This window comes from Scyliorhinus canicula, chromosome 3, assembly GCF_902713615.1.
Source record: "Scyliorhinus canicula chromosome 3, sScyCan1.1, whole genome shotgun sequence".
NCBI lineage: Eukaryota > Metazoa > Chordata > Chondrichthyes > Carcharhiniformes > Scyliorhinidae > Scyliorhinus > Scyliorhinus canicula.
In genome coordinates this window covers 58,023,242-58,311,599 of record NC_052148.1, presented here as the reverse complement: position 1 = coordinate 58,311,599, position 288,358 = coordinate 58,023,242, and the positions used below count along the sequence as shown (strand labels likewise).

Below are 288,358 nucleotides of genomic sequence, written 5' to 3'. Positions count from 1 at the left end.
GGGACCAGTGTTCATAGGGAGGTCACAAGGACTTTAAACTAGGAGGGAAGGGAAGAGTAAAACTACCGGAAGTAAAATGGTTCATGGGAAGCAAAGCAGCAGGTTAGCATGTGGGGAGGTGGGTTCAACTACATGGAAAATAATGAAAAAGAAAGAGGGAAGAAGAACTCAGGTGTTGTTATTAATGAAGATGTTAAGATTCAAAAGAAGGTATTAAAACTAGCATAAAGGCACTTAACCTGAATTCTCGTAGCTTTTGAAGCAACATAAACGAGTTGACGGCACAAATCATCACAAATGAGTATGATTTAGTGGCCATAACAGACATGGTTGCAGGTTGGCCACGACTGTGAGTTAAATATCCAGGGGTATATTCAGAAGGACAGGCAGGAAGGTAACACTGATAGGCAGCACTGATATTTGAAGGTGAAATCAGGAAGGTAATGAGAAAAAGGTTGAATCCATTTGGGTGGAAATTAGAAAAAGTAAGGAGAACAGGCGCCGGAATGTGGTGACTAGGGGCTTTTCACAGTAACTTCATTTGAAGCCTACTCGTGACAATAAGCGATTTTCATTTTTTCATTTCATTGTCTATAGGCCACCAAATAATAATATCACGGCGGGACAGGCAATAAAAAGAAATAACTGGTGCATGTAAAAATAGTACTGCAATTATCATTGGGGATTTTAATTTACATTTCGATTGGTCAAACCAGATTGATCAGGGCAGCCTTGAGAAGGAGTTCATAGAATTTATCCTCGATAATTTTCTCGAACAGTATGTAATGGAACCTACGAGGGAGCAAGCCTTCCTGGATCAGGTCCTGTGTAATGAGACAGGATTGATTAATGGTCTCATAGTTAATTTACTAAAATTCGCTGGAATCCGGGGCGGTTCCGTTAGATTGGAAAACAGCAAATGTGACGCCATTGTTTTTGAAAGGTAGTAGACAAAAGATGGGTAACTATAGGCTGGTTAGCTTAAATCCTGTAATGCGGAAAATGCTTGAATCTATTGTTAAGGAAGAAATAGCGAGATATCTGGATAGAAATTGTCCCATTGGGCAGACGCAGCATGAGGTCATGAAAGGCAGGTCATGGTTGACTAATTTAGTGGAATTCTCTGAGGACATTACGAGCGCGATGGACAACTGGGATCCGATGGATGTGGTGTATCTGGATTTCCAGAAGGCATTCGACAAGGTGCTGCACAAAAGGCTACTCCATAAGATAAAGGTGCATGGCGTTACGGGTAATGTATTAGCATGGATAGAGGATGGTGAACTGACAGAAAACCAAGAGTGGGATCAATGGGTGTTTTACTGGTTGGCGATCAGTGGTTAGTGGTGTGCCTCAGGGATCAGTGTTGGGATCACAATTGTTCATAATTTACATCGATGATCTGTAGTTGGGGACCAAGTGTAATGTGTCAAAGTTTGCAAATGACACAAAGATGAGTTGTAGAGCCAAATGTGCAGATGACACTGAAAGTCTGCACAGGGATATAGATAGTTTAAGTGAGTGGGCAAGAGTGTGGCAGATGGAGTTCAATGTTGCTAACTGTGAGGTCATTCATTTTGGTAGGAATAGCAACAAAATGGAGTATTATTTAAATGGGGAAAAAAATGCAACAAGCTGGTTTGCATGTGCAGCAAGGAATTAAGAAGGCAAAATTGAATTTTGTCCTTCATTGCTTGAGAGATGGAGTTTAAAAGCAGGAGGTTATGTTGCAGCTGTATAGAGTGCTGGTGAGGCCACACCTGGAGTACTGTGTACAGTTTTGGTTTCCTTACTTGAGAAAGGATGTACTGGCACTGGAGGAGGTGCAGAGGAGATTTATTTGGTTGATTCCAGAGTCGAGAGGAGTTTTCTAGCTCAGCTCCAATATTCTGGTATATTTGGACCTTGATCCCCTTCCACGGCAGTTTAGGATGGCACCCAGATGGCACTGCCAGACTGGAAAAGCCAGGGTGCCTGGGTGGCATCAGGGGTGCTGGTGTACCAGCCTGCCCAGAGATCGGCCACCCTGTTTGTGGAGACCAGTACTAACCAGCACTTGTTCAGTGTCGCCGAGGGACGGGGGGGGGGGGGGGGGGGGGGGGGGGGGGGGGGGGGACGGGGGGGGGGGAAGGGTTAGATCCTCCCACCTTGGGTAACTCCGGCAAGTGCATATCAAAGTGCTGCTTACTGCTCACTGATTTTTGGTCATGAGGTGAGAATATCACTTAAGTTACTCAATGAGAAGTCGGGGAGTCAGCGTTCAGAGACTATGGGTGGGATTGACCGCAATCGGCGAATTGGCCCAACGCCGGCACCAAGAATGGCGTGAACCACCCCGGTGTCGGGCCAACCGGAAGTTGCGGAATTCTCCGCACTTCCGGTGGCAAGGCTGGCGCCGGAGGGATTGGCGCCGCGCCAACTGCCGCTGAAGGGACTGCGCGAGTTAGCGAATGCGCAGAACCGCTGGCATGGTTTAGCGCATGCGCAGACCGGCTGGTATATTCTGCTGCATGCGTAGGGGGGTGTCTTCTCCACGCTGGCCATGGCGGAGCCGTACAGGACCGGTGCGGAAGGAAGGAGTGTCCCTTCTTTCCAGGCCCGCGCGCAGATTGGTGGACCCCGATTGCGGGCCAGGCCACCGTGGGGGCCCCCCACCCAGGGCTGGATCCCCCCGGGCCCCCCCCCCTCCCCCGAGGACTGCACCAGCCGGCCTACCAGCCGTGTGGGACCATGTCCATTGGGGCCTGTAGAATTGCCGGGGTGGCCGCTGCCAACGGCCCCCGACTGGCGTGGCGTGATCCCTGACCCGGCCGAAATCCGGCACCGGAGAATATGGCAGCCAGTGTCAGAGCGGCAGGGCAGGATTAGCGCCGTCCCCCAGGGATTCCCTGACCCGGCGGGGGGTGTTGGAGAATCCCACCTTTTGTTGTTGGACTAAAGAGAAAATGCTGGAAAATCTCAGCATGTCTGGCAGCATCTGTAGGGAGAGAAAAGAGCTCACGTTTTGAGTCCAATAACTTTGTCAAAGCTGACAAAGAGCTGACAATTCCTTTCTCTCCCTACAGATGCTGCCAGACCTGCTAAGAATTTGCTGCATTTTCTCTTTTGCTTCAGATTCTAGCATCTGCAGTAATTTGCTTTTATGCTATTGGGCTATGTGTCAGGGAGAGACTAACCAGGGCTGGTGAGCTGGCTGGGAACCATTTAAAATTGTGACTTCTGGTGGTGGCCATGAGGTGAATGGTCGCATATAAGATGGCCCCTGGTGAGGATTTGGTTTTTGCCCCTTTTTGCCCGTTTAATGCATCCTGTTCAAGAAGCAAAGTGGTGCAGTTTGAGAGTTTTTGTTTATCCTCTGGCATGTGCGAGTTGTTGCACTCAGGGCAGCTCCTGTTTGAAGTCACAGAAAGTAACTCTTTTTACCCGATATTGGATGTAACTTCAACAGAAAGTGACATGTCTGCTGCTTACTAAACCTGGCAGAAGAAGGTGAAGGACCTGGCCAAGGAGTTGGAAGAAATCTGTCACGCAGCAGCCAGTGAAAGGATGGCTGAGAAGGAAGGGCTAGTGCAAGTAGCAAAGCCCCAGATGGAAGAATTGTGCCAGCAGAGGAAGGAGATGCAGGAGGACCAATCAAAGACCATCGAAGGGGCTGTGGCACTCCTGAAGGGATTGATGGAGAGGACGAAGAAATACTTGGAGGCGCAGGGATCATAGATCCGAGAGATTGAGAGGGTAATCTCTGAGCACAGCAATAGAATGGTGGCACAGTAAGCGGAGGTGGGGCTCTTACGAGACTTTTGCAAGACATTGAGAGCGAAGGTGGAGAAGCAGGAAAACAGGTCGAGAAGGCAGAATCTGCGCATTGTGGGCCTGCCTGAAGGAGTGGAAGGTGCTCGTGCCACAAGGTACATTTCAAGGGTGCTGCTGATGAAGTGGGTGCTGGCCAAGCCCCCTGAGGCAGGCAGAGTGCACAGGTCTCTGAGGCAGGGGCCAAGAGCAGGGGAGCCTCAGCGGGCGGTGATCGTGGGACTCCACAAGTTCATGAAGAAAGAGAAGATTCCACAGTGGGCCAAGGAGAAGCGGAACTGTGAATGTGAAGGCAGCAAGGTACAAATATACCAAGACATTGGAGCTGAACTGGCAAAATGGTGTGCGGGGTTCAACAGGGCCAAGGCGGTGTTATATCGATGGCAGATCAGGTTTGGGGTGCTGCACCCGGCAAAACTATGGGTGTCTAATGAAGGCTGGGAATACTATTTTGAGACAGAAATGGTCAATTACTTTATGAATGAGCACAAAAATGGGGGAAGAACTGAACAATTTTGAGAGACGGAGGTGCTGGCACTTTGGAGCAATGGAGAATACAGGTAGAAAGGGGTTGGAGGTAGGGGGAGGTTTCTTTTTCTCCGGTGTGGAGGATTTGTCTTTTTTCTGTTGATCGACAAAGGGGTAGCAGGGGTGAAAAATTTGTAAGGGGACAGCAGTTCCTCCTCCTGCTGCCTGTGGCAGTTTTTCTTCTTGTTTGTCTTTCAGGGAGGTAACCTGTGGTTCTAAATGAGTCTTTCTTTGGGTGGAAGAGGGGGAGGTCCATGAGGAGCCATCTTCGCAGAACAGAGAGGCGAGAGTGGGCGGGAGGTCGGTATGAGGAGCCTTTGGGCAGGAGTTGCCATTCTACAGGTAATGTTGGTGAACGGAATTGAGGTGGGGAAGAAGGCCTAGAGGGGTGACCATAGGGTGTGGGGGAGGAGGGGGTCTTTACGCACCTCAGGAGTTTAAAGATGGGGGTGATCTTTCTGCAGGAGACGCACCTCGGTGAAGGACCAGGTTAGGCGAAGGAAGGGGTGGGCTGGTCAGGTTTTCCACTCGTGGTTTGATTCAAAGTTGCGGGGTTGGCCATTTTGATGAGCAAGAAAACGGGGTTTGTGAGGGCGAAGGAAGTGTGGGACCCTGGTGGGAGATATGTGATGGTGAGCAGGGTATTGGAGGGGACACCAATGGTACTAGGGAATGTGTATGCTCTGAATTGGGACGATGTAGGTTTTATGAGGGGATTGCTAGCAGTGATCCTGGACTTGGCCACGCACCAGTTGATTATGGGAGGAGATTTCAATTGTGTCTGTTTTGTTCTGTGTTCTTGTCTTGCAATGAATCTACAGAACTGCTGGTGACTTAGCCAGAACGATGATTTATTAATATACATATGGTAAGGTAATGATCAGAATCTTATACAGACCCAGGTTATTACAGAATTACATTAGACTCTCCTTGAACTACCCTTATCTGCGATCGCCCTTGTGTAGGTCTTACAACCTTCCACTGGTAGACAGATGTCACCTGGCTGATGTCTGTCGCCACCTACTTAGGCTCCCCGGACCTGGATTACCTGGCTGTGAAGTGCCGCCTGTACTACCTTCCACATGAGTTCACTTCAGCCACTTCACAGCGGTCTACATCCCACCCGTACCAGCCTCCCCGAATAGGCACCGGAATGTGGCGACTAGGGGCTTTTCACAGTAACTTAATTGAAGCCTACTCGTGACAATAAGCGATTTTCATTTCATTTCATTTTTTCAAGTGAAGAAGGCGCCTGGATGAATTGTACATACCTATAAATAACAATGAAACAGAACACCCAGAGGCCGTGATCATATCCAGGGACTCAACCAGGCCAATCTCAGGAGTGTACTGCCAAAATTCCACCAACATATCTCCTGTACCATCAGGGGTGCCAACATTCTCGACCACTACTACACAAAATTAAAGGGTGCCTACCGATCCATCCCCCAACCGCGTTTCGAAAAATCGGACCATAAGACGGTGCTCTTTCTCCCGGCACACATGCAGAAACTTATCCGGTTAAGAAAGTCATGCAGTGCTGGTCTGAGGCATCAGAAGAGCTCCACGGTGACTGCTTGGAGTCAGTGGACTGGTCCATACTCAAGAACTCAGCGACCAACCTAAACGAGTATACCACCACCATCACAGACTTCATCTGTTAGTGTGTAGAAGACTGCATGCCAAAGAAGATAATACATACGTTCCTCAAATGTAAAGCATGGTTTAATCGGGAGATTCACTCCCTACTGAAGGCCAGGTCTGAGGCGTACAAGACAGGCAATCCTGACCTATACAAGAAATCCAGGTACGGCCTCTGCAAAGTCATCAGGGATGCCAAAGACAATACCAGACGAAGCTAGACTCACAGTCTAACGTCACAGACTCTCCTCAGTGTTGCCAGGATTAACCCAACATAACAGGCTAAAAGGAAAGCAGAGTAGAACCTCCGGCAGCAATGCACCGCTCCCCGATGAACTCAATGCATTCAAAGCCAGGTTCGAGCAGGAAACCATCAAACCATTGAAGGGTCCGGATGGGATCCCTGGTCGTGCACTCAGATCCTGTGTGGACCAACTATTCGCTAACATCTTCATTCTGTCCCTACTCCTAGTTTGGTAATGTAACACATCAACTCCATGCTCCCAGGATGCCTTGATCCACTGCAATTTGCATACTGCCCACAACTGGTCCACAGCAGACTCCATTTTCCTGGCCCTACACTCATCTCTGGAGCATCTCAACAACAGGACTCCTCCATCAGACTCCTATTTATTGACTACAGCTCCACCTTCAACACCATAATCCCAGCCAAGATCATATCAAAGCTCCAAAACCTAGGACTTGGCTCCTCACTCTGCAACTGGATCCTCGACTTTCTGACCCATAGACCACAATCAGAAAGGGTAAAAAACAATGCCTCCTCCACGATAGTCCTCAATACTGGGGCCCTGCAAGGCTGCATACTTAGCCCCCTACTATACTCCCTGTACACACACGACTGCATGGCAACATTTGGCTCCAACTCCATCTACAAGCTTGCTGATGACATGACCATAGTGGGTTGGATCTCGAACAACGATGAGCCAGAGTGGAGGAGGGAGATAGAGAACCTAGTGGCTTCAATCTCTCCCTCAATGTCAGCAAAACTAAAGAGCTTATCATTGACTTCAAGAAGCATAGTACTGTACACACTCCTGTATGATGCTGAGGTGGAGATGGTGCACAGCTTCAAATTCCTAGGTGTGCACATCACCAACAATCTGTCCTGGTCCACCCACGTCGATGCTACAACCAAGAAAGCACAATAGCGCCTGTACATTCTCACGTACTGAGAAAATTTGGCACATCCACATTGACTCTTTCCAACTTTTACATATGGACTATAGAAAGCATCCTATCTGGCTGCATCACAACGTGGTATGGCAACTACCCGGCCCAAGACCATAAGAAACTACAGAGAGCCATGAACACAGCCCAGTCCATCACGCAAACCCACCTCCCATCCATTGACTCTGTCTTGGGAAAGCAGGCGGTATAATCAAAGACCCCCTCCCACCCGGGTTATTCGCTCTTCCAACTTCTTCCATCAGATAGAAGATACAAAAGTCTGAGAACGTACACTAACAGATTCAAAAACAGCTTCTTCCCTGCTGTTACCAGACTCCTGAATGATCCTCTTATGGGCTGATCTGATCTCTTCACACATCTTCTTTACTGAGCAGTACTGCACTTTGTATGCTTCAGCTGATCCCTGTATCTATGTATTTACATTGTGTATTTATGTATGCCTTATGGTTTTTTTCATGCCTGGAATGATCTGTCTGGACTGTATGCAGAACAATACTTTTCACTGTATCTTGGCACACATGCCAATAATATAAATACAATACAATGCAAGGAGACATTGGGCGGAATTCTCCGACCCCCCGGGGGGTCTGAGAATCGCTCGGGGCTGGCGTCAATCCTGCCCCCACCGTGGCCCGAATTCTCCGCCACCCGGTATTCGGATGGGGCGGGAATCGCGTTGCGCCGGTCGGCGGGCCCCCCGCGGCGATTCTCCGGCCCGCGATGGGCCGAAGTTCCGCCGCTGACAGGCCGTTCCCGCCGGCGTGAATCAAAGCACGTCTGGTGCCGGCAGGATTGGCGGCGCGGGCGGGTGCCGGGGTCCTGGGGGGGGCGCGGGGCGATCTGGCCCACCGATTGGCGCCACAGTGGCCTGGCCCACGATCAGGGCCCACCGATTGGTGGGCGGGCCTGCGCCGTGGGGGCACTCTTTTTCTTCCGCCCCGCCATGGCCTTCACCATGGCGGGGGTGGAAGAGAACCCCCTCCACTGCGCATGTGCCGGTATGACGTCAGCAGCCGCTGACGCACCGGCGCTGCGCGGACTTCCGCCGGCCGGTGAAGGCCTTTCGGCCCCATTTGGCAGGGCGCCAGAGGCCATTTGTGCCGCCCGGCGGAGTGGGAACCACTCCGGCGTGGGCCTAGCCCCTAAAGGTGCAGAGAATTCCGCACCTTTGGGGAGGCCCAACACTAGAGTGGTTCATGTCACTCTGTCCCGCCGGGACCCCCCGCCCCGCCGGGTAGAGGAGAATCCCGGGGGGAAGATGTGATTAATGTAGGAATTTCAGATATATTGTAATTATAAGTATTTGGGGAAGTAAGGGTTAAAATCCTGGGTTAATGTGTGTTTGACTGCTGAAGTCAGGTTTTAAAATAATCTTGGTTTGAAAGACAACAAAGCTTTTAGGTGCCAGAAATGCAATTAACCGTTGTAAAAAAACGTGGGCTCATGAAATTCTGTTTTGATGAAGGGGATTCCCTCGGGAGTTACTTAGTTTTCAGCTTTGTGAGATGATGTCATTGCAGGCTGGAGCTGGGGCATCAGGCATATTGAAAAAGCTGAGCTGAATGAAGCTGTGTCCAGAAATGAAGGAGTTCAGCTCTCACTGTAGGTTAGTTCTAAAAAGAGATTATCAGTATTTAAAGTAGTGCAGACTTGTTTGAGGACAAGGGGGAGCTGAAACAAGCCAGTTGAAACTTCTTTTGAAGACATCCAGCCAGAATATGTGACATGAGTCAGATCTTTTCTGTAAAACAGTGTCAAGAGATCTCTAACTCAAAGAATAACTTTGTAAAGCAAGTATTCCTCTGTGCCATTGGTATTTAAGGTGGATTGAGAGCTGAGATGGGTTTTTTCGTGTTGTTTAAGTGGGAATAAAGGTGGCAAGGGTACTGTGTTGGGTAGTATTGCTAAGGGCTAATTGTGTTATTTTTGGGTGTGATGTTAGCGATTTTAATGTGTATCAGTACGAAAGTTTTGTTTTAATATATCATATTAATGTCAAAAATGAGCCCCCATGAGATTCTCACCAATACTGGCTGTGTCGCCATTTAATTCACCAGACTCACGCCTCAGCATCTCGCCACTAACAAGGGAGAGCTGTTTTTAAGCGCGTCCTCAGCACTCACTCCCAATCAACACACAAGCACGGTAGTGCAGACCTGCTCCTCGCTTTGGGGATGCTGACCTAAACAGGTTTCACGATGCTGTGGATGAGAGGCGGGGTATCCTGTTTTCCTGAGTGGGTTGGAGGGCCAGCAGCAGGGTCACCAGTACCAGCTGGGAGGCAGTGGCAGCAGCTATCAGTATGGGCAACATGACCAGGAGCGCCAGCATCCAAGGCCTTCAAGGTACGCAGCGGCCCCCTGCACCTGGGATATCACCTCCCGCCTGCATTGACGTTGCAGTCTGCGGTGTATGGCTGCCTAAGTTGCCATCAGTACCGCAAAGACAGCCTCTGCGGGACAGACTGTGAGGAAGAGATTATCAGTATTCTGTCTGTAAGGAATTGGAGAAGGAGGGGAACCGATAATCAGTTAAGGCTTCCATCCAGACCCTCAAATCCCCCTAGCCTCCCCAACCCTTACGGCTCCCGCATTCTCTCAGAGTACCATTCAGTGAGCCAGCTGTGCTGGCTAACCTTGCTCTGCATACTCACCCCTGACCACAACAGGAGACCCCAGACCCCTGCCTGGAACATTAGGGAGACCATACCCAGGTGCCCTCCCTGTTCCACACATTCACCCTTTAGTCATGACGACATCCCCAATGCTGAAGCCAAGCTCTTGAGTGTTTGATTGTTGGCTGCTGCCTCTATGGTGCTGACAGTTCTCGAGGTCAGGCAAACTGTTCAGGCTTCAAAGTTTGATTGAAATGTGATGCAATGATCATCATCTGAGACATGGCATGTGTACCTACGAGAATCCACTTGAGAATATTTTGTTTATTAAACGGTCAACAGTAACACATATTCCACATATCACATACTCGCTGTTAAACAACAAGAAAACGTGATTCTTCCATATTGGTACCAATACTTTGTTATATCCGCTCATTTTCACACAAAACAAGCACAAGAGGAGGGATTCTCCCTTTCTGAGGCTAAGTGTTGACGCCGACGCAGGATTCATGGACATTCACGACAGATAAACCGGTGCCGAACTTGGATCGATTCTGCGACTGTGGAGGGGTTAGCACTGGCACCATGTGGAACATAATAAATTCCAGTGAAAAACGGTGTGGGATTCGCCGTATCCGTGATTAACACTTGGGAAGATGACAACCTGTGGCCACATATACGCATTACAATCCCCAGACACACTCATCCAGCCAACAAAGTGGCACTGGCTGTGCTGGAGCCTGCCCATACGGCCGGGGCCAGAGGGCACCCAGGGGGGGCAGTATACGCAGCTACATGGCAGCCTTGCCAGCTGCGGCAAAGGTGTTCTGTGCCTGTCCACCCCGACCCCACAACACACATCCTGCCACCCCCAGCTACTCCCCAGGCCCTGGCAGACGCCCCTCGGCCAGTGACAAAACTGTCAGCAAATTATGGTGATGTTGGACACTTTCCATACCCCTTTCTCTCCCTCAGTAATCACAAGGCTGGTTTCACAATTTTTAAAAACACAAGTGGACCACGCCATCGGGAACTTGGCCCATAGGAGGCGGAGAATTGCGGAGGCCCTGGAGAATACCGTGTCGGGCCCACTAATGATATGCAAACTAATGTACGTAAATTCCAGAATGCATTGACGCCGATGTTGAGGTGGCGCCGAATTGTGTCAAATCATGCCTGCCATTCTCCGTCCAGGAGTCACAGCTGTGCCGGCTCTCCCACACGGCCAAATCTCACCAGAACCAAATCCACTGGAGTCCATAGTGCAGTTGAACATCCTTGATTTCCAGCGTTTTTAACCCGCAGTGACGTGCTGTTACACGCAGTACTCATCACACCACAACAAAAGCATCAGCAATCTGTGAAGGCATTTTATCAACGGCATCATCAGGTGGCCCATTTGGATTAATGTCGTGCACCAGGTCCCGCAGCGCCTTCTTGCTTCAAACCAGATTACCTTCTGGACTCGAAATGTCCCTCTGAGCCCGGTGTTCCAGGACGCAGGTATCTTAGAAAGAATTGTCCTTTTTTCTGGCTACAGAAAAGGAAGGAAAGAGCAACAATAGCCTCCAGGCATCTGCAGCCACCAGCAGGAGCAAACAGCAAACACAACCTGCAGCTGTGAAGCTCACATATCTAACAATGTCAATTCCTTATTAGCAATAGCCTTCAGCTATGAAACTTGAGGCTGCTCACAGTCAAAGGGAGTTAAAGTAACCTTTAGCACATAACCAAGAACAGGGCTCTGTCCCGTAAGTTTTTGGTAAGACAGACAGGCTGCAGCTGTAGTTGCCCCTGTTATGAGTCTCCACAATATTTAAAGATTGCTTGCACGCACACAGTCAGTCACTCACACCCATGCACACACATAGAGACACTCACGCACACACACACATGCACACAGTCACTCTCTCATACATACACGCACATGGTCACTCACACACAAACATGCACACAGACACTTGCGCAGTCACTCACTCACACCCACACAGACAGTCACTCTCACTCACACACATGCACAATGGTCCTGCCATTGCTCAGCTTCCTGAGCTCCAGCTCCGGCATTGCTCATTTCCTCACGCTCCACCACATTGCTCGGCTCCTTGGACTCCCGTTCCACTAGCCTTCATCACACTGTTTGCTGCTCTGCCAATCAGATACAGTTTCTCTCCCTCATTTGTTGCTGATAAGCTCCTTAGCCAGCCTGTGATTGGACAATCCGCTCCAAGTGGAATCTTGCATTCAAACTCAACTGGTTCACAGGACTTTCAAAAGTGCCTGTAAGTTGTGTAGAGGGCCTTCACAGGCCACATCCAGCTCCTGAGCCGTACCTTGGACAAGCCTACGCTAATATATTTATGTATTTTTGAAGTCCTCGATGATTCACTTCACAGTTAAGCATGCTCCCTATTAATGTTTGTCTGCTACCGTATCCTAATTCCAAGTTAGTCATATGTGTGTAAGGATATCTAAAGCAGAAACACCCTAATATCATCATTAAAAGCACGTACTGTTTATATTCCTCTGTTCTGAAAGATATTCAGTAACTACAACTCAGTTTCTGTCCTTTAATCAACTTCCTGCTATGATGTGACACTCCATTTAATGCCATGTACCTCAATGTTGTCAACAAGTCCCCTATGTGGCACCTTATGAAATGCTTTTTGAAAATCAATATACGCAACATGTTAATGTGTTGTGGTTTCCGGACCACTTACCCACCATTGATGTCAGGTTGACTGATCTATTGTTACTTAATTGATCCCACAGCTTTAACCTAGTCAATGCATTCCATTACTGCCCAAAGGAATTTGTAGAACGCAGTTATATTTTGTTGGCGGACCTAGATCTTTGTCCCAGAACAACTTGGGACTGGTAAGGGACCAACTCCAATTTACGCCAGCGGGACCTGCAGAGAACGGGCGGGACTTCTGCCCATCGTGGGTCAGAGAATCACCGGAGGAGGTCCCGCCGACCGGTGAGGCGCGATTCCCGCCCCCGCCAAATCTCCGGCACAGAGAATTCGGCAGCCAGCGGGGGCGGGATTCATGCCACCCCCGGCAATTCTCCGACCCGGGGTGGGGGGGGGGGGTCAGAGAATCCCGCCCGTGGTGTTTCACGATGGAAAAATCAGCGTGGACGCCACTTCGATTTTGCTATCGGTGAAAGGCTAGAACCAGCGCCGCATGAAATATCCACAGAATGCGTGGAAAATGGGTGGAGGACCATAGGGTCCGTGCTGGACATGCTGCAGCCACGTGTATGCCTACACCCACCACACAATGCACCAATCGCACCGGAAAATATGGCGCCAGCTGAGCTGGACCGCGCACCCACCGACACCGACCCCACAAGCCACCTCCTGGCCACTCCCTGAGCCCTGGCAGAAGCCCCTCAGCCAGCAGCAGAGATCTCGGCCGGGTGCTGGAAACTGTCCGCATGCCCTCTCCCTCTCCACAGCCACCACGCCAGGCTCATGACTGCGAGACCACACGTGGCCATTGGGAACTCGGCCCATTGGAGGTGGAGCATCGTGGATGGGCTCGCTAATGACATTCCAACAGGGTAGCAATTGCGTGCAGTGCACGTCCCGATGACGCCGATTTGGAGGGGGTGGAGCATCGCGCCCCCGAGTCAAGCCACCACCTGCTGCGATTTAGGCGTCAGGAGCCATTCTTCGCCCGATCGCTGTTACCGATTTTGCTGTTGGGCGACGGAGAATCCCGCCCAAGGCCTTGTGGCGCAGTGGGTAGCATTCCTGCCTTTGAGCCAAAAACTCTGGGTTCAAGTCCCACCCCAGGATTTGATGGCCAAGGAAGGTGCATTCAAAATGTGGTCAAAATGGGGTGAGTGTCAAGCTGAATGGGTATGAATGTGCTGTCAGCAGAAAGTCAGAAGTGAGACTTTTGCAGAAACTGAGGAGCACCAGAGCTTGCCTCACAGCCAGAGGTACTGTACAGTACAATGGGACACGGCAGCATAATGGTTAGCACTGTTGCTTCATGGTGCCAGGGTCCTAGATTCGATTCCCGGCTTGGGTCACTGTCTGTGTGGAGTCTGTACCTTCTCCCCATGTCTGCGTGGGTTTACTCCGTGCGCTCCAGTTTTCTCCCACACGTCCCGGAAGACGTGCTTGTTAGGTAATTTGGACATTCAGAATTCTCCCTCCGAGTACACGAACAGGCGCTGGAATATGGCAACGAGAGACTTTTCACAGTAACTTCATTGCAGTGTTAATTTAAGTCTACTTGTGACAATAAAGATAATATTTTTTTTTAATGATCATCACTCTCCTGCCTGGGGTGATGGTAGTTTGCTGTAAACAATGGTCTGTTTGAGTTTGCACAGTTGTGAGAACGACCTCATAAGAATGGGATATGGCACTCGACCCATCGATCGACAGTTCCAACGCACCACAGCAAAAAACCGCACTGACCTACTCAGAAGTCAAACACAGGACATAACTGACAGAGTACCCTTCATCGTCCAGTACTTCCCCAGAACGGAGAAACGATGACATCTTCTTCACAGCCTTCAAAACGTCATTGATGAAGATGAACATCTTGCCAAGGTCATCCCCACACCCCCACTACTTGCCTTCAAACAACCGTGCAACCTCAAACAAACCATTGTTTGCAGCAAACTACCAAGCCTTCAGGAGAACAGCGACCAGGACACCACACACTCCTGCTATGGCAATCTCTGCAAGATGTGCCAGATCATTGACATGGGTACCACCATTACACGTGAGAACACCGCCCACCAGGTACGCGGTACATACTCGTGTGACTTGGCCAACATTATCTATCTCATATGCTGCAGGAAAAGATGTCCCGAGGCGTGGTACATTGCCATGACCATACAGATGCTGCAACTACAGATGAACAGATAGCGTGCAACAATCGCCAGGCAGAAATGTTCCCTTCCAGCCAGGGAACACTTCAGCAGTCAAGGGGATTCGGGTAAGCGTTCTCCAAGGTGGCCTTCAGGATGCACGCCAACACAGAATCGCCGAGCAGAAACTGCTAGCCAAGTTCTGCACACATGAGTACAGCCTCAACTGCGACCTTGGATTCATGTCCCATTACCTTTAACTACATTCAATCCCTCCACCATCTGGCCTGGGCTTGCGAAATCCACATTGTGTACCTTGTGAACATTATGTTCCTTGTATTGCCTGATTATGTATTTTCTTTTCTTTTATTTTATTTTCATGTACTTAATGATCTGTTTGAGCTGCTCGCAGAAAAATACTTTTCACTGTACCTCAGTACACGTGACAACAAACAAATCCAATCCTACCAACTGGCCTGGCTTGAGACAATTCACACCTCTTCAACCTGTGATTATCCCTCTCTCCAGTCACGTCCAGTCGCGTAAAGACTTAATTACCTGCAAAGCTTATCATTCAAAAGTATGCATCATTGACTTTGTCTATATATGTGGTTATGGAACCCACCTCTACACTCACCTGATGAAGGAGCTGCATTCCGAAAGCTAGTGATTCGAAACAAACCTATGCCTACCCCAGGCCAACGCTGGCATCTCCACGTCATTCTACATAATGTCACATTCTGCTTCTGTTATTAGCCCTAGAATTTTCATGTACATGATTTCTTTTTAACTCTCATTCAAGCTTCATTGCTCATCTCAGGAACTCCAGTTTGAATCTCATGTATCACCTGCTTGAACTTCTCCCATTGTTAGTTCACTGCCCTTCTTGGTCAGTTATCTAGGTTATTTGACTTATTCTGCTGAAACTCTCATTCTTCAGTCAAGCACTTTTATTTGTGATCACTCTGTCTCACTTTCAAATTTTAATAAATTGAACTTAATTATGCTGTGGTCCAACTGCTAATGACCTCTCTCCTCTTTGTGTATGTTATGAATTACGCTTGTTAAATTGTTTTTTTAAAAAACATTTTTATTCAACGTTTTCAATTTTACACACAACAGAAACAACAACAGGTATTAACACACTCCCTCTGAACACTCCCCCCCCCCCCCCCCCCCCCCCCCCACTCCTGGAAGGCCAAGTAAAGAATTCTAATGTTACTACAGGCAACAGACATGTAGCAATTTGACCATCAGCGGCACGGTAGCACAGTGGTTAGTACTGTCGCTTCACAGCTCTAGGGTCCTAGGTTTCATTCCTGGCTTGGATCACTGTCTGTGCAGAGTCTGCACATTCTCCCCTTGTATGCGTGGGTTTCCTCTGGGTGCTCCGCCTTCCTCCCACATTCCAAAGATGTGCAGATTAGGTGGATTGACCATGCTAAAATTGCCCTTAGTGTTCACAAAAGTTAGGTGGGGGTACTGGGTTACGGGGATAGGGCGGAGTTATGACCTTAAGTAGAGTGCTCTTTCCAAGGGCTGGTGCAGGACCGATTGGCCAAATGCCCTCCTTCTGCACTGTAAATTCTGTTATTCTATGATTCAATTTGAAGTGCTGCCGAAATTATCTCCGTATCTTCATTATGGAAGCCACCATCGGATTAGAACTCTCTTTGTTCTCACTGGAACGACAGAGGTTGAGGGGCAACCTGATAGAGGTCCACAAAATTATGAGGGGCATAGACAGAGTGGATAGTCAGAGGCTTTTCCCCAGGGTAGAGGGGTCAATTGAAAATGAAATGAAAAATGAAAATCACTTATTGTCACGAGTAGGCTTCAATGAAGTTACTGTGAAAAGCCCATAGTCGCCACATTCCGGGGCCTGTCCGGGGAGGCTGGTACGGGAATCGAACCATGCTGCTGGCCTGCTTGGTCTGCTTTAAAAGCCAGCGATTTAGCCCAGTGAGCTAAACCAGCCCCTTTTACACCTTCAATTTACGCTGACCGCACTGCACGTATGCAAATCTCCCCGGAACAGCCAATCAGAAGCTCTGCTCTGCTGCACTCTGCTGAATTACTAGGGGGCATAGGTTTAAGGTGCGAGGGGCAAGGTTTAGAGGAGATGTATGAGGCAAGTTTTATTTACACAGAGTGTAGTGGGTGCCTGGAACTCGCTGCCGGATGAGGTGGTGGAAGCAGGTACGATAGTGACATTTAAGGGGCATCTTGACAGATACATGAATAGGATGGGAATAGAGGGATACGGACCCAGGAAGTGTAAAAGATTTTAGTTTAGACGGGCATCATGGTCAGAACGGGCTTGGAGGGCCGAAGGGCCTGTTCCTGTGCTGTACTTTTCTTTATTCTTTGTTCTTTGTTCTATTCCCTGAATACCTCCCCAGGTAATTGGAGGTAATTACCCTGTTGCAGGTATTTACCCCCTGACTCACTACATGAGCTTGACTCCATCTGCATCCATAAAGCCTCTGGATCACCTCACCAACGCAGCACCTTCTTAGCGTCCGCCGCCCGATAATAATATAATGACCTTTATTAGTGTCACAAGTAGGCTTACATTAACACTGCAATGAAGTCACTGTGAAAAGTCCCTAGTCCCCACATTCTGGCGCCTGTTCAGGGACTCAGGGAGAATTCAGAATGTCCAATTCATCTAACAAGCTCGTCTTTCGGGACTTGTGGGAGGAAACCGGAGCACCCGGAGGAAACCCATGCAGACATCGGGAGAACGTACAGACTCCGCACACCCAAGCTGGGAATCAAAAGCTGTGAAGCAACAGCGCTAACGACTGCCGCCCATAGTACATATGGAGAAACACGATTTGATACAGAAAACCCAGCAGGACATACATGTTCACCAACTGAACTCTGCCGGCCAAGGACAGAGGGAAGCTGGCCCACCTCTATATGTCCACTTTAACCCTACTCATCAGGCTTCTGAAGCCAGGCCTAATCCCGGGCCACTGCACCCCTAAGTATATGAAATGGGAACCCGTAAGACGTATCGGCAACAGCCCCAAATTCACCCTTCCTGGACAACCAGGAAGCACTTATTTTCTCTCAATTCAATTCATACCCTGAAAAATCTGCAAATCACTTCAGTAGGGCCATGATATCATCCATTGTGGGGATCGGATCCATTACATATAAAAGAAGATCATCAATGTAGAAAGGACACCCTGTGTTCAACACCCCACCCCTTTGTATCCTTCACCACCTATCCAAAACCCTCAGGGCAATGGTTAATGGCTCAATTGCCAACGCAAATAAGAGGCTGGTCAGAGGGCACCCAGTCCCATTTCCCTATACAATCAAAAATGTTCCAAGTTCCCATTGTTTATAAGGACACTAGCCATAGGTGCCTTATATAATTACCAAACCCACAGCACCAACTTAGGCCTTATCCCAAATTGTGAACAAATACCCCCATTCTACCATATTAAAGACCTTTGCAGCATTAAATGCCACAATGACCTCCTGCTACCTTCCTTCCGTCGGGAACAATATCACATTCAACAATCATGCCACGTTGGATGACAAGCACCTACCCTCCATACCGGGTGGGCATAATCACCATGCGCAAGCTAGCCTCCACCGTGCCTGCAAACCGCCTTTCAATCCTCACTGTGGATCCTGACGATAAGTGGTGTGCTGTCGTCATGGTTAACCAATCTCGCATCCAATTTAAATTGGACACTGGCACGTCTGCAAACTTCATATCACAGTCGGACCTCGACAGCATCCGAGACCAACCGAGCATTCTTCCACCAGCCTGCCAGCTCCTTGACTACAATGGCAATGCCATAGCTGACAGTGGATCGTGTCAGCTAGGTGTATCTCACAAGGCAATCAAAGTGATGTTACGATTCGAGATCGTCCGGCCTGACAAGGCATCCCTGCTCGGTACTCGCGCATGCAAACTCCTAAATCTGGTCCAGCGTATCCATACCATGTCCTCGACACCGGCGACTGCCTCGCCGAATGTAAATCTCCAGGCTGAGATAGACGACATTCCCACGCAATACCACAACGTGTTTGATGGAATGGTCATGCTCCCATATCGTTACAAGATATTGCTCAAACCGAATGCCATCCCAGTCATCCATGCACCGCGCCGGGTGCCGGTCCCTCTCAAGGATCAGCAGCTACGAGAGCTCCAAGACCAGGGTATCATCTCAAAGGTCACCTGACCAACAGACGGTGTCAGCTCCATGGTCTGCGTCAAGAAGCCCTCTGGTGAACTCTGCATTTGCATTGATCCCAAAGACCTGAATCGCAACATCATGCGCGAGCACTACCCGATCCCAAAGCGTGAAGAGTTAACCTGTGAGATGGCTCATGCCAAATTCTTTACCAAGCTGGACACCTCCCGTGGGTTCTGGCAGATACAGCTGGACGAGTCCAGCCGGAAGCTGTGCACGTTTAACACTCTGTTCGGCAGGTATTGCTACAACCGCATGCCTTTTGGTATCATATCAGCTTCTGAAGTATTTCATCGCATAATGGAGCAAATGATGGAGGGCATCGAGGGGATGCGAGTCTATGTGGACGACGTGATCATCTGGTCTACAATGGCCGAGGATCACATTGCTCGCCTCAACCAAGTTTTCCAGAGGATACATGAAAACGGCCTCCAGCTCAACAGGGCCAAATACTCATTTGGTAGGTCCGCTGTCAAGTTTCTGGGTGACCACATTTCACAGCAGGGTGTGCAACCTGACGCTGACAAGGTGCTGGCAATCAATGCCATGAAGACCCCAGAGGACAAAAAGGCGGCCCTCTGTTTCCTCGGGATGGTGAATTTTCTCGGGAAATTCATTCCCAACATGGCATCCCACACCACAGCCTGTCCGGCATCTCGTAAAAAAGTCGACAGTGTTCCAGTGGCTTCCCGCACATCAAGCAGAGTGGCTTGAGCTGAAGGCGAAGCTCACCACAGCCCCAGTACTGGCGTTCTTTGACCCAACCAAGGACACCAAGATATCCACAGACGCAAGCCAGGATGGCATTGGGGCGGTGCTCCTCCAGTGAGACGACTCCTCGTCCTGGGCTCCAGTGGCATACGCCTCCAGGGCCATGACTCCGACCGAACAACGGTATGCCCAGATCGAAAAGGAGTGCTTGGGTCTCCTGACAGGAATAATCAAGTTTCATGACTACGTATACGGACTGCCAAAGTTCACGGTGGAAACAGACCACAGGCCTTTAGTCCACATAATCCAAAAGGATTTAAATGACATGACACCTCGGCTACAGCAAATTCTTCTTTGTCTCCGGCGATATGACTTCGAAGTCGTCTACACACCGGGTAAGGAGCTGATCGTCGCGGATGCCTTATCCCGATCCGTCACCACACCGTGTGAACAGGGCGACTTCATTAGCCACGTTGAAGCACAGGCAGCTGTGTGCCAGCAACCTCCCAGCCACTGATGAACGAGTTATACAAATACATGAAGAAACTGCCAAAGTTCCCCATGCACCTCGCCCATGGCTGGCAAAAGGGGCAGTGCCCCCAGTTCTTTAACGTTAAGGGCGAGCTGACAGTTGTTGAGGGGATCCTTCTTAACTAGATAGAATCGCCATTCCCTAAAGCATGCAAAACATGGTGCTCAGACAGATCCATGAGGGTCACCTGGGGGTCGAGAAATGTCGATGCAGAGCTCGACAGGCAGTTTACTGGCCTGGCATCAGCCAGGACATTGCCAACAAAGTCCTGAACTTCACAACATGCCAGAAGTTTCAACCAGCTCAACCCAAGGAAACGCTGCAACAGCACGAGATCGTGACCTCTCCGTGATCCAAGGTGGGGATTGTTGCTCGTTTTACTGGAGTGTGATTAACACGCCTCCGTTTAAAGGCCGTGTGCTTAACACTACTATGGCTCTGTATATGTAATTATGCTCGGAGTCGCCAGGTGCCGTATTGAGACACCGTCACAAGTATATCAAGGTCAGGTTCAAAGTAATAAATCCGTACACCGATTAGTAAGTCCAAACGATTGGTGTTTATTATAACAAATATAATAAATACACATGCATACGCTAAAGTGACTAACTTACTTCTAATACTAAACAACTAAATACTTATCTACACAGGAACAGGCAAGGTCAGGGAACAAGGCCTTCGTCCCGTTCTTGGTCTGCAACTTTCTGATTCGTAAAGTTGTCAAGATCTAGCAAGGTCTGGATCACGTAGCGATCATTGTTTTGGCACTTACAATTCGATGGCTGAGGCTCAACGGCCGGTGATGAAACTGGAGTCAGGATGCGATGTAACAGGTCTAGGCCGGAGCAAAACAGCAGTCCTGGGCCGGAGCAAGCAGACCGAACCATGTGCGGGACCTACTCTTATAGGTCCTAGAAGTCCGTGCCCTTTGGGGCGGTTCTTTCACCTGCCAGGTATCGATTGGGTCTCTCCCAATCGATATCTTCCAAATCCCCCAATCTGAGGGCCGTTCCTCGATGGGTGGGGCGGTCCCTACGGCTCTTTGTGTTGGTTGCTTTGGCGCCATTCTGTCTGGGCGTCTACGGAAAAGTATCCATCGATACTTAAATGTTTCTATTGTGCGGGGTCTGGATCTGGATCACCTCATTACTATGCAGATCTGTTTCCCATTTGCACCTTTGGCTGAAACTCTGCACCTGGCCAGAAACTGGTTTCTGTACGTGCAGAATGCAAAACAGTCTTCTGCAAGCTGCTTGTCCTCACTAAGACTGTATTTTCCTGCAGCCTTAGCAGTTCTCCATTTTGTAGCCCAGTGTCCATCTTAGATGGCTACAGGATAGACCTCTTTCATGCCAATGGGTGTGATTACGTGCTCCTGGTCAACTACTTCTCCAGCTACCCGGAAGTGGTGAAACTGTCGGACCTCACGTCCAAGTCCGTCATCAAAGCCTGCAAAGAGACGTTTGACAGGCATGGGATACCACTCACGGTAATGAGTGACAACGGTCCATGTTTCTACAGCCAAGAGTGGTCTGACTTTGCACGATCCTACCACTTTAGTCACATCACATCCAGTCCCCATCACCCGCAATCAAACGGGAAGGCTGAAAAAGGGGTCCATATTGTCAAGTGGTTGCTGTGCAAGGCTGCAGACTCAGCCTCGGATTTCAACTTGGTGCCATTGGCATACAGGGCAACCCCTGTCGACTGGATTGTCTCTGGCACAGTTGCTCATGAACCACAACCTGAGGACGACTGTTCCAGCCATCCATGTTCCAGACCTTGACCATCTCACAGTGCTGTAGAAGGTGCAGCGATCTAGGGACCAGCAAAAGATCACGTATGATGCTCATGCCACGGATCTGCCTGCGCTGGCTCCAGACGATGTTATTCACGTTCAGCTGCCTGAGGGAGGTTGATCAGCCCCAGCTGTTGTCGTCAGACAGGCTGCTCCCAGGCCTTTCATTGTCCAAATGGCTGATGGCTCCTTTTAACGGTGCAACAGGAGGGCGGGGCGTAAAGTTCCCTGCCCATCACCCGAACGCACTTCTCAGCATGTCATCATGCCTCCTCCAGACGTCTTGCATCACGAGGCCACCGATCGGGCAGCGATCCACCTGTCCACAAGGCTACCGGGATGATAGCCATCCCGCCTGTCCAGGTGCCAGTGTTCCCCCCTCCACCTCTGTGGCGGTCGTCAAGAATTTGTCGCCCACCACTGAATCTATAGACTTAAATCTTGTAAATTTTGTTCAGTTTGCTTTGTATCTGCACGATAGACACCTTTGCATGTACATATGTTCATTCATTCCCCACTTGTACATAGTTAGTTATGCATGCATATACAGCCACGTTCCAAAATTTATTTTAAAAGTGGGAGATGTCATAATATCCACTCATGTATATCATGAGATGCAGACAGGCAGTGATTGACACACAGGATAACCAATGAACACACACGACACAGAACAACCAATCACCAGACAGGACACTACAACTTTCAAGCCCACAGGGCATTAAGGCTCTCCCTCTCTCACAGGACACGGCTAGGGAGATAGTCGCAGTGCATAGGCCAATGAACATCATCACCATGTGATAGAGAGCTAGTCTGGTCAAGCCAGTAGGAGGCTATCAGTTCGGTTAAAGAATGTCAACCCACAGCAGATTATGTACAGCAATCAACAGGTTCAACAAAACAGTGTTGGACCATCTCCTGTGTCGGAAGCCTGTATCTCGTTTTACTGCATCCAGTTGCAGTCGATGTTAGACCAACACAGATAACACATCAACCCCCTCCCCATCAAATCAGCCATTTCCACTGTGAGGGTTTACCTCCTCCATCCACCATACTCTTGAAACCAAAACCCACCCAAGATGGCAATCTGCCCCACCCCACAAATGGGCCAACTTCCTACCCCTGGTCACCATCATCACTCTGTCTGCCCCATCCCAGAAATTCCCCAGCTACTCCTCCTGAACTGCTACCTCTCTCCTTCACCCACCTCCCCCACCCTTCACACCTTCGCATCTCAATGGTACCTCCCTCCTGCATTTACAGCTCCTCGCTCCCGATCACTAACCAATCTCACTCAGCCCCCCATCAGACCCCACCATACGCAAGTAAACCATCCAAGAAAAAGGGAAAGAACCCCCCAAACCTGCAACAATTTCAATTATCACCAATTCGATACAAATAAAAGTAAAGAGAGAGGACGAGGGAATAAGGGAAACAAAAATCTAAGTACATACAGTTACTACTTCAACATTCCATGCAGACCTGCCCCCACCACCAACCAAGTTCCATGTAAGCTCTTTTAGCCCAGCCCAAGTCCTTCAGCCTTGATAAATGCCTCCATTTCCTCCGTCTTCTCGAAAAAATGATTGTTAGCTTTGTGCGTAACCCTCCTCCTCACCGGGTACATCACGCTAAATCGAACACCACTCTTGTAGAGAGCCGACATTGCCCTGTGAAATGCCGCCAACCTTCTTCCCAAATCTGTTGCAATGTCTTGATAGATGCAGATACTGCTGCCTTCCCACTGCACCTCGCGATTCTCCTTCGCCCAACTTAGGACCCGCTTCTTCGACCAATAGCTGTGAAAACACACTATCATCTCACGCAGTGGCTAATTCCCCCGACTTCATCCGAAGCAACCGGTGGGTCCGATCAAGTTCAATGGGGGTACCCTAATCCTCCTCTCCCAACAACTTCCTCAATGTTGCTCAAAGAATTCAGTCGGCCTCAACCCCAGGCAGTCCCATGATCCTCAGATTCTGTCGGCTCAACCCATATATCCAGATCATCGATCTTTGCTCTCAGGCCCTTGTTTCACTCCTCTACCATCCGCAGCTCAGAATCTAATGAGGCCAACTGATCGCTGTGCGGAGACAGTGCATCCTCCATCCCCTTCAACACCTCGCCATGCTGCAGCACTGTCTCCGACATCTTTTCCACCGCCTTCTTTATCGTGCCAGGGACTCATCCACTGACTTCCTGAGAGTCTCCATCATTTCCCTCCCATCCCTCTGGAAATGTTTGCCAAACTGTTTGTCAAATTCGACAGCCATTACCTCCGCCAGCTGGTCTACCGTGATAGGTGTGGCTCCACCTGATAAACTTGCCTCCGCCATCTTAGACCCCCTCGTCTCTGCACGTGGCTCAGCTCCTCCGACGGACTACTGCTTTCACCATTCCTAACTATATTCTTTCTTGCGCTTTTAGATATCTTTATACCAAAGACTCTCAAATGGGACATGTGATCACCAATTACCCCCAGAAACCAGGTAAAGAGAACCAAAAACAATGACTCTGGTGGGAGCTACCTTGTAGACCTCCTGCTATCTGTCACCACTGGGAGTTACTTGTTAAATTGTTAACCTTCAGACTTCACCAGGTCAATTCCCTTGATGATACATGGTGTTCAAAGTAAAACGGAAAACTTGTTAAAACAGATTTTAAAAAGTCAAAAATTGAGTCATGGCTATTTTTACTTGTGTTCTGTCAATTCACGTAACATTTCCTTTCAGTTTTGAAAGTAGTTCAGAATAAATGCTTAAAACATAATTATTACTGAAAACAAATATTTAAACAGATTGCTGCTCAAAACTGATAGCTGCTCTCAAGGCTTTGAGGTTGTTTAGCTTAACTGTGGACCCTGGAGATAGTGTTTTCTGATTTTAAGGATAATTGATTCATGTCAGTTATGATTTACATATTATAATACCAGAAGTGATCCAAATAGCACGGACTAAAAAAAAACAGTAAATTGGTAATGGTTAAACCATGTGCAATGCGGAGTGTTAGTCAAGGAGTCTTAACAGCCAGGATATTAAAACCCATATAATTACAAATCTCATAAGTCTCCAATTGAGTTTGCTATTTATCTAAACATTCAGTACTGTAAAGATTCATGCCATTACTTCAGCAGGACACTTATTCTATCTCCTTTGTGTCTTCATTTCAGAAATGATTGCAGGTTAACATAAAATACATTTTTAAATTCCAACATGTACATTTGAATTCCAATATTTTAATTAGCAACAGAGTGAATATAGATCTGGAATGTCGCCTTAATCATTTACAGTCCCCTTCATCTGAACAATCTCAAATGATTTCAACATTTATACTTCCATGGTCCCACCAGTAGTTTGTTCCACGCTTGTGTGATGAACTTCCTCAAATCATTCCTTCACTTTACTTTTAAATTAATTTGCGTGATGTGGGCGTCTCTGGTTAGGCCAGCATTTATTGCCCATCCCTAGTTGCCCTTCCGAAGATGGTGGTGAGCTGCCTTTTTTAAACCACTGCAGTCCCTGAGGAGTAGGCACACCCACAGTGCTATTACGAAGGGAATTCAGGATTTTGACCCAGTGACAGTGAAGGAACGGTGATATCTTTCCAAGTCAGGGTGGTGAGTGACTTGGAGGGGAACCTCCAGGTGGTGGTGTTCCCAGGTATCTGTTGCTCTTGTCCTTCTGGATGGTGGTGGTCGTGGGTTTGGAAGGTTTTGCCTCAAGAACCTTCGTGAGTTATTGCAGTGCATCTTGTAGTTGGCACACAAAGCTGTTCCGTTCATCGGTGGTGGAGGGTTTAAATGTTTGTGGAAGGGCTAGCAATCAGGCGGGCCGTTTTGTCCTGGATAGTGTTGAGCTTTTTGAGTGTTGTTGGAGCTGCGCTTAGCCAGACAAGTGGAGAGTATTCCATCGCACTCCTGACATGTGCCTTGAAGGTGGTGGACAGATTTTTTGGAAGTAAGGAGGAGAGGCATTTGACTTGCGCTGGTAGCCACAGTATTTATATAGCTAGTTCAAGTAGTTTCTGGACAATGGTATGTTGACTGTGGGGAATTCAGCAATGGTGATGCCATTGAATATCAAGGGGCGATGGTTAGATCCTCTCTTGTAAGAGGTGGTCATTATCTGGCACTTGTGTGGCGTGAATGTAACTTGCCACTTGTCAGCCCAAGCCTGGATAATGTCCAGGTCTTGCTGCATTTGGACATGAACTGCTTCAGTTTCTTTAACCTTATATCAAGTTTTAGCCTGGAATTAGCGTTCTGATTTACCTCAACAATTCTCTCTTCAATTGTATACACCTCTATCATGTCCTTCTTCAGTTACCACTTTTTAGGGCATAAAAGCTCAAAGGCAACATTTCCTTCCTGCAGATCTCCATATTCTTCCCCCCACAAACCAATTGCGAGTCCTGAGCAGACTACAGGATCAGGTTTAACTCCCTGGCTAGGCCATATAGTTTACATGGGTGGGCAAATGGGACTGGATTTGCAGGCCTCTCTGACAGACAAGGTCACCAATGTCAAGAACTCATAGTTAAAAGGTCTCATGTGCTTGGAATCAATCAGTATGGTGCAAAAGGGCCAAGACGCACTAAAACTTGTCTTTGTATCATTCCCTAAGATACCTGTAATCCTTTGGTCCACGGGGAACCAGAAGCAGATTCTTTTACCAAAGGTTTCCCAGACAACCCTCCGCTGGAGGTGTCAAATATAGGTAAATGAAGCTTCTGCCTCATTATAATATCACCACTGAGCCTGTGCCTACTGCCATGATAAAGATGCCCACCCCATGTGCAGCAGGTGTCCAGGTTTAGGTGTCGCATGCCTGTGCCCGGGGTTATGTAGATTCCATTTTTTTTTAAAATAATTTTTATTGAGAAATTTTTGATTTTATACAACAATAACGCACCTTAGTAAAATACCGAAAATAACAATAATATTAACAATCATATACATTCGCCCCATCCCCACGAACAACCCAGCATTTTAACAACAACGCAAATTAACACACTATAAAGTTACAGAAGAAACACTACAATAATGCACCCCCCCCCCCCTCCCCCCCGGGTTGCTGCTGCTATTGACCCAGTTACCTATCTCTGAGCCAGGAAGTCCAGAAAAGGCTGCCATCGTTTATAGAACCCTTGTATTGATCCTCTCAGGGCAAATTTGACCTTTTCCAATTTTATAAATCCCGCCATGTCACTGATCCAGGTCTCCACGCTTGGAGGCCTTGCATCCTTCCATTGTAACAGAATCCTTCGACGGGCTACTAGGGACGCAAAGGCCAGCACACCGGCCTCTTTCGCCTCCTGCACTCCCGGCTCCACCCCAACCCCAAAAATCGCGAGTCCCCACCCTGGTTTGACCCTGGATCCAACCACCCTCGACACCGTCCCCGCCACCCCCTTCCAGAATTCTTCCAGTGCTGGGCATGCCCAGAACATATGGGCGTGGTTCGCAGGACTCCCCGAACATCTGGTGCACCTGTCCTCACCCCCAAAGAACCTACTCATCCTAGTCCCGGACATGTGGGCCCGGTGCAGCACCTTAAATTGGATGAGACTAAGCCTTGCACATGAGGAGGAAGAGTTGACTCTCTCCAAGGCATCCGCCCAAGTCCCGTCCTCTATCTGCTCCCCGAGTTCCTCCTCCCATTTAGCCTTCAGCTCCTCCACTGACGACTCCTCCACCTCCTGCATTACCTTATAGATGTCAGACACCTTCCTCTCTCCTACCCACACCCCCGAAAGCACTCTGTCCATCGTCCCCTGCGAGGGCAGCAAAGGGAATCCCTCTACCTGTCGCCTAGCAAACGCCTTTACCTGCAGGTATCTGAACATGTTCCCCTGGGGAAGGCCAAATTTATCTTCCAGTTCCCCCAGGCCCGCAAACCTCCCGCCAATAAACAGGTCCCTCAGTTTGCTGATGCCCGCCCTTTGCCATCCCCTGAATCCCCCATCCGTGTTCCCCGGGATGAACCGATGGTTGCCACCCAGTGGAGCCTCCATCGAGCCCCCTGTTTCCCCCCGATGCCGTCTCCACTGTCCCCAGATTCTTAGGGTCGCCGCCACCACCGGGCTCGTGGTAACCCTCTTGGGGGAGAGCGGCAACGGTGCCGTTACCATGGCACCCAGGCTCATACCTCTACATGACGCCATCTCCATTCTTTTCCACGCCGCCCCTCCCCCCTCCATTACCCATTTACGCACCATTGACACATTGGCTGCCCAATAGTACCCCAGAAGGTTGGGCAGCGCCAACCCGCCTCTATCCCTTCCTCGCTCCAGGAACACCCTCCTCACTCTCGGAGTCCCATGTGCCCACACAAAGCTCAGAATACTGCCGGTCACTCTCCTAAAGAAGGCCCTGGGGATAAATATGGGCAGGCACTGAAAAAGGAACAAGAACCTCGGAAGCACTGTCATTTTGATGGACTGCACCCTCCCCGCCAACGACAATGGCAGCATGTCCCACCTCCTGAACTCCTCCTCCATCTGATCTACCAGTCTGGTAAAGTTATGCTTGTGGAGAGTCCCCCAGTCCCTGGCCACTTGCACCCCCAGGTACCTAAAGCTCTCCCCTGCCCACCTAAGCGGGAGCCTACCAATTCCTTCCTCCTGGTCTCCAGGGTGCACCACAAACACCTCGCTCTTGCCTAAGTTTAATTTATAACCTGGGAAGGTCCCAAACTCGGCTAGCAACTCCATCACTCCCGGCATCCCTCCCACCGGGTCCGCCACATACAGTAACAGGTCGTCGGCATACAACGACACCCTATGTTCCTCTCCACCTCGCACCAAGCCTCTCCACCTCTCTGAATCTCTCAATGCCATCGCCAGCGGCTCGATTGCCAGTGCAAACAACAAGGGGGACAAGGGGCAACCCTGCCTGGTCCCTCGGTAAAGCCGGAAGTACTCCGACCTCCTCCTATTCGTGGCCACGCACGCCATCGGGGCCTCATATAGCAGCCTTACCCATCTAATGAACCCTTCACCAAATCCAAACCTCCCCAACACCTCCCATAGGTACCCCCACTCCACTCTATCGAAGGCCTTCTCCGCATCCAGCGCCACCACTATCTCTGCCTCCCCCTCAATCGCCGGCATCATAATGACATTCAGCAATCTCCGCACATTCGTGTTCAGCTGCCTTCCCTTCACAAAACCTGTCTGGTCCTCATGCACAACCCCAGGCACACAGTCCTCTATCCTGGTGGCCAGGATTTTTGCCAGCACCTTAGCATCCACGTTGAGGAGAGATATGGGCCTGTATGAACCACACTGCTGGGGGTCCTTGTCCTTCTTTAAAATTAACGAGATCAGCGCCCGTGACATCATCGGGGGCAAAGTCCCCCCTTCCCACGCTTCGTTGAGTGTCCGCACCAGCAAGGGGCCCACTAGGTCCACGAACTTTTTATAAAATTCCACCGGGAACCCAAACGGCTCCGGTGCCTTCCCTGACTGCATCTGCCCGATCCCCTTAACTAGCTCCGCCAGCTCAATCGGCGCACCCAGCCCCTCCACCTTCTCCTCCTGCACCTTCGGGAAAGAAAGCCTGTCAAGGAACCTCTCCATTCCCCTCCTCTCTCCCGTTGGCTCCGACCGGTACAGTTCCCCGTAAAAGTCCTTGAAGACCTCATTCACCTCTACCCCCTTCCGCACCACATTCCCACTCTTGTCTCTCACTCCAGCAATCTCCTTAGCCGCATCCCGCTTACGCAGCTGATGAGCCAGCATCCTACTCGCCTTTTCACCATGTTCGTACACTGCCCCTTGTGCCTTCCTCCACTGTGCTTCAGCCTTTCTAGTGGTCAGCAAATCAAATTTAGCCTGCAGGTTGCGCCTCTCCCCCAACAGTCCCTCCTCTGGTGCCTCTGCATACCTCCAGCATCTTTCCCACCAGTCTATCCCTCTCACTCCTCTCCCTGTGTGCCCGGATGGATATCAGCTCCCCACGAATTACTGCCTTCATGGCTTCCCAGACCATCCTCACCTGAACCTCCCCCGTATCATTCACCTCAAAGTACCCCTCAATACTTGCCCGGACCCTCCTACACACCTCCTCCTCCGCCAACAACCCCACATCCAACCGCCACAACGGACGTTGGTCTCGCACCTCCCCCATCTCCAACTCTATCCAATGCGGAGCGTGGTCGGAGATTGCGATGGCCGAATACTCGGCCTCCTCCACTCTCGGAATCAGTCCCCTACTCACCAAGAAGAAATCTATCCGAGAGTAGACCCTATGTACGTGGGAGAAGAAAGAGTACTCGCGTGCCCTCGGCCTTACAAACCTCCATGGATCCACCCCACCCATCTGATCCATAAACCCTTTCAGTACCTTGGCCGCCGCCGGCCTCCTACCCGTCCTAGAGCTGGACCGATCCAGTGAAGGATCCAACACTGTATTAAAGTCCCCCCTTATGATCAGACCTCCCGCCTCCAGATCCGGGATCCGTCCCAACATACGCCTCATAAAGCCCGCATCGTCCCAATTTGGGGCATACACACTAGCCAGTACCACCTTCTCTCCTTGTAGCCGTAGATTCCATATTTTAATTGCTTTGCAACAAAAAAAAACGTTCTCCAGTTCTTCCTTTTAATTCATTTTGTGAGTATCTTAAATTTGAGCTCTCTTGACAATCAACTCCCTTGACAATCAACAGAACAGTCTGTCGCTACATACCAGATCATGACCTTTTGTAACCTTTAAATGCTATTTGCACTTCAATTCCTATTTAAGAGTGTATTATGCATTCAGATGGTGCATATAAATGATGGTTCCTTAACCTAGTCATATCTTGAAGGAAAATTTAAGCTGTTTCATGTTTAACAGTCGCAATAAACAATTACAGTGTTTAATTTCTATCTACTTGACATTGCACTGTAAAAGCCATGCTTTTGGTTAGGGATTGTAACTTCACTTTATTCATGCAAGTTGAAGATACTGGCTTGTAATCAGGCTGTGTGTCACATTTTGGGATTTTTAACTTAAGGTTTGAAAAAGAGTTATCTTTAAATATTGGGCAGTCGTTTTCACTACTGTCATAGACGGGAATCGTGACGAGTGGGGGTACAAAATTTGGAGTGATGGCAGTGGGAACTTAGTTTGCAATTTTGTTCTACTGACGTAGGTGGTGGGTTAAAGAACCAGAATCATAGAATTTACAGTGCAGAAGGAGGCCATTCGGCCTATTGAGTCTGCACCGGCCCTTGGAAAGAGCACCCTACTTAAGTCCACGCCTCCACCCTATCCCTGTAACCCAGTAATTGCACCTAACCTTTTGGTCACTAAGGGGCAATTTAGCATGGTCAATCCACCTAACCTGCACATCTTTGGACTGTTGGAGGAAACCGGAGCACCCGGAGGAAACCCACACAGACATGGGCGAAAGTGCAAACTTCACACAGTCATCTGAGGCTGGAATTGTACCCGGGACCCTGGAGCTGTGAAACACCAGTGCTAACCACTGTGCTACCGTGTTGCCGTAAACGGCAGCTTGACTTTCTTGCTGATCTAGATCAGGAACCAGATTTGCATCTTTTGAATACTCATTGAAAGGCCAACTCAACAGAATTACATTCCCCCTGCAGTGGATGATTAGAACAGTGAGACAAAGGCAGGACCAGTAGTGGAGGGGGTTGAAACATGGGAGGGGAGAGAGAAGACAGAGATACCCAAGGCAGGATTGTGTGAGGAGTGTTGTGGAACACAGAGGGGAAGAGGAAGAAGTCCAAGGCATGACTTTGGGTGGTAGTTGCTGAAGCACAGGAGGGAAGGGTGAAGGCAGATGCAAGACTAGTGTTTGATCAATGAACTCGTGAAAGACTGCCCTGGAGAAAAGTTATATATCTGACAAGGAAGGGTGCAATAATGTCTTATGGCTGAGGCTATGCTGTTGCGAACATACTGAGACTTTCCTGGGTCTGAGGCCAAGCTGTCAAGGGCATATTGAAGAGGTCAAGGTGCCTTATCCCCTACTTATACAGAGACTGCTGCTATGCTCACATGGTTAGAGCATGGTGTGCAGATCTGAGCTCAAATACTGCAGAAACTGCTGGAGCTTTGTCTCTGAGGTGTATGCCATCCTTCTCATGGAGACTTTGATGTGTTCAGGCATCGGTGTCACAACGGACTCCTCCATTCTTCATTCCAGCCTGGTGTCGTCCTCTGACAACCCTGCCTGTTGCTCCCTGCCTGCCTCTGCTTCTTCAACATTTCACTCAGGGCCTATTGCTGAGTCTCATCTTTGTATTCGGATTCAGCCGGGGCCTGGTCTCCAGGAGGCCTGTCAGTGTCAGTGACCTCAGCTATTACTGCCAGATTTGGTCTGTGCGATGATCATCCGTTTATGAATCAAAACTTACTTGAGAACTAGGACCCATCAAGGTGCGTGTATCTGCAATGGAGGGAGCAGGTAAATGCAGTGATGGGCATTCATCAGATGTTTCCTCTGCCTCCTCAGCGGGGACTAAGATGCTTGTTCAAACTCTTTTGTGCGATTTCTTGCTGGTGTGCCGATTAGAGAGAATAGATCATTAGTGATTGACTAGGCAGGGAGCTGCACTACAGGTCACACATAGTCATTGTCTGCATGTTGTCCGCATATACTGTATGGAGTCTCACAGGCTTGTTGGAGGAGGTCTATCTCACCTTCGAAACAGGAACTATCTCTATCATCGCCAGCCAGCTCTGCCGCCTGCGCTTCATGGGACAAGAGTGCCCTCAGCTCCAGGCCTTGGCTCTCTCCTGCCGATTATGGGCAATCTCGTCCTGCATAAAGAGAAATGGACTGACTGAGCACAACAGATGAAAGAGCATTTCAGAAGCATGCATGTTGGTGGTGTGTGCTGAGTCCTTAATGGATTAAGGCACCATTTGTACAGGATCTAACATAGGTTGGTGATGTTTAAGTAGCTGACAGAAATTCAGTACTGATGTCCCATCTGCTGGTCTTGTGTGACATCCCTGTGATCTTTAGCCCTTAGATTGTCTGATGCTCTTAAAGAGAGTTTGGAGTGAGTAGAAGGTTAACTTACGCTTACAGAGTGGAGTAAACCATTCATTCGCTTGCTACAGTTCAGGGTGGCCATGGGTGCTGACTTCTCCAGCGACCTCCTCCCAGGCCAGCGTGGTCAAGTGGGTGGACATCCTGCTCCCACTTGTTGGAAAGTGGGCCTCCTCCTTTCCTGAATAGACTGGATGAGAATCTTTAGGGAGGCCTTACTGAACTGTGAAGCAGATAGTTTGGAACATCTGGTTGGCATGCTCATTTTTATTTTTTTTATTCTTATGTGGGATGTAGGCATCACTGGCAAGGCCAGCATTTTCTGTACTACCCTTGAACTGAGTGGCTTGTCACACTATTCCAGAGGGCAGTTAAGAGTCAACTGCTGGTTTGGAGTCATATATATCCAGACTGGGTAAGGACAGCAGATTTCCTTCCCTAACGGGCATTGGTGAACCAGATGGGGTTTTACTGCAATGGTTTTGTAGTCACCATCAGACTAACTTTTTAATTCCAGATTATTTATTGAATTTACATTTCACCAGTCGCCATGGTGGGATTTGAACTCTTTTTTCCCAGGACATCAGTCTGGATTACTAGTCCAGTGACATTACCACTCCATCATTGTCCCCGTTCTATCTTGAACATTAGGCATGGGACTTGGTTAGTAGACAGACTGTAGACAAACTCTGGTATCTGCCTAACACTTGTTTCTTAGTACAGTACTGCTAGAGTAGGCACGTTACCCCCAGACATGATTCCAACCTCTTTCTCTCTCTGCCTCTGGATCAAATCTAACACATGAATGACTGAAGTGTAGCACAGGGGTTAGCATTGTTGCTTCACAGCGCCGGTCCCAGGTTTGATTTCCGCCTTGGGTCATTGCCTGTGCTGAGTCTGCACATTCTCCCTATGTGGGTTTCATTGGGGTGCTCCTGTGTTCTCCCACAAGTCCCAAAAGACGTGCTTGTTAGGTGAATTGGACATTCTGAATTCTCCCTCAGTGTACCCGAACAGGCGCCGGAGTGTGGCGACTAGGGGATTTTCACAGTAACTTAATTGCAATGTTAATGTAAGCCTACTTCTGACAATAATAGAGATTATAATAGTACATCATCATCCATGCCATACACAGGGCTGGTTTAGCACAGTGGGCTAAACAGCTGGCTTGTAATGAAGAACAAGACCAGCAGCGCGGGTTCAATTCCTGTACCGGCCTCCCAGAACAGGTGCTGGAATGTGGCGACTAGGGGCTTTTCACAGTAACTTCATTGAAGCCTACTTGTGACAATAAGCGATTATTATTATTACTACATGAGCATATCCCGTCTAAGAATCCTTTATACTACAGACAAGTTAAGGGTCGGGCACGTATGTGGCAGGCAGGCCACACAGTTCAGTTTAGATGCCCCACCTGCCAGTGGAGTGTAAAATCCAGCCCAAAGGGTAGATAAAATGCTAATAAGATCGGCATTGAAGTTGTTTCATCAAGTACAGGAAAAAAAATCAGCTATTAGCTGGCTTGATGCAGCAATCAATAAAACTTTTAAGATTCTATGAATTCACATCCACTGTGCTGATCGCAGGCATTCAGTTGGTGGTGCCTGGTAGGAACTTCCTTCTCTGAACACAGGACAATTAACAAAATGACAGTAACATGCATGGTTAGTCAGACTTCAATACCGAAAACTGCAAGGGCAAGCATTTACCAGGCACAGAAAAAGAACACAGAAGAGGAATTAGAAGCTATTTTGATTCAACTATACGGAGAAACCCAGCATTTCTCTTCATTTATGTTATTATGCAGAGACAAATTGTTCCGATTGTCACTTACTTTGCACATTCACTTTGAATAAAATAATGTAGATTAACCATTTGCATCTAGTCTTTTCAATTCTTTTCTCAGTTTGTCTTCGAAAAGATTGGAGACCTACACATGGGATTATGCATAAGATAAAATCTCCAATTCAGATCACCAAGATGTACCGTTGTTACAGTAAAATAAAAGTAAAATACGGCAGATGTTGGAAATCTGAACTAAACACAGAAAGTGCTGGAAATACTCAGCAGGTCTGGCAACATTGACTTCAGGAAGCAAAGTACTGTACACACCCTGTCAGTATCAACGGAGCCACGGTGGAGATGATTAGCAGTTTCAAATTCTTCGGGGTACACATCTCCAAAAATCTGTCCTGGTCCACCCATATCGACGCTATCACCAAGAAAGCACAGCAGCGCCTACACTTCCTCAGGAAACTAAGGAAATTTGGCGTGTCCACATAAACTCTTCCCAACTGTTACAGATGCACCATAGAAAGCATCCTATCTGGCTGAATCACAGCCTGGTATGGCAACTGCTCGGCCCAGAACCACAAGAAACTTCAGAGAGTCGTGAACACAGCCCAGTCCATCACACGAACCTGCCTCCCATCCATTGACTTCATCTACACCTCCCACTGCCTGGGGAAAGCGGGCAGCATAATCAAAGACCCCCTCCACCCGGCTTACCAGACTCCCCGCTGTTACCAGACTCCTAAACGACCCTCTTATGGACTGATCTCATTAACACAACACCCCTGTATGCTTCATCCGATGCAGGTGCTTATGTAGTTACATTGTATACCTTGTGTTGCCCTATTATGTATTTTCTTTTATTTCCTTTTCTTTTCATGTACTTAATGATCTGTTGAGTTCCTCGCAGAAAAATACTTTTCACTGTACCTCGGTACACGTGACAATAAACAAATCCAATCCAACAAATCCAAACCCATCCATCCATCCACATCTGTGAAGCGAGAACCAGAATTCAAGGAAAGAATTTTCCAATATTCTTTCAAAATGTCAGTTGCAGCAAGAGAATCCTTCCAGCACCATCGATGGGAAATGTCGTATATTCAACCTCTTGAACAATTTTTTATTCACATGAGATTCATGCGCCTGTGGCGGCCTGCCTCTGATTCGCTCACCCCGCCTAAAATTAATGATTGCAAAGAGTTGGCCTCACCATTTAAACACCTCCCCAGCACTTGTTCCAAGTCTAATTGGGGGTGATGGTTACCAAGATGACCGCAACACACTGCACCGAGGGAGCCCTCAGTAAGCTTCTGGATGAGGTCCAGGAGAGATGGGAGGCTCTCTACCCTCGATCGGGCAAAATCACCAACCCTCACAGCAAAATCACCAACCCTGCCTGGGAGGCCGTGGCCTTGTTTGTAAGCGGCAGCTCACTCCATAACAGGATGAAGCTGCAGTGTCATAAGAAGGTGAATTATGCTCTTTGTGCAGCCAGGATAAGTCAACCCTCTCTCATGTCCTGCAGCATCTCCTAACACACTCCTCGCACCTCCACAGAGGCTTTGCGGACCCCGAACACTTGTCATGCCGACCTCCCCCCACCCCCCCCCCACCCTTAACCCCAGTACCTCCTCTGCGCCTCACATCCTCACTGCCACCTAGTCCCCACTCTTGCTACATGACCATTTGACCTGGCACGACTCCCACCTACACTCTCCCATCTATCTGATTGCAAGACAACCTCAAGCACAACAGGCATCAGACAACACAGCCAGCCAGAGTGATGTCGGAGCTCAAGACCCTAACCCCATTCAAGGAACGATCCCTTGAGCTTACCGTCAAGGAGCAAGGCGTGGGGGTGACACGCGAGAACCCTAACACGTCCAGCCATGGCGCAAGCCTCATGCAAGCGACCTTTCTCTTATCAATGTTCCCCTGTCCTACATTAATGCCATCGCCCTTCTATGGCAGATTAATTGTTGGTCATTGCTAGGAAAAGTGGTGGCGTAGTGGCATTTCCACTGGACTAGGAATATAGAGACCTTAGGGTAATGCTCTGGGCACCTGGGTTCAAATTGTCAGACGGTGGAATTTGAATCCAATAAAAAATAATCCTGAATGGGGTGACTGACGAGAGCTGCTACACTCCCACCATGCAATAGGGGTGCCAGGCACTTTCTGTCATGGAGAGGTCAGTGTAAGGCTTGGAATATCATGCTTGGGGGGCTCAGCTTCAAAAGTGTTAACAATTGGGCACCAATCAGTGGCATACTCAAGCATTGCAGGACTGATTAAATTAAATTAGCACAATTAACTCATCAAGGGTCCAGGAGCGGATTAGGCAACTGGCAAGAGTTGCTTCATGTTGCAGACATCTTGATTCTTAGGAGGCACCCTCATTCTGATAGCTCTCATGAGCTGGGGATTAAACAATCCTCTCACCTTGAACAGCCTGCCACCCTCACTTTATTCCCTGAATGCCTGGCCTACTCCCTTCCAGACAGTTCATGCCCTGAGGATGCCATTTACAGCCTGAGAATGGGGTTCATTTGGACTGAACTCATCCTCCCCAGCATGAGGGTCTTCTGCCTTCATGGAGCTGCTCAACATCCATTGTCAGAGACCCCACTGTGCCTATGCAGCATGGCATTTCGTGAGACCCCACCCAGGGACCTCACAGTCACCCCCTATACTGGCCCTGTGACTTCACCATCTCCACCCACCTCCAGCTGCCACTCGAGAAGTGCAATCCTTCAAAAGAGAAATGGCCACAAACCCAGCAAAGTACACCTGAGAAGCACAACCATGCATGCCAGCCACCTTGAGCCTTGGAGGACCACAGTAATTGAGGGCCTGTGAGCAACGCCCCCCCCCCCCCCCCCCCCCAGGAAATGCTGAGACAAACTCCCCGTTACACCAGCGTGGAATGAATATTCAGTGGAAGGGGGAGTTCCGGTGGGAGGGCTCGTTAGCAACATGCTAATATATTTAAATGAGGTTCCGGACCTTCCGGGATGGAAACCCCATTATGTCACTGGCGAGGGGCGCGGAAACATGATCATAATTTCGTCAGTCAGAATAGCATTTCCCGATTCTCCCCAGCTATTCACAAGATGCATTAATAATTAGGATGAGGGAACCAAATGTAATATTTTCAAGTTTGCTGTTGACACAAAACTTGTTGGGAATGTGAGTGGTGTGGAGGATGTTTAGAGGCTTTAAGGTGTTTTGGACAAGTTGACTGAGTGGGAAAATGCATGGCAGATGCTGTATAATGTGGATAAATGTAAAGTTATCTAGTTTGGACAAGGGAAAGTATTATTTAAATCATGATAGATTGGGAAATGTTGACATACAAAGGGACCTTGTACATCAGCCACTGAAAACGTACATGTAGGTACAACAAGCAGTTAGGAAGTCAAATGGCTTACAAAGAACATAGAACATACAGTGCAGAAGGAGGCCATTCAGCCCATCGAGTCTGCACCGACCCACTCAAGCCCTCACTTCCATCCTATCCCTGTAACCCAATAACTCCTCCTAACCTTTTTGGACACTAAGGGCAATTTATCATGGCCAATCCACCTAACCTGCACGTCTTTGGACTATGGGAGGAAACCGCAGCACCCGGAGGAAACCCAGACACGGGGAGAACGTGCAGACTTCGCGCAGGCAGTGTCACAGCGGGGAATCGAACCTGGGACCCTGGCACTGTGAAGCCACTTGTCCTACCGTGCTGCCCTTCATTGTATGCTGACCTTCATTGTAAGAGGACTTCAATACAGGAGCTAGGATGTCTTGCTGTGACTAGTGGTGTTCACAGGAATCAATGCTGGGACCTTTGTTGTTCGTGGTATACGTAAATGATTTGGAGGAAAACGTAATGGTCTGATTAGTAAGTTGCAGACGACACAAAAGGTTGGTGGACTTGCGGACAGTGAAGAGGATTGTCAGAGGATACAGAAGGATATAGGTCAGTTGGAGACTTGGGCGGAGAAATGCAGATGGAGTTTAATCCGGACAAAGTTTCAATGCCATGAAGTGCAGAGAGGCAGTCCTTTCACCCAGCCTGCTTCCTCACCCGGCATCCCCTACACTTGTTCCGGGGTCATCCGGCCTGACTCCCAGGGAAACCGGCAACCCCGGAAAGCAAATTTGACCTTCCTCGGCCACTTTCTCTTGGATTAGTTAGGCAGCCGGGAATTGTCCTCAAAGTTACTGCAGGAATCTCACCGTTTTTTCAGACACTTCATAAGACATTCACCAAGAATGAAAGATTCCACCCAATGGCACTGTTTCAAAGAGTTTGCATGACTACAGGGACCTGAGAGTTCATGTGCTTGAATCTTTGAAGGTGGCAGAACATGTTGGGAGACATATTGTTATCAAAGCAAATGGGATCCTCGGCTTCATAAATAGATGCACTGATAAGAAAAACAGGGAATTAGTGCTGAACCATTTGAAGATCTGGATAGGTCACAACTAAAGTATTACAGCTATTTCTAGTAATTTCTGGAAGGATTTGAGCATTCTTGAGAGGGTGCAGATGAACATTAATCAGAACAGTTGCAAGAATGAGGGTTTTTAGTTACAATGTTAGGTTGGAGAAGATGGAATTGTTCTTCTTGGGACATAGGAGGTTGAGCGGACATGTAATAGATGCAGACAAGATTTAGATAAGCTGTCCCCATTTCCCCATGTTAAAAGTACGACGGAACATAAATCTTAGGTTTTGGCAAGCGGATATGAGGAAGAACATTTTTTTTTACATAGCAAGTGGTAATGAGGTGGAACTACTGCCTACAAGGCTGTTAGAAGTAGAGATATTCAACGGTTTCAGAAGGAAATTGGGTGGGCACTTGAGAGAAATAAACTTGCAGAGCTACGGGGAGAGAGCAAAGGAATAGGATGAACTGGAATTCTCTAGAGTTTCAGCATGGACATAATGGGCTTATTCTGTGCTTTTCGATTATAACTCACTGTCCTTCCAACAGTCTTATGGTTACCCTCACAGATAGTTAGCATATTATACATATTGAAGAACATTGGTTTCAGCAACTCCTTGTTCACTACCTCATCTGGGTTCTTATTATTCCACAAACCATTTGTCATAGCAACACCAATCAGATCCCCCATTGCTCTACAAGGTGCGGCCAAGGTCAGGGGCAAGCTGGACAGATACCGCTCTCGTTCCTCTATATCAGGGTCTCAAACTCACACTCCAGCTCAGGGAAGTATTAGAACAGAATGCATAAATCATTGAAAGTGGCAGGGCAGGTTGGAAAAAGGATTAAAAAGGCATCTAGGATTCTGGGCATAATAAATTGAGTGAAGAAAATAATAATAATAATCGCTTATTGTCACAAGTAGGCTTCAATTAAGTTACTGTGAAAAGCCCCTAGTCACCACATTCCGGCGCCTGTTCAGGGAGGACAGTACGGGAATTCAACCCGCACTGCTGGCGATGTTCTGCATTACAAGCCAGCTATTTAGCCCACTGTGCTAAACAAGGAAATTACGTGAACGTTTATGAAACATTGGTTCAGCGTCCATTCTGGGTACCCCACTTTAGGAAGGATGCAAAGACCTCATAGAGGGTGCAGAAAAGAATCATGAGAATGGTTCCACAGACGATGGCTTATGGATAAGTTGGAGAAGTTGGGTTCTCCTCAGAGAAGGTTGAAAAGAGGTTAAAAGAGAGAAACGCTCAAACCTATGAGGGGTCTAGACAGAGTAGAGATTGACAAATCATAGAAGCTACAGTGCAGAAAATGGCTATTCGGCTGATCGCATCTGCACAGGCTCTTGTAAAGAGCACTCTCCTAAGCCCACACCTCCATCCTATCCCCGTAACCCGACCTAACCATTTTGGACAGTAAGGACAATTTATCATGACCAATCCACATAACCTGCACATCTTTAGACTGTGGGAGGAAACCGGAGCACCCGGAGGAAACCCAAGCAGACACGGGGAGAATGTGCAGACTCTGCACAGACAGTGACCTAAGCTGGGAATCGAACCTGGGACCCTCAAGCTGTGAAGCAACAATGCTAAACACTGTGCTACCGCGCCGCCCATAACTTCCTATCATTGGAAGGGTTGAAAGCGAGAGGACACTGATTTGGAGTGATTGCAGAAGAAGCAATGGCGCCACAAAAAAAGCATTTCTATACACCAAGTAGTTATGATCCAAAATACACTGTCAGAAAGTGGGGTGGAGGCTTTCAATGGAAAATTGGATAAGCAACTAATGGGAACAAAATTGCCGGGCTTTAGAGAAAGGCTGGGGAAGTAGCACTCACAAAATAGCTCTTGCAGAGGGCTGGCACACACTCAATAGGCTAAATGCCCTCCTGTATTATAACCATTCGATGATTCCATCTTTAGATTATTGCTGAACAAATGAGACATGTCAAAGCTTCTTGTCCTCTACTGACAATGTTACTTTGCAAGAACACCGATATAAGGCCGAACAATTTTTTTACGGATAGGAAAGTGTTGATTGGTTGACAAGTAGTAAAGTTGTCATTGTCCCAGAGGACCATAGGCTGCTTTCTCCTTTGAAGGGGAGAGCTGACTGGTGATTTAACCTGAGGATCACCACACCTCAGGCGAGGTGCAAAGTTGAGACGGTAGAGTCTTCATGAATAACCTCAGCCGGGGCGGAAACTGAACCCAAGCTGTTGGCGTCGCTCCACATCACAAACCAGCGGTGGGATTCTCCGGTCTCCGATGGCACAATCGCGTTCAGTGATCGGCCGGAGAATCATCGTTGGCGCCGAAATCAGGGGCAGTGCCGCATTCGCAATGCTTCGCCCCCTCCAAAACAAGCCATATGGACTGCCTCAGGGCCTTAGCTGAGGCCCTCCCCCCGATGCTCCGCCCCCGACAGGCCGAGTTCCCGAAGGCGTGCGTCTCTCATGCTATTTTTTGTCGGGAACTCGGCATGGCGGTTGCGGACTGAGCCACAGTTGGGGGAGAGCCGATCCGCGGGCGGGGGGGCTTTGGCAGGAGCCGGGGGCACTGGTGGGGATTGGTCCAGGGGTGGTGAGCCTGGCCAAAGGGGAGCACTATTTGGCAGGTCGTGTCCGCGTGCGGCCAGCGCCATGTTGTCCGGTGTTTCAGGCCGCCGTGCGCATGAGTGGCTACCGACCCGGCAATTCTCCGGCCCGTATCTGCAGCTAGAGCTGGGTGCTCTACGCTGCGTGCCTGCTAGACCCCACCAGACGGGGTATCGGTGGCTGTTTTACGCCGTTTGTTCAGTCATAAAAGGCCACTGTTCCCATGTCAGCACTTAGTCTCAGAATCGGAGAGTCCACCCCAGATGTCCAGCCAACTGAGCTGAACCAGCCCGGAATTTGATTGGAACAGGCAATATTATGGAGAATGCAGCAGGTGACTGACAGTTAACTACCACTCATGTTGCTGCTACATAATAGCAGCATGAAACAGCTAGCTTCACCTGTTGCTCAAATCTTTGAGGTACCTTGCCCTATTTCATCATCAAGCTTGCATGGTGAGCTATGTGGATGATACCCATGTTATCTTTAACTCCGCAGCTGCATATAATAATTTCCTTATGTATAGTAATGGGTTGCAACTTGCACTAAAATTCAAATCATCGCCCTTTCCTTGATGCACTAGTTGAGAAATCTGCAGGGGGTTCTCCACTATGTCTAGCACATGCCTTCCTCCACTGGTCAATGTACACATTGTGATTCTTACAATTCCGCACGTTATTAGATTGGCCTTATCAGTAACTTTATGAATAAGGCCCAAGCCATATACTCGCTATGCAAGCTTGATGATGAAATAGGGCGGATCAAAGGATAACGACTGCCCTGATCAGGTCATTTCACACTGTCTGTTAAGCAAACTCATGAATGGGCCGAAGGCTGTCACTTGTGACCCAGCAGCAGGTGAAACTCGCTGAAGCAACACAAGCAGTATTCACCAACAGGCTGCTGCCGTGAAGCCACAAAGACATCCTGCCTATCATACAAATAAGTACTGTGGGGCGCGATTTACCGGAATCGCATCCCTGCCGGAATCAGGATGAGGCACAGCCGGTAGATTCGGGAGAGTCCTCCCTTGTGATTCCCGAAGGCCGTTAAGACTCGCAAGATCTAACCAGATCTCATGAGAGGTCGCGATCTGGATCCCGTCCACAATGGGTCGACTCGGTCTCGCACAGTTAAGTGAGTTTAAGAACCCATTTAGCTCTGTTGATGATGGATCGAACGGCCACGCAGCATCTATCGATCTTGCCAGAGACCACAGCCGAGTACCAATTAATACTGGTCCCCACAAACAGGGATCAAGCGTACCAGAACTTTGGGGGGGGGGGTCCTCCCAGACGATTGGAAGCCCCCCCGGTGGGTGGCCTCTAGCCAGGCTGACACCCTGGCATTTCTGATGCCACTCAAGAACTTTCTCACCACCTGAGTTCCAGACTGGTACTGCCAAGCTGGCAGGGGCACTACCAGGGTGCCAAGCTAGTCATGCCTACATGCCAAGCTGGCATTTTCCCATGCCAGGGATGCCCTGCTGATATGTGGGGGGGTGGCTCGTGGACCTACGCAACACGTGAATTGGGGGCGTCCGGGGATCACGTTGGGGGAGTTGAGAAGTTGGGGCGCCAGATCTTTTCCGCTCTTCGGAGCTCCTCAGTGCAAGATATGCAGCTAAGTGCGGACTTGGCTTGGCGTTCGCCACCAGGGTCCGAAAAAAGATTGCCATTCGATTGCATCATAGAACCCCTACAGTGCAGAAGCGGACCATTCATCCCATCGGGTCTGCACTGACCCTTGGAAAGAGCACCCTACCTAGATCTAATCCCCCGCTCTATCCCGTAACCCAGTAACTCCACCTAACTTTTGGCCACTAAGGGTCAATTTAGCATGGCCAATCCACCTAAATTGCACATCTTTGGACTGCAAGCTCCAGGAATGACCGGATTCCCGCCAGAAAAGAATGGACTCTTTGTTAAATCGCACTTGTGGTATTTGTATTTCAGTGCCAGTGTGATGCTAGGAATGTAGACTATATATCCCAAAGACTAAGGCAAGGTACAAACTGTGCCCACCCAATCCATGCTTGCAAAACTCAAAACACAGGGGGATTCTCCATTTCACCAGCAGTGCATCCCCACCCGCGGGTTTCCTGGTAGCGTGGGATGACCACAAAAGGAAATCCCATTGTCCAGCGGCAGGAATGGAGAATCCCGCTGCCGGTGCCACTGGGGAACACGTGACTGAGGAGGCGGAGAATTGACCCCACAGTCTCCAACGTTCGATGTGATTCCGCAATTGGAAAACATTTGCTAAATAACTCTGTGTGTTAAGAATTATGCTGACAACCAATTTAAGATTGTCACTTGGCTGCGTATTTGCATGCATTGGAAGCTACATATATTAATCCACAGGGCCGAGGGGCAGCACAGTGGTGCAGTGGTAAGCACTGGTTAGCGCTGAGGACCCAGGTTCGAATCCCGGCCCTGGGTCACTGTGTGGAGTTTGCACATTCTCCCCGTGTCTGCGTGGGCTACACCCCCACAACCCAAAGATGTGCTGGTTAGGTGGATTGGCCCCGCTAAATTCCCCCTTAATTGGAAAAAATAGAATTGGGTACTCTAAATTTATAAAATACACCAGGGTCCTATTCTTTGCACACAGAAAGATCATGTACACACTGTGCCTGTTTCAGCTGAACCAAATAATCATAGCCATTCGCTGACTCTTTCCACAGGACAATGCCAAGTCCAATCAGGGTCAAACTGCCTGGTTTAAATTTCTCTGCATTTAACTGTCAGTCATCTGGTGTATTCTCCATGACAACACCTCTACCTATCAGAGTCTCTTGCCAACCAATCAGCACTTTATTCTCATACATTATAAATTGTTGTTTCTCCTGATATCGGTATTCTTGCCCGGTGTTCTGATGAGCACAAGACGAAAAGCTTTGACAAAATGTCTATTTCAGCAATACTCAAATTCTCTATTACCAAATTACTATTTTTCTATCAACCTTTTACTTTGATGTAAGTTTTTTTCTGAGTAATAACAATCAAAAACTTTGGACAAAAATTTTAAACACTTTTTGCCTCAAGCTTACACAACCCTACAGGCAGAGAAAGCAAAAAGCACCCCTTTCCGCCTCTGCACCTCATTCCCATTCTTACATTGTCTATGTTGCACTCCATTCATGACCTATGTGCGTCAACAGGTACAGTTTACTTGTAGTTTTTTTTTAATAAATGGACTCAGTATTTCTACAAGGGTTATCATAATGCCAACTTTCTATGTGCATCTCACTGGCATTCCCATTACTTCCACTGGCTGCATTATGTCGAACTGGTGTCACTACCGCAGTTATGAAATAAACAAGAGTGAGCAAAAATTTGCTCCTGTTATTAAAATGAAGCCTAGGATCCCTCACAAGCCGCTGTGCTCTAAAACCTCAGAAATTTAAAGTTAAACAAAAATTCAAGTCAAAAAATATCGCCACTGCAAGAGAACAAAAACCTTTTCCACACATCAGCTCTTTAAATACTTTAAACATTTATTAAATGTTTAAACTTCGATGAGATTACAGCTGACAAATTTTACTATCAACGACAGCAGCAAGACACGCCCTGGGAACGTAACAAGACAATGGCTACATTTTTTTCATGCCATTAAAGTCTACACCAAAAAAAACATGTTAAAAAAGTACAAAATTTTTACTGGACTAAACACACAAGATATAAAAGCCTCAAAAAAATGATAATGAGAAGCCTAGACTTGCATGAGGAGCAATTTCCAACTGTAAAACAGAAAAGCGTTTTTTCCTGTATCATTTCTGCTCATTGCAGCCTTGTTGAAAATGTAGCTTATATTACCTGCTGATGAAATGCAGAACCTGTCTGGAGTTGTACTCCTCCGAGTACTCAGCAATATTGCTAATATAACTGATGCCATGGTATTGTTTTAACTGTTATCACTCCAGCCTGCTTCATCCTTCTCCCAACATTAGATATCAACATTTAATGAAAATAGCCTCCTCTCTTGAGTCCCACTCAGCCGCGGTATTTAAAAACACAGCAATTTGCTGAATTCTTGCTTAAATAAGGACATTCAGGTACAATTGAAAGGCCCATCACCTAATTAGGGCATTGGTTAATTAAAATAAAATTCACATCAGTTGCAAAGGAGAGCTCTCTGATACTGTGTGAAGACCAGGGCAGTCATCTATTAACTAAAGGTGCAAAGGATCTAGCAGAACAATCAAAAGGGTATGGACACAAACCAGTAACACAAAGGCTGTACTGGGTATGATAGGTAGAATAATGTGTTCTGTATATAACCAACTCCTTGGTACACTGCTACTTTTATTTATTTTTAAAAAAACACTGGAAAAACACTCCAGACGTGGGCACCTTAGCTTACTTAAAGTAAAACATTTTGAATTCTAAAATTGATAACAAACAAAACACAAAATATAACATTCACCTTTTGCGCATCAAATCCCCCCCCCCCCCCCCCCCCCCCCTTTGATAGAACTCAATCTTATCATCACTGGATTTTATTTTCCAATTAAAGGTTTTTGTAAGACCGGCTACAATTCCATTCTGATTTCAATGAAAGTTACACGACAGAGCCACCGGCCGGTGTGTACAGAATAACCAAATGACAAGCTGGAAGCTACAGTTTATAAAAAAGACTTAACAAAATTCAAGTGATACTCGGACGTTGAGCAACAGTCAGCTTCAAGGTGTACAAATAATGAAACGGGCCTCATCATTGCTTTCCTGACAAAACTGCCCTGAAAACCTTGGTGTGCTAATTCTGTTGATCAGTGGAGCTTGTACTTCGCACCAGATGAGAAACCTCCAAATCTTCACTTTAAAAGATTGAATTTTTAAAAATAAATTTAGAGTACCCAATTATTTTTTTCCAATTAAGGGGCAATTTATCGTGGTCAATCCAGCTAACCTGCACATCTTTGGGTTGTGGGGGCGAAACTCATGCAAACACGGGGAGAATGTGCAAACTCCACACGGACAGTAGGCAAACTCATGGCTGGGATTTTGCCCCCCCCCCCCCCCCCCCGCAGCAGAGGCTCACCATTGGCCAGTGGCGGGATCGGCCATTTCCGCCAGAATCAATGGCCATTTGCATTGCTCAGCGGCTGGGAAACCCGCCGGCCACCAGAAAACCTGCCGCGTGAAGGGGAAGAGTGGTGGCAATCCAATCCCGTGTGTTTCTGGATGTTTCAATCTGTTACGTCAGTCTCCGTAATTGCTTTACCACCTAAATATCTGGGGGGCGTTGAAACTTGAGCAATGACATTGCTTTAGAAAGAGACACTTTTCCATCCAGTTCAGCACCAAATACTCCTAAATTACAAATGAATGAGTTAGATGCAGAGTTGAGGCTTCCTCTATTTTCTATAACTGCGTTCTTTGAAAAGCATCTCCAAATACATCAATGTGCTCTTTCCATTTCCAACTACATGGCACTAATTACCAATCTCAGTCATCTGATTGAAATTGACAATTTAATACCAATTAGTGCCGCAGAAGAGACCACGAGGAACTGCACGCTGATTGTGTTAATCTTATTACACCCAGGACATTTTACAGGTAACAAAGAAAACAGGCAATCCATCAGTTCAGGCTACACTTGAACCCAGCTGCACCAGAAGCAAAAAGGCATGTTGCAAACCCATTGCACCCCAACCTTTTCAGTGCCTTATCAAAGCTGGGAGAAAAACAGCATTTGTGTCAGGCATGATGCTCGTCAGTGCATCGTCTTCCACTTCTATACATTAAAGAGTACTTTATAAGGTAAGGTAGTAATATGGCAACACCCTTTACAGTGTAAATATATTTTGGTTCTTTTGCAGATAGCCATGCTGTACCATGGAATCGTTGCACAGTGTGTTTCTTAGACTTTTCCAACAGAGGGGCAGCACGGTGGCACAGTGGTTAGCACTGCTGCCTCAAGGCGCTGAGGATCCGGGTTCGATCCCATTCCCGGGTCACTGTCTGTGTGGAGCTTGCACCCGTGACTGTGTGGGTCCCACCCCCGCAACCCAAAAAGATGTGCAGGGCAGGTTGATTGGCCACGCTAAATTACCCTTTAATTGTAAACAAAAAAGAATTGGGTATGCTAAATTTATAAAAATGTTTTAAAATGTTTACAACAGGTTGAAGAAAACCTGTTTTCAGGACATAGGGTAGCGCCACATTAGCATTTCATCAAACTGGAAAAGACTCACTTAGGAGTGGGAAGAGTTGTATCAACAACCACAATTGGCACCCTGTAGAAATTAGATACAGGAAACAATTGACTGCAGCAAAGCAAGCATGTCAGACTTGGTAGAAATTTAGTCAAATCAAAAGAGAGATTGTTCAAAGTTTTGTCTATGATTAAACTGCACAACAGAAAGATAAATCAATCCATTAAACATGGTAAAATGACAAGCTTGCAATCAATTCATTTCCTGTTAACTGTGGAACTTCAATTGAACCGCTAGCAATCGCGCTCAGGGCAGCAAAAAATTGGAGGGGGATCCGAAGGGGAGGTAGAGAGCACAGAGTCTCACTCTATGCGGATGATCTGCTCCTCTATATCTCGGACCCACAAAGCAGCATGGACGGAATCATCGCGCTCCTGAAAGAGTTTGGAGCCTTCTCGGGCTACAAACTCAACATGAGCAAAAGTGAGATCTTCCCAGTACACCCGCAAGGGGGGGGGGGGGGGGGGGGGGGGGGCAGCACTAAAGGGGCTGCCGTTCAATCAAGCCCGACATAAATTCCGCTACTTGGGGATCCAAATAGCCCATGACTGGAAAGGGATCCACAAATGGAACCTCACCAGCCTGACGGAGGAAGTTAAAAAGAACCTGCAAAGATGGAACACACTCCCGCTCTCCCTCGCGGGGAGAGTTCAGACGATCAAAATGAACGTACTGCCCAGGTTCCTCTTCCTGTTTAGATCCATTCCGATCTACATCCCCAAGGCCTTTTTCAAAGCGCTGGACAAACTCATCATGGCGTTCGTATGGGGGGGTAAAAATGCTAGGATCCCAAAGAAGGTCTTACAAAAAACAAAAACCAGGGGAGGGCTAGCCCTCCCGAATCTACAATTCTACCACTGGGCAGCAACAGCCGAGCGAGTAAGGGGATGGATCCAGGAGCCAGAGGCTGAGTGGGTGCGTGCGGAGGAGGCCTCCTGCATGGGAACCTCCCTCCGGGCCCTCGCCACGGCAGCACTCCCATCCCCACCCAAAAAACACTCCAGCAGCCCAGTGGTGACAGCCACCCTCCAATCCTGGAACCAACTGCGGCAGCAACTTGGCCTGACCAAAATGTCGAACAGGGCTCCCATCTGCAACAACCATAGGTTCACACCAGCACTGACTGACGCCACCTTCAAAAGGTGGAGGCAGGACGGGGGGACACTGACAGTCAGGGACCTATACACGGACGACAGGATCGCAACACTGGACGAACTGACAGAGAAATTTCAGCTAGCTGGGGGGAATGAGCTACGGTACCTGCAGCTCAAAAACTTCCTACGAAAGGAGACAAGGACGTACCCACAACCGCCACGATAGACACTACTGGAAGACCTACTGGACGCAAGTATCCTAGAGAAAGGGAACTGTAGTGACATGTATGACCGACTGGTAGATAGGGACGACACCGTACTGGACGCAACAAGAAGGAAATGGGAGGACGACCTGGGGATGGAGATAGGGTGGGAACTCTGGAGCGAAGCACTGCATAGGGTCAACTCCACCTCCACGTGCGCAAGGCTCAGCCTGAGGCAACTAAAAGTGGTACATAGAGCCCACTTAACAAGAACCCGTATGAGTAGGTTCTTCCCGGAGGTGGAAGACAGATGTGAACGGTGCCAAAGAGGCCCGGCCAACCACGCCCACATGTTCTGGTCTTGCCCCAGACTCGTGGAGTACTGGACAGCCTTCTTCGAGGTTATGTCCAAAGTGGTGGGAGTGAGGGTGGAGCCATGCCCGATAGTGGCGGTCTTCGGGGTTTCAGAACAGCCAGATCTATTCCTGGGGAGGAGGGCGGACGCCCTTGCCTTTGCCTCCCTGATCGCCCGCCGTAGAATCCTGTTTGGCTGGCGGTCAGCAGCACCGCCCAGAGCTGCGGACTGGCTGTCCGACCTCTCGGAATCTCTCCAAATGGAGAAAATCAAATTTGCCATCCGAGGGTCGGACGACGGCTTCCACAGAACGTGGGAGCCATTCATGCAACTGTTCCGGGACCTATTTGTGGCCAATGTACAAGAGGAAGAATAGTCGGGGGAAGGTAGCGGGAGGGGGGGGGGGGCTACAGGTTCGGTACGGGGGTTCAATGGCTAGCTAAGGCCCAAAACCAAACTAAATAAACATGTTGAGGGGGGGGGGGGGGGGGGGGGGGGGGGGCGGGCGCAGTTACTACTACGAAGATGCTTACCTGTAAATATGTATGTTAATTTTTGCGTGTTTGTTTGTTTTTTTTGTTCTTTTTCTCTCCTAACAATTTGTAATTTGTTCAATATAAAATATGAAAACTGAATAAAAACATTTATAAAAAAAAAAAAACTGTGGAACTTGATTCTTAGAGTAGAAATTTTCTAAACAAAATAACGGCCAAATATTAAGATTTACTCTACGGTGGAGAGAAGCTATTGGGAACATTTCCACCATTTGTGAAAACTCGGTCTTGCAAGATTCAAGTGTACTCTGAAAAGCATCAGTCCTAACTGCAGTATTACCGGTCAACCCATTTCCTCTCTGTTTTTCTCAGCCTTTGGTAACGTAATTTTTAGAATCTTGCATTATTGCTCAACAACACTGGCTATTTAAACAAATACACTTTGCTGTATTTCTGAACTTTCGCCACTGGGTGCCACCATAATACTGGAAGAGCCCCCAGAGGAAGCATGTAGTTCCTACAACAGCCGAAAATCAAAGAGCCCCCCCAAGATCATTTTTCATATCTGTGGGACACTTGAGTGCATCACATGGAGACTTGCATAGCACATATAAGATATTTAATTAGCATTCCCATTAATGTCTATCTCAAGCTAGTGGACTGGCTGGATGGATGGTCTGCAATGTTGTTTTAGAGTCTGCCCCATGCCTAAACGAACAAACAGATCCTGAGTACTTTGGTTTAGTGAGAATTGTTCTGACAATGAGTCAGTAAATTTACGAGTAACCATTTTAAAATCTCCAGCTGCCCATGGATTATTGTTTGGGCACACTCGCCTAGTGCAATGCCCCCATTATATCTGATTTCCAAGATGTAATTTTCTTCTGGTTGGTGACTGAGCTGAACGCAGTTCGTATGAGACTAGTTCAGTCTATGGCGCCTGTGCATACCAGTCATTGACTTGGTACGGTGCCAGAAGGAAACACTGAAGGGCACTCGGGATGAGTACATGGCACGCCATAACATTCAAGGCTATGGGCCAAATGCTGGCAAGTGGGATTAGGTGGGCAGGTCGTGGCCTTTCATGCATCATGAGTCAGTGCAGACTCGATGGGCTGAAGGGCCTCTTCTGCACTGTAGTATTCTGTGATTCTGTGAAAACAAGCAGAATGCGGACCAATTATCAGGAAGCATAATGGTACTCTGCAAAATCTGTATGGCTGTAGTTCAATTCCTATAACTTTTAAAAACCAAAATCTGAAATGGCAACCAGTTTCTGTTCATCAATCCAGTTTACAGTTATCCTATTTCTGCATCAGAAAAAAAAGTCACCTCTCAGACACCTACTCATTTGCACACACGCAAATATGCACATGAGCACACACACACACACATGCAAATACTCTCACACGCATGCTAACACGCAAGCTAATTTCCCTCAGAAGATCTTCATTGTTAACTGCAAGGAAACCAACACTGTCAACCTCCTAAAAATAAATATTAAGTTGCCCACAAACATTCATGGTTTTCAGACTTGAACACAAATAAACACATATCTTCTGGGGAGTGTGGGGTGTGGGTGTGGGGGTTGGGGCTATTTTCCTGAAACCTTTTTCTCCTTCAATGCACAACATATTTGAACAACTAATCAAGTTACCAAAGTACAATGATGATGCAATATACATCCCTGTTTAATTTGGTCCATCTGAAGCGAACTCCTACTTCAAAAAAGACGGTGTTCAGATAAAGCAGCTTAAGGTGAGTAAACGACATTTTAAAAAATCTGGTTAATTGAAATTCAATTCCCCTGTTTTTCTATAAATAAACTCAAAGAATACCATTCTCAATGCTGAAGATCAATTCACTACAAGGTGACCAAAGGTGAGCAAGGTTTGTGATGACAAGAGAACTCTGTTATGCAGCATTAAAAAACAAAGTAAATATGTATTTCAACTGTACAAAAAAAAGTATGCTTCTTCAAAGTGTTGAGTTTTTCTTTTAATTAGAAGTGATGCTGGCCATGACAACAGCTCCAGTCTGTACAGGTAAGGTGTTTGAGAGGTTAACATGACGTTCCAGTAAAAGGGGAGAGTTTGTCCCAACCAAAGTGGTCCCTTCTGCCTGAAGTCGTTTGTACTATTTGTTAACCGAATGTCCTTTTTAGAGAGTTATTCCTCATTTCTCTGATGCGCACAACCGCTTGGATTTTATGAAGGCCATGCCATGTGTCCGCATGTGTGTGTTCAAGGCAGCCTCACTTTCAAATGTTTTGGAGCAAACTTTGCACTTTTTGTCTGTTAGCATCATTTCAGCCTGATTGTCCTCCAGGCTCATTTTGCTGTCTGTTGGGTTCTCCTCCCTGGCCCCGTTTTGTCTGGCAACCTGCTGGGCATTTTTCATCTTGTGGACAATGAACAAATGTCTGGTGAGAGACTGAAGAGAGGTATAACAGAGGCCACACTCCCTGCACTGGAAGGTTGAGCCATCAGTCTTGTGCTGGGGTAGGTGCTCTTGGAACTGAGTTACATTCTCTGTGGTGTAGCCGCACACGGCACACTTGTTGAGTTTGATCACATTGATTTTCAGCTTCTTCAAAGGCTGCGTAATGGCTCCTCTTGGAGGAGGGCGAAACTCCAGCACTGCATCCTCCAACTTCCTTTTCGGTGGCAATGGCATCTGCAGGAAACAACAAAGCTTCAGGTAAAATGGGTCCCGGCAATCATTCCAGGAGGCATTACATTTCTCACCACTTAAGAAACTGAATCTCCTCAGAACCCACAAAGGGTTTTAAATTGCACTTTTTGTCTTACACATTCGTGATTGGTATAATACAAAATCAAACCAAAATTTGGCAATGATAATAAGAACATACCTCAAGTACCTGAAATGCCAAATAGTGATAAACACACTATTTCATAGTGGTTCATAAACACGGACTGAACCCAATCTTGAGAACACTCTGTGCTCTCACTCACAATTAGTGAACCGAGAATATTTGCACCGGTGTAGACTCTGGTGCATCTTTCTTTCTCCCCACAGTTTTCTATTAAAAGGGGTAGGTAAATTTGTACTCAAATACTGGAAAATTGAACATTTGTTTAGTTCATTCACCAACTATTCTTTGGTCAATTAATTGCAAGACATGCTAATCTACATTCCTTTCTTTGGTGACAATACCTCTCTAAGTGCAGCTCAGGGGGATTTCTACTAAAGAGCTGCTGCAGGTTTCAGCACCTGTGGAAGCAGAGCAGAGATTATCTCATGGGACAGAAGGGTAAACAACTTGTGCCTAAAGGTTCTTAATTAATCACAGACTGGGCGGCACGGTGGCACAGTGATTAGCATTGCTGCCTGCGGCGCTGAGGACCCGGGTTCAAATCCCGGCCCTGGGTCACTGTCTGTAAGGAGTTTGCACATTCTCCCCGTGTCTGCGTGGGTTTCACCCCCACAACCCAAAGATGTGCAGGTTAGGTGGATTGGCCATGTTAAATTGCCCCTTAATTGGAAAAAATGAATTGGATATTCTAAATTAAAAAAAAATTAATCACAGACTAAATATGCAAAATCAATCACACTGTAATCAAATTCTATTCTTGGGGAGGGGGAGTGAAGTGCAAACTTTTGCCCTTCGCCAAGACACTACTGCAAGGATGGGAAACATCCATTCTCATTCCCAATAGAAAGTCCCAGAACTGTCAGGATTGGTGGCAGCCAAAATGATGGCAGTTTCATGGCCCTTTAATACTGCAATGAAACCAGAAAATGGTTTGATCTGTCGCAGAATGAGGTCCGCTCTACTTTAGTTGCCTTCACATTTTTTCTACATGTTGGAAAAGCAAGTGTTGTAATACTCTTAAATTGTCCCGTAAACATGGGCTCATTCTTGTGCACCCATGTCCTAATGTCTGAAATATAGGGCCAGAATTTTACCAATCAGGGTGGCACGATGGCACAGTGGTTAGCACTGCTGCCACACAGTGCCAGGGGCCTGGGTCCAATTCCGGCCTTGGCTGACTGTGTGGAGTTTGCATTTTCGCTTGGGGACTTTGTTCTCTTTTGGAGAATCAAGAAGGGAAGTAGGATAAACCCGGTAATTATACGCCAGTGAGTCTAACATCAGTGTTAGGTAAATTATATGAAAAAGTTCTAAGGGACAGAATTAATCTCCACTTGGAAAAGCAAGGATTAAAGGGGCTGGTTTAGCACAGTGGGCTAAACAGCTGACTTATAAAGCAGAACGAGGTCAACAGCGCGGGTTCAATTCCCGTACCAGCCTCCCCGAACAGGCACCGGAATGTGGTGACTAGGGGCTTTTCACAGTAACTTCATTTGATGCCTACTTATGACAATCAGCGATTTTCATTTCATTCCAATCAAGCATGGCTTTTTCAGGGGGAGATCATGTCTAAAACATTTGATTACATTTTTGAGGATGAGGGCAGTATATGTAGTCTACATGGACATCAGTAAGGCTTTTGACAAGGTCCTGCATGGGAGACTGAACAAATAGGTGAGAGACCAAAGGATCCAGGGCAATTTGGCAAATTGGATCCAAAATTGGCTTCGTGGAAGGAGGCGGAGGATTATGGTCGAAGATTGTTTTACTGACTGGAACCCTGTATCCAGTGTTGTACCGCAGGGATCAGAGCTGGTTCCTTGCTTTTTGTAGTGTACATTAATGATCTAGATGTGCAAGTAGGAGGAATGATCAGTAAGTTTGCAGATGACATGTAAATTTGTGGTGTGGTAAGTAGCAAGGAGGAAAGCCTTCAGATTAAAGGACGACATAGACGGCTGGTCAGATGAGCAGAACAGTGGCACATGGAATTTAACCTTGAAAGGTGTGAGGTGATGCATTTTGGGGAACTAACAATGTGCAAGGGGAAACATAATGAATGGTAGGACGCTAGGAAGTACATTGGATCACAGGGACCTTGGGGTGTATGCCCATAGATCCCTGAAGGCAGCAGGACAGGAAGATAAGGTGGTTAAGAAGGCCAATGAGATACTTGCCTTTATTAGCTGATGCAATGGATATAACAGCAAGGAAATTATGATGGAGCTGTATAAAACACTCCTTAGGCCACAGCTAACGTACTGTGTACAGTTCTGGTCACCACACTACAGGAAGGAATTGATTACACTAGAGAGGGCGCAGAGTAGATTCATCAGGATGTTGCCTGGGCGGGAACGTTTCAGCTATGAAGAGGTTGGTTAGGCTGGGGTTGTTTTCCTTGGAGCTGATCAGGTTGAGGGGGCATCTGATTGAGGTGTATAAAATTATGATGGACATAAGATGTCAGATAGGAAGGAACATTTACCCTTGGTAGAGGGGTCAATAACCAGGGGGTAGAGATTTAGAGGGGATTTGAGGAAAAGCTTTTTCATCCAGATGGTGATGGGACACCACCTGAAAGGGTGGTAGAGGCAGGAACCCTCTCAACATTTAAGAAGCATTTAGATGAATATACCAGGCTACTGACCAAGTGTTGGAAAAAGGGATTAGAATGGATAGGTGCTTAATGGAGGCACAGACACAATGGGCTGAAGGGCCTCTTTTCATTCTGTAAGATTCTGTGAGTCTATGACCCTGTTATCAAGTGGATCAATGCAAAAACATACAAACAATCAATGACTTTGTGGGGTTCCATCAGCAACTCAGATTATTTTGGAAACCATTAAAAAACCTATTGTTAATAATCAATACTATTTATTATTGTCACAAGTAGGCTTACATTAACACTGCAATGAAGTCAGTGTGAAAATCTCCTAGTCGCCACATTCCGGCGCCTGTTCGGATACACTGAAGGAGAATTCAGAACATCCAATTCACCAAACAGCACGTCTTTCGGGACTTGTGGGAGGAAACCTTAGCACCCGGAGGAAACCCATGCAGACACGGGGAGAACGTGCAGACTCCGCACAGACAGTGACCCAAGCTGGGAATCAAACCCAGGACCTGACACTGTGAGGCAACAGTGCTAACCACTGTGCTTCCGCTCTGCCGTTTCTAGCCCAAAATGTATCTTAACCTCAACATCAAGCAGCTGCATCAGTATAATTCAATTTTTCACTTCAATTATCCTTATGCTGTTCAGCTCGAGGCCTCATTACAGCCTTGGTTCAAATACGGTCACAAGGCCTGAGCACCAGTGGTAACAGTGACTGCCTTCAACAATAATGATGCAGCACCAAGGAGCCCCAGTAAAGTTGAAGTCAATGTCAATCGGGAGGGGAGTGGGAAAGGCTCTCCACTGACTGGAGTCATATCTGGCACAAAGGAAGATGATTGTGGTTACCAGATGCCAATCGTTCAGCCTCAGGGCAGAGCTGCAGAAGTTTCTCAGGGCAACATCCAGGTCTAACTCTCTTGACCTGCTTGAACAATGACCGTCCTTCGATCGAACTCCCATCATTTCCAAATACTATGGCAAGTCGCACACCATGCCACTCTTTAATCAGGCTATATCTAAATCCTGGAAATTCCTACCTTCACCACAAATACTGCAGCAACTCAGGAAGCATTCCATGGCCAGCTTCTCAAATGAAAACAGGACAAGACAATAATTGCCAGCCTTGCCAGTAACATCTTTATCCCAAAACTGAACTTAGGAACATCAAGTCAAGACTGCAAGAGATATCTTGCGCTGAATGATTTGGATACTTGAATTGGATTCGGACTATGGCTTGAATTCCTTCCATCCAAGACCAGAATGGAGGGCAGCACAGTGGTGGAGTGGTTAGCCTGTGCCTCACGTCGCTGAGGTCCCAGGTTCAGTCCTGGCTCTGGGTCACTGCCCGTGTGGAATTTGCACATTCTCCCTGTGTTTGCGTGGGTTTTGCCCCACAAACCAAAAAAGATGTGCAGGGTAGGTGGAGAGGCCCTAAATTCCCCCTTAATTGGAAAAAAATGAATTGGGCACTCTAAATTTAAAAAGAAACAAGACCAGAATAGATCTCAATGAGAACTAACTTTCAGCCTGTCATGCTGGGAACAGATTAGAACCTTACACTATTTATCCTCTATCTTAACATATTCACACTGGTGGGATAAGCAGTGATACCATCACTGCAGATTTACGGAGGAATAATCTCCAGTTCGTTTCTGGAAAATTCTACGTGCATTGCCTAGTAAATCAATTTAATTACTGAAAATCTCAACTGCCTTGCTGCATCGCAGAATCAAGGTTCAGGATATTCGCTGCTAACAGCCCTAAATGGAATTAGGCAGGATAGTCAGGAAGGAGAAGGAACCAACTTTGAGGAAAAGGTAATCAACATGAAACGTTAACTCTGTTTCTCTCTCCGCTGAAGCAGCCTGAAGAGTATTTCCAGCATTTTCCCCATTTCATTTCAGATTTCCAGCATCCACAGTATTTAGTTTCAGCTGCAGGATTCGGAATGACAGACCAGAAGCAGGAGCGAAATTGGCTCCGAAGATTGAAGCCTATGTTTTCAAACTTTCCACCTGAAAATTATGGAACTTCCAATAGGGAGTCAATAACGGGATTCTGACCAGAGGATCAATATTTGAACAGAATCTTAAAATGTCAGGGTTTAATGGTTTTGCGGATACAATTATAGGGAGAACATATATTGGAGCCCTCAGCCCTCAAAATGAGCATGAGCAGAAAATGGGACCCGGTACATAATTACTCACCTTGTTCTCTTCTTTCTTTGGGGATTCTTCTACGGTTGTCGTCTCCGTCATTTGTGCCACATCAGGATTTTTAATGCCATGCATGAGTCGAATGTGTTTCTCTAGCATAAACCGTTTGGTGAATGTACGTTTAGAATCTGGACAGTTCCTGGAAATAAATGGACATGGACACATTAGCAAGATGTATAGTGCACCGAATCAAACAATCTTTGCTGTACCACTGGCATGTTCAGTTTCTATACAGATAACTGAACAAATTGTCCTCATTATCCGTTAGAGACTTAATGTAGTGATTCTAGCTTGATCTTTTGGCCTTAACAAGCAGTTCTGATCACTTGATCATAACAATAATGCAGCTTTGAGTGGGACAGACAGTAATCATGGACGCTTGAATTGCCTCCTTTGGATGATATCACAAAATATTTCAGATTATGAAAAGATCTGACCAAATTTATAAAAGGCAAACTGTTCACTATGGCGAAGAATTCAAATAACAGGGACACAAGTTAAAAGTTGAGAAGTTAGGAGCATGGACACTTTTTCACCTAAAAGATAACAAAAGTGTGGAATAGATTATAAAACAGGTTAGATAAACAGTTCAATGTATTCTTGGAGGGGAAAGGAATCGATGGATATTTGAAAGATGAGCTTGAGATCACTTATAAAAATACATGAAACCTACCATCCACTTCCAGTTTTATCCCTTGACCTTTGCTATCTCATATGGTCTTGCCACCTGTAGGTTCACATCGTTTAATCTCTTTCCCCACTGACATTTCCCTGCCGCTCAACATCTCCCCACCTCGCCCAACCCCTGACACAACCACCCCCCCACTACAGGCTACTGCTCCCTTAAAATACTCCCAGCACTGTACTCCATATGCTTCACCCGATGTCTATGTATTGACATTATGTATGTATTGTATATCCTATGTTTTTTATGTATGGAACGAACTGCCTGGACTGTACGCAGAACAATACTTTTCACTGTACCTCGGTACATGTGACAATGAATCTAAATCTAAAATCCTCCCCTAGCATCTTTTCTGGTGCTTAACTCCTGCTTTTCTCAACTTTGACATTGATCCTGATATTGGCTATCCATCAATTTTTTATTAGCGATCTTGAGTCTGCTTTCAGTGTCCTTGGCCCCTTCAGATTTTGATTAATCTTCCCTCTCCATTCTCCTATTCCAAATGCTATATTCCTGATTTGAAGTCCAAAGGTCAAGGATTAGTGTACAGTTATAGCCAACTTTAAATAAAAATATTTTATTCATTCATGAGACATGAACATCACTGGCAGGTCAGCATTTATTCCCCATCCCTAATTGCCCTTTAGGGGGGGCAGTTAATAGTCAACCACGTTGCTGTGGATCTGGAGTCACATTCAGGTCTACCAGGTAAGGATGACAATTTTCCTTCCCTAAAGGACATTTGTGTACCAGATGGGTTTTGACAACAATCGACAATGGTTTCATGGTCATCATTAGACTTTTAATTCCAGATTTCTTGTGGATTCAAATTTCGCCATCTGCATTGGCGGGATTTGAACCCGGGTCCCCAGATCATTACCTTGGGTCCCTGGTTTACCAATCCAGTGACAAAACCACTCTGGCGCCGCCTCCCCTTTGTTGTCCATTCCAGGTCTGTTCAACCATCTCAAACAGGACCATCTCTACTCGCTTCAGCAACTTCTTGTACAACTCAGGTTATTCTGCATGGAAAGGACAACTGCAAATTCATCTTCTTCAGCATGAACAATATTTTCCAGTATCCATTCCCTTCTCTGATATTAGACATATAAAGGCCTCAGAGAATTCCTTAAGTTTTCAAAATCAAGACCCTCCACTCAGCTCCCTCTGGTCTTCCTTTTACATTTTCACAAACCTCCATTGTGGCTTCTTCAACCCCCACTGATTTTGTGCTCACCTGCCCCATTGTTTCATCAACCTTTACCTGGCCAGTGCATGGATATCATCTTAAGGATAACAAACCAATCTCTATACTGCCCTTGAAGTATTACCTTTCACCAATGTTTGCAGTTACCTCTAAGTCAGGAGACAACTGGACTTGAACACATGGACTGGGATTCTCCAATTTGGAACTTCTCCAAAGTTCTGACGCCGGCGTGAATAGCGGCACGAGTCACTCTGGCGCTAATGGGCTTCAACTGGCAGGTATTCACCCCTTCCTCGGGGGCTAGTATGGAGCCGGAGTAGTGTCCGCAGCTCCAGCGCCCGACAGCCGGCGCAGTCCGCGCATGCGTGCCACGGCCGGCGCGGGTTCGCGCATGTGCATTGGTTCCCATCTCCGCACTGGCCCCAGGGCAATATGGCGGAGCCCTACAGGGGCCCCACATGGAACTAGCCCACCCGCCGATCGGTGGGCCCCGATCGCAGGAGAGGCCACCGTGGAGGCCCCCCCCCCCCCCCCCCCCGGGCTGGATACGCCTCCCCCCCAGCAGGATGGCTCCTGCAGACAGAACTCCGAGGTTCCGCCGGGTGGGACCTAATGTAACCCACGCCAGTGGGACTCGGCCAAACTCGGCGGGCACTCAAGGCCCGGAGAATCGCTGGGGGAGGGCAGCTTTCAACGGCCCCCGACTGGCGCGGCGGCAATCCTGCGAGCGCCCGAGATTTGGCGGGCCAGCGTCGGGGCGGCGTGGCGCGATTCTCGGCGCAGGGTCGGAGAATCCCGACCATGATTCGGCTAATATTTTAGTGGAGTTCTGAAGGAGAGCTGTATCATCAGGGTGCTATCTTCCAGATGAGATGCTAAATCGTGGTTCCTTCTGCCTCAGTGTCCCATTCAAAGAGAAAGGAATGTTTCCACTTCCCTGGCCAATAATTAGCCCCAGTCAAAACAGATGAATTGGTCGTACTATATAAAGTAAGATCCCACTTTCCTGGAGAAGTGCAGCTCCAACAACTCAAGCACTCTGCTGCCTGTACCTTAGCTTATACTAAATCCTGTTCACCCCATCACTACTCCTGTGTGCCCATCCATTTTGTCATTTTGTGCCTTGATCTGAAGGACGGGAATTCACTCTCTACCTCTTTCTCTGCCTTTAAGGTCATGGACCTTACTATGACCTTGCTATTACTGTAACATGTTGTTGGGTTACGGGTATAGGGTAGATATGTGGGGTTTGAGTAGGGTGATCATTGCTCGGCACAACATCGAGGGCCGAAGGGCCTGTTCTGTGCTGTACTGTTCTATAATCAACAGGGGTAGCACGGTAGCATGGAGGGGCAGCACGGTAGCATGGTGGTTAGCACAAATGCTTAACAGCTCCAGGGTCCCAGGTTCGATTCCCGGCTGGGTCACTGTCTGTGTGGAGTCTGCACGTCCTCCCCGTGTGTGCGTGGGTTTCCTCCGGGTGCTCCGGTTTCCTCCCACAGTCCAAAGATGTGCGGGTTAGGTGGATTGGCCATGCTAAATTGCCCGTAGTGTCCTAATAGTAAGGTTAAGGGGGGGGAGTTGTTGGGTTACGGGTATAGGGTGGATACGTGGGTTTGAGTAGGGTGATCATTGCTCGGCACAACATCGAGGGCCGAAGGGCCTGTTCTGTGCTGTACTGTTCTATGTTCTAATACTTTTCCCTGTATACTAATACATGTGACAATAATAAATAAAAAAATGGAATCCCTAAAGAGCAGGAGGCCATTCGGCCCTTTGAGTCTGCGCTGACCCTCCGAAAGAGCACCCTATCTAAGCCCAATCCCTGCCCTATTCCCGTAACCCCACCAAATCGTTGGACACTAAGGGGCAATTTACCATGTCCAATTCACCTAACCTACACATCTTTGGACTAACCAGTGAAGAGTTTCCCCCCTGATTCCCATTGACATCCAGTTTTGCTGGGGCTCCTTGATGCCATACTCAGTCAAATCCTGACTTGATGTCAAGGGCAATCACTCTCACCTCTGGAGTTCAGCTCTTTTGTCCATGTTTGAATCAAGGCTACAATGAGATCAGGTGGTGAGTGGTCCTGGTGGAAACTAAACTGAGTGTTACTGTGTAGGTTATTGCTAAGCAAGCACAGCTTTATTGTACTGTTGATGACACTTTCCTTCACTTTGCTGATAATTGAGAGTAGACTAATCAACAGTAAATGGCCGGATTGGATTTGTCCTACCTTTTACGTACAGGACATATCTGGGCAATTTTCCATATTGCTGGGTAATTGCCAATGTTTGGCTAAGGGCGACAAGTTCTGGGTGCGGCAATCTTTCAAATTCACTCAGCATACTTCATGTTGGATTGCATAGTGAACTTTAAATGTGCATTAAATGTGGGATATTTTATTTGTATCCAGTGTAATTTTAACATGGATATGAGCCCAAATGTGAGGATGTGTGTGTGTGCGGGGATCTGGACAATGCAGTACATCTCAGGTGGAGGTGAAGTTAGTTTTTCATCATCAGCAAAGGCTCTGCTAGACGAAGATATCTGAATCATCAATCCTTTGTGATCTAATGACATTGCAATCAATTAACATGATGCTTTATAGGCCATGCCGGTGGTCAAAACAGCAAGGCTAGTCGCCGATGGCAAAAACTTCTGAAAGGTTTTTGTGAAAAGGAACGATGTAATTATAGTACTTTGCAATGGAAATGCTGCTTGGCCACTTCAAAAAGGTGGAATTGTTAGACTTCAGGTAGGCAGAAATATTAGTTTGGTTTGTTTACCTTCTATTACTGTCAAAATGGTGGACCAAATCACCAAGGTGACCTCAACATTTCATCATTTATTGCAGTTTGTGTGTGTAATTATAGGACAAAGTCCATCCAACAACAGCGCATGACCTTTCTAAATTCTGTACATGTGAAGCGAAGCAAATAACTATGGCAGCATTTCACAAACTATTTTCCAATGTGACTCCATGTTAACTCAGCATGCCCTTCTCGAGTGGAATTAGGAATGGGCAACTACCTTGCCAGTGAAACCCACATACAACGAACAGATATATATTTTTTAAACTCTTGAAAATTAACATGGCCCCAGACACCATCAAAAAACAAAAAGGAATAAAGCAGCATTGTCACATTCACAGCATAATTATTAAAGCCTGTGTATTACATATATTGTATAAATGTGAAATTCTGTTTTTAAAGAACCGTTTAAAAATATTATTTTCTGTACTCGTTAAGATTTCAGCCAAGCTCTCCATATTTCCAGGTAACGGAAGACTCAGTGAAGACCCTCTCCTCCTAACCACTTCCACCCCACGTATATGCCTGTCTTCCCACACCCTCCTCCCCCCACTCAATCAGCAGACCCTCTCCTCAAGCCCCCTACTCATTAGTCTGTCCCTCTCCCCGAGTCTCCTCGTCCTACTCACTCTCACTCAGTAGTCCCTCTCCTCTCTCAACTCCCCTCACTCACTCACTTAGCAGTTCTTCTCCCCAAGCACCCTCCCCCAATCACTCACTCAGCATTCTCCCATGGCCCCTCTCTCCATCCACCCACTCACTCAGTCAGCAGTCCCCCATGGCCCCTCTCCCACCACTCACTCAACTCAGCAATCCCTCTTCCCAAGCACCCTCTCCCCACTCATTCAGCAGTCCCTCTCCCCAAGCCCCTCATCCCATTCACTCAGCAGTCCCTCTCCCCAAGCCCCTCATCCCATTCACTTAGCAGTCCCTCTCCCCAAGCCCCTCCCTCCACTCACTCAGCAGTCCCTCTCCCCAAGCCCCTCATCCCATTCACTCAGCAGTCCCTCTCCCCAAGCCCCTCATCCCATTCACTCAGCAGTCCCTCTCCCCAAGCCCCTCCCTCCACTCACTCAGCAGTCCCTCTCCCCAAGCCCCTCCCCCACTCACTCAGCAGTCCCTCTCCCCAAGCCCTTCCTCCCCACTCACTCATTCAGCAATCCTTCTCCCCAAGCCCCCCATACTCACTCAGCAGTCCCTCTCCCCAAGGCCCTCTCACCACACTCTCAGCAGCCCCTGTTCCCAGGCCTTGTTGCTGGCAGAGATATTCCAGACTTAAACAACCCCCCCCCTCTCAGTTTTGTCTGCGTTGGAGGCAGGTTTGGCCGACAGCTGACAGACATCAGGAAAAAAATTACTAAAAGGGCAGAATTCCGTTCTCCGAAAAGTTGGAATTTGCATCCCTGAAACAGCCTATATATCACTTCATCAGAAATAGATAATGGATCTTCTACACCCAGCCTGGACAGAATACTGAAAGTAGCTCAAAATTGACCTTTCCATAGAGATCAGTATCATTTATTGTGCTGGTACTCTCACCAAACCTATTTAGCCGGCCCACTATTTTTGTCGACAGCACTTTCATTTCTTTAACCAGAGGTGAGCAGCATTTATTGTGATGATAGTGTCATTGAATCCAATGAGTGAAACTGTTGCCTTTGCCAACAAACCTCTCAAATGTAAGAGGCCACCATAAAGTGCTCACACTCCTGCTCTGTTCATGGAAGCATGCTGAGTTTTGCTTCAAGACAATTTGCACTGTTGCTAAAAGTTAGTGATGGGGTGGGGGAGGGGTACATTCAGCCTATGTAAATGAGCTGGATGAACAACAGCGCTCATTGCTGATTTCAAAAAAGCTGCCCACAGGGATCTATCAGTCTCTGTGGTTTGGTTTTCCCCTTTTCTGGTAGTAGTTTAAATCTGGTGCAGGGTTTGGTGTGCTGTAGCAGTGATATCAACAAGAAGCCAAACACATTGAAGTATTCACACACAACAGATCCGGAAATTAATGACGTTTTGTGTGTTTCACTTCTAATTTAAATTTCCAGGTAATTCAAATCCAGTCAAAGTTAAATTAAAGATAAATAAAAGCTGAAATAAAGGTAAACACAGTAGTTAGCAAAATGTTTTCTAAAATATGAATTTAAAAAAAAAATCAAAATAGAGAAATTTGTCATTGGACAAAGATTAGCTTAAATAAAAAACAGAAAATTCTGGAAATACAGAGCAGGTCTGACAGAATCTGTGAAAATAGAAACATGTTTCTGAGCAGGTTTGATGGAAGGTCATCGACTTGAAACATTCACTCAATTTCTCGCTCCAGAAATGGTGCCAGATCCGCTGAATCTTGCCAACGTTTTCTATTTTTATTTTAGATTTCCAGCATCTGCAGTATTTTGCTCTTATAAAATTAGCTTCTGAGGGCCAGTGAGAGTGTTGGACAGCAACAATGAAGTTAACACACTAGGAGTTCCTCAGGGTAGTGTCCTAGGCCCAACCATCTTCAGCTGCTTAATCAATGATCTCCCTTCCATCATGAGGTCAAAAGTGAGGATGTTTGCAGATGACTGCACAATGTTCAGCACCATTTGCGACTCCTCAGATAATGAAGCAGTGCATGTCCAAATGCAGCAAGACCTGGGCAATATCCAGGTTTGGGCTGACCAGTGGCAAGTTACATTCGTGCCACGCAGGTGCCAGACAATGACCATCTCCTACAAGAGAGGATCTAACCATCGCCCCATGACAATCAATGGCATTACCATCACTGAATTTCCCACAATCAACATCCTGGGGGTTATCATTGATCAGAAATCGAACTGGACGAGCCACATTAATACTGTGGCTACCAGGGCAGGTCAAAGGCCAAGAATCCTAAGGCGAGTGACTCTCCTCCTGATCCCCCCCCCCCCCCCAAAGCATGTCCATCATCTACAAGGCACAAGTCAGGAGTGTAATGGAATACCCTCCGCTTGCCTGGATGAGTGCAGCTCCAGCAACACTTGAGAAGCTCGACACCATCCAGGTCAAAGCAACCCGCTAGATTGCTTCCCCTTCCACAAACATTCTACCACTGACGAACAGTGGCAGCCATGGGTACCATCTACATGATGCACTGCAGTAACACACCAAGGTTCCTTAGATAACACCTTCCAAACCATGACCACTACCATTTAGAAGGACAAGAGCAGCCGATACCTGGGAACCCCACCACCTGGAGGTTCCCCTCCAAGTCACTCACCAGCCTGACTTGGAAATATATCGCCGTCCCTTCACTGTCGCTGGCAGTAAATCCTGGAACTCCCTCCCTAACAGAATAGTGGGTGTACCTACAGCGGTTCAAGAAGGCAATTCACCACCACCTTCTGAAGGGCAACTAGGGCTGGGCATAAATGCTGGTCTAACCAGTGACGCCCACATCCCGTAAATTAATTTAAAAAAAAATAAAACCCCTTATTCAACAAAGTGCAACATTTTTAAGTGTTTGCACAGCGAAGAGTGGAATTTCTTGTAAAATCATTGATTTCCCATTGATTGCATTTTGGGGGTGCCACAATAGCACACCCTCTGGAGAAGTATAGAATCACTGACAGCAACTGTTGGACTTAGCAATTCTGCTCATGTACTGACTCAAGGGGCCAGATTTTAAAAGCGGGGTTGGGTACCTAACACCTGGATGAATTCTGGGTCCTGACTAGACCTCACTGCCTTCACTAATGCTGTTTTTAGTTGTAAATGGGCTGATTGGGCTGAAGGTAAGCTTCAGGTAGCAGGAACTGCCTTGCTTTGCACTAATGGCAAAGGCAAGCAGCCCCTTAAATACATTGTCCTATGGATTGAATGGATGTTTGCTACTTTCTGAGGACAAATGCAAAGCTCGTTACCTTGAGTCAGTCTTATACAATGCTCCATGACAAAACCAACATTTTAAGAAACTGGGAAGCAATGTTTATCCTTCCTGTCCTGATTTTTCCTATCCTCCCTGTCTGTTGTGAATAAGGGTCATTGACCTGAAATGTTAACTCTGTTACTCTCTCAACGGATGCTGTCCGACCTGATGAGTATTCCATCATTTTCTGTTTTTCTTTCTATCTTGGGTCAAAAATAACAAGGAGAAAAGGAAAGGAAGAAGCAAGGATAAAGTTTTGGTTACACGGTGGCAAAAACAAAAGGGCGGGGGGGGGGAGTTCATGATGTTCAAATTAGACATGGACTATTGAAAAGTGTGAATTCAATCAGTTAAATGGCATTTCTTCATTAATATCGTGAACAGCATGGTAAATAAAATACTGTAGATGTTGGTGGATAAGTTGACCTTCGCAGCCTCAAAATCCCTCCACAAACGGTGTTCAAATGATGCGTCAATTATAAAAGTTCATCACCGGCATGGGTATAGGTAGTCACCATCTACCATCTTTGCAGTTTGTCACATGGAGTGGGTATATCTTAAATGCCCCATGCACCTTCGTAACACAGCCCAAACAGCCTGCCACATCCCTTCGAGGTACTGATGAGTAAAACCTCCATTTGTGGGATGCAAAATTGAGACTGACTAGTAATGCGAGTATGGAATGTCACGACTGAAAGAGAGCTTGACTCAAATGGCAAGTATATGCACAAACTTGAGTTTGAGGGGCTGGAAAATGGGGTTGTCTTATATGTCACAATGCACGGTATACCCAAACCATGGGCTGGATTCTCCGCCGGCAGGATGCTCCGTTTTGCCGGCAGCCCGGGGCGTTTCCCGATAGCGTGGGGCTGTCCCACAATGGGAAACCCCATTGACAAGCCGGTGTAACGGAGCATCCTGCCGACGGGCTAAGACAGAAATCTGGCGCGGCGGAGAATTCCGCCCCATATATTTAATGTAACATGAAAAACTGAGAGTCAGTGTTCCACAGCTTTGCAACAGAGAGCCTTGCAATAAACACTGAGAATCTGGTGAAGATTGGCACACGTTCCTCCATTGTCAGGTATTGATAGTTCATGATCTCACTGACAGTCCCAAACGTCAAAATGCAGACTTTTGATATATAACAAACTTAACACAATGGGAAACGGATCATGGTTGGAATGTTGTGCAAATTAAATTACCAGTACGTAATGATTTTAGTTTCAAATAGAATTGATTTGAAAGACAGCTCAATTAATCTTGTGCAATTATGCAAGACCAACCGTTCTTAAGGTTTGCTTTACACAGTGGGCCAATCAGTAGTATCTAATCACATTTGAATTATTTAGTAGAATATGCGGGCTGATTTGGAAGACATTGGAGCAGAAAGAACAATTCATAGAAGGTTTTAAAATTATAAAATGTCTCGATAGAATATCTAGGAAAAGACTATTTCTTCTGGTTGGTGACTCAATGATGAGGAATAATCCATTTCAAATTTTCACTTGGAGTGAGCAGAGGTGAGGAAAACTCTTTACACAAAGAGTTGTTGGAGAATGTTTTGCCACAGTAAATAGCTAAGGAGGCATCATGCTCTGCCGTGGCTAGCGGTTGAAACATGGCTCATTCAATCGCTTTAGGTTAAAATGGGGCGGCACGGTCGCACAGTGGTTAGCACTGTTGCTTCACAGCGCCAGGGTCCCAGGTTTGATTCCTGGCTTGGGTCACTGTCTGGGCAGAGTCTGCACGCTTTCTCTGTGTCTGCGTGGGTTTACTCCGGGTGCTCCGGTTTCCTCTTACAAGTCCCGAAAGACATGTTGTTAAGTGAATTGGACATTCTGAATTCTCCCTCTGTGTACCCAAACAGGCGCCGGAGTGTGACGACTAGGGGATTTTCACAGTAACGTCATTGCAGTGTTAATGTAAGCCTACACGTGACAATAATAAAGATTGTTATAAAAATTTCTGATAATTATTTTAAGCAGATGAAGTGGGTGAATTGAGGAAGTTGTTATGTAAATGAGTACGAGATACTGGGTTTCATAAATATAGGTGTCAAGTATAAAAGCAAAAAGATAACAATGAGTTGAGACATATAATTGGTTATTTTGCAATTGTAATATTATGCCCAATTTAGGATACAACATATTAAGAAGGATGTCATGATTATGGCCAAGTTTTTCCCAAGCTGCCGGAGTATAGAGTCTTAGCTGTTTACAGCATGGAAACCGGCCCTTCGGCCCAGCTTGTCCATGCTGCCCAGTTTCTATCACTAAGCTAGTCCCACTTGCCCACATTTGGCGCATAACCCGCTATACCCACCCTGCTCATGTAACTGTCTGTTTTTTAAAGGAAAAAGATTATAACCGCCTCCACTACTGCCTCTGGCAGCTCGTTCCAGATGCTTCAGTGAAGAAATTTCTCCTCTGGTCTCTTTTGTATCTCTCCTCTCTCACCTTAAACCTATGCCCTCTAGTTCCAGACTCCTCTACCATTGGGAAAAGGTGTTATCTATGCCCTCATTATTATATGGACCTCTATAAGATAACCCCTATGCCTACTCCGCTCCAGGGAAAAATGTCCCAGCCTATCCAGCCTCTCCTTATAACTCAGACCATCAAGTCCTGGTAGCGTCCTCGTAAATCTCTTCTGCACTCTTTCTAGTTTAACAATATCTTTCCTATAATAGGGTGACCAGAACAGAACACAGTATTCCATGTGTGTTCTGACTAATGTCTTGTACAACTTCAACAAGACGTCCCAATTGCTGTATTCAATATTCTGACCTACCATGCTGAATGCCTTCTTCACCCTGTTCAGCTGCAACTCCAACTTCAAGGAGTTATGAACCTGCACCCCTAGATCTCTTTGTTCTGTAACTCTCCCCAACTCCCTCCTATTAACTGAGTAGGCCCTGCCCTGATTTGATCTACCAAAATGCATCACCTCACTTTTATCCAAACTAAACTCCATTTGCCATTCAACGGCCTACTGGCCCAATTGGTCAAGATCCTGTTGCAATGTTATATAACCATCTTCACTATCCACAATGCCACCAATCTTGGTGTCATCTTCAAACTCACTAACCATGCATACTACATTGTCACCCAAATCATTAATATATATAACAAATAACAGTGGACCCAGCACTGAGCTCGGAGGCACACCGCTGGTCACAGGCCTCCAGTTTGAAAAACACCCTCCACAACCACCCTTTGGCTTCGGTTGCCAAGCCAATTTTGTATCCAATTGGCTACTTCACCCTGGATTCCAGGAGATTTAACCTTTTGCAACAACGTACCATGTGGTACCTTATTCTATACCTTATTTGAGCGGTTGGTGCTCCCAGATGTGAAAGGGGATATATACGGGTAACTGGGGGAGCAGGGGAGAGCACAGGTGGTGCGGATTAAGGAAAAATGGGAGGAAGGGGAGTGTGGAGTGAGGCGATGCATAGGGTACATTTGACATCCTCGTGCACGAGGTTGAGTTTGATTTAGTATAATGGTGCATATGACTCAGGCGAGGATGAGTGGGTTCTTCCAGGGGGTGGCAGACGAGTATGAGAAGTGTGGGCAAGGACCAGCAAATCACAGCGTATGTTCTGGGGCTGTGAGAAGCTGGAGAGATACTGGGAGCGGTTTTTGGGATGTTATCAAAGATTGTGGGGGTTCCCGACGATGTTGCAGGCCACTATTTCGCTTATTCTGAAACGGGATAAAGACCCGTAGGCTTGTGGGTCTTACAGGCCGATCTCCTTGATCAATGCAGATGCTTAGTTACTGGCCAAGATCTTGGCGACTAGAATTGAGGACTGTGTACCGGATGTGATTGCAGAGGACCAAACTGGGTTCATAAAGGGTAGGCAACTGGCGGCCAATCTAAGAAGGCTCCTAAATGTGATCATGGTGCTCCCGGAGAGCAGGGAGTCAGAGATAGTGATAGCTATGGATGCGGAAAAGGTTTTTGACCGGGTCGAGTGGGACTATCTGTGGGAGGTGCTAGGAAGGTTTGGGTTCGGCGGGGGGGGGGGGGGGGGGGGGTTCATTGACTGAGCTAGGCTGTTGTATCAGGCCCCAGAGGCTAGTGCAAGGACGAACAGGACAACATCAGATTACTTCAGACTGCACTGCGGGACAAGACAGGGTTGCCCTCTCTCCCCACTGCTGTTAGCGCTGGACATAGAGCTGCTGGCAATTGCTCTGAGAGTTTCAAGGGACTGGAAAGGGCAGGTTCGGGGGGGGAGGGGAGACGACACAACGTCTTGTTATACGCTGATGACCTGCTGTTTACGTGTCGGACCCAATGGCCGGGATGGACGGTATCATGGAAACCTTGAGGGAATTTGGCCAGCTTTCAGGATATAAATTGAACACGGCTAAGAGCGAGATGTTCGTAATTCAGGCGAGGGGCAAGAGAGTAGGCTGAAGGGGTTGCCGTTCAGGCTGGTAGGAGAGTGCTTTAGGTACTTGGGGATATAGGTGGCACGGGACTGGGGCAGGATGCATAAGCTCAACCTGTTCCGATTGGTGGAACGAGTGAGGGAGGAGATTCGGAGTTGGGATGTGCTCCCGCTGTCACTAGCGGGGAGGGTGCAGACTGTTAAAATGATAATTCTCCCGAGATTCTTGTTCATATTTCAGTGTCTCCCCTCATTTTCATCTCGAGGTCCTTCTTTAAGAGGCTGAATAAAATTATACTGGGATTTGGCTGGGCGGGGAAGTCCCCGCGGGTAAGGAAGGTGATGCTCGAAGGGAACAGAGGGGAGGGGGGGCTGGCGTTGCCGAACCTTAGCAACTACTACTGGGCGGCCAACATAGCGATGATAAGGAAATGGATGGTGGGCACGGGGTCGGTTTGGGAGCGGATGGAGGTTGCTTCGTGCAGGGGCACTAGCTTGGCGCGGGGGGGGGGGGGGGGGGGGGGGGGTTGGAGAGATGGAGGACGGTTTTTGGGCAGAAACTCTGGGTAGAGTAAACACGACCGCAACATGCGCCAGGCTCAGTCTGATCCAGTTTAAGGTCGTGCACCGGGCCCACATGACAGTGGCCCAGATGAGTAAATTCTTCGGGCTGGAGGACAACTGTGCCAGATGTCCAGGAGGAGAAGGAGGCCGAAGTCTTGGCCTTTGCTTCCCTGCTAGCCCGGTGACAAATACTGTTGGGATGGAGGGACTCAAAGCCCCGAAGACCGAAGCATGGCTATAGGGCATGGCGAGCTTTCTCGATCTAGAAAAGGTTAAGTTCGCCTTGACAGATTCACTATCTGGGTTCGCCCGGAGGTGGCAGACATTCATTGACTTCTTCGCGGAGAATTAATCGTCAGCGGGGGTGGGGCAGGCCCTTGCGAGAACAGAGTTGTGGTTTGTACTATGCGTTACTTGCTTTTCCTTTTGTACAGTACTATACATGTCATTGGTTTATATGCCAAAAATACCTCAAATAAAGTTGTCTTTAAAAAAAAGATTGTGGGGGTTGAGGCTAGGCTGGACCCTATGGTGGTGATTTTTGGGGTATCAGAAATGCCGGAGCTGATGGAGGGGAGGAGGGCCGACATTGTGGCCTTTGCCCTTCTAGTTGCCCCACGATGGATTCTGCAGGATAGGTCATCAACAATGCCACTGGGGTAGTGACCTGGCATTAAAAGAAGGTTTATGGCCAGAAGTTGTAGAAGATATTAAATATGACAAATGATAGGCTTATATTATGTGAGACTAGCAAACTATGGTTATTTTTGTTACAGTTGGGAAGGTCAATATGAAATCGCAGAAGGGTTCAATATTATCAGGGGCTTTCATAAGATAAATAAAGAAATACTATTTTCAATGGTTATGGAAGGCAGAAATTTAGGCCTGGATTCCCCGTTCTGGAGACTAAGTGCTGTCGCCAGAGGAGAATAGCGATAAATGCAACCTGCTGCTGGGAGAGCCAGCGAGGAGCAATTCATGTCATGCAAATGAGCCAGCATGCAGCCCACGTGCAGCCTGTCCTCACATCCACTCCCAATCCCTTAGAGGTCAACAACACCCAACCTGCCTGCACCTCACTTACAACACACTTTCCACAAACCCCTAACACATATATTGCTCTCTTTGGCCAGGGGCCTTGCACACACATGCCACCAGCTAAAACCCATGTGCCAGCATCTCAGAAAGCATCCTTTCTGTGGTTCCCCCCCAAGAATAAGTACTGCTGCTGGTGGAGAATCATGATAAATGCACGCTGAGCTAGGAGTGCCGGCGAGGTGCAATGCATGTCATGCAAATGGGCAGCACAGAGCCCACGTTTAGCCCGGCCACAGAGGCACCTGATTTGTTGGCTTCGGGATTCACAGGCCATAATCGCTGGGAGCGCCAGAAGACAGGAAGGGGGCATCCCAGATATTTGGGTCCACACCCCGTCTGAGGAAAGGACCCTGCAACTTGCGGGGGAGGCAGAGGAAAGGGCAGTGGTTGACATGGAGTTTGGCATGCACCAAAGAAGTGAGAGACCAATGCAAAGCAGATGTCCTTATTTCAAGTGAATCACCACCTCTCCCACCTGTCCTTCCCTACATCTCAGCCCTCATCCTTTGTCTTGCAGGATCCCCATCAGACGTGGCCGGGCTGTCCGGGGTCGCTTCCCCCTGGCCGGAATAACTCCAGAGAAGATACCAACATCTCTGCATTGCTTTCACCTGCATCTCCAACATCACAGAGACTATCACCTTGGTGGGTAATGTTAGTGATCAGGTTCCTAGGTCACCCTCTGGTGAGCACCACACAGATGCTGCAGCACATCATGGAGGCAGGGGCTCTCGAGTGAGCAGATGGTCGGAGTGCTGTCCGATCCCAGGGAATAACTGTCGCTCACAGAGATGTTGCGTTTCTGGAAAAGATGATCCCGTCACTTGTGCAGATGTGGAAGCAGAGTCAGAATTTCTCAAATTTCTCTATGGGCCGAATGGCCTCCTTCTGCACTGTAAATTCTTTGATAGATATACAGCAGCAAGAGCAGAGCAGAACAGTGAAACTAACTCTGCCTTTGGTTGTGGATTTAAAAATGCAAATTTAGAGAAAGCCAGTGTTGTTTAACAGTCCTGTAAAATTGTTTTTATGTTGAATATATGATAATGTTTGTGTTGTGAGTGTGCTTTTAATAGGTGCTGGATATGCTAATACTCAAGCTAAGTTATCGACAGCGATATTTCCCTGACATCAGTTACAGAGGGATATAGATAAGCTGCAGAGCTGGGCTGACAGGTGGCAAATGGAGATTAATGCAGAAAAGTGTGAGGTGATACATTTTGTAAGGAATAACAGGAAGGCAGAGTACTGGGCTAATGGTAAGATTCTTGGTAGTGTGGACGAGCAGAGAGATCTCGGTGTCCATGTCCATAGATCCCTGAAAGTTGCCACCCAAGTTGAGAGGGTTGTTAAGAAGGCGTACCGTGTGTTAACTTTTATTGGTGGAGGAATTGAATTTCGGAGCCATGAGGTCATGTTGCAGTTGTACAAAACTCTGGTGCGGCCGCATTTGGAGTATTGCGTGCAGTTCTGGTCGCCACATTATAGGAAGGATGTGGAAGCATTGGAAAGGGTACAGAGGAGATTTACAAGGATGTTGCCTGGTATGGAGGGAAGATCTTATGAGTAAAGGCTGAAGGACTTGAGGCTGTTTTCGTTAGAGAAAAGAAGGTTAAGAGGTGACTTAATTGAGGCATACAAGATGATCAGAGGATTAGATAGAGTGGACATTGAGAGCCTTTTTCCTCGGATGGTGATGTCCAGCACGAGAGGACATAGCTTTAAATTGAGGGGAGATAGATATAGAACAGATGTCAGAGGTAGATTCTTTACTCAGAGAGTAGTAATGGCGTGGAATGCCCTGCCTGCAACAGTAGTGGACTCGCCAACACTAAATGCATTCAAGTGGTCATTGGATAGGCATATGGACGATAAGGGAATAGTGTAGATGGGCTTTAGAGGAGTTTCACAGGTCGGTGCAACATCGAGGGCCGAAGGGCCTGTACTGCGCTATAATGTTCTATGTTCACTCAGAGTTACGTTTGGATCCAAGTTCCAGCACATCTTTTTTGATTGACATATTAAATGTAATTTAACTATGTTTTGTTTCCTAGACATTCCCCAGCATTAAATTGTCCAACTATTCCAACATAAAATCCAACGACAATAACTGCCTCCTTTCCTTGCTGAACTAATAACAGTGATCCAGAGCCATGCTGGAGACATTGTAGAAACCTTTCCACTTATGTGCCACTTGCTTTTCTCTTTCTTCAATTTGTCTCTGTAAAAATGAAGTTGCCCATTGTTATAGCTTTTTTTATTTCTGCATGTTTCTCCAATTTTTCTTTTCCTCTCTACCATTTCCACTGCTTTGTGCTTTGCAATAAGCTCCCAATAGGATAATGTATTTATATTCCTTAACTCCAACCAAAGAGATACAACTTTTGTACAATTCCCCGTTATTCTAGTGTTATGATGAAATTGTTAATATTACCTAGTAGATGATGGAGGACTAATCCATCAGCTTGTCTTTTACCTTCAGCAAGTTTATTCTGTACCCACTCAGCAGAGATACAAACCCCATATAATTTTCCCTGTTGCAGTTTGTCCATTTACACACTTTTTGTTTTTAATCAGGCAATTAGCTTAACAATGTAATTTCCAAAGCTACACTTGCTGATACATTGACACATCGACAGAAATATCTACCTAACATTGCCACGTCTCCTTCCCTTTCTTCATTCATTCTTACCGAATATTTTGTGAGCAGAAACATTTAGCTCCCAGCCCTGTCGCAATCTAAGGCATGTCTCTGCTTGTGCTATCGCATCGTGCACTGGTAATTTTATTCCAATACTTTCTGCATTTCCACAAATCTGTATCTGCCGGATTTGATCCCTCCGTTTCATTTCTTCCCTGTTTGCCTCATAACTTTCTTCTATCTTTTTGCTTTCATCCCTGCTGCCTCCATGTGTTTTTCCCTTTGACATCATATTACTCTATAACTGTCCTTTTATCCACAGAAACATATGGGCACCCGTTATAGTTGCAGAAAATGCACTGGCCTACTTTAATTCTTAAAGTTTACACTTATTGTTTGGTCACAGATGAACTGCACTGTATTTCTATCAAAAACACTTGGTGTTGCTAAGAATTGTATTGGCTTGTATCCTTCAATAACTAAAAATGATGGCAGTCATTTAAAAATGGATGTGCAAGAGTATGTAAATAATTGATCAAGATCCATGGCAGCTAGCTACTAAAGTCTCTAAAAAACAGAGTATTTATTATTTATGGCTAGTTGAACTCAATTACTTTGTTTCACTCTGATCAATAAATCAAAAGTGATAAGTCTCAAAAAAATTAGAAAAGCAGGGCACAAAATGTGGTGGTACAATGATACTTGGGTCAGTGGGAGAATTTTCCAGTGAATTATTCCAGTGAATGTTCCTGCGACACTTTGGGCCTGATCCCAAAATCTTTGCTTCTTGATCACAGCAACATCAAACTGTGTCCCCTATGAACAGAAACCTGCAACCTTTATACATGCTTTGAACGCAATAGTGTGGCACAGGATAATTATCTTTTCATGATGAAGGAAAGCAACAAGTTCTTCTGTCTAATCCAAGACATAGTGAATATCACTGAGGCGTTGTTATGATTAGGCTAAAAGTCATCAATCAATTTATTTTGTCGAACTAGACCGAAACCATATGAGAAGCATGATACTTAAAATAATAAAAACGCATCGTGTCCATGAAGGCCGAAATGCTCTTTTGTTTTTTTATATATTTAGTGTACCCAATTGATTTCTTTTCCAATTAAGGGGCAATTTGGCATGGCCAATCCACCTACCCTGCATAGCTTTGAGCTGTGGGGGTTGAGACCCACACAGACACGGGGAGAATGTGCAAACTGCACACAGATAGTAACCCAGCGCCGGGATCGAATCTGGGTACTCAGCAGCTCGAGGCAGCAGTGCTAACCACTGCACCAACGTACCCACAAAATACCCTTTTCTAGGACAGATCATAGTGGAGAGGCTTTTGGATGTCTTAATGATTCACTGATTTATGTGAGGAACATGATTCTCTGTTGGCCCAAGTTCCAAGTTTAGCTCCAGAAACTGAACTAAATATATCTGACCTATACGTGCTAAGCCAAGAGGCCTTTGATAAAAAGCTGTCAATCAAGTTCAAACCCACAGTGTTTGATGTTCATTCATATTGCGTATTAAACTTTTGTATTGGGCAGTTTTCTTGATGCATTAAGTCTAAACCTGACTCACGTCCTAATCTTATCTACTTTGAGGAGATCCAACGCTTGATCCTTCCTGGTATTAAAAACAGCTGATTTCCTCAGACTTGTGAGAAGTTTTTTAATATTCTGTGGACTGCGGAGGATTGACAGGCAGCAGCTGCGCACAGGCCTGCTCTACTCCTTCCTTCATGATTCCACATCACTACGTGTCCCAACTGAAAGAGGAATAGAATGTCAATCCACTGCATTTCAGCTGGCGAAACTGATAGACACTGCCTATCTTGTCTTTTAAATTGCTACAAACCCACTAGTAGTTAAGGACTTTCCAGAGGTGAACATTTTCAAGGATTGTTCCCTTCATTTATCGATGGCTTTGCTTTGAGGAGGAAGAGAGTAGTTCACCTTTGAACAACTGACTGATTCAGGCACATAAAGACTGCGGTGTTATCTTTGCAACCTATCCCAAAGCCGGTCAACGTCAACTCTTCTCAACTACCTGATGGGCATCGGTAAACTCAACTGCCCATCCTTCTAAGTCCCAAGGTGGCTGCTTCTGTCCAATGGTTGACTCTCTCCTGCTGCTACTTCTAACTTGAGACACTTACTGGTCCTCCTGGTTCTGCCTCGTACCTCTCACATTTAGAAAGACTAACTGAGAGGTAAAAATAGGAAAGTCGTAAAGGGCAAGTATAGGGGAAAGGCTGAAATGAGGAGGGACGGATGTCAGACATAGAGTTTAGAGGAGACAGAATGGGAGAAAGCAGTACAGAGTGATAGAGCCTCTGCTTCCCTCTAAAAGTGTTCAGAATCAGTTAGCCTCTCCACTCTCAGGATTTCAATCATCAATAAAACTATCTCCCACCATTTCCTTTTACTCATCACCACTTGCATTCCCTTAACCTACTTTCTTTCGAATCCATCTCAGGCGACCCAACAGCTCCAAGTCATTACAATTGTACTCTTGAATCCTGTTGCGCTTAACCTTTGGCCCTTCTTTTACCACACTGTCTCTGCAGATTTTGATCTGCTTTTCAACTTCAACAAAGACTCAACTATTCAACTTCATTAATTTCTCCTGTTTCAGCCCCATCTTTGCTCTCTCAAGTTCCTAGAGAGTAAACTGGAATGTACCATACACTAACGTCCATCCCCAGATCTCTACTGGGATTTGCTCTTCTCGAGTAAAGTCACCATAGTCCAAGAATACCATAGGCTGGAGAGCTGACTGGTGGTGATCTAACCTGAGAATCACCACACCTCAGGCGAGGGGCAAGTTTGAGAAGGCGGGCCTTGATGAATAACCTCAGTATGGGTATTGAGCCCACGCTGGTAGCCTCGCTCTGCATGATATGAACCAGCTATCCAGCCACCTGAACTATACTGGCCCTCCTCTGTAACACACTTGACCACTCAAGGATTGTTCAGGAGGGTAAAGATAATCCAAGCTCTTTTATCTTGCATGAGCCTTCTAGTAAAACTATTCATGTCCGCACCCACTGCCCTCAACTGACAAAGCATGAGGAACTTATGGATTTCTTCACCTCTCAGCGGAGGCAGTGGTGTAGTGGTATTGTCACTGGGCAAGTAATCCAGAGACTTGGAACAAGATCCGGGGACTCTGGTTTGATCCTGGGCGGGATTCTCTCAACCCGGAGCCGGGCCAGAGAATCGCTGCGACCGGTGCGAATCGTGCCACGCCGCCCCGACAGCGGCACGCAATTCTCCGCAGAACGGAGAATTGGCGCCATTGATGCTGGCATGGTTGGCGCGGCGCCGGTCGGGGCCCGCTCTACGTGGCTGGCCCGCCGATTCTCGGCCCGGGATAGGCCGAGCGGCCTTCATAAAAACGGCGAGTCCCACCGGCGCCGTCCACACCTGCTCTCAGCCGGCAGGAACTCAGCGTGGAAGGGCCGGGTGACAGACTGTGGGGAGGGTGGGGGTTCCTCCGATGTGGCCTGGCCTGCGATCAGGGTCCAACAATCGGTGGGCCGGCCTCTCTGGCTGGGGGTCTCCTTTCTTCCGCGCCAGCCCCTGTAGCACTGCGCCATGATGCGTCGGGGCCGGCGCGCTGAAGGAAACCACTGCGCATGCGCGCGTTGGCGCCGCTGCCGCTGCGCATGCTCGGATCCTGTGGTGCTAATTTGACGCCGGGATCAGCAGATGGAGGGGCCAGAATTGCTGCTCCTGAGGCCGTGTTGACGCCGTTGAGAAACGTGACGGCGCTTCTGACGGCGTCAACACTTAGCCTCAGGAACATAGAATCCCACCCTCTATCCACGGCAGATGGTGAAACTTGAATTCAACAAAAAAAACAATCTGGAATTAAAAGTCCCCTGGAATGGATGGCAGTTAGGTATGGGCAATAAACGCTGGCCCAGTCATCGATGCCCACATCCCCATAGCGAATAAAAAAAGGGACCATCTGTTCTGTGCAGTAAATTTTTACTTTACTTACCAGCACGTGTACACTTTCCTGATGCCTTTATGCTTGATGCGATTGTGCCGGCAGAGACTGTGCGAAGAGCTGAAGGATTTCTCACACTGGCGACATGGGTGCTTCTTCATTTGCTGTTGTCAAAAGAAAACACAATACGACTGTAACCAGTGCTATTGATTTTCCTCTTAAACTGAACAATCACCAATCCAACCTTTTAAACAGACCACCAGCATTTTCACAGGGAAAATATGCCAACAATGGTCATAACGGGGGAAGACAGTGGCATAGCGACAATATCAGGGTGGCAACAATTCAGTCCTTGGCTAATGCTCGGGGGACAAGAGTTCAAACCCCACCATGATAGCTGGTGGAATTTAAATTCAATGAAATACAAAGCTTGTAAATTGCTGTAAAAAAACAACCAGGTTCATTAATGTCTTTTAGGAAAGGAAATCTACCATCCATACCTGGTCTGGCCTCCATGTGACTCCAAATCTGGAGCAATGTGGTTGAAATTGCTGAGCAAGCCATTCAGCTCAAGGGCAATCAGCAATGGACAGCGAATGCTGGTCTTGTTATTGATACCCACATCCCAGAAAAACATTAACAAAAAACACTAATTTAACAAGTATAGCTGCGTCTAATTATTAGTAAATTTATACTTTCTATATTCACTACAGATCAGGATCCAGAATGCATCTGTTATTTCAAATTCCAAATATTATGGGTCAGTTCAGCTATTAGTTAGATTTTGTTTAACCATCCCAAAATATTGGGTGGGATTTTCCAGCTGTTCCTGCCGAGGGCACCTTCCGATCCCGTTGATGGCGACCCCCACCATGGGTTCTGCGGACAACGGGAAACCCTGCTGACAGGGTCGGCACCAGACGATCCCGCCTCTGGCCAATGCCAGGCCATATCCACCGCCGCAAAACACACCCGAGGAGCGGAGGGGGAAAGGAATCCTGCCCACAGTTTCTTCTCCTCCTATACGTGTTCCCTTAGCTGCACAAAATGTCCTGACTGAGGAGGTCAGGTAACAATCTATTCTAAGACCTTGGCCAATGGCACGTACAAATTTATTGAACAGTTTCTCTGAGCAAAGCCATTATCAGACAGCCCATTATGCCTTCTATAGCTTGCTATTAATTTTGTCTCACCAAAATACAATGCAGGCTTCCTTGGTGCATTTTTAAAAAGTATTTGAGGACATTTGTTCACTACATACATATATAAGAGTTGCGATCCAATTAAGTTATTTGTACAGTTCAAGAGGAAGTGGAGGATTTTTGTATGCTACATATCTGTCCAGTAGAATGTTGTAGAATTCAGTCCCATTGAGCCTGGGAATGGCCTCTTCTATGGTGTATCGTTCTTTGATCCTTTGTCATATTGGTGGACAGGCTCCTCGCATCAGAAAAATAATTAAGAGTCATCAGAGAACAATGGAACATGGCAGGCTTCCATTTGGAGTAGAAAACTTGACTCGTTTTAAAACTGTCACGAAATATTATACAGGTAAATCCCAAATTTACGTAACACCTATTCCTTGGGAATACCGTTTACGGACAGGCTAGCGGACTTGTAATGGTGACAGGATGAATATTGGACGTCACTCAGGGTACTGTAAGTTAGATTCATTTTATGACTGGATTGTGTTTGTTCATCTCCTTCTCATAGTGGGTTGATTTATATTGGTTATTGATCATCTCCAAACTCAGTCAGCACTGCAGTACTGGTGTCCATCTACTTCATTCTGGAAACTGCAGGTTTAACCATGACAGTTCTGGGCTGGTCAGTCCTGCAGCACAGCCTCGACATCGGGTCATTTTGCTGACACCTTCCCAAGAACACTAGATTAGCTGAAGAAAACCTTCCAAAAGAGACAGAGAGAATCCACTTTATTGTTGGGAAATGCTAGTTTTACGGGCAGGCGTGGCAGCACGATGGCGCACTGCTGCCTCATGGTGCCGAGGATCCGGGTTCGATCCTGACCCCGGGTCACTGCCCATATGGAATCTGCACATAATCCCATGTTTCAGCCCCACAACGCAAAACGATGCGCAGGGTAGGTGAATTGGTCACGCTAAATTGCCCCTTAATTGGAAAGAAAAAATAATTGGATAATTTAAATTTAAAAAAAAATATTGTGAGGGCAGCACGATGGTAAAGTGGTTAGCATTGCTGCCTCACGGTGCCGAGATCCCAGGTTCAATCCTGGCTCTGGTTCACTGTCTGTGTGGAGTTTGCACAGTCTCCCCGTGTCTAATGCCCCTCCTCATGCCCTTTAATTAGAAAAAAATAATTGGGTGCTCTAAATTTCTGGGGGAAAAAAGGAGAAAAAAATAAATAAATAAAGATTGTGAACCAATTCGCATCCGGAGCTGATCCCGATTTTGGTCTCTCCTGCAATTTATCCGATGAGCCCGGATCTGTGCCTGCCGCAATGCGGCTGTTAAATCACACTCAAGAGTACTTGCTTGTAATGGGAGAGCACATACCATTAAGCAGTGGAATGAGATGCTAAGTCACCTTGCACTGCCCTGCTTCACTGCAACACTAGCGACTAACTGAAGTACGGCATTAGCAGAGATCTCATAGCAGGTTACCTTCTTGGTGAGATATTGTGACATGGAGAGATAATAGAATCAAGAAATTAATGTCTCTATTTTAAAATAATGTGGTTTCCTTCACCCTGCATGTTCGTAATTGCTTCATTTTTACCAAGTTTGGTGACCTGCCCCAAGAATTACACTTCCTGTCTACATCCATGCACAATATCCTCAACTTGAACACCCAGCAGCAACAGAAAGTTTCAATCACAACCAAAAGCAGCTGCCCACAACTGAGTCTGCTGATTTGAGAGGAATGTGATATAGCTGAAGAAGTGATCAACTTTGTGTCTGCAGCAAATAAAAACTACGTGCCGCCAGCCTGCGCCAGCAAAAGCACGCTGTTCATTAATAATCAGGGTAATGATGTGCTCCAAATGCAGAAACATATCGTGGCAGACCAATAGATCCACCTACATCTGATATGTTGGTGCTTGGAGACCAAACAGCAAAGTAATTACTCATTGTCTAAAAATTCAACGAGAAGATTAAATCTGCGACCAGTTCCGTTAAATGTAACACTTATTGGGGTGAAACACCTGTGCTGACAAAATCGCCACTTTGATTTGCTCCAATTCCTCGCTTAGACTAAAATTTTTAAATATAATCAAAACTGTGTGAGCTTCCTGAAGGCTAACTCGGAAATGGGAAGTTGCGAGCTCAAGTACCACGCAAACTGGAAAGATTCAAGGTTCATTCTTGCTGAAGAAGCAAATGAGAGACAAAGGGATGGTGTGGCACTACAAATGGGCTCCTCAGTGTCGTTAAGCAAGAGAAGGGAAATAGTGGCCTGGGATCCTGCGTCTGAGTGACATCAAGTACCTTATGAAGGTGTGTCATAATGATCGGCGGACAATGTCAACCAAGCTGCTGTCTTCACGATCTAAGCTCACAAGAGTAACATGTAGAACAATCTCAAGGCTGTTAGTCCTGTGGAAGTTGTTAACATGTACTAGATGCTGTGGTATGAAGAGGCAAGAGTTCAGCTCCTTTTTCACCAACACACCTTTAATGGTTCAAACTCACTCTGCACAGAACTCTACAGATCATCCCAAGCTCCAGAGTCCACCTGAAGCCCCTTTACATATCAGTGCCAATCATTGAACACTTAACATAAATGAGACAATCATTGAACACTTAACATAAATGAGACAACTAATTGCAATGTCTCTTAACGCATTACTTAACAGAAGTTTACCTGTACATAAGTGACCATCTTCAGAGGGCATTGGGAACGCAAGAACAGGAGTAGGCCGTTGAGCCCAGTGAACCCGTATTGCCCCTTCATTATGGCGTAACGGTGGCACAATGAAAGAATGCTTCCTGATTTCATTCCAAAATGGTCTAGCTCTAATTCAAAGATTAGATTAAGAAGATGGGGGTGCGAGAACTTTTCAGTGCCACTTGTATGTAAGATCACCAAAATACTTTTTGATCAAGGTCAGATGTTGAAGATCTATAAGGAATAAGGGGCGGGACTCTCCCTTACCCGGCGGGGCGGGGGGTCCCGGCGGAATGGAGTGGCGTGAACCACTCCGGCGTCGGACCGCCGCAAAGGTGTGGAATCCTCCGCATCTTCGGGGGCTAGGCCCACCCTGGAGTGGTTGGCTCACCGCCGGCTGGCGTGATAGGGGCTTGGCGCAAGCCGGTGCATGCACGGGAGCACCAGCGCTTGCTGGCGTCATCCCCGCGCATGCGCTGGAGGGTTCGCCTCTGCATCGGCCATCGCGGAGGACCACAGCGGCCGATGCGGAGAAATAGAGTGCCCCCATGGCGCCCATTGAGTTGCGCTGGACCCTACCATTCTCCGAGGCGGACGGCGCAACTCACGCCGGGACAGTTTTTGGGGGGCAGGAGAATTGGAGGACGGTAGGGGCGTGATTCACGCCGACCCACGGCGATTCTCCCACCCGGCGGGGGGTCGGAGAATACTGCCCAAGAAGTTTCACAGCAAGGATGGCTGAATGCACTTACTTTTCAATTTCAGTTTGGCAGAAGGAAGAGAGAAAATGAACTAAGCAATCGATCAAAGCAATAAATAAAATACAATGTGATGCTTTCAGGAAATAAAAGCACAAATAAATTCTGTTAAATCTGTAGATGACCAAGAATACAAATAGAGATTAATGTAAAATCTCAAACATGCGAGAAGGTGAATAACAGATAAAAAATCGTTTTGAAAAATAATAGAGCGATTTAACAAAAAAAAAGTCCCGTTGTGGGCACAAATAGCTGGGTGTTTCTCGGTGCTGCAGACCGTGCTATGTAGCACAGTGGTTAGCACTGTTGCCTCACAGCGCCAGGATCCCAGAATCAATTCCCGGCTTGGGTCACTGACTGTATGGAGTCTGCTCACTCTCCCGGTGTCTGCGTGGGTTTCTTCCGGGTGTTGCGGTTTCCTCCCACAAGTCCCAAAAGACGTGCTGTTAGGTAATTTGGACATTCTGAATTCTCCCTCTGTGTACCTGAACAGGCGCCAGAGTGTGGTGACTAGGGGCTTTTCACACTAACTTCATTTCAGTGTAAATGTAAGCCTACCTGTGACAATAAAGTTTATTATTATTATTATTATTATTATTATTAAGCAGGACTCTGTTTTTTTGGGGCCTCGGCGAGGAACTCATCAGTGCAGGAAGAAAGCAGGGCTCCACTTTTAAGTGCCACCCTAATCTCTCAACTCTCTCCGCCATCCTGCCACTGCCTCCATATGCCCCAACTTATCTCTTCGGGGGTCCTCAAGAGCCCTCCCTCCCCCACCTCTTGCGGACAGGGCACCCTGGGACCCTATTGCTGCCAGCCTGGTGGTGCCACAGAGGCACCCTGGCAGTGCCAAGGTGACTGCACTGCCAAGGTGCCTGGCTGGCTCTGTCAAGGTGCCAGGTTGGTCGATGAAATGCCAGGGTACCACCTTGCCCAGAGCTCGACCACCCGGGTGCCTCTACATTTGTTTGAAGCAGTGCTAAACAGCACCGTGGCGAGGTCTCCAGGTGCCGGTCTTCATTCCCAGGCCTTGGCGAATCAGGCGGCGACATATTTAATGAGCCTAATGGCTGACTTAAATATGCAAATCTGGATCTCGCCCAGCGAGATCTCATGAGGCATTCCGAGTGTTGCAAATCGCGCAAGAAGCCTCTCGCGGGATTTAACGGCCTCGTCAAGTTACTGAGTCGGGCATGACGAGGTCATTCGATCGCGCCCAATGTAACAATCCTGGAATGTCTGTACAACAAAACCAGTATCTCAAGGTAACACAGCACTCCACTGGGTGTAGAATAAGCAATATACATATAGGGCGGAATTCTCCGCAGGGGGCCGAATTCGTGAAGGCCGTCGTGAACTCGGCCGAGGTTCAAGACGGCCTCGGAGCCCGCTCCCCGCACCTAATCCACCCCCACCCGGGGGGCTAAGAGCGGGTCTCCGTCTTTCTCGGCAGCGACCTCGTCACGCCGAGAATGTGAAGTCATCCGCGCATGCGCGGGTTGCCAGTTCCAACCCGCGCATGCGCGGATGACTTCATCGCGCAGACGGCACGAACCCGCGCATGCCCGGTGGCCGTCTTTCTCCTCAGCCGCCCGGCAAGACGTGGCGGCTTGATCTTGCCAGGCGACGGAGGAGAAAGAGTGCATCCCCGGACCAGTTCCCGTACGAGCCTCCCCGGACAGGCGCCGGAATGTGGCGACTAGGGGCTTTTCACAGTAACTTCATTGAAGCCTACTCGTGACAATAAGCGATTTTCATTTTAATTTTTCATTCATCCGTTTTGGACGCTGGCCCGACGATTAGTGGGCACCGATCGCGGGCCTGTCCCCTCCCGAGCACAGTCGTGGTGCTCCCGTGCCAATCGGGCCCCTAGATGCCCCAAACGGGCATCTGGTGCCCGTTTCACAAATGCAGCGATCAGGTGTGGCTGCTGCCGTGGTGAAACGGGCGTGAAGGGCCGGCCGCTCGGCCCATCGGGCTCGGAGAATCGCTGTTCTCCGTGAAAAATGGCGAGCGGCGATTTTTCCGAGCCCGGGGGGGGGGGGGGAAGAGAATCGCTGGGGGCGCCGGGGGGGGCGTAAAAAATGTCAGGAGGCCCTCCCACGATTCTCCCACGCCACGTGGGGAGCGGAGAATTCCGCCCATAGTCATTTGACAGAACATAACTTGAGTATTGATAAAAATACATTTTGCAAAGTTTTTCATATTACACTCATCGGGACTATCACAAGAATACCAATGTCAGGGGAAATAACAACTTCATACTGAGTGAAAAGAGAGTGCTGATTAGTTGGCAAGTAGACCCTGATTGGTAGAAGCATTGCTGTGGAGAATGCACAAGTTAATGCTGACTGATAGTTAACTGTCAGCATTAACTGGTGCTTTCGCCATGGTAACGTCTCAACTTGGCAACCCATCAGCACTCTCAGACACAGTACAAAGTTGTTATTCACTCTGTCATTGGTATTCTTGTGATTGTCCTGATGAGTGCAAGATGAAAAACTTCAACAGAACACCTAATATACTATCTGAAGTACAGAAACTATGAAGTTCTGAGAAAGGCTGGCTTCCTGACATGACACAGTTAGCCACCACTTTCTAAGGTAAATGCTGGCAAGGTAGGCACAGCCTTGCCTCCTAGCTTAAATGCGTCATCTCTGCTCCAATTACCACCACATAATGGGTCACCTGATGGCAAATAGTAGTTGTGCAGGAAGGTCTAAAAATGTTTTAACCGGTGAGAGAGGTCCTTGTAATAACCTCCTATCCCTCCATTTCAATTCCAAAGTCTCATATTAGTTTATGGCCTCTGCTTTGTCAGAGACCTAAAAATAAAGCTGCCACCACTCATAAATCACAGATAATCCCCCCAGTGAACTGAGTGGCTCCATTTTCAATGATGGCATCCCACTGGGAACCCTTTCTACAAAGGCAATGACCTTCAATCCACTGCACCGGGATGGGGGCATGGAGGGGCGGGGTAGGGGCATGGTGGGGTGGGGCGGGGTAGGGGCACTCCTCCCCCCCCCCCCCCATGCCAAACTGAATATGGAAATTAGGCGATTAAATCACCCAGTAGTTCTAAGATTCAACAACGTGGATGTAGGAGTAAATGTTGCAAAGCCAGGACAGAAGGAATATATTGCAATTTTATGAGATCAATGTGCCACAAACTGAATTAATAGACTAACTTTCATCAAGATTCAAGCTGCCATCTTGTGCAGGGAGATTAAGTCAATCCTTCTCGCTGGCAGCTGTCGAATGCTGAAACAGTCTGTACGCAACCTCTGTGTGTCATGTTTGATCCTGAGATGAGCTTCCGACCATCTGTCCACACCAGCACTAAAGCCGCCTACTTCCACCTATTTAACTTTGGCCAGCTCCACCTCAACCTCATCTTATCTGCTATTGAAACCTCATCAATGCCTTTGCTAACTCTAGGCATGACTATTTTAATCCAACAGTGGGAAGCCAGGAGCGGGAGCAGTGCAAAAGGGAAGGCCTGAAGCGCGGGCAGTGCAAAAGGCCAGGAGAGGAGGCAGTGCAAAAGGGCAGACCAGAAGCAGAACAGTGTAAAAGGGGAGGCCTGAAGCGCGGGCAGTGTAAAAGGGGAGGCCTGAAGCGGGGGCAGTGTAAAAGGGCAGACCAGAAGCAGAACAGTGTAAAAGGGGAGGCCAGAAGCGGGGGCAGTATAAAAGGGGAGGCCTGAAGCAGAACAGTGTAAAAGGGGAGGCCTGAAGCGGGAACAGTGTAAAAGGGGAGACCTGAAGCGAGGGCAGTGTAAAAGGGGAGGCCAGAAGCGGGGGCAGTGTAAAAGGGCAGACCAGAAGCAGAACAGTGTAAAAGGGGAGGCCAGAAGCGGGGGCAGTATAAAAGGGGAGGCCTGAAGCAGAACAGTGTAAAAGGGGAGGCCTGAAGCGGGAACAGTGTAAAAGGGGAGACCTGAAGCGAGGGCAGTGTAAAAGGGGAGGCCTGAAGCAGAACAGTGTAAAAGGGGAGGCCTGAAGCGGGAACAGTGTAAAAGGGGAGACCTGAAGCGAGGGCAGTGTAAAAGGGGAGGCCAGAAGCGGGGGCAGTGTAAAAGGGTAGGCCTGAAGCAGAACAGTGTAAAAGGGGAGGTCTGAAGCAAGGGCAGTTTAAAAGGGGAGACCTGAAGTGGGGGCAGTGCAAAAGGAGAGGTCAGGAGCAGAGGCAGTGTTTAAGCAGAGGTCAGGAGCAGAGGCAGTATTTAAGCAGAGGCCAGGAGCAGAGGCAGTGTTTAAGCGAAGGTCAGGAGCAGAGGCAGTGTTTAAGCAGAGGTCAGGAGCGGGGGCAGTGTCTAAGCAGAGGTCAGGAACGGGGGCAGTGTTTAAGCAGAGGTCAGGAGCGGGGGCAGTGTTTAAGCGAAGGTCAGAAGCAGAGGCAGTGTTTAAGCAGAGGTCAGGAGCAGAGGCAGTGTTTAAGCAGAGGTCAGGAGCGGGGGCAGTGTTTAAGCGAAGGTCAGAAGCAGAGGCAGTGTTTAAGCAGAGGTCAGGAGCAGAGGCAGTGTTTAAGCAGAGGTCAGAAGCAGAGGCAGTGTTTAAGCGAAGGTCAGGAGCAGAGGCAGTGTTTAAGCGAAGGTCAGGAGTAGAGGCAGTGTTTAAGCAGAGGTCAGGAGCAGAGGCAGTGTTTAAGCAGAGGTCAGGAGCGGGGGCAGTGTTTAAGCAGAGGTCAGGAGCGGGGGCAGTGTTTAAGCGAAGGTCAGAAGCAGAGGCAGTGTTTAAGCAGAGGTCAGGAGCGGGGGCAGTGTTTAAGCAAAGGTCAGAAGCAGAGGCAGTGTTTAAGCAGAGGTCAGGAGCAGAGGCAGTGTTTAAGCAGAGGTCAGGAGCGGGGGCAGTGTTTAAGCGAAGGTCAGAAGCAGAGGCAGTGTTTAAGCAGAGGTCAGGAACGGGGGCAGTGTTTAAGCGAAGATCAGGAGCAGAGGCAGTGTTTAAGCAGCGGTCAGGAGTGGGGGCTGTGTTTAAGCAGAGGTCAGGAGCGGGGGCAGTGTTTAAGCAGAGGTCAGGAGCGGGGGCAGTGTTTAAGCAGAGGTCAGGTGCGGGGGCAGTGTTTAAGCAGAGGTCAGGAGCAGAGGCAGTGTTTAAACAAAGGTCAGGAGCAGAGGCAGTGTTTAAGCAGAGGTCAGGAGCAGAGGCAGTGTTTAAGCAGAGGTCAGGAGCGGGGGCAGTGTTTAAGGAGAGGTCAGGAGCAGGGGCAGTGTTTAAGCAGAGGTCAGGAGCAGAGGCAGTGTAAAGAAGGAGACTGGAAGGGTGGGCAATACAAAAGAGGAGATGGGGAAGTGGGTGGGTGGAAGCAGGGTAAATGAGGAAGCCAGTGTAAAAGAGAAGGTTGCGGAGGTGTCTGTAAAGGAAGAGGCCAGCGGCTTGGGAAGCCATTGCTGTGGTCTCTCCAAGTCAATCACCGCCCTGACTTGGAAATAAATCGCAGTTCTTTCACTGTGGCTGGGTCAAAATACCAGAACTCCCTCCCTAGCATCACTGTAGGTGCATCTACACCACAGTGGACTGCAGCGGTTCAAGAAGGCAGCTAACCACCACCTTCTCAAGGTCAACTAGGGATGGGCAATAAATGCTGGCCTAGCCAGTGACGCACACATCCCATAAATGAATAAAAAATGTCATGCCTCTGAAGCTAGGAATGGGAGGAAAATTGCAAAGTGCCGCCATAGCTCAAGGAGCCCTGTGAGTTGAATATACTGGTAAACTTATGGTCTCATTTTAATTTAATTCAAATTAATCAATTATAAAGGAAAGATGTGAACAAGTAATTAGTTTAAGGACTAAAACAAACTGGATAATTTATCATACAATTACAATTAGTGCTCAATTAATTAATCAGATCTAGGGATAAAGTTCAAATTAAACAAGGGATAATAAGAGAAAAAGATTCCAAATTTTACAATAAAGTTAAATGTAACCTCCGTTTAAAACAAAGGCAGCACCAGGGAAACAGTTGACAGGTAAATTACTGGTCAGCATTTATTTAAGTCTTAAATGTGATGTAAAACATTTTGGTAGAAAGAATGAGAAGAGACAATACAAAATAAAGGTTACAATTCTAAAATGGTTGCAGGAGCTGAGAGGCCTGTGGGCATTTGCTCACAAAACGTTGATGGTGGGAAGACAGGTTGAGAAATTGGTTAAAACAGCATATGGGATCCTTGGCTTAATAAACAGAGGCATTGAGAACACCAGCAAGAAAGTTATGTTAAATCTCTGCAAACACTTTTATGGTATGGCGTCAACTGGAGTATTATGTTCAATGCTAGGCAAGACACATAGATTCATAGAGTTTCCAATGCAGAAGGAGGCCTTTCGGCCCATCGAGTCTACACTGGCTCTTGGAAAGTGTAGCCCACTTATGCCCACGCCTCCACCCCATCCCCGTAACCCAACCTAACCTTTTAGACAGCAAGGGTAATTTAGCATGGCCAATCCATCTAACCTGCACATCTTTGGACTGTGGGAGGAAATCGGAGCACCCGGAGGAAGCCCACGCAGACACAGGGAGCAAGTGAAAATTCCACACAGTCACCCGAGGCTGGAATTAAACCTGGGGCTCTGGAGCTGTGAGACAGCAGTGCTAACCACTGTGCCAACATGCTTTCGAAAGAATTAAAGAAATTAAGATGGGGTACAAAAAAGATTTACAAGCATGTTTCCAGGAATGAGGGACTCCAGTTTAGCAGATAAATTGGAGAAGCTGGTATCCTCTGGTCCTTGACACCTCTGCCAATGGATCAGTTTCTCCCCAACTCTATCCAGACCTCTCAAGAGTTTGAGCACCTCTGTCAAACCTCCTCTCAACTTTCAGGGACTACAGTTGTGTGGATAGATTGGAATTATTCCCCTGAGAGTAGAGAAGACTGAGAGTCCACAAGTGATGCTAATAAGAAACCTTTTGCATAAGGTAAGGGGTTTGGGGGAAAGAGATGCACAGAATAGGAAATGGGTGATACGGTGTCACCATCAGCTGGAACTGCTGATTCACATTGCCAGGGATCGGAGTTCGATTCTGACCTTGGGTGACTTTCTGTGTGGTTACGTTCTCCCCTTGTCTGTGCGGGTCCTCCAGGTGCTCCGGATTCCTTCCACGGTCCAAAGATGTCCAGGTTAGTTGGATTGGTCATGTTAAATTGCCTTTTGGTGTCCAGGGATGTGCAGGTTAGATTACTGGGATGGGGTGAGGTGGGAGGGAAAGTGGGCCTGGGTCTTTCTGAGAGTCGCGCAGACCCGATGGGCTGAATAGCCTCCTCCTACACTGTAGGGATTCTATGCGAAAGGAGGATTAAGGAAACATTTCACTACTCATTTCGACCATAGCTTATCTGTACCTTAGCGCCACTTACCCACCTTGATTCTGTAACCCATAATGTCCTCGGAGGATCACGAAAAAGGAGCAAACTTACTCTTGTAAGTTTAAAAGTTGTTACATTCTTTTCCAAGCACAGTCCAGAGCACAGCCAAGATAGATGGCCATTGACCCCCAAGACAAGCTGATCATTGAAAGGAGACAATAAACAGCAGCCATTTTGAGATTAAAGGTAAAAGCACAACAAGTTAGAACATTTCCCCCAGATCCCTTCTCCTCCACAATTTTGCATCCTAAATTTACTAATTGTAATTTACATGGCATATTGTTGACTTGACTGTCAAGCCTTAGAATATTGTCTGCTGTTTTCATTTTCTTTTAATACTTTGTGTTTATTAGTTGAAAATGTATTGGAGGAGAAATTGCAGTTTGACTGTTTGGGGCAATTGGGTGGCGGGGGTGGGAGGAAGGTCTTCTGATGCCATGTCTAGGAATATGTCAACTTAACTATCCCGAACCAAAATGGCAACCTTAACAATCAACATTTACATTATGGTTCCAGATATTGCAGACTTTATTCAAATGTCTCAAAAGACCAGACTGAAAAGACCAAACTGAACTTAACTCAGAAAGTTCCATTAAATGTAAAAAAAAGATTAAAATACATAAAACAAAATGTCACTCAAAGTGATTTGTCAACCCTCCCCAAGCCACACTTTACTGTAATTCCTTAGAGAAGGCAATAATTTTTATCAAAAATCTTAACTTTCTAAAACACAAAGCTGGAGTGATGTATGTAATGTTCTCACCATTTCTTGACTTGAGCTGCTTTTTAAAATCAGGTTTTCAGTCATCATTTGCTGTTGCAAGAATCAAAATTTGCCAGCTTTAGATTACCCACTGGGCAGCACAGTGGCACAGTGGTATTACTGCTGCCTCACAGTGCTAGGGACCCAGGGTCAATTCCAGCCTTGGGTGATTGTGTAGAGTTTGCACGTTCTCGTGTCTGCGTGGGTTTCATCCAGCTGCTCTGATTTCCTCCCACAGCCCGAAGACGCATAGGTTAGGTGGATTGACCTGGCTAAAATAAAATTGCCCCTTAGTGTCCAAAGATGTGCACGTTAGGTGGGGATATGGGGATAGGGTGGTGGAGTGGGCCTAGTTACGGTGCAGACCCGATGGACCGAATGGCCTCCTTCTGCGCTGTAGGGTTTCTATGCAAAACCTGTTTTCAATTTTCCCAACTGACACCAGTCTCCTGGGCTCAGCAAACACTCATGAAATCATCAAGGACCGGTTCTTCTATTCTCTCCATAGTTACTTCATAGTAAGTTAAGTTCAGAGTCTTTCTCAGATTGTTTAATAATTCCAATGATTTAAAAATAATTCCCATTGCTACTGCATGGCTCCTGAGAACTGTACATATTGCATGCAGTTGCATGGCTATGGAGGATTCATGGGGGCATAGAGGTGACTTATGGAATGCAAGGTGGCATGGAGGAACATGAGGCGAAATGAGGGTGGGTGGGAGGGGTGAGGTTCAGGAGAGCCTTTAAATAATGTTGGGGGTTAGGCTGCTGTGGTGGAGAACCGAGGTCGACCTCCTAACCAACCTGCCTCCACACTCTCGCCCTGTAGTCACTCTACTGCAGCTTGCAAAATGCAGTAATCGCAACCCGTGTAAAAAAAAAAATCACTTGTAAAGTCGCACATGGGTCAGGCATGCATGTTGCAAGTTGTGAAAATAAGCAGGTTCAAAGCACAGACAAAAAGATGGCCACCACTTTTTATTTCCATGTTTTTCAAACTGAATTCAGATTGACTTCCATGTTGGGATTTCAATACACATCCTTTGGATTTTTACTCCAGGCTTTCGGATTACTAATCCAATAGCGTTAATGACGGAGATTTTGTTTTATTTCCCAAACTATCATTTATATATATATATATTAACATAGCGGGCGGGATTCTCCGCTCCAGAGACTAAGGGTGCGATTCTCCGCTCCCACGCGGGTGGGAGAATCGCGGGAGGGCCGTTCTGGCACCCCCCGCGATTCTCCCACCCCCCCCCAAAATGGCATGACGCGTTTTGCGACACGCGCTCGGAGAATCGCAGGCCGCCGTTTTTCACGGCGACCCATGATTCTCCGACCCGGATGGGCCGAGCAGCTTGCCATTCCCGACCGGTTCACGCCGGCGGCAATCACACCTGGTCGCTGCCGGTGTGAACAGCGCGCGAAAGGTCAGTTTCGGGGGGCGGAGAGGGGAGTGAGCGCCACGACTGTGCTCGGGAGGGGACTGGCCCGCGATCGGTGCCCACCGATCGTCGGGCCAGCGTCTCAAAGGGACGCACTCTTTCCCCTCCGCCGCCCCGCAAGATCAAGCCGCCACGTCTTGCGGGGCAGCGGAGGAGAAGACGAGCACGGTCGTGGTGCTCACTCCCCTCTCCGCCTCCCACAAGCCCCATACTCACCTTTGGCGCGCTGTTGGTGTGGTTGCCGCCGGCGTGAACCGGTCGGGAATGGCAGGCCGCTCGGCCCATCCGGGTCAGAGAATCGGGGGTCGCCGTGAAAAACGGCGGCCCGCGATTCTCCGAGCGGCGTGTCGCAAAACGAGGCACATCATTTTGGCAGGGGTGGGGGAATCGCGGGGGGGTGCCAGAGCGGCCCTCCCGCAATCTCCCACCCGGCATGGGAGCGGAGAATCGCGCCTTAAGTGCTCCCACCAGGGGGGAATCACGACTGTGTCCTGCTGGAGTTAGGAGAGTCGCCGAGATGGAATTCTCAGACCTTTACTACGCAAAATAATGCATTGTGGCAAAGACACCGGTTTCCCAGGATTTATTGGTGGACGGCCCGCTCCATCCCTGGGCAACCTGACTCTTGGCACAGTGATCTCAGACAGCCCTCTGTTCAAAGTCAGCATCCTTGTCTGAAATGTTTAATGTTTGAATTGGCCTTCTCACTCTGAATCGGGGCAGCACGGTAGCATTGTGGATAGCATAATTGCTTCACAGTTCCAGGGTCCAGGTTCGATTCCGGCTTGGGTCACTGTCTGTGCGAAGTCTGCACATCCTCCCCGTGTGTGAGTGGGTTTCCTCTGGGTGCTCCGGTTTCCTCCCACAGTCCAAAGATGTGCAGGTCAGGTGGATTGGCCATGCTCAATTGCCCTTAGTGTCCAAAATTGCCCTTAGTGTTGGGTGGGGTTACTGGGTTATGGGGGTAGGGTGGAGGTGTTGACCTTGAGTAGGGTGCTCTTTCCAAGAGCCGGTGCAGACTCGATGGGCTGAATGGCCTCCTTCTGCACTGTAAATTCTATGAAACTGCTCTGCTTGACAGCTGATGAGCAGATCAATTCATTGAAGATTCAAGCCAGGAAGATTTTCCTTTTCCTCATAGCTGCTCCCTTAGCTCCATGCTATTAGAACTGCTGCTTTCTGAAGTGTCAGAGCCTTGTTGGAAAGCCCAAAACACTTCAAAAGCTTTGAGATCCGAGTATTCATTCAATTTCACAGGGCAGTACCTTTAACTAGCCTTTGTTTGAAAGCATAATTGCTTGAACACAGCTGCCAGGAGGTTTATTTATCTTTCCCTTCATGCTTGAATGCATTGAAATACCCCCCATTGATCCTAACACAATGTTTATAAGCATTCTTGTTCTAACTGACAGCTGCTGGCCACTTTAACAATTATTTTTCCTGAATTTACAGTGCAGGAGTAGGCCATTCGGCTCATTGAGTCGGCACCGGCCCTTGGAAAGAGCACGCCACTTAAGCCCACACCTCCACCCTATCCCTGTAATGCAGTAACCCCACCCAACACTGAGGGCAATTTTGGACACGATGGGCAATTTAGCATGGCCAACCCACCTAACCTGTACATCTTTGGACTGTGGGGGGCAGCACGGTGGCACAGTGGTTAGCATTGCTGCCTACGTCGCTGAGGACCTGGGTTCGAATCCCGGTCCTGGGTCACTGTCTGTGAGGAGTTTGCACATTCTCCCCGTGTCTGCGTGGGTTTCGCCCCCACAACCCAAAGATGTGCAGGTTAGGTGGATTGGCCACGTTAAATTGCCCCCTTAATTGGAGAAAATAATTGGGTACTCTAAATTTATTTTTAAAAAATCTTTGGATTGTGGGAGGAAACCGGAGCACCCAGAGGAAACCCACACAGACATGGGGAGAAAACGTGTAGACTCCGCACAGACAGTGACTCAAGCTGGGAATCGAAGCTGGGACACTGGAGCTGTTAAGCAACAGTGCTAATCACTGTGCTACCGTGCCACCCAATGCTAAATGGTTTCTGCACTTAGTAAAGAGGAAGCTGCTTTGAAATGGCCAGTTAGGTGGATTGGCCATGCTAAATTGCCCTTTAGTGCGCAAAGGTATGTGCAGGTTCGGTGAATTGGCCATGATAAATGCACCGGGATAGGGCAGGGGAGTGGGCCTAGGTAGAGAGCTCTTTCAGAAGGTCGGTGCAAACACGATGGGCTGAATGGCCTCCTCCAGCCTGAGATTACCATGTCAAGAGTGATTTTGAGGTAACCCAGGGCTGAAGAGGCAGTCCAGACAACCTCTTATCCAGAGCCCAAGCCCATCCAGACCCCTGAAGGTGAAGGTGGAGATGATTGACAGCTTCAAATTTCTAAGTGTGCACATCACCAACAATCTGGTCCACCCATGTCGATGCTATGACTAAGAAAGCACAACAACGCCTATTTCCCAGGAAACTAAGGAAATTCGGCATGTCCACATTGACTCTTACCAACTATTATAGTTGCCCATAGAAGGCATCCTATATGGCTGCATCACAGCTTGGTATGGCAACTGCGCGGCCCAAGATATTAAGAAACAAGAGAAAGTCGTGAACACAGCCCAGTCCATCACACGAACCTGCCTCCCATCCATTGACTCTGTATGCACCTCCAGCTACCTTGGGAAAGCGGGAAGCATAATCAAAGACCCCTCCCACCCAGGTTACCACTTTTCCAAATTCTTCCATCGGGCAGGAGATACAAAAGTCTGAGAACATGTACTAATAGGTTCAAAACCAGCTTCTTCCCCGCTGTTACCAGACTCCGAAATTATCCTCTTATGGACTGATCTGATCTCGTCACACATCTTCTCTACAGTGTAGTAGTACATTCCAGTATGCTTCACCCGATGCATGTGTCTATGTATTTACATTGTGTATTTATGTTTGCCCTATGTATTATTTCATGTATGGAATGATCTGTCTGAATGTACACAGAACAATACCTTTCACTGTACCTCGGTACACGTGACAATAAACAAATCCAATCCAAAAACCCTTGGGGTATCCTCCCTCTGCAGCCTGGCATTTGGACACATGAGCAATGGGCTAAACCCTTGACCCCCCCCCCCCCCCCCCAACCCCCTCCTCGAGGTCCATCATGCCAGGTCAGCGGTGGTCAATACTTGCACCAAAGCCTGCCCGATGATGCAGTTCCCACTGAGGGAGTCAGAGCAAAGCAGAACCTCTCTTTTCACCTCCATGAATACGGCTTTACTTGGTCATGACGTCCAGAAGTTTCTGCTTTACTGCATATCACAGTTCTGTCATCTATTCTTTTACTTAATTTTATAAATTTAAGAGTAAAATTCATTTCTTCCAATTAAGGGGCAATTTAACTTGACCAATCCACCTACCCTGCACACCTTTGGGTTGTGGGGGTGAGGCCCATGCAGACACGGGGAGAATTTGCAAACTCCCCTTGGACAGTGGCCCAGAGCCGGGATCGAAACTGGGACCTCGACGCCGTGAGGCAGCAGTGATAACCACTGCGCCACCGTGGTGCCTGGCCTGGACAATTTAACTAAGTTAAATAAACAATCTGACTCAGGTGCAAAATAATTGAGCCTGCCAGAAAGATGACCAAATATTTCTCGATTCTTCTGAACTTCATTTCTTCTGAATTTCCAAATTCCAAAAAGGGTGAAAAATGTCTAAAAATTAATTCTCAGCAATGAACGGTCTGGAATACTTACTTTTTTTGAAAGATTAAAATCTTCAGAGAGACCTGTGTCATGTTCTATGACAACTTATTTGGGATTCAGCTTTAATAAACTATTAGATTGATAATAGCTTGCTGTTATTTTAACCAATACTAATGTGGTCAGTGCTTTACTGAATGTTCCCAATTGTCAGCTTGACTCATGTGGCAGCGCTGCAGAGCACGACTCAGAAGGTTATCCATTCAAATCCTATTCCGGGACATAATCTAATCTGAAACTTCAGTGTTGGACTGAGAGTGGGCCATCATTCAGGAATGCTGCCTTTCTGCTGAGGTGTCAAACTGGGGCCCTACCTGCTGGTCTACATGGCCGTAGGAAACCTCATGGCAGTAATTACAAAATAATTGGTAATTTCACGGTGTCCTTGGCAACCAGCATCACCAAGTTAACTGATCATTTGAGATCGGATTTTAAACAGGAATGGAAATTGTACGGGATGGGCACAGGCTCCGAATACTTTCTACCTAAAATGGCAATCGGGGTCCGATGACGCAAATCACCTGAATAAGGTACTTTAGATACCTGCAGTAGGCTCATTTCAAAATGGAGATGGTCACATCATCAGTATTAAAATTGTAATAAAGCTGTAGTGATAGTGAGAGGGATAGTAAGAGGGAGGTGGAACATAGGGTCTCGATCTACGCAAACCATTTGCTCCTGGACATAACAGACCCGTTGGGGGGATGGCTGGAATGATGGTGATACTGGAAGAATTTGGTCGGTTCTCAGGTTACAAGTCAAATATGGGCAAGAGCGAGGTGTTCGCGATCCAGGCACAGGGGCAGGAGACTGAGGGAGTCACCGTTCAAAGCGGTGGGTCGGAGCTTTAGGTACCTGGGGATTCAGGTGGCTCGGGACTGAGGTCAGCTCCATAAATTATATCTGGGTAGGGCGCTTGAGCATATGAAAAGAGACTTCCACAGGTGGGACATGCTCCCGCTGTCATTGGCAGGGAGAGTACTGACTGTGAAGATGACAGTCCTCCCGAGGTTGCCGTTTTTCAATGTCTTCCAATTTTTATCCTTAAGGCTTTTTTCAAGAAGATGAATGCGGCGATCGCGGGTTTTGTATGGGCTGGTAAGACCCAGAGAGTGAAGGAGGTATTTTTAGAATGGGGTGCGGGGAGGGGGGCTTCGCCCTTCTGAATTTGATGAACTATTACTGGGCGGCCAACATATCGATCGTTAGGAAGTGGGTAGTGGGGGAGAGGTTGGTGTGGGAGTGAGTAGAGGCGGCATCGTGATGGGGTATGAGTTTGGAGGCTTTGCTAACGGCGCCCCTGCCGTTCCCATTGGCTCGGTACTCCACAAGCCCAGTGGTAGTGGCGGCCCTGAGGGTGTGAGGACAATGGAAGCAGCACATGAGAGCGGAGGGGGCGTCAGTGTGGTCACCGATCTATAATAATCACCGGTTTGTTCCGGGGGTCTGGACGGGGGCTTTAGGAGGTGGCAGCAGGCAAGGATTGAGTGATTTGGGGATCTCTTCATTGAGGAGGGCTTTCCAAGCGTGGAGGCATTAGAGGAGGAGTTTGAGTTGCCCGGTGGGAAAAGGATTCGGTGCCTGCAGGTAGGGGAATTTGTCCGGAGGCAGGTTCCAAGCTATCCTCGCCTCCCCCCAAGGAGACTACAGGATAAAGTAATGTCAAAAAGGGGGTTGGGGAGAGGAGGGTCTCAGAGATATACAAGGAATTGATGAAGTAGGAAAGGGTCCCAATCGGGGAGGTGAAGAGGAAGTGAGAGGGAGAGGAGGGGAGCTGGAAGTCAGACTATGGGAAAAGGCCTTGAAGAGAGTCAATTCATCCTCGCCATGTGCCAGGCTTAGCCTGATCCCGTTCAAGGTGGTTAATTGGGCCCACATGACAGTAGCCCGGATGAGTAGATTTTTTGAGGAAGTGGTGTATAGGTGCAGCTGTGGGGGAAACCCGGCAAATCATGTGCATATGTTCTGGGCGTGTCCGAAATTCATTACGAATGCTTCCTTTTACTTTTTGACAAGGCTCATAATATCCCTCGTTAAGTTGGGTTCCCTATACTTGCCACACTTATCTTTCGTCCTCACAGGTACATATCGGTCCTGAATTCTAATCAACTGACATTTGAAAGCCTCCCACGTGCCGGATGTTGATTTTCCCTCAAACAGCCTCGTCCAGTCAACACTCTCCAGATCCTGCCTAATGCTGTTGTAATTAACCTTTCCCCAGTCTAACACCTTATCTATCCTGATGCTTTTCAAAATTTCCAACACATCCTCCTTCTTAATATCAACCTGTTCCGAGTCTATTAACCTGATTCACACAGTTCTCATGAACAACAAGGCCCCTCTCTCTTGTGAATACTGAAGCAAAATATTCATTTTGGGCCTCCCCCCATCTCCTCAGACTCTAGGCACAAGTTATCTCCACTATCCCTGATCGGCCTTACTCTCACTCTGATCATCCTCTTATTTCTCACATAAGTGTAGAACGCCTTGGGGTTTTCCCTAATCCTTCCCGCCAGGGCGTTTTAATGCCCCTTCAAGCTCTCCTCAGTCCATTTTTGAGTTCCTTCCTGGCTACCTTGTAACTCTCTAGTGCGGAGTCAGATCCTTGCTTCCTCAACTTACGTAAGCTTCCTTCTTCCTCTTGACTAGAAGCTCCACTTTCTTGTCATCCAAGGCTCCTTCACCTTACCATTCCTTCCTCGTCTCAGTGGGACAAAACTATTCAGACTCCAGCAAGTTCTCCTTAAACAAACCCCACATTACTGTTGTGCATTTCCTCCCCAAAAAAACAATTGTTCCCACTTTATGCTCCTCAGCTGCTGTCTAATAGCAGTATAATTTCCCCTCCCCCAATTAAATACCTTCCCACACTGTCTGTTCCTATCCCTCTCCATGACTATGGTAAAGGTCAAAGAATTGTGGTCACTGTCCAAAACAATGCTCTCCCACCGAGACATCTGATACCTGGCCTGGTTCGTTGCCGAGCACCAAGTCCAATATGGCCTCCCCCCCCCTAGTCGGCCTATCTACATATTGAGTCAGGAATCATTCCTGTTCACACCTGACAAAATCTGCTCCATCCAAACCATTTGCACTAAGGGGGTTCCAGTCAATATTAGGCGAGTTGAAGTCACCCATCTGTTACTTCTGCACTTTTCCAAGTTCTGCCGCCCAATCTGTTCCTCTATCTCTCTGCTGCTATTGGGGGGGTCTATAGAAAACTCCCAATAAAGTAACTGCTCCTTTCTTGTTTCTGACTTCCACCCATGCTGACTCAGTACACAAACCCTCCTCAACTACCTCCTTTTCTCCAACTAGGATGTTGTCTGGTATGGAGGGCATTAGCTATGAGGAGTGGTTAGATAAACTCGGTCTGTTCTCAGTGGAATGACGGAGGTCGAGAGGCGACCTGATAGAGGTCTACAAGATTATGAGTGGCATGGACAGAGTGGATAGTCAGATCCTCTTTTCTAGGGTAGGAGAGTCAAGTACTAGGAGACACAGGTTTCAAGTGCATGGGGAAAAATACTTGCGAGGCAAGTATTTTCACAGAGGGTGGTAAATATATGGAACGCGCTGCCTGGGAAAGTGGTGGGAGCAGGTACGATCGTGGCATTTAAGGGGCGTCCAGACAAATATATGAATAGGGTGGGTATGGATGTCGCAGGCCACCATCTCGCTCATTCTGAAACGGGATAAGGACCCGGAGGCCTGTGGGTCATACAGGTCAATCTCTTTGATCAACGTCGACGCCAAGTTACCGGCCAAGATTTTGGCAGCCAGAATTGAGGACTGAGTACCGGATGTATTGTGGAGGATCAAACCGGGTTTGTAAAGGGGAGGCAGCTGGTGGCCAACATAAGAAGGATGCTCAACGTGATTATGATGCCCTGAGAGAGTAGGGAGGTAGAGATAGTGGTAGCCATGGATGCTGAAAAGGTTTTTGACCGTTTCGATTGCGATTATCTGTGGGAGGTATCAGGGACGGTTCTGGTTCGGGGCGGGGTTCATCGACTGGGTTAGGCTATTGTATCAGGCCCCGGAGGTGAGTGTGAGGACAAACAGGACGACATCGGACTACTTTAGACTCCACCGTGGGACAAGACAGGGCTGCCCTCTCTCTCCACTGCTGTTTGCGCTGGCCATAGAGCAGCTGGCAATTGCACTGAGAGCTTCTAGGGGCTGGAAGGGGCTGGTCCGGCGGTGGTTGGGGGGAGGGGGGGGGGGGGGGGGGGGGGGGGGGGGTTGTGTGGAACATAGTCTCGTATACGCGGATGATTTGCTGTTATATGTATCAGATCCAGTGGTGGGATGGACGGTATTATGGCAACCCTGAGGGAATTTGGCCGCTTCTCCGGATACAAACTGAATATGGCTGAGAGCGAGTTGTTTGTAATTCAGGCAAGGGGGCAGGAGAGTAGGCTGAAGGGGTTGCCGTTCAGGCTCGTGGGAGAGATTTCCGATATTTGGGGATTCAGGTGGCATGGGACTGGGGCAGGTTGCATAAGCTCAACCTGTCCCAACTGGTGGAATGAGTGAGGGAGGAGGTTCGGAGGTGGGATGCGCTCCTGCTGTCATTGGCGGGGAGGATGCAGACTGTTAAGATGACGATTCTCCCGCGGTTCCTGTTTGTTTGTCAGTGTCTCCTCATCTTTATCCCACGTTCCCTCTTTAATAGGCTGAATAAAATTATTCAGGGATTTGTATGGGCAGTGACATCTCTGCGGGTGAAGAGGGTGATGCTTGAAAGGAGCAGAGGAGAAGGGGGGCTGGCGTTGCCGAACTTCAGCAACTATTACTGAGCGGCCAACATAGTGATGATAAGGAAATGGATGGTGGGTGTGGGGTCGGTTTGGGAGCGGATGGAGGCTGCTTCGTGCAGGGACACTAGCTTAGCAGCCCTGGTCACGGCGCCTCTGCCACTTTCGCCAGCACGGTACTCCACCAGCCCATTAGTGGTGGCGGCTCTTCGGATCTGGGGCCAGTGGAGGCGGCATGTAGGGGAGGTAAGAGCATTGGTGTGGACCCCAATCGGTGGCAACCACCGATTTGCCCCGGGGAACATGTACGGGGGGTATCGACTGTGGAGGAGGGCGGGGATTGTGAGGATGGGGGATCTGTTCCTGGAAGGGAGCTTTCTGAGCATGAGGGCACTGGAGAGGTTTGGGCTGGCGCTGGCGAGAGGGAACGACTTTAGATAATTGCAGGTGAGGGATTTTGTACGCAGACTGGTACCGTCCTTCCCACGTCTCCCGCCGAAGGGGAGGCAGGACAGGGCAGTTTCTAGGGGAGAGGTGGGATAGGGTAGAGTTTTAGATGTCTACAAGGAACTAATGGAAGCTGAGGATATGCAGGCTGAGGACCTGAAGCTTAAGTGGGAGGAGGAGCTTGGGGGGGGTTTAGCTGGAGGACGGTATTTTACGACCGCAACATGCGCCAGGCTCAGCCTGATCCAGTGTAAGGTCTTGCACCCGGCCCACATGATGGTGGCCCGTATGAGCAGATTCTTTGGGCTGGAAGACAAGTGTGCTCGATGCACCGGAAGGCCGGCTAACCATGTACACATGTTCTGGTCGTGCCCTAAACTCAGGGAGTATTGGCAGGGATTCGCAGCTGTCATGTCCCGAGTATTGAAAACTGGGGTGGTAATGAGCCCAGAGGTGACAATCTTTGGGGTTTACAAGGACCCGCTGTAGCCACCTAAAATGGACGCTGAGCTACAAAATAAGCCAAGCGCTAAGTCTGCAGGGAAACAGACAGTTTAGCCAGACCAGCAGTCTGCAAAGAGAGCATTTCGCATTCTGCAAGCAGCAGAAACCAGTTTGGGCTCAGGTGAGAAGATCTTAGCTAGGTGCAAATGGCAAAACGCTTTGCATGCTAATGAGGCAATCAGACCTGAACACCCACACAATAGACACATTTGATTCTGAATGGACACATTTGAATCAAGGCCCAGACATCGAGGCACCAGAAACCTCCAAACAAAAGGGCATAAGAAACGCCCCCCCCATCACGGAGACCCCCTCGCATTGGGGAATTAAAACAGTATCGATGAGGAATTGACCCAATAGGTAAAGCCCGCCCAAGAAGAGGGAAGGACAATGGAACCCCTATAAAAGACAGGGACCTCGTGTTGTCCGGTCTGCTTTTCCGTGCTCCGGCCCTGACCAAGACCTTGAAGATCCACTCTGACTCCAGCCGTTGAGCACCAGCCGCCGAACCGTAAGTGCCAGTACGACGCTCGCTACGCGAACTAAGCCTGCTAGAACCCCCAGTGACCAGAACGCTTGCTGAAGGTTGCAGCCCAAGACCAGGACGAAGGCTTCGCTCCCTGACCTTGCCTGTTCCTGTTAGATAAGTATTCTGATTACTTTAGTTTAGTCATAGCTTAGTCTCTTAGTGTGTGCATGAGTATTTATTATAACTGTATAATAAATATTATCGTTTGGACCTTACTAATCGGTGTATCGTCTTTATTACTTTGAACTTGACCTTGGAATACTCGTGACGGTGTCTATACGGCACCTGGCGACTCCTAAGCTGAATAAATACATAAGACAGAGCCTAGTGGTGTTAAGCACTTGGAAGTTAATACACCCCAATAAACGCGTTTTACGCCCATAGTAAAACGTGCAACATTTAGTGGCGACTTCCTGACGGGACACGGTTGTAAGTGGAAACCCCACACCGTCCAGGACCCTGAAATTTGAATTGGAACTCCAAATTACAGAGAAAGTAAGAAAGTAAAGAAAATCACGAGTATTCAAGGTGTTCAAAATAATAAGCGTAATTCGGAAGTGTGTTTAGTGCATGCGTACTAACAGGGCTGTAAGGTAAAACTGAAAGCATTTTTGTTGCGACAAACTTTCGGCAGTTTCGTGAACGGAACATAGTGTAAGCCGTACCCGTTTCTTGAAACACAACCCCAGCAACCCCCTGTTCCAAATTAACTAAAAGAGAGTCAGAGAAAATGGCCATGCAGGCAATGGAACGTCTGATGGATCCAGAAAAGTTTGTGGTCGCAGCGACCAGCAGCAGTAGCAGGGTAGGTCAGTGTCCCACGTGGGAGCTGGAACTCCGCAAATATCTGCAGGGAAAGGGATGGCCCCTTTGGAAAGAGTTTTGTTTGAATGAGGAGACAGGTCCCGGAAGTATAGGACATACTTGGTGGGAGAACCTCTCTCAAATTCACAAAAAGAACCTCAGTAAAGCACGCAAGCCGATGGCGATTGTGTCCTGTTTGGCACAATTGCGAGGCACAGAGGAGGTCGTCAGGACGCTCCGGGCAGAATTAGAAGAAAGGAACCGAATGAGTAAGGTCGATGTCAGGGACATTGAGAAGGAAAATCTGGATCTAAGAGGGAAGTTGGTAGAGAAAGGTAGAGAGGTGGATGATGCCAAGAGGGCACATCAGTCTTGTCTAGCCCATCTCAGCAGTTCCCAGACCCAGTACGAAAAGGCTTATCAGGACGTGCAACGTGCCGTTCTGATAAGAGAGGAATCAGACAAGCAGGTGGAGGCGTTGCAGAGGCAATGCTCTGATCTCAAAGCAGCTTTGAGAGCACTCCATGCTGCAACCACAGAGCAAAGGCAAAGTACTGTGGATCACGCGAAATGCAGGAAGCAGATTGCAGAGCTGCAATCGCTGCTTTCGGTGCAAAATGGGTTCCAAAGCACCTTTGGAACCCAGTTAGATGGAGAAAATGCCCCAGATTGGCAAGAATTAAGTGAAACAGCGCAGCGATATGTTCAGGGAACATGTGCGCCAGCAGCGCAACAGAAAAGGCAGGCACCCCCACCCCCACAGATCAGATCATAACCGCACCCATGAACCCAGTAACCACGCAGAGAAAAGCTATAGCAGAGGGCGCACCAGATATAACCTACACCACCCCCTTAACTGTAACCCAGCTCAGGGACGCATGTGAGAAGATCACTCCGTTCCTCCCCACCGCAGACCCCCACCAGTTTTTCGCTAAAGTAAAACAGCAGGCTACCATGTACGGCCTGGATGAGAGAGAGCAGGTTAAGCTCACAGTTCTGAGCTTAGACCAGTCAGTAGTAGCAGCCCTCCCCGACCCACAGAACGTTGCAGGAGGCACTCTAGAGGAGATGCACACCTCCATTTTAGATGCCATAGGGTATAATCGAGGTGACCCCGTAGAAGGACTTAATAAGTGCCGGCAGAAAAGGTCCGAACACCCCACAGCATTCGCAGGAAGGCTGTGGATTCATTTCAACGCAGTTTTCGGCGATTTAAATAGAGCGCATTTGAACCAGGAAAATATGGTCAAATGGACGCGCACCATTATCTCACACGCAACAGAGGCAGGACAGAGCGCTTGCAACAGTTATGACCCCTCAGAAGAGGCCCATAATGAGAAATGGGTCCTGAAAAGGTTGTCCCGCGCTTGGGAGCAATCAATTCAGGGAAAGAGTAAGGTTCAATCCCCAGAAGAGGCTCAGGCTGCCGCAGATATTCAGGCAGTAAGAGAGCACCAGAAACCCGCATGGGTAAATGAAGGGAAGAGCAGCCCACAACAGAAAGGACAGGAATGCTATAACTGTGGACAGTTAGGGCATTGGGCAAAGGAATGCAATGCACCCCAGCGATCTCAGAGAGGCCAGCAGACAGGCACTCTGAACCGCAGTAAGGCAAAACCCATCCACAATATAGCAGTACAGTCAGGACCCACCAATGTGGACGAGACGAACTGACGGTGTTCGGGCTCCCCCACTTGGGTCTGTGACACACTCTGGGATTCATCAGGGAGACCCGTAGTCACAGCGAGAGTAAAAGGGAAGCCCATAGAGTTACTTTGGGACACAGGACGCTCCCGCACCACCATTAACTCTACGACCACGGCACAGGCAGACACGTGGCCGACCACATCCACCATTACACTTAGCGGGTTCACCGGACACTCGCAGCAGGGACATATCACAGCACCCGTAGCGATCCAGCTAGGGAACATCTCAACCAAACACCCCGTTGTATTAGTAAATCTTCCCCGGACAGCAGAACACATCCTGGGGATAGATTTTATGAACGCTCATAGCTTGTCGTTCGACCCAGTGAACCAATGTGTTTGGCGAATGGCTAGATCAGACAGAGCACCAGCCACCCTCACAGTAGGAGACTACGCTAATCGGATTAGCGCAGTGGGAGAGTACTCATTTGACCTGACTACACTCCACACCGACAGACAAATAAAAGCCCTACTGAACAAACACAGGACAGCATTTGCCAGTCACCGTCATGACTGTGGCAGAATGACTGGACCAGTTCACGTAACCGGACAGGACCCCCGACCACAGAAACAGTATAGATTTCCCCTGGAAGCAGAGGTGGAAATAGAAAAGGTGATAGGAAGCTTATTGGAGCAAGGTGTGCTTAGAACGGTAGCCTCGACCAATAATGCCCCTATTTGGCCAGTGAGGAAGCCCGATGGATCATGGCGTCTGACCATCGATTATCGGGAACTCAACAAAGTCACCCCCGCAGTAGCCCCAACGGTAGCTACTAGTCCCGAGACCATGCTCAAGCAGGGACTCAACTCCAAATACTTCACGGTATTGGACATCAGTAACGGATTCTGGTCAATACCATTGGCAAAAGCGTGCCAGTACAAATTTGCCTTCACTTTCAAATCACAGCAGTATACGTGGACATGCCTTCCACAAGGATTCCACAATTCCCCCTCCATTTTCCACCGACAGCTGGCAAGTGGTTTAGAGAAATTCTCCCGCCCCGAATGTAACAGTATGTACAGTATGTAGACGACCTACTACTGCAGACAGACACAAAGGCAGAGCACATTACGCTTCTGGCCGAACTCCTGGAACTGTTGACTTCAATTGGATGTAAAGTTAACCCAAGAAAGGCCCAGATTTTGGAAAATAAAGTGATGTATTTGGGAACAATCATCACACACGGCAAACGCGAGATCGAATTCAAAAGAATTGATTCGATTGTCAAATTGCCCCTTCCCCAAAATGTTTCGGCCCTCCGGTCGTTTTTAGGACTGGTTGGCTATTGTCGGAACCACATCGACGGATTCGCGACAAAAGCCGCCCCACTCTAAGACCTCCTTAAGAAAGGAGCCCCCTGGGAATGGCTTCCGCAGCATACAGGGGCTGTGGAGGAGTTAAAACGAGCCCTTAGCGCAGCACCCGCGCTGCTAGTCCCAGACCAACTTTCCCCCTATGCGATAGAGGTAGCGAGCACCGATCTGACCCTCTCGGCCGTGTTGCTTCAGGAACGGCACGAGCAGCTAAAACCAGTGGCTTATGCCTCCCGACTGTTAGACCCGGTAGAACAAGGATTCTCTGCCTGCGAGAGGCACCTCCTTGCTGTCTTCTGGGCAGTACAATACTTCTCATACATTACCGGACTCAACCCATTACTATTCTGACCGAACACACACCCACACAGCTACTCCTAGACGGTCGACTGAAGGACGGTTCAGTTAGCCAGATTAGGGCAGCTAGATGGACACTACTCTTACAAGGACGGGACATTACAGTAAAACGGACCCGCACACACACATATTTAGCAGACAACCTCCAATACCCAGGACAGCCCCATGACTGTGAAATTGTAGCTCCCCTGCATAACACAGGACCCTTTATAGCAAAAACACCCCCCAGGAAGATAGGGAACCCAAAACAAAGCCCCCAAACCACAGACACGTGTGGACCCCTGAGGATTTACGTAGACGGTTCATCCACAGTTTTAGAAGGTGAGCGTATCACAGGATGCGGCATCTATGTAGAGGACGCGCAGGGGCGCGCTCTCGAAGAGATAGCTCTAAAACTACCAGGTCACTTAGGCGCGCAGGCAGCAGAGCTCGCGGCCATAGCGTATATAGTGGACCACCCCGCTTCTTTCCCCAGCCCAGCAGACATATATTCAGACAGCTTATATGTCTGTAATAGCTTAACCGATTTTCTGCCCCTGTGGAGGACACGAGGTTTTGTCTCCGCAGACGGGAAACCCCTTCCATCAGCCCCTCTACTCCAGCATATTTTAGAAAAAGCGAAGGACAGGACCTTCGGAATAATAAAGGTACGAAGTCACCATAGGTCATCCCCCCCTGGGAATGTAAAGGCCGACGCACTGGCTAAGGCAGGTTCCAGGCGAGGACACTTATGGACCCCCCCAGCTAGCGCACCAGCTAGCGCCCCTGTGAGCGCAGTCCAAATCTCACAGACAGATATTAAAGATCTTGTAGCAGCACAGAAGCAGGATAAGGACCTCAGGGAGGTTTTTAAAGGCAACTTTGTGCCAGAGTACGAGAGATTTAAACACGCACTGACCACACATGAGGGTGTGATCATTAAGGAACAACTTTATGTGGTCCCGCAGCAGGACAGGAATGCAATGATTGCTTTATTCCATGATAACCACGGGCATCAGGGAATTGATGCAACAACGAGGCACCTCAGGCAACTCTGTTGGTGGCCTAATCTCAGGACTGATGTAACGCATTACATTGAGAATTGCCTTATTTGTGCTCAGAATAACCCGGAGAGGTATTCTAAGAAGGCACAACTTCGGCATACTCGCCCAGTAAACGGCCCCTGGACAAACCTCCAGATCGATTTTATAGGACCATTGCCCCCTTGCAGGAATGGCTATAAATACGTTCTGGTGGTCATCGACACCTTTACCAAATGGGTAGAGGCATTCCCCTCTAGAACAAATACAGCAAAGACAGCTGCAAAGATCCTGACCCACCACATCTTCACGAGATGGGGTTTACCCCGAAGTATTGATTCGGACCAGGGATCTCACTTTACAGGACGGGTCATGAGGAACGTCCTGACAATATTTGGAATAAAACAAAATTTTCATATTGCGTATCATCCACAGTCCAGCGGGATTGTGGAGCGCATGAATCGGACTCTAAAAACTACCCTTAGAAAAATGGTTCAGGAGAATAACTCCACATGGGATTCAGTGCTCCCATTTGCACTCATGTTCATAAGGAACACTGTTTCCACTTCCACAGGCTACACACCACACACACTCATGACCGGACGCCCTATGAAAGGGACAGAATTCCTTTTAGGACTGGACATGACCAGCCCCGAGGTGACAGCCCTCACACACGAAAAGACGGTTAAAGACTTGGTTGAGACTGTGAGGTCTGCACAGATTGCAGCCGCAGTTCAGCTAGGGAAACGCCGCCAACAACGCACAGCTTGTTTTAATAAGACCGTACACCCCACAGAATTCCAGGTTGGGCAACAGGTAATGTTATCTGTTTACAACCCCAGCAGTTTTTTGGCTCCAAAATACTCCGGCCCATACTCAATTTCGGATAAAATTAGCCCCTCAGTTTACAGGGTAAAATATCCTAATGGGAAGACCGCGTGGTTCCATATTAACCAGCTTAAAGCATATGGAACACAGTCTAACCATGCTCATCATGTACTGCTAGATGCAGCAGAACACTTCACCCCGCCCACTAGAGACACTTTTCCACCATCCCCCTCACAGACCAGTTCATCAACGGACTCGCCCACGACTCCGCCCACAGACCACGACAGACCACGCCCCGAAACGCCCACAAGCTGCCACAGCAGAGACAGCAGGACAGACACTGACTCTGAGGACAGCGACAGCACACAGCCATACAGCCCACACTGCACCAACTACGACCCCGACTCCAGTGACCCCATGGAAGTCACTTACCTTAAAAACCCAGAACCACCACCCGACCCCGACTACCCCGACACCACACTTGACACAACACTATGGCACAGGGACAATTCATACAGACTTGTCCGCAATGACGAAAGTGACCCCCGGTCACACAATTCGAAAATAGCATGCCTGATCCACACAAGGGTGTGGGATCCGGGAGAGCAGGACGACACGGTGTCTGACTCCCGACACGGCAACCCCTTTGTGACCCTGTTCACAGAGACAGAGGAAAAGTGAGGTGTCCAGATGATGTAAAATAGGAATCGTTTGAGGGAAACGATGTCCTTTCTGATGGAACCTGCACGTATGTTTGTCTATCGTTATATGTTTGTTTGTCTTTCAGGGATGGAAATGGTTCAGTTGGAGGATGGACATCTTCTTTTCAGCTGAAAAGATTGTGACCACCTCACATACACGTTAGCTTGTCCGCAGATACCTTTGAGAACTTTGGTTCCAAAAAACCAGTTTGATTGGATATCTTTTCAAAGTTGTAAGGCTTGTGACCACCTTACACGCACTTTAGTTTCTCTGCCGAAACCTCTGAGAACTTCTATGGTGAGCAGCTCACCTTATCGTCTGAAATGTCTGAAGCCCAGCTCATTTCCCAAAAGGAGCATCTTGGCTCCCTTGTTTTTAGGTGCCCCTCTATTCGGTGAATAGAGGCTGCAAGTCACGGTTAACACATTCGTACCCGTTTTAATCCAGGTTACTCAGGCAGTGGACAAACGGCACTGAGGACCCGCCCTGTCTGAGAACCCACTTTGGTCAGCCAAGCTCGGGTATGGCACAGCACGCCCTACCCGGGGATCCCATCCAACTCGTACCCGTAGCGGCCCACACGCAACTCATTCGGACGTTTCTTTCACAATTTTGTTTTCATTTTTCGTTAGGCAGCCCTTCGGCCGCCATCCCACATGCTATTTACATCCAGGAACATTCGGATGGTAAATGAGCAAAGCCTGCGAGACGGCTCGCAGGAGAAGGATTGTTAGGTGTATTCTGGTCTTCAAATTCGCTTTTGAAAAAAAAAAATTAAAAAAATGAGGGGAGTCACAGGGTGTGACTTGGCCAGTCATTTTTAAAGGGTCAATCGGAATTTAAAAGACAGATGCACTAACAGGTAAAGATCTTAAACTGTGTATTGACAGATACTGTGCTTGATCCCATAGCTTTCGAAGGACGAGACAGGGATCGAAGCAAGGATTGTCCATACAGGAGGAAGAAAGAAGGAAAACCAAGTTAAAGATGATGGAAGCTCACCTATTGTTGTTAACTGTTATATCTGTTTGTGTGGAAGCAAGACACGTTTCCCCCACAACCCCCACAGTAAATGTTTCCCTTACAACCACTCCCCAGTGCTCAGCTCTGATCAGTGAGGTTCAGACCTGGTGCACTAAATTTATGACATGGTACTCCATGTCATACGTAATCGAATCACTACTGGTGATTGCGATCCTCGTTATCCTTGTACAGACCCTCAGGTTGAGGAAGTGGAAGAGGAGAGCCTCCCGTTCTTGCCCTTCCGTCTATGGAGTTCGATCTCCGATTTTCCGATTTCATCAATCCCCTCTGCCCCATGATGAATAAAGAACTGTGTAATGAATAAAAATTCGACCCTGTATTGTATTGTCCTATACTCGACTGCCGAGTTAGGAAATGTGATGTTGTGGTGTGAATGGTTAAGGTTTTAGAGTGTGAGGAAATGTTTAAGTAAGTTAGGGATAATTGTGATAGGTAGAGGTTCCCAGTTTATGGTAATGCATGTCCCCTTTGACATAGCGCCAAGTAGAAATGTAAGGTAAAAATTTTCTTCCCATAGTTTAAGATAGAGTAGCCCAGGAACTGGCAAGAGGTCAGGGGACACAAAGAAGGCAACCCAGATGCACTCAAGGCGACGTACATAGGTGATCCTTCACAATATTTTGATTGTGAGGATCACAAGGAGGGAATGTAGCCACCTAAAATGGACGCTGAGCTACAAAATAAGCCAAGCGCTAAGTCTGCAGGGAAACAGACAGTTTAGCCAGAACAGCAGTCTGCAAAGAGCAGTTTGCATTCTGCAAGCAGCAGAAACCAGTTTGGGCTCAGGTGAGAAGACCTTAGCTAGGTGCAAATGGCAAAACGCTTTGCATGCTAATGAGGCAATCAGACCTGAACACCCACACAATAGACACATTTGATTCTGAATGGACACATTTGAATCAAGGCCCAGACATCGAGGCACCAGAAACCTCCAAACAAAAGGGCATAAGAAACGCCCCCCCCATCACGGAGACCCCCTCGCATTGGGGAATTAAAACAGTATCGATGAGGAATTGACCCAATAGATATCCAAAGGTTAAAGCCCGCCCAAGAAGAGGGAAGGACAATGGGATCCCTATAAAAGACAGGGACCTCGTGTTGTCCGGTCTGCTTTTCCGTGCTCCGGCCCTGACCAAGACCTTGAAGATCCACTCTGACTCCAGCCGTTGAGCACCAGCCGCCGAACCGTAAGTGCCAGTACGACGCTCGCTACGCGAACTAAGCCCGCTAGAACCCCCAGTGACCAGAACGCTTGCTGAAGGTTGCAGCCCAAGACCAGGACGAAGGCTTCGCTCCCTGACCTTGCCTGTTCCTGTTAGATAAGTATTCTGATTACTTTAGTTTAGTCATAGCTTAGTCTCTTAGTGTGTGCATGAGTATTTATTATAACTGTATAATAAATATTATCGTTTGGACCTTACTAATCGGTGTATCGTCTTTATTACTTTGAACTTGACCTTGGAATACTCGTGACGGTGTCTATACGGCACCTGGCGACTCCTAAACTGAATAAATACATAAGACAGAGCCTAGTGGTGTTAAGCACTTGGAAGTTAATACACCCCAATAAACGCGTTTTACGCCCATAGTAAAACGTGCAACACCGCGAGTCCAGGAAGAGAGGGAGGAAGAGAGGGAGGCCGATGTTCTGGCCTTCGCTTCCCTGGTAGCCCGGCGACGAATACTGTTAGCATGGAGGGACTCAAAGCCCCCGAGGACTGAGGTATGGCTATCGGACATGGCGAGCTTTCTTGGCCTAGAGAAAGTCAGGTTCGCCTGGAGAGGTGGGGTGGGGGGCAAGGGGAGAGTAGAATAGGGGGATAGTGAGGCAGGTTCATGCGTGAACAGAGCCATGGTTTGCACTATGTTTAATTTGTAATTTGTGTCTTGACTTCTGTTTTTTGTACTGTACAATGTCACTTTTTCTATATGCCTAAAATACCTCAATAAAATTGTTTGTTAAAAAAAAAATAGGGTGGGAATGGAAGGATAAGGACTCTGTAAGTGCATATGGTTTTAGTTCAGGCAGGCGCCATGGTCGGCGCAGGCTTGGAGGGTCGAAGGGCCTGTTCCTGTGCTGTATTGTTCTTTGTTCAATTGTGAGACCATTACTGCCCAGTAACACCAAACAAAGGCACTCAAAGTTAACCGTTTTGGCTGGAAAAACATCCTGACATTAGCCCTAAATTTACTTTTAATAAGTTTGATCCTGTGTCCCCTTGTCCGACTGTCAATTTGGTGTGAACTAGAGCTGGGGAATGGGGGGGGGGCGAGATGGTGGGCTGTTAGGTATTTAGTTGATGTGGTTATTTACAGCCCTGTTGGCTTGTTTTGTTCTGTGGTTGTGTTTGGTGAGTAAGTATATAAATGCCTCAATAAAATATTTTTCGAAAAAATATTTGTTTTGAATTAATTCTCTGGGTCTACCTTTTCTGGATCATCATCTATCAGGCCAAGCTTCTTGGCTGAAAAACCCACCTACTATGTTCCTGCCCGAAAGAAATACCTATCCAGTTTCCCTCATGTTGCTCTGCTTCTTAATTATTCACATAATCCTCCTTCGCTAAGATCATGGGCGGGATTTTCCATCCCACCGCATCAGTTTTCTTTTGTTTTTATAAATTTAGAGTACCCAATTATTTTATACTTTTTTTCCCAATTGAGGGGCAATTTAGCGTGGCCAATCCACCTAACCTGCACATCTTTGGGTTGTGGGGGGTGAAACCCTGCGCAGACATGGGGAGGAGGAATGTGTAAACTCCACAAGGACAATGACCCAGGGCCGGGATTCGAACCCGGGTCCTCAGCGCCGCAGTCCCAGTGCTTACCATTGTGCCACGTGCCGCCCTCGCACCTGTTTTCTGGTACAACGCGCCCCTGCCATCAGTGGGATTCGCCGCCCCGGCAGCCAGCCAATGGGGATTCCCATTGTGGGCACTCCCCCGGCTCAGGGAAATCCGCGGATGCGAGTGCGCTGTCGGCGAAACGGAGGATCCAGCCAATGGAGAATCCAGCTCCGTATCTTTGGTCTTCCCATCCTATCCCTTCCCTCCTGGCTGGTGCCCACTATATGGTCCTACTCATCACTAATCTTCTGGCGGGTGCCCACTGTACAAATCAAAACACTTATCAAAAAGTATCCAAGATTTGGTTGTTGCCCAAGTGTCCAATGTGTCAGTCGAACGCGGAATTGCTATTAACATCCCTGATAAGTTTAGCCGCCACTAAACCTTCGGAATGATCCTCCAATATTCAATCCCACATGTGGTTTCTACAGACAGAGTTTGCTGCTCAGAATAAACTACAACCCTTCTTTATTCTTATATGACCTGCTAAAATGGTGCTGCTATTCGCTGTAATCATCAGCATTTAACAACATTTTACACTGTGGCATTTCTACTCATAGGTATATTTTGGAGATTAAAATTACTGCTCATTGCATGTCTGAAATGTAATAATTTAATGCGTATATCTATAATTTATAGAAACCTTACATTAAACCCCTATTCTTCTTCATGATGGCATGTTTTTATAAATGGCTCCCAAAAACAGTCTTTATAAAGATTGCGGAAGCAAAATATCAGGGGTGTTACAAATCTGAAATAAAAACAGAAAATGCTGGAAACACATAGAAGGTCTGGCAACATAGGTGAAGAGAAAAACAGAGTTAACGTTTTGATGACCGTTCATCAGCATTTTCTGTTTTCCTTTCTTATAGGGATTATTTAGTTTGAATCGTTTCTCCCTGTACATTTTTACAGAACTCTTGGATCTCAGAAATTGCTGTCCAATTCCCTCCCATGTTATTTGGTTCATACCTTCCCATGGTCCTTTTTCATGTGAGAAATGTAGTCCTCTCGTTCCGGAAACCATTCCTCGCAGTCTTGACACATCCAACCAGGGTTATTTGCTTTTGACCGGCTCCCAGTTTTCCTCACAACCACCGAAGTTTTCTTCCCAAGCCGATCAGTGCCATTAACAGCACTCCCATCAGTTTTGTTCTGTCCAGCTGATGTAGTTACTGGCTTTGTGACCAATGGCTGCTGAGGCCCCAGATTGGGAGGACCCTCAATGCTCTTGAGCGTACCATGCATGCACTGAAAAAAAATGAGGGATATTGTTCACCACAATAACATTAAATTCTTTTGGTCAAGTTTTTAAGCAAAATTCATTTAAAGTTAAAACATTGGCATGTTGTGATTAAAACTACATGTCAAAAAAGATTGCTACTGATACAAAAAAACTAATGATCCAGTACAGAGAATCGAAACGCAGATGCAATTAACAAGCACTAGTAAATGGAATGAATGTTGACTGAGGGTGATAGGTGTAAGAGGCAGAGTGTCAGCACTGGCTCAAGGGTAGCATTCTCATCCCCAATTCAAAAGGTTGTGGGTTCAGGCTTGGGCGTGTAGAGGGAGGCAATGGCGTAGTGGTACTATCATTGGACTAGTAATCCAGAGACCCAGCGGAATGCTCTGGGGACATGGGTTTGAATCCCACAATGGCAGATAATATGGAATTAGAAGTCTAATGATGACCATGAAACCACTGTTGATTGCTGTAAAAACCCACCTAGTTCATTAGTGTCCTTTAGGAAACAAAATCTGGTATCCTCACCTGGTCTGGACGACATGCGAGTCCAAATCTCCAGCAATGTGGCTGACTCTTAAATGCCCTCTGAAACGGCTGAGCTCAGTTCAAGGGCAATTAAGGATGGGCAAAAATCCAGGCTGGCACTTCAGCGCATCTTTTGGATGAGATGTTAAACAGACACCCCATTTGCCCTTTCAAGTGGGTGTAAAGGATCTTATTGCGTGTTTACGGAAGAGGATTCTGACAGTGTCCTGGTCAATATTTATCCCTCGGCCAACTCCATTATCTGGTTAGTATCACATTGTGTTTCTCCATATGTACTATGGGTGGCACGGTAGCACAGTGGTTAGCACTGTTGCTCACAGCTCCAGGGTCACTGTCTGTGCGGAGTCTGCGCGTGGGTTTCCTCCGGGTGCGTGGGTTTCCTCCCACACGTCCCAAAAGACGTGCTTGTTAGGTGAATTGGACATTCTGAATTCTCCCTCGATGTACCCAAACAGGCGCCGGAGTGTGGCGACTAGGGGATTTTCATAGTAAATTCATTGCAGTGTTAATGTATGCCTATTTGTGACAATAAAAGATTGTTATTCCTATCAAATGTGATTAGCCTCAGTTCAGCTGCTTCCAAAGGTTTTTTTCAACACCTTGGCCAGGATTCTCCGCCGGAGTGATTCTCCGTTATTCATCAACAGCATGTTGAAAAGTGAGAGTAAAAAAATAACTTGCATTTATATACATCTTTCACTATCTAGGAAGTCCCTAAACCACAGAATTCCTACATTGCAGAAGCAAGCAATTCGGCCTATCGAATCTGCACCGAAAGAGCACCCCACTTCCCCGCCCTGTCCCCACAACATCTAACCTGCACATCTTTGGACACTCAGAGGCAATTTAGCATGGCCAATCCACCTAACCTGCATTTCTTTGAACTGTGAGAGGAAATCGGAAAGCCCGTAGGAAACCCACGCAGACTTGGGAGAAAGTGAAAACTTCATACAGACAGTGACCTAAGCCAGGAATGGAACCTGGGGCCGTGGCGCTGTGAAGCAGCAGTGCTAGCCACTGTGCTATTGTGCCGCCTTATGTTCTCCTTATTCACCTTCCAGACCTTCAGTAGTCCTAGAGACTTGATACTACAAAGTACATAGGACACGGTTCTTCGCAACACTCCAAGAATTAAACTATTTGTTTAAATAAATTACTATTAACAAAGTGGTTTACCCATTTTCAGCAATACATGTAGCGTAACGTAGTGGCATATACCTTAATGTGATCCACCATGAGCTGTTTCTGTGCATACAGCGAAGCACAATCTGGGCACTTGAAGACTGAAACTTTCTGCTTAGCAATATGTTGATCAAAATGGCTGCATAGCAAGGTTTGCTGAGTAAAGACTGTGTCACACATCGAGCATTTGTAGATGATTCTAAAAACAAAGGGAAAATTAGCATATATTTTAATGTACTTTTTGCCTTGGGTCAGAATTTGCAATGATTCGACCTGCATTTCAGGTTAACTAGCTGCAGATTGGAAACCCCCCGTTAGGTCTATTTAGGCATGATCTACCGGAAGGGTCCTGCCGGAATCAGACTTCGGGTGTCCCCCTCGGGATAAGGCTGCCTGACTCAGACCGCCATTCCTGCAATCGGTCTTTTAAACGCATCCCTGTGGTGGTACCTTACAGGTACCCGGCTGCTCACACCGCTGAGTGCTGCCGGTGTCCTTTAAATGCTCAGAAGGCCTCTAGTCATCTGAGAGCCCACCTAGGCCGTCCCTTTGGACATCCTCATAACCCAGCTATAACATCAAGGGCCAAGCTCCACCAGGAGCCCACCAGGTGTTGGAGCTCCTCAGAAGCGCCGCACCATTGCACCTGCACCACAACCTTTTGAAACCTCCCTGGTTGTCAGCCCCTCTCAGAGCAGAGGACTCACCAGTGACCCTCACCACTCCGGATCACCAGCTGTCTCCTCCTGGTGAGACTGGCAACACTGACTACCTCTGCCACCACCTCCCAAGGCAGTGTTCAGGAAGGCAGGCTTGAGTCTACGGCCCACGCTGGGGTGGAGCACTTAAAAGCAGCTCCAGCTGCCAGGATCTTTGGCGCTAACTCCGGTCCCAGTGGTTAGAATGCCCACTGGGCCGGCCATTGCTCGAAATTCGCGCCTGCAGTGCTGGCTCATTAGCATGTCCTGAATTACTCCACAAATAGCACCCCCAAAGGTAACACGAACCCCTGCAATTTAGTCCCGGCGTCAACACCCATGTCACAAATTGAGAATTTCACCCCATATGTCCTTTTCTCTCTGTATCCTAAATTAACCAATCTTGGTCTCCTGCAGTGCCACATTCCCTAAGTGAGGCAAGAGACAGATAGCTCATAGATAAGATCCAGCTGTTCATGGAACCTTCAAGAACAAGATTGTTAATTTAGATCATCTTGGATGCGTTTTGCCCTGCACAATATTCCCACTGCAAACTAAACTGAGGTTGCTTAAACTCTGTTCACAGAAGACTCTTACAACAGCAAGAACATTTTACATAAGAGAAGTGCTTTCTCTCAGTGAGAAAAATCTTTGTTCATAATCCCGCAGCAGGCATGCTTACAATACTTACTTAGCTTCTCCTATTTTGATGCCTGGGTGCTGTGTGTAGGCGTGTGAATGAGTACTTGGTGCTGACTTGAAAGCCATGGGGCAGATGGGACATTTATAGAAGATCTCACAGTGGGCAGCTTGGATATGAGATTTGAGTGCTACGAGGTCAGCATAGACAACGGCGCAGTGTATACAACTGCAAGAAAAAAGAAATCAGAGATAATATACACAGAACATCCGTAAAACAATTTGAAAATTAAGTTATTGTATATAAACAGTTCAGTGTTGAATTTTCCCATGCATTTATGTTGCCAAAGGTGCAGATCCAAGCTGTTTTCCATTGGGATTGCACACATCACCTGTGGCAGCAGCACCTCTACTTTGTTTCCTCCTCCCTCATTTTGTGTCAACTTCCCGGCTATATTCAAAATTGAAGGAGCATTTTCAACCAAAACATTATCCCGTTTGTTTCAAATACTGATCAGCCTATTGTGTATGTTCTGTCGGTTAAAAGCTTCATTCTAGAGTGGGTAACCAAATAGGAGTGATTGACTGGACACCAGTAGGTAGGGATAATTTGAAACGCAAAGGAAAAAAGGGAATTTCAACCCCAGATAGGTCGATATTTTAGAAATACAGTAACGAGGGATGCCAACTGTGGTCAAATGCATTCCTGGAGGCTTCATGACATGCCCCCATGCACCAGCCATTCCGTCAGCCAACACATCCATCCTTGTGATGTCCTACTGCCTTCCTTTGCCAATTGCAAAGAGACTCACAACCAATGATGATGATTGATTGTCAGCTAAAGAGCACTCCCCCCCCCCCCCCCCCCCATTTTCAATATTTTTTGGCTGGTGAAGAATAATGTTCAAAGACATTTTTTTGGAAACAACCATCTTTTTTTAAATGTCGCAAAGATTTTTCTCCAGGATTGCACACAGTGTTCTGGAGGTTGTCCTTCAATTCCTCGAGGCTCCAGCCCAACCCTAGAGGGATGGCTACTCTAACGGTAATGAACTAACTGCCGAGCACAAACACACAACTAACCGGTATCCGACTTTGCGGGTGTAGTGCAGGCAATTCCTGGTGACATGACTCTGAAAGTGCGAGGACCTGCATATCGCTCCACATTCCGGACATGTGTATGGAGATTTGTGTTGATGTATTCGTAAGTGCGAGGAAAAACTGCACTTGTTGGGAAGTAACATCTGGCATATCTGACATGTCTGCATTGTGGATAACACACAAACATTTGTAATTAATAACAGAACATGCGCAGCACACGGCAGATCATTGCAAACCACAAGAACAACAAATTGTGCCTATCTGTTGCCCTTATAGAAAAGCCTCTGAAGGAACTTCACAGCTTCAGCTGACCAAGAGAAGGAGATATTGAGATTGATGATCAAATGCTTGGTTAAAGGGTGGAGTTTAAAGGGGGGGGGTCTTTAAAGGAGGAGAGGCAAGGAAAATTAGAGAAGAAATTCCAAAGAATAAGGCCGAGAAGACACAGGCCCAAAGAGTGGAGCAAAGGGAAGGGAGAAGCATGAGGCTAGAATCAGAGGAGTGACTTATGAGGGGGACACTGCCGAGTTTGAATAGAGGATAGAGATCAGAAGGGGCAAGGCTGTGATGGGATTTAAATATTTTAAACGTTACAATTTTAAATATGAGGCTTTAGGGATGGGGGAGGGGATGGTTGTGGAGTAATGCACATCAGGAAGAATGGTAGCTGGAGATGTGCAGGACATGTGATTGAGGATACAGGCAAGGACAATTTGAAATGAAATGAAAAAAAATGAAATGAAAATTGCTTATTGTCACGAGTAGGCTTCAAATGAAGTTACTGTGAAAAGCCCCTAGTCGCCACATTCCGGCGCCTGTTCGGGGAGGCTGGTATGGGATTTTGGATGGGGGAAGTTGGCAGAGCATGGAGGAGAGGATGGCAGCCAGGAGGACAGTGATATAATGTCAGGAGAGAGGCATGAAAAATAATTTTAGCAGCTGATAGGTGAAGTGGAACAGAGGCGGGCAGTATTACAGTGGTTTAAGCAGGCAGCCTTTATGATAATAGAGGAAATGGTATCTGAATCTCAACTCCGAGTGGATAAAACACTGAGGTTGCAAAGACCTAGTTTACTCAGAGACTCTAGCTGAGGACGGGAATTGAATCTCTGTCAAGGGTGCACAGCTCATGGTAAGGGCCGAGGATAATACCTTGACCTTTCCAATGTTTAACTGGAGGAAACTGAGGCTCATTCAGGACGGCATGTCGGACAAAAGGCAATCGAGGGGTCAAGCAAAGTGGGATATCGTCAGCCGACATGTGGAAACTAATTCCATGTTGGATGAGGAATAGGAAGGGACTACAGGTAGGCTGTGTGTCGGTTTGTGGTGGGAGCAGGGAAACCTTTTTAGTTGGTTATTTAGAGCAGGCATCAGGCCTCAAACATGGGTTATTTGGGCCTTGCCATCATCTCAAAAAAAGCGAGGATTTAAAGAGGCCTTGGAGTTGTTAAAATTCAGTTGAAGATCCATGACAGCCTGGAGTACAGTGTACAGTTTTGTTCTCCTTACTTGACAAAAGATGTACTGGCAGGATGTGCAGAGGGTGCACTGGCAGGATGTGCAGAGGGTACACTGGCAGGGTGTGCAGAGGGTGCACTGGCAGGGTGTGCAGAGGGTGCACTGGCAGGGTGTGCAGAGGGTGCACTGGCAGGATGTGCAGAGGATGCACTGGCAGGATGTGCAGAGGGTGCACTGGCAGGGTGTGCAGAAGGTGCACTGGCAGGGTGTGCAGAGGGTGCACTGGCAGGGTGTGCAGAGGGTGCACTGGCAGGGTGTGCAGAGGGTGCACTGGCAGGATGTGCAGAGGGTGCACTGGCAGGATGTGCAGAGGGTGCACTGGCAGGGTGTGCAGAGGGTGCACTGGCAGGGTGTGCAGAGGGTGCACTGGCAGGATGTGCAGAGGGTGCACTGGCAGGATGTGCAGAGGGTGCACTGGCAGGGTGTGCAGAGGGTGCACTGGCAGGGTGTGCAGAGGGTGCACTGGCAGGGTGTGCAGAGGGTGCACTGGCAGGGTGTGCAGAGGGTGCACTGGCAGGATGTGCAGAGGGTGCACTGGCAGGATGTGCAGAGGGTGCACTGGCAGGGTGTGCAGAGGGTGCACTGGCAGGGTGTGCAGAGGGTGCACTGGCAGGGTGTGCAGAGGGTGCACTGGCAGGATGTGCAGAGGGTGCACTGGCAGGGTGTGCAGAGGGTGCACTGGCAGGGTGTGCAGAGGAGATTTACTAGGTTGATTTCGGAGTTGAGAGGGTTGGCTTATGAGGAGAGAGCGAGTAGACTGGGACTATACTCAATGGAATTTATAAAAATGAGATGGGTATCTTGTAGAAACATATAAAATTATGAAGGAAATAGTTAAGATAGAAGCGGGGAGGCTGTTTCCACTGGCGGATGAAACTAGAGGGGGCATAGCCTCAAAATAAGGGGGAGCAGATTTAGGACTGAGTTGGGGAGGAATTTCTTCAGTCAAAGGGTTGTGAATCTGTGGAATTCCCTGCCCAGTGAAGCAGTTGAGGCTACCATGTTGAATGTTTTTAATGCAAAGATAGACAGATTTTTGAACAGTAAAGGAATCAAGGGTTATGGTGAGCGGGTGGGTAGATGGAGCTGATTCCACAAAAGATTAGCCATGATCTTATTGAATAAGGCGCAGGCTCGAGGGGCCATATGTCCTCCTCCAGCTCTTGGTTATGTTCTTATTGATGCCTCGGAGTCGCGAGCCCAGAATCTTGGTTCACAACCCTCAGTATTGGAAGCCCTACTTTAGAGGTTAGCATAGTTGCAGGGCCTACACATGGTAACACATTGGGCACAAATGGCCTACAGGTTGGACAGGACAGTGCAAGCTTGCAAGGTGTCACAGCAGTCCTGCAATCCATATTCCAACATCATCCCATGGGAGCAGCAGTGGCATCATGGAGCATGAATTTGCTGCCCTCGCTCAGAGCAACAGCATTCATCCTCCCAATACTGCCACTCTGCTGATGCCCTTGCTGTTGCCAGTCAGACTGCTGCTACCCATGCCAAAATGGTGTAGTCTGAAACTGGGCATTCTAGTCCCAGCATTGCCCGAAGTTGTCTTGTAAGGCCACCTGCAGTCTCCCTCGGTGAAAGTCAGCAGCCGCACATCACCAATCACGCTGCAGCCACGGAGGTGGCACTGTGGAGGAGAACGAGGTCTGATAAGGACACGGAACACAAGGGTGATGAATTGACTTGAATGATTTGATTAATAAATTCACTTTGGAATGCTTGTTTGTTCGGAAAATAAAGATAGTTTTAAGGGATTTATATTTGTATTGGTAAACATTAGAAATAAGATATAGGTTTAAGTGGGGTTTAATTTGATGTTTCTGCGCCTATAGTTAGATTCATGCTGGACAAAATTGTTTGCATGTGTGGGGGTTGGTGAACTTCAAATTGTATTTATATTGTGCTTCGGGAGGATTACAGCACAAACAGTCGATAAAGTAAGTCGGTGCTTAGCAAGTGGTCCACTTCCCAGAGGGAAGGACTTTCCTTTGTTCATGGTCATTGGAAGCCAGGGCAGACAGGACGCTGGGGAGTGAACAGCCCTCAACTCTGCCAGGTGAAACTGGATAAGAGAAGGGAATTGCAAAGCTGCAAGCTTCCTCAGAAACAAAATACAACACAAATAATGAGGGAATTGGGACAGGAAGAATGTTTAAGACACTTGAAGTTAAGAGAACAGAGACGTTGTTCAGAAGAATTCAAAGAAGCGTAAACAAAGTGTTCGGAGTTGAAGAGACAATTGCGGCAACTAGATTTAAAGTGGGACAGCAGACTTCAGAGGTAATAATAATAATCTTTATTAGCGTCACAAGTAGGCTTACATTAACACTGCAACAAAGTTACTGTGAAAAGCCCCTAGTTGCCACATTCCGGCCCCTGTTCGGGTGCAGTGAGGGAGAATTCAGAATGTCCAATTCACATAACACGGAGCACCCGGAGGAAATTCACGCAGACACTGGGAGAACGTGCAGACTCCATACAGACAGTGACCCAAGCCAGGGATCGATCCCGGGACCCTGGTGCTGTGAAGCAACCGTGCTAACTACTGTGCTACCATGCCGCCCATCAGGTAGATAAAATGTTTGATGTGCTGTAAAATTCTTTACTGTGATGCTGCTACACCTGAGATTTTAACTTTAAAGAAAGCCAGATAAGTTGCTTTCAGGAACTTTCCACTGTGTGAACTGTGGAATGCCAGCTCCATTCTTTTTGGAGTAAGGTTGTTAGTCAACTACATACTGAGTTGAGTGGGAACATTTGCTGAGCTGAATTATGCCTTTTATTTTGTGGTTGAATTTTATTGGGCACAGCAAATGAAAATTACTATGCAACTTAGACATTAATTGATACATCAAAAATCCCTCTTGATCATTTGGGGTAAATCAATTGCATATTGAGCTACGTTAGATAACTGGGCATAGAACATGAATTCCATATGCTTGGTTATCTTGCATCTGAAACTGTCCAACCAGAAAAAAAAACTAATTCAGGAATCAAAGTTACATAAATGTTACATGTCAAGTACTTCACTTTTTTAATGAATCCCTTTCTTAAAAGAACTTAAGAGATTGTTTTATCGATTTTGTCATTGGCATTGTACAGTCAAAACCATGGCAGTTGTGAACATGACTTTGAGTTAATTGAGCTTTGGATGTTACCTCCCTTCTCTTGAAATGCAACAGGCCTCAAGTTGTTATGTCCATATCATGCCTAAATTGAAACTGACAACATTGCATTGTTGTTCTTTATTGTTGTTATTTACAGCAGAGGAGACCATTCAGCCCATCGCCACTGGACTGGCTCTCAAAAGAGCAACAGGGTTTGATTCCCGGCTTGGGTCACTGTCTTTGCGGAGTCTGCACATTCTCCGTGTCTGCGTGGATTACCTCCGTGTTCTCTGGTTTCCTTCCACAAGTCCCGAATGACGTGCTGTAAGGTAAATTGGGCATTCTGAATTCCCCCTCGATGTACCCAAACAGGTGCCAGAGTGTGGCGACTAGGGGCTTTTCACAGTAACTTCATTGCAGTGTTAATGTAAGCCTACTTGTGACACTAATAAAAATTATTATAATTATTATTATAGCTAGTCTCATTCCTCAGCCCTATTTCCGTAGTCCTCTAAATTCATCACTTTCAAATATATATCCAGCTCTCTTTTGAAACCTCCTATGGAATCCACCTCCACCACTCTCCCAGGCAGCTTAATCCAAACCCCAACAACTCTGAGTAAAGAAGATTCTTATCTCACTCCTAGCTCTCATGCTGACCATCTTGAAATTGTGACCCCTAGTCACTGACATATCAACTAGTGGAAACAGAATATCCTTCTTTACCCTGTCAAAATTGTTCAGAATTTTGAACCCTTCAGTAAGGTTGCCCCTTAATTGTCTCTGCTCCAAGGGGAACAAGTCCAATTTCTCCAATCTCTCCTTGTATCTAAAATTCCTCATCCAGTCATTATTCAAGCCAATCTCCTCTGCACTCTCTCGAGGGCTTTAACATCCTTCCTTAAATAAGGTGCCCAGAACTGAACACAATACTCCAAATGTGGTCTGACTAATGATTTGTGGAGATGTCACATCATTTCCTTGCTTTTATACTCTGTGCCTCTATTTGTAAAGCCAAGGATGCTATAAACCTTCTTAACAACGAGTTCAACTTGCTTGGCCATCTTCAGAGAATTATGCACTTGAACCTCAAGGTCCGTCGGCTCCTGTACTCTCCTCAAAGTTGGAGCCTATAGTGAGCCTATACTGTCTCCCCATGTTTCGTCTACCAAAATGCATTACTTGACATTTCGCTGCATTGAAATTCATCTGCCAGGTGTCTGCCCATTTGGCCAACTTGTCAATGCCCCTCTGAAGTCTCTCGTGTCATTGTCACAAGTCACTATTCTCCCTAGCTTAGTATCATCAGTAAATGTAGAGATTTTGCCCTCAACACCCACTTCAAAATCATTTCTATAAATCAGAAAAAGCAAAGGTCCCAACACTGAACCCTGGGGAACATCAGTTACAACTATTCTCCAGTCTGAGAAATGCCCATCTATACCTCCCCTATCTCATAGCCAACTTTGAATCCATACCATCAAGGACCCATCAATCCCCAACATTTTAAATTTGCTAACCAACCTGCCATATGGCACTATATCAAATGCTTTCTTACAGTCCAAATATACAACATCCACGGCACTATCATATGATGATCAATGTTCTATCACACAGTGGCATGGATAAAACATTCCTTTTTTGAAACAAAATATCACTTGGCCCTTTGAACCGTTTAGTAATTTATTGGTTAAAGTGTTTCCCTTCATCTCTATATCTCTATAGTACAATCAACACACAACTCGCATGCATCTTGGACCTACTTGACTAATAATTCTCAAGTCTATTGGATAGGACGGAGCTCGAGCACAACACTTGGTGCTCATGCCTTTCAAACATCTCCTGCATTCACAGATGCTCCTCAACCATCCCCAATCCCGCTGTTAGTTTTTTGATTGCTCAAAGCTATCTCCATCTTGTCTACAAAGCAACTTCATCACCGTACGTTAAACTTTTAACTTTGGACTCTCTCATATTATGTGGTTCCTGACCTCTGTTTATGACCGGAACATGGCTCTCCTAATCACTGCCAAGCCAATGTAATTAAATTCCCCCTGGATCCATTTGTGTTTGCAGTTTGGCTGTTGCTCCAGGCCAACGCCCATTACTTCTACTGCCTTATTTTTCTCTTGGCCGTTCTCTTTTCCTTCCTGTGACCCAGTCATGGGGCAGGTTTCTCCCTTCTGGGGACTAAGTCCCCACGCCCGCCGGAAAATGGGCGAGTATCACTCCGGACTTTTTCCTTGAAGGTCCGGGGTGATTCTCCATTTTCCAGGGGGCTAGCAGAGCCCCGGTGTGCGTCCCGCAAGCGGGTCCGTGTATGCGCGTGGTGGCCCACCTTGGCGCGGGCGCCGCTGACATAGCAGAACCACACAGCGGGCTCGTGCGGAGAAAGGTAGGTCCCTCCCAGATTGCCGATCGGTGGCCCCCGATCGCGGGCCTGGCTACCACTGAGGCCCCCCCCCGGAGTCAGATACCACCAGGAACGCCACAGCAGTCATGGGTCCCAGCTCCCACCAGATGGTACCACATATAAACCACGGCGGCGAGAGTTCGGCCAGTCGACCGTGGAGAATCTGCAGGGGCCAATTCCAACGGCCCCTGACCGGCGCTGCGTTGAACGCGCGCGCGGGATTGGCGAGTCCGCGGAGAATCGCGGAAGCACTGCTGCACCGGATTTCCGGCGTGAACGGCTATACTCCGTCCCTGCGCCAGGTGCAATTCCGGCGTGGAGGGTCGGAGAATTCCGCCCATGGTATTTTTCATTTCTGTTCTCTTGGGTACATTTCATTTTCATTTATTTTTCTTGTTTCTACACATTCATCCAAGACGTTAATTTCCTGCCCTGTTTCCATTTCCTTCCTGGGACATGTGCAATTTGATGCTCCTCTTTTTAGGATTAAACCTTTGAGGTTTTGCCTTTGATCTGGGAATGGACACTTCTAAATTGCTACTTATTTTAACATAAATTAAATAAAGAAAAGATGAAAATCCCACTACATGCTTTTTTCTCCTTTACTCAGTGTTACATTATAACTGATTTCTTCTCGGGGCAACACGGGTGGCGCAACGGTTAGCACTGCTGCCTCACAGCGCCGAGGGCCCCGGGTTCAATCCCAGCCCCAGGTCACTGTCCGTGTGGAGTTTGCACATTCTCCCTGTGTCTGTATGGGTTTCACCCCAAACCCAAAGATGTGCAGGGTAGGTAGATTGGTCATGCAAAATTGCCCCTCAATTGGAACAAAAAAGAATTGAACACTTGAAAAAAAAAAATAACTGATTTCTTCATAGAGGATTCCAATGAATGACCACGAGGCCACAATTTTTAGACTCCCAGGCCTTGGGCGGGGTGCTGTCTCTATCAAAAGCCTTCTGTCAACATTTGGCTCTCTTCTCCCCCTCCCCCCGCCTCTCCACCAATACCTCAACCACCCCGGGCCTCAGCTTCTCTCCCTCCCATGAGACTCCCAGGACTTCGCCCCCGGGGATTGCTTGCAGTTCTAGTCCTGTCCACTGCAGCTTCTGGCGCTGCTGGGACTAGAAAACTGCTATCCAATCAGACTGGCCGGCAGCTCTCGGACGTGGGACCTCTTCCTGGCTGAGGGGCAGGAGTCCCATCTCCATCCAATTAACAGTCATTGGAGCATTACATGTGGAGCAGCCAGCATCGTGGGAATGCGTCCCCCGCTCACTCTCGAGTAGGAAATCTCGCCACCCTAAAAATCTTTCCTACAGTGATTTATTTAATTCAATTCACGTCAATGTCAAGGCTTATCAAATTATTTATTTCGTTCCAAGTCTGTTTTCATAGAATCATAGAATTTACAGTGCAGAAGGAGGCCATTCGGCCCATCGAGTCTGCACCGACTCTTGGGAAGAGCACCCTATCTAACCCCATTCCTCCACCGTAACCCCACCTGACCTTTTTTGGACACCAAGGGTAATTTAGCACAGCCAATCCACCTAATCAGCACATCTCTGCAGTTTGGGAGGAAACCAGAGCACCCGGAGGAAACCCACGCAGACACAGGGAGAACGCGCAGATTCTGCATAGACAGAGACCGTGCTGCCCATTGCATAGTTCAGCACAGTTTGGGGTTGTTAATGGAATGTTTTGTTCCAGTGTCCAATTCTTTAACCACCAACTAAAAGTGGCTAATTTGGTAATCTATATTTCTGATTTGTAAAATGAAACATGGAGTAGGTACCAAAAATGCTGGATAAACTCAACAGGTCTGGCAGCATCTGTGGAAAGAGAAACAGAGTTAGCCTTTTGAGTCCATATGATCCAGAAATGTGATGGATTATCTATTTGGGAGAGGCAGTGGTGGAGGAGGTGGTGCAGAATAGAAGGTCAAGGACAGGTCAAACCTAAGAAGAGATTGGCAAAGATGCCATGGAACACAAGACAAAGGAATGTTAATGGACTCGAAATGTTAACTCTATTTCCCTCTCTACGCAAGCTGCCAGACCTGCTAAGTTTGTCCAGTATTATCTGTTTTTATTTCAGATTTCCAGCATCTGCAGTGTTTTGCTTTTATTACATGGAGTAGCGTCGAGGGACAGGTAGTATTGGTCTTGGTTTCGGACAAGGCTCGGCACAACATCGAAGGCCGAAGGGTCTGTTCTGTGCTGTACTGTTCTATGTTCTATTGAGGAAGCAGGGGGGCTGCAGAAGGACTTGGAAAGGCTAGGAGAGTGGGCAAAAAAGTGGCAGATGGAATACAATGTGGAAAAGTGTGAGGTTATGCACTTTGGTAGGAAGAACGGAGGCATACTATTTTCGAAATAGGAAAAGGCTTTGGAAATCAGAAGCACAAAGGGACTTACTAGTCCTAGTTCAATATTCTCTTAAGGTTAACGTGTAGGTTCAGTCAGCAGTTAGGAAGGCAAATGTATGTTAGCATTCATGTCATAGAATCGTAGACTTTACAGTGCAGAAGGAGGCTATTCGGTCCCTCGAGTCTGCACTAGCTCTTGGAAAGAGCACCCTACTTAAGCCCATGTCTCCACCCTATCCCCGTAACCCAGTAACCCCACTAACCTTTTGGACACTCAGGGGAGATTTAGCATGGCCAATCCACCTAACCTGCATCTTTGGATTGTGGGAGGAAACCAGAGCACCCGGAGGAAACCCACTCAGACACGGGGAAAAAATGCAAACTCCACACAGTCACCCAATGCCGAATTGAACCCGGGACCCTGGAGCTGTGAGGCAGCAGTGCTAGCCACAGTGCCACCATCGAGAGGGTTAGACTACAACAGCAGGGATGTACCTCTCAGGCTGTATAAGGCTCTGGTCAGACCCTATTTGGAGTAATGCGAGCAGTTTTGGGCCCTGTATCTAAGGAAGGATGTGCTGGCCTTGGACGGGGTCCAGAGGAGGTTCACAAGAATGATCCCTGGAAAGAAGAGCTTCGATTATGAGGAGCGGTCGAGGACTCTGGGTCTGTACTTATTGAAGTTTAGAAGGATGAGGGAGGATCTTATTGAAACTTATGGGATACTGAGAGGCCTAGATAGGGTCGACATGGAGAGGATGTTTCCACTCGTACAAAAAACTAGAACCCGAGGACACAGCCTCAGACTGAAGGGACGATTATTTAAAACTGAGATGAGGAGGAATTTCTTCAGCCAGAGGGTGGTGAATCTGTGGAACACTTTGCCACAGAAGGCTGTGGAGGCCAAATCACTGAATGTCTTTAAGACAAGGATAGGTAGGTTCTTGATTAATAAGGGGGTCAAGGGTTATGGGGAAGAGGCCAGAGAATGGGGATGAGAAACATATCAGCCATGATTGAATGGCAGAGCAGGCTCATTGGACTGAATAGTCCAATTCTGCTCCTACGTCTTATGCTTCCTCTGACTGGGGTACTAGAACAAGGTGTCACTGTCTCCAGATACGAGGGAGGCCATTTAGTTTTTTTAAGGGGCAATTTAGCGTGACCAGTCCACCTACCCTGCACATCTTTGGGTTGTGGGGGTGAGACGCACACAGACATGGGAGTGTGTGTAAACTCCATACGGACAGTAACCCGGGGCCAGGATCGAACCCGGGTCCTCGGTGCCGTGAGGCAGCACTGCTAACCACTGTGTCACCTTGCCGCCCTTGGGTAGGCCATTTAGGACTGAGATAAGGAGAAATCTCTTCACTGAGAGAATGGTGAACCTGTGGAATTCTCTACATCGCAAGGCTGTGGAGGCCAAGTCACAGAATATATTTAAGAAGGAAATAGATTCACAAAGCGATTCCAGAGGGGATCCTGCTATTGGGCTGCCATTTTGAACAGGCAGCCCGATAGCGAGGTCCAGCGGTTGGCGCCGATCCTAATTTTTTAAACCTGGCACCCGATCCCCCACCACACCTGGAATCCCGCTACCAGCGACGGAGAACTTTGCCTACTAAACCCTCGAGGTTAAAAAGCAGCAGATCTGGTATCTTCGCATAAATATGGAAAGCTGGCTTACAAGCTCTGAACTCCTGTTGTGCAGCTCGCAACAGCTGAATGAACCAAGGTAACAAGACCCAGGTGTGGTATTTGGCATTGCCAAAAATCAGCAATTCTAACTCGAGCTACCATGCTCTGCTAGCAATGGCTACCATGACAACACTGCACTGATCACAAAGATAAACCTTTACAAAAAGAATATCATGCAGTCGTTAAGTGCACTACTCAGCATGGTACTTAGCAAAACAAAGCAGAACATTTTACTTCAATTCCTCATTGCCTGATCCCAGCTGAGATGGTGATAGGCTTCCAATATGTCAAATAAGTCGAGTGATAGCATTCAGGATATAAAACTTCTAAACAGTGGGTTGCAAGGCAGAAGCCATTATTGTTCTGTCAGAATTATGAACGATGGTGAATAAGTAATGAGGGTGGTGTTTAACTGGTAGAATTGAAACCTGAGGTGGTTTTCTAAGATGTCACCTGCATTCGTATTATTTTACAGCTTCGCAATCTGCATCATTTCTAATTTTTAAAATGTTGCATCAATAAAGGAGCCGACCTGAGCTAAGATTGATTGTAGACAGAGCTCATTGTCATATTATCACGGCAGAGCACTGGGGAGAATAATTCACAGTGGCATGCAATAAGAAAATATTTTGAAGATCTAAACCTTTATAAATCACCTGTTCAGCTTCAGCTGCAGCATTCTGCCCTATTCTGGGTGTTATGCCTTTCAAAGGATGTCAATGCCTTGGCAAGATGCAGAGTAGATGAGGGACAGACTAAAGAAGTCAAGATTGTTCTCCTTTGAACAAAGGAGGGATGGGGAGATGTAATAGGGATTTTGATAAGGCACATAAGGGGAAACAGGTTCCAGGGGGTTTGTAGCCAGAGGTGAAAGATTTAAGGTAACTGGTTAAAAAAAAGATGAGATGAAAATTGTTAGTTTTAAAACGTAACTAAGTTACTATGATTTGAAATACATTGCCTCAAAGGGTAGCAATAGTACCTTCCAAATGGAAATTGATTAAATACTTGAAGGGGAGGTGGGGAAATGACAGGATTATGGTGACAGAACAGGGGAGGGCAGCACGATGGCACACTGGTTAGCATTTCTGCCACATAGCACCAGGGACCCGGGTTCAATTCCGACCTGGGGTGACTGCCTGTGTGGAGTCTGCACGTTCTCCCCATGTCTGCATGAGTTTCCTCCGGGTGCTCCGGTTTCCTTCCACAGTCCAAAGATGTGCAGATTAGGTGGATTGGCCACGATAAATTGCCCCTTAAGGTTAAAAAGGGTAGGTGGGGCTATGGAGATAGAGCGGGGGCGTGACTCGGGGTAAGGTGTTCTTTGGGTTCAGTGGACCGAATGGTCTCCTTTTGCACTGTAGGGATTGTAGGAATGAGTCTAATTGGATAGGTATTTCAAAGAGCGCACGCGCGATAAACTAAACAGCATCTGTGTGTTGTAGGATTCAATGATGCCACGGGTGGAATTTTTCTGGCCTCGTGCAGGTGGAGGAGAATGGGGGGATGGAGTGCTGGGGCGTAGCAGAAAACTCTTTGTGCTGTTTCCCTGTTGTCCTACCTCCAGGTGGCGTTTATGGGACCAGCTGTCACTGGAATAGTACTGTAGCTAGCTACCAGGGCAGGTTAAAGGCAAGGAATCCTATGGCGAGTAACTCACCTCCTGACCTCCTTCCCCCCTCCCATCTCCTCCCTCCCCCTCACCCCCTCCAGCCCCCCTGCCCCCACTCCCCCAAAGCCTGTTCACCATTAAGTCAACTAAGGTACCATAATGAACAACTTTCTCACAGCAATGGAAATCTCATGTCACATGTACCCCACAGCTGTGTCATGATGTACCTGCCAAGGCGGCACAGTGGCACAGTGGTTAGCACTACTGCCTCACTACACTGGGGACCCGGGTTCAATCCCGGCCCCGGGTCACACTCAGTGTGGTGTTTGCACATTCTCCCCTTTTCTGCGTGGGTATCACCCCAACAGCCCAAAGATGTGCAGGGTAGGTGGATTGGCCATGCTAAATTGCACCTTAATTGGAAAAAAAATCTTAAATTAAAAAAAAAATGATGAACCTGCCAACACTGCAGAGGCAGACTCTCAAGCTGGTGATGGAGAGCCAATAAAGGATGAACAAAATGGTATATCAGGGGACCACAAAACTCCCAATGATGGCCACAGGCCTCTTCACAGTTGAGGGCCTTGTTTTCAAGTACCTGAATATGGAGCATTTCGTAAGTGCCATGGCATCCCCTACATTTCCCTCTTTGATTCTTTCTTTCCACTACCTCCAAATTGGGTTTTGCAACAATTTAACCCCGCGATGTACCCGAATGGGAACAGAGTCCCATAGCAAGCATGTAGCTGGGCATTTCCAGGTGCTATGGAGCGCCGAGAAACGCCACGCTATTGAACGCCCATTCGGGTAGATACGGGGCCTCAGCTTGGAGTGCCCCGAAGAGGCCGCACCTCATCCCATTTTCTGCACTGAGGAGCTCCGTTCGCCGAAAGTGAAGGAGATCGGAACATCATTCTGATCTCGACCCCCCGACCCAAACCACAAACCCCCCCCCCCCCCAAAGCCCCAACTCACCTACAAGGAGGTCCTCAGGCCCTCCCATAACCCACCACACCCACTGCAGGGTACCCCAGGCCCAATCCGCACTGTGGGGAAATTGCCAGCTTTATACCTTAACACTGCCAGCCTGGCACCCCAGCAGTGCTCCTACCTAATGGGAGTACCACCTGGACACCTTAGCAGTGCCAGGCTGGCACCCAGGTGGCACTGCCAGAGTGCCACAGTACTAAGCTGACACTACCAGCAGTGCCAGGGCACCACCCTTCCCAGAGAACAAGCATCTAAGGGGTCTCCAATGTCCTGGGAGACCCCCACAAGTGTCATTCCGCCTGGTTCGCACTCGTCCGAAGGCTCCAAGGCAAAGGGGATAGATGCCAACATCCTCCGAGAACTGCATATTAGAGTGAGATTGGCTGCCTCACTCTAATATACAGATTTGCCAAAAAGTGATCCCATCCACAATGGGCAGGGTTCACACTGCGAGATCTCGCACCGCGTAACCCACCAGGGCATCTACCAGCCTGGCACCCTGGCAGTGTCCCTGTCAGTTGGCAGTGCCAATGCTCCTAGATGGCACCAGCAGTGCCAGAGTGCCATCCTACCCAGAGGACAAACACCTGGGGGCCTCCAATCCCCTCGGAGATCCCCACAAGTGCTGTTCCATCTGGTCCCAGTTTGTGGAGACCAGTGCTGAACAGCGCTCGCCCGAGAGTTCTCAGGCGAGGGTGTTAGACCCATATCAGAGTGAGACTAACTCGCTCTAATATTCAGATTTGCCAAAAAGTGATCCTCCCACAATGGACAGGATTCACATTGCACCACCTGGTGACATCGTGTTAGGTCTCGTGAGCTGGGTGGACCACGGAAGAGGGATCTCCCGGCATCTGCCAGCCGGGTTGCGTGCGCCTAGCTGCCTTTCGGGTGTAACGCGGCCGGTAGATTACGCCCAACGTCCTTGTGGTTGCTTTTTGTCCTGAATTTGAATTCTGAAACATGCATTGTGGTATTTGAACTGACATTTTGTTGACTACTCATCCACTAATGCAACGCCTACAGCCGTGGCTCAGCTGGCAGCACCTTTCCCTCTTGAGTCAGAAGGTTGTGAGTTCAACTTCCACCCGAGGACTTAAGTACATAATCTACGTTGACGATCCTGTGCAGCCCCATAGGTAGTAAAAATCCAACAATGCAGTTGTATGCTGCAATATTAACATGAATCATGCTGAAAAGGAGCGGTTAAGGACTCTAGGTCTGTACTCGTTGCAGTTTAGAAGGACGAGGGGGATATTATGGAAACTTACAGGATACTGAGAGGCCTAGATAGAGTGGACATGGAGAGGCTGTCTCCACCAGTAGGAAATAACTAGAACTCGAGAGTACAGTCTCAGACTGAAGGGACAATCCTTCAAAACTGAGATGAGGAGGAATTTCTTCAGCCGGAGGGTGGTGAATCTGTGGAACTCTGTGCCACAGAAGGCTGTGGAGGCCAAATCACTGAGTGTCTTTAAACAGAGATAGGCAGGTCCTTGATTAATAAGGGGGTCAGGGGTTATGGGGAGAAAGCAGGAGAATGGGGACGAGAAATATATCAGCCATGATTGAATGGTGGAGCAACTCTATGGGCCTAATTCTGCTCCTCTATCTGATGGTCTCCTAAAACAACACTGTTGTTGCTCACACTTAAGACGACTCGTGCTGAGCTAATTTGGTTTGTGTAACATCCCCTGAGTTACGGCCTGTTCCCTTGTATGGTGTCGGCCATGGCATTGCATGTCAATAACATGTATTTTGGACCTGCCGACGGACCACCTTAAAGATCCTCAGGGAACACCGGTGGTCCACGGACCACACTTTGCAGAACCGGTTATCTAAACTATGTTGAGGAGGAACTTTTTCCCAAAGGGTTGTGAATCTGTGGAATTCCCTCCCAGTGAAGGAGTTGAGGCTACCTCATTAAATGTTTTTAAGGCAAAGGTAGATAGATTTTTGAACAGTAAAGGAATAAAAGGTTATGATGAGTGGGTGGTAAGTGAAGCTGAGTCCACAAAAAGATCAGCCACGCTTTTACTGAATGGCGGAGCAGACTCGAGGGGCCAGACAGCCTACTCCTGCTCCTCCTAGTTCTTATGTTCTTACGTCTTTTAGCATGTTGAAAACAAGCATCATGTCTCTTTCACAATCATCTCCACTGAAAAGTGATTCCGTTCAAAGCCTCTTTATTATAACCTCAGAATCCTCAGCCCCAGAATCCTGCTCTTCTTCTCCAACCCCTTATTGATGCAATAATGTCATGCTTTTAAAATCTGTGCTTTTAGAACTACATAACATTTACATATGTTGTTGCAAAAAAAAGGTAAAATAACCTGTTTTAACTTCAATAGTATAAAGTCTCATCTTCCAAACTCCCAGCTGATCCAAACAGAAATTTAACGCACAAATGTACTTTTCAGTCATCATCTTGCTCAATGTATAATCTTGACTTCAATTACTATAGCGTTTTTAATTGTTCAGCTTACTAATTGTTATTCTTATGAAGCATGTAGCCTTTGCAGATGAATAGTTGGTTGAAGATCACATGTATTAAATTAAATATTTTAATCAAGGTTCATAGAACATAGAACAGTACAGCACAGAACAGGCCCTTCGGCCCTCGATGTTGTGCCGAGCAATGATCACCCTACTCAAACCCAAATATCCAACCTATACCCGTAACCCAACCTCCTTAACCTTACTTTTTAGGACGCTACGGGCAATTTAGCATGGCCAATCCACCTAACCCGCACATCTTTGGACTGTGGGAGGAAACCGGAACACCCGGAGGAAACACACGCACACACGGGGAGGACGTGCAGACTCCGCACAGACAGTGACCCAGCCGGGAACCGAACCTGGGACCCTGGAGCTGTGAAGCATTTATGCTAACCACCATGCTACCGTGCTGCCCAAAGCATTAAGGTGCAAAGCAAAGTGGCAAAAGCATTAAATAACTCTTACGATTAATACCTTACCAGGTCTAATTCAACATTTAAAAAAATATTTTATTTAAATAACAAGTGTAGATGACCACACATAACGAGGGATAATTAGCTGTCTGATTTAAAGGAGTCAGCATCAGTCTGATTTAGATAGTAATGCTTTGAGTCAGAAGGCTGTCAGTGTGACAAAAAAAAAACCCTTTTGCATCTTGTGTATGCTTTTCTCTTTGTTGCTATTCATATGGAGCTCAAAAGCATCTTCAGCCCTTCGAGTCTGCACCGACGCATGAAAGACACCTGACCTGCCTGTCTAATCCCACTTGCCAGCACTTGGCCCATACCCTTGAATGTTATGACGTGCCAAGTGCTCATCCAGGTACTTTTTAAAGAATGTGAGGCAACCCGCTTCTATCACCCTCCCAGGCAATGCATTCCAGGCTGTCACCATCCTCTGGGTAAAATGGTTTTCCCTCAAATCCCCCCAAACCTCATGCCCCTCATCTTGAACTTGTGTCCCTTTGTAACCGACCCTTCAACTAAGGGGAACAGCTGCTCCCTATCCACCCTGATCATGCCCCGAATAATCTTGTACACCTCGATCAGGTCGCCCCCTCAGTCTTCTCTGCTCCAGCGAAAACAACCCAAGCCTATCCAACTTCTCGTCATAACTTAAGTGTTCCATCCCAGGCAGCATCCTGATGAATCACCTCTGCACCCCCTCCAGTTGAAAGACCATCCCACCTAGGCCCTATCCTCTGCCCTTCCCCCATAAACCTACCCAACCTTTGGATACTAAGGGGCCATTCAACATGGCCAATCCACCTAACCTGTACAGTTTTAGACTGTGGGAGGAAACCAAGAACCCGGAGGAAACCCATGCAGACACATGGAAGAAAGTTCAAACATAATATCAAGCAAAAAAAAAGATTTCACGGTTAGGTCAGGCGTGGACCAATCCTTGTAATTCAAATTAAATACAGACATCTGGTGGGTTTTGTTTTCATATACAATTGACGTGTTTTTTGCACTTAACAAGTACGTATTCAAACTTGCTTCATCCTTGTTGAAACACTTCCCTGGCTATTGTGTAAAATGAGGTTGTCAGTCTGAACCTACCAAAGGTAGATTTACAGGCAACAAGGTTAACATTGAAATTTCCGTTCATGCTCAACTATTTGTTATTTCGACTAATTTGAAGATGGATTGTTCAACTTGGAACATGTGTAAAACCTACCCTATGCCATTGCTGTTTCTTACTTATCTAATTGGTGTTTAATAAATTTGTTTGGCAGTTATAGTAACATTTGTAGCCTTGTTAAGTGTTTAAACTGTCACCTCTGAAGCCAAGGATGCATGTTTTAACTGGAATCCAAAACTAGTAGGCCAGGGTCCAGTCAGTAAATGTGGCAAGTTGGCCAAAAGACATTTGGTGGCACCGGCAAATCCCAACGGTGTGTGGGTTAGTAGCTTCGAACCATCGCCAAGACCTTGCTCTCTATAGCCCAAAATATGATTTTACCTGCCCCAAAGCCAAATCATTTGTAGTTTTCCCAGTGATCAAATTAAGAAAAGATATTTAGATCACGAACATATCAAATTTCAAATCTTTAACAAACTTTATATAACTCACGACGAAAATTGTTCACCTCCGCCTCTGTCTCAGCCCCTTCAGCTGTTATCATTAAACACCTATCATCTCAACCTCAACTAGCTTGGTAGCACTGTTGCTTCACAGCTCCAGGATCGATTCCCGCCTTGGGTCACTGTCTGTGAGGAGTCCGCAGGTTCTCCTCGGGTCAGCGTGGGTTTCCTCCGAGTGCTACGGTTTCCTCCCACTGGTCCCGAAAGACGTGCTTGCTCGGTAATTTGGACGTTCTGAATTCACCCTCTCTGAACCCAAACAGGCGCAGGATTGTGGCGACTTGGGCCTTTTCACAGTAACTTCATTGCAGTGTTAATGTAAGCCTACTTGTGACAATAAAGATTAATATTATTATTATTTAGCTGAATTTTTGTTCCTGGGTCCCGATCCCACTGTTGGGAGAAAATTCGATCGGGAAATCTCAAATGCTGGTGCCGAGCTCCAGAGAATGATTCTGAAGGAGGAGGCTAATTAAGTTGTTACCTCTGGGTCACTCTCCCTAATTAAGTTCGGTGGACAGGCTCTGGAGTCTGGAGGACCAAAAGGAGGGTATCAAGGACAGTAAGTTTGACAGCCCCACCATCAGAAGTGGGAGCTGCTGAAGTACATAGGGCATGAGGGCACTTCCATATCTGGTCACCTTGCCCGTTTTCTGGAATGTAGGAGGGCCACGTAGGTTCAGGCCTTCAGATACGCTTCCTAATGGCTCCAATGTCTACCTGCACTGCCACTGGTTTCACGGACATCCCCCTGAAGTGATGGATACCCCATGCGCCAGATTTAAAAATTCAGTTGGTAGACTGCCATGAAGCAAGCTCTCAGTGCGCTTAACTGATTACCCACCACGTTCGAACGGCTTGCCAGCATACTGGACCTGCTGCCTCTTCCAAAATCTCTGAAAGGCAGAGCCATGCCAGAAAGCCGGCTCGCCACTTGGAGATGTGAAACCGAAGCCTCCTTCGTACCGACTTTGTTTCTTTAACCAAAGGGAGATTCAGACTAATTACTTCAATGTTATTCTTGTGGACCTCTCTTCCTCCACCTTTCATAAATTCCAACTTGTTCAAGTCATGCACTTGTACTGGCATCCAGCCTTAGAATCCCGACAGTGCAGAAGGAAGCCGTTCGGCCCATCGAGTCCGCACCAACCCTCCGAAAGAGCACCCCACCTAGGGACACTCCCCGCTCCCACCCTATTCCCGTAACCCCACCTAACCTACACATCCTTGGACTGTGAGAGGAAACCAGAGTACCTGGAGGAAACCAACACAGACACGGGGAGAAAGGGCAAACTCCACAGAGTTACCCAAGGCTGGAATTGAACCCGGGTCCCTGGTGCTAAGAGGTAGCAGAGCTACCCACTGTGCCACCGTGCAAATGCCAAGATGCCACTTGTCCTGCGGTAACTGGTGGTCAGTCATCCATTTCGCAGCTGACCAACAACACAGGGTTCCAACCACCAAATGAATCAAATTTAATATCCTCATCAAACATAAAAATAATATTCAGCAGGTTACGCAGCATCTCTGCCGAGAATTAACAGTGTTAACATTTCAGGTCGATGGCCTCTCATCAGAAGATGGCTGTTGTCATCAACCTAAAAAACAAATTATTTCTCCCTTCAGCGATGCTACCCGTTTGCTGAGAATTTCCAACACTTCCTGTTTGTATTTCCGATTCTCCACATTCACAATCCTCACCTTTTGGCTAATTGTTGTATGGTCTTGTACCACCCTATATTCCCCAGTCTTAAATACCCCTCTGACCAAACACATCCTTGTCCCTGTTCCTGGCTCTTTGTCCACTTTTCCATCCCTTGGTGACAGAATGTCCTTCCACCCATTCTTTGACACTCCAAAAAGAAAACTGTTCTCAAAGCTCAACTCTGCAGCCAACTTGACATTTATCAAGTCCCTTTCCATGACCAAAATATCCCGAAGCACATGGAATTGTTTTTAAGTGCTGGAACGTAGGGAATTATGCTCAGCAAGGTCCCACAAAGAGCAAAAAGATAAATCACTGATTTTAGTGACGTTGGCTGAGGAATAAATATTACCCAGGACCAAGGTTTTCATCACCATTCTTAATCTCTTTCATTTTAATTCAGCACCGTTTTCCTCACGGCCATTCACGGAATGCTTTGAGAAAGTCTTCATGGGCACAATTTAATGGGAAACAGAGTCCCATTTTGGGCGCGTTTAGCGGGGTGTTGCCCAGCGCTTGCAGCAGCGAGAACGACCCCGCTATTAAAAAGGGCTCGGTGAGGAAATGCCCCACCAAGGCCGCACTTAGACCCATTTCCTGCACTAAAAAGCTCAGCTCACCAATCGGGGTGCTGTTTTTAAATGCCACCCCAATCTTTGGACCCTCCCTCACCGCGGATTCCGTACCCTTCCCCCACCCCAAAGCCCCAACTTACCAGATAGGGGTCTTCAAGGCCCCCCCCCCCCCCCCCCCACTCCATTTCATAAGGTCAGGGCACGCCTGGGCCAATCCTGGGTAGTGCCAATGTAGCACCTGGGCACCTTGGCACTCCCAAATGGCACCTTGGCAGTGGCCCTAACAGCCTGCCAATGCCACCTGGCCAGGAAACCACCCTGCCCAGAACTTGACCACCCAGGATCCTCTGATTGCCTTGCAGACCCCCCCCCCCCCCGGGTACTGTGACGCCTGGTCCATTTTGTGGAGACCCGTGCTAAAAGGCGCCGGTCAAGGTCCCAAGGTGCCCGTGCCTTGGGCAACTCCGGCGCAAACATATTTAAGTGTGCAGTTAATGAGCATCATAAATATCGTGAGAGGCCTCTCGCAAGATATACAAGCCTCATCTTGTCCCATGTCGGGCACGCCGAGGCCATTAGATCAGGCCCTATGTTAAAGGTACTGCACAAATACAAGGCATACCTGGCTGGGAGGCCTGGAACCTCAGCTGGCTGCACTGCATAATTTATTTAGTTCTACAGTGCTATCAGTCACCCTCAGTATCTCCTGCCTGCTTGCATCATTACGTACTGGTGTCAATAAACAAAATTACCTCCACTGAAAGAGAACTGAAATTAACAGAAATAAAAAATCAAAAGGTAATATCATAATTCTTTCTAATAGGTCCATTTATTTTAAATTGTCCCCTCGAGTCAAAGGGAGCAGTAAAGCGGACTGCCGACTTACTTATCTACCCATTTTGCACTATTTCTCAAAGTCAATAGCTACCCCACTGTTTTGATTACTATCCCCAGCAGCTGCTGTCAACAGATCTTGGTGTTCTGATTTACAATTCATTCACCAATGAAATAACAGCTCCAAGAACATGCAAACTCCAAGCTCATGAATGCCAAACCGGAAAGACCAAAGAGAACTAATGTAAAATATTTGATTAATTTTTGTATGCTGGATTACCAGGGAATGTGGATCTGAATATAGACTCCTACTGCAGCAGAAACACAGTACAAGTAGCATTCGAGAAAAATGTGTCGAACATACAAACAAGGAACAGGAGCAGGCCAATCAGCCCTTCGAGCCTGCTCCTCCATTTAATAAGACCATGGCTGATCTGATAGGAACTTTAAATCTGAATCCCACCTACCCCCAATAAGCTATCACCCCCTTGCTGACCAAGAATCTATCCCTCTCTGCAGTAAAAATATCCAAAGACTCGGCTTCCACCATCTTTCCAGGAAGAGAATTCCAAAGACTTAAGACACTCCGAGTGAAAATGTTTCACCTCATCGTGGTTTTAAATTGGCGACACCTTGGGCGAGATTCTCCGCAAATGCGGAGAGTCGTAAAGGCTGCCGTGAAACTGGCCGTGTTTCACGGCAGCCTTCACGCCCGTTCCCGGGACCCGATTCTCCCCCCCCCATTGGGGCTAGGAGCGGGACACCGGGAATAATGGCGTCGCGGCCTTAACGACCGTCGTTAAGGCCTCGCGCCAAGATGACGCGCGGCCGGCTCCAACCCATGCATGCGCGGTTCCGCATTTCTCCACTGCCGCCCGACAAGATGTGGCGGCTTGATCTTGTCGGGCGGCGGAGGGGAAATAGTGTGTCCCTTTTGGACGCAGGCCCGACAATCGGTGGGCACCGATCGTGGGCTGTCCCTTCCCGAGCACAACGGTGGTGCTCCCGCCCCAAACGGGCCTCTGGATGCCCCAAACAGGCATCCAGCGCCCGTTTTTACGACGGCAGCAAACAGGTGTGTTTGCTGCCGTGAAAAAACGGGCGTAAAGGCCCGGCCGCTTGGTCCATCAGCCGCGGAGCATCGCCGCTCGCTGTAAAAAACGGCGAGCGGCGATTCATGACGTGGGTCGGGCGAGGGCGGGGGGGGGGGGGGGGGGAAGAGAGAATAGCGGGAGGGCGCAAAAAATGTCAGGAGGCCCTCCCGCTATTCTCCCAACCGGCATGGGCAGCGGAGAATCGCGCCCTTATTTTTAAACAGTGATCACCCAGTTCTAGATTATCCTCCGAGAGGAAACATCCTCTCCACAACCACCCTGTCAAGTCCCCTTGGGAATCTTATATATTTCAACAGGATCTTATATACTTCAATCACATCATCTCTTACTCTTCAAAACTCCAGCAGGTGACGTTCCTCATAAGACAACACTCCCATTCCAGGTATTCATCTGGTAAACCTTCTCTAAAGTGCCTCCAACTCATTTATATCCTTCCTCGAATAAGGTGACCAACACTGCATATAGTAAACCCCCCCCCCCCCCCCCCTCCTCCCGATGTGGTGCTACACCTGGGATAAAATGAACATTTCTGAGGAAAATCTACTGGCATTGTCGGCAATCCAGAAAACGTTTACTAGGTTGATCCAGGGTACAAAGGGAATTTCTTATGAGGAGAGGTTAAGTAGATTGGGCCAGTATTCATTGGTGTTCAGAGGAGTGAGAGACAACCTTATTGAGACATTTGGATTCTCAGGGCATTTGACAGGAGTAGATGCTGGGAGAGTCTAGATCCAGGGGGCATAATCTCAGAGTAAGGGATCACCCATTTAAGACAGAGATGAGGAGGAATTTCTTCTCTCAGGGGGTAGTGAATCTGTGGAATTCTTTACCTGGGTCGTTAAGTATGTTCAAGGCTGAGATGGACAGATTTCTAATCAGTAATGGAATGAAGGGTTATGGGGATACGGTGGAGGGGGTGGGGGGAGTGAAGAGAGTGGAGCTGAGGATTATATCAGCCATGATCTCATTGAATGGCAGAGCAGACTCAATGGGCCGAACGGCCTACTTCTGCTCCTACATCTTATGGTCTACCACATGTATAACCGAAGCATAACCGTACTGCTTTAATTGTGTTAAATCATATCATGTGCATCTTTGTAAGGAGCCATGCCAACTGAGTACAAAACATTCCAAAATCCACACGGCTGACACCAGCTTTCACATTTTGGTTTTTAATTCTCTGTAGAATTTCATGATCATTGATTAAGACTTTCTCTACCCTCTTTATTATCTCCAGCCTTGTAGTCCAATACTTTTTACGACCAGTCTCTTCCATTCTCCATAAACTCTGCCACTCCTGATTTATATTCCAACTGGCCATTCAATTATCATTCCTTTGTTTGCAGAACTACATTGATTCCTCGTCCACTGTCGGCACAATTTAAAAACTCTCATTTTTGTTTGCAAACCCCTCCATCTTCTTGCCCCTCCCTCTTGCTGTTTACTCCTCCATGCCCACAGCCCTGAGGCCTACAGCCCTCCAATGTCACTGTGCTTCTCCAACTCTAATTACCTGTGCATCCCAATTTTCTTCACCCCATCACTGTATTCATCCATTCAGGCCACAAACTCTAGAATTCCTTCTCTAAATCTCTCCACCTCTCTTTCTCTCTCCTTATTTAAGACACACCTTAAAGCCCAACTCTTTAACCCAGTTTTTTGGTCACCTGCCCCAGTATCTCCTTTCCTTGCTCGGTGTCAATTTATATCTGATTATGCTCCTGAGAAGCATGATGGGACATTTTTATTACATTAAAAGGTATAAATATAAATGCAAGTTGTTATTGTTGACTGCAGACCTAATTAAGTGTGTGTTCAGGAAGAGCATTATTCATTGTCCAGGTATATTTAGGTGACCAGACAGTCCATTACTGTGCTACTAACGGAGAACATTTGACTAAAGACAATTATAGAACAATTATCGACCCACTTGGCACAACTGGATTTACCTGTCCTCCTGCTTCTGCAGCATGTTGGAAATGTGTGGCGAGCAAAATCTCATCCAGAAACGTCTCACTGCACTCCAAACACTTCATGCCATGGCGGGAGAGCTTTGACGGATCCTCATCGAGGGGCATTGCTGGGAGAATGGGCGCATTGGCGGGTGCAGCGATCACTGCACTGGGTATGCCCGCAACAGCTTTTACAACAGCAACTGCAGTGCCACCTGCAGTCGTCGAGACGGTTGTGGATATAGTGGTGGAGGAAACAGTATTACTGGAACTGGGAATGATCATCTGGTCTGCAGGAATTGGTTTCATAATCAGGTGGGAGCATTGCATTACCACACCCTTGTCTTTGTGCCCACGGGCATGAGAAAGAAGGCTGCACTTGTTGAAGAAGACCAAGTTCTTTGCACAGTGGTTGCACGTGACTTCAATCCGCACGCTCCTCCGGTCATAATGCTGGGCCAAACTCTTCTCCAAAGCAAAGGAGTCACCACATTCTAAGCACTTGTACCCACGAAGTGGTATGGTGATGTTAGCATTAGTTGGAGGATTAAGGTTAGGCGTGTAGATAGGGACCGGATTTACACTGCTCAGCACCTTGTTAAACGTCTCAACCACCGCATTCTGGGAATGGGCCACCACGTGAACTCGAGACACCTTTTTAGCAGGCTGGGTGGAAGCAGCAGTGATCAGTGCCTGCTTTATGGGCTGTTGCACTTTGGAAAGCACCTGACGGAGTTCAGAAGTTGCTTGGGCAGTTTGAGGCAGAAGGTTAAGGTTAGCGAGGTGGACAGTCTTTGGCACGAGTTTGGCATTTGCAAGGCTAGATGCTGGCACCACCACCGTTTGCTGCTGCATAGCATTGGCAGCCTTCAGGATGGCACTGCTGGCACTCTGAACTGAGGCAGCAGAAATGACGGTGGCTTTGACTGTAGTGTTGTTCGCAAACTTCAGATTGATCACCTGCGATCCTGCCGTCTTCACAGCAGACACTGGAAGGAAAGCAGTGGCAACAGGTTTAATTGTAACCTGTTTCTGAGCAATTTCAGGAGACATTACTGTATTAGAAGCTGTAACAAGCGCCGATTGCATTGGTGTCGTAGGAGGTGAAGACACAGCAGACTCAGCAGGTGGAGACAACAAAAGTGATGAGACAACCAAGGAGTTTGCCTGTTCTGGTCCTCTTCTACCAAGCTCTTGCTCAACATCTGGCATGATTCTGGTCACTGTTCTGGTAATTTCACCAGATGACGTTTTGATGGTCTTGATGCGGACCTTGGGGATTGCAGGCGGTGAGCTTGCAGGAGAGGAAGGGGACCCTTTCATGCTACTTTCACTTGACACGCTCCTGGGACTATCGGGCTGTTTGATGGCGACTTTCTTCACCACTTCCATTGGGCTCTGAGGGCCCTCTGGAGATTGTTCAGTGACTCTGGGGCTTTCTCTAGATTCTTTTAAAACCGGAGAAGGCCCCCTAGAGACAGACTGAGGTTCCTTATTGGTATCTGCTGCAGCCTTTTTAGCATTCAAAGCGGCAATTGCTGCAATGCACGAGGAAAGCTTGGAGGAGGACTTAGCCCTAAGATTTGAAGAACAAGTAACATTCACTCCGGTTTTCTCACCACTTTTGCCATCGAGGACTCTGTTATCAAGCTGCGTTTCAGAGGAATTTTTAAAACTCTTTTCAGTATCCTCGTCAGACAATTTCTCATCCACATTTCGGACTTTAAATGTCTCAAGCATCTCTGAATTAACACTGGGGCTTTCACTCTCTCTGTTGCTTTTCAATATCTTACCCTTTTCTTCAGCATCTGGGGTTGACACTTCCTGCTTGACCGCATTCTCCCCTCCCGGCTTCCTTGTCTTCTCACATTCTCGCTCTGCAGCCGGACCTGGATGTACGTTTGCTTGAAAAACTGGTTGGCTCGCCTCTTTGACATGTGGAGGGTCATCTACCTCGATTTTATCATCATCCTCAAACTCCTCTGCGCTAGAAATGGGGCTGAACTGGTTAAATGCAGAATCTTTGAGTCCAGTACCAGGGCCATCGATGGTCTCGGCTCGTGAAAAATCTAGTTTAGCTTCGGTCCCTGGTTGGCCTTCGCATCTGACTGACTTACTGTCCGAATCTTTAGAATACCCATCGAGGGTCGTCACGCTGAGGAAGCCATTGTGTAAGCCGTTGCCCGAAGAGTGATGATTTTCTTTATCTAGAGCTGAGGTTTCAGCCGTTGTGGCCGCAGTCTCACATGAATCAAGAGTTCGGATGTTCTTTACAATCACACTCACTACCCCATCAGGTGCTGAGGGGACCTGAGCATCCTCATCCACGGGAATGCTCTGTTTCAGTTGCCCTTCATTTTCATCATGCGCAGATTCAATTGCTGCTTTTGGGTCGACCTGCATATCTGGGATGTCAAAAGCAGCAAGCAGGTCATCGAAATCTGGGGTTTTCATATCCCCCATGATCGTCAATTTATAGGTGTGCAAAGCTGCAAGCAGAACAAAAAAAAATAAAGTTACGCCTTTTGACATGAATAATACAGTTTTCTTGTCATTTATAAACTGACAATTTGATTTCTTTCCCAAATCAGTTGCTTTTCTTGGTGAAATTACTATTATGTAAACTAGATGTAAACTGGGGCAAAATAAAATGTATGAAGCATGTTTGAACTGATGTCTGAAAACTAGAATTTTAACCAGAAGCACAGGCAATAGGAATCTATAAATGCAACTCTAAATGTCAAGTTATATTTTTGAGACTAATAATTGTACTTCAGGAGAAACTGTTGGTCCAAGGCTTGAATGTTTGCTATTGGAATGTAGGTCTTGCAAAAGCTTCTCACAAATCTAGTAACTTTTGAAGAATGAAAGGAAAAAAAGATTGGCGGGGTTTAATGGAAAATTTCTGAGTGCCATTTTGGGTACAATTGTTAGGGTGTTTCTCAATGGCTGTGTTGGTGAGATTGCGGCCAATATTTAACAGCACTCTGCTGAAAATGAGGCCCCAATAATTCTCGTCATTACTGGACATCTCGTCATCTGAATTCGCCTGATTCGCGCCTCAGCATTAACAAGGCGGGGGGCTGCTTTTAAGCGCTTTCCTCACCACTCACTGCAGTCAACACACAAGCATGGAAGTGCGCAGACCTGCTCCTCGCTTTGGGGATGCCAACCTGGCCAGGCTTCTAGACAGTGTTGATATGAGTCGGAGGATTAGCAGCAGGATCACCGCCTGGGAGGCAGTGGCAGCGGCTGTCAGGGTGGGCAACGTAACAAGGAGGACCGCCATCCAATATAGGAAGAAAAACTACTTCCACTGAGCTACAAGGGTAAGTTACCACCTCTCTCCTGCCATCAGTTCCGCCTGCCACCCCTCAAATTCCCAGACCCCCCCACCCCTCCCCCACCCCAGCACAAATCACTGGCTCACACGCTCGCCAGATCCGATCTTTGCGCTTGTTTATCATAACCCACTGGCACCCACCAGCACAACTCCTTCATGTCCATGTGTGGTGCCCAAAAATGCCACCTGATGTAGACTCCCTAATCCATCCAGCACGCAGCTCACAAAGCCCTCTCTTTGTCCCTGCAAGAGAAGATAGCCCATAATAAGCTGGAAAGCGGGGGAGTACCAGACATCCAGGTCCTCACCCCCTATGAGGAATGGGCAATGGAGATTGTGGGGTGGTTCAAGGAGAGAGCCGTCACCAACAACGAGGTTGGCCTCCGCCGCAGAGGTGAGGATCCACTGCCCCTTCACCCAAACGACCTGTCTGAAGTGCATTGTTCATGTCAGGCAAAATGATCCTTCCCTCTCACTGACCACATGTCCATTGTCTTACAGCATCCAAGGAGACCACCATCGAGGCAACACAGCTATCACCCCCAGCTTCCACCAACGCAGAGACATCCACCTCGGTGGGCGAAATTAGTGGACAGGCTTCTGGGCAGAATCAGATGAGCACCACACAGCTTCTGACGCACATCAGGTGGAGGAAGGAACATCCAAGGGAGTCAGCTGTCAGGGGTCTGATGGATCCCAGTCAGATCTGAGCCTCTCGACAAGGTTATCCCAGAGCTGATGCAAATGCCAGGACACGGCCGTGAGATTCAGATGGGGAGGTCAGCAACATTCCAGCAAGTTGGAGACTTGGAGAAGTTCCAAAAGTTACAGGCGCATGAAACGATGCCGACAATTCGTGGCACCGAGGCCAACACTGCTAAGGGTGGTGACCATAGTGGAAAACCTGGAGCACGACGTTCGCTTCTTGAATGGTGGTGTCCAAATCAATGCTCAATCTGTGACGACTGTGGCTAAGGGCCTCGACATCACATCCCAGACACAGGTGGACATTGCTGAAACAGTGCAGAGCATGGCCCAGTCACTGAGGACCACTGCTGAGGGCGTCGAAACCACAGTGAAGACAATGGGAAGCCTCCAGTGCTGGCAGCGAGATGACTCAAAGACCTCTTGGAGCTCACTCCAGCTGCTCCTCCGTCCTATGGAGTCCTCCAGGACCGCACGGGCACCATTAGGGATGAGGAAGCACTGGAGTCCAAGCTGGGGCCTGCCAGCAAGGAGGCGACGGCAGTCTCTAGTTCTTCCAAATCCCCCCTCCCGACACTGGCCACCTCAAGGGCAGAACCGGTTGGCACAGCAAAGCCAGCGACACCAGTAAGTCGGCCGAGGTCCTCCAGATGGCGTCCGCCATGGACATCAAAAGCCACAGGGGGTGAAAATCAGCAGGCTACCTCCACCTCTGATGTGCATCCTGGATGTAGCACTAGGCTATGAAGGAAGATTTAGGGCGGGGTGGGGGTTACCTTTGTGTAACTAGGGGAAATGGAAATGTCCAATGTTCACTATTAAAACATGTTACACCTGATGCACGTGAAGCCTCTGTCATGTTAATTTTCACAGCGGGCCTGCCCGCATCCCCACCCCCGTTACCCTCTGCTCCCACCAGCCCTAGGACGACCCCCGACCTGCAAGGCTTCAGCTCCCACCCCCACCCCCAGACGAGTAGGGCAGCAGTTCTTGAGCTTCATGTCCGAAAATGGCAATGGCTTCTCACCTCCTCAGTTCACCTCAGCATCCATTGCGCCAGCTTCAAGTTTTAAAAAAGGAATACTAAACACCGTCCACGTGATTTCTCGTTGGTAGCCAGTTAATTCGCGGGAGGCTGTTGCATTCAACTTAAATCTCGTTAATGAAATTGAAATATATACAAATTGAGGGTTAATGATATGCCATATTTGAGCGTGATCCGGAACTAGCCATGGGAAGCGGGCTGGCTAGGTGGCAAACTAAGTGCGAATCTCGATTTTGGCCTTTCCCACTATTTAACCGCCGCGCCCAGATCCACAACGGGCGCAAGGCGGTAGGTAAATCTCCCCGGTGTTTTTAAAAAGTGCATTTATATAACACCTTTAATGAGCTCAGAACATCCCAAAGCACACATAGTCAATGGAGTGAAATCACGGTTACAATGTTGGGAAATGCAGCAACGAGTCTGAGCATAGCAAAGATAGCCAGATAATCTGTTGTAGTGACGCTGCTGAGGGATACATTTTGACCAGGACACTGGTTCAAATAGTGTCCTTTTACTTCAACTTCAGAAACCAGGTTGGACCTCGATTTAACAGCTCATCTGAAAGGTAGCTCCTCTAATAATGCAGCACTAACCAATTGCTGCTGCATCGGGGTTAAATGCTCACGTCTCAGGAATGGAACTAGAGAATTTCGATTTTTAAAAAATTACTTCACTAAAAAGGACAACCATCTGTAATTCAGAAAAGATAGCATATCGATAGATCATGAACTTGTACAACTCAGAGCGCAATGTTTCACAAAAAATATAATCTGACACTGAAATTACTAAGTGGCCTTTTACACACTCCTTCCTCACCCTCCAATAGGAAAGCGATCTGTGAAGTGAATATCCATAGCATCTGCTCATCCAGATTGGATTAAAGCCAATACAAGCAGAATCACAACTAAACAACAAACATTCCCTTCCTTTTTGACTGAAAAACATAATTAAAGAAGCTGCAAAAATTCGATACAGAGCCAGTATGTTACTATTTGACAAGAGATGATATCAGCAACAAAACACTAATATGGTGCTGGAAATGTGGGGTGGCTTCCATGTCACATGTGAAAAAGCAATTCTGACAAAGGAAAAGTTTGCTAAAAAACCCCTCAAAAAACTCTCAAAAATTGTCAGGCTTGCTGGAGGGTGGCTGCCCAGGTCGGGGGCAGTAGCGGGGAATAACTTGGTCCCAAATCCATGGACTTGGGTTGTTGTAATTAACTCCAACTAGCTTTATTGGTTGGCCAATTGGAGTATGAGCTCCCTCAATGATAGCTCATTGAGGGGGCCCATATAATCACCTGTGTAGGCTTTGTGAGCCAGTCTTAAGTTGACTGGACTGCTAGCAGCACTGTTTGGAGCTGCTACTGTAATATCATTATTGTAAATAAATATTGGTGTGGTGACGGAGCTCCTGCCTCCCGTGGATTACTACAGTGGCGACGAGGTAAACTAAGAACTTTGCGGAGACTGGCTGCCGCACTCGGAGGGTAAGCCTTGCCATTTGTAAAATGCCGTTTTTTGGGAGGTTAGAGGCATTCGACCCGGCTATTGAGGACTGGTCCCAGTATGTGGACAGAATGTTACTTTTTCTGGGCCAATGATATACTGACGGACGAAAGAAGACGGGTTATCCTGCTGTCGGCGTGCGGACCCTCAGCTTTCGCCATTATACGTAGTCTAACTTATCCCGATGCGCCGGACACGAAAACTTTCCAAGAATTAACGGAATTGGTGAAAGAGCACTACGACCCAAAACCACCCCTCATTTTGTGTAGGTACAGATTCTACACAGCGAAGCGGGAAGACAGGGAGTCAGTCACAAATTTCTTGACTCGCCTGAGAAGGCTGGCAGAAAAATGTGAGTTCGGCCCAACGCTAAATGAAATGCTTCGGGACCGGTTAATGTGTGGCATAAACAACCTCACAATACAGAAACGCCTGTTGGCGGAAACGGAGCTAGACTGCAGGCAGGCGTTACAGCTCGCACTGTCCCCAGAAAAGGCAGCAAGTGGGGCGCAGGAACTACAGGGCACGCCAATGGAGGTAGATACCTGTGAGAGGGACTACCACAACGGGTCCTGCTACCAGATAGCCACTCTCAGGAAAAGCCTGAGGAATAGAGGGAAAAAGGAAAACCCCAGAACTGCCCCGAAGTCTGCCAGGACTAACTGGAGACAGAGGGAAGTACCGGCTGAGGCTCTCCCAACAGAGAAGGACCGTTTCTGGCACCAGACAGAGTGGGGTAACAGCGACAGAAACCCTAGAAGGTGGTGGCAAAAGAGGAATAGCAGGTGGGGACGCAGGGAAGTACACAACCTAGACGCCCCATCCTCCTCCGAAGGGGAACAATTATATAATATTGCGATGAAGAAAGCAGAACCCATTAAGATTACCCCACGGGTGAACGGGCGGCCGACAATAATGGAAATAGACACGGGTGCGGCCGTATCAGTAATGGGAGTGGCAGCATTTAGAAAAATCAAAGATGGACTCCAGCCACTAACCCTAACAAAAACATCGACAAAACTTAAAACCTACACGGGGGAACCCCTGGAAGTTCTAGGCACGACTCATGTACCCGTGGAATATGAGAAACAATTGCTCAGATTACCGTTGACGATAGTAGAGGGCTCCGGATCGAGCTTAATTGGACAGAACTGGCTGAAAGACCTAAAATTAGATTGGATGAATATTTTCCAGAGTGGAAGCGGGCAGTTGAGTGGAGTACTCCAAAAATACCCTGAGGTCTTCCAGGAAGGTTTGGGGGAAATCATAAGCGCCAAAGCAACCAGAAGCCCTTCCGAAATTTTGTAAGGCCAGGCCGGTACCTTTTAGATTAAGGAAGAGCACCCTCATTGAGGGGTCCCATATAAGCACCTGTGTAGGCTTTGTGAGCCAGTCTTAAGTTGACTGGACTGCTAGCAGCACTGTTTGGAGCTGCTACTGTAATATCATTATTGTAAATAAATATTGGTGTGGTGACGGAACTCCTGCCTTCCGTCGATTACTACAGTTGTCTCCCTCGGGATCAGGGTGGCCTGGCTCAGACTGCCATTGCTGCAGTATGTAATCTAAATGCACCTCTTTGGTTCTACTTACAGTCCTGGCTGTTAGCTGCTCACTGTGCCGGTGAATGTTCAGAGAGCCTCTGGTGATGTGGGAGACCACCCAGGCCGCCCCTCTGGAAACCCTCATATCCCAGCTGAATCATCAAGGGGATGGGAGTGGCCAGACTCAATCAGTGGCCCAACAGGTGTTGGCACTCCTCAGAAACAGAGCCACACTGCAGAGGGAGTAGGGGTTAAGCACCCCAATCAAAGGCCAGGCCGGTACCTTTTGCATTAAGGAAGAGCACCCTCATTGAGGGGTCCCATATAAGCACCTGTGTAGGCTTTGTGAGCCAGTCTTAAGTTGACTGGACTGCTAGCAGCACTGTTTGGAGCTGCTACTGTAATATCATTATTGTAAATAAATATTGGTGTGGTGACGGAACTCCTGCCTTCCGTCGATTACTACAGTTGTCTCCCTCGGGATCGGGGTGGCCTGGCTCAGACTGCCATTGCTGCAGTATGTAATCTAAATGCACCTCTTTGGTTCTACTTACAGTCCTGGCTGTTAGCTGCTCACTGTGCCGGTGAATGTTCAGAGAGCCTCTGGTGATGTGGGAGACCACCCAGGCCGCCCCTCTGGAAACCCTCATATCCCAGCTGAATCATCAAGGGGATGGGAGTGGCCAGACTCAATCAGTGGCCCAACAGGTGTTGGCACTCCTCAGAAACAGAGCCACACTGCAGAGGGAGTAGGGGTTAAGCACCCCAATCAAAGGACACCTGTACCGTGGCCTTTGAAACGTTCCCTGACACACTGCCCCTCTCAGAGCAGTGACACCCACCACTCAGGATCACGAGCTGTCTCCTCCTGGTGATGCTGGCAGCACTGACTGCCTCTGCCACCTCCTCCCAGGTGCTGTTCAGGAGGGAGGTCTTGAGTCTGCAGCCCACCCTGGGGAAGAGGGTGTCCCTCCTTTGCTCAATGGCATCGAGCTGTGGATCCATTTTAGACTCCGAAATCGGGGACAAGTCTTCTCTGAGCCATCTCTGTGGCTGCAATGAGAGTGTGGTGAATGGAGTGCTTAAAAGCAGCTCCAGCTTGTCAGGCTCTTCAACGCAAATTCCAGCCCGAGCGGTTACGCCACCCGCTGGGCTGGGAATTTGCTTTCAATTTGTGTTGGCCCATTCGTATGTCCTAAGTCACGGAACGGATAGCACCCCCAAAGGAAGCACAAATCGCACTCTATTCAGTCCAGGCTCGAAACCTTGGGATCCAATCGATTGGCCTCGTCGTGCCCGACTCAGGCAGGATCCAGATTTGCATATTCAAGAGGGTCGTGGGGGAGCGAACGGCTTCGCCACGGAGACCCTGCTGTGGCACCATTTAGCACTGGTATCCACAAACATGGACCAAGCATAACGGCACTTGGGAGGGGGGCTCTCCCACACGATCGCTGGCCCCCGGTGGTTGGGCTCTGGGTAGTGTGGCATCTCTGATGCCACCCAGCTGGCACCCTGGCAGAGCCACCCGGGCACTTGGCAGTGCCATCCGGGTGCCAAATACCTTGCCCGTGGTGGGAATCGGGTCTGGGAGTACCCTGCCCTTATGAGGTGAGGTGCGGGGGGTGCTCGAGGACTCCCTAGTTCAGGGGTGGGCAAACTTTTCCATGCAAGGGCCACATTCAGAAATTCACAATTCACAAAGGGCCGCATAGTATATTAAGTAAAATAATTACTTCACCCGGTTATGATTCTGGGCACCTCATATAGAACATAGAACAGTACAGCACAGAACAGGCCCTTCGGCCCTCGATGTTGTGCCGAGCAATGATCACCCTACTCAAGTCAATGTATCCACCCTATACCAGTAAGTAACCCAACAGCCCCCCCCCCCCCCCCATTAACCTTAAAAAAAAAATTTTTTTTTTTTTAAATAATTTTTTTTTTTTTTAATTTTTTTTTTTTTTTTAAATGACTTGGTGGGCCGCAGAAATACCTTTGGCGGGCCGCATGCGGCCCGCGGGCCGTAGTTTGCCCACCCCTGCCCTAGTTAGTAAGTTGAACATCGTGGGGGAGGGGGGGGGGGTGGTCTGGAGGCCACAGGTGGGGTCGAGAGGTGAGCTCGTTAGTTCAGGAAATATGAGTTTAGGTGCAGCCTCGGTGGGGCATTCCTCGCCAAGTTCCGATAAAGAAGCAGAGTCCCGCTTCCTAGCGGGGTTGTTCTCGGCGCCACATGCGTCGGGAAACATCCTGCTAAACGTGTCCAAAGTGGGACTCGATTTTTCCCTCCATTAAATCGCGCCCTTAGTCTCCCAAATGGAGAATCCTGGCCAGAGTTAGAGAGGTGTAGGCATCTGGGTGGTTTGTGAGGCTGGAGGAGATTAAAGGGATGGGAGGTGTAAGGCCCTGGAGGGATTAAGAAACAAGGATGAGAAATTTTAAATCAAGATGTTGCTTGACGAAGCGGGAGCCATTGTGGGTCAGCGAGTACTGGGTTGATGGGAGAATTCCGCCAACCCTGCTGGGTTTCTCTGTGGTCGACCATGGCCACCCTAGTTCAGGAGCACTCTACGTCCGTGAAGTGGAGGGGGGTGGGGATCCATGGCCAATCGTTCCTGCAGGCCTGAGTGTAATTCTGGCAGTGGCCACCGCACCCAATGACACAGCCAGTTATGCAGAGTTGCTGGTCTCACAAGGTGGATTTCTGACTGTCTGAAGCCTTTTTTTAAATTTAGAGTGCCCAATTCAGTTTTTCCAATTAAAGGGCAATTTAGCATGGCCAATCCACCTACCCTGCACATCTTTGGGTTGTGGGGGCGAAACCCACACAAACACGGGAGAATGTGCAAACTCCACCTGCACCGTGACCCAGAGCCGGGATCGAACTTGGGACCTCGGCGCCGTGATCACCGTGCTGCCCTGATTGTCTGAAGCCTTAATCAAGTGGAAGGCCCGATGCTCTCAGGGTTGTGCCCGATTACCTGGTATTTGCATCGGGCCTTTTGGAGAGAGGCAACGCAGGGTTCCCACCAGTCTTAAATACACAAATGTAAAAGGGTGAAGGAGGTGAATTCAACAGTAACTTTCATAAAAACTGAAAATAGAAGGAGGCGGCTATTTGGCCCTTCGGGCCTGCTCCGCCATTCATTATGATCATGGCTGATAATCCATCTCAATAGCCTAGTCCCATTTTCCCCCATCTCCTTTGATCCGCTTTGCCCCAAGTGCTCTATCTAACTGCTTCTTGAAAATATACAATGTTTTGGCCTCAACTACTTCCTGTGGTAACGAATTTCACAAGCTCACCACTCTCTAGGTGAAGAAATTTATTCTCATCTCTGTCCTAAATGGTCTACTCCATAACCTGCCCAGTACTGTTAGCATTTTATAGGTTTCTATGAGATTTGCTTTCTTTACTGCCTGCTGAACCTGCATGCTTGCCTTCACTGACTGGTGTACGAGGACACCCAGGTCTTGTTGCAGATTCCCCTCTCTTAATTTATGATCATTCAGATAATTGCCTGCCTTGTCGTTTTCACTATCAAAGTAGATAACCTCACATTTATCCAAATTGTACTGCATCTGCCCTACTCACTCAACTTGTCCAAATCACACTTTGAAAGAGAATTGGACAAATACTTGAAGGGAAAATATCCAGGGTTTTTGGGAAAGAGCAGGGGAATGGGATGAATTCAATCGGTCTCTCAAAGAGCCAGCAAAGGGATGATGGGCAACATGGCCTCCTTCTGTGCTGCATGATTGTATATGATTATGATGTGTGGAGGCTTATTTACTATTCTTACTACAATTGCACAGGGCAATGGTGAGCCACACCTGGAGTACTGTGTGCAGCTTTCATCTCCTTTAAGGAATGGCATACTTGCCCTGGAACCAAAACAGGTTCACTCAATTGGTCCCAGTGATCAGGGGATAGTCGAGTAGAATAGACTTACATTCCCTGGAGTTTAGAAGAATGAAAGGTGAAGTCTTAAGGGGATTGACAGTGTAGATCCTGTGAAGTTATTTCAGCTGGCTGGGGAATCTAGAACACAGACTCAGAAGAAGGGGCCAGCCATTTACGTCTGAGATGAGGAGAGATTTCAACACTCAAAGGCTTGTGAACCTTTGCAATTTTCTATCCCAGCAAAGACAGGGGTGTGACAATTGATTACAAGGTACTGGGGGAATTAGTGAAGGAGAGTTGAACTTAATTTCAAGAAGGAATTAGGATATCAAGAAGGAATTAGATAATAGCTCTTTGGGCTAAATAAATCAAGGGATATGAGGGGGGTGGGGGAGGCGGGATTAGTGAACTTGGTGATCAGTCATGATCATAATGAATGGTGGAGCAGGCTCGACAGGCTAAGTGGCCTCCTCTTGTTTTTATTTTCTATGTTTCTATGAGCTGGAAGATGAACCACGATCTTATTGGATGACCAATAGGTATGAAGAGCTTAATAGTCTGCTCTAATTTCTGATGTTGTTATCTAGATCTTATATCATGTGACTGTCGCTGAGGTTCTGTTTTAGCCTTCCTGAAGGTCCTCATGACGCAGCGGAGAAATGCCTTTCATTACAGCTGTCGTCCACTTTGCTGCCTCAAAATGTGTCCAGGGTCCATTAAATTCCTTACCTACGACATTCTAGGATAGTGTGGCAGCTTTACTGCTGCCCTCATGTACAACCTTCCATCTGCAGATTCTAGTTGGCAACCTCCTGCTAATCTTTTATGCATTCAAGCTGTAAAACGAAGCATTGCTGGTAACGTCACTTCTGTTTTAATTTTCTATTTTCTATTCTGCGTATCTAGTTGCATATGCTTTCATTCAAAGCTTAAATTGGTGATTTGACATTTTGCTCAAACATGCTATTAAAGCACTTCTTACTCATAAGTTTTAAAATCAGTTAACGGTCTGACATATCAAATAACATTGCTATTCTTGATTCAACATTTTAAGCAGCTTAGCTATTCTCCCTTCAATTGGCACAGGGCCACATCATTATACATTCCCATCAAAAGTCATAATTTACAGCATAAAATGTCTTTTACCAGTCAACGTGGATCCTACTGATCAACATTTGATGGGTAAACATTCCAGTAATAGCATTCATAAATAAATTTAATCAGTCTATGTCTGTCGTCTTTTCCTCCAAGCATTTTGGCAAAAAGGGGATTTTGAGTTTGGTTACAGTCAGATCAAACAATTCTAATCCGAATGCACTCTGCAGTGTGATGCTGAGCAGCATAAAGTGAGACATTTTGATCCTTGTTCAGGGGTGGAAGAACTACAATTAGACTCAGCTCTGTTAGAAACAGGAGAGAGCGAAAAAAAAGCCAACTTTTCCAACCTATCCACATGGCTGAATTCCCTATTCTTGGTGCAATTATAGTAAAACTTATTTGCAAACATTCAAGGACCATACCTCCTTTCTGAAGTGTGATACGCAAAATTGGACACAGTATTCGGAGGACTAACCAGTGATTTGTAGATTATCACACATCCCTTGCTTTTGCACTCCAGGGGACAGATTACCCGAGGCCAAATCAGGCTGGAACAGAGGTCGGCCAGTTTATTAAAAAAAATGGGCTCCTCTATTTCTGATCTCCTTGACATTCCCAAGACAGCCCTCAGAACTGGCCGGCAACTGTTAACACAGCAAATAAAGGCAAGTTTACTAATTTCTTGGGGTGGGGTGGGGTGCGGAGGGGGCTGAAGTTTAGTAGCTGCCTGTGTCACACCAACTACCTGGGACCATGTAAGAGGCAAGTCCTGGAGGTGGGAAGTGTTTAAAAAGGTAAGTAAAACGTTTTTCAAAGTTTAAAGGGCTTAATTTGAAGTAAGCTGCTGCAGCAATCACAGGTCAGGGAGGAGACAGCATTAAGAACTTTTCACAGTACAGGGCGGGGGGGGGGGGGGGTCATCAACCACCTACCGTTGCGTGGTAATCGGAGAAGCGGGCTTGGCTGTCTGGACCCAGGCATTGCCCTCTTCCAGACCTATCCATCAGGCAGAAGGTACAGAAGTCTGAAGACCCGCACATCCAGACATAGGAACAGCTTCTTCCCCACAGCTACAAGACTCCTCAATGACTCCCCCTCGGACTGATCTGTTCCCTGTAAGAACACTATTCACGATGCCCTATGCTGCCCTTGCTCATGTATTTGCTGTAACCAATCACCGTTTGTCGATGTACCATTTGTCAATGTTCTCTGTTGATTAGTCTTTTGTCTACTATGTACATACTGTGTACGTTCCCTCGGCCGCAGAAAAAACTTTTCACTGTACACGTGACAATAAATCAAATCAAATCAAAAAATCAAATCCAACTGAGCACCTGGAAAGGTGCAGCTGGAAATGGGCGCCGCATCCTCAAAAATCGAGGCTACTCGAGATGCGGAGTACCAGCCAGCACAGGAATGTCAGAGCGCCAGGCGTCAGGAAGGGGATGAAGGACAAGAAGACGGAGGCACTTCTCTGAGCACGGCATCTACAGGCAGAGGCAAAGATACACGGGAACCAGTGCCGAAGGTGATAGTGACTCTCTGGACAGTTGGTGATAGATATCCCCGGTCAATGTGGAACTCTGCAGCATCTCACAGGTGGTGCACACTGTTGCATTACCCAGTCTTGTCACTGTGCAGATATTGAGGAAAGGATGCATCTGCAGCCAGTCTCTTCCTTCATCCAGATTTATCCACAAGACCAGAGTGTATCCAGACTCCCATTTCCTTCCTTTTTTTTTATATACTTGGAATAATTCCCTAATCTTTCCCCAATTTGTGGCAGTTCAAATACAAACTTAAAGTATGGGCTACATTGTAGCATGATTCCAACATTAACATCTCTTCACCGAGGCTGGACAACACATCACACGCAGGCTCAGAGGGCACTAGGTCTGTCATAGTCATAGATGTTTACTGCATGGAAATGGGCCCTTTGGCCCAGCTTGTCTATGCTGCCCAGTCTGGTGCCAGCTACTATCCTGCAATACAGTCCTGCATCACGGTCATTTTGGTGGTCTCCATAACATCGCCCACCTAAGAGGTTGTGAACATTGAGGCCCTGGATAGGAACACCTCATTGGAGGAAGATCTGGAGGTAGGAGAGGTACAGGAACTGGAGGCAGTAAAGAGATGAGGCTTGAACACAGCGGTGTCCCTTCTGCACAATGAGGTGACCTGCTTCTACCACCCTCCAGGAAGAGGACTTCTCTCCTCTCCCTCATGGGTGCCAGACCTCTGGCTTCCCTGTATCACCTCTTTTACCTGTGGTGCAGTGGCAGACTTGGGGACAAGTTCTCTAGCACAGGACAACTAACAACCTTGATAATGGCCACCTTGGGTATCTGAATCCCGCCGCCATACCTGGCCCCTCCAGCTTTAATCGGAAATGAAAGAGTCTCTATATCAAATAAGGGCTCGCCCCTGTGAAAATCCAAAGTAGTGGGTCACTGGAGGTGGGTCTCTGGCACACAAACTGCCCCAGCTCCTGTATTCCATCTCCAAGGGGAAAATCCAGGGAGCCACAGTTTAGTCTCACATGTCACTTCAGCAACATACCAGACATCCATAAAACCTTCCCCGTATTAGTAACCTCTTTCAAATTAGAAAGGAGACAGAAAGCAAAGTGGAAAAATTGGAGGAAAAAAAGCTTGTTGTTGTCGTGAAAGATCTTCGCCTAAACTGATACAATTAGTGTATATCAAGAGAGGCCTAGCTTATGAAGAAATAAAGTCATTTTCTTTATGTTTCAATATAAAGTTCACATCTTGGAGGACATCTTCTGCATGCACACTTCCAGTGATATAGAGATTAGCAGTTGGCACAGGTATTTGCTTTGATTCAGTTCCTGCTAATAAAATCTACTACTCTCTCTCCAAAGTAGAGGCCTTATTCAAAATGGGACCAAGTCATGACATTTATTACAAACTTAAATATCAAGTCTTCCTACAATTATTCTACATTTAATAAGTTCAGCTGCACATTGTGTGCCTTATTGCTGTGTTTGAGTGTTACACAATTGCTAAACAAATCTGGCCAACAGTGTGTTACTGCATTATTCGTTTACACTGTATATCACTCATTAGCTTCAGGTTCAGGGAGGTCATTGCCGCAATCACAAAGTAAAGGTTGATTCAAGGCTCTTTCAGCATTCCAAAAGAACAGCACATTTTCTATTTAAATACAGACGCTGTTTGTCCAATCCCCCAGTTCAAGACTGGCACAGTGTTTATTTTAATACACTTGATTTTGAAGAAATATGTTCTGGGCTCCATTTGAGCTAACCAGAAATGTAATGCTGGTGTATACCCATAACTCCATACCTTCATTGACACTGTTGAAGCAAAGGCTTTTTTTAAAAAAGTGCATACAAGTCCCACCTTTATTTACAGTGTTAACTATCACTACAATTACACTCAAAATGACTGGATTAATTGTAATAGATTTTCTTCTACTGAGGTAAACTAACGCTCCTTTTCAATCGACAATCTTGTTTGCAAACTCCTTCCTACATAGGAACAGTCTGTACTAATTGCCCAAAAACAGGATGGGCAGGATTCTCTCAGCCCGGGGCTGGGCCGGAGAATCCCCGTGACCGGCGCGAATCGCGGCACGCCGCCGGGCTGGTGCCGGCGTGGCGCCGGTCGGGGGCCACTCTACGCGCCCCCCCCCCCCCTGATTCTTGGTCCGGGTTGGGCCGAGCAGACGTCGCAAAAAACCAGAGTCCCGCCGGCGACGTTCTAACCTGCTCTCAACCGGCGCGACCTCAGCGTGGAAGGGTCCGGGGCGGCCTGTGGGGGGATGGGAGGGGGGGGGGCCTCCGAGGTGGCCTGTCCCGCGATCGGGGCCCACCGATTGGCAGGCCGGCCTCTCTGGCTGGGGGCCTCCTTTCTTCCTCGCCGGCCCCTGTAACCGTGCGCCATGTTGCGTCAGGGCCGGCGCAGAGAAGGGAGCCACTGCGCGTGTGCGCGCTGCCGCTGGTGCCACTGCGCATGTGTGGACCCCGCAGTGCTCAGTTCACGCCAGGATCAGCAGCTGGAGTGACGGCGTTTCCGATGTCGTTAACACTTAGCCTCAGGATCACAGAATCCCGCCTGATATGCTTCTCCGCCCTAGCTTTGTTCTTTATTCAGTCCTGTTTCTTGGATCAAGGAGAAATAATCTAATAAAATGGAAGCCATCTTTCAAAGCAGGGCGAGAATTATTTAATGAAAACGGTACCGACAGTCAGAAACTTCCTCTTGTATAAAAATATCCAGTGGTAAGCGGCCAGTCTCGGCAGGGGCAGTAAAACTGGCAGGAGCAGATGGTTGCTTTTAATACAAGCTGGCTTATTTTCCTTGCCCAAGTTGAATTTCACCCATCTGCATTCCTTCTGCAGTTCACTGCCTCACACAAGGAATACAGATCTTACTCATGTGATTCACAGGCAGTGTCGTCCTCAAAGATGATGCTTGGTGGAGTGGGTTGGGGGGGTGGGGGGGGGTGGGGGTGTCAAGCGAACCAATGAGAAACAATAGGCACCAGATAATATTTGTACAGTACTGGGTGACCTTTGTTGAAGTGAAAGGGCAGATAATTGTCAGGACTCGAGATTCTCAATCCATAATTATCCATCTTTTTTCTGGAAAATTTAAACTTTTTTTTTTCAAATACAGAGACGCTCTTCAAAATAACTCATCTTTGTCTCAATTTCTTGAAGCAGGCCCATTTAGAAATCTGCTTTAAAGGGCCCTCGGACTCCATGGACACTCAATTTTGAACCTGCCAGTGATAAACTGCTTCCATAAAACAAATCAATTTTATTAAACAAATCGCAAATTTTCCCTGGATTATTTTCCAATCAGCAAAGATTACAAATTCACGAAAAACTAGCTCAATTGTAGGAATCAGTAACAGCGCAGAAATAACAGCACAGAAACGGGTCAATTGCCCAACAGACCTATCTCTGCCGGTGTTTGTTCTACACATCCAGCCTCCTCCCACCTGACCAGATAAATTATCATTCTATTCTTTTCTCCCTCGTATATTTATCAAACACTCACAAACACGTGTTGGACTCTTCGTGGCCCTCACAAAAAGCTTGTACCTCAGTTACACCTTCCCTTTTCAAAGAAAATCCCTCAATTCCCTCGCTATCAAATAAAACTATCAATCTCCATCTTGAAGTTACTCACTGGCTGAGCATCTACAATTCTCTTGGATAGATAATTCCAAAGATTCACAACTCTTTGAGTGAAGAGGTTTGTCCTGATCTTAGAAGTAAAAGGCCAGAAGGGGCTGGAGGAAGAACCCAGGGAGAACCTGCAACAGCAGCTGGAGGATGGAGGATAGGCGATGGCATGGATCCGGCATGCCCAGAGGGCCAGGGAGGCCCTCATCCTCACCCACTTCTCATAGAACAAGGTTGTGTCTGCTAGCTCACCCCCTTCACACCACCAATTCCCCCCCCCATTCATCCCCTCCCCCATTGACGACCCCCAATCCCGTTGCCCTCCTTCCCACCCATTTCCCTCCTTCCCTTCCCCCATTCACCCCCTCCCCATTGACCACCGCCATCCCCGTTTCTCTCCTTCCCCACCATCACCATTCTTCGACACTCCCACCACCCCTTCCCCCACGTTAGCGGGGACCTCTCAAGCTTCTAGAGTGTTTTTGGAGCTGCACTCATCCAGGCAAGTGGAGAGTATTCCATTGCACTCCTGACTTGTAACTTGTAGATGGTGGACAGGCTTTGGAAATCAAGAGGCGAGTTACACTCTGCAGCATTCCCAGCCTCTAGTCTGCTCTTGTGGCCACAGAATTTATATGGCTAGTCCAGTCAGTTCTTAGTCTATTGTAACCCCCAGGATATTGATAGTAAAAGGATTCAGCAGTGGTAATGTCATTGAATGTCAAAGAGCAATGTTTAGATTCTCCCTTGTTGGAGATGGTCATGCACTTAGTGCCAACTCATACCAACCCATGCCCCACACCCATCACCCTTTGCCCTGACCCTTCCATGCCAACTCATCTAGTATTCCTCGACAGTTCTTTGGCAGGTTGACTTCTTTGACAGTAACAATGGGTTTTGCACATTTTACAATCATGCTTACTTTTAACAATCCCAATGTGTGTCTGTCATCTCCTAAAGGGTGTCTTACCTACCCCAAAGGGTGCTGTTCCTCTCCCAAAGGTGTCCCGAGACCATTAGCAAAGAGGTACCTTACTCTCCAAAGGGGTACTGTGGCGATCCAAACAGCTTCCAGACAGGGGTCTCTTTTCTGGGGGGGCTTTGGTCAGGGGTCCCTGAGGGGGAGTCCCTTTAGTTAGGGGATCTCGGTGAGCAGTTTCCTTCAGTTAGAGGGGTCCCTGGTTTGAGGGCAGGGGGGGGGGGGCAGATGGGTCCATTGTGTGTGTGGGGGGGGTAGCCCTCAGATGGACTTTGGGGGTCATTCCCTTAAGGGGTTAGTTACCCCATGACCCACCACGAGGACCACCACGTCAGGCTCACATTTGCTGAAACCTGAAGTAATCCCCGCTATGTGATACCCAGCCCAGGGGACCGGAGAATTATGGAGGGCCGGAGATTAGGGTGCCAGGCCATTCAAATGAATGCAAATGGGTCATTTGCATTTGTTCACATCCTCCCACCGCTGCGCGGACGCAAACCACGATCCCGCCGCCATCAAGGGGTCGGAGCATCACGTTCCGTTCGGTGTCCCGGGAAGGATAATTCATCCCACGGTTTCTATTTCCTGGAGTTTAGACGGTCGAGGAGCAATCAAATCAAAGTGTTAAAGATGATTCAGGGAGTTGATCCAGACGAAACAGAGTAACTGTTCCTGTGTTGGAGAATCCACAACAAGAAAACGTAATTTTATAATTAGAGCCGAGTCATTTCAGGGTGAAAGGAGGAAGCATTTTTCACATATTGGGTAGTGGAAATCTGCAACTCTCTTTCCTCAAAAGGCTGCGGATGCTGGGACATTTGACAATTTCCAGACTGAAATCTTTATTGGATAAGGCTATCAAGGAGAGCGACACAAAGACAGATAAATGGAGCTGAGGTAGAGATCAGCCATGATCTGACTGAATGGTAGGCAGGCTCAAGAGGCTGAAAGGAACAATGCTCTTGCAATTATTCACGTCCAAAAATTATAATTTCAGCCATTGTCAGCTATTCTTTTTGATTCCCAATAAATCAGCTTTTCGAGGGAGTCTTGGTACTAAACCAGATCAAGCACTGCCTTGACATCAACGTTGTCTTCTCTCACCTCTTCTCCTATATTCAGTGCTTCAGGGTCGGGGATATTGGTTTTCAATTTCCCCTACTTTTATTGATTCAGTTACTAAACTTGTCTATTCGTTATTTTTCAGTTGAGGAAGGACCCAACCTGGAACATTACAGGAGCGATTCTCCAAAATGGAGCCCAAGTATTTGCGTTGTTGTGAACACCGTCGCGCTTCACGACGGCGCGAAATGGGCACGGGGATGACCCATTCTACGGCAATGGAGCAGTTCATGCCACTGCAGCCTCCTTTCCCAGCACCAAATGGCGCCGCGCCAACCTGTGCATGGGACATTTCAACGCGCCAGCCCCGACTCAACATGGCGTCGGCCGCGCAAGAAAGTAGGCCCAGGGAGGGGGGGGGGGGGAAAAGAGAGGCCGGCCCGCCGATTGGTGGGCCCTGATCGCGGGCCATACCCCATCGGAGGCCCGCCCCGGTGAGGGATCACTTTTCCCCGCCCCGACTCTTCGTGCAGAGTTCCCGCCAGCAGCAAGCAGGGGTGAACGGCTCCGGCGGGACTTTGTTGTATCCGCGCGGCCGCTCCACCCATCCGGACCGGAGAATCGGAGAATCGGCGCCCCCCCCCCGATTTCAGCGGCCCGCAGCGCATCAAACGCACCGGCGCAAATGGCGCCAGCGTCAGGGCGTCGTGGCGCGGTTGCGGCGATTTTCCGTCCTGGCGCGCGGCTCGGAGAATCGCCCCCAACATGTCCATTCTGTCCAATGCTGTTGACTGACTGACAATTATGTTTCCATCTTTTTCTGTTTTTTCTCGCACCAGATTTTCAGCACCTGTAGTTTTGTTTTGTTTTTAAACTTATAAAATCATATTCTCAATAAAATATGAACCTGTAAACGTGTTATAATAGTTCAAAAAAACTAGCATATCTGCATGCATTAAGCAGTTTAGTATAATAGGTCTGTAATGCAGGGCATAGTATGGTCTGTATGAGAAATTTTGACCACAAAGATGAAGTATTATAAAAATCATCCACAAGGCTCCAAGCTCAGAGATTGCAGCAATAGATTGTCATCAGAATTCTCCACATTTCAATTTCAATGATCAGCAAACAATTGGACCTGATTTTCATTTGATAAAGTCACTGACATAAAAGACACAAACACGGTAATCTCAATTCCTGTAATTGCCTGTTGCAGGCAAGTAGTTTGGGAAGGATTTAGATGGCCTCACTGACAAGTACATGATGGTCTATTATTGGAGAAATCAGGTACCGTGTATCGTTTTTGCCCACCATAGAAGTTTTCAGCAAGAGAGTTCAACACTAAGCAAAATAAATACAATATTCTTGTGTTCTTGGTATACGTTCTCAATAAAAGGCAGAATCAGAAACCACTGTGATTTAAAGACCATCGTAAGTTGTATTCTTTTTAAAATGGTTTACTTGGGGCAGTTTTATCCTGCACCAAGTTACATCTATCCAAGGTCACTGTCCTCATTGACTTACATTGGTTAATAGTCACAAATACCTTCTCATTCATATTCTCATCTTTGTGTTGAAATCCCTTCATAGCTTTGCTCCTCCCTGCTCAGTGGCGTGCAGAGGGGGGGGCGACGGTGCGCTGGCCCCGGGCATCCATTGGATGGGGGCAGCAGCGTGAAGAGAACGGAGCGCGCCTGCGCACCGCGGACGGCCGGAGCGCGCCTGCACACCGCGGTCGACCGGAGCGCGCCTGCGCACCGCGGTTGCCGCTGGTGAAGAGGCGGTTTTCCACTCGGCGGCTGGAGCGTGAACAAAAAGGGCGCAAATTCTCCCAAATCGACGGCAATCAATGCCACCATGGGTGAGTTTTATTTATTTTTTATCTTTATCTTTTGATCCATTTTTAAACTCTTCTCTGCACCCTCTCTATAGTTGTCAACTTACTAAACTGTCGTGCCCAGAATTTGACATTTGGGCCAGGGGCACCCATTTGGGACAGAACCAGTATTTTATAAAGATTCATCATGGCCTCTTAACTTTTGCCCTCTTACCCTTTATACTTAAAGCCCAGGGTCCTATAAATGGGAGATTCTCAGAGACAGGGGCAGCACGGTAGCATGGTGGTTAGCATAAATGCTTCACAGCTCCAGGGTCCCAGGTTCGATTCCCGGCTGGGTCACTGTCTGTATGGAGTCTGCACGTCCTCCCCGTGTGTGCGTGGGTTTCTTCCGGGTGCTCCGGTTTCCTCCCACAGCACAGAACAGGCCCTTCGGCCCTCAATGTTGTGCCGAGCCATGATCACCCTACTCAAACCCACGTATCCACCCTATATCCGTAACCCAACAACCCCCCCCTTAACCTTACTTTTATTAGGACACTACGGGCAATTTAGCATGGCCAATCCACCTAACCCGCACATCTTTGGACTGTGGGAGGAAACCGGAGCACCCGGAGGAAACCCACGCACACAGGGGGAGGACGTGCAGACTCCACACAGACAGTGACCCAGCCGGGAATCGAACCTGGGACCCTGGAGCTGTGAAGCATTTATGCTAACCACCATGCTACCCTGCTGCCCCAGTTACTGTTATGGGTCATAACAGTATTTCCATGACGTTGCTGCTCTTATCCTTCTCCATGGGGGTTGCAGAGGAGGGAAGCACAACTTTCGAGACATAACATCTCACCCATCGCTGCAAAGCAAAATGACTGAAGAAGAGAACAATATCCCTAGAATACTCTTACAGCGCAATTTAACCTCAGACAACCGTCCTATACCTTAGAGGTGACAAAGATAAAGAGGTCAGTGAATAGCTCTAGAACGGGTGCAACTACGTTTTTTATAGGTTTTTTTGGTGATATTTAATGAAATATTTACGTGGGGCTTTGGGGCATACAATCAAGATTTGCCCCGGACATCACCAGACCTCTGCACGCCACTGTCCCTGCTTTTGTAACCTCTTCCAGCCCGACAACCATAAGAAAATAAGAATTAAAGTCGTAGAATCCCTACCGTTCAGAAAGATGCCATTCGGCCCACTGAGTCACACCGATCCGCTGACGCACCCAACCTAGGTCCACTCCTCCACCCTATCCCTGTAACCACCTAACCCCACCTAACCATTGGACACTAAGGGGCAATTTAGCATGGTCAATCCACCTAACCTGCACACCTTTGGACTGTGGGAGGAAACCGGAGCGCCTGGAGGAAACCCACGTAGACGCGGGGAGAACATGCAAACTCCACACGGAGTCACCAAAATGCCGGAATTTAACCGAGGTCCCTGGCGCTGAGGCAGCAGTGCAAACCATTGTGCCACCTCAACTAGCAACAGAAGTAGGCAATTCAGCCCATCGAGCCTGCTACGCCATTCAATACGATCACGGCTGATCTCTCAGCCTCAACTCCACTTTTCTGCCCATTCTCCATAACCTTTCAACCCATTACAAATCTGTCTGTCGCCTCCTTAAATTTACTCTATGTCCCATCATCCAGAGCACTCTGGGATTGAGAATTCCACAGATTCATGAGTGAAATATACTTTGAGAGATGTGGGGCGGAATTCTCCGCTCCCGCGCGGCATCGGGAAGGCCGTCGTGAACTTGGCCGAGTTTCATGACAGCGTCGGTGACGGATCCTCGCACACTATTCACCCCCCCCCCACCACCACCCCCAGGGGACTAGCAGCGGCGTTGTGAGAAACTCGGCCGCCGAGCATGGCACGACGGCGGCGCCTAAGTGACGTCAGCCGTGCATGCGCAGGTTGGCCGGCTTCAACCCACGCATGCGCGGTTGCCGTCTTCCCCTCCGCTGCCCCGCGAGACGTGGCGGCTTGATCTTGCGGGGCGGCGGAGGGGAAAGAGTGCGTCCCTTGGTGACGCCGGCCCGGAGATCGGTGGGCACCAATCCCGGGCCAGTCCTCTCCTGAGCACGGCCGTGGTGCTCACTCCCCTCTCCGCCCCCCACAAGCCAGAAATGAACCTTTGGCGCCATGTTCACGACAGCAGCGACCAGGTGTGGTTGCCGCCGGCGTGAACCGGTCGGGAACGTCAGGCCGCTCGGCGCCGGAGAATAGCCAGTCGCCGTGAAAAAAGGCGACCGGCGATTCTCCGAGCGGGAGGTGGGAGAATCGCGCCCGGCCCTCCCACGATTCTCCCACCCGGCATGGGGAGCGGAGAATCGCGCCTGTGAATTCTCCTCATCTCCATTTTAAATCTGCTACCTCTTATCCTAAAACTATGACCTCTGGTTCTAGATTGCCCCACAAGAGGAAACATCCGCATTGCATCTAGTTTGTCAATATCCTTCATCTTCTTATATACCTCAAATAGATCTCCTTGCATTCTTTTAAATCTAAGAGAGTATAGGCCTAAACTGTTCAATATCTCTTCCTAAGACAAACCCCTTATTTCTGGATCAATTCAGTGAACTGCCTCTAAAGCAACTGCCCCCTCCTCAAATAAAGGGGCCAGGACTGTACTCAGTACTCCAGGTGCGGTCTCACCAATGCCTTGTACAGTTGCAGCAACACTTCCCTACCTAAATGCCAAAATTCCATCTGTCTCTCTTATTACCTACTGTACCATACTAGTTTTCTGAGATTTATGCACAAGGGTATCCAGATCCCGCTGCACTAAAGCACTCTGAAATTTCTCTCCACTTAAGACAATAAGTTGCTTTTCCATCTTTCCAACCAAAATGGATAACCTCACACTTATCCACGTTACACTCCAGCTGCTAAATTTTGGCCACCTAACCTATTAATATCCATTTATAAATTTCTTATTTCCACATTGCAACTTACTATCCCACCTATTTTAGTGTCATCGCTCTATCCAACCCTATTTCTCTATGACTTTGGGCACGATTTTGTCACCAAGCTGCACCTAGCGCCGATCCCGTTGCACCGGGAGCATCGTGGGAGAGGCCCAAATTGGGCTTTGCGCCGTGCGCTAAACAACACGGATCTGCAGTGCCTAGCATGATCCAGGTAATCATACTTAAGCCATTCGGCTCATTTAAATGTGCGCAGCCTGTTTGAGGCCGCAGTCGCCTAGCTCCCAGGAGTCACCAGCCTCACCAGCAAGGCCTCACCCGAGCACCAATTAGTACTGGTCTCCATCAGTAGAGACCAGGTGCGATGGCCACTTTGGGAGTCTCTGACGCCATTGGAGCCCACCTGGTGGTCGGGGACAGGGCAGTACCCTGGCACCATGGCATATCTGGAGTGTCAGGGATGCTGCCTGGGTGCCAGGGTGGCACTACCAAAGGTCAGGGCTCTAAAGTTGGGGAGGGGTACTCAAGCTCACTTTGAGATTGGGGCACCCTTTCAAAATGGCATCCCCATCGCTGAGGAGCCAGTGTTTAGTTCCCCACTGCTGAAAAAATTTCTAAGTTGGGCTGGACCAGTGAGAAACCCCCCAAGTCCCAAAAAAAGAATTAAGGGCATAAGCTAACAGAAAAGTTTTGAAATGTCATTTGTGGCGGGCTTTGCTGGGAGTTTCCCGCCGACTCTTTTGGTACGTTCTCCACCGCTATCTAATGACACTCTGGGCACGATTTTACATACGCGAGGCACGGTGAGCCGGGTATAGCCCAGAATGTGGGATCTCCCGGCATCTACCGGTTGCGTTGCACCACGCTGCTTTTCAGACATAACACAACGGGTAGATCCCACCCTCTGTCTCCTATCTCAACTAATTACCAAGCCACCTCAAAAGACTACCTTCCATTTACTGTGCTTTCGCGTCTATTAAAAAAAATCTCTTGTACAAAGCCTTATCAAACATCTTCTAAAAAAAATCTCTTGTACAGAGCCTGCTCAAACACCTTCTGAAGGTGCATGTGGGCAAAATTCATAGACATTTCCCAATCCACCATGACACTCAAAACGTTCAAATAGATGAAGTGGAGCTGACTTATCTTTTAGAAATTCATGTTGATCAGCTCATATTTCCAAAGTGCTGAGTCGCTCTGCCTGATGGTAAATTCCAGTAACCTCCCCACTAATTTTGTTTGTTCTCAGCTGACAGGCACCGACTGGCATAAAAGCTAATGAATGGAAGCTACTATCCACCATCCTATGTTCTGCATGCAGTAAAGTCTATTCTATTAGCAGCATAAACAGGAAGCTTCGGTTCCACCTTGGGCAGGATTTTCCAATCCCCCCCCCCCCCCCCCCCCCCCCACCCAAAAGTGTTGTCTCGGGCAGGAAAAGCAGAGGGCAGCCTGCCAGCTTTGCCCGTTGTATTTCTAAACACGTTGAGAAAAATGGAAGAAGGGGGTCCCACGACATCATGCCGGCAGGGCGGACCCAGCAACATAGGTTGTTGAAAGATCGGGGTGCCCTTTAAAAAAGATGCCCCAATTTAAAAAATGTTTAAATTTAAAAAACACTCCATGGAGCCCCGCACCACCACCACCCTCAGAACTACCCTGGCACTACGCAGTGCCATAAGACGCCAGGCATGACCCTCTTCCCCAGGTTCTGTTCACCAGGTGCACGTCATGATTCACATCAGCATGAATGGACAGTCTAACGCATGGGGGCAGGGGGTGGGGGGGGGGGGGCTGCTATCAAAAATAAACATCTGATATGCATAGAAAAATATATGTAAATGGAGAATCCGACCTTCAAAGTCAGGAATCCCATTCTGTCATTGGTGGGGGGTGCGGACAAACAAACGGGGAAATCCCGCCAGTGTAAAAGCCGCTTTGGAACTCCCGCGTGATTTTACCACCTGCACCCCCGCCGCTCCCATCTTGTGTGTGCTTGAAAATAATCCCTTTTAAGGAGTTATTGCAGTTTAAAACATGAGAAATGCATCTTAAAAGAATATACCAGACAGCCTGTAAATGAACTATCTTACAGATTATTAGTTAAAAACAAAAAATGTGCGTGCATAAAAGTTGTCAAAGCTACTGCTTTGAAAGTTTCTGTGTCGTCTGATGACAGGAAGCCTCTGATCGGACACAAAAAAAAAGCCTTCCACATTATTGAACTGACAAGTCGAGCGGACTGACTGGTGTACAATTGTGTCTTCGAACACAAGCATTTTCAAAAAGAATGACGTCCGAGAAGAAGCACACTCCTTTTTATTTCACGTCAGCTGTAATTCCCTCAGAAAATGCATTACTCGAGAGAAATAATTAACGTCAAAGGAAATGGAGCTCGCAGTTGTACCAAATTAACATTGTTCTCGACAGGTTAAGCTTTGAAAGACCGCCAGGTTTATTGACAGGAAGTCAAACATTCAGGCCTCAAATTTAAATGGGTGGGTACACTGTACAGCATGACAACTACCATTTCTTTGTTGAGGACTACTAGTAGGAATGCGGATAGTGTTTGAAATTTACCCAGCGATAAATATGCATTACGCTACTCTAATATATGTAAAGGCGGAGTCATGTGGCGCAGTGGTAGCATTCCTACCTCTAGAACAGAAGCACTGGCTTCAAGTCCCACTTCAGCACTTGATGGCCACAAAAGGTCCATTCATAATGTGGCCAAGCAAGTTGGTTATCAGCCTGTGAAATCTTCCAATACACCAGATGTTAGGTGGCAGAGTGGGAGAGTTTCCTGGTCATCCATACTGCAGAAGGCATTGGCAAACTACTGCCAAGCATGATCATGGACTGATCTATTGTTGTTGCCAATGCCCTCTGAGGGCATGGTACTAGAAGGAGGAGGAATATATGCATGGGTATACTTCACTGGAATAAAACCCGCCAAAAACAGCAGAATGCTCATTCACCTTCCCCTTATTGATGTTTACGGGATCTTGCCTGGTGCATAACTGCTTAGACTTGCCTACTGAATAGTAATGTTATTAACTGCATGTTGAGAGCTATTGAAAGCTTCCTGAAAGCTCTGATCAGGCACAGTATACATCCAAATGTCTCAACACGTCTTTACTATATGGAGATTTCAGCAATACATAACTGAAACCAGACCTGAAATGGAAATGTAAATTGGCATGTTTTATGTAAGTATTGAGTAACTGTTAAACTGTTGCAGCTACAGAAAGCAGTATTATTGTATAATACTGCTTTCTGGAGGCCTTTTTTGCAACACAAGGTTCCTGTACCTTGAGTTAATGCTCAACTTTTGTCATGTGTAACCCTGACCGGACACCACAATAATGAGAAACATTCTTCTCATCAGAGCCCACAGATCCATGGGAGAAATCACAGTGTCCCTGATATGATAATGTACCAGATTTCCTGAAGATACAACATACAAATTTAAATTCAAGGATAAAACTCCAAAACGTTAACTGCGACATAAAATAAAACTTTTTGCATCTGGTGCATGTCCGTAATAAACAATGTAGTTTTGGTTGTAATGCCCCATCACCAAAGAGTCATAAACCAGAAATGTCTATTCATAGAATCATAGAATTTACAGTGCAGAAGGAAGGCACTCGGCGTATCAAGTCTGCACCGGCCCTTGGAAAGAGCACCCTACAAGTCCATGCCTCCACCCTATCCCTGTAACCCCACTTTACATTTCTTTTTGGACACCAAGGGCAATTTATCATGGCCAATCCACCTAACCTGCACATCTTTGGACTGTGGGCGGAAACCGGAGCTCCCGGAGGAAACCCATGCAGACACGGGGAGAACGTGCAGACTCCGCACAGAGTTACTCAAGACGGGAATCGAACCTAGGACCCTGGAGCTGTAAGCAACTGTGCTAACCACTGTGCTACCATGCTACTATAAAAAATGATCCATTGAGTTCCTGATTAAGAAATATTCATTTGACGAAAATGATCAACTGGCAACTCCCAAATATACAGGCAATAAAATGCCCCAGAAAAATTTACAATATACGACCCTATTATCTCCCCAAACATCCCGTTCTGTACACCAGAAAACAACATTTCGACTAGATGGCTAAACAATTCTGATATTTTGCACACCCACATACATCTGCAAAATTAACTACGATAGACTGATGTGGCTGAATGAGTGTCTCCCCTGCCAGACCCTGCTTTCTCAATTCTCAAATGGCATAAGAAGGGGGAAAAAATTATTTAAAGACATTAAAGTTCCCCATGAAGGGCAGCGGCATTGACATTAATGGCAAGGTGAAGCCTACTCCCAATCGTTCAAAATGGAGGCAACGTCATTCAAGCTGCAATCATGTATGGAGTCACAGTGTCTTAATGATGAAGCAAAACAACAGCGGAGAAGAAACTGTACCAATTTCTGTACTCTGGATCCCACAACCTCGTGGGATGTTTAACCCCATTGGTCTGAAGATCAGCGGTCCAGAATCAACCTGGTGTGTCATGTGAAGATCCATCGAGGATACTCGCATACCTGAGTAGATGTTATCCAAAATCAATGGGCAGCTGACAACAGCAGGCTTTAGATTGGCCTTTTGCTTTAAGTTCAAGCTTGGATCCTTCAGTTGACTTTCGACCTTGTGAATTGATGAGGGTCTAAGTGTATTGAGAACCTTGTGACCTGAAATGGAGGTTACAGAGCACACCCATAAACTGGAGAGGATCTGAAGAGATTGAGGCTTTTCTGAGTTAGAGGGGAACAGAGCAACGGAATTGTGTGAGAAAGCTTAGAGAGGAAATAACACCAAAGTGAAGGGGAGGGACATCACTAATAACATAAGAACTAGGGGCAGGATAGGCCATATGGCCTGTCATAGATTATCATAGAATTTACAGTGAAGAAGGAGGCCATTCGGCCCATCGAGTCTGCACCGGCTCTTGGAAAGAGCACCCGACCCAAGGTCAACACCCTTTCCCCATAACCCAGTAACCCCACCCAACACTAAGGGCAATTTTGGACACTGAGGGCAATTTATCATGGCCAATCCACCTAACCTGCACATCTTTGGACTGTGGGAGGAAACCAGAGCACCCGGAGGAAACCCACGCACACACTGGGAGGATGTGCAGACTTTGCACAGGCAGTGACCCAAGCCGGAATCGAACCTGGGACCCTGGAGCTGTGAAGCAATTGTGCTATCCACAATGCTACCGTGCTGCCCCTGTCGACCCTTTTCCATCATTCAACCATGGCTGATCTTCTGCTTCAATTCACTTCCCCACCCGCTCCCCATGTTGCTCGATTAATTTCCTGAGTGACCAAAATCTGTCCATCTCAGCCTTAAATATGTTCAATAAAGTACGCACAACCTTCTGGAGTAGAGAATTCCAAAGATTCATAAATCTTTGACTGAATAAATTACTTCTTACCTTAGTCCTAAATATCCCCTTAAACCCTTAGCCGGAGACATCTAGTCTAGTCAGGAAATTCCCAAAGCAGCAAATCTGTCCCGGGGGGTGAACATTTCGGCCCAACATGCCATTTGCCTTCATAATTTCTGGCTGTAACTGCATGCTAGGTTTGTGCTTCTTGTACGAGCACACCCAAAACCTCTGAACAGCAATAATTGCATATTTCACAGCTTTTAAAAATATTCTGTTTTCCTATTCTTACAACCAAAGTGGATAACATCACACTTCCCTGTATTATATTCACCTGCCATCTTGTTGCCCATGTATTGAACCTGTCTATATCGTTTTCCAGCCTCTATGGACGTGATTCTCCAGCTACGTTTGACTCTTGCTCGAACGCAACGAGGTCGATGAGTAGCAGGAGAAGCCAAAAACAAGAGCCACGCTGGGTGCCAAACTGTTTGAGATGCAACCGGCCCGCTACTGCAGGCGAAACTAGGATCCACTGTAGCGTGGCGAGAAATCAATTATCGCCACTTAAGCCTATTTCCATACAATTAACGAGAGTGACCCCAATATCGAACAGCCTCCCCAGCAAGTGGTCACCCTGGTTCCGCTTAGTACTCTGTTTGAAATACGTGAACTTGGCGGATGGGCTGCTGCAAAGCCGAGGAGGGGAGTAGTAATTTCGCTCACAGGCAGGGAACCTGGGGGCACTGGGCATGCTGCCCTGTGCTCAGGGGAGGGGAGTTGCAGCCCTGGTTGGGAGTGAACTGCCATGCGGGGCTGGGGTTTCGGGGCTGGGAGGTGGTTCTGCTAAGGGGGGATATGGGTGCGGGGTGGGTCGACTCTGCGCGGGTCCTCCATGCCAACCTCTGGACACAGTCTGGGGCACCTCTGTCCCTGCCTCTTTTTCCAACAGTCACCCATAACTCCCACTGACGGCGGATACCTCTGGCCATGCGACTGAAGGCTATCCCTAATGGGACTTAGCAATCAGGGTTAAGTGAGCACTTCACACATCTCAAATAGATCCCGGTGGGTGTGTGGGTCATGTAGCAAATGGGCTCATTGCCTAGCATCCCAATCACGCCTTGATGCATAGACACTGTGCTTGAACACGGCTGGAGGCAGCAACAGAGACGCATCGGCCTACCTTCGATCACCCAGTGGGATGGGCTCCAGCCCCGGGTGGGGGGGGGGGATGTCTGGGGGGGATGTGGCATGGATTGGCGGTCGGCCCGCACCACAGAACAAAGAGCGAGAGGCATCATGCTGATTGTATTGAAGTATTTTAATGTTCCCCGTACAAGTATACATCACTGCCCCATTCTGCCGATAGTGTTGCCCCACTATCCACACCCTCCCCCCACCAATGTCCCCCAACACCCCCTCCTCCCCCAAGCACACTCCACTCCAGTCCCCCACCTATTCCGCTCCCACCCCACCCGTGGCCTCTCAGTGATCCTCGAAGGCTTGGCCTTCCTTGCTCTACCGCTACGTCTAGGTGCATCCCCAGGATGCACATCAGAGGTGGAGGCATGAAGTTGCTTGCCTCATGCCGTGGCCTTGGATGCCCCTGGCGGGCACCCTCATGAGGCTCTGTGGCCGGATGGTTTCAGCGCATTTGACGGCGACACTTGCACAGTCGTGCCGCCGTGTTCCAAGTGCTGACCTCGAGACGTGGCTTCATCAGAGGGTTGGAACTCAGCGGAGCTGGTGGCCACCGCCACTAGTTTCCGGGTTGCCATCCAACACCCGCACCTCCCACTCGGTGCCCATAGGGCCCTGGAGTTCACCTCTGGACGGAGGGGGCAACTGGACTGAGCCCGGATGCCCCGGCATCATCTGGCTCTGCCAGCCCTGATGGCTCCCCGATGCCTGCACCATCACGTTGACGGCCTCGGCGATGCTCCTCAGTAACTGGGACATGCTCTGCAGTAGCTGGGCAATGCCCACTGGGACAAGCTCCACAGTGCTCCGGTGATTCCCATCTTGAGTGGGACATGTCCCGCAGCACCTCATCAGGGTCAGCCCAGTACTGGGTCACGTCTCTCTAGCGAGTGGACATTCTGCCGAGGCCCTCAGTCTTGGCCGTCACTGACTGCACCACGCCTTAGACACCTCCACTAATGCTGCCATCATCAGTCACCAGGCTCTCCACTGCGGTCACCAACATAGCAGTGTTGACCTCGATGCCCCGCCTTGCCAGCGACGTCTCCTGCGCCCATAGCCTCTGCAACTCCTCCAGTCGGCTATGGACCAGCGGGAGTGTTGCTGACACCGCCTCTGAATATTCCAGCCACTCCCTAATTTCTCCATCAGCTCCGGGATAGCATGTTCAATTGACTCAGCATCTGGCTGGGACCTGGGATCCAGCAGACCTCCCATTGCTGTCTCACCTGGGCATTCCTGCCTCCAGCTGATGGGCATCAGCGATGTGAGGTACTCACCACAATGGTCCCCAGAAAGAGTGGCACGGTGGCGCAGGGGTTAACACTGCTGCCAACCGCGCTGAGGACCCGGGTTTGATCCCAGCCCCTGGTCACTGTCTGTGTGGTGTTTGTACATGCTCCTTGTGTCTGCGGGGGTTTTACACCTACAACAAAGAAATGTGCCGGTTAGGTGGATTACCCACACTAACTTGCCCCTTAATTGGAAAAAAATAAGTGGGTACTCGAAATTATCTGTAATTTAATATGTCGTTGACCTTCTTGCAACACTAGAGGCTAGTCCTCCTGGTTATACTTCACGAGCGAACAGCTGCTGCCACTTCATCCCTGGTGGCACTGGCTGCCCTGTGGCTCACCCTCTGGCACCCTTGGGGGAACAGGAGATCCCTCCTTGCTTCTACCGCCAGGTCCATGTCTCCAAACCATAGGACCTGTCATTTCGGTGCCACGGCTGCGAGTTGAGTGGGGTTGGCTGAGCAAGTGCTATTTAAATGCTTCTCAACCTTGATAGCGGGAGGGGGGTGGGGGTGTTATGGCGAGCGGGGTCCCAGCGAATCGGCTGCCGAGCCTTCATTTGCGGCATGAAGCCCGTGGGGCCTTGTTAAGTGGACCAATTAGCATTGTATTGCGTTACCGGCCTCGCCGGGCCGAGCGCTGGGTAGCTTGCTGCAGTCCCTGCTCACTCCCACAGAAATCGTTCTGGAGAATCAGGCCCAATGTGTTGTCCTAACAGCTTGCACTCTGGGTAGGTTGAGAGAGGTTTAGGGTTGTGTTTAAAATGGCTGTCTAGCAGATTCTGAAAATTGCAGCGGCAACAAAGATAATGGGGAGAAATGGGCAAGGCCAGATTCAGTAAAATTTGGAAAAGTGCACGTTTTTAACAAACGTTGCCGTACCCTCAATCGCAAACCACTGGTGTGGGCGTTTAAGGGGATTGGGGAATGGCTCCCCAGGAAATTAAAAGTTGTGCAATCTGATTAATCACGAAACACTTTTTTGCTTCATGATTAACAGGAAAAAATACATGACATCTGGTTTTATCTGGCACGGGCACGATAGACCTGATGACCTCCTTCTTTGCTGTGTTATTCTAGGTTTCCATGACATTCACCAAAATAATTATTTGCAACAGGGTATGTGAAGGCCAGGTTCTGGCCAATGCAATATGTTCCTGAAATCGCTGACAGCACAGACCTGTGGTGTCAACCCGCTTTCAGGGATGCCTAAAACAGTCACGACAAGTATGAGGTAGGCATATCACCAGGGACGATTAGGTGCAGTACCTTGCGCCCAGAGAATACATGCAGACATGATGGGCCAAATAGCTTCCTTCTGAGAAACTGGTGTGCATTACGCCTCGCTTATACTAAAAAAAACACAGGCAAAACATCAATTTGTGCCCCTTTTGCAGAATGTGGCCCATGCCGAGTATCAGGGTGTCTGATCAGGCACTTCATTTAAAATGAATTGCAAAAAGCCGTTGCATTAACCTGTATTTTTCTCATTTAGAATGTTGCCAGACCTGACAATTTGTTTTAATTTCACATTTTCGGCATATTATATAGTTTTGCAATCTATTAAAACAGTGCCCTGATATTCCACAACAACTGAAATGGAGACAAATGTCTCACAAACCTTATGTTGCTGGTAAGGGAACACAATAGGAAGAGGGAATTTGCCCTCGGTGCTGAAGGGCAAAGCAAAATCTTTCCACAGGATTTTAACACTTCAACAAACTGCGTTCAGCAGGCAAATCATTTCTGAAGTGAGAGTTCCGGGTAACCTTTCTATCTGGGTGAGGCATTTTTATAGCCAATGAAATATACATGTAAATTTTTTCCACATGTTAATACAAGTATGTCAAGTATCTTTGCAAAACCTCTCATGCTCCTGAAATAAGGATTATAATTCTATTTATGAACTTGCAGGATGGCATGGCATTTAAGACACTTATGGCAGAGGGCATCTTATGTAAACCAGGAGTGTTAGTGGGTTTACAATAGACTGGGCCCAAGAGGAAAAGATAGATTTTCTCTGCAATCTGCCAGCCAGGCAATCCACCATTAGACAGGTAAGGACTCGGGAGAATAGTAGAGCTGCCAACTGCAGCAAGGAAATCTGAACTTTCACACTTCTTCCAATCGTATTCCTACTTTGACATTTGCTGGACCAATCAAAGAACTGATAACAATTACAAAACCAAAGAACTGAATGGATTTAGCTGATGGGAATAAGGTAACTTTGCAGTAGATAACCAGAGGCTGGTTTAGCTCACCAGGCTAAATCGCTGGCTTTTAAAGCAGACCAAGCAGGCCAGCAGCACGGTTCGATTCCCGTACCAGCCTCCCCGGACAGGCGCCGGAATGTGGCGACTAGGGGCTTTTCACAGTAACTTCATTGAAGCCTACTCGTGACAATAAGCGATTTTCATTTTTCATTTCATATGAGCAGGTAACATTCTGATAAGGACTTTGCCATTGTTACTAAATTGATCAATTGTTTTTTTTATAAATTTAGAGTACCCAGTTGTTTTTTTCCCCAATTAAGAGGCAATTTAGTGTGGCCAATTTACCTACCCTGCACATTTTTGGGTTGTGGGGGTGAGACCTACGCAGACACGGGGAGAATATGCAAACTCCACATGGACAGTGACCCAGGGTCGGGATCGAACCCGGGTCCTCGGCGCGGTGAGGCAGCAACGCTAACCACTGCGCCGCCCACTAAATTCTTACTAATAAAGAAAACAGACTATTTGTAAGCCTGCAATCCCATCCTATTTATGTTTTCTACTTGGCAGAACATCTCTTGCAGAAGCAAGAGCCCCAAAAAAAAGGGCATCTCTCATGTCTGAAATAGGAGATCAATCTTTCTAAATATTAGCTGTTGCGTCACCACATTAGTGCATTGGCTTCTATTGAGCTATTATGCATGTACAAGAAAGCAGGTTTGATTCCAGGGGCTGAATTTTCATGTCGGAGGTAGGAATTGGGAGACAGAATTATTCCCGCTGTCAAGGTCCCACCTCTGTCTCGAGACTGCCAGGAGGAAGATTTTCTGGGTGTCCAAGCCCAAAGTGGCCTAAAAGTGGGCGGGTTGCTGGAAAGGCGGCAGGTCAAAAGGTCAGTTTCCATTCTCGAAAAGCATCCCTGGTGCGTCTGCATATTCAGTGGTTCACCAATTTACAGTTGAACCTTCTGACCATTTTAAACCTTCCATCACCCTAGCTCCTCACCCATTATTCACTTTATGAACAGAACTCACCAGCCCTATTATAACAGTTGGAAGCTCTGGAATAGCCCGTAATCCCCCCTGGGTAACAAAACAGACTTTGAATAGGCTATCGCAACAGATATCTAGACTGATCACATAAAAGCAATGGGAAAAGAAGAAAATTTCAAACTTTATTATCACACTGGACTACCCTTTTTAATAGTGTAAATGTATTCCACCTTTCATCTTAGATGGAACCTTTTTTTGACAGCTTGCCAGTTGGCCGAAGTAATAATTTAGCACACATTTTTTAGGGGTAATTACATCTTCCAATTACAGCATTGTCATAACTTACCTTAACGAACATCGATCCGACTCATCCTACAGCATTTACTGATTAACAATAAAGGAGGCAGAAACCATTTTATCTCCCTTTTAAACTCTTTCCACTTCCAATCCATAGTTCATGCCCTTTGTGCTGCTTATGTAAAATCCTACTAAGATCCGGTCACCTCCACGAAAATTTTTAAAAGGGGCGGGCTCTCAATGCTGTCATCTTCACACTGCATCGGAAAGGGTCAGAAGGTCCAGAGCAAAGGGAGAGTTCAGAGGATCACTATCTCCCCAACCCCCATGAATACAGTCAAGCACGAGAACAGAGGCAGGATCTCCAGCAGCCCCACTCGGCAGCCATTTTGTTCAGACCTGCATCCATTTGGTGCAGATTGGGACCATGCAAATCTGGCCCCAGGTGTTGATTTACTGTGGTGGAGCTCAAAGGAAGAGGAGATGGCCAGAAAGGAAGAAGGTAAAGAAGAGCCAGACTTTAAAAAAATAATAATTTCATGGAATGGGGCATCGCTGGTAAGCATTTGTGGCCCATCCCCAATTGCCTTTGAGCTTGCTAGGCCATTGCAGAGGGCAGTTAAGGAACCACATTGCTGTGGGTCTGGAGTTGCATGTAGGGCAGACCAGGTTAGGATGGCAGGTTTTCTTCACTCCAGGGCATTAGTGAACCAGATGGGTTTTTGTAACAGTTGATGATAAGTTGTTTTAATCACCATTACTGAGACTAGATCAGAAAATACTGGACAATCTCAGCAGGTCTGAAATCATCTGTGCAGAGAGACAGTATTTTCTGTTTTTGTTTCAGATTCCAGCATCCGCAGTAATTTGCTTTTATATTACTGAGGCTAGACTTTGTGAATTGAATTTAAATTCTACCAGCTGCCATGGTGGCATTTGAACCCATGGCCCCAGAACATTAGCCTGGGCCTCTGGATGATTAGGGCGGCGCAGTAGCACAGCGGTTAGCACTACTGCCTCACAGTGTCAGGTACCCAGGTTCCATTCCGGCTTTGGGCGACTGTCTGCGTGGAGTTTGCACATTCTCCCTATATCTGCGTGGGTTTCCTCCTGGTGCTCCGGTTTATTCCCACAGTCCAAAGAAGATTAGGTGGATTGGGCCTAGATAGGGTGCTCTTTCAGATGGTCAGTGTTGACTCCATGAGCTAAATGGCCTCCTGCACTGTAGGAATTCTATATATTCTACCACCACTTCTCTGACCTCCCTGCTACATATTACATTTGCTGGAAATATAATAAAAAAGCCAATAATACACTGTGTACTCATGGTATAGTTAATAACCCATGAATTGAGAGATGGTTGGGCAGCAGAAAGCAAAAAGTAGAGATGATAAAAGCTTCTCAGATTGTAAAGAATGGTGTGATGTTTCCTCATGGGACATTGGCCACTCTTATTTATTCAACAAATAAATAATCTGAGTTGAAGAATTCTGAAAGTTGAACTAATTTGACACCAAAATGCACGGAATGCCAATTTGTGGAGAGATCTGTGAAAGAGCAGTAGGGTAGGCAAATCAGGGACATCAAGCAGCTTTGGTGCATAAATGTAAATAACATTAAAAGGTGTTAGAACGGGCAGCACAGTGGTTAGCACTGCTGCCTCACGGCACCGAGGTTCCAGATTCGATCCCGGCACTGGGTCACTGTCCGTGTGGAGTTTGCACATTCTCTCCGTGTTTGTGTGGGTTTCGCTCCCATAACCCAAAGATGTGCAGGGTAGGTGGATGCTAAAACCTCCCCTTAATTTGAAAAAAATGAATTGGGTACTCTAAATTTAAAAAAAAAATGGTGTTGAACAAGTCAAGAAGACAATATATAAGACTTGCAATTTATGACCTCCGGATGTTGCAAACTAGTTCATAGCAAATGAAGAACTGTGAAGTGCAGTCACTGTTGTCATGCAGGAAAGGCAGCAGTCAATTTGCAGACAGCAAGATTCTACAGACAGCAGTGTGATGATGACCAGTTAATCAGTTTTGGTCATGCTAGTTGAAGAATACACATTGGCCCGTACACCGGGGAAAATTATGTCATGTGACCTTTTACGTCCACCTGAAAGGGCAGTTGAGGCCTCAGTTTAACGTTTGAATTGAAAGAAGCCACCTTCAACAGTTCATTCTCATAAGGTTATAAAAGCAATGGAGAAGTATATCCATTGCAAGGGATGGAGTGCTACAGTTCTGACAAAAGACATGAGCAATGGGAATTTCTTTTCAACTGCATAGGTTAAAGGGTAACGAAGGGTAATAATAGAGTAAACAGTATTTTCAATGCTTAATGAAACGGTACAAAAAAATTTTAACGTCACAAAATGAATTCAAGGAGCTATTTTGCACAGCGGTTAAAATAAATCTTTGTCAAAGAAGAGTGTGTAAATTGTTTCGAGCAAGAAATTAGATAGCCACTTGAAAATAAGAAATATTCAAAGGGTAGAGTGAGTAATTGAGTAGAAGGACAGGATTAGTGGTTCATGTGAAGGAAAACATCTTTGTAGACTTAATGAGCCGAAATGGCCGCCTTATGTCCTTCCTTGTATCTACAATTCTATTACTACTGGTGACACTTTAAATCTCTCTATTTGCAATTGGTTAATTCCAACATGATAACAACTGCTTGCAGCCGGGTTACTCATAGTTTAATTTATGGATGCAAACTGTGACAGTGAGCTATTGACGTCAACCTGAATAACACAACAGCTTTGAACCAGTTCATGAAGGGTTAGGCAGACAAATCCATCAGCTGAGTTACTTTGGCTAGCTTTATTGCACATCTCTCTCTCACACAAAAAAATGGGCAAGTGCTCCCTTAATCAAGAGATGCTTCTAATTCTACGAACTACAGTCACGTTCAAAATCTTGCAGGCGTTCACAGAATCATCTTGAACACTCAAGGATGTTGCTGTGAAGCCATATTGCAACCTCCCTAAATAACTTACTTTCTCACTAAGAAATGCCAGGTCGTGGCAATAATGAGCCAAGGTCAGGAACTCACTCCCCAGTATTGCCTCATGTGTCTGCATGAGGCATTAGTCGCTGCTGAGACTATTCAGTTTTCTTTAATTGTTGGGGCTCTTTTGTCCTCTTTAATGCCTGACCACCACTGCTGGTGCCACAAAAGCACTAACCTATTGTGGTCAGGCATTGGCAGGTTCTCCCTCTCGCTCATGGGAATCTCACAGGGACCCTACCACACATCACTAATGAACTCGCACCAAGAGAAATACCTCAGGGTTGGAGCAGAGTATGAAGACAGGACCGTTGTCCATCTGCTAATGCACCCCAAAGAGAAAAAAACAACATCGACAATTAATTTTTTTGGGGGGGGGGCAAGGGAACGATAGCCGGAAGGAGAGCACAAGATAACAAACTTGGCAAACACAGGAACAGAGAGCAAGGGAAACACGGGCGAAAGACGGGACGAACGGCTGAAGAAGAGGTGAACGCGAGATGACAACGGTAGCGAAAACCGTCCGGGAGAAGCAAGTGGCAACACCAGCACCAGATCTATGCTGGTATTGCCCTCTCTGTATTGGACATAACTACTGTAATTGCTTCTCCGGCACCCAAATGTTTATGCATCTCCCCAGTTTCCCCCCCCCCCCCCCCCCCCAAACAACAGATCCCTACATATGTATTTACAATATTGCTAATTGTACAGAGTTGCTGTTGTTGAACTAGTGCACAATATCTTTCCAGTTTTTTTCATTAGTTTAGTTTTCTTCTCTATATATATATATTATATATATATATTTTATTCTGTGTACAAAACTGTTCAAAAACCCAATATGAAAGATTTATTTTTTAAAAATTATTTGTATTTCACACCCTTAACATAATAAAACATTCCAAAGCACTTCACCGGGGTATTATAATACAAAATGTGACTGCAAGCCACACAAGGAGATATTAGGTCAGAAGACCAGAAGAGTGTCTTAGTTGAAAGCAAGGTAGACAGGCAGTGGGGAACAACATTCGCCTCCCTCCAGTGGGGGTATATTCCAGAACTTAGAGCCTCGGCAACCGAAGTGGTGGAACGGTTAAAATTGGGGATACTCAAGATGCCAGAATCAGAGGAGTGCAGATACCTCGAAAGTATGTGGGGTAGAGGAGATTCTTGGATTGGATTGGATTTTGTTTATTGTCACGTGTACCGAGGTACAGTGAAAAGTGTTTTTCTGCGAGCAGCTCGACAGATCATTAAGTACATGGGAAGAAAAGGGAATAAAGAAAATACATAATAGGGCAACACAAGGTATACAATGAACTACATAAGCACCGGCATCGGATGAAGCATACAGGGGTGTAGTGTTAATAAGGTCAGTCCATAAGAGGGTCATTTAGGATTCGGGAACAGCAGGAAAGAAGCTGTTTCTGGGTCTGTTCGTGCATGTTCTCAGACTTCTGTGTCATCTTAATTCTAGAGATTGGGAGGGGTAAAGCCATGAGGGATTTAAAACAAAGATGAGGAATTTTCAAATGAAGACGATCAAGTACTAATGTGGTCCAGAGCGAGTGCAGTTAGGGGTGATAGGGAAACAAGACTTGATCTAAGTAAAGGCACAGGAAGCAGAATTTTGCATATAGTTCAGTGAGCACAGCTAGAGGTGATGGGAAATGTGATGTGGTGCAAATTACGACACAGCCAGCAGGATTTTGGATGACCTCAGGTTTACAGAGGATAGAATGTGGGATTCCAGTCAGGAGTGTATTGGAATAGTCAAGTCTAAAGGTATCAAAAGAAGAGTTTTTAAAAAAAATTTAGATTGCCCAATTAATTTTTTCCAATTAAGGGGCAATTTAGCATGGCCAATCCACTTACCCTGCACATCTTTGGTTGTGGGTGTGAAACCCACGCAGACACGGGGAGAATGTGCAATCTCCACAAGGACAGTGACCCAGGGCCAGGATCGAACTTGGGACCTCGGCGCCATGAGGCAGCAGTGCTGCCCTCAAAAGGAGAGTTAACCGCTCTATAGAGCACAGGCAGACAATTGACAAAGAAATCAATAATTTTTGAAGATAGCCGAGAACAGAAGTCAGGTGGAAATATTACTTCCCCTTTCAAGGGAATGAACTTGCCCTTTGCACTGCTGCTTCCCCAGTTTCAATTTGTGAGGACAGCATGATTAGCATATTTGTGGTCTGTCTCTTGTTAACGCTGTAAAGGGAGACACCCAAAGCCCAGGTCGGACTGGAGGATATCACCACTGCACCTTTTTAAACAGTCTTCCTGGGGAACTTTGTTTAAACTTTCCCTTTTGGGATCTTTGATGGCCCAAAATGAAGCCTGTGGGGGAATCTCATTGGAAACTTACCATTTGCATTACTATACCATTCATGGGTGAGTTGGGCAAAACTGTCCAGTTGTCCAGGAACACCGCCACAAACACATACCCAGAATAGCTGTGTAATGTAAAGCGTCAGGTGTAAGGGGCATTCAACCTCTCCCTCCTGGATCTTCTTCAATGAGACAGAAAGCCAGTGGGGAATTAATGCCCATTTAAGGACCTCACCCCACGCCACTGGTATTAATCCAGTGACGAGCAGGGAGCTTATGATGCGGGGAACACAACAAGGAAACCCACTCAGAATTGTTTGCCAGCTTTGGTGGGGTCGGGGGGGGGGGGGGTTCCTTCATCTCAAGACACGCAGTGCATCATTGAGGGACTCAGAACTATGAAAGGACAAGAAGCGCCTGCTGAGAGCCACCCTGTGCGCTTGCTGTTGATCCCCTCTTACCCCCACTCACACTCAAAACCCCTCCAGCCAGCATACACCCCATGTTCCTGGCCCATCCAGGATCCTAGGCATCAGGTTAGAGTTGTACTGACAGCAGCCACTGCTTCCTCAGTATCGCTGTCTTTCAATTGAACTTCCAGCAGCTCTTGGCTGGTGACATTTGTGCCCCTGAGGTCCTTGATCCCGGGAGATGGTCCACCATTGGCTTGTCAAGTGTCTGGCTGGCATTTAATTAACTCTCCAGCCAGCGGATGAGGTATCCATTAAATCCAACCCAAGGTTTCTGGTCAATGACCTTTCATCAGAACTCTGGGCTAATTGGATAACTTTCAAAGTGTCAGCACGGCTTTCTGCTGTGCTGCATTATTCTATGGTAAGGTGTTTCATAAGAACGTAAATCAGATAAAAATCAAACAGTGAGTATGGTACTGGGTTAGAAACTCAAGGTCACAAGTTCAAATCCCACCAGAGGAAGTTATGAAGCTGAACTTGTACCAGATAAAACAGTCATAAAAACTGTCAAGTGTCATTAAAACTTTGGTTCACTAATGTTCTTCTGTGGGGAGGATTTACCACCTTTTAATTGCCCTGGCCTGACATGACTCCAGTCATATACAATGTGGTTGACTCTAGGCCCCGAGGAATGAACAATAAATGTTAACGTAGCCCACATTCCAAGAACAAATAAAAGCATGCTGCAATCTCTGTCATGGTATCCAGGGTATAATTATCAATAAATTACAACCATCTCAACACCTTATCAATTTACAGATAATTTCACAAATGTGAAGCACATGTCAACTTACAAACCACCTCGGGCACACCAGAGATGACATAAATGCTGAGATTTTAGTTTTGATCAATTTAAAATACGGCACTACTTGTTTCAGAGGCAATGGGCGGGATTCTGCCACAATCAGCGGGGCGACCAACTCCGGCGGGACGGAGTGGGGTGAACCACTCCAGCATTGGGCCGCCCCAAAGGTGCGGAATCCTCCGCACCTTCAGGGGCTAGGCCCAACCCGGAGTGGTTTGCACCCAACCGGCCAGCGGGAAAGGGGCTTGGCGCCACGCCAACCGGCGCCGAAGGGCCTCCGCCAACTGGCACAAGTTGGCACATGCACGGGGCATCCCCATGCATGCGCAGAGGGTTTCATTTCCGCATTGGCAATGACGGAATGCTGCAGCCACCAGTGCGGAACAATAGAGTGCCCCCACAGCACAGGCCCGCTGGCGGATTGGTGGGCCCCGATCACGGGCCAGGCCACCGTGGGTGCACCCCCCGGGGCCAGATCCCCCCGCGCCCCCCCAAGAACCCCGGAGACCGCCCGCTCCGCCAGGTCCCGCCAGTAAGGGACCTACTCCAATTTACGCCGGCGGGATTGGCAAAAAACGGGCATGCCTTCGGCGGGCCGGAGAATTCAGACAGCCCCGAGGCCCATTGAGTCGCGCCGGTCCCCGCCATTCTCCGAGGCAGGCGGCGCGATTCACGCCGGGCCGATTTTTGGGGGCCAGAGAATTTGGAGGACGGCGGGGGCGGGATTCACGCCAACCCCCAGCGATTCTCCGACCCAGCGGGGGGTCGGAGAATCACGCCCAATATCTGTAAAGATATGAATTCCATAAGAAATGGCAAGCTGGTCAACTGCTGTTCTTTTCAAACTCTTCCTCTCCCAGTATCCATTTTTTCCCCTCAAGGCCAAGGGATCCAGACTTGAGTGTGTCCATTGCAAAATCTGGCTCAAAATTAGAGCGAGGCCACCAACGTTGGGGTGGAGGATATTGAGAATGCACAAGGGGATAGAATTGGAAGAACACGAGATTGATTCCCAGAAGGTTCTGGGTGGAAGAAGGAACAGAGGTGGGAGGGATAAGGCCATACAAGGGTTTGAGCACGAGGGTGAAAATTTCAAAGCATTTGGGGGGGTCAAGCCTGCACAGTGGTGGCCTAACCAGGCTCATGTAAGTTAGCATACAGGCAGTTGATATCTGGACGAATTCAAGTTTATGGAGGGTGCAAGCTGCGAAGATCATTCGAATTGTCACGTCTGGAGGAGACATCAGCGGAGATGAATCCAGAAGCAATCAGTGATAATTCACTGCTCTCTAGCCCAGGGGCTAAGTTTACCATCCTTAGCAACACCCCCAGCTAAGAGCTACTGGCTCGACACAAGCCACGGATCAAACTTAGGAAATCATAGTTGCACGACTATATATAACAACTGACGTTTGTTTTAGTAAATAGGAGAGGCAACATCCCGTTCTGAGCAATGTCATTCTGAAACCCAAAAGCAGACTCATTATAGGGTGATGCAGAAGACAATAATTCCTTCTTTCCTGTGTGAGGAAGCACACAGCTGAGTTCATCCTGCAAGGAACTGTGCTGCACTGACCCATGGTCAATTTTATCTGAATGTTAATTTTTTTTAAAAATATAGTCCTATTTAATTTCTAACAAAACATGTTCACAATGCTCCAAAATGTCACAGTGGGAAGTATAGGCCTCAGGACCTCGGCTGTTGCATTTTGACTTTTGTGCTGACACCAGCAGGCCAGTGACCCTACGACGTTACACCCTTCCAAGGCAAGAGCCCATTATTGAAAACACTGGAGAGACAGTGAAAGCAGAGAGAATATTTAAGGAAATAAAATTATCTGTTTAACCATCACAGTTACTTACCCTGAACTAGGCCACCACCACCACCACTCAGGCGTATCCAAGCACTGTCGGCATTTTCCCTTTTCCAGGATTCTTCAAAACGAGGTGAAAACCCCGTTCAAAATCTTGGTGGCTACATATGTCTCATTTTTAATGAGAATACCAATGTTTTTTAGTAAGATAAAAGGCCTGCCTGGACGACTGGCAGCAAAGGTTAAGTACTGTAATCCAGAGAGGAAGGAAGAGGGGGGAGAAAAATCATTGGGCGACAGGCCTGAATGCCTCAGCTCAGGGGAAAGTTTCCAATTTGTTAACAAAAATGCTTGAATTTAGCCACTTTTAATAATGTGTGCATGTTCTGTATATTATTTTCAATTTAGGTTTGCAGTTTTTGAGAAAACTGGTGGCCGTAGCTGGGAAATCTCTCCAGAGAATTGAATGAAAACAAAGAACATTTCCTCCTTTTTAAAGCTTGGAGGGTGCTGCGTCTGTGGCTTTTAAAGGGAGGTGTCAATCAGTAGCCCCAGAAGGCTTTGTGCTGATACTCAAGTTATAAACAGATACACACATACATCAATTAAAAATATATATATACACATGGCTGATAGCTAAAGCACGCAGATCAAGAATCATTTTTTTTAATATTTCACAATACCTGATAAATTCAACTGGTTAAATTCATGACCATAATTCTCCTGGCATGGTAACTTGCATAAAGTAGAGGACACGGTTCATGTAGTCTGCTGTGTGATAGTACAAGACTGTGGCTTCCCCCCCTCCCCCTAGAATTAAAGATTTCCTAACCACTACATCAGGAAATATACATATTATTTAACTGAAAAGAGCAGCACCAAAGGAAAATAAAACCTCCATCTTCTCTGCTAGCAAGCCAGCAAAGCATGTCTTTTCTGCCCCAATGTTATGCACAAAATGTCCCACTTGCAGTATTCTAATTTGCACAACAACAAAAAATTTGGTTTCAGACTTAAATATACACTGCTGACCCATATACACTTTGTTTCTTAGAAAGTAACAGATGACCCCAATCCACCATTTTTTTTTGTAAAAGGGAGCACACAAACCCTTCTTCATGCTTGAATCCTTTACCTCCAGACAGTGAAACAATTCTTTTTTTTCAAAGATACCACAAACATACCCATTTATAAAGTATTTAGCATACTATCCACATACCAGAATAATGTGTCTAGGGTGCAATCATGCTGTTTTGGATGGTACCTTTCTGCAAGCTTCTTGTATTGCTGCCATGAAGAAGGAAGCAATGTAGCTCAGTGGCTGCATTGTTCATGAAGCTGATCTGCTTCAAACCAGTTCCAGCCGGTTCCAGCCACCCCACATACAGCCATGGAAACCTGTACTGCAGCACATATTGCCCAGTGTTTCCCTTAGCTTATGCCACATTATTGCAAATTTTTCACCTAAAAAATAGATTTTAAACTGTTCTTTTGAAACACCGCGCCTGCAGAATCATATCTAAATAAAACCTGACAGTTTCCCTACCTTTATTTTTGCCAGCATGTTGCTGTGATCTCTGGGAAAGTCAATATTGTAATAAAGGTTTGTGATAGTACAGAATGAAATGGCTGCGGTGTCCTAACAGAAATAAAATCACTGAGAAACTGTTGTGCTAAAATTATCTGCTCATATTTTTGAACATTCAGCGACAGTGCAGTCAACAGGATTTAGATTTTACTTAAAGAGACAAAAAAAATAATTAGAAGGTACCACAAAATCTGTTTTCTTTAAAGCTGTCAGATCAGATGCTCGCTGTTAAACCAGTAAATCAAACTCCTTTACTACTTTTAGCCAGGAAGACTCACAGAGGTTTTTATTGGGATTTATGGGATCTGACGAGCCACAGCACAGAGAATGCAGATCAAACATACCAGTTGTTTTTGCTGTTTTTAACCACACCCTTTAAAAGAAGCCATTTTAGAAACAAAAGTGTATTCTGCTAATTGGCTCGTCCTCTTTCTTCAGGGTCCTGACCTTCAATTTAGCAGTTTAGACACCAACAGTCAGTAATCGTGGGTACGTGGGCTAATTTTTATTATATTTTTTTTAAACACTGCTGGTTTATCTTTCACCACTTAAGAAAGGCCACTGCAAACCTTATGCATCAATAAGAATCCAGCAGATTTTCAATCCAAACAGATGATATCACACAAAGTTTCACTGACAAGATAGTGGAAGCCTGGAAAGTCCTGTGAAAGGGATAAAACAAGTTTCCCCATGAGCTTGGATAAAGCGTAAAAAAGAATGGGATGGGGGAGGGGTGTTATCGCTGCAGACAGCTTCCCAGTTTGGGCCACTGCAAATTAACTGTTTGATGTTCAATAGCTCAAACGCACAGTATTTCATCTGCATCTTATGAACGGAATGCAAATGAGGTTCATGCTGGCCTCAGGCAGGTTTTCAGATGAACCATGGCGGGCGCCAGCGGAAGATTCTGCTGTACATTTACACTGCCGTGAAACCAATTGCTGGGCGCCCTGCCATATTCTCCCCCATGCCCGCCATCGAACCCGTCAACGGGGGTTTGGGAGAATTCCACCCCTGGTTTAATTTTCAAAAAAGTTAAAGATTACGCAACATCGATAATCACATTAAAACCACCATTAATACTGACTTTATGGGCGCGATTTAATGATTTACAAAGACAAGAGTCCAGTTTTGGACGCGAATAGCGGGTGTTTCTCAGAGCCTGCAGTGCTGAGAAAGATGCCGTTCTCAAACGGGACTCTTTTTCAGGGGCTTATGCAGGGAACACCCTGCCGAGGCCGCGCTTACCTCACTTCCTGCACTGGCTGAGCTGAACTCATCAGTACTGGAAGAGATCGGCCGATCTCTTGACCGCACCCCCACGACCCCCATCGCAGGCTCTGAACCCTCCATTGTCCCAATTTACTGATTAGGGGGTCCTTTACCCCCACCTACTTCACCCCACCTTATAAGGGCAGGACACCCTGGGCCCGATTCCTGACAAGGACAACCTGACACCTGGGCACCTTAGCACTGCCAGACTGGCACCCTGGCTGTGCCCCTGCCAGCCTGGTAGTGTCACTTGTGCATCCTAAGGTGGCATCAGTGGTGCCAGGGTAGCATCCTTCCCAGACCCTGATCGCTCGGGGGCCTCCAATCACCTGGGAGACCCCCGCCCCCCACCAAACTGCCATTACACCTCCACATTAGGTGGAAACCAGTGCTAAACGGTACAAAGACGAGGTATCCCAGGCACGGGCATTTGAAACCCCACCTCGGCATAATCCAACGTAGACATATTTTTTCGTAACATTTTTTTAAAAATTCCAATGAAGTGGTAATTTAGCGTGGCCAATCCACCTACCCTGCACATCTTTGGTTGGGGGGTGAGACCCACGCAGACACGGGGAGAATGTGCAAACTCCACACGGACAGTGACCAGGGGCCGGTTTGAACCCAGACCCTCAACGCCTGTGAGGCAGCAGTGCCAATCACTGTGCCCCGAGCCTCCCTGATGTAGACATATTTAAGCGAAGCTAACTGAAATGAAATGAAAATTGCTTATTGTCACAAGTAGGCTTCAAGTGAAATTACTTCCGGCGCCTGTTTGGGGATGCTGGTACGGGAATTGAACCCGCGCTGCTGGCCTTGTTTTCTGCTGCTCACTTAAATATGCAAATCTTGATCCCGCTCGGTAGGAGCGAGATTCAGATCGTGACGCCTCACGAGATCTCATTAGGGTCTCACGAGCGTCTTAAATCTTGTGAGAGACCTCGCTCAGGTTTTAACAGCCTCATCGCGCCCGACTCGATGGTGCGATGAGGCGGTACAATTGTAGCCTATAACTAAATTTCATTTATAAGATTGCCCTTTGATAGCAGATAATAATTTCATCTCTAATTATCTTACATCTTTTTACGAACAGTAAAGCAATGTAAAAAAAAGGATGAGAAAAGGATACCCTAGTCCACTCCACCATCAACCCCAACACCCCCCTCTCTTCCCATGGCACCTTTCCATGCAATTGCAGAAGGTGTAACACCTGCCCCATCACCTCTTCCCTGCTCACTATTGCAGGGACTAAACATTCTTCAAGTGAGGCAGCGCCTCACATGCACCTCCTTCAATCTGGTCTATTGCATTCGCTGCTCCCAGTGCGGTCTACTCTACACCGGAGAGACTAAATGCAGATTGGGTGACCGTTTTGCAGAACACCTCCGGTCCGTCTGCAAACAGGACCCAGGCCTTCCTGCCACTTGACATTTCAATTCACCGTCCTGCTCTCACATATCCATCCTTGGCCTGATGCAATGTTCCAGTGAAGCCCATCGCAAACTGGAGGAACAGCACTACATCTTCCGATGAGGCACGTTACAGCCTTCCCTGAACAACTTCAGACTGTGAACTCTCTCCTTCACCTTCAACACATTTTTATTTCCACCAATTTATTTTAATTTCTTCCATTGATCTGTTTTTCCCTCACCATTGCACCCCCCCCCCCCGCCTACCGTACTTGGGCCAACTGTTCCTAGTTGCCCTTCGCTTTAATCACCCCCATATACATTCCTTGTATCTTTCTGTCCACGACATCTTTGTCAATCTCCATCTATCACTGGCCCCATATCCAGCCCCATATGAATCATAGAATCTACAGTGCAGAAGGAGGCCATTTGGCCCATCGGGTCTGCACCGGCCCTTGGAAAGAGCACCTTATCCAAGCCCACATCTCCACCCAACCCCCGTGACCTATTAACCCCACCCAACCTTTTTTGGACACTAAGGACAATTGAACATGACCAATCCACCTAACCTGCACATCTTTGGACTGTGGGAGGAAACCAGAGCACCTGGAGGAAACCCACGCAGACACAGGGAGAACGTGAAGACTCCGCACAGACAGTGGCCCAAGCCGGGAATCGAACCAAGGACCCTGGAGCTGTGAAGCAACTGTACTAACCACTGTGCTACCTTGCCACCCTATTCTCCTAATATCTCCATGCCCTCCCCCCTCCAACTATAGCATAAATCTGACCCCATCTCCAGTTCCCTCTAGATTTGTCAAAGAGTCATCCAGGCTCGAAAGGTTAATTCTCTTTTCTCTCTACAGATGCTGTCAGACCTGCTGAAATTGTTCAGTATTTTCTGTTTCTGTGTTAAATATTATTGATTGTACTCACTCAAAACTTTATTTGCAATTACAAAAAGTGCGGTGCAAGATTTTTAAAAAACCTCCCAAGAACCCCATTAAATCAAATCCATCAGACAATCTCTTGGGACAAGGTGGTCCCCTGGATTGGAGAAAGCTCATGAACCCATTATTACATCCTGTATTGATATAACTCACAAAGGTGGTGGCAGAAAGTATCCACCTGGTCATAAGTCGATTGGGACACTAAGAAAGATAGTTCAAGCCAAGGAAGTTATGTACCCGGGGCTTACAGCCGCAACAGCCTCTACGAAGGTTCACACGTCTAAAATACAGGTGAACCCCCATCCAAATCAGATAACTGTCAAAGTTCTGGTGGCACAACCATATCCCATGAGCACAAGCACAGCGGCACACATCAAAATCACTAGTTCACCCTGAAATATCCACAAATCAAACAGCTCTCTAACCATACACTATTATTTACAGTCCATATCACAAACATGCGGGTGTTTTAATCAAACGAGAATTGCAATATTTTAAAAAACTGCTGTCCTTGCCAATTTGTCTGGACAGATTTACCAGTCCCAAATGGACTTCTCAGAATAAAGGCTTGTTATTGCACAGCAAGCCTACTGAGTCAGTATGTAAAATGCTGAAAGTGCAGTGGGTAAATGCACCGTGTGACGTGGCACTGATTTACAAACATAAAGAGATCTTTATGTTGACCCCTGACCTCAGTCAGCTGTGCTAAACCAGGTTAATCTCACCTAGGGCATTTAACAATTTACTCCAGTCAGGTCTGATGTTAAACCGAGTTCAGATGGACACAAGTGATCCTGTGGCTCAGTTTAGAGTAGAGCATGGGGTCCGCCTAGTATCATGACCGATATATATTGCTCAAGCAGCATGGTAGCACAGTAGTTAGCACAGTTGCTTCACAGCTCCAGGGTCCCAGGTTCGATTTCCGGCTTGGGTAACTGTCTTTGCAGAGTCTGCATGTTCTCCCCATGTCTGTGTGGGTTTCCTCCGGGTGCTCCTCCCACAGTCCAAAGATATGCAGGTTAAGTGGATTGGCCATGCTAAATTGCCCTCGTGTCCAAAACGGTTAAGTGGGGTTACGGGGATAGGGTGTAGATGTAGGGTGCTCTTTCCAAGGATGGTGCAGACTCGATAGGCCGAATGGCCTCCTTCTGCAGTGTAAATTCTATGATTCTATGATTAAGCAGCATTTCACCAAGTCATTGTGTGAGTTTCCTGGGCACAACTTGCCTATCGCATTTCCTACATTACATCAGCAACAACCCTTCAAAAAGTACTTCATTGTTTGTAGACACCAACTCCCCAGGGGTCCCATACATAATCAACAAACCTCTGCTGTCCATAAGCATAGGTGAATGACAGGTGAATTAGCTGTTGCTAACAGAGCAGAGTCAAAAAATATTGTTCAAGTGACATAAAAGAGTCCCTTTGCAATGGGAGATTTGCAACAATAGTGCGCAGCCAGGGCTGTATGTCAGCAACTCATCGAACGTAACAGGCTGGATTCTCCTGTCTTAATAGAATTTTGGCGCATGGCTAGGCCATCCAGTCCTTCAAGCCTGTTCTGCCATTTGATAAGATCATGCCTGATCTGGTTGTGGTTCCGTACCAGCCTCCCCGGACAGGCGCCGGAATGTGGCGACTAAGGGCTTTTCACATTAACTTCATTGAAGCCTACTCGTGACAATAAAGCGATTTTCATTTTCAACTCCATTTTCCTGTCTGTCCCCATAACCCTCGACTCCCTTATCCATCAAAACTCTGTCTAGCTCTGCCTTGAATAGATTCAATGACCTCGCCTCCACTAGTTTAATGTGGGGCATTGGGTCAGAAATCACAGGTGGGATTCGGATACACGATTCCCACCCCCATTTCCACTGCTGGCAATTCTCATTGGTGTAGCAAAGGAAACAGAATGGGAGCTCGTATGCCATTGCCCTAACGTTGTCAGCACCGTTGTGGAAGTGAGCATTTACGAACCTCGGCAATTTTGATGGAGGCAGGTGGGCCTTTCTGGTAGATATGTGATTTAAATACCACTGATGTCTTGTGAACAATGCCGGAATCATGGTTTGGAGATGGGAACCATATAAAAGGCTATTACAAAAGCTATTGCTTACTTCACGTGTCATTATGAAATGCTGTAGCAGTTGTTATTTTTGTTTATACTGGACGAAGTAATGATAATTGCTTTGATTTGCAAATATAAGTGGGCATTAAATAATGGGTTGCCAGGTTGTTACTTCTGACAACTGACGAGCCATTTTCTTTTGGCTTGATCTGACGACTCCCGCCTAACTTGGAGTGCCCCTTGACCCCTCCCTAGCTTACCATCACCAACTCCAAAAGACTGCCAAAAAAACCACAACATGAGTGAACATCATCCATAAACTCCTCAGCACAAGCTGGAGTACAAAACCAACCATTCTTCGTACTTTTGTCGTAGCTTTGTTCTTCTCGACAGCTGAGTACTGTGCACACATATGGGACTTAAATCATCACCCCAAACATACTGACACAAAACTTCATTCAGTAACGAGGACAATCTCTGAAACGCAGCTCCCAGTTAATGGTTACCAGTCCCTCAAATATCGCTTTCCCCACCGCCTCATTTGATGGGGCGCAGCAATGCACAGAGTAATAATTCTTATTAGCAATAGCTTGGACCTGCCCATCCTTAGACACCTTCAAGACACCCCCGTCAATTGGGGAATTTGACATTAAATTATCATGCAATTTTACACCTAATAGTGGAGGAGCACCATTTGAACATGCCTCGGCAAACACCTGTATCATTAGCACCCAGACATATAATGGGCAGCATGGTAGCACAGTGAGTGCACCATTGCTTCACAGCTCAAGGGTCCCAGGTTCCATTCCCGGCGTGGGTCACTGTCTGTGTGGAGTCTGCACGTTCTCCCTGTGCCTGCGTGGGTTTCCTCCGGGTGCTCCGAGTTTTCTCCCACAAGTCCCAAAAGATCGTGCCGTTAGGTAAATTGGACATTCTGAATTCATACCCGAACAGGCGCCGAGTGTGGCGACTGGGGGCTTTTCACAGTAACTTCATTCCAGTGTGAACATAAGCCTACTTGTGACAATAAAGATTATTATTATTATATTTTGATGGAGCAGTTGGTGTAGATGTGGAGCACTCTGGCGGACACACAACAGTATGTTTGAGGATGGCTCAGAGACTGAATGAAAGGGTGCACAGGTTCCCGAATACAACACTGCAGATTCTGGTAGAGGAGGCCCAGAGGAGATAGGATGACCTGTATCAGCAAGGAATGGGAGGCCACCTCACCCTCTGTCCTCCTCAATCTCCGCCCCCGGTGACTCCTGAGCTTGACCCTCTGGCACAATTGCCGAGTGGAACGTTTGGTCTCTCATGATCAATAGATTGTAGATCATGCAACAAAACACACTAACTTTGGAGCCCTTATCACTAGCGTGTCCCACTCTCCTCCAGCACTGCTGTTACTCTGCCTGGCTTCATCTCCTCCTGCAGACCAAGCGGAGCCCCGAGCAAGATGCCCATGACCAAGAACTGCCTCCCTTGGAAACTCCTGTATAAAGTGTCCGTGAAGATAGGGGAACAAAACACTCACTTTTTTTGAGACAAATTTCTCAGACAACCTTCACAGATGTTGATAGATTTCTGGTGGAGTTTTGGCAAAAAGTCTGCCAACAGGTTTCAAATGTTGTCTTCAAAACTCCAACAGAAACAAATGAGCTGTAAAAGATAATTATGTTTCGAAGTGGTAATGTTAGTTCAAGTATTAACCAAAATACTGTGAAGTCTCTTTAATTAATGCTAGCAGACATTTTAAGTGGCATTCTGCCACTTAACAATCTCGTCGGCAACCATTCCCAGCACATGCTTCAACTACTTTACCAAATTGGGATCTTACATTAAACATGTACTAAATGGTATTTCAGCTTAAGAATCCACATCGGATTCCTCAGAAGCACATTTCCCTTTTTTGTGATCTGAAGGTCCTACAAGGCACTGCCCTCATAGCTTCACGATGGGAGCTAATATACTTCCTCATCAACAGCATATTTCACAAGTTTGAAGAAATGAGCCTTGAATTTAACCCCCAAGACAGGAAGATAAGCTTTGTACAAGGGATGCAGCTTGTAGTTTATCTGGATGTGGCAGGACTGCGGAGCTTAGATCTGATGCGTTTGGTGTGGAACCACTTAGCTCTGTTTATTACTTACTGCTTATACTGTTTGGCATACAGGTAGTCCTGCGTTGTAGCTTCAACAGGTTGACACCTCATTTTTCGGTATGCCTGGTGTTGTTCCTGGCATTCTCTCCTGCACTCTTCATTGAACCAGGGTTGATCCCCTGGGTTGGTGGTAATGGTAGATTTGGGGATGTGTCGGACCATGAGATTGCAGATTGTGGTTGAATACAATTCTACTGCTGCTGATGGCCCACAGTGCCTCATGGATGCCCAGTCTAGAGTTGCTGGATCTGTTTGAAGTCTGTCCCATTTAGCACAATGGAGGGTATCCTCAATATGACGATGGGACTTTGTCTCCACAAGGACTGGGATGGTCACTCCTACCGATACTGTCATGGACAGATGCACCTACAGCACGCAGGTTGGGGAGGATGTGGTCAAGTATGTTCTTCACAGTTGGAAAGGTAAAGGTAAAGTTGCCATACTCAGAGATGACCATAGGCTGTTTTCCCCTTTGAGGGGGAGAACTGACTGGTGGTGATTTAAACTGAGGATCACCACACCTCGGGCAAAGGCCAAGGTTGAGAAGCGGGTCCTTCACGAATAACCTCAGCCACTATGGGAATTGAACCCACACTACTGGCCTTGCTCTGCATCACGAACCAGCTATCTAGCCAAATTAGCTAAATTGGCCGCAAACCACTGTGTTCCGACTCAATGGTATTTTAGTAATGGCAACTTTGATTCTTGAATATTAGCTGCATTTAATTAATGACAAGTGGTGCACAACTAAAGAGTTGGTCATTGACTTCAGGAAGCAAAGTATTGTACACACCCCTGCCTGTATCACTGGTGCCAAGGTGGAGATGGTTGACAGCTTCAAATTCCTAGGCATGCACATCACCAACAATCTGTCCTGGTGCACCCACGTCGACGCTAGAATCAAGAAAGCATGAGTGTATCTGTACTTTCTCAGGAAACTAAGGAAATTCGGCATGTCCACATCGACTCTCAGCAGTTTTTACAGTTGCACCATAGAAAGCATCCTATCTGGCTGTATCACAGCCTAGTATGGCAACTGCTCAGCCCAAGACCGTGAAAAACTACAGAGTCATGAACACAGTCCAGTCTAGCACACAAACCCGCCTCCTATCAATTAACTCTGTCTACACCTCCTGTTGCCTTAGGAAAGCGAGCAGCATAAGCAAAGACCTCTCCCACCCGGGTTATTCAGTCTTCCAACTTCTTCCATCGACAGGAAATACAAAAGTCTGAGAACACACTAACAGATTCAAAAACAGCTTCTTCTCCGCTGTTACCAGACTCCTGAATGACCCTCTTATGGACTGAACTGATCACTTCACGCATCTTCTCTGCTGGGTAGCAGTGCACTCCTGTATGCTTCACCCGATGCCTTTGCCTATGTATTTGCATTGCATATTTATGTATGTCCTAAGCGCTTTTTTGTGTATTTATATATGCCCTATGTTTTTTTGGAATGATCTGTCTGGACTGCATGCAGAACAATACTTTTCACTGTACCTCGATACACATGAGGATAAACAAATCCAATCCAATCCAATCCAATCAAGGCTTCAAAAAGATTTAAAAGTTTCAAAGCCCACAGATTGCAAAGGAAAGATTGGAGCAATGAAGAAAGGGAACGCAGCTGACAAAGATAGTATCCCGCCAGAGTTTCTTCAAAAGGATGCTTCCCAAAAACATGGGGCGCGATTCTCCCAGAGAGGGAGAAATCGTAAGGCTGGCGTCAAATCCGGGCGGGTTTGACGCCAGCCTCCCCCTCCCCGACCGGGAACCGATTCTGGTCCCCGGTCGGGGCTAGCATGCCGCCGCCGTAAACTCCGGCATCGCGGGCTTAACGAATTTCGTTAAGCCCGCTTGCCAGAGTTTGCGCCGGCTGACGCGTCACATGACGTCAGCCGCGCATGCGCGGATTGGAAGACTCCAACCCGCGCATGCGCGGATGACGTCATCCCGCATTTGCGCGAAACACGCGCATGCGCGGGCCGGGATGCCCCTCAGCCGCCCCGCGAATTGATACAGCGGGGCGGCGGAAGGACAAAGAGTGCGCGGGTATCGGACCCGCTGCCAGCGATCGGTGGGCACCGATCGCGGGCCCATGGCACCCTTGGCACGTCCGTGGTACTGCCGTGCCAATCGGTGCCATGGTTTTAAAAATCGGCACTTTACGGCTGTTTTTACGAACGGCCAGACCAGGTGTGTTTGCCGTTCGTAAAAACAGCCGTAAAGGGCTTGGAACTCGGCCCATCGGCCAGCTGAGAATCGCTGCTGGCCGTAAAAAAACGGCGGCAGCGATTCGTATCGGGAGTCAGGCGTGGGGGGGGGGGGGGGGGGGGGGGGAGAATAGCGGGAGGGCGTCAGACTAGCGTGGCCGTAAAATTTTACGAACCCCGCTATTCTCCGCACCGTCGTGAGTGCGGAGAATTGCGCCCATGGCGGGAGACATGTCCAGAGGTAACTCAAGACTGGTGAAGTAGGCCTTCATCAGTCAATTACATGGTCTGGATTAAATACCTGGTGCAGAAACTCACAAGAATCAGCCTCCCCGGACAGGCGCCAGAATGTGGCGACTAGGGGCTTTTCACAGTAACTTTATTGAAGCCTACGCGTGACAATAAGCGATTTTCATTTTTCATTTAATTTCATCTGCCCCAAAATATTATGCAATAGACAGCCACATGTCCATTTCAGCAATAAAGGTAGCTCACCTCAATTTCTCAACAATGGGCTGCCACACGGACCAGGACTAGCACCCATACTTTTCAACATCTACATAAGCGACATGCTGCCAACAAAGTCACACATATGCATGTACAAACTATCTCATTTTGGCAACACAAGCAGCCACCCTTGATGACACCAAGTTCACTTTGTACATGAACCTCAACACCATGTCTGAGCAGTTTCAGTGACACAGTGGTTAGCACTGCTGTCCCACAGTGCCAGGGACCCGCGTTCGATTCTGGCCTTGAGTGACAGTGTGGAGTTTGCACGTTCTCTCAGTGTCTGGGCGAGTTTCCTCTGGGTGATCGTGTTTCCTCCCACAGTCCAAAGATGTGAAGGTTAGCTGGAGTGGTCACGCTAAATTGTCCGTTAGTGTCTCGAGCTGTGCAGATTAGGTTATGGGTTTACATTAGGGTGGGGTAGGCCAGGGTAGGGTGCTCTTTCAGAGGGCCGGTGCAGACCCGATGGGCTGAATGGCCTCCTTCTGCACAGTAGGGATTCTACGACTCTCTGAAATGGAGGCTCAAACCAAGTTCCGACAAAACAACAGTCACCACAATTCACCTTGATAACAAGAATGCTAATCTCACCCTGAATGGGACCTTTTGCGGTAATCTTTTGCAATATGATCTCAGTCCGACTTAGTGTAGCTGGACCGCACGCAATCCTTTCAATTTAATATAACCTGAAGGTAAGGTAGCCACCAAGAAAGAGTCAACTTGATCCAGAAACTGGCAAATACCAGTTGGGAAGCTTCAGCACTCGTATCACGGACTTTACCAATGACTCTTGAGTTCTCCGTGGCCGAGTACCGACCAGGTGCTGACCAGAAATGGTCACATTCGATGGATTGATGTTCAACCGAACGCTGCAATGAGACGCAACCCTGGGTCCACCATCCCCCAACCGTCCCCCAACCACCCCCCCCCCCCCCCCCCCCCCCCCCCCACCCTGCCACTGTCTGCCATGTTGCAGCCACCTTCCCTGAAGCTCAGTGAATCAGGGAAAACAAACGTCTCCCCATCCACCCAGGAGCTCACCAACGTCCCTCACCTCCGCTTGTAGTCACACAAGCCCGTTTTGGCCCAATGTACACAACCTCAGGCATTGTGACTTCAATCCTGAAGAAGCTTGGAAAAAAATGTCTCCAGAGAGAGACACAAACCCACAACCTTCTGAGGAGTGCTTACACTGAGCCATGCCTAACACGCAAATTTACACTTACATGACAACCACAAATCAGCTGCATTTATGTTGTACGATTGTGCTGTGATTAACGTAAGGTAGTTTTGCCTCAAGTTCATCATCATGGCCTCATAATATTACAGGAAAAGAGAAACTAAAAGCTACTGAATTGTATTCTAATTTCCCAGTCTATTGAATTTTGTTCGCGAAACTGAAGTTCACAAACCCTCTGTGAAAAACTGACTGAACAAGTTTCACTGCAGCAGCAGTGCTTATGAACAGGACACCTAAAGAATGGGACGGTGATCATTTTCAGCTGAAAATCTGCACCTCCCCTTCCTTCGGAAATGCTACTCTAATCAAGTGTTCAAAGTACTCCAGAGTGCATGCATTTTAATTTTGTTAGGGGCCTGCAGTCAGGGTTCACGAGGGGAGCTGGAATGTGCCTGCAGTTACTGGAAAGTGGAGACAGTACAACCACAAATCCAATTACCATTTGTACAGCACTGCCTCAACTAAGTCTCCACACCTTAGCACAGAAAGGGGTCCTCAGTTTCAAATTTAGTACTTGTGGAGTTGTATTACTTGCATTTATAATATAGAATCTTCAATGTAGTAAAATGCCCCAAGGCGCTTCACAGAACATTATCAATCAGTCGGACATTCAATGGAAAATGTTCATTTGTGGCGGGTTTTTCAGGGAGTTTCCCGCCATTCTGCCAGTGAATTCCCCATCGCTTTTCAATGACACTTAAGTCAATTTCTTTGGGCCCTGGGGAGTTTCTCACCAGTTTAGCCCACATTTGGAATTGCTTTTGGCACTGGGGAGCTGAACTCAAGAGATCCAGCTACCATTTTGAAAGGGTGTCCCGATCTCTAAGTGAGTTTGTAGGTCCCCCACATCCCCTCTCACTCGAGCGCAACGTGGCAAAAGAATCGGCACCTTCGTCACTATTTTGGGCCCCGAGGAGTTCTGCACCAGTTTAGCACACACGTTGTGGATTTTATTTCAGCACTGAGGAGCTGAACTCAGATCGGCCGCCAATTTGAAAAATGAAAAAATGAAAATTGCTTATTGTCACGAGTAGGCTTCAATTAAGTTACTGTGAAAAGCCCCTAGTCGTCACATTCCGGCGCCTGTTTGGGGAGGCTGGTACGGGAATTGAACCGTGCTGCTGGCCTGCCTTGGTCTGCTTTAAAAGCCAGCGATTTAGCCCAGTGCACTAAACCAGCCCCTTTGAAACGGCGCCCTGATCTGTGAGTTTGTGGGCTCCCCACACCGCCCCCCCCCCCCCCCCCCCCACCAATGGGCCATGTCACCCCCCACACACATGGGCACTACCGCACACACCCTTGTGAGGACACCCCACTATGTAGTCCTTGGGTGCCTCCCCTTCAGGTCCCCCCAAGCCCCCTTACAGCACCATCCCATCCAGGACCCCCACCTGTCACTCCCCAACCTCCCCGAGGTGCCTACCTACCTGCCTGCACATCCCCACCCTTCAAACCACCCCCACGCTCCCTTCATGGGCATGGCCCCCCTCAGGTCCTGACCCTTGGCAGTGCCACACTGGCACCTGGGAACCCTTGTACTTCCACCCTGGCATACTGACAGTGCTCCTGCCAGCTTGGCAGTGCCAAGGTAGAAATGCCAAGGTGCCAGCTGGGCAGTGCCAATGTGCCCACGTTCCATGCACTATCCTTGACCACCCCTCCAATGGCCTGGGAGATCCCCCGGGTGCTGTTCTATCTGGTCCACGTTCTTGTGGACCAGTACTGATCGGCGCTCAGCTGCAGTCTCTCAATAGATCGAGGGAGTGCCGTTTTGTCCCAACCCTTTTGGGCAGAGTTCTGATTCCGACACCTCCTGGGATTTGGGTATATCCCACTAGGCGCGAAAGCTGCCACGAGGCCCGTGTGAGGCTTCACCCGGGGTCTCCCAGCCACATTGTGTTCTCGCTCGAGCACAACGTGGCCACTGAATCGCACCTTCTTCTGAGATGGCGAAGTAGGCTTGATTATAGAAGTAGATCTTGAAGAGTGTCCCAAAGGAGGGAGTTTGAGAGAGCAAATTTCGGAGTTTAGGCCTACAGACAGTTCGAGGTTTTGTTGAACAATGATTGAGAGAGATGGAAATCAGCGATAATCAAGGGGGAAGAGAATTGTGCAGAAATCTAGGATGGTTGTGGGGTTCAAGGGGATTACAGAGAGAGGGAGGTGTGAGGACATGGAGGGAGTTGAAAACAGGGATGAGAATTTTAAAATAAAAGTTTGACTAGGGTGGCGCAGTGGTTAGCACTGAGGACCTGGGTTTGATCCCGGCCCTGGGTCACTGTCCATGTGGAGTTTGCACAGTCTCCCAATGTCTGCATGGGTTTCACCCCCACAACCCAAAGATGTGCAGGCTAGGTGGATTGGCCACGCTAAATTGCCCCTTAATTGGGAAAAAATAATTGGGCACTCAAAAGAGGACTTTGTGCGCATTAGGATACGGGCGGTATTAGCTCATGTTGACAGATAATGGAATGTGGGAGGCTGGGCAGCATAGGAGAGCATTGGAATAGCCAAGGCTGTTGGAATGTGGCATGGTTGAGGGCCTCAACTGCAGGTGGGCTGAGGCAGGGGCGAAGATGAGCACCACGAGGTAGAAGTAACAGGCAATCTTGGTGATGGGTTAAGCTACGGGGTCAGTAGGACAGCTCAGTGTTGAACAGGATGCTAAGGTTACAAACAGTCATTTCCAGACACTGGTTGGTGGGGAAATGAAGGTAAATTGTTTGTGACGATCGGCCCAGCACCTGCTGTCTGTACATTTTCTTGAAAACCAACATTACCCCCCATCAAAAATGTACACATTGGAGTTCTTAACAAAAATTAAATTTGTTCTTTTAAAGACAGCTTTTGCACTGAATACTGCGGTTCTCACAGGGTTAATGTATGAATGCACCTAATGCAAAACACAGATCTAAAATCTCAAAGCGTCAACAAAATTAACCTTGAACACCAACGAATGTCCATAAATACCAAGCATAATTTCTCCTTACCCCTCCTTCAAAAGAGAGTAAAGCATCCAAAAGATAAATTTGCCTCAAGTCTTTCTAGCTCAGTAAGAAAGTTGACTCCTTTGTTATGTAAGCAGTTGTTCATGGATGGGGGAGGGGCACCCATCTGAAAGGAAAACGGTTATGGTTTGGGAAATAAATAATTAGATATTGCTGTGCAGCACATCTTTGTATTATCATGCAGTAGGGAACAGCAGTGTAATACCACGTACATAGGACTTTTATTTAAAAGAAAGACTGCATTCAGGCAATCTTGGGCCAGCTAAATATCTTTCAGCCATGATAGCATTAAGGCACGTCACAGCCCTGGCTGCACTGCACACCACAGCTTCAGCAGAGCTGCCTGGCAGCCCTCATGAAGATATATGTTGAACCTGAATTATCTGTTCCCAGACGCATGGTCAAAGAGCCTCATGAAAAAGTCACAATCTGATGAAAATACCACGAAACACCGACAGCTGCTTCAGTTTCACTTTCATTTAAACGTTAGCACATTTAGATGCAGAATAAAGAAACGGTAGGTGAACTGCTCTGCAAGAGCTTCATCGTGTTTACTGATACCAGGCCTCAATTTCTTTTTAAAAACATTCCCAACATGTAAAATTAGCATTTACAAGATTCACCAGTGGAGAAAAACTGCTGAATAGCATAATATCACTTACTTTCATCGGTTTAAAAAAAGAACTGACAGTGTTACGCACCGGGTGGTGTGGGGCATGGGGGTGGGTGGGGGAGAATTTATGGAGCCCGCAAGAGTGACGATGTGTGACTTCATTAGGTTGGAGGTGAAATTTAGATTTCCCGACGGCAGGTTGAAATGCAGTGCCTGTGGCAGGTCTTAGTAATACATTTGCATACCAGGAATACTCATTAACGTGAAACAGTTTTTAATAAAGTCTTACCCTTGGGTTTAAGTCAGTAGCACATGGGAACCTCGTGACAACTGGTTCGCCATTGTTTAAAAGGTGGCGCCTTTGTGCAGTTGCTCAGAAGGTCAACGGTTTCCCTGGTTTAACTCTGCAGCACAATGGGGGGGGGGGGGGGGGGGGGGAGAATGGCACCTTGCAAGGGGGATTGGGACCGCCGAGTGCGTGGCAGTGGTGAGGTGGCTTGTGAAATGGGATCGGCAGAAGAGAGATCCCGGGGAGGAGAGAGGGTAGGGTCGGAGAGGCATGCAGGAGTGAAGTAGGAAGAGTCTTGTGTCCTGGGTGTGTGTATGTGTGGCGGGGCGGGGGTAGGAACGGCGGGAACAGTCAGACAAGGTAACAAAATGTGATTACTGTCTAAATGCGTGTCCAGTTGGCAGAGTCCTTCGAAGGCTTTGATTTTACTAACAACATCTCTATCCTTACTGGTAGTGAGCTGGGAGAATGTGCTTTACAATGCACATAAAGGAGGGCCTGCTGAACCTGCAAGTTCAAGTCCCAGTATGTGGCAAGTACAACACTGGACACAGATATGAACATTCAATAAAGAAAAACACAGCATTGTTTCTTCCACAATAAAGGAAGCGTCCTCAACTCCCTTCTAACAATGCATGTCAAGCATGCAGCACGGCAGTACATTTAGCTCTCTTACTAATAAGCTAGTCTCAAGCCAGTGCCAAATAATGATGATGTACACATGAATAAAGTGAAACAATGCAATGTGAAACATTTACAAATGAAATTTAATTTTCTTAAACACTTGTGCTCTGAAGTCTTATGTTAATGGCACTGTAGTTGGGCAGGAACGTTGTGCAGGTGCAGAGCCCCTCTGTTTGAGCAGGAGGTTCATTTATAGGCCACAAAGCGTTGAAAACATTCCCCCACTTCTGAATTATAAGGGCGCAATCTATCGGCCATACTGAACCCGACTTGGGATGCGACGAGGCCAGTAAATCTTGCGAGATTTGCCGGCCTGGCCACACATCGCGGAGGTCTAGCGAGATCTGGCGAGGCATCGCGATCTGGATCCCACCCATTGAGGGTCAGGACCCAGAACTGCATATACAAGTGAGCACGTAGTCTCACCTGAATATGTCCATGCCGTATCTGCCCATCGCCCAGGACCTAACGACCCCACCTCGGAGTCCCAGCTCTTTGGGGGGAGTCTCCCAGCCAATCGGGGGCCGCTGGTAGGTCAGGCTCTGGGCATGGTGGTAACCTGGCATCCCAATGCCACCCTGACACCATTGCAATGCCAGCTTTGCACCCTGGCAGTGCCACCTGGGTGCCATCCTGCTCAGGTGGAATCATGCCCGTGCCAGGGGTGCCCTACCCTTATGAGGTGAGGTGTAGGGGGGGCTTGATGACTCCGTTATTGGGGTGTTGGGGGATCCAGAGACCAGGTTGGGTGGTTCAGAGATTGGCGCGCCATTGATCTCTTCCTGCACTGGCGAGCCAATGGGACTAAGTGCGGCCTTGGTAAGGAATACCTCGCCAAGGCCCCGAAATGAAGCACAGTTCAGTTTAAGAGCGGGATCGTTCTCAGCCCTGCCAGCGCTGGGAAACACCAGGTTAAACACGCACGACATGGGACTCTGTTTAATTTCCATTAAATTGCGCCCTCTTCCCAATTAGCAATTTAATTTGAAATGTAACTGAATGGGAAATGAGACAAAATCCCAGCCCAAATTTCATATGGGATCAACCTTAGCCTAACATGTTCAACAGATAATTTTTTTTTAATTTTTAAAGGGGCAATTTAGCGTGGCCAATTCTGCACATCTACGATCTTTGAGTTATTGGGGCGAGACCCACACAGACATGGGGAGAATGTGCAAATCTCACACGGACAGTGACCCGGGACTGGCATCGAACCCGAGTCCTCAGCGCTGTGAGGCTGCAGTGCGAATCACTGCGCCACCATGCCGCCACCCGCCAGGGAAATGGATGGGATTGGGTGGGATGCCCGTTTATTTCCCACCCCAACCCCCATTTTAACTTTCAACTGATAGGTCAAGCCAATAGGTCTCTGTTAAAGGTGCACAAGATCCCATGGCACTTTTTTCAAAGTCGAGCTGGAAGTTTTCCTGCTATCCTGGCCAATATTCACCCCTTTTTTAAACAGCACTAAGACAAATTTGGAAGCCATTTTATTGTATCTCGTTGTTATGTTTGGGAATCTGCTGCATGCAAAATGAATATTGCATGATAATACATTCAAGCAAATTCTGCAGCAATTCATCTCCCAACAATAAATTCTAATGTTGCCACTGCCAATAGAAATGTATTAGCCATCAGCTATTTCTTTGGATTCCAGCCACAAATGATACAGTCATTGATATGCCTTGCTGAAGTCACATTTAAACTAATGATTTCATAATATTAAAGAATTTTCCACAAGGCTCCAACACCAAATTTTATATTAGTCCTCTGGCCACCCTCAAGAACAGGTTTGTGATATTTAAAAATTAAATCATTTTCAAAATTTAAATAAAATAAATTTAGAGTACCCAATTCATTTTTTTCCCAATTAAGCGGCAATTTAGCGTGGCCAATCTACCTACCCTGCACATCTTTGGGTTGTGGGGATGAAACACACGCAAACACGGGGAGAATGTTCAAACTCCACACGGACAGTGACCCAGAGATGGGATCGAACCCGAGACCTCGGCGCCGTGAGGCAGCAATGTATTCCCGTACCAGCCTCCCCGGACAGGCGCCGGAATGTGGCAACTAGGGGCTTTTCACAGTAACTTCATTGAAGCCTACTAGTGACAATAAGCGATTATTATTATTATGCTGACCACTGCGCCACCGTGCTGCCCTCAAAAATTAAATAATTTTAAAGATATTTTGAAGAAAGCGTTCTTACTGACTGGGGAAATTAACTAAGGTTGGTGCATCGCAAAGTTCAAGAGCATTTAACCCAAAACTGGAATGACCTATCAATAGCTAAGGGGTGGCACGGTAGCACAGTGGATAGCACTGCTGCCTCGCAGCACCAGGGACCCAGGTTCAATTCTGGCCTCAGGTGACTGGCTGTATGGAGTTTGCGCTTTCTCCCCGTGTCTGCATGGGTTTCCTCCGGGTGCTCCGGTTTCCGGTCACAGTCCAAAGATGTGCCGGTTAGGTGGGGTCATGGGGTTACATGGGTGGGGTAGGGGAGTGGGCCTACGTAGGGTAGACCTTATTTCAGAGGGCTGACGCAGGCACAATGGGCCAGGTGGCCTTCTTCTGCACTGTGGAATTCTATGGTTCGAATTTATTCCCTCACATTTCAGCAGAATGCAACCCTGCTAGAGCTCATATTTGCACAATATTGCAGCCAGATCTTTAATACCTGCTCAGGGCTACAGTGTGGGACACACTAATTATTAACTCCACAAATCACACTTCTCCCATCCAACAGGATATAAAGATTTGGTTTATAGACCTGTACGAAGCTAAAGTCTGCAAACTAAATTGTTGGGTGCATGTTAGTATAGGAGGAGAAACTCAATTGAATATTTATACCACTGTATTGAAACTTGAAAACAGTATTTTTTTATCTCGATCGTATGAATAGAGCATTGTACTCGGAACCCGAGACAACATGCCACTCAACTCCTGACCTCATTACAGCTTTGGTCAAAACTTGGACAAGGGAGCTGAACACAAGAGGCGGGGATGCGAGTGACCGCCCTTCACATCAAGTCAGCATTTGACTGAGCGTGACATCAAAGAGCCTTAGCAAAACTGAAGTCAATGGGAATCGGGGGCAAACTCTCCCCTAGTTGGAGTCAAGCCTCGCAAAATGAAGATGGTTGTAGTTGTTGAAGATCAATCACCTCAGCTCCAGGGCATCACTGCAGCAGTTCCTCAGGGTGGTGTCCTAGGTCTAACTATCTTCAGCTGCTTCATCAATTGTCTTCCCTCCATCATAAGGTCAGAAGTGGGGATGTTCGCTGATGATTTCATGATGTTCAGCATCATTCGCGACGCTTCAGATAATGAAGCAGTCCACGTGCAAAAGGAAGCAAGGCCTGGACAATATTCAGGCTTGGGATGAGAAGTAGCAGGTAACATTTGTGCCACACAAGTGCCAAGCAATAACCATCTCTAAAAATAGAGAACCTAAGTATCTCCCCTTGACGTTCAATGGTATTACCATAGGTGAATCACCACTATCAATATTCAAGGTGTTTCCATTAACCAGAAACTGAACTGGACAAGCCATATAAATACTGTGGTTACAAGAGCAGGTCAGAGGCTGGAAGGTTTATTGCAAGTAACTCCCCTCCTGACTCCCCAAAGGCTGTTCACCACTGAAAAGGCACAAGTCAGGGGTGTGATTGAATATTCTCCACTTGCCTGGATGAGTGCAGCTCCAATAACACTCAGGAAGGTCAGAACCATTCAGCACATTTGACTGGTACCCCATCCACCACCTTCAAATTCATTCCCACCACCTCCAAGCACAGTGGCAGCAATGCGAACCAACTACAAGATGCACTGCACTAACTCACCAAGGCTCCTTCAACAGCACCTTCAAATCCTCCAATCGCTACCACCTAGAAGGACATGGGGCGAAATTCTCCGGACCCCAGCAGGGTCGGAGAATCGGCTGGGGCCGCCGAAAATCCCGCCCCCGCCGTGGCAGAGATTCTCCGCCACCCAGGAAGTGGCGGGGGCGGGAATCACGCCATTCCAATCGGCGAGGCCCCTGCGGCGATTCTCCGGCCCGCGATGGGCCGAAGTCCCGCCGCTGGGAGGCCTCTCCCGCCGCCGAGGTTTGAACCACCTCTGGTGGCGGCGGGATCGGCGGCGGGACTGGGCCCCCGGGGTCCTGGGGGGGGGGCGCGGGGCGATCGGACCCCGGGGGGGTGCCCCCGCGGTGGCCAGGCCCGCGATCGGGGCCCCCCGATCAGGGGACGGGCCAGTGCCCTGGGGGCATTCTTTCTCCTCCGCCGCCGCCACGGCCTCCGCCATAGCGGAAGAGAAACCCACAGCGCGCATGCGCCGGTGGTGGCGTCAGCGGCAGCTGGCCGGCGCGAACCGGCGAAAGCCTTTCGGCCAGCCCCGCTGCCGGGCGGCGGGCCTGAAAGGCCGCTGGCGCCGGTTTTTGCACCAGTCGGCATGGTGCCAACCGCTCCGGCGCGGGGCTAGCCCCCAAAGGTGCGGAGAATACCGCACCTTTGGGGAGGCCCGACCCCGGAGTGGTTGGCGCCACTCCCCTACGCCGGGACCCCCCGTCCCACCGGGTTGGGGAGAATCCCGCCCATGGAGAGCAGGTGCGTGGGAGCAGCTTTGCCTGGAAGTTCCTCTCCAAACCACACACCACTTTGACTTGGAAATAGATCACCGTTCCTTCACTGTCGGTGGGTCAAAGTCCTGGAACTCGGTCCCTAATAGCACTGTGGTGTACCGACCTTCTTTCGGGCAATTAGGGATAGGCAGTAAATGCCCACATCTGATAAAGGAACAATAAAATGTAGTAGCTCTCCATCCAGTCAACCCATCAACCTTAATCCCAAATCTAGATAACTCAGGCCTGACACATTCATCATCCATCCATGTCTGATATTGACGTATTGGTTCAATTAAATAGATTTGAATAACTGGAAGAACATACGAAAGGCAGTCCAAGGGATCGAAGCTGGACCTGGACCACAGCTGAGCTGTGACAGAGAAGAGAAAATCAAAATTGTGGAAAAAGATATTTTTAATTGATTTGCTTCGACAATTTTGTCTCTCCTATTCGTGACAATTGCTAAATTGCAAATGTCTTCATGATTTAAGTTGATTTAATCCCAATGAGAAGTGTAATTTTATGATTTGATTTACAGTTTCTAAGCTTTTACTTAGGGGGAGATTTTCTGCTCCCGTTTTTGGGTAGTGAGATCGGCAAGAACAGGAAATCCCACGGTAGTCCCAAATTACAGTTTAGCCCGGTGGGATTTCCCGTTATGATTGTCCCCTCCCCCACCAATGATGTAATAGCAATCCCGATATTTGAATATATTTGAAGTCATCATCAGGTCTCAATGCCTGATCCAGCCCCACCCCCCTCCGCCTTCCCCCAACCCCATTAGATTGTCCAATCACATCTACGTGAGGACACAAATAGGTCGCTCAGGGTATGCACCTGGAGAGTAGAATCCACCAGAGGAGTTCAGATGAGTGCTTGGCCACGGTGGCGCAGTGAGTAGCACTGCTGCCTCACGATGCTGAGGTGCCAGGTTCGATCCCGGCTCTGGGTCACTGTCCGTGTTGAGTTTGCACATTCTCACCGTGTTTGCGTGGGTTTCGCCCCCACAACCCAAAGATATGCAGGATAGGTGGGTTGGACACGCTAAACTGCCCCATAATTGGAAAAAGTTAATTGGGTAATCTAAATTTATTTAAAAAAAGGTGAGTGCTTGGCCCAGCAGGTCTTGCCCAGGCACTGCAGTGCCAGGCTGCAGTGCCAAAAGGCAGAGCCAGGGAGGGTTCTGTATAGGGATGTTGTTGGGGTGGGATGGTGTTTTCTATTTTTAATTTCTTTTATTGGGTCATCCTTTTTTAAAATATCAAAGCTGCTGGCAGGGCAGGACGAGTTTGACATTGTGGGACCCGCCCCTTCATTATTTTCAGCTAGAGCCGGACGATACGGCGGGGATAGTTGTCTTTGTGGCTGGCACCTTCCTCACCCTTTCTCCCCTCGCCCGCCTCTTCCTCGCTTCCCACCCCCCCCCCCCCCCCCCCCCCCCCCCACACCCCCACACCCCCGCCCTGCCCAGACCCACTCTGAACCACTTTGTCTATTTTTAGAATTAGAATTCCTGCAGTACAGAGGGCGGCTATTCAGCCCATCTAGTCTGCACTGAAAGAGCACCCTACCTAGGCCCTCGCCTCCGCCTATCCCCGTAACCCCACCTGTCCTGTTCATCCCTGGACAGTAAGGAGCAATTTTATCTTGGCCAATCCACCTCACCTGCTCATCTTTGGATCGTGGGAGGAAACCGGAGTATCCGGAGGAAACCCACGCAGACACAGGGAGAACGGACAAAACTCCACACAGACAGTCATCCCAGGCCAGAACTGAACCCGGGTCCCTGGCGCTGTGAGACAGCAGTGCTAACCGCTGTGCCACCGTGCCAATTCCGCCCTTCATGATAGCAGATTTACAAAACATGCAAAGCATTGAAACCTCTTAATGCAAATCCAACCACTTGTAATAATCACCTTACCCTGGAACATGCAAAACTCACACGTTGGGTAGGCCAACAAAACCTGACTCAGTTTAACTGAATTAGACATTAGCAAGGGCCGATCATGGAGGAATAAGAATAGAACAGGTTACTACTCCACTGTTGAAACTATAAGGCCATACCTACTGGACTAACACATGTTTTGTCCCCAGTTAAGGAAAGGATTTAGGCCCATGATGCCTTCCATGGGTGACAGCTAATGCTGACAGGCGACAATCAGGTTCACATATGAAGATTGGACACTTACTGGCTTGGTATACACATGAAGAATGTTGAGATCGTGCAGGGCGAACAGCATCTGTAGAATTGCAATTAAGCAAGGTTCAGTGCCTTTGGGGAGAGCTGGGAAAACAGATAAAAGAAATGTAAGTCCACTTAATCCAAATTTCCTGTAGCTATCCAGAAACATGGGGTATAAGGCCTGCTGGGCTGGACTCTAGGTTTGTACAATAAACACATACAAACACGCACACCAATTCCCTCCTTCTGCACTCTTTCCCAAAATAAACTAATCTTATGCAACATCCGCAGAGAGTTATTGAGTAACCCAAGGGCGAAAGTTGAGAAGAAGCAAGTTCCCTCAGAGCAAGCATTACTGAAGAAAGAAGCTCAAGCAAACAATTTCCCTTTAAAAGTGGGCACATGCAAGTTGCAATTTGCTTCCTTTACTTCCTACTGGGATCCACACAGGTCAGCAAGCACGGAAGCTGCCTCAGTTAGTAAGAAGACATGCAGTTTATGCTGCATCAAATATAAACTACAACCTATATTTTCAATAGGAAATGTTAATTTCCACGTGCAATAAAGAGGTTAAAGAATAAAAACAACGGCGGCATGTGGCGCAGTGGCTAGCACTGGGACTATGGCGCTGAGGACCCGGGTTCGAATCCCGGCTCTGGGTCACTGTCCGTGTGGAGTTTGCACATTCTCCCCGTGTCTGCGTGGGTTTCACCCCAACAACCCAAAGATGTGCAGGATAGGTGGATTGGCCATACTAAATTGCCCCTTAATTGGAAAAAAATAATTGGGTACTCTAAATTTATAAAAAGAGAGAATAAAAACAACGGCGGCATGTGGCGCAGTGGTTATCACTGGGACTACGGCGCTGAGGACCCGGGTTCAAATCCCGGCCCTGGGTCACTGTCCATGTGGAATTTGCAAATTCTCCCTATGTCTGCGTGGGTTTCACCCCCACAACCCAAAGATGGGCAGATTAGGACACACTAAATTGGCCCTTAATTGGAAAAAAATAATTGGATACTCTAAATTGATTAACAGAAAAAAACATACAAACAGACATGCATTTATATAGCACCTTTTACGACCACCAGGCATCCCAAAGCACCCGGGTGCCAGGCTGGCACTGCCAGTGTGCCCAGGTGGCACAAGCAGTGCCAGGGTAACACCCTGCCCAAAGGGCAATCACCTCAGGGCCTCTGATCCCCTGGGAGATCCCCACGATGGGCTGCACGGTAGCACAAGTGACTAGCACTGTGGCTTCACAGTGGATCCCAGGTTGGATTCCCCACTGGGTCACTGTCTGTGCGGAGTCTGCTCGTCTTAGTTTCCTCCGGGTGCTCCGGTTTCCTCCAGTTAGGTCGATCGGCCATGCTAAATTGCCCTTAGTGTTCAGAAAAGGTTAGATGGGGTTATTGGGTTACATGGATAGGGTCAAAGTGAGGGCTTAAGTGGGTCAGTGCAGACTCAATGGGCCAAATGGCCTCCTTCTGCACTGCATGTTCTATTTTCTACGTATGGAATGCTGTTCTGTCTGGTCCCCATTCGTGGAAACCAGTACTGAGAGGTGCTCGCCCGAGGTCTCCGAGGCAAGGGAGATAGATCCCACACCTCGGGTAACTCAGGAATCTGCACATTAAAAGTGAGACTAGATGTCTCTAGATATGTAGATTCGTTAAAAAGTGATCCTGTCCACAATGGACAGGATTCACATCAACACATTTCACAAGATTTAATGCGATCTTGCGAGGCATTGCAAGCCAGGGATGGGGTCTCCTGGCTTCTATCGGCCACCCTGCGCCACGGGGAGCTGCTTTTTGGGCGCAAACTGGCCGTTGGATCGTGCCCTCAATGTTGACACCGAGACGGAATTGCGTGCGGGTCACGTTCCCACTGGGGGCGCTATTTGTGGAGCAATTCAGGAAATGCTAATGGGCCAGCACTCTGATGGTACAAATTCAGAGCAATTCCCTGCCCAGTGGGCATTCTAATCGCTGGGGCTGGAATTAGCCCCAAAGAGTCTGGCAGCTGGAGCTGTTTTTAAATGCTCCACTTACCACACACTCACTGCCGCCACCAAGGTGGCTCAGAGAAAACCTGCCATTTGAGGCTCTGAGGTAGACCCACAGCTCCATGCCAGAGAGGAGCGGGGGCAAACCCTCTTCTCCAGTGTTGCACACAGACCCCAAGCCTGCCTTCCTGAACACTGCCTGGGAGGTGGTTCTGAGGCAGTCAGAGGAGACAGCTGGTGATGCAGAGGGTGAGGGGAGGTCACTACACACCAGGGAGGGTTCCAAAGGGTGCGGTGCAGGTGCCCTCTGGTTGTGGTAAATCATGGAATCATAGAATCCCTACAATGCAGAAGGAGGTCAGTCGGCGCATTAAGTCTGCCCCGACCCTCTGAAAGTGGACCCTATCTCGGCACACACCCTCACGCTATCCCCGTAACCCCACCTAACCTTTTGGAAACTAAGGTGCAATTTAACATGGCCAATCCACCTAACCTGCACATCCTTGGACTGTGGGAGGAAGCCAGAGCACCCAGAGTAAATCCACGCAGACACGGGGAGAACGTACAAACACCAAACAGACGGTCACCCAAGGCTGGAATTGAACCTGGGTTTCTGGCACTGTGAAGCAGCAGTGTTAACCACTGTACCACCATGCCTCTGTCTACAATGGGGCAGCGTTTCAAAGGAATGACAATAACTGATGGGCTCCTGATTGAACTTGGCCCTTGATGATACAGCTGGAGTATGAGGGTGTCCAGACGGGTGACCTGGATGGGCTCCCAGATGACCAGAAGCCTTCTGAGCATTTAAAGAACACAGGCAGCACTCAGCAGTGTGAGCAGCCAGGAGCCTGTAAGTAGCACCATAGGGATACATTTAAAAGACAGATTGCAGCAATGGCAGTCTGAGCCAGCCCACCTCATTCTCGAGGGGGGCTCCCAAGTCCACGGACTTGACACCAAGTCACTACCCACTACTGCCCCTGGCCCAGACACCCGTCCCCCAGAAAGCCCGATAGCGTTCAATGGTTTTTCAGTGTTTTTTCAGCCTCCCGATCCCTCTCCGGAGCCTTGGCACCCAGTCTCTGTATGCAAATACCTGTAATAATTCAAGCCCACGAGACATCCGCCTGAGAGGAGCAGAGAGCATACTGTGTCGAGAACATAGAACATAGAGCGCAGAAGGAGGCCATTCGGCCCATCGAGTCTGCACCAACCCACTCAAGCCCTCACTTCCACCCTATCCCCGTAACCTGCTGATCACATTTAAATGCCTGCAAATGATGGGTTTTGCATACTTCCGCAGCATGCAAACCTTGTTATCGCCACCAACGAGGGACGGGAGCATGGCGCCCGAATCGTCAGCAGATGCAGACCTCAATTTTGGCCGACCACTCCGCCCGATCGCGGTTCGTGTTTTCAGTGTCGCAAGGCGGAGGATTTCACCCAATGTGTCTTTGTGAAGGATAAATATTGTGCAGGTGTGGAAGCCCGCTGTTTGCTAATACATCTAATAGGTAATAGTGATAGTTCGAAAGATAGCTATTTAGCATTGAACCCCTGGTCTATTGAATCACTCATAACCTTAGGTTATTTAAAAAACACATTCAGCATTTCAAGAATACAGCAGCAAACAGAAATTCCTATGCAGCTAGCAAAATACATTTACAAGATGAAATAAGCCAAGGAAAAGGCAAGCATGTGATAAGAAAGCCGAATCGCAGTCATAGTTCATACAAGAATATATTTTCGGTTATTGTTGCCTATAAATGAGTGACAGCTAACCCTCAAATCAAACTCATTTGATGTTAATCCAAACCAATTAGGATTACATAGGGGTGTAATTAGATGGCTGAAGACAGATATGATACAGTATAACTGTGAAGTTTCATTCAGCCATTTTCATATGGATCATTCTCTCATTCTCTCTCTCTCTTTCCGGAACCAATCTATATTTTGACTTAACTAATCGCTGTCTAACGAATCCCGCCCAATTCTATCAAATCTCTCCCCTCACTAAAAATACTCTGAAATTTTGTGGTCACACCAAACTTTCCCTCACTGGGCCTGTAAGTCCAGACTGTTTGCTAACCCATTGGGCATCACAAGGCCTTTCACTCAGAACTCTGAACTAGGGGGTCATCAGTAGTCCTGGGAATCACAGTAAACGTGAGCAGGCAGGTCTAATTTAAATGATGTCTTAATGATAATGGGCAGCACGGTAGCACAAGTGGATAGCACTGTGGCTTCACAGCACCAGGGTCCCAGGTTCGATTACCCGCTGGGTCAATGTCTGTACGGAGTCTGCACGTTCGCCCCGTGTCTGCGTGGGTTTCCTCCGGGTGCTCCGGTTTCCTCCCAAAGTCCAAAGACGTGCACGTTAGGTGGATTGGCCATGATAAATTGCCCTGAGTGACCAAAAAGGTTAGGAGAGGTTATTGGGTTACAGGGATATGAAATGAAAATCGCTTATTGTCACAAGTAGGCTTCAAATGAAGTTACTATGAAAACCCCCGAGTCGCCACATTCTGGCGCCTGTTTGGGAAGGCTGGTACGGGAATTGAACCATGCTGCTGGCCTGCCTTGGTCTGCTTTCAAAGCCAGCGATTTAGCCCTGTGCTAAACAAGCCCCTAGGATAGGGTGAAGATGAGGGCTTAAGTGGGTCGGTGCAGACTCGATGGGCCGAATGGCCTTCTTGTGCACTGTATGTTGTGTTCTTATAAAAATAACGGGATGGAGATGAGGAGACTTTTTTTTCTCTCGGGCGGTCTCGGGTCTGTGGTGGAAGCAGGGTCATTGACTATTTTTAAAGCTGAATTGGATAGATTCTTGACTGACAAGGGAGTCTAAGCGTATCGGGGGTAAGAAGGAAAGTGGAGTTGAGATTACAATCAAATCAACCATAATCTTATTGAATGGTGGAGCAGGCCCAAGGGGCCGAAGGCCTCCTGCTCTTTATTTGTATGTGCATATATTCCTATCCTTTAACCTGAATCCCATGCATGGTCCTGCCAGGGTATAAAGAGTACCCATGGACCATGCAAATAGTGTGAAGAAGGAAATATGAATACTAAGTCCTTACAGAATAAAGAACATTACAGCCCCAGAACAGGCCCTTTGGCCCTTCAAGCCTGCGCCGATCACATGTCCTATTTAGACCAACCACCTTTATCCTTCTGTGCCCCATCTGTTCATCTGTCTATCGCATTTGTCCGGGTTAAATTCCATCTGCCATTTCTCCGCCCAATTTTGCACCCTATCTATATTCTGCTGTATTCTCTGACGATCTTCATCACCATCTGCAACTCCTGCAAACTTGGTATCATCCGCAAACTTGCTAATCAGACCCGCTATGTTTTCTTTCAAGTCATTTTTGTACATTACAAAGAGAGGAGGTCCCAGGACTGATCCCTGCGGAACACCACGAGTTACAGATCTCCATTCGGAAAAACACCCTTCCACTGCTACTCTCTGTCTTCTATGGCCAAGCCAGTTCTGAATCCATCAAGCTCTAGCTAGTTCACCCCTGACCCTGCGTAATTTAATCTTTTGTACCAGCATGCCATGATGGACCTTGTCAAGTGCTTTCCTAAAGTACATGTAGACAACATCCACTGCCCTTCCCTCGTCAATCATTTTTGTCACCTCCTCAAAATACTATTAAATTAGTGAGACATAACCTCCCTCATATAAAACTATTGCTAATAAGACCATTCACTTCCAAATGTGCATAGATCCTATCTCTGAGAATCTTTTCCAACAATTTCACTATCACTGACGTCAAGCTCACTGGCCTATAATTACTCGGGTTATCCTTCTTAAATAACGGGACAACATTGGCTCTCCTCCAATCCTCTGGGACCTCACCTGTGGCCAACAAGGAAACAAATATTTCTGTCAGAGGCCCTGCGATTTCATCGCTCGTCTCCCTCATAAATCTGGGATAGATGCCACCTGTCCCTGGGGCTTTGTCTACCTGAATGCCTTTTAACATAGCGAACATTTCCTCCCTCCTAATAACAATTTGTTCTAAAGTATTTAGATATACTTCTGAGACACCACCAATCAACGTGTCCCTTTCCTTTGTGAATACCAATGCAAATTACTCATTAAGGATCTTACCTACTTCCTTTGGCTCTATGCATAATTTTCCTCCTTGGTCCTTGAGTGGACCAACTCTTTCTCTAGCTACCCTTTTGTTCCTAATATACGTATAAAATGCCTTGGGAGTCTCCTTAATCCTGTCTGCCAAGGACATTTTGTGACCACTTTTTGCCCTCCTAACTCCCTGCTTGAGCTTTTTTCTACTTTCCCTGTATTCTTCAAATGCTTCGTCTGTTTCTAGTTGCCTAGATCTCATGTATGCATCCTTTTTCTTTTTGACTAGACTCGCAATTTCTCTGGTATGGGAAGTTTATCATAGGATGTTGCATCTATTGGATACTCAAAGAGGAACATTTTTTGATATTGTGCCTGACTGCAGCACCAACAATATTACTTTGATTTACTCACCTGGTTTGCAATGTGAATTAAGCCCAAGCATTATATATTTTTTTAAATTTTAGAGTACCCAATTCATTTTTTCCAATTTAGGGGCAATTTAGCGTGGCCAATCCACCTAGCTTGCACATTTTTGGGTTGTGGGGGCGAAACCCACGCAAACACGGGAGAATGTGCAAACTCCACACGGACAGTGACCCAGAGCCGGGATCGAACCTGGGACCTCAGCGCCGTGAGGCCGCAGTGCTAACCACTGTGGCACCGTGCGGCCCAAGCACAAGCATTATAAAGAATTTGTTTACACAATGCCTATTGATGAAGCTTGTCTATTCAACGGATTTCACTGTCCTGACAAGAGGCAAAAAATCCTGACATGTTCTGACACGGGCAAATCGAGGGCAGCACAGTGGCACAGTGGTTAGCACTGCTGCCTCAAAGCGCCGAGGTCCCAGGTTCGATCCCGGCTCTGGGTCACTGTCCGTGTGGCGTTGGCACATTCTCGCCGTGTTTGCGTGGGTTTCGCCCCCACAACCCAAAAGACGTGCAGGGTAGGTGGATTGGCCATGCTAAATTGCCCCTTAATTGGAAAAAATGAATTGGGTACTCTAATGTATTTTAAAAAAAGACACGGGCAAATCAATGACCTGTCACTCATTATTACTGCCATTAGACCTTTACATAATATTCCCTTCACTTTCTTAAGATTATGGGCTTGCTTCTCTGGATGCGTTGCGCTCAAGTGAGAGCACAACGCGGTCGGATAATCCCAGGAGAGCCACCTCGAAGGCTTCCCGACAGCCTCCGCATCTCGCACGATTCACCCAAATCCCATGAGGCGTCGGATTCGGAAGTCCCAAAAGTGGCAGGACCAAATAATGCTCGCGGAAGGAGGTTATAAACCCACTTACGGCCTACTCATCCGATATCCACTGGTCTCCCCAGGGAGGCTGCAGCCGGGCGCCGATCAGTGCTGCTCTACAAGAACGTGTCGCACGGGCTATTGGATGCCCTTGGTCGTCACTGTCAGTGCACTGTCCGGCCCTCCCCCGGAGCTGTCCAGCACTGCCAAGGTGCCTGGATGGCACTGTCAAGCTGGCTAGAGCACTGTCTGGGCACCAGGGTGCCGGTGCCAGGGTGACTCTGCCAAGGGTCACGGCTCGATGGGGGCCATGCCCATGAAAGGAGGGTGGAGGGGGGTGGTTTGGAAGAGTGGGGGTGTGCAGGGCAGGTAAAAAGAGGCCTCTGGGAGGTTGAGGGTGGATGACGGGAGGGGGTGCAGTAAGGGGGCTTGGGGAGACCTAAAGAGAAGGGACCCCCAGGAATACCGTAGCAGAATGGCCTCATAACATAAGAACTAGGAGCAGGAGTAGGCCGTCTGGCCCCTTGAGCCTGCTCCGCCATTCAATGAGATCATGGCTGATCTTTTGTGGACTCAGCTCCACTCATGTTGGGGGGTAGTGACCATGTGTGTGTGTGGGGGGGGAGAGAGAGAGGGGGGGAGGGGAGGGGGGCGACACTGCCCATGGGTGGGGGGGGGGGGGTATTCACCAGCTCACTTAGAGATCAAGGCACTCTTTCAAACTGGTGTCCCAATCTGAGTTCAGCTCTCCAGTGCTGAAAGAAATGCTAAGAGCGTGATTCTCTGGCTGCGTTGTGCTCTTGATTTGAGTGCAATGCAGCTGGAGCAATTCCGGGAGAGGCTTGCAACGAGTCTCCCAACAGACTCCGCCAAATGGGCGGGACTGAATGATGCTCGCGGAAGTGGGTCGTAAACCTACTTACGACCGAACTTTGGGGGATCCACCAGCCTCCTTCGATTCTTCGGCCTCTCCAGGGAGGTTGCAGCCAGGTGCCGATCAGTGCTGGTCCACACAAACGTGGACTAGGCAGAGTGGCACCCGCGGGGTCTCCCGGGCCACCGGAAACCCCAGCGTGGTCTGGGTAAGTGCAGGGTGGCTCCCTGGCCCTCCCCCTGGAACGTGGACACCTTGGCACTGCCCAGCCAGCACCTTGGCACTGCCACTATGGCACTGTCAAGGTGCCTGGATGGCACTGCTAAGTCAACAGGAGCAGTGCCTGGGTGCCAAGGTGGCAATGCAAGGGCCCCCAAGTTCCAGAGTGGCACTGCCAAGAGCCAGGGGGCAAGGGGTCCATGTCCATGAAATAGGGTGGAGGAGGGGTTTGAATGGTGGAGGAGTGTAGAGCAGATACGTAGGGGACCCGGGGAGGTTGGGTGGCAGTCCTTGAAGGGTGCTGTAAGGGGACTTGGGGTGTGGGGTAGTGTCTATGTGTGTGTGGTGGTGACATTGCCCACGGTGGGGGGTGTCCCACAAGCTCACTTAGAGATCGGGGCACTCTTTCAAAAACGGCAGCCCGATCTCGAAGTTCAGTTTCCCAGTGCTAAAAAAAAAATTCTGATGGCTTGATTCTTCTGCCCCACCGCAGCAGGAATGCTTCGGGCAAGATGGCATCAATGGAAAAATCCATTGACCTAGCGCGGGATTCTCTCGGCGCCGGGCGAACACAGTCAGAGAATCCCACCCCAAGTGTGGGCTAAACCATTGAGAAAATCCCCAGTGCCTAAAACCGTGACTACGTGCCATTTTTTTTCAACAAACATTTTATTAAGGCATTTATGGCTTATAACAATAAAAGATACAAATACAAATGTAAACATAGGTCAGTGCGTTACACATCCCTCCATCTCGCACTGTTCCTGCCAAAACTAGACAAAAAGTAACCTAATTCCCCCCCCTTTTTCCCTGACCACCTAAATCCCCCCTCCCCCCTCGCTTATTGAATCTGCTGACAGTTTAGTTTTCTCCGAAGAAATCGATAAACGGTTGCCACCTCCGACCGAACCCCAACGTTGATCCTCTCAGGGCGAATCAAGTCTGAGAAACCCAGCCATGTCGCTAACCTAGATCCCTGATTTCAGGACTTCGAGGCCCTCCATGCTAGTAATATCCGTTTCCGGGCTACCAAGGAGGCAAAGACCAAAACGTCAGCGTCTCTCGCCTCCTGGATTCCCGGGTCTTCGGACACTCCAAAAATTGCCACCTCTGGACTCGGCGTCACCCTCGGTTTTAGTACCGCGGACATGACAACTGCAAAACACTGCCAGAGCCCCCTAAGCTTCGGGCATGCGGACATGCTTTGCGGGCCCTTCTGCACACCCCACATACCTATCCTAGTTTTAGAGACTCACCCTGAATGAAATACCTGCCCAACCCACCTTTCCTCAGCCTAGTCTGATCCACTACCCTCAGGTGTGTCTCCTGTAGCATTGCCACATCCACCTTCAACCTCTTCCAATGCGCGAACACGCGAGCCCTCTTGACTAGCCCATTCAGCCCTCTTACGTTCCATGTGATCAGCCTGGTCGGGGGCCACCCTGCACTCCGCCCGCACCCCACCCCTGCCGCCGATCAACCATCACCCTTCTTAGGCCAGCCTCCAGCCCGCGTCCCGCGTCTCCTCAGGCCTGCCCTCAGGCACCCACCGTCCTCAACCTCTAATTTGTCTCCAAGTGCCAGTCCCTCCCCTGTCAGCAGAATAATTCCACCTCTCCCACCCCCACTAACAAAACAACCAATCCCAACACCCCATATCAAACTGGTCACCTGTTCGCACCCCCCACTGCGCTTCGGGGTGGCCAGGGATGCCTGCGTGACCTGTTCTCCAGGTCCTCCATCTTCGCCTGCAGCCTTTTCTGGTGGTCCGTCATCAGCTCCATCTCCACCGCCATCGCGGTTAGCTGGTTGTCAGGCTCAGCCACCTTCTGGATTGCCTGTCCCTGAGCTTTCAATCTTTGCTCCACCCGGTCAATCCCCATCTTAATTGGCTCCAGGTACTCTTGTCATTGCTTGGCAAAGCTCTCCTGAAGGAATTTCACCAGCTGCTCTGCTGACCACCAGGCTGGCAACCCCAGTCCCTCCGCCATGTTTTCCTGTGCTGCAGGCTCCACTTCCTTCTTTGCCCAACGATCTCTCCTTTACAGACCACTTCTGGTCCATGAATCCATAAACTGGTGAGGGATTCTTCTCCTCTACCTCACCAGTCTCCAATTTTATCGATCAAATCCCCCATAAGTTGGGGGAAAAGGTCCCAAAGGTCCACCATGAGCGGGAGCTACCAAAAAAGCGACCTCTCACTCCATGGCCGCCACCGGACGTCCCCATGACTAAGTGTCATGGGCAGCATGGTAGCATGGTGGTTAGCATAAATGCTTCACAGCTCCAGGGTCCCAGGTTCGATTCCCGGCTGGGTCACTGTCTGTGCGGAGTCTGCACGTCCTCCCCGTGTGTGCATGGGTTTCCTCCGGGTGCTCCGGTTTCCTCCCACAGTCCAAAGATGTGCGGGTTAGGTGGATTGGCCATGCTAAATTGCCCGTAGTGTCCTAAAAAAAAGTAAGGTTAAGGGGGGGGTTGTTGGGTTACGGGTATAGTGTGGATACGTGGGTTTGAGTAGGGTGATCATTGCTCGGCACAACATCGAGGGCCGAAGGGCCTGTTCTGTGCTGTACTGTTCTATGTTCTATGTTCTATGTCACTCAATAGCGGTGGGGAACTCGCCGGCAGAGCCCGTGGGAAACTCCTCAAAAAATACGCCACAAATGAACTTAGAAATTTTGGGGGAGAATCACACTCCAAGTGTGGGCTAAACCGGTGAGAAACTCCCCAGGACCCAAAACAGTGACGAAGGTCATGATTCTCCAGAAAAATTTCCATCTACTGTAGTGAACAGGAATTGCCACGATTTTCCAGGCGCTTGGCCCAGTGAGGCCAGCAACATTATTCAACGTTAATTCGTTCAATTAACAAGGCCTCATGGGATTCTCATCCGAATGCCGGCTTGCCAGGATCGCGTTCACCAGCCCCACGCTAACAATGTTGAGCAGCACTTAGCTCACAACAATGGCGCTGAGTAGACCAGCCCCAAGGTTCGGGGATGCTTACCTGGGAAGGCTCCTGGATGCTGCCTGGGATGAGGTGGCGGCAGCAGTCAGCTGAGGCAGTGTGACCAGGGGGACTGGCCTCTAGTGTCAGAAGAAGTTCAAAGACCTACACCGGGCAGCACGAGTGAGTAGATACCAATGTCGTGCCCTCCCCCAAGGGAGCATTTCCCCAGAAGACCCCCAACCCTCCCTCCATTACCCTCTCCCTTCAGCACTCCTCCACCCACCCATTCAACCCTCCCTCCACTCCAACCCTCACTTCACACCCGCCCCCACAACTGTGAACCACAGGTGTGGCTAACGATGCCCTCTCTGTGTCCCCTCAGGAAAAGTTTTCCCATATTCGGCAGGAGAGGGCCCAGACTGGCGGTGGGGTGCCGGACTTGAGAATCCTCACCTCCTTCGAGGGGCAGGCCCTGGGAGGTGACTGGTGTGGCTGAGGACAGAGCGGTCACCAATGCGAGTTGAAGGACCACTAGGCTCCAACAGGTGGACCTGTCAAACGTGAGTAGTGATTGTCTTACTGACTGACCCATTCCTCCCACTGACCACACGTCCATTCTCCCGCAGGTCCACCCGGACAGCCCCCTCTACTGACTCCAAATAGAACACCTTGGAGGAGAGCTCCGAGGATACAACTGTTATAGTCACGGCACAGCTGTCATCCCCACCCTCCACAGCAGATGCACACACCTTGGTGGGAAATGTTAGTGGTCAGGCTTCTGGGGCACAGTCTAGTGAGCACAACACTGCTGATGATGTAGATCAGGTGGAGGCAGGAACCCCAGGCAGAATAGCAGTTGGAGGTCTGCAGGTTCCCAGCCTGATGCTAAGCCTCTGGAACAGAGTTACCCGGGCTTGATGTGGACGATAGGGACAATCCTGGATGTTCAGAGGGATATGGCAACGTCACTCCAGCATATCCATTGCCGGCACTCACTGGCAACGAGTGGCGCCGAGGTCAACACTGCTAGGAAGCCAACCGCAGTGGGGAGCCTGGTGCTCAATGTCGACACCATGAGTGAAGGTGTCCAAGGTGTCCATGATGACCATTGCTGAGGGTCTCAGCAGTACGTCTGCCTCACTGCGGGATGTCACCCAGTTCCAGGCCTTGGCCAGACCTTGATGGGGTTCCGCGGCACATCTCCCGCTCTCAGATGAAATGGCCGAGACGCTGCGGAGCTTGTCCCAGTTGCAAGTGGGCATTGCTGAGGCACTGCAGAGCATGTTCCGGTCACTGGGGCATGTGTCCCAGTCACTGAGGAGCATCGTCGAGGGCGCCAACACGATAGTGCAGACTATAGGGAACCACCAGGGCTGGCAGAGCCAGATGATACAGGGGCAGCTGGGGCTAGAACTAGCTTCCCCTCCGTCCAAAGGCGAATCCCAGGGCCCTCTGGATACGGGCCGGAAGGAGGGGGCACTGAGTGCCAAGCCGGGCCCGTCCCATGGGGTGGCGACAGTGGCCACCAGCACTCCCGAATTCCAACGCTCTGATGAGACTGCGTCTCGGGTCAGCACACTGGACAGGGTGGCATGTGCCGTCAAAAAGAGCCTCCAGAGGATGTCCGCCAGGGGCGTCGAAGGCAACGGGACGAGGTAAGTAGCTGGTTGCCTTCACCTTAGATGTGCATCCTGGGGGAACACCAAGACGTAGTGGTAGAGCTTGGAGGGCCAGGCACGTTGAGCATCACTGAGGGCACCAGGGGAGGGGAGAGGGATTTGGTAGGGGGCACTATCGGGAATGGGGTATTGTACAGTAAACAATGTTTTGCACAAACATTATGATGCCTCTGACACTTTCTTCTGCAATGCGGGCTGACCCTCAGACTCTATGCCTGTCTCTCCAGGCAACCCCTCCTCTCCGTGGCACCCACCCAAACTCCGGCCGTGGTCATGTCCCGGGAGCTGTGTTCATCCCCTTAATGTTCGAAAGTTGGTTGCTGCATGTGTGGTGTTGACTCCCACAAAGTGTCCAGACATCAAGGTGCGATCGGAATATTAGGAAATGACTCCCACATGCTACATGGCATGCCTACCCACAGGAACCCCCTTGGCATGTGTCAAGTGTTCACTTAACCACTATTGCTAATTCCCTATTAGCGATAGCCTTCAGCCACGGAGCCAGAGGCCTCAGCAGTCAGGAGGGTTTAATGGGTGGTCGGTCAGGCAGATGGGCAGGGACAGAGGTTGCCCCTGGGGTTGGGATCCAGGGGTTGGCATGGTGGAGCTGCGAACGATTGCCCCCCCCCCCCAGCACCTCCCCCAAATCCTCCCATGGCAGCCCAGCCCTGTGGAGGGTCCCCTACCCTTGTAGAGCACTGGGGATAGGGGACCCTCCACCAGTGTCCCCGGTCTCCCAGTCTCTTTGCCTGTGAGCAAAGATTGGTACTCGCCTCCCCTCCTCCTCACAGAAGCCCTTCCGTCAGCTTCACGTTTGTCAAAAGGAGCACTCAGCAGCGCCAACGTGACCACTTGTTGGGGAGGCTGGTGAATGACAAGAAGCCATTAGATCACGGGTGGCTCTCATTAATTGTATGGAAATGGGGTTTAAGTGGTGACAATTGGTTTATCGCCAGGCTCCGGTGAGATTCCAATTTCGCCTAGGGAAGCCGGCCAGTTGCATCACAAACTGTTTGGCGCCTGGTGCGCTTCCCGTTTTTGGCCTCTTCCGTTATTCACAGCCTCGTTACACTTGAGCGCAAGTGTAACGAGGCCGGAAGGTCGCGCCCCAAGTGTCACTGAATAGCGGTGGGGAACTCGCCCACAAAGAAACTCCCTGAAAAACACGCCGCAAACGAACTTCGAATTATTTTGTGAGAATCCCGCCCTGAATATTTCCACAAAAATCAAAAATAAGCCAAATGATGTTCACACGTTCAGTGGGGCAAAAGGGACAAGGCGATCACTCATATTCCTTTCGAGTTGAATATCATGGACTTGAAATCATGAAATATAGAGGACTGAGGCAAATGTGGTCAGTCTTCAGTTCCAGGAAACATATTACACAATATCCATCATTGCACCTTAGAAAATATCTCTCTCGCTGTTTATTCAACTCTGTTGAATTCTCCCTCTTCATACTGCTGGATGGATTTTGAAACCAACTCTTGCAACACCAAAAATAAACACTCTTGCACCTTTACTCAATAGGTCACGTTCGGAACATTACAATTCAGACTGGGGAATCTTCTGACACTGCTGAAGGCTTAGCCAGCCAGCAACATGACAACTGCGTTTACAGCTGTTGCCTATGGCAATATGCCTCCACGCTGGAAGGAACAAACTACCTCATGGGCTTGTGTCCCTGCTTCCAGGGACAGGAGGTGGGATTTTCTAATCCCGCGGCAGAGTGCCCATGCCCGTCGTAAACACCATTGTGTTTTACAACGGCGTGAACTGGCCGCTCCCACAACTAATTCTGGCCGCTACAGGGGGCCAGCACGGCGCTGGGGCAGTCCGCGCCGCTCCAGCTGCAGATCCCGGCGCGAACTGTGCGTCGCGGGATCCACGCATGCGCAGTTTCGCCAGCGCCAACAAGAACATGCGCAGTGGCACCGGCGCCAACACGCACACGCGCAGTGGCCGCCTTCAACGCTCCAGCCCCGACGCAACATGGCGCAGGACTACCGGTATGCCGCATAGAAAAGGAGGCCCCCAGCCACAGAGGCAGGCCCGCCGATTGGTAGGCCCCAGAGCAGGTTAGAACGGCGCCGGCGGGACTCGGCTCTTTTCTTATGGCCGCTCGGCTCATCTGGGCCGAGAATCAGTGAGCCGGCTGCGTAGAGCGGCCCGCAACCGGCGCCGCGGCAACCACGCCGGTGCCAATTCACGTGCTGGCATCGGGACGGCGTGGCACGATTCGCGCGGCCCGCAGGCGATTCTCCGACCCGGCACTGGGTCGGAGAATCCCGCCCATGTATGTGATCTTACCGTAGTACGAATTAAACCCAAAATTCAACACGGACATTCTGACTGAAGACACACGAGGATCCTGCAACACTTAAAAAAGAAAAATTTAAAGTACCCAATTATTTTTTCCAATTAAGGGGCAATTTAGTGTGGCCAATCCACCTATCCTGCACATCTTTTGGGTTGTGGGGGCGAAACCCACGCAGACAAGGGGAGAATGTGCAAACTCCACATGGACAGTGACCCAGGGCCGGGATTCGAACCTAGGTCCTCAGCGCCATAGGCAACAATACTAACCACTGTGCTGCCCTGAGGATCCTGCAACACTAATGCCCAAGTACAAAATTACTGTTTTAGTTTCATAATTTCTCTCAGGATGTAGGTGATGCAGGTTAATTTTGCTTTATCCCTAACTCCCATTTCCGAGGGGTACCTCACATTATGCAAACAAAAAGAAATCGGACTGTTCTCTTGCTTCTGGCAGGCTGAAAAGGGATCAAGTACTTTTCAATAACGGGTGCAAGATTTTTTTTTTTTGATTGCCGAGGAAAGCTAATGAAGTTGCATCATCACTACCTAATGTCCCAACCTTTTTGTAAACAAGTCTGTGGTTTTGAAAGTAGTCCCCAAATGTAACCGTGTACCATTCTTATGGAATATTTTTGTTTCTCGCACTGTCCCATAAATTTTAAAGCTCCTTTTAATACTAATAATAATAATAATCTTTATTAGTAGGGCAGCATGGTGCTACAGTGGTTAGCACTGCTGCCTCATGGCGCTGAGGTCCCAGGTTCGATCCTGGCCCTGGGTCACTGTCCGTGTGGAGTTTGCACATTCTCCCCGTGTTTGTGTGGGTTTCGCCCCCACAACCCAAAGATATGCAGAGTAGGTGGATTGGCCACACTAAATTGCCCCTTAATTGGACAAAATGAATTGGGTTCTCTAAATTTATTTTTAAAAGAAGAGAAAAAAAACCTTTATTCGTGTCACAAGTAGGCTTACATTAACACTGCAATTAAGTTAGTGTGAAAATCCTCCAGTCGTCACACTCCAGCGCCTGTTTGGGTTCACCGAGGGAGAGTTCAGAATGTCCAATTCACCGAACAGCTTGTGGGAGGCCTTGTGCGAGGAAACCCACGCAGACTCGGGGATAACGTGCAGACTCTGCACAGAGAGTGACCCAAGCCGGGATTCGAACCTGGGACCCTGGTGCTGTGAAGCAACAGCACGCACCACTGGCTACCATGCGGCATCATTTTCATCTGGAAAAGGCACAAACAGATCACTCTGGGAGCAAAGGTCCTAGAAATGGCTTGAGCTTAAGTTAACTTTTGTCAAATTTGGCCACCCTGGCTCACTTACACTAACTAATAATTGCTGAACAGATCAGGGAGAGAGACGTGCCCCTGAACGATGCATAATGTGCCCCTGAAAAACCTGTATCCCTATCTGAGCTACATTCCTCAGGAAGGCAGGGCAGGCACTTTGAAGAAAGAGGATAAGAATTTGAGGGAGAGTTGCCTTAGGTCATGACACATACCTAGCAGACAACTTTAACAGCCCACAATCGATCTACAGATGTTGCGCAGTAAGGGAAGAAAAGTGCAGGAATAGATGCTCCTCAAAAAAGAGTTACTGCTTCCAAAAATACTGAGCTGCGATGATACTAAATTCTAATCATCCATTTAGCATCAAACTGAATGTAATTTCAGGAAAACTTGATTTTAATGATCGTATCTCCTGTTGGCTAAATGACATTTCCCTTTCAGTAGAATTGTTAAATTATCATAGAAGGGTTTGGTCACGGGGATATGCTGAGCAGACGCATGAAAAGGTAGCTCTCCTCCTGGAAACTCGAAATTAGGCACTTTTAACCCAAAATAGCCCGGTAAACCCAGGGGGAAAAAAACCCCTGCCCTCCTCAACACCACCACAACGAAAGAACCATGCCAAGCAACAACAACCCGAGGAGCCAAAGAGACGGCAGAGACAGTAAAAGCCGGGAGAGAAAGACTGAGGCGATGGCGAACGCACGTGGCGACAAGGTCCTGGCTACACCCGAACGGGATGGACTGCCATAACATATGACAGGCTACTTCCCGATGAATGAATGGAGGGAATTCCTAACACAGGAACTCCAAGAGTTCAAGGACACCATCAAACTTGAAATGGCGGCAACGGTGACAGTGGCGGAAGCAAAGATGCTGGTCACCCTGCAAGCAGCGCTGGAAAAGCTGTAGCGGCATCTTGAGACGTACGAGGCGACAATTAAAGAGGTGGAGAAGGCCGCGACTGACCAGAGCGATCAGATCTCCTCACATGAGATGGAGATGGGAAGGTTGGGGGTGACGCAAGGGGTCGAGGACCAAGAAAATAGATAGCGCCACCAGAACCTCCGCATTGTGGGCCTACCGGAGGGCATCTAGGGCAGGAACCCTACAGAGTATGTGGCCCAGAATCTGGGGAAACGGGTTGGAGGGGAAAGCTTCTCCAAAACACCAGAAGTGGACAGAGCCCACAGGTCACTTCAACCAAAGCCCAAGGCTGATATCCAAAAAGGATGGAATGTGGCTCCGTCTCACTGCTCAACGCAAACGCAAAGATCCTGGCAAAGCAACTGGAAGCTGTGTGCCAGAGGTAGTGGCAGAGAACCAGACAGGTTTTGTCAAGGGCAGACATCTAATATCGAACATCAGGCGCCTGCTGAACGTAATAATGACCCCATATGGGGAGAGGACACCAGAAGTGATAATTTCCCTGGATGCAGAAAAGGCCTTCGACAGAGTCGAGTTGAAATACCTCATAGAAGTACTGGAACAGGTTAGGCTCGGTCCAGGGTTCACCACCTGGTTGAAACTATTGCAAGCGTGCGGACAAACACCACCAGGGGCACAGAGGCAAGGATGCCCACTATCCCCGCTGTTGTTTGCTCTGGCAATCGAGGCACTGGCCATCACCCTCAGAATGAACCCAGAGGGAAGAGGCACAGAGTTAGGGGACGCTGCCGTTCAAACAAGCCCTGACTAAATCCAAATAGCCCACGACTGGACACGGATCCGTAAATGGAACCTGACGTGTCTGGGAGAGGAAGTCAAAAGGAACCTGCAGAGGTGGGGCCCACCCCCATTAGCCCTTTCAGCGAAACTGCAGACGATCAAAATGAACGCACTGCCCAGGTTCCTCTTCATGTTCTGATCCCTCCTGATCTACATCCTCAAGGCCTTCTTCAACATATTAGACAAACTAATCATGGTGTTTGTGTGGGGTGGGGGGAAAACCTGAGGATCCAAAAGAAGGTCCTCCAAAGCAAAAGCAACATGGGAGTCCTGGCCCTGCCAAACTACAGTTTTACCACTGGGCGGCTACAGCAGAAAGAGTGAGGGGATGGGTGAAGGAATTGGATGAAGATGGAGGGGAGTTCCTGCATGGGGATATCCCTCCGAGCCCTAGTCACAATCGTACTCCCAACCCACCCGACCAAGCACTCAAGAAGTTCAGTGGCAGTAACCTCGCTCAGAATGTGGCACCAAATGAGCCAACACTTCAACCTCATCAAAATGTCCATCATGGCCTCCATCTGCGGTTTACTCCTGCAATAATGGATGCCACTTCAAAAGGTGGAGACAGGATGAGGGTTAGGGTCATGTTCACCGACGACAGAGTAGCGGCCCTCGGGGGAACTCACGGAGAGGTTCCAATTTCCAAAAGGAAATTGGCTAAGACAAATACAGGTCAAACACTTCCTCCGTTCCGTAAGGAAACAATGACATACCCCCAGATGCCAGGACATTTGTTAGTTGAAGAACTGCTTGGCACGGGCGACCAAGAGAATGGAAACTGTGGGAACCTGTATGGATGACGTTGAAGGGAACACGCTACTCCCTGGACAAGACAAGGTAAAAATAGGAGGAGGAACTAGGCATAGACATAGGGGAATCCGGATCGAAGCACTACACAGGACAAACTCTACTTCCACATGTGCAGGCCTCAGCCGAACGCAGCTAAAGGTGGTGCATTGAGTGCACCTAACCAGAACCCAAATGAGTAGATTCTTTCCGGAGGTGGAGGACAAATGTGAACAGTGTCAGGGAGGCCCAGCCAACTGCACCCACAAGTTCTGAGCCTGCCTCAGACTTACAGGGTATTGCATGACTTTTCTTGGGACCATAATTTTAAAAAAATAATCTTTATTGTCACAAGTAGGCTTACATTAACACTGCAATTAAGTTACTGTGAAAAGCCCGGAGTCACCACATTCCGGCACCTGTTCGGGTACACAGAGGGAGAAGTTAGAATGTCCAATTCATTTAACAAGCATGTCTTTTGGGACTTGTGAAAGGAAACCGGAGCACCCGGAGGAAACCCACTTGTGCCTAGTGTCTGAGGACGTAGGGGAGGCCCTAAATGAATATTTTGCTTCAGTATTCACCAGAGAGAGGCCTTGTTGCTCGTGAGAACAGCGTGAACCAGGTTAATAGGCTCTAACAGGTTGAAATTAAGAAGGAGGATGTGCTGGAAATTTTGAAAAGCCTCAGGATAGATAAGTCCCCTGGGCCAAATGGGATATACCCAAGGTTTCTACGGGACGCGAGGGAGAATATTGCTGCGCTGCTGCCGATGATCCTTGCATCCTCACTCTCCATTGGAGTAGTTCCAGATGATTGGAGGGAGGCAAATGTTGTTCCCCTGTTCAAGAAAGGGAATAGGGAAATCCCTGGGAACTACAGACCAGTCAGTCTTACATATGTGATGAGCAAAATACTGGAAAGGATTCGGAGAGATAGGATTTAAGATTATTTAGATAAACATAGTTTGATTAAAGATAGTCAGCATGGCTTTGTGAGGGGCAGGTCATGCCTCACAAGCCTTATTGAATTCTTTGAGGATGTGACGAGACACATTGATGAAGGTCGGGCAGTGGATGTGGTGTATATGGATTTCAGTAAGGCATTTGATAAGGTTCCCCATGGTAGGCTCATTCAGAAAGTCGGGGGCATGGGTCACAGGGAAATGTGGGTGTCTGGATACAGAATTGTTTGGCCGAAAGAAGACAGCGAGTGGTAGCGGATGCAAAGTATTTCACCTGAAAGTCAGTGACCAGTGGTGTCTTGCAGGGATCTATTCTTGGCCTCTGCTCTTTGTGGTTTTTATAAATGACATGGATGAGGAAGTGGAAGGGTGGATTAGTAAGTTTGCCGACAACACGAAGGTTGGTGGAATTGTAGTGTTGAGGGCTGTTGCAGGTTACAACAGGACATTGCCAGGATGCAGATTTGGGCTGAGAAGTGGCAGATGGAGTTCTACCTTGAATGCTGAATACAGGGTCAAAGGCAGGATTCTTTGAAGTGTGGAGGAACAGGGGTATCTTGGGGTCCACGTACATAGATCCCTCAAAGTTGCTACCCAGGTTGATAGGGTTGTTAAGAAGGCATATGGGAGGGCAGCACGGTGGCCTAGTGGTTAGCACAGCTGCCTCACGGCGCTGAGGTTCAATCCCGGATCTGGATCACTGTCCGTGTGGAGTTTGCACATTCTCCCCGTGTCTGCGTGGATTTCACCCCCACAACCCAAAAATATGCATAGTAGGTGGATTGGCCACACTAAATTGCCCCCTTAATTGGAAAAAATAATTGGATAACCTAAAATTTTTTTAAAAGAAGGCGGATGGTGTGTTGGCTTTCATTAACAGGGGGATTGAGTTTAAGAGCTGCAAGGTTTTGCTGCAGTTTTATAAAATCCTGGTTAGACCACATTTGGAATATTGTGTCCAGTTCTGGTCGCCTCATTATAGAAATGGTGTGGATGCTTTGGAGAGGGTGCAGAGGAGATTTACCAGGATGCTGCCTGGACTGGAGGGCATGTCTTATGAAGAAAGGTTCAGAGAGCTAGGGCTTTTCCCACTGGAGCGAAGAAGTCAGAGAGGTGACTTGATAGAGGTGTACAAGGTGATGAGAGGTATGGATAGAGTGGATAGCCAGAGACTTTTCCCCAGGGTGGAAATGGCTGTCATGAGGGGATATAATTTTAAGGTGATTGGAGGAAGGTATAGGGGAGATGGCAGAGGTAGGTTCCTGCTTGAATCATGCAGCACAGACAGAGACACTTCAGCCCATCATGCTCGTGCTGCATTAGTCTTAGATCCCCATTCTGCCTCCATAGCCCAACAAATGTTTCCTTTTCCAAGTAAATACCCAATTCCCTTCTGAAGGGAAGTCACCAATCCAGTAAATGTCCACTTTGGCCAGATTCACTCAGTTCCATAATTAACCTATTTGTCATCTAACTCACAAAGAGCATCATGAGGCATTTAATCTTGTAACAATTTGGTCAGTGACACTTTGTCCCAGGACGTCCTCGTCAATGTTGGTATTGACATTCAACTATTGTCCTGAGATAAAGGGACATCAAATCACTCGTAAAAAAAACATTATTTTACCCTCTGCGATGCATCACTTCCTCTTGACTTCATCTCACTTTACAATTACAGCATGCAATTACCATTAGCATGCAAATTCACTCAGTAAGGAAAGAGTCAGGGTGGGGAAATAAACTGAGTATTGATCGGAGGACAAGAAGCAGGCTGTTAAACAGTATAAAGAGGTTGGTATATTATTACAGATGTGCTTATGGTTAATCTTTCAAATAGCAGATATTTTACCCAAGATCATCATCATCAGGTGTGCTCCAAGAGTCAGGTCCTTAGATCATAGTCTTTTCCATGTCTCTCTGAACTGTGTCAGTCTTTTAATTTTCCAATAAGTTACTTCGACCATCGAGCCTGAATATTCTCTTCCTTCCTTTGTCCTTGATATCCTACCTCCATAACCTCTCCTACCAGTCCATTTCCTCTTGAGATATGCTCTCCCCAAACTCTCAGTCTGCTCTTAATTACAGCCAGAAAATGTCTTTGTTTCTTCACTCTCCTCAGCACATCATCATGTTACTTTTTCTGTCCAGCTGATCATTTCCATTCTCCTCCAAACCCACCATACCCAAGATGCCATTTTTCAAAACTAAAGTTACTCAATATCTGGTCAATTGACAGAACGACTGCCATATGAGTCCGTATAACACTGAATTTTGCCAGTGAATGCTCCCCCCCAACAAATCACTTGCAATTAAAAGTTTCAAGTGCAGGCATCCTGTGTAATAGTTTGACAAGATGGAGCATGTAGTCTTTTCTGAGATGTCTACCAAACAGATATTCAGTAACTAAGTACAGCAATTAGATTTCCCATGATGGTATTTATACATATTGTATAATTGGTTTTCTATTTGTTGCACGAAAATTGATAATTCCAGCAACGGAAATCTAGTATTCCCCTGGAGTTTAATTACTGGTTGGAAACCTGCCGTGAAATGTGGCAGATTGGAGAACCTACCTTGTTGCATAGCTTAGAACGGAAGTAATATAAATTAAACAAAATGTCACTGACAAGATTACATTTACTCAATTAGTTATTTTATATTTTGTGAGAGAGACTAAATCCTTTTACTACATGAACAAAACTAAGCCAGAGATTAAGAATGATTACTGCAACATCATATTTTATTCATCAGTTGCCTAGATTTATTCTGTCTTTAGGATCGTGTAGATAGTTAAATTACCAAGATGTTTTCATAATTCAAAAGAAATTAAAGAGTATTGTATCAACAGTTCAACCTTATATTCTGTATGTCCTTCTAGCCAAATCTCAGGGCAGCACGGTGCCACAGTGGTGAGCCCCGCTCCCTTACAGCGCCAGGGACCTGGGTTCGATTCTGACCTCGGGTGACTCCAGGTGCTCCTGTTTCCTCCCACAGTCCAAAGATGTGAAGGTTAGGTAGATTGGCCATGCTAAATTGCCCCATAGTGTCCAAAGGTTAGGTGCTGTTACATGGATAGTGCAGTAGATTGAGCCTAGGTGGTGCGCTCTTTTGGAGGGTCAATGCAGACTCAATGGGCCGAATGGTCTCCTTCTGCACTGTAGGGATTCTGTGATCACCCCTTCATTATTCAACAAAAGTTGAGTTGTGTGAACATTTTCAGTGATGCAAGAAGTGTGATGAATGGAAGAAATTGCCATATTTTAAATTAGTAATGTTATCAATACCTGGGTTAAGATGCATAAAGTTAATATTATTCTCAGAGCAGTGATTAAGGTGTTGTAAAAGTGAGGTAGTCAGTGATTTGCAGGTGAAGTGTTCTGCTAATAGAGCTTGAGAACCATTTGCTTGTTTACAAATAGCTAGCCAATGGAATATTGCTTAGATTTGAAGGATCCCTGGGGTGTAGATAATTTATGAAGTTTGATCCAGGTTAAACAAGTTAAGGGACATCTTGTTTGAAGAGACAAAAGAATGCTTTATGCTTTGGGTACAACAATCGGCGCGATTCTCCCCAAAAACGTTTCTCAGTTAATTTGTGGTGGGTTTTTCAGAGAGTTTCTCGCTGGCCCTGCTAGCGAGTTCCCCACCGCTATTCAATTACATTTAGTCATTTTTTTGGGGCCCAGGGAATTTCTCACCAGTTTAGCCCACACTGAAGAATTTGTTTTAGCACTGGGGAGCTGAACTCGGGCTGACGTTTTGAAAGGGTGCCCCATCTCTTTTCTTTTTTTAAATTTAGAGTAGCCAATTAATTTTTTCCAATTAAGGGACAATTTAGCATGGCCAATCCACCTACCCTGCACATCTGTGTGTTGGGGCAAAACCCATGCAAACATGGGGAGAATGTGCAAACTCCACAGTGACCCAAACCCAGGATCGAACCTGGGACCTTGGCACGTGAGGCAGCAGTGCTAACCACTGCACCATCGTGCTGCTCCTGGGTGACCCTATCTCTAAGTGAGCTTGTAGGTCCCCCACACTCCCCACCCATGGGCAATGTCACCCCCACACATATGGACACTACCACTATGGGATCCCTGGGGTCTCCATATGTCCCCCCCCCCAACCCCCCAAACCTCCTACAGCACCCCCTCCCTTCTAGGACCCCCATCCATCATCCCCAACCTCACAGAGGCCCCTAGTTAAATGCCCTGCAATTCTCACCCTTCAAACTGCCCCTTCACCCTTGTTTCATGGGCATGGCCCCCTCACCCTGACCCTTGGCAGTGCCACCCTGGCACTTGGGCACCCTTGCACTGCCACCCTGGCACCCAGGCAGTGCTTCTGCTGGCTTAGCAGTGCCACCTGGCCATCTTGGCAGTGTTCCAGGGGGAGGGCCAGGGAGCCACCTGCACTTACCCTGACTACCCAGGGGTCTCTGGTGGCCCAGGCAATCCGCTGGGTGCCGTTCCGCCTGGTCCACGTTTGTGTGGACCAGCACTGATTGGTGCCTGGCTGCAGCCTCCCTGGGGAGGCTGGAGAATCGGTAGATCCCAGGAGAGTAGGTTTACGACCTACTTCCATGAGTGTCATTCGGTCCCGCCCATTCGGGTTGGGGTTACGACTCCGACGTCTCATGGGGCTTCAGAGAATCTCGTGAGGCGCGGAGGTGTCGGGAGGCTTGCTGCAGGCCTCTCCTAGGTTTCTCCGGACACGCTGTGCTCGCCGAGCCCAACGCAACCAGAGAATCATACCCAATGAAGTACATTTACAGTTTGGCCGTTGTAAAATAGGAACAGAGGCAGAGAAATTTATGGAAGGAGATTAGAAAATGGAGCTGGGGCACTAAACGATTTTACCACCAGTGGCTAAGGAAATGGGGGTGAGGGAAGGGTCAATGGCAAAAGGAACAGGAACTAGAGGCCAAAAAGATGCAACAGTGGACATAACGCTGGAACAAGTTGTAGAGTTGAACATAGAGGCTGTGGAGGGAATTGAAGGCAAGGATATTGAATTAAAATATTGGAAGGCTGGGAAGCAACATATGCCAATGTAAATAGGAAGTGCAGAATGCAGATAAGGAGAAAAGCTTCAGCTGGTTCAGTGAGAGTTCAAGCAGAAGAAGGATGGCAAACCAATGTAGAGAATATTCTCAAGTTGGCTAAAGGTGACCAACAAATGAATAATGATCACATTCACTTCAACTAATGGTGGTGATTCTAAACACTACAAGCTTTAGTTCTCCATCTAGCTTGTTCAACGAAAAGAAAACTTGAAATATATTCAATATAATATCTTTGAAACAGCCATAGAAAATAGAAGCAGGAGGAGGCCAATCGGCCCTTCGAGCCTGCTCCGCCATTTATCATGATCATGGCTGATGATCAAGTTCAATATTCTGATCCAACCTCCCCCCCCCACCATGTCCCTTGATCCCTTTAGCCCCAAGAGATATATCAAATTCCTTCTTGAAATTACACAATGTTTTGGCTTCAACTATTTTTTTGATAGTGAATTCCAGATTCACCATTCTCGCTAGGTGAAGAAATTTCTCCTCACCTCAGTCCTAAAAGGTTTACACTTTATCCTCGGGAACATTCTTTCTGAATCTACCCTGTCAAATCCTGTTAGAATTTTATACATTTCTATAGATCCCCTCTCACTCTTCTAAACTCCAATGAATATAATCCTAACCAATTTAGTTACTCCTCTTATGACAGTCCCGCCTTCCCGGGATTCAGCCCAGTAAACCTTCGCTGCAGTCCCTCCATAGCAAGAACATCGTTCCTCAGATAAGGACACCAAAACTGCACACAATACTCCAGGTGTGGCCTCACCAATGCCCTACACAAATAAAACATACTTACTCCTATATTCAAATTCTCTCGCTCTGAAGGCCAACATACCATTTGCCTTCTTTATTGCCTGCTGTACCTGCGCACTTACTTTAAGTGACTGATGCACGAGGTCACCAAGGTCTCGCTGAGTATCCACCTCTCTCAATTCACGAAGCCCGTTCAATTAATAATCTTCATATTTTTGTCACAAAAGTTGATAGCCTCACATTTATGTACACTATATACTGCATCTTCCATGCATGTGCCCACTCAATCAGCCTGTCCAAATCCTGCTGAAGCATTTCTGCATCCTCCTCACAGCTCACCCTTCCACCCAACTTTGTATCATCTGCCAACTTGGAGATAATACATTTAGTTTCCTCATCCAAATCATTAATATAGAATGTGAACAGTTGGGGTCCTAGCATAGATCCCTGCAGTACCCAGTAGTCACTGCCTGCCAATCTAAAAAAGAGCTAATTATTCCAACTTTTTGCTTCCTGCAAACCAGCTTTTCACAAGACATTACCCACAATCCCATGCGCTTTAACTTTATATAGTAATGTGCTATGTGAGACTTTGTCGAAATCCTTCTGAAAGTATAAATAAACCACATCCACTGGTTCTCCCTGGTCAACCTCACCAGTTACATCGTCAAAGAATTCTACTTTCGTAAATCCATACTGACTACAAAATCCTTGATAATGCACTCTAGCAACTTCACTACTTCCGATGTTAGGCTCTATGGTTCCCTGTTTTCTCTCTACCTCACTTTTTGAATAGCTACCCTCCAATCTGTAGGAACCGTTCCAAATTATAAAGAATTTTGGAAAAAGACTATCACTGGATCTACTGCTTCTAGGGCCACTTCCTTAAGTACTATTGGATGAAAATGATCAGGCCCAGGAGATTTATCCGCCTTCAATCCCATTAATTTATCCCAAACCTATTGCTCTATTAATACTCATTTCCTTCAACTCACTAAGACTTGTGGAGGTGGTGTTACCAGATATCTGCTGCTCTTATCCTTCTAGATGGTAAAGGCTGTGGGTTTGGAAGGTGCAATCCTGCAATGCATCTTGTACAAGGTAAACACAGCTGCCACTATTCAGTGGTGGTGAAGAGAGTGAATGTTTGTGGAATGAGGTGCAATCAAGTGGGCTGCTTTGTCCCGAATGATAACAAGCTTCTTGAGTGTTGTTGGAGCTTCACTCATTCAGGCAAGTGGAGAGTATTCCATTACACTCCTGACTTGTGCCTTGCAGATGGTGGACACACTTTGGGGAGTCAGGAGGTGAGTTACTTGTCTCAGTACCTAGCCTCTGAATTGCTCTTGTAGCCACATTATTTATATGTCTGGTTTCTAGTTTATGGTCAAGAGCAACCCCAGAATGTTGCTCGTGGAGAATTCAGCAATGGTTAGATTCTCTCTTGTTAGAAGTGGCAGTTGCTGGCACTTGTGCGGCATGAATGTTGCTTGCCACTTGTCAGCCCAGGTCTTGCTGCATTTGGACATCAACTGCTTCAGTACGTGAATCGTCGCGAATGGTGACGAACATTGTGCAGTGATCTGTGAACATCCCCACTTCTGATCTTTTGATGGAAAGGTCATCCATGAAGCAGGTGAAGATGGTTGCGCCTAGGACACTGCACTGAAGAACTTCTGCAGCAATCACAGAATCCCTACCGTGCAGATGGAGGCCATTTGGCCCATCTAGTCTGCACTGACCCTGCAAAGGAGCACCCTATCTAGGCCTATGCCTCCACCCTATCCCAGTGACCCCACCTATCCTTTAGGACATTAAGGGCAATTTAGCATGACCAATCCAGCTTACCTGCACATCTCTGGACTGTGGTGGGATCCCGCACAGAAACGGGGTGAACATACAAACTCGTCACCATTGGTCAGAATCAAACCCGGGTCCCCTGGTGCTGTGAGGCAGCAGTGCTATCCACTGTGCCACCCTTACTGACCTGAAACTGAGATGATTGACCTCCAACAACCACAACCATCTTCCTTTGTGCCAGGTATGACTCCAACCAGCAGAGGGTTCCCCCCTCTGATTCTAGTTTTGTTCCTTGATGCCACGCTCAGTAAAAAGCTGCCTTAATTTTAAGGGCAGTTACTCACACCTCCACTCTGGCATTCAGTTCTCTCGTCCATATTTGAGCCAAGGCTGTTGATGGCCACTTCCATCGCTTTGCTATTGATGGAGAGTAGACTGATAGGTCATAACAGGATGGGTTGGATTTGTCCTGTTTCTTGTGGACGCACACCTGAACAATTTTCCACATTGCCGAGTAGATGCTGGTGTTGTAGCTGGACTGGAACAGCTTGGCTTGGGGTGCGGCAATTTCTATTGCACAAGTCTTCAGTGCCATTGCCGGGATATGGTCAGGGCCCATAGCCTTTGCGGTATCCAGTGCCTTCAGCCATTTCTTGTTATCACGTGGAGTGAATCGTAATGACTGAAAACTGACATCTGTGACACTGGGGACTTCCAGAGAAGACCGAGATGGATCATCCACTTGGCACTTCTGGCTGAAGATTGTTGTGAATGCTTCAGTTTTATCTTTGCACAGATGTGCTGGACTCCTCCATCATTGAGGATGGTGATATTTGTGGAGCCTCCTCCAGTGAGTTGTTAAATTGTCCACCATCATTCATGACTGGATGTAGCAGGACTGCAGAGTTTAAATCTGATCCGTTGATTGTGGAATTGCTTAGCTCTGGTTCTACTTGATGTTTATGCTGTTTGGCATGCAAGTAGACACCTTGCATCAGATTGACACCTCATTTTTCGATATGCCTGGTGCTGGTTCTGGCGTGCCCTCTTGCACTCTTGATTGAACCCCTGGTTTGGTGGTAACGGTAGACTGGGGGATATGCCAGGAAATGAGGTTACAGACTGTGGTTGCATACAATTCTTCTGCTGCTGCTGATGGCCCACAGCGCCTCGTGGATGCCCAATCTGTCTATCCCATTTAGCACGGTCATAGTGCCACACAACACAATGGACAGTGTCCTGAATGTGAAGATGAGACTTTGTCTCCACAAGGACTGTGTGGTGGTCATTCTTACCAACATGGTCATGGACAGATGCATCTGAAATAGGCAGGTTGGTGTGAATGATGTCAAGTATCATAGTAATTCCTACAGTGCAGAAGGAGGCCATTCAGCCCATAAAGTCTGCACCGACCCTCTGAAGGAGTTCTCTACCTAGGTCCACTCCACCATCCACCTCACCCTTTCCACGTTACCTAACCTGCACATCCCTGGAAACTAAGTGACAATTTAGCATGATCAATTCACCTGACCTGCACACCTGCGGTAGGGTTGAGGGTGAGGTCAAGTATGTCCCTCTTGTTGGTTCCCTCACCACCTGCTGAAGACCCAGTCTAGCAGCTATGTCCTTTAGGACCCAGCCAGCTCGGTCTGTGGAGGAGTACTGATTCATCTGCTGAGGGGGGGGGGGGGGGCAGAATTCATAGAATCATAGAGTTTTTACAGCACGGAAAGAGGCCCTTTGGACCATTGTGTCCACGCTGGCCATCAAGCACCTATCTATTCATAGAACATAGAACATAGAACAGTACAGCACAGAACAGGCCCTTCGGCCCTCGATGTTGTGCCGAGCAATGATCACCCCACTCAAACCCACGTATCCACCCTATACCCGTAACCCAACAACCCCCCCTTAACCTTACTTTTTTTTAGGATTCCAATCACATTTTCCAGCACTTGGTCCATAGCCTTGAATTATATGGCATTTGAAGTGCTCATCTAAATATTTCTTAAATCCCAATTCTACCGCCCCTACGGGCAGTGAGTTCCAGATTCCAATCCCCTCTAAATCTCCTGCCGTTTACCTTAAATTTAAGCCCCCTGGTAATTGATTCCTCCACTAAGGGTAAAAGTTCCTTCGTGTCCATCCTATCAATGCCCCTCATAATTTATACACCTCAATCAGCGGGAGGTTTGCCCTGTTGCCATGAGACTTCATGGGGTCCTGAGTCGATGTTGAGGACTCCACCACCCCCATGACTGTATACCATTGTGCTGGCATCGCGAGTGGATCAGGCTGTTCCTTGACATATCTGTGAGACAGCTCTCCCAAATTTGGCACAAGCTTCCAGATGTTAGCAAGGAAGACTTTGCAGGGTCGATAGGGCTGTGTTTGCCGTTGTTGTTTCCGGTGCCTAGATTGATGCCGGGTGGTCTGTCGAGTTTCATTTGTTTTCTTTGAAATGAAAAAAATGAAAAATGAAAATCGCTTATTGTCACGAGTAGGCTTCAATGAAGTTACTGTGAAAAGCCCCTCGTCTCCACATTCCGGCGCCTGTCCGGGGAGGCTGGTACGGGAATCGAACCGTGCTGCTGGCCTGCTTGAAAAACCAGCGATTTAGCCTGGTGAGCTAAACCAGCCCCTGTAGCAGTGGGATTCAACAGAGTGTCTTGCTGGACTACTTTACAGTGGCATTTAAGAGTCAACCACATTGCTTTGAGCCTGGAGTCACATGTAGGCCAAACCAGGAGCTGGATTCTCCGTTTCAGGGACTATGTCCCCACACCATCATGAAAACTGTGGCCTTTTGCGCCAGAAAAACTGGCGTCAAAAGGCCACATAGTCACAGCCCTGCAGGAGACTAGAAGGGAGCCATCATGAAGCTCACAGCTCCAGCTGCAGATATGGCCACCGGCAATTCTTTAAAAAAAATAAATTTAGAGTACCCAATTATTTTTTCTCCAATTAAGGGGCAATTTAGCGTGGCCAATCCACCCAACCTGCACATCTTTGGGTTGTGGAGGTGAAACCCACGCAGACATGGGGAGAATGTTTAAACTCCACACGGACAGTGACCCAGTGTCGGATTCGAACCCAGGTCATCGGCACCGCAGTCCCAGTGCTAACCACTGCGCCACATGCCGCCCCGGCCACCTGCAATTCTGGGTTAGAGGCCGCACAGCACACGATGGCGGCCTCCAGTGGCTGCACCGTGCTCCATGACGGAATCAGACCTCAGAGCTGGACCGTGGAAATAGTGCCGCCGATCGACCACGGACCTGACTCGGACCGGCCGCTCGAAAATACCCCAGTCCCGTATGAGGACACCCCTGCCCTCCGATCGGCCCGCCACCAACTATGGCGGCCGCGGACTGAATCATAGATTATCATAGAATTAACAGTGCAGAAGGAGGCCATTCGGCCCGCATGCCGCCCCGGCCCCCTGCAATTCTGAGTCCGCATCTGCCATGCTAATATCCCGAACAGCAGGACCATGAGTGGTCCACACCATCAGGACTTTGGCAAGTTGGGTGCGAATAGCGGGGCGGCCCTCTGGCAATGGCCGCAGGTAGGAGGTTATGTGGCCCGGTGTACTCGGGGGCTGGAGAATTGAGAAACCGTTGCAGGTCCCGATGCCATGCGTGGAACTGGCTTCTCCGCCTCAGCACTGGACGCAATACCAGGTGAGGTAGCAGGTTTTCTTAGTGAACCAGATTGGTTTTTATGGTAATGGTTTCATGGGCATCATGAGACTTTTAATTCCAGATATTTATTTCTGAAATTTAAATTCCACCTTTTTTTCTCAAATTTAAATTCCAGAAACTGCCGTAGTGGTGTTTGAACCTGGGTCCCCAGAGGATTATGCTGACTCTCTGGATTACTAATCTAGCGACAACCGCCTTCCCTTTTTTGCATTTTGATCGGACTAGCAAAGGAATGGATTTGGAAATTTCTTTGCCCTGACAAAAACTTCCTTCATTGTTGTACATAGCTTGAGTGGTACTGAGTATTTATCCGAGCTAACTCTCACTAAAAGTCCTGACCAGTCAATTCATCCACTAAAGAGAATTATATAAACCCACCTATTGTTGTTCTGCTCATCAGCAGGTTGGCTAGTGTTAGAATCACTTTCCCATTTCCAATGAAAACACTGTGCTGCCTGGTGGAGTGAGAGATAGTTCAACTGTCTGGGAACCATAATTCCCCCCTCAACAATAACCAGAAAGAAATCAACAAAAAAGTCAACAACAAAACTCTCAGATTTGGGGCGTGACTTTAAAAAAAAAAAATTTAGATACCCAATTCATTTTTTCCAATTAAGGGGCAATTTAGCGTGGCCAATCCACCTCGCCTGCACATCTTTGGGTTGTGGGGGCAAAACCCACAGAGACACGTGGAGAATGTGAAAGCTCCACACGAACAGTGACCCAGAGCCGGGACCTCGATGCCGTGAGGTAGCAATGCTAACCACCGCAGCACTGTGCTGCCCCTTGGGCGAGAAGTTGCTAAGTGTGGTAGCGGGCGGGTAATGTCACAAACTCCCCGATGCTTGGCCTGGCAAGGCCGTCATCACTATAAAACGTCAATTGACCCACATCACGAGGCCCAACGGGATTCAGGCAGCAAATCATGGCTCACCAGCTGATCGCCCGGGACCTTGCTCACCAGGACCCCCGCTAACAACTGACAGCAGTTATCATGGGGGATTTTAATCTACATGTCGTTTGGTTTAACCAGGTCAATCAAGGCAGCCTTGAGGAGGAGTTTATAGAATGTATCCGTGATAGTTTCCTAGAACAGTATGTAATGGAATCAACGAGGGAACAAGCGGTCCAAGATCTGGTCCTGTGTAATGAGACAGGATTGATTAATGATCTCATAGTTAGGGATCCTCTTGGAAGGAGCGATCACAATATGGTGCAATTTAAAATACAGATGGAGGATGAGAAGGTAAAATCAACCACTAGTGTTTTGTGCTTAAACAAAGGAGATTACAATGGAATGAGAGAAGAGCTGGCTAAGGTAGACTGGGAGCAAAGACTTTATGGTGAAACAGTTGAGGAACAGTGGAGAACCTTCCAAGTGATTTTTCACAGTGCTCAGCAAAAGTTTATACCAACAAAAAGGAAGGACGGTAGAAAGAAGAAAAATCGACCGTGGATACCTGAGGAAATAAGAGAGATATCAAATTGAAGGAAAAGGCATACAAAGTGGCGAAAATCAGTGGGAGAGTAGACAATTGGGAAATCTTTATGGGGCAACAGAAAGCTACTAAAAAAGCTATAAAGAGTAAGATGAATAGGAGAGTAAAAGTTTCTACAAATATATAAAACAAAAAAAAGAGTGGCTAAGGTAAATATTGGTCCTTTAGAGGATGAGAAGGGAGATTCAATAATGGGAGATGAGGAAATGGCTGAGGAACTGAACAGGTTTTTTGGGTTGATCTTCACAGCGAAAGACACAAATAACATGCCAGTGACTGATGGAAATGGGGCTATGACAGATGAGGACCTTGAGACGATTATTATCACTGCGGAGGTAGTGATGGGCAAGTTAATGGGGCTAAAGGTAGACCAGTCTCCTGGCCCTGATGGAATGCACCCCAGGGCACTAAAAGAGATGGCTAGGGAAATTGCAAATGCACTTGTGATAATTTACCAAAATTCACTAGACTCTGGGATGGTCCTGGCGGATTAGAAATTAGCAAACGTGACACCACTGTTTAAAAAAAGGAGGTAGGCAGAAAGTGGATAATTAATCGGCCAGTGAGCTTAATTTCGGTAGTAGGGAAGATGCTGGAATCTATCATCAAGGAAGAAATAGCGAGGTATCTGGATGGAAATTGTCCCATTGGGCAGATGCAGCATGGACTCATAAAGGGCTGGTCGTGTCTAACTAATTTAGTGGCATTTTTTGAGGACATTACCAGTGCAGTAAACAATGGGGAGCCAATGGATGTGGTATATCTGGATTTCCAGAAAGCTTTTGACAAGGTTCCACCGTCATGGGAATGTCACTTTAGGAAATGTTGGTCTGCTCAAGTGACTGCAGTGATGTCAGAGTGTGGGTGGAGCTGAGCTCTGGCTCTGCTTTTTAGTTTTGCTTTGAGAAAAAATCTTGGGCGTGTCTGTGTTTTTTGGTTTCGTTCTCGTATTAGAGCTGAAGTCAGCCAAAGAAGGTGTAATTTCGATCTCTCTGCCATCTAAAGACTATCTTTGGATCATTTGGTGAATTCAGAGGGATAACTGCTTTTAGTAGAGAATTTAAACCTGATGTGCTTGACTAAAAATGGATTTTTGACTTATGGATGTTAAAAGGAAAGAATAAGGATTACTTAGAATGTTGTACTCTTTGGGCGTGTATTTGAATTGGTGGTTGCCAAGATATTCACTGTATGTTTTAAAAAGTAGCCATGATGTGGAGATGCCGGCGTTGGACTGGGGTGAGCACAGTAAGAAGTCTTACAACACCAGGTTAAAGTCCAACAGGATTGATTCAAACACTAGCTTTCGGAGCACTGGTCCTTCCTCAGGTGACACCTCAGTGCTCAGTGCTCCGAAAGCTAGTGTTTGAAGCAAACCTGTTGGACTTTAATCTGGTGTTGTAAGAGTTCTTACTGTTTGAAAAAGGTTAACTGAGTTCATAGAATAAACACTGTTTTGCTTTAAAAAATACTTTTAGAGTTCTGCTGCACCACACCTGTAGAGTGGGCCGTGTGCTCCCCACACCACAAACTAGTAAAAGTCATGGGTCAGGTGAACTCCATGATACACTTGGGGGTTCTCTGAACCCTGGCCCATAACAGCACACAAAAGGTTGCTGCATAAGATAAAGATGCATGGCATTAAGGGTAAAGTAGTAGTATGGATAGAGGATTGGTTAATGAACAGAAAGCAAAGAGTGGGGATTAATGGGTGTTTCTCTGGTTGGCAATCAGTAGCTGGTGGTGTCCGTCAGGGTTCAGTGTTGGGCCCACAATTGTTCACAATTTACATAGATGATTTGGAGTTGGGGATCAAGGGCAATGTGTCCAAGTTTGCAGATGACACTAAGATGAGTGGTAAAGCAAAACGTGCAGAGGATACTGGAAGTCTGCAGAGGGATTTGGATAGGTTAAGTGAATGGGCTAGGATCTGGCAGATGGAATACAGTGTTGACAAATGTGAGGTTATCCATTTTGGTAGGAATAACAGCAAAAGGGATTATTATTTGAATGATAAAATATTAAAACATGCTGCTGTGCAGAGGGACCTGGGTGTCCTAGTTCATGAGTCGCAAAATGTTGGGTTACAGGTGCAACAGGTGATTAAGAAGGCAAATGGAATTTTGTCCTTCATTGCTAGAGGGATGGAGTTTAAGACTAGGGAGGTTATGCTGCAATTGTATAAGGTGTTAGTGAGGCCACACCTGGAGTATTGTATTCAGTTTTTGTCTCCTTACCTGAGAAAGGACGTACTTATGCTGGAGGGTGTGCAGAGGAGATTCACTAGGTTAATCCCAGAGCTGAAGGGGTTGGATTACGAGGAGAGGTTGAGTAGACTGGAACTGTACTCGTTGGAATTTAAAAGGATGCGGGGGGATCTTATAGAAACATATACATTTATGAAGGTAACAGATAGGATACATGTGGGCAGGTTCTTTCCACTGACGGGTGAAAGCAGAACTAGGGGGCATAGCCTCAAAATCCGGGGAAGTAGATTTAGGACTGAGTTTAGGAGGAACTTCTTCACCCAAAGAGTTGTGAATCTATGGAATTCTCTGCCCAGTGAAGCAGTTGAGGCTCCTTCATTAAATGTTTTCAAGATAAAGATAGATAGTTTTTTTAAGAATAAAGAAATAACGGGTTATGGTGTTCGGGCTGGAAAGTGGAGCTGAGTCCACAAAAGATCAGCCATGGACTTCCGGTGGCGGCGATGACGTAGGAAGCTGCACATTTGGGAGCTCCCGATTCAAACGGCTCTTTTTAGAGCCCAAAACGGAATTTTTTCGACGTCTCCCAGTGGGAGAAGGTGTGCTGATCGACTTTCTCCGCATTTCATGACTCGAACTCGGAGTGGAAAGGGGGAAAAAACGGCAGCAGCTCCCCAGAAAAAATGGGAGAAGGATTCCAAGATGGCGGCCGGCGGAGCACCAGAGGAGTGGAAGCAGTGGGCCCAGGAGCAGCAAGCTGCTTTCCTGCGCTGTTTTGCAGATTTCAAGGCTGAGGTGCTGAGCTCTCTGCAGGAAACAAATAAAAAGCTCTCGGAGATTCAGACGACCCAGGGTGCTGCCATCCAGGCATTGCAGGCGCAGGCCACTTAACGAGAGGAGGAGGCCGTGATCCTCGTGAGTAAGGTGGAGGGGCACGCGGTACTCCACAAGAAGTGGCAAGACCGCTTCGAGGAGCTTGATCACCGCATGAGGCGGAAAAAACTGAGGATCTTGGAGGGGTCGGATCTGACAACCTACGTGGCCACGATGCTGAACTCGCTAGTGGGGGCAGGATCTTTCCATCTGCCCCTGGAGCTGGAGGGAGCCCACAGAGTACTGGCCAGGAGGCCTAAGGAAAACGAACCCCCGCGTGGGGTGCTGGTGAGGTTCCACCGGTTCAGTGATCGGGAGTGTGTGCTGCGCTGGGCTTAGAAGGTGAAGAACAGCAATTGGGAGAATGAGGTAGTACGGATCTACCAGGATTGGAGTGTGGAGGTGGCTAAGCGGCGGTCCGGGATTAATCGGACGAAAGAGGTGCTCTACAAGAAGATGATAAAGTTTGGAATGTTGTAGCCTGCGCGCCTGTATGTAACTTATTTGGACCGGCATTATTATTTTGATTCCCCGGAGGAGGCGTGGGCCTTCGTGCGGACGGAGAAACTGGACTCGAACTAGGGGTTGGGGGTTGCGGGGTCGGTTGTAATGCTTTATTGCTGGTTTCTGCTGTTGCTGTGTTCTCTTTTTCTGTACTATTGTAATTTTGATATGGTTATTTATTGGGGTGTTGTTCTGTTTTTTGTTGGGGGGCATTGTTTGAGTTTTGTATCTTGTGGGGGGGGGTGTTGGGGAGTTTGTTGTATTCTATATCGGGTTGGGGGTATGGAGTGGGGGTGGTATTTGGGAGCTGCGTCAGAAGGGTGTGGTGGGGCAGTGCGAAAGCGCGGGCTTTCCTCTGGTTCCCCGCGCTGCGGGACTGGGGGGTGGAGACGATGACGGAGGGGGCGGGGGGCCTTAACTGGTTCTTCCCCGCGCTGGAGCGGTCCCTGGAGGAGGGACAGGATGGGGGATGATCCCACTTTAGGAGGGGTCGGGTTTTTGGCGGGAGTTTCCGGGGTCAGCAGAAGTTAGCTGACCCACGGAAGTACAATGGAGGATGGTTCACGGCTAGGAGGGTTCCTAGCCTGGGGGGGAAGGGAGGGGGGGGAAGGGGAATACCGGGTTGCTGCTGGCAAGGTCAGGAAGGAGCTGGTGTGGGCCGGGGGGACAGAGGTGAGGGGTTGTCGCTATGGGGACGGGGTCGGGCAGGGGGTGCTGGCCTGGGGCGGGCAGTCGACGGGCTATGGCTAGCCGACGGGGGAGGGGGGCGGGACGCCCTCTGATCCGGTTGGTCACCTGGAATGCGAGAGGATTGAATGGGCCGGTGAAGCGGTCGAGGGTACTTGCTCATCTGAGGGGGCTAAAGGCAGATGTGGCAATGCTTCAGGAGACCCACCTGAAGGTGGCGGACCAGGTCCGTCTGAGGAAGGGGTGGGTGGGGCAGATTTTCCACTCTGGGTTGGATGTGGCGATTCTGGTGGGGGAAAATGTGTCGTTTGAGGCATCTGAGGTGGTGGCAGATAAGCGGGGTAGGTATGTTATGGTTAGGGGCAGGCTACAGGGAGAGAAGGTGGTACTTGCTAGTGTGTATGCCCCAAATTGGGACGATGCGGGCTTTATGAGGCGTATGCTGGGATGGGTCCCGGATCTAGAGGTGGGAGGTCTGATTATGGAGGGGGGACTTCAATACGGGGTTGGATCCTTCACTGGATCGGTCCAGTTCAAGGACGGGTAGGAGGCCGGCGGCGGCCAAGGTACTGAGAGGGTTTATGGACCAGATGGGAGGGGTGGATCCATGGAGGTTTGTGAGGCCGAGGGCACGGGAGTACTCTTTCTTCTCCCACGTACATAGGGTTTATTCTCGGATAGTCTTCTTCGTGGTGAGTAGGGGACTGATTCCGAGAGTGGAGGAGGCCGAATATTCAGCCATTGCAATCTCCGACCACGCTCCGCATTGGATGGAGTTGGAGATGGGGGAGGTGCGGGTCCAGCGCCCGTTGTGGCGGTTGGATGTGGGGTTGTTGGAGGAGGAGGAGGTGTGCAGGAGGGTCTGGGCAAGTATTGAGGGGTACCTCGAGGTGAATGATACAGGGGAGGTCCAGGTGGGGATGGTCTGGGAAGCCCGAAGGCAGTAATTCGTGGGGAGCTGATATCCATCCGGGCACACAGCGAGAGGAGTGAGGGGGATAGACTGGTGGGAAGGATGCTGGAGGTAGACAGGAGGTACGCAGAGGCACAAAAGGAGGGACTGTTGGGGGAGAGGCGCAGCCTACAGGCTAAATTTGATTTGCTGACCACTAGAAAGGCGGAGGCACAGTGGAGGAAGGCACAAGGGGCAGTGTACGAACATGGTGAAAAGGCGAGTAGGATGCTGGCTGATCAGCTCCGCAAGCGGGATGCGGCTAAGGAAATTGCTGGAGTGAGAGACAAGAGTGGGAATGTGGTGCGGAAGCGGGTAGAGGTGAATGAGGTCTTCAAGGACTTTTACGGGGAACTGTACCGGTCGGAGCCAACGGTGGAGAGGAGGGGAATGGAGAGGTTTCTCGACGGGCTATCTTTCCCGAAGGTGCAGGAGGAGCAGGTGGAGGGGTTGGGTACGCCGATTGAGCTGGAGGAGCTAGTTAAGGGGATCGGGCAGATGCAGTCAGGGAAGGCACCGGGGCCGGATGGGTTCCCGGTGGAATCTTATAAAAAGTTTGTGGACCTAGTGGGCCTCTTGTTGAAGCGGACACTTAATGAAGCGTGGGAAGGGGGGACTTTGCCCCCGACGATGTCGCGGGCGTTGATTTTGTTAATCTTAAAGAGGGACAAGGACCCCCAGCAGTGTGGTTCATACAGGCCCATATCTCTCCTCGATGTGGATGCCAAGGTGCTGGCAAAAATCCTGGCCACCAGGATAGAGGACTGTGTGCCAGGGGTTGTACATGAGGACCAGACAGGTTTTGTGAAGGGAAGGCAGCTGAACACTAATGTGTGGAGGTTGTTGAATGTCATCATGATGCTGGCGATTGAGGGGGAGGCAGAGATAGTGGTGGCGCTGGATGCGGAGAAGGCCTTCGATAGAGTGGAGTGGGGGTACTTATGGGAGGTGTTGGGGAGGTTTGGATTTGGTGAAGGGTTTATTAGATGGGTGAGGCTGCTATATGAGGCCCCGATGGCGTGCGTGGCCACGAATGGGAGGAGGTCGGAATACTTCCAGCTTTACCAAGGGACCAGGCAGAGTTGCCCCCTGTCCCCTTGTTGTTTGCATTGGCAATCAAGCCGTTGGCGATGGCGTTGAGGGATTCATGGAGGTGGAGAGGTTTGGTACGAGGTGGGGAGGAACATAGGGTACCGTTGTATGCCGATGACCTGTTACTGTATGTGGCGGACCCGGTGGGAGGGATGCCGGGGGTGATTGAGCTGCTAGCTGAGTTTGGGACCTTTTCAGGCTATAAACTAAATCTAGGCAAGAGTGAGGTGTTTGTGGTGCACCCTGGAGACCAGGAGGAAGGAATTGGTAGGCTCCCGCTTAGAAGGGCAGGGGAGAGTTTTAGATACCTGGGGGTGCAGGTGGCCAGGGACTGGAGGATTCTTCACAAGCATAATTTCACCAGGCTTGTGGATCAGATGAAGGAGGAGTTGAAGAGGTGGGACATGCTGCCATTGTCGTTGGCGGGGAGGGTACAGTCCGTCAAAATGACGGTGCTTCCGAGGTTCTTGTTCCTCTTTCAGTGCCTGCCCATCTTCATCCCCAGGGCCTTCTTTAGGAGGGTGACTAGCAGTATTTTGAGCTTTGTGTGGGCACATGGGACTCCGAGAGTGAAGAGGGTTTTCCTGGAGCGAGGGAGGGATAGAGGCGGGCTGGCGCTGCCCAACCTTTTGGGGTACTATTGGGCGGCCAATGTGTCAATGGTGCGTAAATGGGTGATTGGGGGGGGGGGGGGGGGGGGGGGGGGTGGCGTGGAAAAGAATGGAGATGGCGTCATGTAGAGGTACGAACCTGGGTGCCTTGGCAACGGCGCCGTTGCCGCTCTCTCCTAAGAGGTATACCACGAGCCTGGTGGTGGCGGCGACCCTAAGAATCTGGGGACAGTGGAGACGGCATAGGGGGGAAACAGGGGTTCGATGGAGGCTCCATTAAGTGGAAATCATCGGTTCATCCCGGGGAACACTGATGGGGATTTAGGGGTTGGCAAAGGGTGGGCATCAGTAAATTGAGGGACCTGTTTATTGGCGGGAGTTTTGCGGGCCTGGGGGAACTGGAAGATAAATTTGGGCTCCCCCAAGGGAACATGTTCAGATACTTGCAGGTAAAGGCATTTGCCAGGCGACAGGTAGAGGAGTTCCCTTTGCTGCCCTCGCGGGGGGCGATGGACAGAGTGCTTTCGGGGGTGTGGGTCGGAGAGGGGAAGGTGTCTGACATTTATAAGGTAATGCAGGAGGTGGAGGAATCATCAGTGGAGGAGCTGAAGGCTAAATGGGAGGGGGAACTTGGGAGCAGATAGAGGACGGGACTTGGGCGGATGCCTTGGAGAGAGTCAACTCTTCCTCTTCATGTGCGAGGCTTAGTCTCATCCAATTCAAGGTGCTGCACCAGGCCCACATGTCCGGGACTATAATGAGTAGGTTCTTTGGGGGTGAGGACAGGTGCGCCAGGTGTTCGGGGAGTCCAGCGAATCATGTCCATATGTTTTGGGCATGCCCGGCACTGAAAGAATTCTGGAAGGGGGTGGCAGGGACGGTGTTGAGGGTGGTTGGATCCAGGGTCAAACCAGGGTGGGGACTTGCGATTTTTGGAGTTACGGTGGAGCCGGGAGTGCAGGAGGCGAAAGAGGCCGGTGTCCTGGCCTTTGCGTCTCTAGTAGCCCGGCGGAGGAACTTGCTGCAGTGGAAGGATGCGAGGCCCCCAAGTGTGGAGACCTGGGTCAGTGACATGGCGGGATTTATAAAATTGGAGAGGGTCAAATTTGCCCTGAGAGGATCAATACAAGGGTTCTACAAACGGTGGCAGCCTTTTCTGGACTTCCTGGCTCAAAGATAGGTAGCTTGGTCAATAGCAGCAGCAACCCGGGGGGCGGGGGGGGTGTTCCTTATTATAGTTTCTATTTTTTTTTCCTATTATTATGTAACTTAACATTGTGTTAATTTAAGTAGTTGTTAATATGCTGTGTTGTTCATTGAGGAGGGGCTAATATTTATGATTGCTATCATTATTGTTGGTATTTTATTATGGTTCGATGTTGCTGTATAAATACAAAATTTTTCAATAAAAATTATTTTTAAAAAAAAAGATCAACCATGATCTCATTGAATGGCGGAGCAGGCTCGAGGGGCCAGATGGCCTACTCCTGCTCCTAGTTCTTATGTTCTTATGGCAGTATCACTTAAACCCACTCCTGCACGGGCAACCCCACTACACTCGCAGACATGCCTCCATAGAGACGAGCCCCATGCTTTGCTGACGTCAACTTGGGATGACTGTTGGACACGGTGGAGGCCAGATGGGTTCCCTGTAACCGAAGGTCCTGGTTAGTTACAGGGCAGCCACCGCCTCCTGGGAGGAAGTGGCAGTGACTGTCAGCTCGGGAAGTACGACCAGGAGGACCAGCACCCAGTGCCTTAAGAAGGCCAATGACCTCCACCAGGCCACTCAGGTGAGTTCACACCAGACCCCTGAGCTCCCCCCACCTCATTCTCTGCCTTCTGCCCCCCCATACAATCCCCCCCCATTCCCCTACAGCCCATCCCCCCAAGCCTCCTCCCACTGGCCCCATGTCCCCACCCCCCAACGCGAGGAGCCATGCGTGCGGCTAATGATGCCCCTCTCTGTGTCACCCGCAGGAGATGTTGGTCCACAGCTGACGGGAGAGGGCCCAGACGGGCGGCAGGGTGCCGGGCATCAGAGTCCCCACTCCCTATGAGGTACGGGCCCTGGAGGGTACGGGGTGGCAGAGAGGAAAAGGCCACATCCCATGTGAAGCGGGCAAGGATGAAGGCCTCCACGTCTCCTCGCCTGCCAGACCCTCGTGGCTTCCACCTGTCTTCCATCCTCTGGCTGGTCCTACAGCTCCTCCCTGGGATAGTCCTCCATCCCATCCTGGTCTGGTGCCTCTTCATCCTCAGAGGTGGCCACATATTATTCCCCCTCCACCTCGTCGCCTCTGCTGTGCCAGGTTGTGGAGGGAACAGGAGACCACCACAAAGCAGTGATTCTCTGGGCGGTGTACTGCAGGGCACCACCAGAGCAATTGAGGCATCAGAACTGCATTTTGAGGAGTCCGATGCACCGCTCAATGACAGTCCCGGTGGCCTCATGGACCTCATTGTATCAGGTCTCTGCATCGGTCACCGGTCTCCATCCTGGCATCATTAGCCAGATCCTAGGTGGGCACCCCTTATCCACCAAGAGCCAACCGGTCATCCGGGGTGGTCCTCGAAGAGGCCAGTGATGTCCGACTGCCCCAGGTTGTAGCTGCCATGCACACTCCCTGGGAAGCCTGCACATATTTACATGATCTGGTAATCGCACACAAGAACATAGAACATACATTGCAGAAGGAGGCCATTCGGCCCATCAAGTCTGCACCGGCCCACTTAAGCACTCACTTCCACCCTATCTCCGTAATCCAATAACCCCTCCTAACCTTTTGGACACTAAGGGCAATTTAGCATGGCCAATCCACCTAACCTGCACATCTTTGGACTGTAGGAGGAAATGGAGCACCCGGAGGAAACCCACACAGGCACAGGGAGAACGTGCAGACTCCGCACAGACAGTGACCCAGGGGGGAAATCGAACCTGGGACCCTGGCGCTGTGAAGCTACAGTGCTCGTCACTTGTGCTACCGTGCTGCCCAAAGCTGAACAAGCTGGATGTTGAGGGAGTGGAAGCCCTTTCTATTGATGTAGGGCACTCCCAGAGAGCCCGGTGAGCGCAAGGTGACATCCGTGTCATTTATTAGCCCCTGGACCTGCGGTATCCCGTCAATGGCAGAGAATCCTGCTGCCCGGGCATCTTGATAAACTTGGTCTGTTTCAAAATTCATATTGTTAGCTGCCCGAGCAAACAGCCCCCCCCCTCTGTGTCACCGAAGGAGACGTTGGCCCAGAACTGACGGGAGAGTGCCCAATCGGGCAGCAGGGTGTCAGACAGAGTCCTCACCCCTTATGAGAGGAATGGATGCTGGAGGTTACAGGGGTGGGCGAGAATAGTGCCCCCGGGTTCTTTGCTTGTGAGCGAAGATTTCTACTCACCTCCTCGGGTCCCCGCAGCAGCCCCTCCACCAGTATCACTGGATAATCAGCACTCAGGTGACCACTTGCTGGGAGGCCCTAAGATCACAAGAGGCCATTAGATAGGGGGGAGTCGCTGCCGATATTTATATGAAGATTGGCCTTATTGGTTTCTCGTCACGCTAAGGCGAGATCCAGACTTCGCCAAGAAAAGAGGGCCATTTAGACCACAAACGGATCGGCGCCCGGCACCGTTCTCATTTATTGGCCTCTCCCGCTATTTAATAGCCTTGTCGCGCACTTTCTTAAGCGCAACGTGGCCACTGAATCACGCCATTAATTTCAAATCTAAAGGCTCAACAGGAAGAAGTCACGCAATTCATAATTTTGAATATAGATCTTGGGAGAGACATTGGTTGAATCTAAACAAATTGGAAGACAATCCCGTGACAGGCGTGTTTAGCCGGGTGTTTCCCAGCACTCGCAGTGCCGAGAAACTGCACACTATCGGGACTTGTTGCAAAATGGGGCTTCAGCGGGATACGCTCCGTCATCTCCGCACTTGGCCCCATTTTCTGCAATGAGGAGCTCTGCTTGCCGAAACTCCTCCGTGCAGGAAGAAATCGGTACACTATTTGTAAATGATGTCCCGATCTCACGGCCCCCCCCCGACGTGACTCCCAAATCCCCAACTCACTGTAAGGGGATCCTAGGGCCCACCCCCGCCCCACCTCACACGCACAGAGCACCTTCGGACCCGAACCCTGGTGCTGTAAAAATGCCAGCCCAGCATCTTGGCACTGCCAGCCTGGTGCCATGGCAGTGTCCCTGCCAGCGTCAGTGCCACCTTGGCAGTGCCAGGATAGCACGCAGGATAGCAAACAGTACCCAGGTAGTCCCCATTTGTGGGGATCAGCAATGAATGATGCCTACCCGAGGTCTTTGCCGAGACGAAGGGATTAGATCCCAACACCTGGGTAAATCCGGCGAGTGCATATTAGAGTGAGACTAGCTGTCTCGCTCTATCAGGCAGATTTGCCAGATAGTAATCCCGCCCACAAGCAACGTCTCACAAGATCTCGCAAGGCAAAGAGGGGTCTCCCAGCATCTACTGGCCGTGCTGCCTTTCAGGCGCAATGCAGTTGGTAGATCATGTCCATTGTCTACCATTATAAACCACCTCAGAACCCATCTCATATCCCAAACCTTTCACTGCCCCTCATAATTTCTTCTGACTTGGCCATTCTTCATTCTACCATGGGACTTTAAAAAAAACATCCAAATGTACGTCATTAGTTATAGTCATCTAATTATAAAAGACAAGTAACAATCCAGAGGCCCCAAACCCTGTGCTGAGAATCCCAAATATTCCTTACTGAGCTGACATCAGCATTTAAGTGCAGAATAGTTGCAGGCACTCAGCCAGATTCCATTTTCAAAATAAACCCAGAAGATAATGCAGATAAATAATTCTCAAAGAAAATATAAATATTACGCTGCTGAAATGACATTATCTCCTTCAGATTTACCACTACGTTATTCGGCACATGACTATTTTCACTGCACTTGTGGGGCGCGATTCTCCGCTGCCCACGACGGGTCGGAGAATAGCGGGAGGGCCTTCCCGACATTTTTCCCGACCTCCCGCTATTCTCTCCCCCCCCCCCCCCCCTCCCCCCCCCCCCCCCCCCCCCCACGGCCGCCCCACGACACGAATCGCTGCTTGCCGTTTTTTTACGGCGAACAGCGATTGTCCCCTGGCCGATGGGCCGAGTTCCCAGGCCTTTACGGCCGTTTTCACGAACGCAAACACACCTGCTCTCACCGTTCGTGAAAACGGCCGCAAAGTGCCGTCCCGGACAACCATGGCACCGATTGGCACGGCCGCACCACGGCCGTGCCAAGGGTGGCGTGGGCCCGCGATCGGTGCCCACCGCGGTCTTAGCAACGGTCGCTAAGCCCGCGATGCCATTCTTCACGGGGCCGCGCTGCTAGCCCCGACCGGGGGGGAGAATCGGGTCCCGGGAGGGGGCGCGGAGGCTGCCGTGAAACACGGCCAGTTTCACGGCAGCCTTTACGACTCTCCGCATTTGTGGAGAATCGCGCCCGTGGAGTTTGCGCATTCTCCCCGTGTCTGCATGGGTCTCACCCCCACAACCCAAAAAGAAAATGTGCAGGGTAGGTGAATTGGGCATGCTAAATTGCTCCTTAATTGGAAAACAAAAGAATTGGGCACTCTTAAATTTAAAAAAAGTAGACTGGCAGAAGCTTAGAATGTCTTTTTTCGGCAAGGAAATATGAATGATCATGAGAGAGATAGATTGGCTCAAACCCTCAGGTTTCTGGATTGTTGGGAGATTGGGCCTAGGTCCTGATGCATGGGCATATTTGGTAATGGCCTGTTTAAACTGCTGATGTGCATTTCCTACTGCCAGAACACTCCATGAATGTCACCGGCACTGAGCTTAGGGCTACATAAGCAAGACTTATCTAAATGATATTTAGACAGGAAATGTTAGACAGATTTAAACCTGGTCTAATAGCAACCTGACTTGCACCTACTTGCCCTTAGAAACCAAATAACACCCGACCACCAGACTACTCCCGACCCAACTACCTTCGAGCCAACCTGACCTGACAAACCCCCAAACCTGACAGGCTCTAGCCATTCAACTGTACCAACCTGAACTGACCCAACTAACCCCAACCTTCCAATTGCACCCCCCTCCGCAACCCGACCCTGCTAACCCAACCCTCCCCCGCAGCTAGATGTCGACCCCCTAAATCACCTGGCTGCCCCACAACCTGAATATCCATTCACCCAACTACACCCTTACCCACATCCACTGACCCACACAGCCACCTACCCCCACATCCACCTACTCACACAGCCACCTATCCGACTATCCATGCACCCACCTCACTTGCTCAACCAGTCACTAACCCACACTCGTTAATGAAAGAATTGGACCTTCTTACCAGAACTCTCTGGAGTTAGAAAGGAGATGCTATGCTACACATTTATGTGTGCACCCTGGGAAAAATGGGAAATCAGCTTGGGAAAATCTTTGTGGGCAGTGTCAATGCAACAATCATTGGCCGCAATAACAGTGACCATGAAAGTACCATCTGGGCAGCACTGTGGCTCAGTGGATAGCACTGCTGCATCACAGCTCTGGGTCACTGTCTGTGTGGAGTTTGCACATTCTCCCTTGTCTGCGTTAGTTTCAGCCCCAGAAACCAAAGATGTACGGGTAGGTGGATTGGCCACGCTAAATTGCCCCTTAATTGGAAAAAATAAGGAATTGGGTACTCTAAATTTCTTTTTAAATTTGCATGAAAAGTCCATCAGATTCACTATATTCTTTAGGTGAGGAAATCTGCCATTGTTACAAAGATCTGTATAAGGACAGGTTGTGCTGAGGAAGAGGGACCTGGACAGGCTAGGAGAGGGGTGAAAGAAGTGGCAGATGGAAAATAATGTGGAAAAGTGTGAGGTTATGCACGTTGGTAGGAAGAACAGAGGAATAGACTGTTTCCTAAATGGCAAAAGACCTCAGAAATCACAAGCACAAAGGTGACAGGAGTCTTAATTCAGGATTTCCTTAAGGTTAGCAGATTAGCATGCAGGTTCCATTGGCAGTTAGGAAGGCAAATGCAGTGTTAGCATTCATGTCAAGAGGTCTAAAATACAAGAACAGGGATGTCCTGTTGACGCTCTATAAGGCTCTGGTCAGATCTTATTTGGAATATTGTGAGCAGTTTTGGCCTGGTATCTAAGGAAGGAAGTGCTGGCCTTGGAGAGGATCCAGATGAGGTTCACAAGAATGATCCCCGCAATTAAGGACTTGTCGTATGAGGAGCGGTTGAGGACTCTGTGTCTGCACTCAATGGAGTTTAGAAGGGTGAGGGGGTTCTCATTGAAATTTTCAGAATACAGAGAGAGGCCTAGATAGAGTTTGAATTGGTTTGTCACATGTACCAAGGTACAGTGAAAAGTGTTGTTCTGCGTGCAGGTCAAACAGATCATTCCGTACATGAAAAGAGATGTTTCCACTAGTAGGAGAAACCGGAACCCGAGGGCACAGCCTCAGACCGAAGGGACAATCTTTTAAAACAGAGATGAGGAGGAATTTCTTCAGCCAAAGAGTGGTGAATTGTGGAACTCATTGCCGCAGAAGGCTGTGGAGGCCAAGTCCCTGAGTGTCTTTTTTTTTTAAATTTAGATTACCCAATTATTTTTTCCAATTAAGGGGCAATTTAGTGTGGCCAATCCACCTACTCTGCACATTTTTAGGTTGTGGGGGCGAAACCCACGCAGACACGGGGAGAATGTGCAAACTCCACATGGACAGTGACCCAGGGCCGGGATTCGAACCTGGGACCTCAGCGCTGTGAGGCAGTTGTGCTAACCACTAGGCCACCGTGCCGCCCCCCCCTGAGTGTCTTTAAGACAGAGATAGATAGGTTCTTGATTAATAAGGGGATCAAGGGTTATGGGGAGAAGGCAGGAGAGTGGGAATGAGAAACATATCAGCCACGATTGAATGGCAGAGCACACTCGATGGGCCGAATGGCCTAATTCTGCTCCTCTGTCTTATGGTTATCCAGTCTGGCCATATGCGACTCCAGATAGGTACACAACAACGTGTCAACTCAACTGCTCTCTCAGACATGCTAGCAAGCTACTCAGATGCAGCAAGCCACTCAGATGCAGCAAGTAGGCCTTGCCAGTGAAGCCCAGATCCCATGAAAGAATAAAAAATTAAGAGCTAGAATTTTCTATTTGAGAGTGTTCCCATGGGAACAGAATAGCGTGCGATTCGCAATGCTATCGGGGGTACTATTCGGTAAGTAAGTCAGGGCACACACATGGGCCAGCACTTTGCCGACATGAATTCAGAGTAATTCCCGGCCCAGCGGGTGTTGTAACCACTGGGGCCGGAGTTAGCGCTAAAGAGCCTATCAGCTGGAGCTGCTATTAGGTCCTTCACATACCACACATCACTGCAGCTGCCATGGTGGCTCCCGAGTCCGGCAATGCGAGGTGGACCCACAGCTCCATGCCAGTAAGGAGAGGAGGGCCACCCTCTTCCCCAGTGTGGGCAACAGACTGAGGCCTGCCCTCCTACAAACCGCCTGGAGGTGGTGGCACAGGAAGTCAGCGCTGCCAGCTTCACCAGGAGGAGACAGCGGGTCACTGGTGAGGCCTCTGCCCTGAAAAGGGCAGAGAACCAGGGTGGGTTCCATAGGCCACGAGGCAGGTGTCCTTTGATTGGGGTGAGCTCTGCTGATCACCTGCTTCCTCTGCAGTGGGGCAGCACTTTTGAGGAGTGCCAACGCTTGGTGGGTTCCTTATTGAGTTTGGGCATGGCCATGCCCCTCCCCTTGATGAAACAGCTGAGATATATGAGGGTGTCCAGAGGGGCTGCCTGGGTGGGCTCCCAGATGACCAGAGGCTCTCTGAGCATTCAAAGGTTACAGGCAGTACACAGCAGAGTGAACAGCCTGGAGCCTATAATTAACACCAAAGGAATGCATTTACAACACAGACTGCAGGAATGAGCCAGGCCAGCCCAATCCTGAGGGGGACACCCTGAGACCACAGACCTGGCACAAAGTCGTTCCTTGCTGCTGCGCCCAGCCCGGACAGTCACCTCCCAGCAAGTCAAACAATTTTTTAAGCTTTCCCGCTCCCCCTCTGCATCCAGGCCCCGCTTGTAAATACTTACACCGATATGCACCCGTGAGATTTCCATCTAAGAGGGGCAGAGAAACGCGAAAGAGTAGAGCATGAATTGTCTAAGCCATTAATGATATTGAAATCCATGCAAATGTCAGTTCTGCATGGATCCACCAGTGTGGGACGTAAACCTCGATTTGTTTGATTACCCGTTATTCGCCGCCCGATCATGATTCGTGCTTCCAGCTCCGCAAAGCGCAGAATTCAGCCCCAGAATTCATTAACAGGGAACTTGAGATTTTCATGGGGGTGGGGGATGGGCACAGTGGCTACACAGTGAGGGGCCAGTCCTGGTCACTCCCAAAAGGATTAGCTGGACCCCACAAAAAAGAGTAAATGGCTGGGAGGGGGGGATTCAGCCATTGATAAACAAGTGGCCTTGGTGCAGCACAGGTGATGGGGAATGTGGGCAGTAAGCATGCAGGCAGGGGATTGTCACCCTCCTGACTTGGTTTGGGGGCTGGGTTGGCATGGGGAGTAAGGGGAGCAGAGGACGATGCTGCCAATCAGAATTGAGGACCCAGCTGAACACCGGGAAGGCCATTGTGCAGATCAAGTGTTCTCAGGCTATGGATACTGTAGTATCAGTAGTCAAACTGCAGCCAAGAATCAATTTAAATTGGGACTGCACTTGGGTCACTCCACCAACATTCCTGCGTTAATCGGGTACCAAATTTGTCTCCACATCAATTAAGTCCACACCATTTGAAACGCTGGCTCATTTTTGTTTCCCTCAAGGGGTTGCGTTCAGAACAGTGAAAACAGTCCCGACTTCGGTTTCTGCGCCCCCCCCCCCCCCCGGAAACATACAGTACAAATTCAGCCCCTAATCCTGTAGAAATCTGACTGAAGAAAGAAGAATTCTTTTAAATTCAAGACAACAAACCAAGAGGTTGCATATGCCCCGATCTCTTCCCCTCACCTGCAACCCCCATCTGCAACTCCCACAGTACAGAATGACTAGTTTGGAAAATATGTGAAGCTGGTAAGTAGATAAACAGTTTTCCTCATCCTCATTACAATGAGTTTAACTGACAAGGTTCAGAACTAAAGTATTATGACTTGAGTAATGTCACAAAAGTAACATGGGCTGGCCATGATCGTTTATAATGTCACCTTTAAATGTCACATCCTTTAAGCTTGCATCCATGAAAGGGTTGGTATGGCTGTTGCATACTTTAAGCCTAATATTTTCCTCCTACATGTTTCTACTGTCAGAAAGTGTGATTCTCAGAAAACTGTTTCTGATAAATGCCCATTTCATGACAAACAAATGTTTTCTCCTGAAAATGGATGACATGGGTTGGCCTGAAAGATCCACTTGTTTTCTGACGGGGAGTGCTGGGCACATTTTTGTTCTTGCACCTCGCTGAGGGATGGGTACGCTTTTAGCACCTGTGGCATCTCGGCTGCACGTTATAAAACTCACCTACCAGAAGGGAGGGAAGTGAGGGGTGACAACTGAAACCAGATGCTCCCCCCTTCCCCCGCCCACAACCTGGCAAACATCAGGAGCAGCGTCATTCTAGGTCGTTCTCAGGAATTCAGAGCTGAGCATCAGCAGGGATCTGAGAGGCTGCCTGCTGCTGGCCCTGTCAGTAGCAAAGAAAGGAGACTCACCCTCTTAACTGTCCACAGCAAGGTATTTTAAGGCAGCAGTCACACACAGCAACGAGCCAGTGAAGTGCGATACCTAACAACAGGGACAACTTTACAAAATAACAGTTTTATATCTGGTGGGCAGCGAAAATTTAAGAACCTGTTCAGCTTTATCTTAGAAACTCACCGAGTAATCAGTTCTGTCCATGTTATGATCCAATTGATCAGTGCACTCTGAAAAGGAAATTCAGTACTCAAACAGTTAAGGTACACATCTTTTTTAAAAACACACTGAAACGAGCTGCACAAATGAACTGCAAAGGTTTCTGGGCAGTCACCGCAGAGTGTGTGCATGTCATCATGGCTGATAGCATTACAGGACCCATTTAGGTATCCTCACAGACTGCCAGAGTGAGAGAAATTAATTCTCATCAGGTGACTTGCACTTGAGCCAATTATACCCTGATTGTAGTCTAAGAGTAAAATAATAAACACAGCACTGACTTCCAAATGTGGCTGCATGCACTGCGTGCTCAATCTACTATGCTAGCTGTGAATTGCGAGCAGTTTCTTAAACTATCATTGTAATACACTGGCAGCCTCTCCTGGGGCTTGTGCAGTGGTCATGGTTTAACCCTGTCGCAAATCACGTCACATTCACATGGACTGACGCTCACTCACTTTGGTTTAAAAATCTAATCTGTTTTATTTCACCTTGCATTATAAAAATATCACGCATTTATCAATTTAATTACTTTAATCTGGTTCAGTCTTTTAGGTCGCATATCTCATTCTTCTTAATAGCATATATGGCTATCTCCTCTGGTGTGTGTGCAGAGTTATGATCAAATGTGGTTTACAGATGTAAGAGGCGAGGGGGATAGGTGCCAAGGCAGGAATGTGACACTCAAGGCCAGGGAAAGCAGGAGTGAGGATGGGGAGGGACAGAGGGGAGTTGAGCAGATTTGGAGGTTGAGGGGGGGTGGGGCAAGGGGAGCACATTTTGAGAGGGATAATATAGAGTAAAGCCAATGCCGAAATGGGGGCTGGGGGAAAGAGATGGAAAGTAAGGCATTGTGAGAGGCCCACGAGGCAGAGAGGAAGGTCCAGAGAAGTGGTACTGCAAATGAAACACACCAAGGTACTCCATCCACAGGCGTGTGATAAAGCAAAGTTTAACACTGAGCCATATAAGGAGATATTAGGGAAAATGTTGTTCACAGTTCTGGGTAGTGGTGCTATGGGAGGCCCAAAGTCAGAAAGGGCACTTCCCATTCTTCTGGCCGGTTCGAGGGGGGGGGGGGGGGGGGGGGGGGGGGGGCAATGTGGGCATGATTTTTAAAAATTCATTCATTGAGGGGATGTGGGCGTCTTTGGCTGGGCCAGTATTTATTGCCCTAATTACCCTTGAACCGAGTGGTTTGCTGGACCATTTGAGAGTGAAGCACAATGGGCTGAATGGCTTCTTTCTGTCCATAACATTTCTACGGTTTGATGGGTCTGCAACAAGACAGACAAATAGAATAAAGGCTGCAGAGAGGGAAGGCACAAGGGGAAGAGGATGAAGAGGTCTCTTAACAGAAGCCCCCACCAATCAAGGACTTTCATACCTCCACCTCAGCCAGGATCAATGCCTGAGGTGCCTTAGATTCAGCAAGGAGGTAGTCACAGAACTGTATCAACTTTTGCAACAGGGCATGCAACCTCAGAGCTGAGAGAGGACAATACTGTCACTGTCTATGTAAACACTTCCTTGCTGGTGACATAGCTGACATATCCCAGTTCGCCATCCATCACTGCATTAGTGAGGTGATGCAGGCCCTGTATGCGAGGAAAAGCAATTTAATCATTTTGTCTCGCAGCAGAGAAACAAGTGAGTGGGCACGTGGATTTGCCAGGACAATAGGATTCGTATTGGTACTGGGAGCCGACAGCTTTATTCTCATGGCTCTGTGAGCCCCACACGTCAATGTGCTGAACATAGAACATACAGTGCAGGAGGAGGCCATTCGGCCCATCGAGTCTGCACCGACCCACTTAAGCCCTCAGTTCCACCCTATCCCCATAACCCAATAAACCCTCCTAAACTTTTTGGACACTAAGGGCAATTTAGCATGGCCAATTCACCTAACCTGCACATCTTTGGACTGTGGGAGGAAACCGGAGCACCCGGAGGAAACCCACGCAGACAAGGGGAGAACGTGCAGACTCCGCGCAGACAATGACTCAGCAGGGAATCGAACCTGGTACCCTGGTGCTGCGAAGCCACAGTGCTAACCACTATGCTACCGTGCTGCCCTAAGTAGAGGAACTTCCATTCCATTAATGTGATGCTGATGTGCGACTATGCCCAGATTGTCAGTGAATACCCATGATCCTGGCAACAACCATGGTGCCTTCACCCTGAGGCAGTCTGCAGTTCTCACTGTCTTGAAACCCCATGAAAGCAACAGAGTGTGGCTGCTTGGAGACCACTATACACCTGGCTAAGGAGCCTTCATCTGCCGCCTCAGCTGTTTCAGAGAAGAGGATGTTCTCTGATGATTGCACAATGTTCAGTACCATTTGCAATTCCTCAGACAATATCCAGGCTTGGGCTGGCAAGTGACAAGTTACATTTGCACCACATAAGGGACAGGCAATGACAATCTCCAACACGAGAGAATCTAACCAACGCCCCTTGACATTCAATAGTATTATCATCACTGAATCCCCCACTATCAACATCCAGGGGGTTAGCAATGACCAGAAACTGAACTCGACTGGCCATACAAATACTGTGGCTACAAGAGCAGGTGAGAGGCTAGGAATCCTAGAACTCTCTAACAGCACAGTGGGTGGATCTACACCAGAAGGACTTCAGCATTTCAAGAAGGCATCTCACCACCAGCTTCTCAAGGACAATTAAGAATGGGAATTAAAGGCTGGCCCTGCCAGCGACACCCACATCCAATGGATGAATAAAAAAATACTTCAACACAAGATGAGAATAGATGTGCAATGAGAATCATGCTGCTTCCAGAAATATCATAAGATGTAGGAGCAGAAGTAGGCCGTTCGGCCCATCGGCTCTGCACCGCCATTCAGTAAGATCATGGCTGATCCGATAACCCTTGATTCCCTTTCTGATTAGAAAGTGGGGTTCCCCTTCCCGGCAGCCGGCCAATGGTATTTCAACTCAACCTCTTCTGATAAGAAAATCCTTCCATACCTTCTCTGGACTGCCTCCAATGCCGGTATATCTTACCTTAGATAAGGGGACCAAACTGTTCACAATATTTCAGGTGTGGCCTAATGAGTGTAGTTGTATAATTTTAAGTGGACTTCCCTATTATTATATTCCATTCATTTTGAAATAAAGACCAACATTCCATTTGAATTCCCAATTATTTGCTGAACTTGCATGCTAGCTTTTTTGATTTATGTACCAAATTCCACTGTGCTGTGGTTTTCTGCAGTCTTTCTCCATTTAAATAATACTCAACTCCTTTATTCTTCCTGGCAACAATCACTTTTATACCAACAAAAAGGGAAGGACATGTTGGAATGTGGATATAGGCCTATTATATCATTATTAAATACTGATGTGAAAGTGCTGGCTAAGTTGCTGGCAGGAAGGATAGAAGGTTGTGTCCTTGGGGTGGTTGCAGAGGACCAAACAGGTTTCATAAAGAGCAGGCAGCTTTCTAGTAATATAAGGCTACTGTAAAACATGATCATGACCCTGTCGAGAGCTCAGGTGCTGGAGGTAGTGGTGTCCATGAACGCGGAGAAGACATTCAATCAGGTGGAGTGGCGGTACCTGTTTGAGGTCCTGGAAAGTTTCGGGTTTGGGCTGAAGTTTGTGGCATGGCTGCACCTGTTATATGTGGCACCGATGGCGAATGTGCCACCAATCGATGCCACCTTCAAAAGGTAGAAACAGAACAGAGAATTCCATGGACATGGATTCACAGAACTTTGAACTGCACAGGGGAGCAATTCAGGGGTGCCCGCTGTCACAGCTGCTGTTTGCGCTGGCTATACAGCCTCCGGCTATGGCTCTTCGGGGGTCAACAGAGCGGCGAGTGATGCGAGGGATGAAGAGAGGACAAAGTGAGCATTAGGTGGCGTTATACCCGGATGACCTACTATTGTTTTGGACCCGCTGGAGAGCATGGAGAGGATCATGGACCTGTTGGGGAAGTTTGAGGAGTTCTCGGATTTAAGCTAAATGCAAGGTAAAGTGAAGAGTTCCCGGTAGTCAAGTTGGTTCGGTGAGCCAATCTTGGGGGGATGCCATTCAAGGTGGTCAGTAGTCACCCATACAGGTCACTGCAGTTCTCCTCCTCTAAGGTGTCCACATTCAGTCGGCCCTCTAACCACGACTGCTGCAGTGGTCATGGATATATCCACATTTCCCTGCGTAAGTAGTTTTTGATTTGTATGTGTCTTAGTTCGTACCCCCCTGTCAGCTGGAACTTCTGTGTTAGTTCCTCGAGTATTGTCAGTCTGTTATCTGTGTAGAAGTCCCTGTCAGTGTCCCTCTGTTCTGTTTCTACCTTTTGAAGGTGGCATCCATTGTCACGGGCGTGAACCTGTGGTTATTATAGATGGGGCCTTAAGAGACATTTCAGTTAGCTGTCGCACTTCGTTCCATGACCGGAGTGTTGCTATCACCACTGGGCTTGTTGAGTATTTATTCGGTGGGGATTGAAGTGCCGCCATGGCCAGGGCCTGGAGAGAGGTCCCTCTGCAGGAGCCCTCCTCCATATGCACCCACTCGGCTTCTGACCTTTTTATCCATCCCTTTACACTCTCCGCGGTTGCTGCCCAGTGGTAGTATTGCATGTTGGGAGGGTGAGGCCCATGATTCTCGCTCTCTGCAGTACCCTTTTTGGGATCCTTGAGTTCTTCCCCCCTCCCCCACACAAACGCCATGAACATTTTTTCTAATGAGTTGAAGAAGGCCTTGGGGATGTAGATCGGAATGGATCTGAACAGGAAGAGGAACCTGGGCAGTACATTCATCTTAATCGTCTGCACTCTCCCTGCCAGGGTTCACCGTGGAGATCTCACTTTTACCCAGGTTGAATATGTAGCCCAAGAAAGCTCCAAACTCTGCTCCGCCATTCGTTATGATCATAGCTGATCATCCAATTCAATAGCCTAATCCCACTTTCCCCTCATATCCTTTGATCCCCTTTGCCCTGAGAGCTACATTTAACTGCTCCTCGAAAACATACAAGGTGGAATTCTCTGTCCCTGAGACTAAGTGTTGACCCCTGGGCAGGATTCATGGACTTCCATCACAGCAAAACTGGTACTACACCAGACCAATTCAGCGACCGTTGAGGGGCTAGCGCTGGCGCCACATGAAACAGCATCGATTCCAATGAGAAACAATACGGGATTCGCCAGGTTCGTGATTGACAGTCGGGAGGCTGACAAGCTGCAGCCTCATGTACACACTACAATCCCCACACACACTCAATCCAGCCAAAAAGATAGCACTGGTTGTGCTGGAGCAAGCCCATCCTGCTGATGGGTTGGCTGCGGCCAGGGGGCATCTTGAGAGGTGGCCCGAGAGGTGTCGGGACACTTATACAACCTGTGGCCCTAAGTTCACAGTGGGCAGTCAACGTCGTGCGCAGCTGCATGGCTTGAAATTGTGTTCCGTGCCCGCCCACCCGAACCCACAGCCCATCTCGTGGCAACTCCCCCAGCCCTGGCAAAGGCTCCCCGGCCAGCAGCACTATGACAATGTTGGACACATTCCATAACCCCTCTCTCTCCCTCAGCAGCCACAGCACCTGTTTTACGATTTTTAAAAGCACAAGTGAACCTCACCGTGGGGAATTTACCCCAGTGGAGGCGGAGCATCATGGAGGCCCCAGAGAATACCGGGTCAGGCCCGCGAATACGCTGATATGCCAACGGCATTTACTGCACGTGCGGAGTGGAGTGCATTGATGCCACTGTCGAGACATCGGGAATTGCAATTTGTCGTGAAACCTGCACCAGCCACGATTTCAGCGTCAAATCCGATTCTCCACCCAATTACATTTCCTGATTCCGCCGTCGGCCGACGGAGTATCCCGCCCACAATGTTTTGACCTCAACTACTTTCTGTGGTAACAAATTTCACAGGCTCACCACTATCTGGGTGAAGAAATTTCTTCTCATCTCTGTCTAAATGGTCGACCCCGTATCATCAGACTCTGACCCCTGGCTCTGGACACACCCACCATCGGGAACATCCATCCTGTCTAGTCCTGTTAGAATTTTACAGGTTTCTATGAGATAGAACAAACAAAGAAGAAAGAAAATTACAGCACCTGAACAGGCCCTTTGGCCCTCCCAGCCTGCGCCGATCCAGATCCTTTATCTAAACCTGTCGCCTATTTTCCAAGGATCTACTTCCCTCTGTTCCCCGCCCGTTCATATATCTGTCTAGATGCCTCTTAAATGATGCTATCGTGCCCGCCTCTACCACCTCCACAGGCAAAGCGTTCCAGGCACCCACCACCCTCTGCGTAAAAAAGCTTTCCATGCACATCTACCTTAAACTTTCCCCCTCTCACCTTGAAATCGTGACCCCTTGTAATTGACACCCCACTCTTGGAAAAAGCTTCTTGCTATCCACCCTGTCCATACCTCTCATAATTTTGTAGACCTCAATCAGGTCCCCCCCTCAACCTCCGTCCTTCAAACAATCCTAATCTACTCAACATTTCTTCATAGCTAGCACCCTCCATACCAGGCAACATCCTGGTGAACTTCCTCTGCACCCTCTCTAAAGCATCCACATCCTTCTGGTAATGTGGCGACCAGAACTGCACGCAGTATTCCAAATGTGGCCTAACCAAAGTCCTATACAACTGTAACATGACCTGTCGACTCTTGTAATCAATACCCCGTTCGATGAAGGCAAGCATGCTGTATGCCTTCTTGACCACTCTATCAACCTGCGTTGCCACCTTCAGGGTACAATGGACCTGAACTCCCAGATCTCTCTGTACATCAATTTTCCCCAGGACTCTTCCATTGACCGTATAGTCTGCTCTTGAATTGAATCTTCCAAAATGCATTACCTCGCATTTGCCTGGATTGAACTCCATCTGCCATTTCTCTGCCCAACTCTCCAATCTATCTATATTTTGCTGTATTCTCTGACAGTCCTCCTCGCTATCTGCAACTCCACCAATCTTAGTATCATCTGCAAACGTGCTAATCAGACCACCTATACCTTCGTCCAGATCAGTTATGTATATCACAAACAACAGTTGTCCGAGCACGGATCCCTGTGGAACACCACTAGTCACCTTTCTCCATTTTCAGACACTCCCTTCGAGATCTCCCCTTATTCTTCTGAACTCCAGCGAATACAACCTAACCGATTCAATTTCTCCTCATACGTCAGTCTCGCCATCCCAGGAATCAGTTTGGTAAACCTTCGCTGCAGTCCCTCTATAGCAAGAACATCCTTCCTCAGATAAGGAGGCCAAAACTACACACAATACTCCAGGTGTAGCCTCACCAAGGCCCTGTATAATTGCAGCAGCACATCCCTGCTTCCAGTGGCGTGCAGAGGGGGGGGCCGACGGTGCATTGGCCCCGGGCATCCATTGGATGGGGGCATCCAATCAGAGAAGGAAAAAAAAAAATTTTTTTTTAAAAAAAATTTTTTTTTTTTAATTTTAAAAAAAAATTTAGATTACCCAATTATTTTTTTCAATTAAGGGGCAATTTAGCGTGGCCAATCCACTTACTCTGCACATTTTTTGGGTTGTGGGGGCGAAACCAACGCAGACACGGGGAGAATGTGCAAACTCCACACGGACATTGACCCAGAGCCGGGATTGAACCTGGGACCTCAGTTCCGTGAGGCGGTTGTGCTAACCACTAGGCCACTGTGCTGCCCCAGAGAAGGAAATAAGATAGTAATTTTAAAATTTCAGCGGTGATAAATCAATTTTTGGAGGCTCACCACACTGCAGAGGCAGTTGTTAGCCCTTTATTCCTTTAACATGGTGTACCCTTTCTATCTAGAGAAAATGGTCCTTCTCCCCATCCCCCCACACGCATGCGGATGATGTACGTGGTGCAACCATCAAAAGCAACAAGCAGACATGGCTGTTCGTTCCTGCGTTTCCTCGAGTCATAACTCGTCTTTTCTTCTGCTTTTTGTGCATCTAGATTAGTTCTTTTACCTACTCATGTCAGTGAATAGCTCTAGAACAGGTGTAACTACGGTTTTTATAGGTTTTTTGGCGATATTTAATGAAATATTTACGTGGGATGTAGTAAGAGTGAAGCCTGGATGATCAGAGGACTGCTATGGCATTTAATCTCGGAATAGGAGACATTTATTCCTTAACATGCTAATATTCGAATACAGATACCACTAATTTGCAAATCTATGATATAAATTGCACAAAATTATCAGTGGAGAATCAGTGTGAAATAATTTGATACAAAGGAACAAAGAAATGAAATATGGTTTATCCGTCTGCAACTGACCGATTGTTTACCATTTCCTTCCCATTTTCTCATGCGTCTTACGGTTTTTGAGATAGAAAATGAAATGTTACGAGTATTTCGTGTACAACCGAGTGGAGCACAGAACAGGAAAAAAAAGAGGGCCAGAGTCGAAGAAGAGTCCCATCAAAGAGGGGCATTAGATGCATGGATAAAAAGAAGTAAAGAAGTAGGAGAACCTGGAGAAGTAAAAGATGATGTGGGTGCAGAGAAGGATTTTTCTGATACGGATTCAGCTCGGTCAGAACATAATACTCTCTCTCCTCAGTCTCGTTGTCAGGATGATGATCCACGTGAAGAAAATAAAGAAGATTTTTGCATATTTTTGCAAAGAAGCGATTTTGGCTGTTTGAAGAAACCGATTCCAGATCATTTGAAGATGACAATATTACAACATGGCCCTGAAAGATATCAGAATAAAAGTGGTCCATTTGCTGAGAAGGATGGGAGATCATTTTCCAAACAGCGGTTTGATAAAGTTTCCACAAACGGAGAAATTGTGGAGAGAAAATGGTTGTTATACTCTCCATATCGGAAAGCATGCTACTGTTTTGTTTGCTTTTTGTTTTCAAAGGAGCATTTGTCGTCTGTGTTAAACTTTGGAAAGGAAGACGGTTTCTCCACTTGGAGAAAATTAAATCCAACAATACCTGACCATGAAAAAAGCCCTTCTCATAGAGCTCACATGAGGGAATACCTGAACCTCGTAGTTCGACTCCATCATTCAACTACGATAGATGCTGAACTTCAACAGCAAATGTCTGCTGAAAAGAAAAGATGGAAAGCTATAACTGAACGGATTGTCGAGGTTATATCCTTTCTGGCAAAACAGAATCTGGCCTATCGTGGACATCGAGGAGAAGGAATATCTGGGTTATCAGAGCCAGGGGAGACAGTCAGTGAAAATACAGGAAACTTTCTAGCAACAATCAGACTTTTGGCCAAATATCTTAGCAAAACACTTGCAGAGAGGGAAAGAGAAACCAAAAAGTGTCACCTACTTGTCCAACAGAATTCAAAACGAAATAATCAATCTTCTTGGTGAAACTGTCAAGAAAAATATAATTTCCGAAATTAAGGACGCAAAATATTTTAGCATAATGCTGGATTCAACTCCAGATATTGCCCATGAAGATCAGGTTTCTGAAATTCTGCGTTACGTTCATATTGATGAAAACAGAAAAGTAGAAATAAAGGAGACATTTCTGGGATTTTTTCAAGTCAACAAGAAAGATGCAGTCAGCCTGGTAAATAAAATTCAGGAAAAATTGGAAGAAGACAAAATTTCCATGAATGACTGTCGTGGTCAAGCATATGATAACGCAGCAGTTATGGCTGGAGTGAGAGGAGGTGTTCAACAAAAAATTCTTGAAGTTAACCCAAAAGCTGTGTTTGTGAACTGCGAGAACCACAGCCTCAATTTGTCCTGTGTCCATGCAAGTGAGGTGCAACCTGTTGTTACATTTTTTGGCATTCTAGAAAAACTCTTTACTTTTTTTTCTTCATCTACTTCTCGTTGGGAAGTGTTAAAATCATTTGTCACTCGGACTGTGAAAAGACAGTGTGACACAAGATGGAGTTCCAGCCATGATGCTGTGCAAGTAATCCACGAAGAGTGTGACAACGTTATTGCAAGCCTTCAACACCTGCTGGAAGGAGAATTTTCAAGGGAAACTAAATCTGATGCAGGATCGCTACTGAACTCTATTCAACAGTTCCCGTTTATAGCTTTATTAAATTTTTGGTACTCAGTTTTATCATCAGTGGATAAAGTCTCAAAACGTTTGCAGGATCCGAAAATGGGGTTCCATGAAGCTTCTTGTGATCTGAGAGGACTTATTCATATCTTGAATTTGAAGAATGATGAAATTATCCACAATGGAATAGATTTAGCCAATGAATATTGTCAAAATTGGGGAATACCAATTGCACGAACAAGGAGAAGAAGAATAATGCCTGGAGAGTCAGCAAGAGATAGTGGACTGACGGCACAAGAAGAAATGAATAGAGTAATGGTAGAGATTGTGAACAGATTAAAAACTGAAATTGAAGACCGCAGTGTCCGTCTTCAAAGACTCAGTGACCGATTTTCTTTTCTTCTGAACTTGAATTCAGGAGTGATTGAAGATGAACAAGAAAGAGAGAAATTAAAAAAGGAATGTTCAGGCTTTGCAAATTATTATGACAATGATGTGGTTGCAATTCAGTTATATGACAAAATTATTGATTTTGTGATGCTCTTTCGAGCTGGAGGGAATAGAGTTCCCCCTGATCCTAAAGATGCTCTGGAGTCTTTACTGCAGTATGGGAGGGATGTCTTTCCGACGCTGTGTGTTTCATACAGATTACTGCTTACAATCGCATTTTCAGTCGCAAGCTGTGAAAGGTCATTTTCAAAACTGAAATTAATAAAACATATCTGAGGTCTTCTATGTCACAGGAGCTACTGACCAACCTGGCTTTAATAAGCATTGAAAAAGAATTTCTCACAGCTGATGTAAAAAGTGAAGTAGTTCAGGTGTTTTGTGACAGGAGGTATCATTTGGGGAAAAGAACTTAATAAATTTGATTGATTTATATTAAAATCGAATAAAGCGTTTATTTCATGTTTCATCTGTGTTTATATATTCAAAATGTTTTCCTTTCTCATAATATTTCTCAGTATATTAGGCCTTATACTTGAGTCTTTGGGGCATACAATCAAGATTTGCCCCGGGCATCACCAGACCTCTGCACGCCACTGCCTGCTTCTGTGATCGAATCCTATTGCAATGAAGGCCAGCATACCATTTGCCTTCTTTCCCGCCTACTGTTCCTGCATGCTTAACTTCAGTCACAGTACGAGGATACCTAGGTATGTTCTATGTCTCATTGCACATTCCCCTCTCCTAATTTATGGCCATTTATATAATAGTCTGTCTTCTCGTTTTTGCTACCAAAGTGGATAACGTCACATTTATCCAAATAATACTGCATCTGCCATTCATATGCCCATTCACTGAACTATTCCAAATCACACTGCATCCTTCTCACAGCTCATCCTCCCACCCAACTTGGTGTCACCTGCAAATTTGGAGTTATTACATTTTGTTCTGTCATCTAAATCATTGATTTATATTGTGAATAGCTGGGGTCCTAGCAGAGATTCCTGCGGTTCCTTACTAGCCACTGCCTGCCAATTTGAAAAAGACCCGTTAATTCCGACTCTTTGTTTCCTGTCTGCCAACCAGTTATCCATGTCAATAAACTACCCTAGATCCCATGCTTTTTAATTTCACACACTAATCTCTCATGCGGGCCAATGAAGGTAAAGCAGCAAGTAACATCAAAACAGACAGCAAGAGCATTTTTAAATGCATAAAAAAAGAAAGAAAGAAGCCAATGTGAATGGAGGCCCTGTAGCGAATGAGACTGGGAAAATAATAATGGGGAACCAAGAATTGGCAGAGGAGCTAAACAAATACTTGTATCAGTCTTCACGATGGAAGATGTGGTGTATGCCTGTGAGCAATATCACAGATGGATGGTTTGCGACCTCAGACCAGCAGGTGGCGGTGTAGACACACTATGCGGTACCAAGACCATGGTCTTGTGACCAGCCACACCCATCTAAGGGCAGACACATCTGGCCATCTCCATATGGTTGCAGACGGTAGTAAGACATAAGAACTGTCGGTGCTCGTTGTAGTTCCAGAGGAGTAATAAGGAGACTCCATGATAATGTGCTCTGTAACGGATTGCTTTCTTACCACATGAGACTCAATAAAGGTCCTGGTTTGGACCAGTCAAGGTGTTTGGTGGATTCCTTTGCAAGGTATAGAGACTAAACACAACAGAAGACACTAATATCTTTCCTAAAGTAAGGATAGAGGATTGGCTACCTGATAGATGATAGAGAATTGAGATAAGACGGGAATTTTCTGGTTGGCAACCTATAACTAGTGGAGTTCCACAGGCCCCATGCCAGGGCCAGAATTATTTACAATATATGTTAATGACTTGGACAAGGGAAGTGAACGCACTATTGCCAAGTTTGTGGGTAAAACAAAAATAGGTGCGAAGGCAAGTGGTGAGGATGACACAAAAGGTCTACAGAGGGAAATAGACAGGTCAGGTGAGTGGGCAAAAACTTGGCAGGTTGAATATAACTTCGGAAAATGCGAAGTTATGCACTTTGATAGGAAGAATAAAGGAGCTGAATATTATTTAAATGGAGAAAGCTTGCAGAAAACCGCAACACAGAGGGATTTGAGGGTCCTCATGCATAAAACAAAAAAGCCAGCATGCAAGTTCAGCAGGTAATTGGGAAGGTAAAGGGAATGTTGGCCTTTATTTCAAAGGTAATGAGAATAGGGAAGTCCTGCTAAAACTATACAAGGCATTAGTTAGACCACACCCAGAATACTGTGAACAGTTTATGTCCCCTTATCTAAGGCAATATACACTGGCATTGGAGGCAGTCCAGAGAAGGTTTACTAGGTTGATTCTGGGATTTTCTTAACAGAAGAGGTTAAGTAGGTTGGGCCTGTACACTCTGGAGTTTAGAAGAATGAGAGGTGACCTTATTTTGAGACATATAGGATTCTCAGGGGGCTTGACAGGGTAGATGCTGAGAACATGTTTTCCTTTTGTGGGAGAGTCTAGAACCACAGGGCCTAATCTCAGAGTAAGGAGTCACCCATTTAATGCAGAGATGAAGAAGAATTTCTTCTCCCAGAGGGTAGTGAATCTGTGGATCTTTTAACCGCAGAGAGCTGTGGAGGCTGGTTTGTTAAATATGTTCAAGCCTGAGATAGACAGATTTTTAATCAGTAAGAGAATCAATGGTTATGGGGATGAGGTGGGAAAGTGGAGTTGAGAATTATATCAGGTCAGACATGACCTCATTGAATGGTGGAGCAGACTTGATGGACTGAATGGCCTACTTCTGCTCCTACATCTAATGGTCTTAAAGGCAGGCAGAGAGCCAGAGAGGTTTAGGGAGAGAATTCCAGAGATCAGGGCCTCAGTGATGAAAATTGTGGATGCATAAGAGGCCAGACTTTACCACCAAAGTACATTAGTGAACACAGGGCTGCCGGGTAAATGGGACACGGTGTGACTTGGGACTCGGGCAGCAAAGTTTTGGATGACCTCAAGAGGGTAAAACATGGGAAGCCAGCCAAGGATGTGTTGCAATAGAAACAAAAAATGCTGGAAAAACTCAGCAGGTCAGGCAGCAGCTGTGGAGAGAGAAACAGAGTTAATGCTTCAACTCTATATGACACTTCTTCAGATCTGTGTTCCACAATGCCTGAAAGGAAGAGAAAAAAGTTCTCATTAAGGTATGGAATGAGATGAAGAATGAAAAGGAACTGAGGACAAAGATCCTAGATCCGGTGAGTCGGTGCTGATGGAGATCGAGTCGAGTGTCTACATATGGCAGCACAAGGCGCTGAGCATGGATTTCAGGATATGATGAGAATAGCAATGCGAGCAGCGTTGCATGGCCCAGAGATTCCTGTAATCCCGAAACATGTAGGATGGTACTTCAGTTGGAACCTGTGTGGGGTAAGTTGGAGGCGGAGACAGTCGCTGAAGAAAGATGTGTGGCTGTGAAAGTGAGTTTTGGTAAACTGCAGAGTGGGTGAACTCAGCCCGATGCATCACACAAGCCTGCCACCCCACATTGATTCTGTCTACACTTCCAGCTGCCTCAGGAAGGCAGACAACATTATCAGAGACCCCTCCCACCCAGGCATTGCCCTCTTCCAGACCCTTCCGTCAGGCTGAAGGTACAGAAGTCTGAAGACCCGCACATCCAGACATAGGAACAGCTTCTTCCCCACAGCTACAAGACTCCTCAACAACTCTCCCTCGGACTGATCTGTTCCCTGTAAGAACAGTATTCATGACGCCCTATGCTGCTCTTGCTCATGTATTTGCTTTGTTCGGCCCCTTGTTCTGCACTGTAACCAATCACCCTTTGTTGATGTACCATTTGTCAATGTTCTCTGTTGATTATTCTTTTTATCTACTATGTATGTACTGTGTACGTTCCCTCGGCCACAGAAAAATACCTTTCACAGTATTTCGGTACATGTGACAATGAATCAAATCAAATGAAATCAAATCAAACTTGTCAAACACCAAGAGAGAAATGGAAAGCAATGAAGGTTACCATGGTGAAAGAGGCAAACAGAACCCGGTTGAAAGAAAAGTCATACTTCTTCAAGGTAGGCACACTGTAAGGCCCTTCCTGTTCATTCCCTTATTTCCCTTTTATATTTTCTGTTATCACTTTGATCCATGGATGCTTAATCTACAGACATCTTTAAGAGGAGCAAGGGAAGTGAAGACTTCAAAAGTTACAAAACAGAACACTGTACTTATGTTTGAGCAGCAGAACTCAGACCTTTTGGCACCTGAGCAATCGGTGGGATTTGGTCCGATTGGTTGGCTGGTGGCCAATGAATTGGCTGAAAGGCCATATTCTGCCCCGGAAACAGACGGTGATTGGGTCCTGGAAAAACTCAGCCGGTCTGGATTGGTAGCGAATGTGAAATGAAAAGCAGAGTTAATGTTTCTGGCCCATACGGCTTTTCTTCAGAGCTGCTCTGTTTTCAGCTCTGATGAAGTCATACGGACTCAAAATGTTCACTCTGTTCCTCATTCCACAGATGCTACCAGATCTACTCTGAGTGTATTGAAATAGTCAAGAGGTAAGAAAGGTATGAATGAGAGTTTCTGCTCAGCTAAAACTGTGGAAAGAGGAATGTCAGGTGAATACATTTAGCAGTCTTATGCTGCAAAATATTTGTTTAAAGATTTAGGGCATGATCTACGAGCTGTGTTGCCCCCTAAAGGTGGCACAGCTTGGCCGGTAGATGTCGAGAGATCCCGTTGCGATTTGAAGCCCACAAATTGTGGTCGGGATCACTATGGGCCTATTGAGTCTGCACCGACCCTTGGAAAGAGCACCCCACTTAAGCCCATGCCTCCACCCTATCTTGGGTCCAGAAATTGAGTCCAAGATGCAGCAGTCAATTTAGGGGTTAAACAGACTGAAGGAAAAGACTGCTGGCAGCAGAGTCAGAGGGATACACCCACAGCCTGAGTTATATTGTCCCATTCAGACTCAACCTTGTTTGTGGGAATACATTTGACTCCCCAGTTTAGTCAGGGTGATCCACTCAAGATCCATTGTCCTTCGGGACAAACCTGTTTGACAAGCCATTAGACCATCGGAGAGTCTGATGACCTATTTGTCCATCAATGGAAGGTTAGTTGTATATGAATGGCACAGCTCTGTTCTTTTATAGAAATGGGAATTGGAGACCAGACAGCGCAGATAATGGATTCAAATCTCTCCTCCTCAAGGGAGAATCCTTGTTTGAGGGTCTGGGTAACTCTTAGAAAGCAAGACAGAGGAAATGCTGTTTTGAACAGTTACAGAGAAGGATGTGGAAATCGAGCAGGGAGATGAAAGTTGCCACTGAGCAGGCTTCAGAAAAGAATTTTGACCAAATGTCTCAAACAGAAGAAAATTGCTTTGTAAATGCAAGTATTGCCTTTGTATGCCTATGAAAGTTGCATGAGAGCAGTATGTTGTGTGACAGTGATGTTTAGTGGGAACTAGTGTGTTAAGGTTAAGAAACTGCATGTAATCGGTTGGTGCTGGAACATGAAGTGAAAGTTTAAATATTGTTTTCGTTCCTTTTGTTTTAATAAAGTGTGTATATTAAGTAACCAAGCCCTTTTTCTTATAATATCATTCATGGAACAAATTGAACTTTCCGCACCACATTAAAACTTAAAAACATTACGTCTGGTTCAGTATCTTAGCTATTGTTGAGGGCTGACCAGGTGCCTGTAACAAGGGTCTCCTCAGGGGGTTGGGGGGGGGGGGGGGGCATGGTTGAGTTGTAATTTAAAATTAGTGTCCCAATCTCATCCAGCACTGAGGGGTTCCAGTGAGCGGAACTCCTCCGTGCAGGAAATGGGACTAAGTGCAGCCCTAGCGGGGTGTTCCCCCCTGAGGCCCTAAATTGCAACCAAGTCCCAACAAACAGCGTGGTGTTTCTCAGCGTTGCAAGCACTGGGAAACACCCACTTAAATACACTTGTCACGGGACTCTTGAAATTTGGTTAGATTGCACCCCTTATTCTGTTGCTTAATTATCTTCACTCTTCTTTGGTAGGTGCTGAACAATGATCCCTGCAAAACTTTTGTTTTATGCAGGCTATTTCTTTCAATGCCTGGGACCTTTCATTTTTTTATTTGATGAGCATTGCTGAAAAAAAGAGGTCTGCTATTGAAGTTTTTTGTCTTGCACTCATCAGGACAGATGGAAGAATGCCTAATTTGAAAGGGAGCAACATGTATTCTGCCTGGAAAAATGGTACTGACTGGCTGACAAGTTGACTCCGATTAACAGGGGCATTGCTATGGAAATGCATTACTGAACTATTATCCCCACAATTTTGGTCAATTCGTAATAGGTGAAATTCCTCAACATGTTCCATTTGCCTGGAAAGGACAGATTGAGTATATAAGGGTAAGTGAGCCACGTTGTGAGCCCAAATAACACTCCTGACCTGTGTCTTGTAGCAGTGGAAAGACTTGGGGGTGCTGTGAGCGACTCACCATGGAACATATGGGAGGTATGGTGGCACAGTGGTTAGCACTACTGCCTCACAGCTCCAGGGTCCCAGGTTCAATTCCAGCCAAGGTGATTGTCTGTGTGGAGTCTGCACGTTCTCCCCGTGTCTGCATGGGGTTCCTCCGGTTGCTCCGGTTTCCTCCCACTGTCCAAAGATGTGCCGGTTAGGTGGATAAGCCATGCTAAATTGCCCTTTGTGTCCAAAAGCTGAGCTGGTGTTACTGGTTTAAAGGAATAGGGTGGAGGTGTGGGCTTAAGTGGAGTGTTCTTTCCAAGAGCCGGTGCAGACTCGATGGACTGAATGGCCTCCTTCTGCACTGCAAATTCTATGATTCTATGATCTAATCTCTGACCTCGTTTGTTTGGGCAGGGCTTGAAATTGGGCTGAAACGACAGTATGTGAAGGTAGCACGATCAATTGCACAAAGACGAGAGTTGAATACAACAGGCTTTATTACACTAAGATGTGTGGCCTCCTACAGCAGCTGGTGAAATGGCTGCTGTACGGGGAGCATACATATTTATACTCTGCCTATTGGGTGGAGCCAGCAGGCAGGTAACTACCCCCGTACCTGTAGTACAGGGTCTTACCACAAATCACCTAATATATACAACAGTGGTGATTACCACATTCACCCCCTGTTAAAATTGAGACCGGTGGGGGTGGCGGAGAACTATATACAGAACAGATTTTAATATGCACAAACAATTTTGGAGTGCAGTACATGATGCTTTAATAGTCCCGAACCGATTACAGGTTTAGCCGGTCTGGGGCCTTGATCAGACGCTGGGAGCGATGCAGTGGTGGCGGCGATTCCGGTGTCGGTCTGGTCCTTGGTGACTCCGGGATCGTGCCGAAATCCTCCTCATCCTCGCACGTGGGGAGGGGGAGGACTGATGGTCCTGCGGGGGTTGCTGCTGGGTGCGCCGGGGGAGGGGAGGGTGGCACTGGGCCGGAGGGGTGTATGTGTGGGGAACCTGCGGGTGCCAGGTCATTGAGGGAGACAGTATCCTGGCGGCCGTCGGGGTACGCCACGTAGGCATACTGTGGGTTAGCATGGAGCAACTGCACCCTTTCAACCAACGGGTCTGCCTTGTGGAGTCGGATGTGCCTACGGAGCCGGACTGGTACTGGAGCTGCGAGCCAAATCGGGAGCGACACCCCGGATGTGGACTTCCTGGGGAAGGCAAAGAGATGTTCATGGGGTGTGTCGTTAGTCGCAGTGCATAGGAGTGACCGAATGGAGTGCAGTGCATCGGGGAGGACCTCCTGCCAGCGGGAGGCCGGGAGATTTCTGGATCGTAGGGCCGGCTGGACGGCCCACCAGACCATCCCATTCTCCCTCTCCACCTGCCCGTTCCCCCGGGGGTTATAGCTGGTCGTCCTGCTGGAGGCATTACCCCTGCTGAGCAGGAAGTGACGCAGCTCATCACTCATGAATGAGGATCCCCTGTTGCTGTGGATGTAGGCGGGGAAGCCGAACAGAGCAAAAATAGTGTTGAGGGCTTTGATGACGGTGGCAGACATATCGGGGCATCGGGTGGCGAAGGGGAATCTGGAGTACTCATCGACCACACTGAGGAAATTCTTGTTACGGTCGGTGGAGGGGAGGGGCCCTTTGAAATCCACTATGAGGCGTTCAAAGGGGCGAGAGGCCTTCACCAGGCATGCACGGTCTGGCTGGTAGAAGTGCGGTTTGCACTCCGCACAGACCTGGCAGTCTATGGTGATTGCCCTGACTTCCTCAACGGAGTAGGGCAGATTTCTGGGGTAGAATGGTCGTGGACTACAGCCAGACCATCAATCGGTATGAAGTGGTACAACCGTGTGACTCCCGGGTGACAAAGGTTGTCGGGCAGAGTCCAGAGTCAGTCCACCTGTGCGCTGGCACATGTACCTCGGGTTAGGGCATCGGGGGCTTGTTGAGCTTACCGGGGCGATACAAAATCTCATAGTTGTAGGTGGAGAGCTCGATCCTCCACCGCAAGATTTTATCGTTTTTGATCTTGCCCCACTGTGTGTTGTTAAACATGAAGGCTACCGATCGTTGGTCAGTGAGGAGAGTGACTCTCCTGCTGGCCAGGTAATGCCTCCAATGCCGCACAGCTTCTACGATGGCCTGGGCCTCTTTTTCGACGGAGGAGTGCCGAATTTCGGAGGCATGAAGAGTTCGTGAAAAGAATGCCATGGGCCTGCCTGTCTGGTTGAGGGTGGCAGCTAGCCACCTGAAAGGGTAACATCTCGTCGACTGCATGCATCGCGGCCTTGGCGATGTTGGCCCTAATACGGTTGAAGGCCTTTGAAGCCTCGGCTGTAAGGGGGAAAAGAGTGGACTGGATGAGTGGGCGGGTCTTGTCCGTATGGTTTGGGACCCACTGGGCGTAGTAAGAAAAGAACCCGAGGCAGCGTTTGAGGGCCTTGTGGCAATGGGAAGGGGGAGTTCCATGAGGGGGTGCATGTGGTCGGGCGGGCCCCAGAACTCCATTCCGGACCACATAGCAGAGGATGGCAGAGTGGTTCGTGCTGAATACGCACTTCTTGTTATAGTTGAGGATTAGGAGAGGGGAGGTGTGGAGAAATTTGGCAAGGTTGGCATTGTGGTCCTGCTGATCGTGGCCACAGATACTGACATTGTCTAGGTACGGGAAAATGGCCCGCAGCCCATACCAGTCAACCATTCGGTCCATCTCCCTTTGGAAGACCGAGACCCCGTTGGTGACGCTGAAGGGAGCCCTAAGAAAATGGTAGAGGCGGCCATCTGCCTCGAAGGCAGTGTATGGGCGGTTCGCCTTACGGATGTGGAGCTGGTAGTATGCGGATTTTAGGTCTACAGTTGAGAAGAGAGGGTACGCGTGAGCTGCGTGTACCGATTGATGGTCTGGCTGTAGTCGACGACTATTCGGTGTTTCTCCCGTTTTCACCACTACCACTTGGGCTCTCCAGGGGCTGTTGCTGGCCTCGATGATGCCTTCCCGAAGCAGCCGCTGGACCTCGGACCTGATGAAGGTTCTGTCCTGGGCACTGTACCGTCTGCTCCTGGTGGCGACGGGTTTGCAATCCGAGGTTAGGTTTGCAAATAGGGAAGGTGGGTCGACCTTTAGGGTTGCAAGGCCGCACACAGTAAGGGGTGGTAGGGGCCCGCCGAATTTCAGTGTTAGGCTCTGGAGGTTGCACTGGACGTCCAGGCCGCATAGCAGGGCAGTGCAGAGGTTGGGGAGGACATAGAGGCAGAAGCCGCTGAATTCTACGCCCTGGATCGTGCGTGTGGCTATACAGTACCCCTGGATCGACACAGAATGGGACCCGGCCAGGGAGATTCTCTGATTGGCTGGGTGTACCTCGAGGGAGCAGCGCCTTACTGCATCGGGATAGATGAAGCTTTCGGTGCTCCCGGAGTCCAGCAGACAAGAGATCTCGTGCCCATCGATCTTCATGCTTGTCGAGGCGGTGACTAGATTGTGCGGGCGAGACTGGCCAATTGTGACCAAGGGGAGTCGCGGCTGGTCGTTTGCTGGTGTCGGATGATGGGGTGCCCGGGGGGATGTGCCATGGCGGAGACAAGATGGCGCCGCCGCACGTGGCAGGGTTGAAAAAGACGGCGGCATCCATGGGCTGCACGTGATCCGAGGAGGGGAAGATGGCGGTGCCCACTGTCCATACACGGGGGGTGGGGGGGGGGGGGGGGGGGGAAGGGGGTCGGGGCAATAGCGGCGACTGAGCAGGACTGGCACACGGCAGCGAAGTGCTCCTTCTTGCCGCAGGCCTTGCAAAGGGTGCTGCGGGCCGGGCAGTGTTGGCGGGGGTGTTTTTGCTGCCCACAGAAGTAACATCTTGGGCCCCCGGGGTTGGCTGGCTGGCGCGTGGCACAGGTGTAGGATTGGCTTAGTGGGATCTCCGGTGGGGCAGCTGTCTGCTGAGTCCACGATGTGTAGGAGGAATGTAGCCCTGGATATTGAGTAATGCGATTTTCATCGATAGCGCCAGCTTTTTGGTTTCCGCGAGGTTGAGCATGGCCCCCTCTAAAAGTCATTGGCGGATGTGGTCAGACCCTATCCCCGTAACGAAAGAGTCCCGCATGAGGAGGTTCGAATGTTCCATGGCTGCGACGGCCTGACAGTCAGTCTCTGACCAAGGGAATTAAAGCCTGCCAGAAATCTTCTACTGACTCACCAAGGAGCTGACTACGAGTAGAGAGTATGTGTCTGGCAAAAAGCGTGTTTGTCCGCTGGGTGTAGTTCCCTTACAGTGGCGCCATGACTTCATCGTAGGTCATTGCGTCGTGGATAAGCGGAAAAACATTGGCGCTCAGCCGCGTGTAGAGGATCTGGATCTGCTGAGCTTCCGGAATTGGGTCTGGTGCAGACCTGATGTAAGCTTCGAAACAAGCTAGCCAATGTTCAAAGTCCTTTTTGGCGTTGCTCGATTGCGGATCCAGCTGCAGGTGATACATCTTGATACGGAGGTACATCTTCTGAAAGATTTAGTGCAATAAATTGATGCACCATCAATTGCACAAAGACGAGAGTTGAATACAACTGAGGCTTTATTACACTAAGATGTGTGGCCTCCTATAGTAACTGGCGAAATGGCTGCTGTACGGGGAGCATACATATTTATACTCCACCTACTGGGCGGAGCCAGCAGGCAGGGACAACGCCTGTACCTGTAGTACAGGGCCTTACGACACCTCTCTTAATATATACAACAGTAGTGATTACCACAGCCAATACCTGGACGAATTCAGGTATCTTATTGGCTGCTGACACAGCTGCCTCACTATTCAAAATATTCCATTCCCACTTTTTCCTCCATTCTTCGAAAACCAATACACCGTGCTTCACTCCACCGTCACCACACCCAAATCACTGCACCGTGCTTCACTCCACCTTCATTCCACCCAAATCACTGCACCGTGCTTCACTCCACTGTCACCACACCCAAATCACTGCACCGTGCTTCACTCCACCGTCACCACACCCAAATTACTGCACCGTGCTTCACTCCACCGTCACCACACCCAAATCACTGCACCGTGCTTCACTCCACCGTCACCACACCCAAATCACCGCACCGTGCTTCACTCCACCGTCACCACACCCAAATCACTGCACCGTGCTTCACTCCACCTTCATTCCACCCAAATCACTGCACCGTGCTTCACTCCACTGTCACCACACCCAAATCACTGCACCGTGCTTCACTCCACCGTCACGACACCCAAATCACTGCACCGTGCTTCACTCCACCGTCACCACACCCAAATCATTGCACCGTGCTTCACTCCACCGTCACCACACCCAAATCACCGCACCGTGCTTCACTCCACCTTCATTCCACCCAAATCACTGCACTGTGCTTCATTCCACCGTCACCACACCCAAATCACTGCACCGTGCTTCACTCCACCTTCACCTCTCCCAAATCACTGCACCATGCTTCACTCCACCTTCACCTCTCCCAAATCACTGCACTGTGCTTCACTCCACCGTCACCACACCCAAATCACTGCACCATGCTTCACTCCACCTTCACCTCTCCCAAATCACTGCACTGTGCTTCACTCCACCGTCACCACACCCAAATCACTGCACCTTGCTTCATTCCACCTTCACCACATCCAAATCACTGCACCATGGTTCACTCCACCTTCATCCCACCCAAATCACTGCACCTTGCTTCATTCCACCTTCATATCACCCAAATCACTGCACCATGCTTCACTCCACCTTCATCCCACACAAATCATCACACCGTGCCTCACTCCACCGTCACCACATCCAAATCACTGCACCGTGCCTCACTCCACCGTCACCACATACAAATCACTGCACCGTGCTTCACTCCACCGTCATCACACCCGAATCACTGCACCGTGCTTCATTCCACCTTCATATCACCCAAATCACTGCATCGTGCTTCACTCCACCGTCACCACACCCAAATCACTGCACCGTGCTTCACTCCACCTTCACCTCACCCAAATCACTGCACCGTGCTTCACTCCACCTTCACCTCACCCAAATCACTGCACCGTGCTTCACTCCACCTTCACCTCACCCAAATCAGTGCACCGTGCTTCACTCCACCTTCACCTCACCCAAATCACTGCACCGTGCTTCACTCCACTGTCACCACACCCAAATCAGTGCACCGTGCTTCACTCCACCTTCACCTCACCCAAATCACTGCACCGTGCTTCACTCCACTGTCACCACACCCAAATCAGTGCACCGTGCTTCACTCCACCTTCACCACACCCAAATCACTGCACCGTGCTTCACTCCACTGTCACCACACCCAAATCACTGCACCGTGCTTCACACCACCTTCATGTCTCCCAAATCACTGCACCGTGCTTCACTCCACCGTCACCACACCCACGGTAGCATGGTGGTTAGCATCAATGCTTCACAGCTCCAGGGTCCCAGGTTCGATTCCCGGCTGGGTCACTGTCTGTGTGGAGTCTGCACGTCCTCCCCGTGTGTGCGTGGGTTTCCTCCGGGTGCTCCGGTTTCCTCCCACAGTCCAAAGATGTGCGGGTTAGGTGGATTGGCCATGCTAAATTGCCCGTAGTGTAAGGTTAATGGGGGGATTGTTGGGTTACGGGTATACGGGTTACGTGGGTTTAAGTAGGGTGATCATTGCTCGGCACAACATCGAGGGCCGAAGGGCCTGTTCTGTGCTGTACTGTTCTATTCTTCTATTCTATTCAAATCACTGCACCGTGCTTCACTCCACCGTCACCACACCCAAATCACTGCACTGTGCTTCACTCCACCTTGATTCCACCCAAATCACTGCACCATGCTTCACTCCACCGTCACCACACCCAAATCACTGCACCATGCTTCACTCCACCTTCCCCTCTCCCAAATCACCGCACTGTGCTTCACTCCACCGTCACCTCACCCAAATCACAGCACCGTGCTTCACTGCACCGTCACCTCACCCAAATCACTGCACC

At 48.0% G+C, this 288,358-nt stretch overlaps 1 protein-coding gene and 1 long non-coding RNA gene across 7 annotated transcripts; one reads left to right on the top strand and one right to left on the bottom strand.

The window, feature by feature from the left end:
- Nucleotides 1–52,107: 52,107 nt before the first annotated feature.
- znf532 (zinc finger protein 532) lies at nt 52,108–264,939 on the bottom strand. Of its 6 annotated transcripts, XM_038790596.1 has the most exons (11): nt 264,419–264,939; nt 264,253–264,325; nt 213,585–213,679; nt 143,792–146,283; nt 119,289–119,467; nt 118,258–118,434; nt 116,905–117,067; nt 114,864–115,142; nt 79,116–79,228; nt 57,788–57,935; nt 52,108–52,803 (listed from the first exon to the last, which is right to left on the bottom strand). In XM_038790596.1, exons 4-11 carry the CDS (start codon nt 146,255–146,257, stop codon nt 52,303–52,305), a joined length of 4,026 nt encoding a protein of 1,341 aa, XP_038646524.1. In that variant the 5' UTR covers nt 146,258–146,283; nt 213,585–213,679; nt 264,253–264,325; nt 264,419–264,939; the 3' UTR covers nt 52,108–52,302. The 6 variants fall into 6 exon arrangements, with proteins under 6 accessions (XP_038646524.1, XP_038646525.1, XP_038646527.1 ...); XM_038790597.1 differs by lacking the exon at nt 264,253–264,325; XM_038790599.1 differs by lacking the exons at nt 213,585–213,679; nt 264,253–264,325; nt 264,419–264,939 and adding an exon at nt 190,307–190,369.
- Nucleotides 205,497–206,839, top strand: LOC119962679. Its single transcript, XR_005459932.1, has 2 exons — nt 205,497–205,699; nt 206,541–206,839. It is a non-coding gene; the product is annotated as an uncharacterized LOC119962679 (long non-coding RNA).
- Nucleotides 264,940–288,358: the final 23,419 nt, after the last annotated feature.

Coding starts and splice junctions, on each gene's coding strand:
- znf532 (XM_038790596.1), bottom strand. CDS start 146,257: ATGGGGGATATGAAAACCCCAGATTTCGATGACCTGCTTGCTGCTTTT. Junction 79,229..114,863: donor TGAAAAAGGACCATGGGAAG/GTATGAACCAAA, acceptor TTTTGACAACAG/CAAATGAAGAAGCACCCATG. Junction 57,936..79,115: donor AGGAAAGTGTACACGTGCTG/GTAAGTAAAGTA, acceptor ATTTATTTCCAG/GAACTGTCCAGATTCTAAAC.